The following is a 231217-nucleotide window of genomic DNA, read 5'->3' as shown; positions in this document are numbered from 1 at the left end:
ACTGCTGCCACTGGCTGTGCTCTGTCTGGGGGGGTGCTCTGCAGCTCCTGCAGCCTCTGCAGCGGTCACTGTGTGCCCAGGAGGGGAACAGCCCCTGCTGGAACCAAGGCTGGGCCATTCTCCTCTCCTCTCCTCTTGGCAGCTTGGCTTTCAAGATCTGCTTGGGGGAAGAGCCCAGGGAGGTGCTTGGAGGCCTCCAGCTGCAGTCACCCAGAGCAGTTTTGGCTCCTTGAGCAGCTAAAGGAGTTTCCTCTGCAGGGGGCTGGGCTTGAGCCCTTCCCCAGCCTGCTCCTTCCCTGCCCCTGAGGCTGACACAGAGCTGGGCACCCCCAGGGCCCCTTCCCCAGCCTGCTCCTGCTCCCTGCCCCTGAGGCTGACACAGAGCTGGGCACCCCCAGGGCCCCTTCCCCAGCCTGCTCCTTCCCTGCCCCTGAGGCTGACACAGAGCTGGACACCCCCAGGGCCCCTTCCCCAGCCTGCTCCTTCCCTGCCCCTGAGGCTGACACACAGCTGGGCACCCCCAGGGCCCTCCCCACAGCCTGCTCCTTCCCTGCCCCTGAGGCTGACACAGAGCTGGGCACCCCCAGGGCCCCTTCCCCAGCCTGCTCCTTCCCTGCCCCTGAGGCTGACACAGAGCTGGGCACCCCCAGGGCCCCTTCCCCAGCCTGCTCCTTCCCTGCCCCTGAGGCTGACACAGAGCTGGGCACCCCCAGGGCCCCTTCCCCAGCCTGCTCCTGCTCCCTGCCCCTGAGGCTGACACAGAGCTGGGCACCCCCAGGGCCCCTCCTGCTCCTGCTCCCAGCTCTGGCTGTCAGCCTGGGGTCGGTGCTGCCTCTCCCTTGTCCTAGGTTTTAGCTCCAGCCCTGGAGCTCCTGAGCCACCACAGTGGGGCCCTGAACCTGGGGCAGCTGCTGCCCACCCACAGCTCCTGCCCCTGCCCAGGCTGGGCTCTGCCCCATCCAGGTGCTCCTCAGAATCCCCAGCTGCATGTGGCAGGAGCAGGCCTGCCCTGGGCCTGTGACAGCCATGGCTGGAAGCAGGGGGAAGCCTTCCTCAGCCCTTCTCTCAGCACTGCTGCTGGCTGCTGCTCCTCGGGCAGGGAAAGAGCCTCTTGAGGGCAGGGTGCCCAGCACTGGGCAGGGCTGCAGGAGCTGGATCCTTGGTGTGGGGAAGCCTGCACAGACCAGGAAGCTGGAACCACAGCCAGCCTCTAGTCCAAGCCCGGCAGCCAGCAGGGCCATCCCCAACCACAGCAGGCTGCTCTCAGCCCCTGCCAACCTGCCCTGCACTGCTGCCAGCCAGGGGGCAGCCCCCAGCTCCTGGGGCAGCCTGGGCCAGGCTCTCCCCACCCTCAGGGGCAAACACTTCTCACTTCTCTCTGGTTTCCATCTCCCTCTTGTAGTTCCAAACTGTCCTCCCCTGTCCTGTTACAACAGGCTCTGCTCAGGAGCCTGGCCCCAGCACTGCAAGGCCACCAGAAGGTCTCCCTGGAGCCTTCTCCTCTGCAGCCTGCCCGAGGCCAACTCTCAGCCTGGCCTCCCAGCAGAGGGTTCCAGCGCTGCCAGCGCTGCTGTGGCCTCCTCTGGCCCACCCCACCTCGGCTCCCCCACCCCACCTCGGCTCCCCCACCCCACCTCGGCTCCCCCACCCCACCTCGGCTCCCCCACCCCACCTCGGCTCCCCCACCCCCTGCTGTTGCTCCCAACCCTCTTTCCCCTCATCCCACGGTTTAATGCCCACACTCTCTCCCTGGGGTGCCTGAAGGTGCAGCCTGCTCCCTGTTTGCTGTGCAGGCAGCAAAGCAGCCTTCACCCAGCTGTGGAGCCAAGCAGGGATGCACTGCAGGGCCCTGGTGCCTGCAGACCCAGGCTTACCCCCCCGTGGCCAGAGCTCTGCTCTGATGCTGATGATGGGACACACACACATGGGCACTGCAGCACTGGCACACACACATGGGCACTGCAGCACAGGGCACACACACACATGGGCACTGCAGCACTGGCACAAACACATGGGCACTGCAGCACAGGGCACACACACACACAGGAGCTGCAGCACAGGGCACACACACATGGGCACTGCAGCACAGGGCACACACACACACAGGAGCTGCAGCACAGGGCACACACACATGGGCACTGCAGCACAGGGCACACACAGGAGCTGCAGCACAGGGCACACACACATGGGCACTGCAGCACAGGGCACACACACACACAGGAGCTGCAGCACAGGGCACACACACACAGGAGCTGCAGCACAGGGCACACAGGAGCTGCAGCACAGGGCACACACACACAGGAGCTGCAGCACAGGGCACACACACACAGGAGCTGCAGCACAGGGCACACACACAGAGGAGCTGCAGCACAGGGCACACACACACACAGGAGCTGCAGCACAGGGCACATACACAGAGGAGCTGCAGCACAGGGCACACACACAGAGGAGCTGCAGCACAGGGCACACACACAGGAGCTGCAGCACAGGGCACACACACAGAGGAGCTGCAGCACAGGGCACACACACACAGGAGCTGCAGCACAGGGCACACACACACAGGAGCTGCAGCACAGGGCACACACAGGAGCTGCAGCACAGGGCACACACACACACAGGAGCTGCAGCACAGGGCACACACACACAGAGGAGCTGCAGCACAGGGCACACACACAGAGGAGCTGCAGCACAGGGCACACACACACAGGAGCTGCAGCACAGGGCACACACACACAGGAGCTGCAGCACAGGGCACACACACACAGAGGAGCTGCAGCACAGGGCACACACACACAGGAGGTGCAGCACAGGGCACACACAGAGGAGCTGCAGCACAGGGCACACACACACAGGAGCTGCAGCACAGGGCACACACACACAGGAGCTGCAGCACAGGGCACACACACACACACAGAAGAGCTGCAGCACAGGGCACACACACACACAGGAGCTGCAGCACAGGGCACACACACACATGGGCATTGCAGCACAGGGCACACACACAGGAGCTGCAGCACAGGGCACACACACACAGGAGCTGCAGCACAGGGCACACACACAGGAGCTGCAGCACAGGGCACACACACACATGGGCATTGCAGCACAGGGCACACACAGGAGCTGCAGCACAGGGCACACACACACAGAGGAGCTGCAGCACAGGGCACACACACACAGAGGAGCTGCAGCACAGGGCACACACACACAGGAGCTGCAGCACAGGGCACACACACACAGAGGAGCTGCAGCACAGGGCACACACACACACAGAGGAGCTGCAGCACAGGGCACACACACAGGAGCTGCAGCACAGGGCACACACACACACAGAGGAGCTGCAGCACAGGGCACACACACAGAGGAGCTGCAGCACAGGGCACACACACACAGAGGAGCTGCAGCACAGGGCACACACACAGAGGAGCTGCAGCACAGGGCACACACACACAGGAGCTGCAGCACAGGGCACACACACACAGAGGAGCTGCAGCACAGGGCACACACACACAGGAGCTGCAGCACAGGGCACACACACACAGGAGCTGCAGCACAGGGCACACACAGAGGAGCTGCAGCACAGGGCACACACACACAGGAGCTGCAGCACAGGGCACACACACACACAGGAGCTGCAGCACAGGGCACACACACACAGGAGCTGCAGCACAGGGCACACACACAGAGGAGCTGCAGCACAGGGCACACACACACAGGAGCTGCAGCACAGGGCACACACACAGGAGCTGCAGCACAGGGCACACACACACAGGAGCTGCAGCACAGGGCACACACACAGGAGCTGCAGCAGCACACACACAGGAGCTGCAGCACAGGGCACACACACACAGGAGCTGCAGCACAGGGCACACACACAGGAGCTGCAGCACAGGGCACACACACAGGAGCTGCAGCACAGGGCACACACAGAGGAGCTGCAGCACAGGGCACACACACACAGAGGAGCTGCAGCACAGGGCACACACACACAGAGGAGCTGCAGCACAGGGCACACACACACAGAGGAGCTGCAGCACAGGGCACACACACACAGAGGAGCTGCAGCACAGGGCACACACACACAGAGGAGCTGCAGCACAGGGCACACACACACAGAGAGGTGCAGCACAGGGCAACACACACACAGGAGCTGCAGCACAGGGCACACACACACAGGGAGCTGCAGCACAGGGCACACACACACAGGAGCTGCAGCACAGGGCACACACACACAGAGGAGCTGCAGCACAGGGCACACACACACACACAGAGGAGCTGCAGCACAGGGCACACACACACAGGAGCTGCAGCACAGGGCACACACACACACAGGAGCTGCAGCACAGGGCACACACACACAGGAGCTGCAGCACAGGGCACACACACAGAGGAGCTGCAGCACAGGGCACACACACACAGGAGCTGCAGCACAGGGCACACACACACAGGAGCTGCAGCACAGGGCACACACACAGAAGAGCTGCAGCACAGGGCACACACACACACAGGAGCTGCAGCACAGGGCACACACACACATGGGCACTGCAGCACAGGGCACACACACAGAGGAGCTGCAGCACAGGGCACACACACACAGGAGCTGCAGCACAGGGCACACACACACATGGGCACTGCAGCACAGGGCACACACACACACAGGAGCTGCAGCACAGGGCACACACACACACATGGGCACTGCAGCACAGGGCACACACACACACAGGAGCTGCAGCACAGGGCACACACACACACAGGAGCTGCAGCACAGGGCACACACACACACAGGAGCTGCAGCACAGGGCACACACACACAGGAGCTGCAGCACAGGGCACACACACAGGAGCTGCAGCACAGGGCACACACAGGAGCTGCAGCACAGGGCACACACACACAGGAGCTGCAGCACAGGGCACACACACACAGAGGAGCTGCAGCACAGGGCACACACACACACAGGGAGCTGCAGCACAGGGCACACACACACAGAGGAGCTGCAGCACAGGGCACACACACACAGGAGCTGCAGCACAGGGCACACACACACAGGAGCTGCAGCACAGGGCACACACACACACAGAGGAGCTGCAGCACAGGGCACACACACACAGAGGAGGTGCAGCACAGGGCACACACACACACAGAGGAGCTGCAGCACAGGGCACACACACACAGAGGAGCTGCAGCACAGGGCACACACACACACAGAGGAGCTGCAGCACAGGGCACACACACACAGGAGCTGCAGCACAGGGCACACACACACAGGAGCTGCAGCACAGGGCCACACACACAGAGGAGCTGCAGCACAGGGCCACACAACACACAGGAGCTGCAGCACAGGCACCACACACACACGGAGCTGCAGCACAGGGCACACACACAGGAGCTGCAGCACAGGGCACACACACACAGGAGCTGCAGCACAGGGCACACACACAGGAGCTGCAGCACAGGGCACACACACACACAGAGGAGCTGCAGCACAGGGCACACACACACAGGAGCTGCAGCACAGGGCACACACACACAGGAGCTGCAGCACAGGGCACACACACAGGAGCTGCAGCACAGGGCACAACACACGAGGAGCTGCAGCACAGGGCACACACACACAGGGCTGCAGCCACAGGGCACACACACACAGAGGAGCTGCAGCACAGGGCACACACACACACAGGAGCTGCAGCCCAGGGCAACACACACACAGAGGAGCTGCCAGCACAGGGCACACACACACAGGAGCTGCAGCACAGGGCACACACACACAGAGGAGCTGCAGCACAGGGCACACACAGGAGCTGCAGCACAGGGCACACACACACAGAGGAGCTGCAGCACAGGGCACACACAGAGGAGCTGCAGCACAGGGCACACACACACAGGAGCTGCAGCACAGGGCACACACACAGAGGAGCTGCAGCACAGGGCACACACACACACACAGAGGAGCTGCAGCACAGGGCACACACACAAGGAGCTGCAGCACAGGGCACACACAACAGAGGAGCTGCAGCACAGGGCACACACACACAGAGGAGCTGCAGCACAGGGCACACACACAGAGGAGCTGCAGCACAGGGCACACACACACAGGAGCTGCAGCACAGGGCACACACACACAGGAGCTGCAGCACAGGGCACACACACAGGAGCTGCAGCACAGGGCACACACACACAAGGAGCTGCAGCACAGGTCACACACAACAGGAGCTGCAGCACAGGGCACACACACACAGAGGAGCTGCAGCACAGGGCACACACACAGAGGAGCTGCAGCACAGGGCACACACACACGAGGAGCTGCAGCACAGGGCACACACACACAGGAGCTGCAGCACAGGGCACACACACACAGGAGCTGCAGCACAGGCACACACACACAGGAGCTGCAGCACAGGGCACACACACACAGGAGCTGCGAAGGCACAGGCACACACACACACAGAGGAGCTGCAGCACAGGGCACACACACAGAGGAGCTGCAGCACAGGGCACACACACACATGGAGCTGCAGCACAGGGCACACACACACACAGAGGAGCTGCAGCACAGGGCACACACACAGAGGAGCTGCAGCACAGGGCACACACACAGAGGAGCTGCAGCACAGGGCACACACACACAGAGGAGCTGCAGCACTAGGGCACACACACAGAGGAGCTGCAGCACAGGGCACACACCACACAGGAGCTGCAGCACAGGGACACACACACAGAGAGCTGCAGCACAGGGCAACACACACAGAGGAGCTGCAGCACAGGCACACACACACAGAGGAGCTGCAGCACAGGCACACACACAGAGGAGCTGCAGCACAGGGCACACACACACACAGGAGCTGCAGCACAGGGCACACACACACAGGAGCTGCAGCACAGGGGCACACACACACAGAGGAGCTGCAGCCACAGGGCACACACACACAAGGAGCTGCCAGCACAGGGCACACACACACCCAGGAGCTGCAGGCACAGGGCACACACACACAGGAGCTGCAGCACAGGGCACACCACACAGAGGAGCTGCAGCCACAGGGGCCACACACAACAGAGGAGCTGCAGCAACAGGGCACACACACACACAGAGGAGCTGCAGCCATCAGGGCACACACCAATCAGAGGAGCTGCAGCACAGGGCACACACACACACATGGAGCACTGCAGCACAGGGCACACACACACAGAGGAGCTGGCAGCACAGGGCACACACACACAGAGGAAGCTGCAGCACAGGGCACACACCCACACCAGGAGCTGCAGCACAGGGCACACACACACAGCAGGAGCGGCAGCACAGGGCACCACACACAGAGGAGTCTGCAGCACAGGGCACACACACACTAGAAGGCAGCTGCAGTCCAACAGGGCACACACACACAGGAGCTGCAGCACAGGGCACACACACACAGAGGAGCTGCAGAGCACAGGGCACACACACAGAGGAGCTGCAGCACAGGGCACACACACACACAGGAGCTGCAGCACAGGGCACACACACACAGGAGCTGCAGCACAGGGCACACACACACAGAGGAGCTGCAGCACAGGGCACACACACAGAGGAGCTGCAGCACAGGGCACACACACACAGAGGAGCTGCAGCACAGGGCACACACACACACAGGAGCTGCAGCACAGGGCACACACACACACAGAGGAGCTGCAGCACAGGGCACACACACACACGGAGCTGCAGCACAGGGCACACACACACAGGAGCTGCAGCACAGGGCACACACACACACAGGAGCTGCAGCACAGGGCACACACACACAGGAGCTGCAGCACAGGGCACACACACACAGAGGAGCTGCAGCACAGGGCACACACACAGGAGCTGCAGCACAGGGCACACACACACAGGAGCTGCAGCACAGGGCACACACACACACAGGAGCTGCAGCACAGGGCACACACACACAGGAGCTGCAGCACAGGGCACACACACACAGAGGAGCTGCAGCACAGGGCACACACACACACACAGAAGAGCTGCAGCACAGGGCACACACACAGAGGAGCTGCAGCACAGGGCACACACACACACAGGAGCTGCAGCACAGGGCACACACACACACAGAGGAGCTGCAGCACAGGGCACACACACACACGGAGCTGCAGCACAGGGCACACACACACACAGGAGCTGCAGCACAGGGCAAACACAGGAGCTGCAGCACAGGGCACACACACACACGGAGCTGCAGCACAGGGCACACACACACAGGAGCTGCAGCACAGGGCACACACACAGGAGCTGCAGCACAGGGCACACACACAGGAGCTGCAGCACAGGGCACACACACACACAGAGGAGCTGCAGCACAGGGCACACACACACACAGAGGAGCTGCAGCACAGGGCACACACACACAGGAGCTGCAGCACAGGGCACACACACACAGGAGCTGCAGCACAGGGCACACACACACACATGGGCACTGCAGGCAGCAGGGCACACACACACAGGAGCTGCAGCACAGGGCACACACACCACACATGGGCACTGCAGCACAGGGCACACACACACACAGGAGCTGCAGCACAGGGCACACACACACACAGAGGAGCTGCAGCCCCCGGGCACACACAGAGGAGCTGCAGCACAGGGCACACACACAGGAGCTGCAGCACAGGGCACACACACACACAGAGGAGCTGCAGCACAGGGCACACACACAGGAGCTGCAGCACAGGGCACACACACACAGAGGAGCTGCAGCACAGGGCACACACACACACAGGAGCTGCAGCACAGGGCACACACAGGAGCTGCAGCACAGGGCACACACACACAGAGGAGCTGCAGCACAGGGCACACACAGAGGAGCTGCAGCACAGGGCACACACACACAGGAGCTGCAGCACAGGGCACACACACACAGAGGAGCTGCAGCACAGGGCACACACACACAGAGGAGCTGCAGCACAGGGCACACACACAGAGGAGCTGCAGCACAGGGCACACACACAGAGGAGCTGCAGCACAGGGCACACACACAGAGGAGCTGCAGCACAGGGCACACACACACAGGAGCTGCAGCACAGGGCACACACACAGGAGCTGCAGCACAGGGCACACACACACAGGAGCTGCAGCACAGGGCACACACACACAGGAGCTGCAGCACATGGCACACACACAGAGGAGCTGCAGCACAGGGCACACACACAGGAGCTGCAGCACAGGGCACACACACACACGGAGGAGCTGCAGCACAGGGCACACACACACACAGGAGCTGCAGCACAGGGCACACACACAGAGGAGCTGCAGCACAGGGCACACACACAGGAGCTGCAGCACAGGGCACACACACAGGAGCTGCAGCACAGGGCACACACACACAGGAGCTGCAGCACAGGGCACACACACACACAGAGGAGCTGCAGCACAGGGCACACACACAGAGGAGCTGCAGCACAGGGCACACACACACATGGGCACTGCAGCACAGGGCACACAACACACAGAGGAAGCTGCAGCACAGGGCACACACACACAGAGGAGCTGCAGCACAGGGCCCCACCCACACACAGGAGCTGCAGCACAGGGCACACACACAAGAAGGAGCTGCAGCACAGGGCACACACACAGGAGCTGCAGCACAGGGCACACACACCACAGAGGAGCTGCAGCTACAGGGCACACACACACAGAGGAGCTGCAGCACAGGGCAACCCACACAGAGGAGCTGCAGCACAGGGCACACACACAGAGGAGCTGCAGCACAGGGCACACACACACACAAGGAGCTGCAGCACAGGGCACACACACACAGGAGCTGCAGCACAGGGCACACACACACAGAGGAGCTGCAGCACAGGGCCACACACACACACACAAGAAGGAGCTGCAGTACAGGGCACACACACAGAGGAGCTGCAGCACAGGGCACACACACACAGAGGAGCTGCAGCACAGGGCACACACACACACGGAGCTGCAGCACAGGGCACACACACACACAGAGGAGCTGCAGCACAGGGCACACACACACACGGAGCTGCAGCACAGGGCACACATGACACACAGAAGGAGCTTGCAAGCAAAGTGGCACCCAACACACAGTAGCTGCATTGCAGCCAGGGCAACACACACAGAGGAGCTGGCAGCACAGGGCACACCTACACACACAGAGGAGCTGCAGCACAGGGCCAACACACACAGGAGCGGCAGCACAGGGGCACACCACAGGGACGGAGCTGCAGGCACAGGAGTGTCAACACACACAACAGAGGAGCTGCAGCACAAGGGCACAACCCACACAACAGCAGGAGCTGCAGCCAAGGGCACATCACCCACAGAGAGCGGCAGGCACAGGGCACTACAGCATCCACAGAGGAGCTGCAGGCACTCGGGGCACACACACACACATGAGGCACTGCAGCACAGGGCACACCCCACACACAGAGCTGCAGCACAGGGGCACATCTACACACCATAGGAGCACTGCAGCACATGGCACACACACACACACAGGAGCTTGCAGCACCAGGGGCACACACACACAGGAGCTGCAGCACAGGGCACACACACACACACAGAAGAGCTGCAGCACAGGGCACACACACACACAGAGGAGCTGCAGCACAGGGCACACACACACACGGAGCTGCAGCACAGGGCACACACACACACAGGAGCTGCAGCACAGGGCAAACACAGGAGCTGCAGCACAGGGCACACACACACACGGAGCTGCAGCACAGGGCACACACACACAGGAGCTGCAGCACAGGGCACACACACAGGAGCTGCAGCACAGGGCACACACACAGGAGCTGCAGCACAGGGCACACACACACACAGAGGAGCTGCAGCACAGGGCACACACACACACAGAGGAGCTGCAGCACAGGGCACACACACACAGGAGCTGCAGCACAGGGCACACACACACAGGAGCTGCAGCACAGGGCACACACACACACATGGGCACTGCAGCACAGGGCACACACACACAGGAGCTGCAGCACAGGGCACACACACACACATGGGCACTGCAGCACAGGGCACACACACACACAGGAGCTGCAGCACAGGGCACACACACAGAGGAGCTGCAGCACAGGGCACACACACAGAGGAGCTGCAGCACAGGGCACACACACAGAGGAGCTGCAGCACAGGGCACACACACACAGAGGAGCTGCAGCACAGGGCACACCACACAGAGAGCTGCAGCACAGGGCACACACACACCAGGAGCTTGCAGCACAGGGCACACACACACAGGAGCTGCAGCACAGGGCACACACACAGAGGAGCTGCAGCACAGAGGGCAACACACACAGAGGAGCTGCAGCACAGGGCCACACACCAGAGGAGCTGCAGCACAGGGCACACACACACAGGAGCTGCAGCACAGGGCACACACACACACGAGGACTGCAGCACAGGGCACACACACACACAGGAGCTGCAGCACAGGGCACACACACAGCAGGAGCTGCAGCACAGGGCACACACACAGGAGCTGCAGCACAGGGCACAACACACACAGGAGAGCTGCAGCACAGGGCACACACACACAGGAGCTGCAGCACAGGGCACACACACAGGAGCTGCAGCACAGGGCACACACACACAGGAGCTGCAGCACAGGGCACACACACACAGGAGCTGCAGCACATGGCACACACACAGAGGAGCTGCAGCACAGGGCACACACACACACAGGAGCTGCAGCACAGGGCACACACACAGGAGCTGCAGCACAGGGCACACACACACACGGAGGAGCTGCAGCACAGGGCACACACACACACAGGAGCTGCAGCACAGGGCACACACACAGAGGAGCTGCAGCACAGGGCACACACACAGGAGCTGCAGCACAGGGCACACACACAGGAGCTGCAGCACAGGGCACACACACACAGGAGCTGCAGCACAGGGCACACACACACACAGAGGAGCTGCAGCACAGGGCACACACACAGAGGAGCTGCAGCACAGGGCACACACACACATGGGCACTGCAGCACAGGGCACACACACACAGAGGAGCTGCAGCACAGGGCACACACACACAGAGGAGCTGCAGCACAGGGCACACACACACAGGAGCTGCAGCACAGGGCACACACACACAGAGGAGCTGCAGCACAGGGCACACACACAGGAGCTGCAGCACAGGGCACACACACACAGAGGAGCTGCAGTACAGGGCACACACACAGAGGAGCTGCAGCACAGGGCACACACACACAGAGGAGCTGCAGCACAGGGCACACACACAGAGGAGCTGCAGCACAGGGCACACACACACACAGGAGCTGCAGCACAGGGCACACACACACAGGAGCTGCAGCACAGGGCACACACACAGAGGAGCTGCAGCACAGGGCACACACACACACACAGAAGAGCTGCAGCACAGGGCACACACACAGAGGAGCTGCAGCACAGGGCACACACACACAGAGGAGCTGCAGCACAGGGCACACACACACACAGGAGCTGCAGCACAGGGCACACACACACACAGAGGAGCTGCAGCACAGGGCACACACACACACGGAGCTGCAGCACAGGGCACACACACACAGAAGAGCTGCAGCACAGGGCACACACACACACAGGAGCTGCAGCACAGGGCAAACACAGGAGCTGCAGCACAGGGCACACACACAGGAGCTGCAGCACAGGGCACACACACACACGGAGCTGCAGCACAGGGCACACACACACAGGAGCTGCAGCACAGGGCACACACACAGGAGCTGCAGCACAGGGCACACACACAGGAGCTGCAGCACAGGGCACACACACACAGAGGAGCTGCAGCACAGGGCACACACACACAGAGGAGCTGCAGCACAGGGCACACACACACATGGGCACTGCAGCACAGGGCACACACACACAGGAGCTGCAGCACAGGGCACACACACACACATGGGCACTGCAGCACAGGGCACACACACACACAGGAGCTGCAGCACAGGGCACACACACACACATGGGCACTGCAGCACAGGGCACACACACACACAGGAGCTGCAGCACAGGGCACACACACACAGAGGAGCTGCAGCACAGGGCACACACAGAGGAGCTGCAGCACAGGGCACACACACAGGAGCTGCAGCACAGGGCACACACACACACAGAGGAGCTGCAGCACAGGGCACACACACAGGAGCTGCAGCACAGGGCACACACAGAGGAGCTGCAGCACAGGGCACACACACACAGAGGAGCTGCAGCACAGGGCACACACACACAGGAGCTGCAGCACAGGGCACACACACAGGAGCTGCAGCACAGGGCACACACACAGAGGAGCTGCAGCACAGGGCACAACAACAGAGGAGCTGCAGCACAGGGCACACACACAGAGGAGTTGCAGCACAGGGCACACACACACAGGAGCTGCAGCACAGGGCACACACACACACAGGAGCTGCAGCACAGGGCACACACACACACAGAGGAGCTGCAGCACAGGGCACACACACACAGAGGAGGTGCAGCACAGGGCACACACACAGAGGAGCTGCAGCACAGGGCACACACACACAGAGGAGCTGCAGCACAGGGCACACACAGAGGAGCTGCAGCACAGGGCACACACACACAGGAGCTGCAGCACAGGGCACACACACAGGAGCTGCAGCACAGGGCACACACACAGAGGAGCTGCAGCACAGGGCACACACACACAGGAGCTGCAGCACAGGGCACACACACAGAGGAGCTGCAGCACAGGGCACACACACAGAGGAGCTGCAGCACAGGGCACACACACACAGAGGAGCTGCAGCACAGGGCACACACACACAGAGGAGCTGCAGCACAGGGCACATACACAGAGGAGCTGCAGCACAGGGCACACACACAGAGGAGCTGCAGTACAGGGCACACACACACAGGAGCTGCAGCACAGGGCACACACACACAGAGGAGCTGCAGCACAGGGCACACACACACAGAGGAGCTGCAGCACAGGGCACACACACACAGAGGAGCTGCAGCACAGGGCACACACACACAGGAGCTGCAGCACAGGGCACACACACACAGGAGCTGCAGCACAGGGCACACACACAGAGGAGCTGCAGCACAGGGCACACACACACAGAGGAGCTGCAGCACAGGGCACACACACACAGGAGCTGCAGCACAGGGCACACACACACAGAGGAGCTGCAGCACAGGGCACACACACACACAGGAGCTGCAGCACAGGGCACACACACACAGGAGCTGCAGCACAGGGCACACACACACAGAGGAGCTGCAGCACAGGGCACACACACACAGGAGCTGCAGCACAGGGCACACACACACACAGGAGCTGCAGCACAGGGCACACACACAGAGGAGCTGCAGCACAGGGCACACACACACAGAAGAGCTGCTCCACAGGGCACACACACACAGGAGCTGCAGCACAGGGCACACACACACAGAGGAGCTGCAGCGCAGGGCACACACACACAGAGGAGCTGCAGCACAGGGCACACACACAGAGGAGCTGCAGCACAGGGCACACACACACACAGAGGAGCTGCAGCACAGGGCACACACACACAGGAGCTGCAGCACAGGGCACACACACACACAGAGGAGCTGCAGCACAGGGCACACACACAGAGGAGCTGCAGCACAGGGCACACACACACAGAGGAGCTGCAGCACAGGGCACACACACACAGGAGCTGCAGCACAGGGCACACACACAGAGGAGCTGCAGCACAGGGCACACACACACACAGAGGAGCTGCAGCACAGGGCACACACACAGGAGCTGCAGCACAGGGCACACACACACAGGAGCTGCAGCACAGGGCACACACACACAGAGGAGCTGCAGCACAGGGCACACACACACACAGGAGCTGCAGCACAGGGCACACACACACAGAGGAGCTGCAGCACAGGGCACACACACACAGAGGAGCTGCAGCACAGGGCACACACACACACAGAGGAGCTGCAGCACAGGGCACACACACACAGGAGCTGCAGCACAGGGCACACACACACAGAGGAGCTGCAGCACAGGGCACACACACACACACAGGAGCTGCAGCACAGGGCACACACACACAGGAGCTGCAGCACAGGGCACACACAGGAGCTGCAGCACAGGGCACACACACAGAGGAGCTGCAGCACAGGGCACACACACACACAGGAGCTGCAGCACAGGGCACACACACACAGGAGCTGCAGCACAGGGCACACACAGGAGCTGCAGCACAGGGCACACACACAGAGGAGCTGCAGCACAGGGCACACACACAGAGGAGCTGCAGAACAGGGCACACACACACAGAGGAGCTGCAGCACAGGGCACACACACAGAGGAGCTGCAGCACAGGGCACACACACACACACAGGAGCTGCAGCACAGGGCACACACACAGAGGAGCTGCAGCACAGGGCACACACACACAGGAGCTGCAGCACAGGGCACACACAGAGGAGCTGCAGCACAGGGCACACACACACAGGAGCTGCAGCACAGGGCACACACACAGGAGCTGCTGCACAGGGCACACACACACAGGAGCTGCAGCACAGGGCACACACACACACAGAGGAGCTGCAGCACAGGGCACACACACAGGAGCTGCAGCACAGGGCACACACAGAGGAGCTGCAGCACAGGGCACACACACACAGGAGCTGCAGCACAGGGCACACACACAGGAGCTGCAGCACAGGGCACCACACCACAGAGGAGCTGCAGCACAGGGCACACACACACAGGAGCTGCAGCACAGGGCACACACACAGAGGAGCTGCAGCACAGGGCACACACACACAGGAGCTGCAGCACAGGGCACACACACACAGAGGAGCTGCAGCACAGGGCACACACACACAGGAGCTGCAGCACAGGGCACACACACACAGGAGCTGCAGCACAGGGCACACACACACAGAGGAGCTGCAGCACAGGGCACACACACACAGGAGCTGCAGCACAGGGCACACACACACAGGAGCTGCAGCACAGGGCACACACACACACAGAGGAGCTGCAGCACAGGGCACACACACAGAGGAGCTGCAGCACAGGGCACACACACACACAGGAGCTGCAGCACAGGGCACACACACACACAGAGGAGCTGCAGCACAGGGCACACACAGAGGAGCTGCAGCACAGGGCACACACACAGAGGAGCTGCAGCACAGGGCACACACACAGAGGAGCTGCAGCACAGGGCACACACACACACAGAGGAGCTGCAGCACAGGGCACACACACACACAGGAGCTGCAGCACAGGGCACACACACACACAGAGGAGCTGCAGCACAGGGCACACACAGAGGAGCTGCAGCACAGGGCACACACACAGAGGAGCTGCAGCACAGGGCACACACACACAGGAGCTGCAGCACAGGGCACACACACACACAGAGGAGCTGCAGCACAGGGCACACACAGAGGAGCTGCAGCACAGGGCACACACACACAGGAGCTGCAGCACAGGGCACACACACACACAGAGTAGCTGCAGCACAGGGCACACACAGAGGAGCTGCAGCACAGGGCACACACACAGAGGAGCTGCAGCACAGGGCACACACACACACAGAGGAGCTGCAGCACAGGGCACACACACACACACAGGAGCTGCAGCACAGGGCACACACACACACAGAGGAGCTGCAGCACAGGGCACACACACACACAGAGGAGCTGCAGCACAGGGCACACACACACAGAGGAGCTGCAGCACAGGGCACACACACACACAGGAGCTGCAGCACAGGGCACACACACACACAGGAGCTGCAGCACAGGGCACACACAGAGGAGCTGCAGCACAGGGCACACACACACACAGGAGCTGCAGCACAGGGCACACACACAGGAGCTGCAGCACAGGGCACACACACAGGAGCTGCAGCACAGGGCACACACAGAGGAGCTGCAGCACAGGGCACACACACACACAGAGGAGCTGCAGCACAGGGCACACACACACAGAGGAGCTGCAGCACAGGGCACACACATCAGGGTGCTGAGGAGAGGCCAGACCCCTTTCAAGGCAGGACTGGTGGCTGGGGCTGTGCTGTGGTCCTGCAGGTCAGCAGAAGGTGGCAGAGCTCCCCCTGTGCTCCAGCACCTCCTTGCCAGTGGCGCTCAGCAGCTCAGCCCCGAGCAGGCCCTCCTGCTGTATCACAGAGTCACAGCACATGAGAGGCTGGAAGGGAGCTCCAGAGCTCATCCAGTCCAAGCCCCCTGCCAGAGCAGCATCACCCAGGGCAGGCTGCACAGGAAGGCATCCAGGTGGGGTTGGAAAGGCTCCAGAGAAGGAGACTCCACAACCCCCCTGGGCAGCCTGCTCCAGGGCTCTGCCACCCTCACTGTAAGGAAGTTTCTCCTCATGTTGAGCTGAAACCTTCCCTGTTCAAGTTTGTATCTGTTGGTCCTTGGCTTGTTCCTGTGCACCACCCAAAGGAGCTTGGCCCCCTCCCCTTGACCCCCACCTCTCAGCTATTGATAGGCATTGATCAGATCCCTCTCAGCCTTCTCCTCTCCAGACTAAACAGCCCCAGGGCTCTCAGTCTCTCTTCACAGGGGAGATGCTCAAGTCCCCTAAGCATCCTCATGGCTCTCTGTTGGACTCTCTCCAGCAGGTCTCTGTCTCTCTTGAACTGGGGAGCCCCACACTGGACACAGTGCTCCAGGTATGGTCTCAGCAGGGCAGAGCAGAGGGGGAGCAGAACCTCCCCAGCCCTGCTGGCCACGCTTTTCCTGCTGCACCCCAGGACACCCTTGGCTCTCTTGGCCACAAGGGCACATTGCTGTCCCATGCAGACCTTGCTGCCCACCAGCACTCCAAGGTGGAGCTCCAGCAGGGCAGCCTCTAACCTGTCCTGCTGCCTGCTGTTATTCCTCCCCAGGGGCAGGACCCTGCACTTGCCCTTGTGGAACTTCACGAGGCTTGCCTTCCCCCAGCTCTCAGCCTGTCCAGCTGTGCTTGGATGGCTGCAGAGCCTGAGAGGTGTCAGCCACCCCCCCACCCAGCTACAACAGAAGGAGGAAGAGCCCAAGCCAAGCCCCCAGCAGACAAAGCAGGAAGAAGGGAGAAGCAGCTTCCAGTCATTCTCGTTTATTAAGCTCTATGCCAGCCTCAGGAGGTGACTCTTCCCGGAAGGAACCAGAGCAGGCGGCCGCAGCTATCATGAATAAATTTATTGTCTTACAAAAAAATCATTGTCTAGAAAGATGGGGTACAAGAAAACAAGACCTTTGCAGTCAAGATGCCTGGTGGGCACCAGCCAGTTCGAGTAAAAACACCCAGAACACACACACACAGAGGACGAAACCTTCGCCACGGATGTTAAAGCTTCGCTTGGAGGCCGGCAGCTGGGGCTCGGCCCTGGCCCGGCGCCTGGCAGAGGAAGGCTCCTCATTAACACCGATTCCATCATCACCCTCTCGGCTGAGTTCCCCCCACTTGGGACTGGAGAGGTAACAAGGTGTGATATGAACCAATGCAGACATCAAGCCATCGTTACGAGAGGCAAATCAAAAGGTGGTGACGTTGTCTTAGTACTGTAGTGTCTAAGGCACTTTCCGTAGGTCAGGTTTGCAGCTGAACGGAAACCGAATCAGGAAGGCTAACTACTGGCTGTAATACTGCTCAAAAAAGAGGAGGGGAAAAACCCAAACCAACGACAATGACCAGAAAGGAACAAGAGAGAAAGGATTTCACATCCACTGGCGTCTCGCCTCGCCGGCAGGCAGCACCCCCGCAGCACAGAGCACAGCCCCCCAAGGACCGGGGCAGAGCGGCTCTCTCTCCCCCTCCCCGGCCTGGCTGCGGGGCTGGAGGCCTGGCTGGGCCCTAGGTGAATAAATTAAGGGTGCCTGTGCTGGGTGTCGCTTTCCCACTGCCGTTCACATTTAGAGGAGCCTGGAGAGCCGCGCGGCCCTGCAGGGCAGAGGGGCAGGGAGGCTGCGGGCTCCTGCCGGGGCGGAGGAGGAGCAGCAGCTGCTGGCTGCAGCCCCGAAGCACCCCGCGGGGTAAGCGGGGTGCCGCGCCGCCGCTCCCCGAGGCCCGGCTGATTCTGTGTCACAGTTCACTGGCTGGTGGTGGTGTGTGGAGGGGTCACGAGGATGAGGAGGACAGAGAGAGGCCGGGGTGAGGTTTGGTCGTCCGGGGTGCGGCAGGCCCGGGGCGGGCGGAGCACAGGCGGCTGGGCGCTGTCTGTACAAAGCATGCATGGCCTGGCCCCCGGCTCTGCCCCAGCCCCCCACCCCCCCGGGAATGACACTGCTGTGGTGGTAGAGAACCAAACCAGAACAAAAACAACAACAACAACAACGAAAGAGCCAAGGAAAATGGAACAAAACAACCCCAAAGAGTTTCATCCTTCACATGATGCTTTAGAGAATGGCTTTCCCACGAGGCTCTGGAGAAGAGCTGCGCTGAGCAGGGAGGGCCCCGCGCCCAGGGCTGGCGCTCAGGAGCAGCTGGGCCTAGGGCAGAAGCAGGGTGCGGCGTGGGGAGGCTGCAGAGCCTTAAGACAGAGTTGACCTAAGAGAAGTAACCTTGTAGCATGCCGGCGATCCGTAAGGCAGAGTTAGGGCCACAAGGCAGTTGGGTGGTCAGGAAAGTCCCCCTCCTCCTCCTCCTCCTCTTCCTCCTCCTGCTGCTGCCTGTCCTGCCAGAGCTCTCTGGGTGGAGGCTCAGGGCTCTACTCGGCAGGGGCCGGCTGCGCCTCGTTCACGTCGCTGCCTTTGCTCTCCGCGTCGTCGTCAGACAGCTCCAGAGAGGCTCCTTCCATGTGCAGCTGGCGGCGCCCGGAGCGGCTCGAGGAGAAGGTGATGGGACCCCCCCTCCTGTAAAGCAGAGCAGGCAGGGGCTGGGGGCTGCTCTGCTGGGCACTGCTGAGGCCACGCCTCAAACACTGCGCTCAGCTTTAGGACCCTCACTACAAGGAGGACATTGGGAGGCTGGAGGAGGTCCAGAGAAGGGCAACAAAGCTGGGGAAGGGTCTGGAGAGCAGGGCTGGGGAGGAGCAGCTGAGGGAGCTGGGGGAGTTGAGCCTGGAGAAAATGAGGCTGAGGGAGACATCATTGCTCTCCACAGCTCCCTGAGAGGAGGTTGGAGTCAGGTGGGGGTTGGACTCTTCTCCCAAGGAACAAGTGATAGGATGAGAGGAAATGGCCTCAGATTGCACCAGGGGTGGTTTAGGTTGGACAGGAGGAACAGTTTCTTCCCCTTGAGGATTGCCAAGGCCTGGCCCAGGCTGCCCAGGGCAGTGGAGTCCCCATCCCTGGAGGGGTTTCAAAGCCATGGAGATGTGGTGCTGGGGCCATGGCTTAGCAGCAGACTTGGTAGCATTGGGTTAATGGTTGGAGTCAATGACCTTAAAGGTCTTATCCAACCCAAGCCCCTTTGACTCTGCTGATGGCTCACCCCTCACCCCCAGCCCAAGGGCTGTTGCTGGCAGCCACCCCTGACAGACTGAACCATGGGAGAATGTGGCAGCTTGGCCACCATGGGACAACACTCCCAAGCGGTGTCTTGAAGCCCTCTCTCCCATCACGCTGGGCTCAGACAGCTGCTGGTGCTCCGGGTGCCTGCTGAGGACCCACTCACATGTTGCAGGTCCCAGTACTGACCCCTCTCACATCTGCCTGCAGCTGGGCCGAGCTGGCAACCCCTGAGGACCTGCCAATGTAAGCTCCAGAAGCTTTGGGCCCAAGAGCCACCCGGAGCGCCCCTGTGGTCTGACATCTTCCTACCGCCACCAGCAGGCCTGGCCAGCGGCGCCCAGCAGGCTCCCTGGTGCCCCACGCGCCGGCAGCTGTGCCCCTGCAGCTGCCCAGGGCCGGATCCCCGCGGGCACAGAGGGGCTCAGGGTCCCTGGTGCCACTCACCTTAGCCTGTTCTTGAGGGTGCTGACCTCGCGGCTCAGGCCCTCGTTGGCCTCGGTGGCGTCGTCCAGCTCGCGCTGCAGCTTGCGGCGGGAGGCGTTGGCGCGCGTCGCCTCCTCCTCCGCCTCCTCCAGCTGCCTCTTCAGCTGCTTCATCCTGGCGTTCGCCTTCTCCATCTGCAACGCAGCCCCGGGCCCTCAGCAGCGGCCTCCAGGGCTGCTGCGCCCTGCCCCGGCTCACCGAGCCCCCTGCCCCCGGCTGGAGCCGGACTGCAGCCTCCCTCGGCAGCAGGGAACGCTGCACGGCTGCTGGCGAGCAGGAGGGGAGCCACAGCTGCAGCCACCACAGAGGCCTCCTGACTGCTGGGAACTGCTTCAGTGGTTATCAAAAGAGGTCTCCTTAGATCTTGTCACTAAAGAACCACTTCATGTTTCCAGAGGCACAAGTCCTGTGGGGAGCAGCTGAGGGAGCTGGGGCTGTTGGGTGTGGAGAAGAGGAGGCCGAGGGAGACCTCATTGCTCTCTGCAGCAACCTGAGAGGAGGCTGCAGGGAGGGGGGGTGGGCTCTTCTTTCAAGAAATAAGTAATGGGAGAGGAAATGGTCTCAGGTTAGACCAGGGGAGGTTTAGGTTGGACATGAGGAACAATTTCTTCCCCATAAGGGCTGCCAAAGCCTGGCCCAGGCTGCCCAGGGCAGTGGTGGAGTCTCCATCCCTGGAGGGGTTTCAAGGCTGTGGTGCTGAGGGCTGTGGGTTGGTGGCGCCCTGGCAGTGCTGGGGTAAGGCTTGGACTGGATGCTCTTAAAGGTCAGTTCCCTGACTCCAGAAGCAGCCCTTGCTGCTCCAGGCAGGGCTTGGATTGGCTCCCTGCACCCACCTGCTCCTTGTACTGGTCCGCGTGCCGCCGCTCGTCCTCCACCTGCATGAAGACCTCCTTCAGCTTCTTCTCGGTGCGCCGAACCAGCTTGTTGGCAGCTGCCCTCTCCCTAGGACAAGCAAAGCCACCGTTGGCAGCGTGAGCTCTGGCCCTCTGAAGGGCTCTGGCCTGGCTGTGTGCCCAACACAAGCCCTCTCCACACCTGCCACCACCAGAACCCACTTGGGCTTAGTCTGCTGGTGGGAGGCAGCTTTGAGTCCCAGCAGTGAAGCAGGAGGAGGATGGGGGGAGGAGAGGGGTAAGAAGGTGAGATGCAGTGAGATGCAAGAGAGCAGCTTTAGAGCTCCTGCTAAACAGGACCATGGTCCTCCTGCAGAGCCAGCAGCACAAGAGGGTGGAGATGGAGATGTGACAGTCCACCCTCAGAGCCTGGGGAGGACTAGCTAAGGACTGGACAGTGCACTGTGTGTGGAGGAGCAAGGTGGCACAGGCAGAGCCCCCTGCAGCAGGGCTTCTGCAGAGCACAGGATCCAGCTCCACCAGCTGAAGCTGTCACACAAGCTGACCAAACTGCTTCCCATAACCAGCCCTGAGGAACTGGGGGCATAAAAGGCCTCCCCCAGGAGCTGCAGTGTGACTCTTGCTCCATGCTGTCCCTTTCTGTCCTGCAGGTCAGGGTCTCAGGGGATGTTTCCTCTCACCTCGAGAAACGTCTGCAGCACCTCGTGGAGCCTGGGCCCACAGTCACACATCCACTGCTTGATGCCAGGAGCTGACTCAGCTCTTGCACTCAGCTGAGCTTTCAACTGCAGCTCCATTCTGCTGGCCTTGTTAAATGTCCTCTCCTAAACATTGGCTTCCAGATGCTGAAGCCTGCAGTGGCTCTGTGAGCTCCATCTCCATCCGAGTTTGCTGATGGCACCAAGCTGTGAGGTGCAGCAGACAGGCTGGAGGGAAGGGATCCATCCAGAGGGACCTGCACAGGCTGCAGTGCTGGGCCCAGAACAACCTCATGAGGTTCAACAAGACCAAGGGCAGGGTCCTGCAGCTGGGGCAGGGCAATCCCAAGCACCAATACAGGCTGGGCAGGGACTGGCTTGAGAGCAGCCCTGAAGAAAAGGCCTTGGGGGTGCTGGGGGAGGAGAAGCTCAACAGGAGCCAGCAGGGAGCACTTGCAGCCCAGAGAGCCAAGCAGAGCCTGGGCTGCAGCAGGAGAAGTGTGGCCAGCAGGGCTGGAGCTGCTCTGCTATGAGGACAGACTGAGGGAGTTGGGGCTGTTCAGTATGGAGAGGAGAAGGCTCTGAGACCTTCTTGTGGCCTTCCAGGATCTGCAGGGGGCTCCAAGAAAGCTGGGGAGGGACTTTTGAGGCTGTCAGGGAGGGATAGGGCTGGGGGGGATGGAGCAAAACTAGAAATGGGGAGATTGAGATTGGATGTGAGGAAGAAGTTGTTCCCCAGGAGGGTGGTGAGAGCCTGGCACAGGCTGCCCAGGGAGGTGGTGGAAGCCTCCTGCCTGGAGGTGTTTGCAGCCAGGCTGGAGGTGGCTGTGAGCAACCTGCTGCAGTGTGAGGTGTCCCTGCCCATGGCAGGGGGGTTGGAGCTGGCTGAGCCTTGAGCTCCCTTCCAGCTCCCTGACAGTTCTGTGATCTCTGTCCTTCCACCACCCAACGTCCGACTGACAGAGCAGGCAGACAGATTGCTCCTTACTTGGCCTCCTGCTCGAGCTGCTCTTCTAGCTGTGCAATCTTGGCTTCTAGGGTAGAGATGGTTGCCTTGAACTTGGACTTGACAGAGCCCTCCAGCTCCTGCAGCTTGGCTTTCAGCTCCTTGTTCTGCCTCTCCAGCTGCTGCCGTGCGTTCTCGCTCTTCTGGGCGGCGCTGCGCTCCCCGGCCAGCTCCGAGTTGAGAGTGTCCACCTGAGAGGAGAACAGGAGATGCTCACAGTGCTTTGGCTTGAAGGGACCTCCAAGGTCATCCAGTTTCAATCCCCCTGCCACACACAGCGACACCTCCCTCCAGCCCCGGTAGCTCAAGGCCTCATCCAGCCTGGCCTTCAACACCTCCAGGGAGGAGGCAGCCACAGCCTCCCTGGGCAGCCTGTGCCAGAGTCTCCCCACCCTCACTGCAAAGAATTTCTTCCTCATCTCCAGTCTCAACCTGCCCTCTCCCAGCTGAAAGCCATTGTCCCTCAGCCTGGCACTCCCAGCCCTTGTTCAAAGTCCCTCCCCAGCTCCCCTGCAGCCCCTTCAGGTGCTGGAAGGTTGCTCTGAGGTCTCCCTGGAGCCTTCTCTTCTCCAGGCTGAACAGCCCCAGCTTTCCCAGCCTGTCCCCACAGGGGAGGTTCTGCAGCAATCCAAGCATGGCCCAGGACGATTTGGTGCTGTTCAGAGGCCGCCTCTGCCCGCAGGCTGAGCTGCCAGCGGCGCCCACCTGCAGCGTGGTCTTGCGGAAGCGCTCGTTGAGCAGCTCCATGTTGCTCTGCTCCTCCTCCAGCTCCTCCTCCAGCTGTGCAATGCGAGCCTCCAGCCGCCGCTTCTCGTCCAGCAGCGCTGACCTAGAAAGGAAGGATTTGGGTCAAGCCTTCCCCACCCCTGACACCGAGCTGCCGGCCAGCTCGCTCCCGGCCCTCCGGCGCCGCCGGCCCCAAGACAAGCTGCCGCGGCTGTAGCCCAGGGCGGCCGGGAGGGAGCTCGTGGGAGCAGAGGGGCGAGCGGCAGAGGTGCTGCAGCCCACGGTGCTGAGCTGCAGCGGGGCTGTGGGGCTGCAGCAGGGCTGCGGGGGGGCTGCAGGGAGGCTGTGGAGCTGCAGTGGGGCTGCGGGGCTGCAGCGGGGCTGTGGGGCGGGCTGCAGTGGGGCTGCGGAGCTGCAGTGGGGCTGCGGGGCTGCAGTGGGGCTGCGGGGCTGCAGTGGGGCTGCGGGGCTGCAGTGGGGCTGCGGGGCTGCAGCGGGGCTGCGGGGCTGCAGCGGGGCTGTGGAGCAGGCTGCAGGGGGGCTGTGGAGCAGGCTGCAGGGCTGCGGTGGGGCTGCGCAGCTGCTGCGGGGCGGGCTGCAGTGGGGCTGTGGAGCCACAGTGGGGCTGCAGGGGGGGCTGCGGGGCTGCAGTGGGGCTGGGGGGGTTGTGGGGCTGCAGCGGGGCTGTGGAGCTGCAGCAGGGCTGGGGGGGGGCTGCGGGGGGGGCTGCAGGGCGGCTGTGGAGCTGCAGCAGGGCTGCGGGGGGGGGGCTGCGGTGCTGCAGCGGTGCTGCAGCGGTGCTGCGGGGGGGGCTGCGGGGGGGCTGTGGTGCTGCAGCAGGGCTGCAGGGGGGCTGCAGGGGGGCTGCAGCAGGGCTGCAGGGGGGCTGCGGGGCGACTCACTTCCCCGAGGCGCTGTTGGCAATCTCGTCGGCCAGCTCGTCCCTCTCCTGCTCCGCGTGCCGCCGCGCGCGCTCCGAGGCCGCGAACTCCTGCCGGGGCAGCGCAGGAGGCGTTAGGAACCCCCCAGCTCCTGCAGCCGGGCCCGGGAGCCCCGCGGGCTCTGGAAGGGCTGTGCGGAAGCAGAGTGCCAGCAGGCTGTGCCCCCCGGGGTGCCAGGGCTCCCTGCGCCCCGGCCCTGCAGAGCTCCGCGCGCAGAGCCGAGGACAACAGAAGCGACTCGGCAGCGGCAGAGAGCAAACCCAAGCTGCGGGAGGCAGCTGCTGCCCTGTGCCCCCAGACCCACATCTGCTGAAGTGAGCACTGACCTGAGCACAGATGTGACTCACAGGGTCAGTCTGGCTGGCAGAGCCTTCAAGATCATCCAGTCCAGCCCTTAGCCCAGCCTGGCCAAGCCTGCTGCTAAGCCACGGCCCTCAGCACCACATCTACGCAGCTCTGAAACCCTTCCAAGGATGGGGACCAGTCCTGACAGCCCTTCTGGGGACAAAATTGTTCCTCATGTCCAACCTGAGCCTGCCCTGGCACAATTTCAGGCCATTTCCTCTTGTCCTATCAATTCTTCCTCGGGAACAGTATCACCAAGGTTGGCAGAGACCTCGAGGATCATCGAGCCCAAGCTGTCACCACAGACCTCATGGCTAGACCATGGCACCAAGTGCCACATCCAATCCCCTCTGGAACACCTCCAGGGATGGGGACTCCACCACCTCCCTGGGCAGCACATCCCAATGGCCAACAACTCTCTCTGGGAAGAACTTTCTCCTCACCTCCAGCCTAAACTTCCCCTGGCACAGCTTGAGACTGTGTCCTCTTGTTCTGCTGCTGGTTGCCTGGGAGAAGAGACCAACCCCCCCCTGGCTACAACCTCCCTTCAGGCAGTTGCAGAGAGCAATGAGGTCACCCCTGAGACCAACCCCTGCCTGCTGTCTCCCCTCCTCTTCTCCAGGCTCAACAGCCCCAGGTCCCTCAACTGCCCCTCCCCAGCCCTGTTCTCCAGACCCTTCCTCAGCTTCATTGCCCTTCTCTGGACCTGCTCCAGTCCCTCAATGTCCTTCTTGGAGTGAGGGCCCAAAACTGACCCCAGGACTCGAGCTGTGAGCTCACCAGTGTCCAGTACAGGATGACAAGCAATTCCCTGCTCCTGCTGGCCACACTGTGGCTGATGCAGGCCAGGATGCTGGTGGCCTTCTTGGCCACCTGGGCACACACTGTCTCATCTTCATCCACCTGTCAGCCAGCAGCCTCCCAGGTCATTTTCTACCACCAGGCAGCTTTCCAGCCGCTCTGTCCCAAGCCTGGAGCATTGCTGGGGCTGCTGTCAGAGCACAGGAACCAAACCCACAGCAGAGCAGGGAGCACTGAGGCTCTCCTTACCAAAGTGCATGAGGTGGCACAAGCACCCAAGTGTCTGCTGAGAGGCACAACTGAATGTCCTGCCAGTGCAAGAGTGACGAGTGTGAAGGCCACACATTCATGCCAAGGAGAAGCTGTAGGAGGTCACAGAGTAAGTGTGGAGAAATCTGAGTGGCTGCTTCAAACCTTGGCCTGCTGCTAAAGGAGGCCACAAAGAGGCAGCCTGTCACAGCTGCCACTGCTGCTGCTGCTGGACCTTGGGGCAGCCTGAGGGCATGGTGCAGCTAAGTGCCAGGTACCAAGACCTGGAGCTCTTCCATGAAGTGAGGGAGCTGCTGCCCAGAAGAGAAGGGGTGAGGACCCTCGGGGCAGAGTGAGAACCCTCCACAGCCTGGCACAGTGCTGAGCAGCTGCAGAGCTTGTTCAGAGCACTGCACCTTTCAGAGCCTGGAAGCAGCCTGCAGATGTTAGTGAGGCCTCAGGCCTAAGCAGGAGCAAAGCTTCCTGCTCACCTGGCAGAGAAAGGAGTCCAGGCTCCTACAATGAGTCCTACAGAGCCCCAGGAGCTTCACTTATGTCCTGGGGCAGGGGACGAGAAGGGTCTCCTGGCTCCCATTTCTCTGCTCACCTCACCAGATTGCTTTTAACTCTCTGCTCTTCAGCTCAGCAAGAGAAACAAACCTCCTGGGTGACAGACTCACCTCCTGCAGCTGGAGTATTTCTGCTTCCAGACCTTTGAGCTTCTTCTCACTCTCTTTGGACTGTGCAAAGATCTCATCCCTGGAGGCACGAGCTTCCTCCAGCTCCCGCTGGTAGTCTTTCATCTGAGCCTGCAGGGGGAAAGAGGGGTGGAGAAGAAGGGAGCAAGGAAGTGGGGGGGAGGGAAAGAAGGGAGCAAGGAAGTGGGGGGGGGAGAGAAAGGAAGGAGCAAGGAAGTGGTGGGGGGAGAGAAAGGAAGGAGCATGGAAGTGGTGGGGGGAGAGAAAGGAAGGAGCAAGGAAGTGGTGGGGGGAGAGAAAGGAAGGAGCAAGGAAGTGGTGGGGGGAGAGAAAGGAAGGAGCAAGGAAGTGGTGGGAGGGAAAGAAGGGAGCAAGGAAGTGGGGGGGGGGAGGGAAAGAAGGGAGCGAGGAAGTGGGGGGAGGAAAGGGAGAAGGGATGAGAAGGCAGAAGCCACAGTGCCTTAGGTCCCTGACAGGATGCCTTAGCAGTTCTGGAGCATTCTGGCCTTACAGGCAAGGCCTTCAGCCCACAGGGGTTGCTCTCTCTCGGTGCTATTTTCACACTAACACTTCCACTTTCTCTCTTTCCAGCCCTAATTCCTCACCAGAACCAGCACATTCAAAGACTTCACCTCCTTCATCTGGCACATTTCTTGTAGGGGAGAGAAAATCATCTCTACATCAAGAGCTGCTCCTTGCCATGGGTGATGGAACTTAAGGAGACACAGAATGATTTGGGTTGGAAGGGACCTTAAAGCTCATCCAGTTCCAACCCCTGCCACGGGCAGGGACACCTCCCACCAGCCCAGGCTGCTCAAGGCCTCATCCAGCCTGGCCCTGAACACCTCCAGGCAGGGGACAGCCACAGCCTCCCTGGGCAGCCTGTGCCAGTGTCTCCTGACCCTCACTGGAAAGCATTTCTGCCTGCTCTGCTCTGCATGGAGAGGCAAAAGCTTTAGCAGTGCCCAGTACAGACTGGCAAACTGAGTAAAAACAATCCAAATGGTGAGAAATCTGTGAGCTAAGAAGCTGTGAGTGCTGAAGCAGCCAGGAGACACCACTCATGCTTCTCTTAGACACCTGACAGGCAAATCTTCATCCCAAGGCTGACTTGAGGTGCCAAAAGTAAGGTGGAGAAGCTGCACTGAGGCTGTTCCTGCACCTTTGGGACAGCAGCAGGCATGGAGCAGTTGTTTCAGGTGCTACATGCAGATGCACTGAGGTTAGGTGTGAAGTCTCCAGCTCTCCTGGCCTGGGGGAGCAGAGCAGCTGGGCAATGCTGGGTGCCAGCACTTCTCACTTCACCCAGGGCTCAGCTCCAGAACTGCCCCACTGGGCTGAAGCAGGATTTGCAGGAGCACTGCCAAAGGGCAGTGAGGAGAAGGCAGGAAGACAATTTGACATCAGTGTGCTCCACCTGCTCTTGCCATGGTCTCACACTCACAGCACAGCATGGTGAGGCCTGGAAGGGACCTCTGGAGATCAGCCAGACCAACCCCACTGCCAAAGCAGGGCACCCCCAGCAGCTTGCCCAGCAGCACAGTGCCCAGCTGGGCTTGCAAGCTCTCCACACCAGGAGACTCCACAACCTCTCTGGGCAGCCTGCTCCAGGCCTCCAGCACCCTCACAACAAACAACTTTCTCCTCCTGCTCAGGTGGAACCTCCTGGGTTCCAGTCTGTGCCCACTGCTCCTTGTGCTGTCCCTGGGCACCACTGAGCAGAGTCTGGCCCCAGCCTCTTGCCCCCCACAGCTCCTTGAGCTCTTGCTGAGCATTGCTCAGCTGCCCTCTGGGGCTGCTCTTCTGCAGGCTCTCAGCCCCAGGGCTCTCAGCCTTTGCTGCTCCCAGAGCTGCTCCAGGCCCCTCAGCATCTTCTTGACCCTCCTGCAGCTTTGGGGCATGGCACAGAAAAGTTCTGCCAGGCCTGAGCTGTGCCAAGCACTGCATTTTTCCTGGCCATGGGACACAGCTCCTTGCCACAAGGACTGGGTGGCTCTTGCCAAGCAGAGAAGAATGGGCAGCTTGGAGCTGGTTAAAAGCAACTAAATTTGCTCCTCCTTTTCCCTCTGCAGCATCTTGGGCTGAAAATGCCTTCAAAAGCAACACATTGAGGAAGCAGCAGCCAGGAGAGCTGAGCTCAGCCTGAGGCTGCAGGAAGCGAACCTGAGTGAGTCCTCATACGAGGTGGTGGTGGCAAGGCAGAGAGAGTGCTGAAGAGAGGTACAGGGGGGGACAACCTTAACTCCCCCACTGCAGAAGGCTGAGTTGTGAGCAGGAGAAGCTGAGGGCAGGAGCTCTGTGCCACCTCAGCCCAGGGGAGGCTGGGGGCCTTCCGCCCTCACGCTCCAAGCAGCCCCCGGGTGGGCCAGGGCAGGGGAGCAGCCCTGCCGGGCGGAGCCTACCTGCAGCTTCCGAAGCTGTTTGATGGCCTCGTCCCGAGCCTTGTTGGCAGCTTCCATCTGCCCCTCCAGGTCCTTCAGATCCATCTCCAGCTTCTTCTTGGCTGCCACAGCCAGAGCCCTCTGCTTGCGCTCATCCTCCAGCTCTGCCTCCAGCTCTCGCACCTGGGGGGCAGGGACAGGCTCAGGCCCAGCGGTGCAGGAGGCACAGCCCCAGCGAGGCGGCTGGGGACACCAGGAGGCCTCTGCAGAGCAGAGCACTCAACCAGGCAGGGGCTGCAGAGACAAAGCTGCACAGAGGACACTGCAGGTGGCAAACACGAAGGCACAGACTGGATGGAAGCAGAGCTCTGCACTGCCCGGGGAGGCAGACAGGGACTCGGCAGCTCCCGGCCCTGCACAGCCATCCACACACAGGTATCACCCTAGAGAAGATCTCCCCACCCTGACTGCACCACCAAGAGGAAAACCATCAAATGACAGAGTCACTGTGGCTGGAAGAGACCTTTCAGATCACCCAGTCCAACCTTACCCCAGCACTGCCAGAGCACCACCACCCCATGGCCCTCAGCACCACAGCCACACAGCTCTGAAACCCCTCCAGGGATGGGGACTCCACCACTGCCCTGGGCAGCCTGGGCCAGGCCTTGACAACCCTTTGGGGGAAGAAATTGTTCCTCATGTCCAACCTAAACCTCCCCTGGTGCAACCTGAGGCCATTTCCTCTCATCCTATCACTCATTCCTTGGGAGAAGAGCCCAATCCCCCTCACTGCAGTCTCCTCTCAGGGAGCTGTACAGAGCAATGAGGTCTTCCTTCAGCCTCCTCTTCTCCAGGCTCAACCACCTCAGTTCCCTCAGCTGCTCCTCTCCAGACCCTTCCCCAGCTTTGTTGCCCTTCTCTGCACCTGCTCCAGCCCCTCAGTGTCCTTCTTGGAGTGAGAGGCCCAAAACTGAACCCAGGACTCAAGCTGTGGCCTCACCAGTGCTGAGTAGAGGGAGACAACCTCTCCAGTCCTGCTGGCCACACCGTGCCTGATCCAGGCCAGGCTGCTGGTGGTCTTCTTGGCCACCTGGGCACACTCTGGCTCATCTTCAGCTGCTGTTGAGCAACACCCCCAGCTCCTCTTCCTCTGGGCAGTTTCCAGCCACTCTGCCCCAAGCCTGGAGCAGTCGTGGTGCTGCCCTGAGCCAAGTGCAGGACCCAGCACTTGGCCTTGTTGAGTCTCACCCCAGTGGCTTCTGCCCACAGATCCCTCTGCAGAGCCCCCAGCTGACCAACACTCCTGACCCACTCAGCATCCTGTGCAGACTTACCAAGGATGCCCTCAATCCCCTCCTCCAGACCACTGATAAAGACATGAAAGAGCACTGGCCCCAGCACTGAGCCCTGGGGAACACCAGTGGTGCCTGCCCACCAAGTGGAATGACCTCCTCTCCCCACTGCTCTTTGGCTGAGTAGGTTCACCTCATTTGCTCAAGGAAGAACTGAAGTCATTCCCTTTGAAGCACTTCAACACTGACCATGGCTGGTGTGCAGGATCTAAGCAGCAAACCTCCACCCCCTAAGCCAAACACAGCCCCCCCAGCAGCAGCCAAGCCTCTGCTGGCATGCTGAATGCTTCTGGAGGACCAGCAGCAGACAATGCCAACAGTTGCCAGTGGCCAACAAGAGCAGCTCTGCCAGTGGCAAAGATGAGTGCTTGGGGCTCCTATAGGATGGGACCTTACAGCAGAGTTTGATTTGCCTGGTAGCAAGCCCCCACTGGAACCACAGAGCTTTGGCCCAAGATCCTCACAGCAGCCTCCTGCCTCAAGTACAGCACAGCAGGCTCACCTGTTTAACCAGCATCCTCTTCTTCTCTTCATTCTGCTCCTCCCTGGTCTGCAGATCTCTCTCAAACTGGGATTTCATGGCTTGCATGTTCACCTCCAGACGCAGCTTAGCATCTTCAGTGGCCTGCAGTTCATCTTCCAGCTCCTCAAGCTGAGTCCTCATCTCCTCAACCTGCTGCTCTAAAGTCCTCTTTGACTTCTCCAGTTCATGGACCTAAGCCAAAAGTGTTAATCAGACTCTCTCCTTCAGGTAGCTCAGAAACACTTTGGTTGAAAGAGACCTTGAGGACCACTGGGGCCAACCATTGAGCCAGCACTGCCAGGTCCCCACTGAAGCATGGCCCTCAGCACCACCTCTACATGGCTGCTGAACTCCTCCAGGGATGGGCACCCTGCCACTGCCCTGGGCAGCTCAACATCAGCACTTCAGAGCCAGACAAGAACTGAACTCAGGACATTTGGGCAGGGGCTGAATGGGACAAGGGATTAGAACAGGCAGAGCAGCATCTCTGAGTCTGTGCCAGAGACCTCAACAAACATCTCTGCAGATCACACAGTGCCTTAGGCATCATCTACTCCAAACTCCCTGCCACATGCAGGGACACCTCCCACCAGCCCAGGCTGCTCAAGGCCTCATCCAGCCTGGCCTTCAACACCCCCAGGGAGAAGGCAGCCACAACCTCCTTGGGCAACCTGTGCCAGAGTCTCACCACCCTCATACTGAAGAGCTTCTTCCTAAGCCTAACCCTGCTCATTGCCCTTTGCTGCTGGACACCCTCATGGGAAGTCCCTCTGCAGGGGACTGGACAGGGAGCTGTGCAGTGCCAAAGAGGAGAGCAGCAGTGGGACCAGCTCTCAACTCTAGCACAGCACTGGGCCAGCAGCTTTGGCTCCCCATGGCCTCACCTCTCTTGAAGAGGCCTCATGTCAGTGAAGACCACCCCTGTGCCCTGAGCTCCTCCAGAGCTGTGGTTCTAAGGCAGCTCCAGAGCTGTGTTTCTGTGTCAGGGGGACCTGCCCAGCCAGGGAGCCCTGCCGGCTCGCTCCCCATGCAGGCTGTGGAAGCACACTCACGTTTTTGCCCACATCATCTTTGGAGCTCATCAGGTCTTCCATATCTGTCCTCAGCTGCTTGTTCTGTCTCTCAAACTCTTCCTTAGCTTCCAGGGCTTCCTCCAGGGCCCGAGCCAGAGACAGTGCCTTGGTTTCCTTCTCCCTGGCTTCTGCTTCAGCACGGTCTCTCTCCTCCGCATACCTGGCAGAGATGTTCTTTTCTTCTGCCAGCATCTGCACACAAGAAACAAGGAATGCAGCTCATGAGGTCCTAGGACCAGGCCCTTCCTGCCTCAGGGGTCAGTCAATGAATGCTCTATGTGTAGCTGGCCTCCAGAAGCTGTCTGCTCTCTCCATCTCGATCACAGTGCTAGGAAAGAAACAGCTACAGCTGCTTTGGGATGAGAAGAGGAAAGGGAATTCCTGCTCCAGATCAAATAAGGGTTCTGAGACTTTCATCTTCCCTCCTTCACATCCCTTCTTGGTCTATCCCAGGAGATACAATCCTCAAGCTTTGGTTCCCATTCCCTTTGTGTGCACAAAGAGTTTATTGCTTCACAGAGTGGCCTAGGCTGGAAGGGACCTCGGAGATCATCTACTGCAAGCTCCCCATGATGGGCAGGGACACCTCTCACCTAGACTTGGTCACCAAGGCCTCATCCAACCTGGCCTTCAACACCCCCAGGGAGAAGGCATCCACAAAGACCCTGGGCAACCTGTTCCAGAGTCTCACCACCCTCATACTGAAGAGCTTCTTCCTCAGCTCCTGTCTAACCCTGCTCTCCCTCCGCTTCAAACCATTCTCCCTTGTCTTAGGAAAAGTCCCTCTGCAGCCTTCCTGCAGGATCCCTTCAGGTACTAGGAGACAGCTCTAAGGTGCCCCCAGAGTCTTCTCTTCTCCAGGCTGAACAACCTCAGCTCCCTCAGCCTGTCCTCACAGCAGAGGTCTAACAAGACCTAGATGTAGGTGAGAAGCTGCTCTGAACAAAGGCCAAGCTGCTCAGGAAGGATCCCTCAGCACCCACACCACCCTGGCCAGAGCCTTCTCCCTTTCTGCAGGGACACCAAAGAGGATGGCCCTTGGAAACCACAGAGAGCAGCAAGAGGGCAGGGAGCCAGGCTACCTGATCAAACTTCTTCTGCTTCTTCTCCAGGTTGGAGACAATCTGGCGCTGGTGGTCCAGATCCACCATCAGGTCATCCAGCTCCTGCTGCAGGCGGTTCTTGGTCTTCTCCAGCTTGTCATAAGCCATTGCCTTCTCCTCCAGGCGCTGGCTGAGGGACTCCATGTCCTTCAGTAACTTCTTCTTGTTTTCCTCCAAGCCTTCAATGGTTCCCACATCATCATCCACCTTTTTCTTAGCATCAGCCAGCTGGAAAGCATTGAAAGAAAACAAGGTGCAGCAGGAGAGGGGAAAGGAAGCAAGGGGCAGCAGGAGAGGGGAAAGGGAAGCAAGGTGCAGCAGGAGAGTGGAAAGGAAGCAAGGGGCAGCAGGAGAGGGGAAAGGGAAGCAAGGTGCAGCAGGAGAGGGGAAAGGAAGCAAGGGGCAGCAGGAGAGGGGAAAGGAAGCAAGGGGCAGCAGGAGAGGGGAAAGGGAAGCAAGGGGCAGCAGGAGAGGGGAAAGGAAGCAAGGGGCAGCAGGAGAGGGGAAAGGGAAGCAAGGGGCAGCAGGAGAGGGGAAAGGGAAGCAAGGGGCAGCAGGAGAGGGGAAAGGGAAGCAAGGGGCAGCAGGAGAGGGGAAAGGGAAGCAAGGGGCAGCAGGAGAGGGGAAAGGGAAGCAAGGGGCAGCAGGAGAGGGGAAAGGGAAGCAAGGGGCAGCAGGAGAGGGGAAAGGGAAGCAAGGGGCAGCAGGAGAGGGGAAAGGGAAGCAAGGGGCAGCAGGAGAGGGGAAAGGGAAGCAAGGGGCAGCAGGAGAGGGGAAAGGGAAGCAAGGGGCAGCAGGAGAGGGGAAAGGGAAGCAAGGGGCAGCAGGAGAGGGGAAAGGGAAGCAAGGGGCAGCAGGAGAGGGGAAAGGGAAGCAAGGGGCAGCAGGAGAGGGGAAAGGGAAGCAAGGGGCAGCAGGAGAGGGGAAAGGGAAGCAAGGGGCAGCAGGAGAGGGGAAAGGGAAGCAAGGGGCAGCAGGAGAGGGGAAAGGGAAGCAAGGGGCAGCAGGAGAGGGGAAAGGGAAGCAAGGGGCAGCAGGAGAGGGGAAAGGGAAGCAAGGGGCAGCAGGAGAGGGGAAAGGGAAGCAAGGGGCAGCAGGAGAGGGGAAAGGGAAGCAAGGGGCAGCAGGAGAGGGGAAAGGGAAGCAAGGGGCAGCAGGAGAGGGGAAAGGGAAGCAAGGGGCAGCAGGAGAGGGGAAAGGGAAGCAAGGGGCAGCAGGAGAGGGGAAAGGGAAGCAAGGGACAGCAGGAGAGAGGAAAGGGAAGCAAGGGGCAGCCCCTCAATGTCCTTCTTGGGAGCGAGGATGAGAGAGCCTTACACAAGTCTTGCCCTTTACAACAGCTTACCTGTGCCTGCAAGGCCAGCATCTGCTTCTCCAAGTTCTTTCTGGCCTCCTCTTCCTCTTCCTGCTGCTCCTGCAGGTTGTTCTTCTCCTCTTCCAGCTGCCTGATCCTGCTGCTCAGGTTGAGTTTCTGGCGGGTTTCTTCCTGAAGCAGCTCCTGGTACACAAACATGGAATGGGATGGGATGGGATGGGATGGGATGGGATGGGATGGGATGGGATGGAAATGAACAGAATTAACCAGGTTGGAAAAGACCTTTGAGATCATCCAGTCCAACCTCTCACCCAGCACCATCTGATCAACTAAACCACAGCACCAAGTGCCTCATCCAGGCTCCTCTTAAACACCTCCAGTGATGGGGACTCCACCACCTCCCAGGGCAGCACATCCCAATGGCCAAGCTCTCTCTCTCTCTGAAGAATTTCTTCCTAACACCCAGCCTAAACCTCCCCTGGCACAGCTTGAGACTGTGTCCTCTTGTTCTGGTGCTGGGTGCCTGGGAGAAGAGGCACATCCAGAGCTCAGCTGTGCTTGTGGTGGCCTTAGGCTACGCCCCTCCTCCCCCTCCATGTGGAGTTCCAGGTTTGGTGGTTGTTCTCACAGCATTTTTCTCCCCAGACAAGCTGGGATTTGGCTTTTCCAAGGGCCCTGCTCATTCCTCTGGGGCACACTTACACCTTCATGAGCATCAGGGGATCTGTGCCCCTGGTCTGGTCTAGATGTGAATGGAGGATACTTTGTCATCTTCAAAGGGATGAGCACAGAAGTCACCTTCCAGCCCTCCTGTTCTGCTCTCAGCCAAGCATCCAGAGCAACTACTTTAAAGCACCCAGGAGGAATGCACAGCAGTGCAGCCTGCAGTGGCAGCACTCTTCCAGGGTCTGCTGCATGCTTAAAGGTAAAGGGGAGGTTGAGGACAGCTGGAGCTTGGCAGTGGAGCCTTCTGCCCTCATAGAAACTGATGGAAGGTGTGACCACCACCATCCCACCTCCCCCAGCCTCTTCCTCCCAGACCTCCCCAGTAGTAATTAACATTACTCAGGCAGTCACCATTCTCACAAAAGGAAGATAAAAAGAGGATATTTGAGTGGTGAATACATGCAGCAAACTCCATTGCTGAACTCAAACCCAAAGCCTGGCAGTCTGAGCTTCAGCTGTCAGTAAAAGACAAGAGTGCTGTCCCTTGTGCCTTTCACACACCCCAAGGGTCTTATTTACACTCATAGTCTACTTGAGAAGCACTTCTGGACTTCATTCTCTTCTCCCATAGAGACTAAGGTAGAAGAGAGAAGCTGAAAGGCTCCACTCTGTCAAGCTGAGACTCTTAGCTGATGAAAACCTGGCTCCACATGGAGCTGAGCAACCATGGGGCAGCCCACTTCACCTCCTGCACCTTCTGGATCTACCAAACCAAGGCTGGAAATGGACTTTTTATTATGCCCTGAAGCAGGAACAAAGCTCCAGTGCAAGGCTTGAGCCTGCCTGCCCACACACCTGTGTATCCTGAAGCTGAGATTCCAAGCTGGCTGCATCCTTGGCAAACTTGATGCCTTTCTTCTCTGCTTCCTCCAGGAGACTTGAGACATTATCCAGCTCGTTCTGCAAAGCAAGCAGACCAAAGGGAGAGAGTTTGCCTGGCTGACAGCAAAGCCTGAGTCCCACAGAGCCCCCACAGATCCCAGGTGGCAGGGGCACCTACAACATCCTGCCCAGCAGCACAGTGCCCAGCTGGGGCTGGAAGCTCTCCACACAAGGAGACTCCACAACCTCTCTGGGCAGCCTGCTCCAGGCCTCCAGCAGCCTCACAACAAAGGTTCTCCTCTTGTTCAAGTGGAGCCTCCTGGGTTCCAGTCTGTGCTCACTGCCCCTTGCCCTGTCCCTGGGCACCACTGAGCAGAGTCTGGCCCCAGCCTCTTGCCCCCCACAGCTCCTTCAGCTCTTGCTGAGCATTGCTGAGATCTCCTCTGGGGCTGCTCTTCTCTTACCTGCAGCTTGTTGGCTTTCTCTGCCAGCTCCACCCTCAGCCTCTCTCCCTCGGTGACCTTGGCAGTCAGCTCTTGAACCTGAGCATCCAGCTTCTTCCTCTTGTGCTCAGACTCTGCCTTCACCTGCTGCAGCACCTTCACTTCACAGGCCAGCTCCTTGTTGTCAGACTCCAGACCTTGCTTGTTTTTCTCAAGGTTTGCTTTGAACTAGGGAAGGCAACAGGAGAGCAAGAAGTGAGATCAACACTTGGTTAGGGCTGGCAGCAGGCCAGGAAGCAAGCCAACACTTTTGTGTGTGAATCAAAGGCTTCTGCCCCAAACCATTCAGCAAATCAGATTTAGGAGCTGAAAAAGATAAAACAAGTGCTGAGTAAGCTCTGAGTCGAGTGGAGAGTGTTGAAAATGTTGAATGGAGCACTCTGTGCAGTCAGCCAAAGCCCAGGTGAGTGCAGGTTATTCCAGCTGCCCCTCACAAGCAGCAGTGAGGAGCAGAAGACACTGCCACAAACCCAACAAAGTCTGGGATGCGAGTGCTGGCAAATGCCTGCTTGAGCAGCACTGCAAGGAGGAAGGAATGTGCCCATTACCAGCTCAGCATGGCTCATCTCACAGAAAGAAAAGGAAAGCTAGCAGCCAGAGCTGCCCTCATTTCAGGAGGCACAGCCAGTGCACACCAAAGCTCTGCTCAGCACCACCCAGACAGCTGGCAGCAAGCTGCTGGAAAAGCAGCCATTCACTTCAGGGTGCTGAAGTGTCACTGTTGCACTGATAGCCTCTCATCACAGGCCCTCTGGGGAAGGCTGCAGGGGATTCTTCTTCCTCTCCATCTTCTTATTGAGAGTATTTCAGGAATAAGGAGCAGAAGACACAAGTAAGAGCTTCAGGTCAGCCAAGGGCAATTTCCACCACCTTCAGCTACCACATTTCTCACTCAGCATAGAACACTCCTGCAGCACAGCAGCTGCACACAGGGACATTTGGGAATGACCCAAAGCAGCACTTCACAAACTGAAGCTGCTTTAGGGTGGGGGGTGGGAATTATCCTGCTTTTGGCATTAACCAGGTTGGAAAAGACCTTGGAGATCATGGAGTCCAACCTCTCACCCAGCACCATCTGATCCACTAAACCATGGCACCAAGGGCCTCAGCCAGGCTCTTCCTAAACACCTCCAGGGATGGGGACTCCACCACCTCCCTGGGCAGCACATCCCAAGGGCCAATCTCTCTCTCTGTGTAGAATTTCTTCCTAACCTCCAGCCTAAACCTCCCCTGGCACAGCTTGAGACTGTGTCCTCTTGTTCTGCTGCTAGTTGCCTGGGAGAAGAGACCAACCCCCACCTGGCTACAGCCTCCCTTCAGGGAGTTGTAGACAGCAATGAGGTCTCCCCTGAGCCTCCTCTTCTGCAGGCTAAGCAACCCCAGCTCCCTCAGCCTCTCCTCCCAGGGCTGTGCTCCAACACTCAACCTACAGCAGCAGGACCAAAGAACCATTTTGATGGGAAGAGATCTTTAAGATTAAATTCCATCATGCTCCAAGTGCACCAGGCCTGGTGCTAGACCATGTCCCTCAGCACCACACCTCTGCCTCATCTAGACACCTCCAGGGATGGGGACTCCACCACAGAATGCCAGGCTGGAAGGGACCTCCAGGATTACTTTCTAGGTAACAGTGGAGCTGGAATGAGAAGCTCAGCACCCTGGCAAGCTGAGTCTTCAAACTGTTCCAGGCTTTAAGAACCCTTCACAAGGAAGAAGTTTCTTCTAATGCCCAACCTAAACCTCACCTGGTGCAACCTGAGGCCATTTCCTCTTGTGAATCAAAGCTTGCTAGGGAGAAGAGACCAACCCTCAACCCCCTTCCCCCAGTACATTTATGCTACCCAGGAGGGCATCCTCCTGCCTGCCCTGGAGGTGGTCACCAGAGAACCCCAGAACACAGCTGTGCAACCTGGGGAGGTGCTCCACAGGCACCTAGCACTGGAGGGCACAGCACAGGAGGCTGGAAGCACTTCCCCCACTGCCTGCACACCCAGCTCAGCTGTGAGTGCTGGTATTACATGCACTGCAGCTCACTCACCCCCAGATCTGCCTCTCAGCAGCTGCACTGCTGGAGAATGGCTACAGAAGGACATGCTGTGACTCCAGGTGTGCCACTTCCAAGCCTAAGGAACACTCCTCAGATGCCAAGGCAGATTCACAGAGTGCATTGGGTGGGAAGGGACCTCCAAGGGCATCTTGTCCAACCCCCCTGCAGGCAGCAGGGACATCTCCAACTGGACCAGGCAGCCCAGGGCCACAGCAAGGCTGAGCTTGAACATCTCCAGGCATGGGGGGCCTCAACTACACCCCTGGGCAACCTGTGCCAGTGTCTCACCACCCTCACTGTGCAGAGCTTCCTCCTGATGTCCAACCTAAATCTGTCCTGCTCCACTTTCAAACCACTGCCTCTATCCCCACAGCCCTTCTGAGCAGTCCCTCCCCAGCCTGCCTGAATGCAGCTCTGAGGTCTCCCTGGAGCCTTCTCCAGGCTGAACAGCCCCAACTCTCCCAGCCTGTCCCCACAGGGCAGGTTCTCAGACCTCTCATCATCTTTGTGGTCCTCCTCTGGACCCTCTCCCACAGCTCCATGTCCCTCTTGTGTTGGGGCCCCCGAGCAGGCCACAGCCCTGCAGGTGAGGCCTCAGCAGGGCAGAGGGGCAGGATCCCCTCTCTCCAGCCCTGGCCACACCGCTTCGGCTGCAGGCACTACTGCTAGGCACACCCAGAGGACAGCTGAGCTCTGCAGCTGTGGGGGGAAGGGGCTCCAACACTTGGGGCCCTCCTGAGAAGCCCTGGGGCCCAGGAGGATGTCTGTGCAGGCAGCTCTGCTCTCACCCTCTTGGCCTGCTCCAGCTGCTCGGAGAGCTCCTCCAGGGCGCTGGCGTGCCGCTGCCGGATCTCCTGGATCTGTGCCTCGTGGTTCTTGGTCTCCTCCTCAATGGCTTTCTTCAGCTCAGCCACCTCCTGCTCACGCTTCGTCCTAGAGGAAGCACCAAGAGTTACCCCCACAAACAAACCAGCCTGTGATGGAAGAGTGTGGCCAGCAGATCCAGGGAGGGTCTCTGCTCTGCCCTGCTGAGACCTCATCTGCAGTGCTGTGTTCAGTGCTGGGCTCCCCAGCTCAAGAGGGACAGGGATCTGCTGGAGAGGGTCCAGCAGAGAGCCACCAGGATGATGAGGGGACTGCTTGGTGGGGAGAGGCTGAGAGCCCTGGGGCTGCTCAGTCTGGAAAAGAGAAGACTGAGAGGGGATTTGATAAATGTTGATAACTATCTGAGGGCTGGGGGTCAGGAGGCAGGGGCCAGGCTCTGCTCACTTGCTCCCTGGGATAGGACAAGGAGCAAGGGATGGAAGCTGCAGCACAGGAGGCTCCACCTCAACACAACTTCTTTACTGTGAGGCTCCCAGAGCCCTGGAGCAGGCTGCCCAGAGAGGCTGTGGAGTCTCCTTCCCTGGAGCCTTTGCAGCCCTGCCTGGATGTGTTCCTGTGTGACCTGTGCTGGATTCTCTGCTCCTGCTCTGGCAGGGGGCTTGGACTCCATGATTTTTTTGATCCCTTCCACCCCCTGACATCCTGTGATGACTTCCAGTGCTTCCTCCCTAACAGCCACCCAAGCCTACCTCAGCTCCTGCTGTGCAGCAGTGGTGTCCAAGGTATCTTCCAGTTCTGTTTTCAAAGCCTCCAGCTCTTCACTCAGGTCTCTCTTCTGCTTCTCTGCCTTGTTGCGTGATGCCTTCTCAGACTCCAGATCCTCCTGGAGCTCTGCAATCTGAGCCTGCAGCTCTCTGATCACTTTCAGGGCATTGTTCTTCTGCACTGCTTCATCATCCCCTCTGTTGGGCAGAGGCACAGCAGTGAGCCATGGGGGATTGCTTCAGAGCTGCTCTCACAGCAGTCTACCATTAAGTTATGGGAGTGACATCTTAACCTTAGCACTAGAATCAAAGCAGACCTTCTAGACCTCCCTAGGTAGGAAAGCACCACTGTGATGGTGAGGAGCAGAGTGCCTCAGCTGCTGCAGAGTGCCTCAGCAGCCTGTTGAAGCTTTCCAGTTCACACCCAGGCAGCCCCCAAAGGCACCACCTGTAGGCTTTTCCCTGCCTGCAGTCAGACATCAGGACTCAAGAAACACACAGAGCCTTTAGCTGATATCAAAAAGCAACCACACAGATCTTGATGACCTCCATCCCACCCACTCCAAGGTTTTTCCTCTCTGGGTGTTGAACTGTGGAGGTCTCCAAAAGCTTCCTGAGCCCCAGCTCTGCTGCTCCCTGGGGACACTTCAGCCTTTGCAGGTGTGCAGAGATGCTGAGAAACACTTTGTGGCTTCCTGTGCCACCTCTACCCCCAGCAGAGGAGTGCAGAGGTGCTCTAAGACACAGATCAGCTGCCCTCTGCTTTAAGCACCCCCAGCTGGGAGGTGTCTGCAGGCAGCTGACACTGCCTGGGCCAGCAGGCTTGTAGCACCCCTGCCCAGCCGTGTGCCCCACCGTGCTCTGACCTGGCCAGGGCAGCCTGCAGCTCCTCTTCTTTCTTGGCCAGCTGGATCTTCAGCTCCTCAATCTGGGCCTGCAGCTCAGCTATTTGGTCCTGCAGATCTGTTGTCTCCCCATCAAGTTTCCTTTTAGCCTTCTCAAGCTCCTGGCGAGTCTTCTCCTCCTTTTTCAAGCGCTCTGGGAAGCAAACATTGCATTGACTGTTCCACCCCCTGGGCCTCTGAGGGAAGCCTCACTGCTCTCTCCCTGACAGCAGGCTGGAGAGACCTGGGGGCTGGGCTCTTCTTGCATAGTGATAGGACAAGAAATCAGAACTGTCAGGGTTGGAAGGGACCTCAAGGCTCAGCCAGTTCCCTGCCATGGGCAGGGACACCTCACACCGCAGCAGGTTGCTCACAGCCACCTCCAGCCTGGCTGCAAACACCTCCAGGCAGGAGGCTGCCACCACCTCCCTGGGCAGCCTGTGCCAGGCTCTCACCACCCTCCTGGGGAACAACTTCCTCCTAACATCCATGGCCTCAAGTAGCTCCAGGGGAGGTTTAGGTTGGATTAGGAGAAATTTCTTTACTGCAGGAGGGGTCAGGGGTTGGCAGAGGCTGCCCAGGGAGGTGGTGGAGTCCCCAGCCCTGGAGCTGTTCCAGAAAGCTGTGGCCATGGCACCTGGGGATGTGGTTTAAATAAGTGTTTGTAAATAGCTGAGGGCTGGGGGTCAGGAGGCAGGGGCCAGGCTCTGCTCACTTGCTCCCTGGGATAGACCAAGGGGCAAGGGATGGAAACTCCAGCACAGGAGGTTCCCCCTCAACACAAGGAGGAACTTCTTCCCTGGGAGGGTCCCAGAGCCCTGGAGCAGGCTGCCCAGAGAGGTTGTGGAGTCTCCTCTGGAGCCTTTGCAGCCCTGCCTGGATGTGTTCCTGTGTGACCTGTGCTGGATTCTCTGCTCCTGCTCTGGCAGGGGGCTTGGACTCCATGATCTCTTTGGGTCCCTTCCAGCCCCTGACATCCTGTGAGGCTGTGATGGTTTAGTGGCCATGGTGGTGCTGGGTTGCTGGTTGGACTGGATGACCTCAGAGAGCTTCTCCAACCTCAACTCTTCTATCAGAAGGTTCATGAGGTGGCAAGAAGGGGTGAGGGGAAAAGTTCCATTTATATTGTGTCAGTTCTTTGTCCAGCCTGCAGCTAGAAGGCTGCCTGGGAATGAAATGGCCAAGCAGAACTGCATGGATTAGATAAAGTCCTAAAATACAGGCAATGAATGGGGGGAGGGAAGGGGGAGAGTGAAATAAAGACCAGAAACAACCTCCCTGTGATGTAAAATAAGGGTCTAACAGAAGGGCAGCTGGTGCTGCCCAGCCAGATAATCATACAGTGGCTTAGGTTGGAAGGGACCTCAGAGATCATCCACTCCAAGCCCCTGCCATGGGCAGGGACACCTCCCACCAGCACAGCTTGATCAAGGCCTCATCCAGCCTGGCCTTCAACACCCCCAGGGAGGAGGCAGCCACAGCCACTCTGGACAGCCTGTGCCAGAGTCTCACCACCCTTGTACTGAAGAACTTCTTCCTCAGCTCCAGCCCAACCCTGCTCTGCCTCAGCTTCAAACCATTCCCCTTGGCCTGGCTCTAGACACCCTCAGCAGAAGTCTCTCTGCAGCCTTCCTGCAGGATCCCTTCAGCTATTGGAAGGCAGCTCTGAGGTGCCCCCAGAGTCCCCTCTTCCCCAGGCTGCACACCCCCAGCCCCCTCAGCCTGGCCTCACAGGGGAGGTGCTGCAGCCCTTGGATCATCCTTGTGGCCTCCTCTGGACTCCAGCAGCTCCAGGTCCCTCTTAAGAAGGGACACCTGACATCAAACTGAAAAATTAAGCTCAGCCATAGACTGGAAAAAATGATGGCTGGGCTCCAAAAGCTCTACTGGAAGAGAGTACAGCTTAGGAACACTTGGAGAGAGCACTGCTGCAGGGAGCTGTGCCACTCACTCACACCCCACCCATGTTCAGCCACCCTCTGCAGCCCTGACAGCTCCAGGGATTCATCTGTGGAGCCAAGAGACTCCTGTCCTAAGGTACTCCTTGGACTTGACCACCTCTCCTCTGAAGAAAGACTGAGCCCTGGGGCTGTTCAGTCTGGAGAAGAGAAGGCTGAGAGGGATCTGAGCAATGTCTATCAATAGCTGAGGGCTGGGGGCCAGGGTGAAGGTCCCAGGCTCTTTGTGGTGGTGCCCAGTGACAGGAGCAGCAGGTACAAGCTGGAACACAGGAGGTTCTTCCCCAACATGAGCAGACACTTCTTTGTTGTGAGGGTGCTGGAGGCCTGGAGCAGGCTGCCCACAGAGGTTGTGGAGTCTCCTGGTGTGGAGAGCTTCCAAGCCCAGCTGGATGTGTTCCTGTGTGACCTGCCCTGGGTGATCCTGCTCTGGCAGGGGGCTTGGGCTTGATGATCTCCAGAGGTCCCTTCCCAGCCCTGCCATTCTGTGGCTGTTGCCAGTGCTGGAGCACTCAACCCCAGGCAGCTGATCTGCTGTGGCAGCTGGCTACTGAGCAGGCCTAGCACGCACTGAGATCACAGCAAGGGCTGCTTGGCACAGCATCAGCACCAACAGAGATGATTAGACTTGTTCAGTCCTCTGTGGGGCCTCAGTGCAGAGATTTCCCCAGCACAAGGAGGATGTGGAACTGCTGGAGAGAGTCCAGAGCAGAGCCACAAAGATGATCCAAGGGGTGGAGCAGCTCTGCTGTGGGGACAGGCTGAGGGGGCTGGGGGTGTTGAGCCTGGGGAAGAGAAGGCTCCAATGGGACCTCAGAGCTGCCTTCCAGTACCTGAAAAGAACTCACAGGAAAGCTGCAGTAGGACTTCTCCTAAAGGTGCCTAGAGCCAGGCCAAGGGGAATGGTTTGAAGCTGAGGCAGAGCAGGGTTAGAGTGGAGCTGAGGAAGAAGCTCTTCAGTACAAGGGTGGTGAGAGCCTGGAACAGGCTGCCCAGGGAGGCTGTGGAAGCCTCCTCTCTGGGGGTCTTGGAGGCCAGGCTGGATGAGGCCTTGAGCAGCCAAGTCCAGTTGAGAGGAGTCCCTGCCTGTGGCAGGGGGGTTGGACTAAGTGATGTCTAAGGACCCTTCCAACCCAAACTGTTCTGTGGTTTTGTGATTTCTCTCACCCCTTCCTAAGCCTGCTGCTGGACCAGGATATCATCTTCTGCACAGGCAGAGAGGCATCTTCAGGAACCACCTCTGGGAGCCACCTAAGGTGATTTGGCATCTTCCAGACAGAGTCACGGAGTCACCTTGGTTGAAAGAGGCCTTTAGGATCACCAGGGCCAACCACCAACCCAGCACTGCCAGGCTCCCACTAACCCTTCAGCACCACAGCTAAAGAGGAGAAGCTTTTCTGGATGGTTCCTCACTCAAGACCCAGCCCTTCAGCCTCTGTCTGCACATCACATTCCTGGGGAGTGCCACCAGGCCCAGTTCTGTAACTGGGGCAGTTCACAGCCCTCCTGCTCAAGCCTCAGTGCCTAGCAGTGCCAAGACCCTAGCAGAGAGACTTTAATGGCTTCTTGAATCCTCTCCAGGAGCAAACATCCTTTTGCTGTGCCTCAGCAGCCAGGAACCTGCAGGCCTTGTATTTAAGTTTCCATTTCTAAGGCCATCAGCCCTGGAGCAGGCCCATAAGCAAACCCATCTGTCAAGTGCCTTCAGAAGCACCAGGCCTGATTTAACCACACAGCTGCCCCAGCATTACTTTCCAGTGAGGAAAGCTCACTTCTGCCTATTTTAAGGCCTCTGAAGATGATTCTGAAAGAAAAGGATCATCAATTACCTCCTGGCCCTGTCAGACTCACAGAACTGCTTTGGTTGGAAGAGACCTAACAGCATAGTATCATAGAATCAGTCAGGGTTGGAAGGGACCACAAGGAGCATCTAGTTCCAACCCCCCTGCCACAGGCAGGGACACCCCACACTAGATCAGCCTGGCCAGAGCCTCATCCAGCCTGGGCTTAAACACCTCCAGGGCTGGGGCCTCAACCTCCTCCCTGGACAACCCATTCCAGGGCTTCACCACTCTCATGGGGAAGAACTTCCTCCTCACCTCCAGCCTGAATCTCCCCACCTCCAGCTTCATTCCATTCCCCCTAGTCCTATCACTACCTGAGATCCTGAGCAGTCCCTCCCCAGCCTTCTTGGAGCCCCCTTCAGATCCTGGAAGGCCACAATGAGGTCACCTCAGAGCCTTCTCTTCTCCAGACTGAACAGCCCCAACTCCTTCAGTCTGTCCTCACAGCAGAGCAGCTCCAGCCCTCTGCTCATCCTCCTGGCCCTTCTCTGGACACCTTCCAGCCCCTCCAGAGCCTTCCTGGCACAGAGGCTCCAGAGCTGGCCCCAGAGCTCCAGCTGTGGGCTCAGCAGAGTGGAGCAGAGGGGCAGAATCCCCTCCCTGGCCCTGCTGGCCACACTTCTCTTGCTGCAGCCCAGGCTCTGCTTGGCTCTCTGGGCTGCAAGTGCACACTGAGAGCTCCTGCTGAGCTTCTCCTCCCCCAGCACCCCCAAGTCTCTCTCCTCAGGGCTGCTTTCCAGCCAGTCACTGCCCAAGCATCAAGTCTAACTGCTACCCCAGCACTGCCAGGGCACCAGTACACCATGGCACTCAGCACCACATCCACACAGCTCTGAAACCCCTCCAGGGATGGGGACTCCACCACTGCCCTGGGCAGCCTGGGCCAGGCCCTGACAGCCCTTTTGGGGAAGAAATTGTTCCTTGTGCCCAACCTCAGCTACATGGCTTATCAATCCCTCCAGAGATGGGGACTCCACCACTGCACTGGGCAGTCTGTTAGTTCAATACCTTCCCATACAGAGGTTAAACTTTGGTGTACTTCCATAAGCACAGCAGCAAGATAGCTATGGAATTGCTGGAGCAGGGCCAGAGAAGGGCAACAAAGCTGGGGAAGGGTCTGGAGAACAGGGCTGGGGAGGAGCAGCTGAGGGAGCTGGGGAGGTTTAGTCTGGAGAAGAGGAGGCTGAGGGCAGACCCCATTGCTCTCTACAGCTCCCTGAGAGCAGGCTGCAGGGAGGTGGGGGTTGGGCTCTGCTCCTTAGTTTCAGGTGATAGAAGGAGAGGAACTGGCCTGGAATTGTGCCAGGGGAGGCTGAGGTTGGAGAGAAGGAAAGATGTCTTTGCTGCAAGAGTGGTCAGGGACTGGCAGAGGCTGCCCAGGGAGGTGGTGGAGTCCCCAGCCCTGGAGGTGCTGGGTTGATGGTTGGACTTGATGATCCCAGAGGGCTTTTCCAACCCAAACAATTCTATGATTCTATACCAGGGCCACACAGAGTAAGTGGCAAAAACTCCTGCCAGATGAGGGCAGCTAGGGCAAATTCTGCCCTGGCAGTCCATTCACATTGCACAAGGACTATCTACAGCCACAAGCAATTTAAAGCCCTTGAAATGAAGCAAGGTGACACACAGGGGCAGTGCAGCTTGTGGCAGGAATGAAGAGCCAAAGAGGTGGAACCGTTTGAGAGCCACAAAGCATGAAGCAAAACAATTTACATTTGCTTACTCAAGCAATATTGGAAGCCTCAGGCCTGCCTGCAAACACTCCCCCAGGCAGGGGTTGATCCAAAGTGCTGGTGCAGGGCACCTTCCCCCCAGCATAGATGTGTGCCCCTGGCCCCAGGGGGGACTGGATGCCCCTGGCCCCAAGGGACTGGCTGCCCCTGGCCCCAGAGGGGACTGGCTGCCCCTGGCCCCAAGGGGACTGGCTGCCCCTGGCCCCAAGGGGACTGGCTGCCCCTGGCCCCAAGGGACTGGCTGCCCCTGGCCCCAAGGGACTGGCTGCCCCTGGCCCCAAGGGGACTGGCTGCCCCTGGCCCCAAGGGACTGGCTGCCCCTGGCCCCAAGGGACTGGCTGCCCCTGGCCCCAGGGGGACTGGCTGCCCCTGGCCCCAAGGGACTGGCTGCCCCTGGCCCCAAGGGACTGGCTGCCCCTGGCCCCCAAGGGACTGGCTGCCCCTGGCCCCAAGGGGACTGGCTGCCCCTGGCCCCAAGGGGACTGGCTGCCCCTGGCCCCAAGGGGACTGGCTGCCCCTGGCCCCAAGGGGACTGGCTGCCCCTGGCCCCAAGGGACTGGCTGCCCCTGGCCCCAAGGGACTGGCTGCCCCTGGCCCCAGGGGGACTGGCTGCCCCTGGCCCCAAGGGACTGGCTGCCCCTGGCCCCAAGGGACTGGCTGCCCCTGGCCCCCAAGGGACTGGCTGCCCCTGGCCCCAAGGGGACTGGCTGCCCCTGGCCCCCAAGGGGACTGGCTGCCCCCGGCCCCAAGGGACTGGCTGCCCCTGGCCCCAGGGGGGACTGGCTGCCCCTGGCCCCCAAGGGGGGACTGGCTGCCCCTGGCCCCAAGGGGACTGGCTGTCCCTGGCCCCAAGGGGGGACTGGCTGCCCCTGGCCCCCAAGGGACTGGCTGCCCCTGGCCCCAAGGGGACTGGCTGCCCCTGGCCCCAAGGGGACTGGCTGCCCCTGGCCCCAGGGGGGACTGGCTGCCCCTGGCCCCAGGGGGGACTGGCTGCAGCAGCAGAGCCTGCAGTGTGTCTGCAAATGAAGTGGATTCTCAGCAATGGACCCTAAGAAGCTAAGCAGGAGACAGTCTGAGCAGCCAGAAGGAACAAGGCTGTTTTTCAAGGTGTGGATAAATTAAGAGCTGTTGAGGCATGGACACAGAGGTTACACTTTGGAGCAGGTCCCATTCCATTCCAGCACAGTGTCCATGCTGGTGATAGGTAAATGTGGTAAGAAAGATTCACAGAATGGGTTGGGTTGAAAGGGACTTTAAAGACCATCCAGTTCCAACCCTTCTGCCCTGGGCAGGGACACCTCCCACCAGCCCAGGCTGCTCAAGGCCTCATCCAGCCTGGCCTTGAACACTTCCAAGGGTTGGAGCCTCCACAACCTCCCTGGGCAACCTGTTCCAGGGTCTCACCAACCTCACTTGAAAGAGTTTCTTCCTCATCTGCAGTCTCAATCTCCCCTCTCCCAGCTCAAAGCCATTGCCCCTCATCCTGGCACTCCCAGCCCTTGTCAGGATAGCTTCCCAGCTCTCCTGGAGCCCTCTTCAGGTACTGGAAGGCTGCTCCAAGGTCTCCCTGCAGCCTTCCCTTCTCCAGGCTGAAGAAGCCCAACTCTCAACCTGTCCCCACAGGAGAGGTGCTCCAGCCCTGGGGTCATCTTTGTGGCCTCCTCTGGACAAAGCTTCCAAGAAGAACCAACCTTCCAAATCAGTGATCATCATTTCCTGCTTGTTCTTGAGCTTGGCCAAGTTTTTGGCCTTCTCTTCCTCTTCAGCCAGCTGAGAAGTGCATTCAGCAATCCGATCCTCCATCAGCTTCTTCTCCTGGGTGGGAGAAAGGAGAACAACTTCAGGACCACCAACAGAGGCAATCCAGAGAGCTCACAGGTTTGAGTGCCTGACCTGGCAGGATTAAGGAGCAGTTGGGATAACACAGGAACAGTTGTTTGATTTCCAAGAAGGTGAATTTACCACCTGGGAGGCCTGGCTGGAGGAGAGCATCTGCTGTACCCCTCTGGAAGTGTTGGCAGAGAGCAAGGGTAGCCAGAGATTCATGGAATGGGCTGGCCTGGAAGGGACCTCCAAAGGCTCATCCAGTCCAACCCCCCTGCACTCAGCAGATCAGGTTGTTCAGAGCCCTGTCAAGCCTGACCTTGCACTCATCTCCAAGCACAGGGCCTCAGCCAGCTCCCTGGGCAACCTGTTCCAGGGTTCCACCACCCTCAAGGTGCAGAACTTGATGCTAACATCCAATCTAAATCTGCTCTGCTCCAATTTCAAACCCTTCTTCCTCACCCTGTCACTCCCAGCCCCTGTCAAAAGTCCCTCACCAGCACTCCTGTAGCACTTTTCAGGTCCTGGAAGGCTGCTCTAAGGTCTGCCTGGAGCCTTCTCTTCTCCAGGCTGCACAGCCCCAACTGTCCCAGCCTGTCCCCACAGCAGAGCTTCTCCAGCCCTGATGATGTATTTTCATGGCCTCCTCTGGACCCACTCCTTTAGTTCCAGGTCCTTCCTGTGTTGGGGGCCCCAGAGCTGGACACAGCCCTGCAGGTGAGGTCTCCCCAGAGCAGAGCAGAGGGGCAGGATCCTTCTCTCCAGCTCTGGCCACACTGCTTTGGATGCAGCCCAGGCTGCCCTTGGCCTTCTGGGCTCCCAGTGCCCATTGCTGGCTCCTGTCCAGCTTCTCCCCCACCAGCACCCCCAAGTCCTTCCCTGCAGGGCTGCTCTCAATCTCATCCCCCTCTAAGCCTGGACTTCTGTCAAGGATTGCCTCAACCCAGGTAAAGGGCCTTGCACTTGACCTTATTGAACCTCATGAGGTTCTCCTTGCTCACCCCTCTGGATGGCTCTGGATCCTGCTCTTCAGACTTATCAACTGTGAGTAACACCTTCCAGCTCTTAGACTGGGCACTCATTGGAAAGCTTGCAGGGGAAATACTTCCCTTTTGAAGGCCTAAGGAATCTCTCAGGGTCTCAGCTTCTCCCTGTCCCAAGCTGTCCAAACCCCACAAGTCTTCAGGCACAAACTTCACTGCTAAATGAAGAGCAGTCACCAGTTCTTGGGAGCTGTCCCTTGGCACTGCCATGACCTCTGTGCACAACCTCCACCATGAATCCTGGTCTCACCTTCAAGAATTTGGAATTTTGGTCCTCCAGCAGCAGGATTTCTTCCTCCATCTTCTTGATCTTGGCTTCAGCTGTCACCTTTTCGAGCTGCAGCTTCTGCCGAGCTCCCTCCTCCTCGTCGAGCTGCTCCTCTAGGTCCTGGGAAGAAAGGCAACTGCCCCTGAGCACCCTCCAGCTCAGCCACCCTGCTGCACTGCTCACTGGCTGACACAGATGGGTGCTTCTGAAGAGCCACCTGCCCTCACCAACACTCCAAGGCTCTGCTGGAGTCCCTGGTAGGGTCACTGGTAAGGAAACTCAAGGCCATGTGACACAGATGGAACCTTTTCTGCTCTGGATTGCACACAGTCACAGGAACAGGCAGGTTGGAAGAGACCCTCAGGGTCACCAAGTCCAACCCAGAGCCCTACTCTGCAAGGGTCACCCCTAAACCACAGCCCCAAGCACCACATCCAAACCAGGCCTGGGGACTCCACCACCTCCCTGGGCAGCACATTCCAACCCCTGACCACTCTTGCTGGGAAAAAATGTTTCCTACTGCCCAGTCTAAACCTCCCCAGTGGCAGCTTGAGGCTGTTCCCTCTGGTTCTGTCACTAATTGCTCTCTGCAACTCCCTGAAGGGAGGTTGTAGCCAGGTGGGGGTTGGTCTCTTCTTCCAGGCAGCCAGCACCAGAACAAGAGGACACAGTCTCAAGCTGTGCCAGGGGAGGTTCAGGCTGGAGGTGAGGAGAAAGTTCTTCCCAGGAAGAGTAATCGGCCATTGGGATGTGCTGCCCAGGGAGGTGGTGGAGTCCCCAGCCCTGGAGGTGTTCAAGAGGGGATTGGATGTGGCACTGGGAGCCATGGTTTAGTTGTCAGGAGGTGTTGGGTGACAGGTTGGACTTGATGATCTCTGAGGTCTTTTCCAACATTATTGATTCTATGATTCTAATTACCTGTGAGAAGAGACCAGCACCAACCTCTCCACAGCCTCCTTTCAGGTAGCTGTAGACAGCCAGGAGGTCTCCCCTCAGCCTCCTCTGTTTCACACTAACCAGCCCCAGCTCCATCAGTTGCTCTCCATCAGATTTCTTCCCCAGGCCCTTCCCAGCTTCCTTGCCCTGCTCTGCCCTGGCTCCAGCACCTCCACATCTCTCTTGTGCTGAGGTGCCCAAACCTGGGCACCATAGCCAAGGTGTGGCCTCTCCGGAGCTGAGGAGAGAGCTCTGGCTGAGGTGTGCTGCCTAGGAAGCAGGCACTCAGAGTCCTTCACCTTCCTCATTCCACACTAAAAAATAACAAATTCTACTTGGTGACAACCAAATCAGATCAGGCTTTAGGACAAGGACTTCCCAGCACCTGGATAGGGCATCTGGGAAACGTGCAAGAGCCACCACAGGGCACCCCTCCTGACATCAGTGTGGATCTCAGCTCAGGGTCACAGCTGAAACCCTTCAGATCCTGCCACAAACAGCTGGATGTGCCCAGAGGAGCAATACCACAGCATGCCAGCTGGGGAGGGATCCCAAGGCTCACAGGATGTCAGGGGTTGGAAGGGACCCAAAGAGATCTGCAAGTCCAACACCCCCCTGCCAGAGCAGGAGCATAGAACCCAGCACAGGTCACACAGGAACACATCCAGGCAGGGCTGCAAAGGCTCCAGGGAAGGAAACTCCACAACCTCTCTGGGCAGCCTGCTCCAGGGCCCTGGGACCCTCCCAGGGAAGAAGTTCCCCCTTGTGTTGAGGGGGAACCTCCTGAGCTGCAGGATCATCTGGTTCAGGTTTTTAGGTAACAGAAGAGTTGAAATGAGCTGGCCAGGACCTTGCCAAGCTGCATCTTAACCTGCCCAGTGCAGGGGAACCCTCCACTTCCCTTGGGAGAGGATCCCAAACCCTCCACTTCCCTTAGGAGAGGATCCCAGTGTGCTTCTCTCCATGTGAAATAAGGTTCTCAGTCACACCTTCATGGACACTTCCAAAAGGCACCAGGGGCTGGGAGCCTTGGGGTTTATTTCCCCCTCAAGCACCCTGGATATTGCAAAAGGTGAAGCTCTCAGCTATTCCCTCTTCCCTATTACTCAAAAGGGAGCAGCTAAACCATCAGCTTTGCACAACACCACCCCAGAGCCTGGCAGCTGGGAAGAGATGAAGCTGGTTTCATTCAGGAGTCAAAGGAGAGCTGTTTCTCATGATCCTGGCTGGATTTCTGGCCCAAAGGAACACTTCTGAGAAGTGACACCCTCCCAGCAGTCTGTGTTTCTAGGAGGCAGCAGGGAAGCCCCAAGGAGTAGTTCCCAGTTTCTCCACACTCCCTGCAAGCACAGCAGCTCCCAGGGCATTGTGACTTCCCTTTCTCTCCCCACACTCAAGTGCCTGCAGAGCACAAGAGGCTAAATGCACTGAACAGAGGAAGGGACAACCATCCCACCTGATTTTATTCCACACATGCTGCTAAGGAGCTAAATTCCTCCATACTGTGGAGATCAGACTCACAGAATGGTTTGGGTTGGAAGAGATCTGAGAGCTCATCCAGTTCCAACCCCCCTGCCCTGGGCAGGGACACCTCCCACCAGCCCAGGCTGCTCAAGGCCTCATCCAACCTGGCCTTGAACACTTCCAAGGGTTGGAGCCTCCACAACCTTCCTGGCCTTGAAGACCTCCAGGGATGAGGCATCCACAGCCTCCCTGGGCAGCCTGTGCCAGGCTCTCCCCACCCTCACTCTCAGCAATTTCTTCCTGCTCTCCAGCCTCAATCTCTCCTCTCCCAGCTCAAAGCCACTGCCCCTCACCCTCTCCCTATCCCAGGCTGAGATGCTGAGGGAGCTTCCCCCCCTTCACTGTCCTGTTGCATGCTTCTCCCTCTCCAGCACCCAGAACCATACCTGGATGTGACCCTGCATTTTCTTTTTCTCATTTTGCAGTATCTGGTTTCTTTCCTCTTCCTCCTCAACCCTGGACTCCAGATCATGAAGGATTTCTTCCAGCTCCTGTTTCTTGGCAGCCAGGCGAGCCCTCATCTCCTCAGCTTCTGCAAAGAGCTCTGTCTCGGCCTGCAGCTGCTCAGCAAGGATGTTCTTCTCTTCCAGAAGCTGCAAGCACACACAACAGGCAAGAAAGCAGTAGAAAGAGTATTTCCAAGTCCCTCAGGAGAGGCTGCACACAGGACAACTGCAAAGTGACCTAAAGGCTAAGCTCAGCTCCAGTTCCTACCCAAAGCAGAGGCATTTACCACAAATCCAGCAGGCAGAACCATGGAATCATTAGGGCTAGGAAAGGCCTTTCAGATACAGGCCAACCATTCTCTAGCTCTTCTCTCTTGGTAGCAAGGCTGCTGCTGAGCCATGTCCTTCAGCACCACATCTCTGCATCTTCTAAACACCCCCAGGGATGGGCATTCAACCACCCCCCTGGGCAGCCTGGGCCAGGCCTTGAGAACCCTTTCAGGGAAGGAGTTTCTTCTGGTGTCCAACCTCAACCTCCCCTGGTGCCACACTGGAGACTATTTCCTCTTGTCCTAGCACTTGCTACTAGGGAGCAGAGCCCAGCCCCCACCTCACTGCAGCCTCCTCTAAGGGAGCTGCAGAGAGCAATGAGGTCTCCCCTCAGCCTCCTTCTCTCCAGGCTGAACACCCCCAGGCCCCTCAGCTGCTCCTCCCCAGCCCTGTGCTCCAGACCCTTCAGCAGCACTGATGACCTTCTCTGGACCTACTCCAACCCCTCAATGTCCTTGTAGTGAGGGCCCCAGGAAACCAGCTCTCAGCAGGGCCACAGCAATATGCACTCATGTCCCCACAGTTCAAGGAACAAACCCCACTGCCCCTGCTCCACCTGCCCTCTTCTGATGAGGGAAGGGCCTGTTCCTTGGACTGTTCCTCACCTTCAGCCTTGCACAGTGGCAGAGCAGTGCCATGGGTAGCTGGGCTGAAGCTGGCACTTGGGAGTCACTGCCAGACATTACCTCTTGCTGTGTAATACTGCAGCTAGGAAAGACCTACAGTGGTCACCTGCTCCAACTGCCTGACCCCTCCAGGGTGAGCAGAAGTCCAAGTGTGTTATCCAGGGCACAGTCCAAATGCCTCTTAAATGCTTGGGGCATCCAAGAGCTCTTTAGGAAGCTTGTTCCAGTGTTTGAACAACCCCTTGGGTAAAGAAATGGCTCCTAACATCCTAGTCTGACCCTCCCTCAATGCAGCTTTCCCTCATGTCCTTTCCTGGCTTCTTGAGGAGATGAGCTCAGCACCTCCTTCCCAGGGATCAGTGCTGGGCCCCAGCCTGTTCAATAGCTTTATTGATGATCTGGAGGAGGGGATGGAGTCCATCAGCAGCAAGTTTGCAGATGACACCAAGCTGGGGGCAGGAGTTGATCTGTTAGAGGGTAGCAGAGCTCTGCAGAGGGACCTGGACAGGCTGGGCAGATGGGCAGAGGCCAAGGGCAGGAGATTGAACACAGCCAAGTGCCAGGGGCTGCACATTGGCCACAGCAACCCCAGGCAGTGCTACAGGCTGGGGTCAGAGTGGCTGAGAGCAGCCAGGCAGAGAGGGACCTGGGGGTAGTGGTTGATGGTAGGCTGAACATGAGCCTGCAGTGTGCCCAGGGGGCCAAGAAGGCCAAGGGCATCCTGGCCTGCATCAGGAACAGTGTGGCCAGCAGGAGCAGGGAGGTCATTGTGCCCTGTGCTCAGCACTGGTTAGGCCACACCTTGAGTCCTGTGTCCAGTTCTGGGCCCCTCAGTTTAGGAAAGATGTTGAGGTGCTGGAAGGTGTCCAGAGAAGGGCAACAAAGCTGGGGAGGGGTCTGGAGCACAGCCCTGTGAGGAGAGGCTGAGGGAGCTGGGGTTGCTTAGCCTGAAGAAGAGAAGGCTCAGGGGAGACTTCATTGCTCTCTACAACTACCTGAAGGGAGGTTGTAGCCAGGTGGGGGTTGGTTTCTCCTCCCAGGCACCCAGCACCAGAACAAGAGGACACAGTCTCAAGCTGTGCCAGTGGAGGTTTAGGCTGGAGGTGAGGAAGAAGTTCTCCCCAGAAAGAGAGATTGGCCATTGGGATGTGGTGGAGTCCCCATCCCTGGAGGTGTTTAAGAGGAGAGTAGATGAGGCCCTTGGTGCCATGGTTTAGTTGTCAGGAGGTGTTGGGTGACAGGTTGGGCTTGATGGCCTCTGAAGTCTTTTCCAACCTTACTGATTCTATGATTCTCCACTTCCCCTCCTCAGGAAGCTGGAGGGAACAATGAGGTTGCTCCTCAGCCTCCTCTTCTCCAGGCCAAGCCAAACCCAGCAGCCTTAGGCACTCCTCATGGGACAGACCTGCCAGCCCTGTGATCATCAGGCACTGCTGTTTTGCCCTTCCAGCTCTCCACTCCAGCTCCAGCCCCTCTCAAAACACTCACAGTGATGAACACAGGCCTGTCCTTGCTGAGCCCTTCAGCTCCTCTGAGCTCATACCAATGGCACCTATCACCCTTATCCTGCCTTCCACAGCATGTGCCCACCACAGAAGCCTCCTACCCTGAACACAGCAAACAGCACTGCTCCTGAAGTTCCCCTGGAAAGGCTGGAAAACACTTTGGTGTTCACAGAACTGTTTGGGTTGGCAAAGCCCTCTGAGCTCACCCAGTCCAGCCAGCAGCCCAGCCCCACCATGGCCACCAAACCATGGCCCCAAGTGCCATGGCCACAGGGTTCTGGAACACCTGCAGGGCTTGGGACTCCACCACCTCCCTGGGCAGGCTCTGCCAATCCCTGACCACTCCTGCAGCAAAGAAGTTGTTCCTCATCTCCAGCCTAAGCCTGTCCTTTTCCTGGAGGGATGGCTCATGCCACATCTTCCTATCCCAGGTTTCAGCTGAGTGGGAAAGGAGTTGGTGTGCCTGATTCTCAGTGCTGTAGCTCACAACTGTCCCCCCAGCACAGCTGCCTCCCATGGGATCTCGTGCTAGTCACACTCTGGACAGCAAAAGCAGCTCCTGGACACAAACCTGTTGATGCTTCCTTTCCATCTCCTCAAGCTCTGCCTCCACTTTTGTCTGTTTTTCTTTCACCTTCATGAGCTCCTCGTCCTTGGCTTGCAGCTCTTCCTCCTGACGAGTGACCTGCAGAAGGGGCTTCACCTGCAAGGATTGGAGATGGACAAGTCAGAAGCTGCTTCCACCTACTCACAGGAGTCAAAACAGAAGAACACAGAGGAGGAGGAACCTTGGTGAAGACTCTCCACCACTGCCAGTGCCTCAGCTTCAGGTAGGCAGCGCAGTTCCTCTGCAGGATCTTCAGGGCACTCAGCTGCTGCTGCTTCTTGGCAAAGGCTCTGAGGAGAAGAGAGCAAAACAATCCCATGCTGAGCACTGCTGATCATCTGCCTATGCTTTGTTCTGCTGCTGGCTGCCTGGCAGAAGAGACCAACCCCCACCTGGCTGCAACCTCTCTTCAGGGAGTTGGAGAGAGCAAGAAGGTCTCCCCTGAGCCTCCTCTTCTCCAGGCTAAGCAACCCCAGCTCCCTCAGCCTCTCCTCACAGGGCTGTGCTCCAGACCCCTCCCCAGCTTTGTTGCCCTTCTCTGGACACCTTCCAGCAGCTCAACATCTTTCCTAACCTGAGGAGCCCAGAACTGGACACAGGACTCAAGGTGTGGCCTAACCAGTGCTGAGCACAGGGCACAATGACTTCCCTGTTCCTGCTGGCCACACTGTTCCTGATGCAGGCCAGGATGCCCTTGGCCTTCTTGGCCACCTGGGCACACTGCTGGCTCATGTTCAGCCTACCATCAACCAGCACCCCCAGGTCCCTCTCTGCCTGGCTGCTCTCAGCCACTCTGACCCCAGCCTGTAGCACTGCCTGGGGTTGCTGTGGCCAATGTGCAGAACCTGGCACTTGGATGTTTTCAGTCTCCTGCCCTTGGCCTCTGCCCATCTGCCCAGCCTGTCCAGGTCCCTCTGCAGAGCCTCTCTACCCTCCAGCAGATCAACTCCTGCCCCCAGCTTGGTGCCATCTGCAAACTTACTGATGATGGACTCAATGCCCTCATCCAGATCATCAATGAAGATGTTAAAGAGGCTGGGGCCCAGCACTGATCCCTGGGGGATGCCACTGGTGCCTGGCTGCCAGCTGGCTGTGGCACCATTCACCACCACTCTCTGGGCTCAGCCTCCAGCCAGTTCCTAACCCAGCTCAGAGTGCTGCTGGCCAAGCCAGGGGCTGACAGCTTGGCCAGGAGATTGCTGGTGAAGGAGCAGCACTGGAGCTGGATTCCCTCTTTGCAAACAAGAGCCACAAATGTTGCTTCTTCCTCCTCTTACAGACTTGTTTCTTACAAAGATAAAAATCAGGACTCTGAGCTGCCCTTTAATTTCATCCAAACAGCTTTCCAAGTACTTTCTAGAGGCTCCAGTGGAGCAGGAGGAGAGATCTTGCTTCTGTGCTGCCAGCAGCTCTGTTGGTGTCGAAGAGCTGCAGGTGTGGCTCAGGTGAGGTTAAGGGCAGGAGATGGGCAAGGATTGAAGGGGTAAATTCTAAGGGTGAATTCACCCAACACCCTGGATGCCACCACAGATTATCAGGTAACTCACTTCAACCTCCTGAAGAGAAGATTTCCATACAGTCATGGAAGTGTTTGCCTGGAAAAGGCCTCTAAGACCACCCAGTCCAACCAGCAACCCAGCACCACCATGGCCACCAAACCCTGGCCCCAAGTGCCAGGGCCACAGGGTTCTGGAACCCCTCCAGCCATGGGGACTCCACCACCTCCCTGGGCAGCCTCTGCCAGGCCCTGACCACTCCTACAGCAAAGACATTGTTACTCCTCTCCAACCTAACCCTCCCCTGGCACAATTCCAGGCTGCTTCCTCTCCTTGTACCACCTGAGACTAGGGAGAAAAGCCCAACCCCCACCTCCCTGCAGCCTCCTCTCAGGGAGCTGCAGATGCTCCAACTCCAAGAGCAGGACACACACCCCCCAGGAGCAGGCAGGGCACACACACACACACCCCCAGGAGCAGGCAGGGCACACACACACACACCCCCAGGAGCAGGCAGGGCACACACACACACAGAGGCACACATACTTCCTGGCCAGGTAGCCCCTGCAGACAGCCTGGAAGAAGATGATGATGTCGGTGATCTTCAGGTCTCGCTCTTCCTCTAAGTGCGCCAAGACCCCGGCTCGGAAGAAGATCTTGCTCTGCCCAATTCTGTATAAGTTGGGGTCCAGCTCTAAGGCTCTGATCTGGATGGAGAGCAAGCAGATTGGTTGTGCAGCAGGAGGAGGCCAGCTGCTGCTGCAGCCTGTCAGCGTGGGCAGGGCTGGTGCGTGACACTCACCATCCGCTCGCAGGCTTGCTTCCCGTCCATGAAGCCTTTGGGGATGGCGTTGGGGGTCAGGATCTCGTACCTTCAAGGACAGGAAAGCAAAGCCTTCACACCCAGCCACCAGCTCCAGCACCCCTGCAGCTACAGCCACCAAGAGCTGGGCTAAGGGACCTCTCCAGGTGGTGTGTGGAGCAGGCACAGAATCCCAGCATGGCGAAGGTGGGACCTCTGGAGATCATCGACTCCAACTCCCTGCCAACACAGGGCACCCACAGCAGCTTGCCCAGGATCACAATGGTCAGATCTGGAATCACTCCAGGGAAGGAGCCTCCACAGCCTCTCTGGGCAGCCTGCTCCAGTCCCCTTGCAATAACTTCCCCTCCCCTCCTGTCCTTACAGTAAACTCCTAGCATTTAACTGCTTCGGGTTTGAGCCACTCCAAGCCCTCGGCCAGGGCTGTAGATTTTCACAGTACCACAGTCTCACAGTATAACCAAGGTTGGAAGAGACCCCAAGGATCATCAAGTCCAACCTGTCCCAACAGACCCCACAACTAGACCATGGCACCAAGTGCCACGTCCAATCTCCCCTTGAACACCTCCAGGGATGGGGACTCCACCACCCCCCTGGGCAGCACATCCCAATGACGAATGACTCGCTCGGGGAAGAACTTTCTCCTCACCTCCAGTCTAAACCTCCCCTGGCACAGCTTGAGACTGTGTCCCCTAATTTTGTTCCATTTGGGACAGGGGAGAGTTTGGGGTGTCCTGAATTGTTTCACAAGGGACTTTGATCAAAGGTCAGGAGGCTGCTCCTGCTGTTACCTCTGCCTGAACTCCTGGAAGACGATCCTGTTTGGAAAGCCTTGTCGGCAAATCCTAATGCCTTCCAACACCCCATTGCAGCGCAGCTGGTCCAGCACCAGGTGTGGGTCCAGCTTCCCAGCCTGCAGAAACACAACCACTCAGCTCAGCTGCAGCCACCCACAGCTGCAGGGGAAGTGGCCCAGGCTAGTCTCTGCAAAGAGAGCTGTCTAAATGAGGGAACATGCAAGAAACACTGAGGGAATCACAGACACAGGTAGGAAGGGACCTCTGGGGATCAGCCAGTCCAAGCCCCTGCTCCAGCAGGGCACCCACAGCAGCTTGCCCAGCAGCACAATGCCCAGGGGGGGTTGGAAAGCTCTCCACACCAGGAGACTCCACAACCTCTCTGGGCAGCCTGCTCCAGGCCTCCAGGCCTCCAGCACCCTCACAACAAACAACTTTCTTCTCCTGCTCAGGTGGAACCTCCTGGGTTCCAGTCTGTGCCCACTGCTCCTTGTGCTGTCCCTGGGCACCACTGAGCAGAGCCTGGCCCCAGCCTCTTGCCCCCCACAGCTCCTTTAGCTCTTGCTGAGCATTGCTCAGCTGCCCTCTGGGGCTGCTCTTCTGCAGGCTCTCAGCCCCAGGGCTCTCAGCCTTTGCTCCTCCCAGAGCTGCTCCAGGCCCCTCAGCATCTTCAGAGCCTCTTCTGGACTCCCTCCAGCAGTTCCCTGTCTCTATTGAAATGGGGAGCCCAGAACTAGACCCAGGACTCCAGATGTGACCTCACTGGGCCAGAGTGGTGGGGGAAGAGAACCTCCCTTGAGCTGCTGGGTCAGATCCAGATGGGTACTGGAAGTCTCCAGACACCCCAGCAGGCCCTTGGCTTTCTGGCCCACGGGGGCACGCTGCTCAGGGACTTGCTGCCTGCCAGCATGAAAGCTTTGTGAGACCTGGCTGCTGATTTCCCCAGAACACAAAGGCAGGCAGGGTGCAAGGACTCCCTCTGAGGGGAAAGGGGGAGAGGAGGGCTGTGGCACCTACCCTCTTCTCGTGGTTGGGGATGATGCAGCGCACGAAGTTGGGGTTGGTGTTGCGCAGCGTGGCCATCAGCTTGGTGAGAGACTCCTTGTAGAGCTGCCCCACGGTCCTGAACATGCCCTTCTTGGTCTTGTAGGCAGAGCCAAAGGCTGTCTCTGTGATGCCAGTCACCTGGTCCAGGCCCACGATGCGATCCACTGGGAAGGGCAGGAGGGAAGAGTGAGGCGGGCCTGGGGGCAGGCGGCCGAGCGGCGGGCGGGAGCAGCGGGGCAGCGGCAGAAGCTCGGCAGCACAGGTGGCAGGAGGTGCTGCCAGGGGAGGCAGTCAGCAGGGGCACGCTGTGCACAAGCAGTGGGACCGAAAGCCACAGACTCAGACAGCAGAAGAGTGTAGCTTTGGGAGGGACAAAACTACAATGCCCAGCTCCTGACTTGCAGCTCTACGTGACCGGCGAAGCCGCTGGCCGCAAGGCAGCTTCCCAGCGAGAAAGCTGCTTGGAAACCAGCAACTGCCTCAGCTCCTGGGATGGGAAACACTCCCAGGCTGCAGGCCTGCTGCTACACAGCTGCATGTGGCTGCTTCAAATGCAGCACAGAATGGCAGGGCTTGGAAAGCACCTCTGGAGATCACCCAGTCCAAGCCCCCTGCCGGAGCAGGATCACCCAGGGCAGGTCACACAGGAACACATCCAGCTGGGCTTGGAAGCTCTCCACACCAGGAGACTCCACAACCTCTCTGGGCAGCCTGCTCCAGGGCTCAGGCACCCTCACACCAAAGAAGTGTCTGCTCATGTTGAGGAAGAACCTCCTGTGTTCCAGCTTCTACCTGCTGCTCCTTGTGCTATCACTGGGCACCACCACAAAGAGCCTGGGACCTTCACCCTGTCACCCAGCCCTCAGCTATTGATAGGCTTTGATCAGATCCCTCTCAGCCTTCTCTTCTCCAGACTAAACAGCCCCAGGGCTCTCAATCTTTCTTCATGGCAGAGCTGTTCAAGTCCCCCAGACATCCTGGCAGCTCTCCACTGGACTCTCTCCAGCAGGTCTCTGTCTCTCTTGAACTGGGGAGCCCCAAACTGGACACAACATTACAGGTGTGGCCTCACTAGGGTAGAGTAGAGAGGAAGGAGAACCTCCCTTGACCTGCTGGCCACACTCTTCTTCATGCACCCCAGGACACCATTGGCCTTCTTGGCTACAAGGGCACACTGCTGGCTCATGAGGAACTTCTTGTTCCCCAGCACTCCCAGCTCCTTCTTCACAGAGCTGCTTCCCAGCAGGTCCCCCCTCAGCTGTGCTGCTGCAGGAGGTTGTTCCTCCCCAGGTGCAGGACCCTACCCTTGCCCTTGGTGAACTTCATGAGGTTCCCTCTGCCCAGCTCTCAGCCTGGCCTGGTCTCACTCAGTGGCAGCACAGCCTGAGGGGTGTCAGCCACTCCTCCCAGGTTGGTACCAGCAGCAAACTGGCTGAGGGTCCCCCCTGTCCCTTCATCCAAGCAGCTGCTGAACTCCAGCTCAAAGCACAGCAGAGGGAACTGTGCCTTGCTGACAGAAGTTGTTTGGTAGCTGCCAAAGGAGTGCCAACATTTCATTTAGTTCTTATACTCAGCTGGTTTTCAAAGGAACATCAAAAGCAGGAAAGGAGAGGGCAGCAGGTTTGGGTCATGGCTTGCAGGCCCTGCCAGCAGCAGAGAGCAGAGCCCACGTCCTCCACGTGGGTTTGAACAACAGAGCCTAAGCTGCTGCTGGAAGTCACAGGAACAGGCAGGTGGCAAGCTGGTCAGAAGATGCTCCCCCAAAGATTTACTTGAAAGCAGAACTCAGTTCTAAGCCAGAAGCTGGTCAGAGATCAGTGGGAATCAGCCCTGCAGAGGAGGAGCAGTGTGCAGACACCAGAACCAAGCACCCCCAGCCATCACTAAGGAGTGGACACCAGTCAGCCTCTGGCCTTGCATGAAAGCTTTCCAAGTAATAATTGTTGGGTACCTCTGGGTTTGCTCCCCTCTGTCCAGCTGCAAGGTGGTGCTTGGGATCTCCAAAGGACTATGGAAGTTACATGTAAGCTTTCCCTCTAGGTTAGTGCAGGCCCTGAGCAGCACAACTGGAGAGTCATCCACTGGCCAAAGCCTCTCTAGCTAGGAACCACCCTGTCCCCTTGCCTGTGATCTAGCACAAAGAGAAACCCAGTCTGAAGGCACAACCTTCACAGAGCCATAGAATGGTTTGGGGTGGAAGGGAGCTCCAAAGCTCATCCAGTCCAACCCCCTGCAGTTAGCAAGGACATCCCCAACTAGATCAGGTTGCTCAGAGCCTTGTTGAGCCTGACCTTGAATTCATCTCCAGGCATGGGGCCTCAGTTACCTCCCTGGGCAACCTGCTGAAGTGTTCCACCACACTCATCCTCACATTCAGTCTGTATCTGCTCTGCTCTAGTTTGAAGCCATTGCCCCTGGCCCTGCCCCTGCAAGCCTTTGCAAACAGTCCCTCTGCAGCCTTCTTGTAGCCCCTTCAGGTACTGGCAGGCTGCTCTAAGGCTCTCCAGAGCCTTCTCTTCTCCAGCCTGAACAACCCCAGCTCTCAGCCTGTCCTTGTAACAGAGCTGCTCCAACCCCCTGATCATTTTCATGTCCCTCCTCTGGACCCACTCCATCAGGTCCATGTCCTTCCTATGCTGAGGGCTCCAGAAGTACTTCTGTGTTTTGGGAGAGGAACACAGGAATGAGGAAGAGGTTGGATAAAACCTCCAAAGGCCCTTCAGCAAGGCATTTCAAAGTAGTGCAGTTGTTGATGGCTCTCCAAACCTGGGCAGCTTCTCCAAAGGGAAGCACCCACACTCACACAGCCACAGAATTACTGAGGCTGCAACAGACCTCTGAGATCAAGTCCAGCCTGTGGCCTAACAGCACCACACCAACCAGACCATGTCACTGAGTGCCACATCCAACCTTCCCTTAAACACCTCCAGGGATGGTGACTCCACCACCTCCCTGGGCAGCACATCCCAGTGCCTAATCACCCCTTCCATGAGGAAGGGCTTCCTAACAACCTAAACCTCCCCTGGCACAGGCTCAGGCCATGCCCTCTCACAGCATCAGAGGATGTTAGGGGTTGGAAGGGACACAAAGAGATCACTGAGTCCAACTTCCCTGCCAGAGCAGGAGCATAGAATCCAGCTCAGCTCACACAAGAACACATCCAGAGAGGGACTGAAAGGCTCCAGAGAAGGAGACTCCACAACCTCTCTGGGCAGCCTGCTCCAGGGCTCTAGGACCCTCACAGGGAAGAAGTTCCTCCTCCTGTTGAGGTGGAACCTCCTGTGCTGGAGTTTCCATCCATTGCCCCTTGCCCTATCCCAGGGTGCAGCTGAGCAGAGCCTGGCCCCTGCCTCCTGACCCCCAGCCCTCAGCTATTGAGAGACATTGATCAGATCCCTCTCAGCCTTCTCTTCTCCAGACTAAACAGCCCCAGGGCTCTCAGCCTCTCCTCACAGGGCATGTGCTCTCATCCTGTCACAAGCTGCCTGGGAGAAGAGCCTGACCCCCACTTTACTACAACTTCCCTTCAGGTAGTTGCAGAGGGTGATAAGGGTTTGAAGTAAAGGAGCAACCCCACCAAGCCTGCTGGGAGCTGATTTCCCCTTCCTGCCCCCACTACAACTGCAGCACTCCTCTGATGCTTCCACACCACCTCCAGCTCCACCACCCACGTGCTCCAGCATTGCAGTTTCCCCACTGTGGGACTGCAGAAAGCAGCTTGATGGTGTTCCAAAGCTTGTGCCCTCTCTCAGGTGCTTGGAGCCACCTGAGGTCTCACTTCCCCAAGCAATTCTGCATCTCCACATGGAGCTAGGAAGCAACAAACCTCTTTTGTTGTTGTTGTTAACCTGCAATGCTGAAATGCAGTGCATTACTGGAGATGCTCTATGTGTGCAGCAGCAGCTGGGTAGGTATGCACTGGGACACCACCTGCCTGGTGGAGGAGGGGTTCCTAAGGGGCAGCATGAAATGACAGAGTTCATGCAAGCCTACGAGCAAACACATGGCTCTCCTGGAGGTCCCACAGCCCTGCCTTCAGTAGGCCTACTGCTTTATAGCCATTCACCTGGTGGATCATGAAGACCAGTAATATTGTCATAGAAACAGGCTCTCTGAATAGTCTGAATCTCTAAGGCAGAGAAACAGCAGAAACAGAAAGACAGAAGAGCAGACACACAAAGACACTTCAGTTAGTACAACAGAACAGGGTTAGCAATTGCAAACAGACTTCACCCTGCTCCCAACAGCAATGAGGGCCACACCACATCCCATGCACACTTCCACCACCTGGGCAAGGAGGGGGTTGGAGATTTAGCCCAAACCACTTTTGCTTCTGTGCAATGAAAAAAGGAGCAGCTCCCCAGACAGCAAAGCTCTTTATCTGCTCACTGGAAGTGCTCTCTGGGAGCTGAGCCCAGAGGGATGCTCGGCAGTAACCTACAGCAGCAGCTCTGCCACAGGCTTTGCCTCAGAGACTCACACAGTGGTTTGGCTTGGAAGGGGCCCTTAAAGCTCATCCAGCCCAACCCCCTGCAGTCAGCAGGGACAGCTGCAACCAGAGCAGGTTGCTCAGAGCCCCAACCAACCTCACCTGGAGTGTTTCCAGGGCTGGGGCTTCCAACCTGTTCCAGTGTTTGACCAGCCTCATCACAAACCAGCCCTTCCTTCTAGCCAGTCTAGATCTCCCCTCTTTGAACTTAAAGGCAGCACTCTTGGCCTGCTGCAGCAGGCTCTGCTGAACAGCTTGTCCCCATCTTTCTCACAGGGCCCCTCAGAGTGCAGGAAGACTGCAATGAGCTCTCCCTGGGGCCTCCTCTTCTCCATCTCCTCCTTGAATAAGATGCTCCAGGCTTTAGATACTGTGGCAGGCAAACATCCACTAATTGATGCACTCTCTGCTGGTGAAAACAAGCCCCTGCTGAGAATCTGTTGGGCTCTTTTTGCTTCCTGGAGGTTCTTTGGGGTTCAAATATTGCTAATACTTGAAGCTGCCATGCAGGTAAAGTAGGGCATCAGCAATGTGCAGCTGACAGGAACACACTGAGCTGGGCTCTTTGTTTGATCCAAGCACTGGTATGGCTGCTACAGGATTCTCTTGGGGGAGAGATGCAGACTTCCAGGGGGTCACCCACCACTGCACATGAAAACTGTGCTGGTGCTCACATCAGACCACAGTTTCTTGACAGAGCCACCACTAGAGCTGCTCCCATTCAGGACTCCACAGCAGCAAGTCCAGCTAAGAGTTTTGGAGAGGATTCTGCTTGAGATTTGACAGAGAGTAACAAGAGGTTAAGTGAGGATCAGTTCAGATAATGAACATGAGAAGCAGCTGCTCAGAAATGGGACCAGATGTGCAAGGGACCAGAGCTGCAACCCAGCTTCCTTTTGCTTTGGGCACTGGCAGGGGAGAGAAAAGGCTGCAGAGAATTCAATGTGAAGTGGAGGGTGAGAGGGGACAGGCACAAAACACCTCCAACTCATCCAGCAAGGGAAAGTCACCCACAAGCTGTCTGCTCAGAGCAGGCTCTCTTACCATCCTTCCACAGCTCTGCCACAAACTTGTCAGAGGACTGGTGCAGGAGGGTGGCCACGTTGTCGTTCAGGGGGTCCATGTTCTTCATCAGCCACTCATCTGCCTTGTAGTCCACCTGCAGGGCAGCCAAGGTGCATGTGAGCAGAGAAAGCACCAGCCTGAAATGCCCCAGCAGCAAAGCCAGCTTTGGGAACACCACAGTGCTGCTGGCCTCCTGCTCTCTTTGCAAGCACAGCATGGTTTGGGTTGGAAGGCACCACCAGAGGTCATCTAAATCCAACCACCCTGCAGCCAGCAGGGACATCCTCCACTAGATCAGGCTGCTCAGAGCCTTGTCCAACCTGACCTTGATTATCTCCAGGGATGAGGCCTCCACCACCTCCCTGGACAGCCTGTCCCAGTGTTCCACCACCCTCATAATAAAGATTTATAGAATGGGTTGGGTTGGAAGGGACCTTGAAGCTCACCCAGCTCCAAGCCCCTGCCATGGGCAGGGACACCTCCCACCAGCACAGCTTGATCAAGGCCTCATCCAGCCTGGCCTTCAACACCTCCAGGGAAGGGACATCCACAGCCTCCCTGGGCAGCCTGTGCCAGTGTTTCCCTACCCTCACTGTCAAGAATTTCTTCCTCATCTCCAGTCTCAATCTCTCCTCTTCCAACTCAAAGCCATTGTTCCTCATCCTGGCACTCCCAGCCCTTGTCCAAAGTCCCTCCCCAGCTCTCCTGCAGCCCCCTTCAGGTACTGGAAGCTGCTCTGAGGTGTCTCTGAAGCCTTCTCCTCTCCAAGCTGAACAGCTCCAACTCTCCCAGCCTGACCCAGCTGTGCCTCCTCAGGTTTGAAGCACCACAAGAAGTTATCCTTTTGAAAGGGTCACTGGGAGTTCTCTTCCAGCTTTAGCAGCCTGACTTGCTGCCCTCTACCAGCTGGGAACACTTTCAGGGTTATTGCCAAAATAAAGCTGCACTTTTCACTGTGAAGATGTAGAATACATAGAATCAACCAGGTTGGAAGAGAGCTTCAAGATCATCGAGTCCAACCCATCAACCAATCCAACACCACCTAAACAACTAACCCATGGCACCAAGCACCCCAGCAAGTCTCCTGCTGAACACCTCCAGTGATGGTGACTCCACCACTTCCCCAGGCAGCCCATTCCAATGGGCAATCACTCTCTCTGTGTAGAACTTCCTCCTCACCTCCAGCCTAAACCTCCCCTGGCACAAGCTTGAGACTGTGTCCTCTTGTTCTGGTGCTGGCTGCCTGGGAGAAGAGACCAACCCCCACCTGGCTACAACCTCCCTTCAGGGAGTTGCAGAGAGCAAGAAGGTCACCCCTGAGCCTCCTCTTCTCCAGGCTAAGCAACCCCAGCTCCCTCAGCCTCTCCTCCCAGAGCTGTGCTCCAGACCCCTCCCCAGCTTTGTTGCCCTTCTCTGGACACCTTCCAGCAGCTCAACATCTTTCCTAAGCTGAGGAGCCCAGAACTGGACACAGGACTCAAGGTGTGGCCTGAGCAGTGCTGAGCACAGGGCACAATGACCTCCCTGCTCCTGCTGGCCACACTGTTCCTGATGCAGGCCAGGATGCCACTGGCCTTCTTGGCCACCTGGGCACACTGCTGGCTCATGTTCAGCCTACCATCAACCAGCACCCCCAGGTCCCTCTCTGCCTGGCTGCTCTCAGCCACTCTGACCCCAGCCTGTAGCACTGCCTGGGGTTGCTGTGGCCAATGTGCAGCACCCGGCACTTGGCTGTGTTCAATCTCCTGCCCTTGGCCTCTGCCCATCTGCCCAGCCTGTCCAGGTCCCTCTGCAGAGCCTCTCTACCCTCCAGCAGATCAACTCCTGCCCCCAGCTTGGTGTCATCTGCAAATTTACTGCTGATGGACTCAATGCCCTCATCCAGATCATCAATGAAGATGTTAAAGAGCCCAGCTCCCAGCACAGATCTGGAGGGCTGCAGCATGAAGGTTTGACTTTCCCTGCAGCAGTTCAACACTTGGTTCTCTAAGGAAAACAAACAAAGCTCTTACCTGGAGTGAAGCAATTCTGTGGTCTGCCACTGAGCTGCAGCTCAGCAGCTGCTAACTCAATGCTACCACCATGGGTTTCATTCCAGCTCAAAAAGGGAGCCCTAAAATTCCAACTCAAACAGAATCTCTGCATAGAAAGCCTTTCTGCCCCCACCAGGGCTTTCTGTTTTCAGCTGTGGGCTGTGGAAGGCAAGGCACTTTGAAATGCTTCCAGCATCCCAGACTGGAGCAGAGCAGTATCTCAAGAGCTCTTGCAGGACAAGCTGCCTTACCAACCATTCCAGTTTGGGAGGAATACACATTTGGATCCACTGCAAGATGGGAAGTGCCTGCTGAGAGGAGCAGCTCTGCAGAGACAGCACTGCAGAATCATAGCAGGGTTTGGGTTGGAAGGGATCTCCAGAGCTCAGCCAGTCCACTCCCCCTGCACTCAGCAGGGACATCTGCCACTAGATCAGGCTGCTCAGAGCCCTTTGAAATCATCTCCAGGCACAGGGCCTCAACCACCTCCCTGGGCAACCTGTTGCAGTGTTCCACCACTGCAGAAGTGCAGAACTTCTTCCTCACATCCAGTCTAAATCTGCTCTGCTCTCATTTCAAACCTTTGCTCCTCATCCTGTCCCTGCAGGCCTTTGCCAGCAGTCCCTCTGCAGCCTTCTTGCAGCCCCTTCAGGTGCTGGATGGCTGCTCTAAGGTCTCCCTGGAGTCTTCCCTCCTTTAGGCTGAACAGCCCCAGCTCTCTCAGCCTGCCCCCACAGGGGAGGTTCTCCAGCCCTCTGATCATTTTTGTGGCCTTTCCTGGACCCTCTCCATGTCCTTCCTGTGTTGAGGATTCCAGAGCTGGACACAGCACTGGGCAGGCACAGAAATGCCCATAGGTGGCAGAAGGAAATCATTCTTCAGAAGAATTACTTCTGAGTACTCAGGCACTGAGCTGCTTTACTTCCTTCTGCTGACCCAAAGGCAACCAAAACCATCAGCCTTGCTGTGGCCCTGGGCAGCCAGCTCCAGCTGGAGGTGGACTGCAGGGAGGGGTTGGACAAGATGCCCTTTGGGGGTCCCTTCCAGCCATGGGCAGATTTCCTGAGGGCTGATCTCATGAGCTCTGTACCAGGGTTGTAAATACTGATTAAAAACCCATTGTCTGTCTCATTCTGCTTCACTCTTTGCCACCATTAGCTAGTTGGCAGCACTGACATGGAAGCACAGAACTGTTTGGTTGGAAGAGGCCTTCAAGATCATCAAGTTCAACAATTAACCCAGCACTGCCAGGGCACCACCAACCCATGGCCCTCAGCACCACATCTAACAGCTCTGAAAGCCCTCCAGGGATGGGGACTCCACCACTGCCCTGGGCAGCCTGGGCTAGGCCTTGACAACCCTTATGGGGAAGAGACTGTTCCTCATGTCCATCCTAAGCCTCACCTGACACATCTTGAAGCCATTTCCTCTCATCCTAGTACTTTTTGCTAAGGAAACCAAGCCCCACCTGGCTCCATCCTCCTTCCAGGTGATGCTCTCTTCTCAGCCTCCTTTTCTGGAGGCCAAACAACCCCAGTTCCCTCAGCTGCTCTTCAAAGAGACTTATGCTTCACACCCTTCCCCAGCTTCAACAAATCCACCCAAACAAACAGAGAAGCAGCAGCCACCAGTGCTTTGAAAGAAATGCTGCAGGGGAAGATCACCACCAGACCCAAACCTGCTGCTTCTAAGTATGTTAGGGCAAAAGCTGCTACTGGCATCAAGTCTTTAACTGTTTCTGAAGCTAACTGCACAGCACAGCCCTGGTGATCAGGAAGGATCCACAGAACACAAGTTATTGCATGGACCTGCTCACAAAACACCTCAGCTCTGTCCTCCTCCCTGGGAGACTGAGTGGAAATGAAAAGGCTGCAGCTCAACCAGAGGGGCTGTGGCTGTCCCCTCCCTGGAGGTGTTGAAGGCCAGGCTGGATGAGGCCCTGAGCAGCCTGGGCTGGTGGGAGGTGTCCCTGCCCAGGGCAGGGGGGGTGGAACAGGATGATTTGTAAGGTGCCTTCCAACCTGAGCTAATCTGTGATATCATTTAAGAGGGGGGGGATATAAACCAAGTGTTATGGGAAGAGAGGAGAAGAAAGTGCAGGTGGCACTGACACAGCTTTGCTTCAGACACTGCTGTCCACTTGGAAACAGATATTCAGGAGAGACTTAGCAATGAAAGGAAACTGCAGTATTTGCTTCACTCAGCATCAGTTTGTCTTCCTGGCTCTGTCTCTTGGGTAACAAGAGCTCCCCCAGAGCTCTGCTGAGCACATTCAGGAACATTAAAGGAGGCCTCCCTCCTGCACAGGCATTGCACAGTTGGGCAGCTCTGCTGCACAGCACTGCCCCAAGCCAACAGCTCAAGCCAAGTGGTTCATGTTTAACCCTTACCTTCCCTGCATAGTGAATGATGCAGAAGTCTGCTTTGTCCTTCAGCTGTCTTGGCTTTTGGAACTTGGAGTGAGTCCCTTGCTCCTGGACCAATTTCTCCACAAATGTCTTGTCAGTAGCTTTAGGGAACCAGCATTCCTCATCCAGCAGTGCCAGCACACCAGGAGGGTTGGCCTGAGATGCAGTTGAGTTTCAGCAGAGTTAATACCTCTCAGATGTATCTAAAATGGTCATATTCAACCACACCACTTCCTGCTGCAAGGAGAACTTGTCTAAACTGATTCAAGACTGATTTGAATTAGGGCCAGCTGAGGGGGTTCAATGAAGAACTCTGGGACTGGTCTCGAGTCATGCCAGTGGCCATGGGGCCAAGAGGCAAAATCACTGAATGCTAGGGCTTGGAGAGGACACCCTGAGCTTGAGTCCAACCCCCTGCCAAAGCAAGGGCACCCAGGGCAGGTCACACAGGAACACAGCCAGCTGGGTACTGGAGGTCTCCACACCAGGAGACTCCACAACCTCTCTGGGCAGCCTGCTCCAGGCCTCCAGCACCCTCACAACAAACAACTTTCTCCTCCTGCTCAGATGGAACCTCCTGGCTTCCAGTCTGTGCCCACTGCCCCTTGTGCTGTCCCTGGGCACCACTGAGCAGAGCCTGGCCCCAGCCTCTTGCCCCCCACAGCTCCTTTAGCTCTTGCTGAGCATTGCTCAGCTGCCCTCTGGGGCTGCTCTTCTGCAGGCTCTCAGCCCCAGGGCTCTCAGCCTTTGCTCCTCACAGAGCTGCTCCAGGCCCCTCAGCAGCTTTGCAGCCTCCCCTGGACTCTCTCCAGCAGTTCCCTGTCCCTCTGGAGCTGGGGAGCCCAGAAGTGGACCCAGGACTCCAGATGCAGCCTCACTAGGGTAAAGCAAAATGGGAGGAGAACCTCCCTTGACCTGCTGGCCACACTGCTCTGAGGAAGACTGTTGGCCTTCTTGGCCATGAGGGCACCTTGCTGACTCATGGGAAACTTGTCCAGCAGCACTCCCAGGTCCTTCTTCCAGCAGGAGGTTGTTCCTCCCCAGGTGTAGGAGCCTACACTTGCCCTTGTTGAACTTCATGAGGTTCCTTCTACCTAACTCTACCTTCCCAGGTCTCTGAATGGCAGCACAGGCTGCTGAGTTGTCAGCCCCTCAGAGCCCTCCTCAGACTTACAGGTCTCTCAATCAAGTCAATGCAAGGCTGCAGGTCCAGTCCAAAGTCAATGAAGTTCCACTCAATGCCCTCTCGTTGGTACTCCTCTTGCTCCAGGATAAACATTGTGTGGTTGAAGAGCTGCTGCAGCTTCTCATTGGTGTAGTTGATGCAGAGCTGCTCAAAGGAGTTCAACTGCAAGGGCAGTAAGCAAGAATAGGTCAGTGGCAGGATGTAGCACACTCAGAATCACAGAATCATGGAACCAACCAGGCTGGAAAAGACCTCAGAGATCATCAAGTCCAACCTGTCACCCAACACCTCCTGACAACTAAACCATGGCTCCAAGTGCCACAGCCAAGCCTTTTGTGAACACCTCCAGGGATGGGGACTCCACCACCTCCCCAGGCAGCACATCCCAAGGGCCAATCTCTCTTGCTGGGAAGAACTTCTTCCTCACCTCCAGCCTGAACTTCCCCTGGCACAACTTGAGACTCTGTCCTCTCCTTCTGTCACAGGTTGCCTGGGAGAAGAGCCCAACCCCCACCTGGCTACAACCTCCCTGCAGGGAGTTGCAGAGAGCAATGAGGTCTCCCCTGAGCCTCCTCTCCAGGCTAAGCAACCCCAGCTCCCTCAGCCTCTCCTCACAGGGCTGTGCTCCAGACCCCGCCCCAGCTTTGTTGCCCTTCTCTGGACACCTTCCAGCAGCTCAACATCTTTCCTAACCTGAGGAGCCCAGAACTGGACACAGGACTCCAGGTGTGGCCTGAGCAGTGCTGAGCACAGGGCAGGATGAGCTCCCTGCTCCTGCTGGCCACAGTTCCTGATGCAGGCCAGGATGCCCTTGGCCTTCTTGGCCCCCTGGGCACGCTGCTGGCTCCTGTTCAGCTGCTCTCCACCAGTACCCCCAGGTCCCTCTCTGCCTGGCTGCTCTCAGCCACTCCAACCTTAGAAGGAAATTCCTCAAAACTGTGAAACATTCCAGTGGGTAATGCCTGGCACACAGCTTGGGGTCCCTCTCACACAGAATGCACCCAAGGTGTGGCAGGGGAAACCATCACCTACAGCAGAATGATCTAGACTGAAACAGGACTTTTGGGCACTGCAGCTTAGGCTTCTCAAGGAATTTGAACGCTGCAAACCAAAGTCCTCCTGCAGCTGGGAACCTGCATTGAGTAGCTTCACAGGTAATAGTCACAGAAGGGGTTGGGTTGGAGGGGACCCCAAAACTCATCCAGTTTCAGTCCCCCTGCCACATGCAGGGACACCTCCCACCAGCCCAGGCTGCTCAAGGCCTCATCCAGCCTGGCCTTGAACACCTCCAGGCAGGGGACATCTACAACCTCCCTGGGCAACCTGTGCCAGAGTCTCTCCACCCTCACTGGAAAGAATTTCTTCCTCATCTCCAGTCTCAATCTCTCCTCTCCCAGCTCAAAGCCATTGTTCCTCATCCTGGCACTCCCTGCCCATGCCAGAAGTCCCTCCCCCGCTCTCCTGGAGCCCTTCAGGTACTGGGAGGCTGCTCTAAGGCTCCCTGGAGCCTTCTCCAGGCTGAACAGCCCCAGCTCTCCCTGCCTGTTCCCACAGGGGTGGTTCTGCAGCCCTTTGATCATCTCGGTGGCCTCCTCTGGTCCCTCTCCAGCAGCTCCAGGTCCTTCTTGTGCTGGGGGCACCAGAAGTGCTGCAGGTGGGGTCTCACAGGAGTTGTGAGAGGGCAGAGGCAAACCTGCTGAGCAGTGCTTGGAAGTACCTCAAAGATCTCAAAGCCAGCAATGTCCAGGATGCCAATGAAGGAAGCTCCCTGGCGCTTGGTCCTGTCCAGGGCCTTGTTGATGCGGTGCACGAGCCAGCGGAAGAGCCGCTCGTAGGTGGCCTTGGCCAGGGCCTCCACTGCAAAGTCTGCCTGAGAAACCCACACACAGCAGTGAGTACCTGGGAGCACTCAGCCAAAGCACACAGAACCACAGGAGCAGAGGATGAGAGGGGTTGGAAGGGACCTCCAGAGATCTTTGAGTCCACCCCCCCTGCCAGAGGCATAGAATCCAGCACAGGTCACTCAGGAACACATCCAGACAGGGCTGCAAAGGCTCCAGAGGAGACTCCACAACCTCTCTGGGCAGCCTGCTCCAGGCCTCTGGGACCCTCCCAGGGAAGAAGTTCCTCCTCCTGTTGAGGTGGAACCTCCTGTGCTGGAGTTTCCATCCATTGCCCCTTGGCCTGTCCCAGGGTGCAGCTGAGCAGAGCCTGGCCCCTGCCTCCTGACCCCCAGCCCTCAGCTATTGAGAGACATTGATCAGATCCCTCTCAGCCTTCTCCTCTCCAGACTAAGCAGCCCCAGGGCTCTCAGCCTCTCCTCCCCAGGCAGTGCTGCAGTCCCTTCAGCATCCTTGGAGCCCTGCCTTGGACTCTCTCCAACAGGTCCCTGTCCCTCCTGAACTGGGGAGCCCAGAGCTGGATGCAATATTCCAGGTGAGGTCTCAGCAGGGCAGAGGAGAGGGGGAGGAGAACCTCCCTGGCTCTGCTGGCCACACTCTTAATGCCCCCCAGGACCCCATTGGCCTTCTTGGCCCCCAGGGCACATTGCTGTCCCATGCAGAACTTGTCCCCAGCACTCCCAGGTCCTTCTCCCCAGGGCTGCTCTCCAGCAGATCACCTCCCAGCCTCTACTGCTGCAGTTTTTATTCCTTCCCAGGTGCAGGACTCTGAAGGTACCACAGCTCAGACAGGAGAAGCTGAGTGGAGTTAACAGCAGTGAGGAATGAAAACAAGCAGCAGCAGCAGTCTGGGGGTTGGTTCATGGCATGCCAAGGCTGGGCTCCAGCTGCTCCCTGCAAACCCAAAGCTGTCTGCCTGCTTGACACAACACTGGCCTGAAAGGAGGAAGCCAGCAGAAGGTCAAGGAAAGGGGAAGGTTTTTCCCTCCTTTGCCATAGAGTCTTGCTGGGATTGCTCCTTCAAGTGGTGGCAGCACACACTTGGTCCCAGGGCTCCTTGTGGAGAGCTGCGGAGGGAGAGGCCGAGGCCCCGGCAGCGCTTACCTGCTCCTTGGTCTGGGCTTTCTGCACGTAGTCCCTGCCCACCTTGATGCGGGGCGTCAGGATGGCCCTGGTGAACTCCATCACGTTCATCCCCAGCAGATGGCAGAGTTTCTGTGCCACTGGGAGGAGAGGAGGCAAGAGGAGCGCTGGGATCCTCCACAGCAGCGGCGGCACTGAAGCCAGCCCCCGGCAAGGCCTGCGGTGAGCCGGCTTCAAACCCCAGCTGTGCTTCTGGGGCTGCACAGGGGGTGGCAGTCCCCCCAGCAGCACACCACTGCAGCTCCTCTGGGGACCCCTTGGTGCCTGGGAGACCCCAGCCCAGCTACATCTGGCGTGTGAAAAAGGAAGTGAAGGCTGAGGACGCCACACGGGGAAGAGTGCCCTGTGCTGGGCGCTGGGGAGGCCACACCTCCAATCCTGGGGGCAGTTTTGGGTCCCTCACTCCAAGAGGGACACTGAGGGGCTGCAGCAGGGCCAGAGAAGGGAAACAAAGCTGGGGAAGGGTCTGCAGAACAGGGCTGGGGAGGAGCAGCTGAGGGAGCTGGGGGGGTTTAGTCTGGAGCGGAGGAGGCTGAGGGAGACCTCACTGCTCTCTGCAGCTCCCTGAGAGGAGGCTGCAGGGAGGTGGGGGTTGGGCTCTGCTCCCTAGTCTCAGGTGATGGAAGGAGATGAACTGGCCTGGAATTGTGCCAGGGGAGGGTTAGGTTGGAGAGGAGGACAAATGTCTTTGCTGCAGGAGTGGTCAGGGGTTGGCAGAGGCTGCCCGGGGAGGTGGTGGAGTCCCCAGCCCTGGAGGGGTTCCAGAATCCTGTGGCCATGGCACTTGGGGCCAGGGTTTGATGGCCATGGAGGAGCTGGGTTGGTAGGTGGGCTGGGTGATCTTAGAGGGCTTTTCCAACCCAACTCAAACAATTCTAGGACTTCATGAACTGCATCAGATTGCACATTGGTGAGAAGCTGGGCAGCAGCTCAGGCAGTGCCAGCCTGCAGCAGAACACAGTTGAAGCTGCATACAGCATGGATTTGTACTGGGTTAGAGAGAAGCACAGAGTGGATGAGGCTGGAAAAGACTTCCAAGATCAAAGTCCAACCACTGACCCAGCACTGCCAGGGCACCACCAACCCTTGGCCCTCAGCACCACATCTGCATGGCTTTGAAACCCCTCCAGGCACGGGGACTCCACCACCGCCCTGAGCGGCCTGGGCCAGGCCTTGACAACCCTTTGCAGCAGAAATTGCTCCTCATGTCCAACCTAAACCTTCCCTGGGGCAACTTGAGGCCATTTCCTCTTGCTCTGCCAGAACCTGAGCAGAAGCAGCAGGTCACTCCTCACCCAGCAGGAGCTGTGCTGGTGTCACACTCTGAGCCGTGTCCCCCCCAGCGCTGCTCTGCACTGCTGCTGCCAGAAGCCCTTCCACAGAGCTCCACAGCAGCTTGGCTCTTTATGATCCCAAAAGGGAAAGTGACACTGGAGGTATTTTTAGGTCTGGGGAAGTGGTGCCCTTCAGCAGGAAGCCCTCCACACCATCCACTAAGTGCTTTAACTCCTTGTCCCTGTCATCTGACAGCTCCTTGCTTGGCTCTCAGCATGAAAAAAGCTATTTTTACAAGCCAGCAGTGGAAAGTGGATTTGCATGCCAATATAGAAAGGCTTCCCCTGCAGTGTATGGTGGGTTTTCTTGGGGGAGTTGCTGGTTTTTAAAGGACAACAGCTTGCTTTCAGTGCTGAGATTCTCTGTGTGTCCATAGAGTCATTAGAAGGGTTCAGGAATCACAGTATCACAGTCTCACAGTATAACCAAGGTTGGAAGAGACCCCAAGGATCATCAAGTCCAACCTGTCCCAACAGACCTCACAACTAGCCCATGGCACCAAGTGCCACATCCAATCTCCCCTTGAACACCTCCAGGGACGGCGACTCCACCACCTCCCTGGGCAGCACATCCCAATGACGAACGACTCGCTCAGTGAAGAACTTTCTCCTCACCTCCAGTCTAAACCTCCCCTGGCACAGCTTGAGACTGTGTCCCCTTGTTCTGGTGCTGGTTGCCTGGGAGAAGAGACCAACCCCCTCCTGGCTACAACCACCTTTCAGGTAGTTGTAGAGGGCAATGAGGTCACCCCTGATCCTTCTCTTCTCCAGGCTAAGCAACCCCAGCTCCCTCAGCCTCTCCTCACAGGGCTGTGCTCAAGGCCTCTCCCCAGCCTCCTTGCCCTTCTCTGGACACCTTCAAGTGTCTCGATGTCCTTCTTAAACTGAGGGGCCCAGAACTGGACACAGGACTCAAGGTGTGGCCTAACCAATGCAGAGTCCAGGGGCACAATGACCTCCCTGCTCCTGCTGGCCACACTATTCCTAATGCAGGCCAGGATGCCATTGGCCTTCTTGGCCACCTGGGCACACTGCTGGCTCATGTTTAGGTGGGTGTCAATCATCACCCCCAGGTCCCTCTCTGTTTGGCAGCTCTCAGCCACTCTGACCCCAGCCTGTAGCTCTGCATGGGGTTGCTGTGGCCAAAGTGCAGCCCCTGGCACTTGGACTTGTTGAATGCCATCCTGTTGGCCTCTGCCCATCTGTCCAGTCGGTCGAGGTCCCTCTGCAGAGCCCTTCTGGCCTCTAACTGACCAACATCTGCTCCCAGCTTGGTGTCATCTGCAAACTTGCTGATGACTGACTCAACCCCCTCATCCAGATCATCAATGAAGATGTTAAAGAGGATGGGGCCCAGCACTGATCCCTGGGGGACGCCACTGGTGACTGGCCAATAGAGAACAGAAGGCAGCAGCACAAATGGAGCAATCCTCCCACTGCAGCTGCACACAGGAACGCTTCACAGAATCCTTCTGGCTGGAAAGCACCTTCAGGCTCACCCAGTCCAACCATCCCCTACCAAGGCTGCTGCCAAACCATGGCCCTTCAGCATCTCTGCATCTCCCAAACACCACTCAGGGATGGGCATTCAACCACCTGCCTGAGCAGCCTCTGCCAGGCTTTGAGATCCCTTTCACAGAAGAATTTTCTTCTGATGTCCAACCTAAACCTCCCCTGGCACAATTCCAGGCCAGTTCCTCTTCTTCTATCACCTGAGACTAGGGAGCAGAGCCCAACCCCCACCTCATTCCAACCTCCTCTCAGGGAGCTGTAGGGAGCAATGAGGTCTCCCTCAGCCTCCTCTTCTCCAGGCTGAACAGCCCCAGCTCCCTCAGCTGCTCCTCCCCAGCCCTGTTCTCTAGACCCTCCAGCAGCTTCATTGCTCTTCTCTGGACACACTTCAGCCCCTCAGTGTCCTTCTTGGAATGAGGGACCCAAAATTGAGCCCAGGATTGGAGATGTGGCCTCACCAGTGCTGAATACAAGGTCACAATCCCTGGCCCCCTGCTGCTGGCCACACCAGTGCTGATCCAGGCCAGGATGCAGCTGGGCACACTGCTGGCTCACCTTCAGCTGCTGTCACCCAGCATCCCTCCCTGTGTCCTTCTAACCCAGGCAGTTTCCAGGCACTCTGCCCCAAGTGAGGCCAGTGACTACTAAACTTTAAACCACACCCACTGCTGGGAGCACTCTGGGAGCAGGCCACTGCCCTGCCAAGGACACCAATTGTGGACTAGCAATTTAGGAGCATTAGGGAAGAGGCCACAGACAGGACTGAGAGCTGTGCATGTGCTACAGGCCCTGTCCATGCCAGCTGCTCCTGCTCTTCCCAAGTCAGTTCCCAAAGCTGCCTTGCAGAGCCTGCAAGAGGCTGGCACTGAAGTACCAAAGAAAACCAGCTGAGACCTGTGTCAGAAGCCCTCTCTTTGTGTGTGGATGCACTCCTCATGATGAATCCAAGGCCAGCCATGCCATCAGGCCACAGGCTTTCCTAAACACAGCATTCTGGTGTCCAAACCATTCCCCTGGGGAAGTTGTGCTTGGCTGCAGGGCTCTTATTGTTGGCAGGAGAAGTGCTGCCAAGAACCAAAGCAAACAAAAATGATTTAATCCTGCACTCCTTCCTAGGCCTTAAGGCTTTGGAGATGATAATAAACAAGGCTCCAAGTGAAACACTCCCTCGAAGCCTAGCAGCACTCCTGCCAACAGCATCACTGCTGCTGCTGGATAGCTCTGTGGGACAGGAATGGAAGAGCTTTACTGAGTGCCTGTTGGCTACTGCCACAGCTGTTGTGGCCTCTTCTGGCACAGAGGGCTCTGAAGGAAGTGGAGAAGCCTGCTCTGCACTTTCAGAGCTATGCACTGAGAAAACTACAGCTCAGCTCCAAGGGAGGCCAAGAAACGTGAGCAACTCACCAGTGTTCTCTGGCATGGAGGCCTGGTCGGTGTTCCTCTCCTTCTTAAAGGAGATGTTTCCAAACTGCAGCACTGAAGACACCACTTTCAGCATTGCTGTGGTAACAAGAGACAAACCACAGAGTTACTGCATGCTGGGGGCTGAAAGGGACCTCTGGGGATCATCCAGTCCAAGCCCCTGCTCAAGCAGGGCACCCACAGCAGCTTGCCCAGCAGCACAGTGCCCAGCTGGGCTTGGAAGCTCTCCACACAGAGACTCCACAGCCTCTCTGGGCAGCCTGCTGCAGACCTCCAGCACCCTCACAGCAAAGAATCACAGAATGGGTTGGGTTGGGAGGGACCCCAAAGCTCATCCAGTTCCAACCCCCTGCTATGGGCAGCGACACCTCCCACCAGCCCAGGCTGCTCAGGGCCTCATCCAGCCTGGCCTGGAACACCTCCAGGGAGGAGGCAGCCACAACCTCCCTGGGCAACCTGTGCCAGTGTCTCCCCACCCACCCTGTCAAGAATTTTTTCCTTATCTCCAGTCTCAATCTGCCTTCTTCTAGCTCAAAGCCATTGTCCCTTGCCCTGGCACTCCAAGCCCTTCTCAAAAGTCCAAAGTTCAGAGACTGAGTTGAGAAGGAGCTAAAGCTTGCACTGCACTTTTGGCCAAGGGGATGATAGGTTGGACATGATGATCTTGAAGGTCTCTTCCAACCTGGCGTATTCTGTTCTGTTCTATTCTATTCTATCCTGTTCTACCCTGTTCCATTCCATTCACAGAACAGTTTGGGTTGGAAGGGACCTTTAGGATTCATCCAGTTCCACCCCCCTGCCATGGGCAGGGACACCTCCCACCAGCCCAGGCTGCTCAAGGCCTCATCCAGCCTGGCCTTCAACATGACCAGGGAGGGGACAGCCACAACCTCCCTGGGCAACCTGTAATTCAGCTCTAGCTCATGGCAACCAAACACCTGCTGCAGGCTGTCAGGACCCTCTAGCAGCAGTACCTTTGGGGCCATTCATTAGCAGGGGTGTGCCAGAGGGCAGAAGTGGCCTTTGAGGAGGCAAGAGGCTGAGTCACTTACACAAGATCTCCTCGTGTGAGAAGCCCATGATGTGCATGGCCTCCATGGTCTCCTGGAAGTTATCCTTGTCCTGCTGCCCAGGAATGGGGATGTAGCCATTGGATAAAAACCTGTAGTTGTTAAATCCTTCCAGCAGCAAGTCAGCTGTATCAGGGAGAAGGGGAGAGGCAGAAATGTAAGCTCAAGAAGTGCTGCCCACAGCCACCTGTGCTCTGCTCTCACTGCAAGCACAAACTCTGCCTCGTGCAAGCAGCTCTCACAGATGGCTGGCAGTCAGCAGAGCCCCTTCTGAAGCTCTAAAACTGAGTGTGCCTTGAAAGCTGAGGCCAGATTCCCAGAATCTCTCTCTGTAGCTCCACATTAGCTGTTTAATGCATTCAGCCTGACAACAGAACCTTCCCCCAGTCAGATCCAGCAGAATCTCAAACCCCTGCTTGGAACACCCTACAGGAAGCATCTCTGTGGAAAGGGAACAGAGGGAGGCAGAAATGGAGTTAGAGCTGATCATTACCACATCAAGGATGCTGCACACCAGTTTCTGTCACACAGGAGGAAAAAGAGTTGATCAGCTCTCTGAAGTCTGCTCCTTCATAGAGTTTCTCTTATCACAACCTACCAGAGGTCCCCAGTTATCAGAGGGGAAAAGGCCAAGAGTAGAAGATAGCCAACATCTTGCTGAGCTTGCTGGCAGGGCTGGGGACAGCTGCAGAGTTCACAGCTTCACAGAGGGCATTGGGTTGGAAGGGACCTCAAAGGGCATCTTGACCAACCCCCTGCAGTCAGCAGGGACACTTCCAACTGCTGCCTAGGGCCACATCAAGTTTGACCCTCACTGTCTCCAGGGATGGGGCCTCAACCACCTCCCTAGGCAACCTGTGCCAGAGTCACCACTCTCACTGTGCAGAACTTCCTCCTGATGTCCAACCTAACTCTGCCCTGCTTCAGTTTCAAACCATTGCCCTTTGTCCTATCCCCATAGCCCTTCTGAACAGCCTTCCTCTAGGTGCCCTTCAGGTCCTGGAGCCTTCTCTTCTCCAGGCTGAACAACCCCAACTCTCTCAGCCTATCTCCAGGGAAGGGCTCCAGGCCTGCCATCATCTGTGTGGCCTCCTCTGGAGCTGCTCCAGCAGTTCCATGTCTCTCTTCTGTTGGGGGCCCCATAGCTGGACACAGCTGAGGCCTCCAGGTGAGCTTCCACCAGAGCAGTTATGAAGGGGAAAATAGCAGAGGCTAAGCAGGCTGGTGCTGTGGCAGCTGAAGCCAGCTGTGGTGCTCCACTGTGCTTGGCTGAGAGGGCTGCTTCCCTGCTGAGCTTCCAGGCACAGCCCAGGACAGACACAGCTGCCACTGCTGACCAGGTTTGTTAGCTACCAGCTTCCATGCAAAGACTCCCAGTTACAGGCTGCTCCAAACTGGACGTTGGCATGTAGGAGCTGGCTGCTTGAACTTCAGGCACTGCTTGATCGAGCCCAGGAGTGACTTCAAAGCAGAGTCACCTGGCTCCTCCATCTTCTCCTACCAGTCACTGCTGCAGAGCCCAGGCCAGCTCAACCACCCCTGGGTGAGCACTGACACAAACACAAGCAGAGAGAGCAGGAGTCAGACAGCAGGCTGTGCACTTACACTTGAGGTGCTCCCCTGCTCCAGCCAGCAGCTGATAGAAGATGTGAAAGGTCCTCTCGTCCTTGGCCTGGCGGACAGCGCGGGACTTCTCCAGCAGGTCTGGGCAGGACTGGAGTCAAGGACCTTCTGCAGGCTTGGGCTAAAGACATCCCCTGCACCACAGCTTGCAAAGCAGCCCACAGAATTACTGCAGGGTCAAGCAGAACTTCAGTGGGACTGAGAGGACTAAGGCCAATCTGAGCAGCCAGGAAGGTGAAGCAAAGAGAAGCGCTTCGCAGCTCAGACCGGGAGCAGCCCAGAGCAGCAAAGTCCTTCCTGGGGTGGTGGCTGCTCTGGCCTGCTGCACACAGATGGGCTGCAACCACAGCATCTGGAACTGTTTGCCTTGGAAAAGTGCTCTAAGGCCACCCAGTCCAACCAGCAACCCAACCCCACCATGGCCAGCAAGCCACCTCCCCAGGTGCCATGGCCACACCTTTCTGGAACCCCTCCAGGGCTGGGGACTCCACCACCTCCCTGGGCAGCCTCTGCCAAGCCCTGACCACTCCTGCACCAAAGGCATTTCTCCTCATCTCCAACCTAACCCTTCCCTGACACAATTTCAGGCCAGTTCCTCTCCTTCCATCACCTGAGACCAGGGAGAAGAGCCCAACCCCCACCTGGCTCCAGCCTCCTCTCAGGGAGCTGTAGAGAGGTCTCCCCTCAGCCTCCTCCAGGCTAAACACCCCCAGGTCCCTTAGCTTCTCCTCCCTGGCCCTGTTCTCCAGACCCTTCCCCAGGCTTTGTTGCTCTTCTCTGGACCTGCTCCAGCCCCTCAACAGGGGCCCAAAACTGAGGCCAGGATTCAAGGTGTGGCCTCAGCAGTGCTGAGTGGAAGGGCACAATCCTGCCCCACTCCTGCTGGCCACACCGTTGCTGATCCAGGCCAGGCTGCTGGTGGCCTTCTGGGCCAGCTGGGCACGTTGGAAAGGAGCAGCTGAAGTCCAAGTGGAAAGGGGAGCTGACTGCTCTTTCTCAGCCATTTCTGCTAAGTTCAGATCTCAACTCTTCATCCCAAAGGCAAGTAGCTGCACTCAGCAGTGCTTTACCTGCAGGGCATTTGCAGTTCCTTTCAGGTGCTGCATTCTTACCCACAACCTGCACTGCCTGGGAGCAGCTCCCAGATTCCCTTTGTGCAGCAGTGTCCAGCAAGCTGCCAGAAGCTCTGAGCTTAGGGAGGTCTTTTATATCTTGCCATTGCATATTGTGAACCAAACATGGGGCAGGACATGGCAGAGATCAGTGAGCAAGGATGAGGTCTTGTGATGAAGGAGGTTAAGTCCTCCTGGCTTCACCAAGCTCTAAACAACACAACCCAGCTGAATAATCCTAAAGGAAGAAGCTGCCTTCATGCCCCTGCTGAATGAAAGTCCTCATCCCAGCACAGGGTATTCTGAAGAACCTCCCCAGCCTTACTGGGAAGTTGTATTTTGTGACAGCTCCAAACATCCAAAGCACCTAGAACAGATTCATGGAATGGTTTGGGTTGGAAGGGACCTTAAACATCATCCAGTTCCAAGCCCCCTGCCAAGGGGAAGCAGCACCTCCACCAGCCCAGGTTGCTCAAGGCCTCATCCAACCTGGCCTTCAACACCTCCAGGGAGGGGACAGCCACAGCCTCCCTGAGCAACCTGTGCCAGTGTCTCATCACCCTCACTGCAAACAATGTCTCCAGTCTCAATCTGCCCTCTCCCAGCTCAAAGCCATTGCCTCTCATCCTGTCATTCCCAGCCCCCTTGGCACAAGTCCCTCCTCAGCTCTCCTGCAGCCCCCTTCAGGTACTGGAAGGCTGCCCTAAGGTCTCCCCAGAGCCTTCTCTTCTCCAGGCTGAGCAGCCCCAACTCTCAGTCTGGCCCCACTGGGGAGGTGCTCCAGCTCTCCAATCATTGTCAAAAGTAACCTTAAAGCTCAAACTGAGTGAGGAGGCATAAAATCCCAGCATGGTTGGATCATCCAGTCTAGAAGCTAAAGCAGGGCACCCACAGCAGCTTGCCCAGGAGCACAGTGCCCAGCTGGGCTTGGAAGCTCTCCATACAAGGAGACTCCACAACCTCTCTGGGCAGCCTGCTCCAGGCCTCCAGCACCCTCACAACTTTCTCCTCCTGCTCAGATGGAACCTCCTGGCTTCCAGTCTGTGCCCACTGCCCCTTGTGCTGTCCCTGGGCACCACTGAGCAGAGTCTGGCCCCAGCCTCTTGCTCCCCACAGAGCTGCTCCAGGCCCCTCAGCAGCTTTGTAGCCTCTACTGGACTCTCTCCCAGTAGTTGTCTGTCTGTCTGTCTTGAAGTGGGGAGGCCAGAACTGGACCAGTACTCCAGATGTGGCCTTGCTGAGGCACTGAGGGCTTCAGCAGGGATTCCCAGTGGGTTCTGTGTTACTGAACCTGTGCTGTATTCTAGAAGACCCTAAGCCCCAGGAGGTGTCCCAGCACTTCCAGCTCGACCCCTCTGAGATCAGCACCAAACTCCTTCCAGGTGCAGAGCTGTGTCTGCAGTGCTGGTGGGAGCAAAGCCCAGCTGTGGCACAACACAGCAGCCCAGCTTCTGGCCAGGAAGGTATTTTCCTAGCAGGGGTCACATTTGAGTGATTTCCCTGCTGAGCTCAGCCTGGTTTGGGGCTGTTCTGCAGCAGATTTCACAGTGCTACCCTCTGCAGTGTCAGGCTCCTGACTAGGAGCAGCAGGCTGAGGTTGGGATATTTGCCCAGCCCCTTTGAGAGGGAAGGATCTTGCCAGAGGAAAGCAGCCCTGTGGTAACCTTCCACTGCATTCCAGTCAGCTCTGGGGTTAAAAGCAAAAGCAAGCAGTAAACTTGCAGCTCCTGATGTGGCTTGGAGCAGGATACAGGTCTCAATGTTGGCCCCAACGATGTACCCGGTGACATCAAAGTTGATCCTAATGAACTTGCCCTGCAAAGACAAGAGATTGGGGGGAATTAAGGATGCCTTTAATTAAGACATACAAACACAACCCTGCCTGCAGTCACAGGACAAGAACTTCACCCAGGGAAATCTTTCCATGGACTCACAGAACGGTAGGGGTTGGAAAGGACCTCTGGAGACTGTCAAGACCAAGTCCCCTGCCACAGCAGTGTCACCCAGGGCAGGTCAGCCAGGAGCACAGCCAGCTGGGTACTGGAGGTCTCCATACCAGGAGGCTCCACAACCTCTCTGGGCAGCCTGCTCCAGGCCTCCAGCACTCTCACAACAAACAACTTTCTCCTCCTGCTCAGATGGAACCTCCTGGGTCTGTGCCCACTGCCCCTTGTCGTGCCCTGAGCACCACTGAGCAGAGCCTGGCCCCAGCCTCTTGCCCCCCACAGCTCCTTTAGCTCTTGCTGAGCATTGCTCAGCTGCCCTCTGGGGCTGCTCTTCTGCAGGCTCTCAGCCCCAGGGCTCTCAGCCTTCGCTCCTCAGAGCTGCTCCAGGCCCCTCAGCATCTTCAGAGCCTCTGCTGGACTCCCTCCAGCAGTTCCCTGTCTCTATTGAAATGGGGAGCCCAGAACTAGACCTGGGACTCCAGATGTGACCTCACTGGGGCAGAGTGGTGGGGGAAGAGAACCTCCCTTGAGCTGCTGGGTCAGATCCAGATGGGTACTGGAAGTCTCCAGACAAGGAGACTCCACAGCCTCTGGGCAGCCTGCTCCAGGCCTCCAGCACCCTCACACCAAAGAAGTTTCTCCTCCTGTTGAGGTGGAACTTCCTTGGGTCCAGCTGATGTCCTATGGCAGGGCACCACTGACAAGAGCCTGGTCCCTTCTTCTTGCCCCCCACCCTTCAGATACTTACAAACATTGATCAGATCCCCTCCCAGTCTCCTCTCTTCCCTTCAGCCACCACCTCATACAGCCACAGAATGGTAGGGGTTAGAAGGGACCTCTGAAGACTGATTCCCACCCCCTGCCAAAGCAGGGTCACCTAGGGCAGGTCACACAGGAATGCATCCAGACAGGACTTGAAAGGCTCTGGTCTTCAGTGGGCCATCTTATGCTGCACACAAACCCTTCCTGAAGATGAATGAGCTAATACTGCAGGGATGTTTGTGTCCAGGCTCAGCAGTACCTGAGCAGCTCTTCTGAAAGCAAAGCCCAGGTTCTGGCAATGACAAAACAAGCCAAGGCTGAAAGCAGCCCAGAGCCAGAGGAGATACTTCTATAGGAGATCTGTTGGTGCCTCAAAGTGCTTGACCTGCAGCCACCCTCAGCCTCAGTGTGCTGCCCAGCCCAGCCACTTCCACATGCACAGGGGCTGCTCTCTGCATGGACTGTCCCCTAGCAGCTGGTGAAGAAAGGACTGAGGGAGAGACAACAGACTCATGGAATTGTTTGGGCTGGAAAAGCCTTCTAGGATAGAATGTGGCCCATGGCCACACATTTCTGGAACACCCCCAGGGATGGGGACTCCACCACCCCCCTGGGCAGCCTGCACCAATCCCAGACCACTCCTGCAGCAGAATCACCAAGGTTGGAAGAGACCTCAAAGATCATGGAGTCTAACCTGGCACCACAGACCTCATGGCTAGACCATGGCACCAAGTGCCACATCCAATCCCCTCTTGAACACCCCCAGGGATGGGGACTCCACCACCTCCCTGCAGAGACATTTCTCCTCATCTCCAGCCTAGCCCTCCCCCCTGGCACAACTTCAGGACATTTGCTCTCTTTCTGTCACCTGAAATTAGGTGGAGAGCCCAACCCCCATCTCCCTGCAACCTCCTCTCAGGGAGCTGTAGAGAGCAATGAGGTCTCCCCTCAGCCTCCTCTTCTCCAGGCTAAACAGCCCCAGCTCCCTCAGCTGCTCCTCCCCAGCCCTGTTTCCCTTCTCTGGACCTGCTCCAGCCCTCAGTGTCCTTCTTGGAATGAGGGACCCAAAACTGAACCCAGGCTTGGCAGTGTGGCTTCACCAGTGCTGAGTACAAGGGCACAATCCTGCCCCACTCCTGCTGGCCACACCAGTGCTGATCCAGGCCAGGATGCAGCTGGGCACCCTGCTGGCTCATCTTCAGCTGCTGTCAGCATCCATCCCTTTTCCACCAGGCAGTTTCCAGGCACTCTGCCCCAGGCACTCATGGGCTTGTCCTGTCCCAAGGGCAGGATGCAGCACTTGGCCTTGTTGAACCTCATACCACTGACCTTGGCCCATGGACCCAGACTGGCCAGACCCCTTTGTGGAAGCTTTCCTACCCTCCAACAGATCAACAGTGCCACTGCAAACTTACTGAGGGTGCCTCAATCCCCTCATCCAGGTCACTGATGAGGATGTTAAAGAGACCTGGCCCTAGCTGTGAGCCCTGGGGAGCACCACCAGTGAGCAGCCACCAGCTGGAGTTCCCTCTGAGCCCAGGCATCAGCCAGCTCTCAACCCAGCAAATGCACTGCAAACTGGAGCCTTCCTGTCCTGAGACACTGCTTCTGGTAGAAGAGAAGAGGAGGGAGGGAAAGAACTGATTGGATAGGGCTCAGGCTCAGCCAACATGGATTTAGGAAGGGCAGGTCCTGCCTCTCCAACCTGATCTCCTTCTATGCCCAGGTGACTGCCTGGTGGATGTGGGGCAGGCTGTGGATGTGGTCTGCCTGGACTGCAGCAAGGCCTTTGACACCGTCCCCCACAGCAAACTGCTGGCTAAGCTGTCAGCCCATGGCTTGGACAGCAGCTCTGAGCTGGGTTAGGAACTGGCTGGAGGCTGAGCCCAGAGAGTGGTGGTGAATGGTGCCACAGCCAGCTGGCAGCCAGGCACCAGTGCTGTGCCCCAGGGATCAGTGCTGGGCCTGTGCTCTTGAACATCTTCACTGATGATCTGGATGAGGGCATTGAGTCAGTCATCAGCAAGTTTGCAGATGGCACCAAGCTGGGAGCAGATGTTGGGCAGTTAGAGGCCAGAAGGGCTCTGCAGAGGGACCTCGACCGACTGGACAGATGGGCAGAGGCCAACAGGATGGCATTCAACAAGTCCAAGTGCCAGGGGCTGCACTTTGGCCATGGAAACCCCATGCAGAGCTACAGGCTGGGGTCAGAGTGGCTGAGAGCTGCCAAACAGAGAGGGACCTGGGGGTGCTGATTGACAGCTGCCTAAACATGAGCCAGCAGTGTGCCCAGGTGGCCAAGAGGGCCAATGGCATCCTGGCCTGCATCAGGAACAGTGTGGCCAGCAGGAGCAGGGAGGTCATTGTGCCCTGTGCTCAGCACTGCTCAGGCCACACCTTGAGTCCTGTGTCCAGTTCTGGGCCCCTCAGCTTAGGAAAGATGTTGAGCTGCTGGAAGGTGTCCAGAGAAGGGCAACAAGGCTGGGGAGGGGTCTGGAGCACAGCCCTGTGAGGAGAGGCTGAGGGAGCTGGGGTTGCTTAGCCTGCAGAAGAGGAGGCTCAGGGGAGACCTCATTGCTCTCTCCAACTCCCTGAAAGGTGGCTGTAGCCAGGTGGGGGTTGGTCTCTTCTCCCAGGCACCAGAACAAGAGGACACAGTCTGAAGCTGTGCCAGGGGAGGTTTAGACTCGAGGTGAGGAGAAAGTTCTTCACCGAGAGAGTCGTTCGTCATTGGGATGTGCTGCCCAGGGGGGTGGTGGAGTCCCCATCCCTGGAGGTGTTCAAGAGAGGATTGGATGTGGCACTTGGAGCCATGGTCTAGCCATGAGGTCTGTGGTGACAGGTTGGACTGGATGATCCTCGAGGTCTCCTCCAACCTTGGTGATACTGTGATACTGAGACAGCAGCCAATGCACTGCAAACTGGAGCCTTCCTTTCCTGAGACACTGCTTATGGCAGAAGAGAGAGGAGGGGGGGAAAGAACTGATTGGACAGGAGCCCTATTTCACTCCTCTCTGGCCTTAGCAGCAAGCAGGGAGCAGGCTGGCACATCCCTGCTGCAGGCTGAAGCCTGCTAAGCCTGCATGGGCTGAGGAACAGCACTTCCCACTTGGGGGGAGGATGGATCAACTCTTGAAAGCAGGTTTTCCAATGGTTGTTAGCAAAGCTGATTTTTTCTGCATGAGATAAAACCATCTGGAGTGCATTATGCTGGCTGCTGGCTAAAAATAGAGCTGGAGCCACCCCAGTGATTATGTCCAAGCCAGCAGACTGCAGTAACACAAACCAGATGCTCCACAGCAGCTAGGGAGGAAGCCCCTCAGTCAAAGGCAATGGCAGCCTGGGCTGCATCAAAAGCAGAGTGGCCAGCAGGTGGAGAGAAGGGATTCTGCCCCTCTGCTCTGCTGAGGCCTCACCTGCAGTGCTCTCCCCAGCTAGGGGGCCCTCAGCACAGGAAGAGGAGGGGGTCCAGAAGGGGCCACAAAGATGATCAGAGAGCTGGAGCACTTCTCATACAAGGATGAGGTGAGGAAGTTGAGTCTGCTCAGCCTGCAGAAGAGAAGGCTCCAGGGAGACCTGAGAGCAAGCAGCATTTCAGCATCTGAAGGGGACTGAGAATAAGGGTGGGGAGAGACTGTTCAGAAGGGCTTGGAGTGATAGGAGGAAGGGTAACGGTTTGAAACTGGAGCTGGGGAGATTTAGGCTGGACATCAGGAGGATGCCTGCACAATGAGGGTGGTGAGACACAGGGATGTGGTTGAGGCCCCATCCCATGAGACATTCAAGAGCAGACTTGATGTGTCCCAGGGCAGTCTGACCCAGCTGGAGGTGGCCCTGCTGGTGGGGGAGTGGGCTTTGGACAAGATGCCCTTTGAGGGGCCCTCCCAGCTTGCTGGAATCAGTGAAGCAGTGAAATCAGGAGAACCTTTGATGCATTCCAGAGCTGAACATGGAACCACTGCAGAGGGGAACCTGTTGATGTGTCAAATCCTGTAGCCAGCAGGCAGCAGCAGCAAGCACTGAGGACCACAACATGGCTATAAAATGATCAAAGCTGAACTTCAGCAGCACTCTGCTCTCCCTTCCTGACTGCAAAGGCACTTGAAGGGATTGAGGCAGAGAGTCTTCCAGAGTCCTTATCACTGGAGTTGAGTTCATGCATCATAAATCCAAGCAACTGCTGAAGCATTGAGGCAGCCAAGAAATCTTTCAGTTGTTCTGTGAATTTGAGCTCTGTTCTCACAGGAAAAGAGATTTAATAGCTCCTCCAGAGCCCCAGAGCTGGGCTGCAAACATCTCCCCCTGAAATAGGAGCCTGGGGGTTTTTTTTCCCCCCTTCAAAGGAGAGGAAGTTTCAGAAGTGGTTTTTAGCTCCTCACCCCTAGTTCCACCCCACTGCTAAAACAATAGAGCACATCAGAGGTGGTTATCTGCCACCAAACAGCAGGCACTGACCCAACCACAACACCAGCCAGACACAAGAGTGCTCAGCACCTTGGAGCCATAAAATAGTTTGGGCTGGAAAAGATCACTCAGAGCAAGCATCCTCTAAATAGAGGAAGGCTGCTGCTAAGCCATGGCCCTCAGCACCACACCTCTGCATCTTCTCAGCACCTCCAGGGATGGGCACTCAAGCACCTCCCTGGGCAGCCTGTGCCAGGCCTTCAGAACCCTTTCAGCACAGAGCTTTCTTCATGTGCCCAAACTAAACCTCCTCTGGTGTGACTTGTAGCTCTTCCCTTTTATCACTTGTTACAAGGGAGAGCCCAGCCCCCACCTCCCTGCAGCCTCCTCTCAGGGAGCTGCAGAGAGCAATGAGGTCTCCCCTCAGCCTCCTCTTCTTCACACTAAACCCCCCCAGCTCCCTCAGCTGCTCCTCCCCAGCCCTGTTCTCCAGACCCTTCCCCAACTTTTGCTGCCCTTCTCTGGACTTGCTGCAGCCTCTCAATGTCCTTCTTGGAGTGAGGAGCCCCAAACTGAGCCCAGTATTCAAGGTGGGACCTCACCAGGGCCCAGTACAGAGGCACAATCCCTGCCATGCTCCTGCTGGCCACAGAGTGGCTGATCCAGGCCAGGATGCTGGTGGCCTTCTTGGCCACCTGGGCCCACACTGACCCCCACTGCCAGCCAGCAGCTCTCTTTGTTCCTGCCAATTCAGCCCAAATTTGTTCTTGCTAGTTACAGCTCAGCTCTGTGGCACAGTTGTGTTTGTTACCCTCTGAACACCAGATGGGTTCAGGGACAGTTGAAGTTAGCAAGTGGCCAAAAGTCACAGCAGCGCAGCCAAGCCCAGGGGGGCTGCACCTTCAGTGAGCACAGCACAGGCAGCACTGTAAGCACTGGGACAGGGATCTGCTGGAGAGAGTCCAAGGGAGGGCTCCAAGGATGCTGAAGGGACTGCAGCACTGCCTGGGGAGGAGAGGCTGAGAGCCCTGGGGCTGTTCAGTCTGGAGAGGAGAAGGCTGAGAGGGATCTGATCAATGTCTCTCAATAGCTGAGGGCTGGGGGTCAGGAGGCAGGGGCCAGGCTCTGCTCAGCTGTACCCTGGGATAGGCCAAGAGGCAATAGATGGAAACTCCAGCCCAGGAGGTTCCACCTCAACAGGAGGAGGAACATCTTCCCTGGGAGCGTCCCAGAGCCCTGGAGCAGGCTGCCCAGAGAGGCTGTGGAGTCTCCTTCCCTGGAGCCTTTCCAGCCCTGCCTGGATGTGCTCCTGTGTGACCTGTGCTGGATTCCATGGCCCTGCTCTGGCAGGGGGCTTGGACTGGATGATCTGCAGAGATCTCTCCCAACCCCTCACATCCTCTGCTCCTGTGCAAGAGAAGCTGAATTGGTGGAGGAAAGAACACAGCAAGAGTCTGAGTGACTGGAGAAGTGGCCAGCAGGGGAAGCCTCCCTGGCAGGGGAGCAGAGAGAGGAGCAGGCACTCACGAAGCGAGAGGAGTTGTCGTTCTTGACGGTCTTGGCGTTGCCGAAGGACTCCAGGATGGGGTTGGCCTGAAGCAGCTGCCGCTCCAGCTCCCCCTGCAAGGCAAACACAAAGCACAGGTGAGCAGAGAGCGACACTGAGGCAACACTGAGGTGGGTCCCACATTCTGCTTCCTCCTAACAGTCATTTCCCCCAGGGCTGGGCACCTTCAGCAGGGCTGAGCCTCCGCCCCTCACTCCTAAAGAGCCTCCTCCAGCCCCTGCGGAGCGGCCCTGGGCTCTTGGGTGGCTTTGGGATGGTTTGTCAGAAGCACACAGAGACACACTCAGAGAGGGGACCAACAGGACTTGATGGATGTTGAAAACCACTGGACATGGACGAGGAAAGTCCCACTTTGGGCTGATGGAACCAGGCACAGACTTGGAGTGGGGAGAGGAGAAGCCAGGGGCACAGGCTGAAGATTCAGTGCAAGGTTATTTTAAACCTCCCAAGTTGAGCTTCTGAACCTTCCCACCTAGGGACTGGACAACACCCTTTGGAATCTCCCTTTTCAGACTTGCTGTCAGTCATAGAATTGTTGCAGTTGGTAAAAAACAGCCCTCAGATCATCCAGTCCAACCTTCAACCCAACAGCACCATGACCACTAACCCAGAGAGCCATAGAAGGGTTTGGGTTGAAAGGGACCTCCCAGAGCTCATCCAGCCCAAATGCCCTGCAGGCAGCAGGGGCATTCCCAACTAGATCAGGTTGCTCAGAGCCCTCTCAAGCCTCACCTTGAAGATCTCCAGGGATGGGGCCTCAACCACCTCCCTGGGCAACCTGCTCCAGCAGTCCACCACCCTCAGAGAGAAGAAACTTAGAATGGCTTAGGTTGGAAGGCAGCTCAGAGATCATCTACTCCAACCCCCCTGCATGGGCAGGGACACCTCTCAACCAGACTTGGTTACCCAAGGCCTCATCTAACCTGGCCTTGAACACTTCCAGGGAGCAGGCATCCACAACCTCCCTGGGCAACCTGTTCCAGGGTCTCACCACCCTCATACTAACCTCCAGTCTAACCCTGCTCTCCCTCAGCTTCAAACCATTCCCCTTGGCCTGGCTCTAGACACCCTTGGGTAAAGTCCCTCTGCAGCCTTCCTGTAGGATCCCTTCAGGTACTGGGAGGCAGCTCTGAGGTTCCCCCAGAGGCTCCTCCTGTCCAGACTGAACACCCCCAGCTCCCTCAGCCTGTGCTCACAGCAGAGCTGCTCCACAGAACTTGCTCCTAGCATCCAAGCTAAACAACAAAATTGTTTTGGTTGGAAGTGAGCTCTAAGATCAGTGAGGAGAGGCTGAGGGAGCTGGGGCTGCTTAGCCTGGAGAAGAGGAGGCTCAGGGGAGACCTCATTGCTCTCTACAACTCCCTGAAGGGAGGTTGTAGCCAGGTGGGGGTTGGGCTCTTCTGCCAGGCACCCAGCACCAGAACAAGAGGACACAGTCTCAAGCTGTGCCAGGGGAGGTTTAGGCTGGAGGTGAGGAAGAAATTCTTCCCAGCAAGAGAGATTGGCCCTTGGGATGTGCTGCCCAGGGAGGTGGTGGAGTCCCCATCCCTGGAGATGTTTAAGAGGAGCCTGGCTGAGGCCCTTGGTGCCATGGTTTAGTTGATCAGATGGTGCTGGGTGACAGGTTGGACTTGATGATCTCTGAGGTCTTTTCCAACCTGGTTAATTCTGTATTCTGTGTCCAGACCATTGCAACCTCTGACCTGCAAGCACCTGAGAAGAAGCCAGAAGGGCAGCAGGGGAGGTGAGCAGCACAGACCCAGAGAGCATTCTGCCCTTGCTCAGCTCAGGCAGCAGGGGAGGGGAGCAGCACAGACCCAGAGCACATTCTGCCCTTGCTCAGCTCAGGCAGCAGGGGAGAGGAGCAGCACAGACCCAGAGAGCATTCAGCCCTTGCTCAGCTCAGGCAGCAGGGGAGGGGAGCAGCACAGACCCAGAGAGCATTCTGCCCTTGCTCAGCTCAGGCAGCAGGGGAGAGGAGCAGCACAGACCCAGAGCACATTCTGCCCTTGCTCAGCTCAGGCAGCAGGGGAGGGGAGCAGCACAGACCCAGAGAGCATTCAGCCCTTGCTCAGCTCAGGCAGCAGGGGAGGGGAGCAGCACAGACCCAGAGAGCATTCTGCCCTTGCTCAGCTCAGGCAGCAGGGGAGGGGAGCAGCACAGACCCAGAGAGCATTCTGCCCTTGCTCAGCTCAGGCAGCAGGGGAGGGGAGCAGCACAGACCCAGAGAGCATTCTGCCCTTGCTCAGCTCAGGCAGCAGGGGAGGGGAGCAGCACAGACCCAGAGAGCATTCTGCCCTTGCTCAGCTCAGGCAGCAGTGCTCAGTGTGTTCAGTGCCTTTTGGGAACATTTCAGCTCAAGCCAGTGGCTGCAGAGCTCCAAAGGACTTCAGGCACCTGCACAACAGCTTCTACCCCTGCAGGCCATGAGGAGGTCTGTGATGCTTCCATCAGCCCAGGAGATGGGAAAAGATGAGGTTACCTTCCTGCTCTGAGGGATGGCTTTGGAAAGCCCAAAAGCTGTCTGAAATGTGGCCTCCAAAGCTGATGTTTGTGCCTCCCAAACTTGCTTTTCCCAATGATTTATAGCACAGAGGAATAAAGGCAGCAGAGTGAGCATCAAAGAACAGGGAAGGTAAGTCCCTGAAGGCTTCCACAAGGTCAGTCCTCACCCAGGAGCATTTGCAGCTCCCTTCTTCACCCCCCAAAGAGGCTTTGATTTGCACAGGGAAATAGGTTTCAAGTTCTCCTGCACACCAATGGCTGCTCCCTCTCTAATGAACCCTCAAGTTAGCTGCTCCAGGCTTGTCTACTTCCAAAAGCATTGCCTTTGGGACCACATTCTCTCTGAATACTGAGCTAAGGAGGAAATCAAGGTGTGAGAGGCTTAGCCCAGAGCCCAGCAAGCACTGCCCAGGCCACGGTGCCAGTGCCCCATGGGGCAGGGCTGCCAACGTTGCAGCCTCAGGAGGACCTTTACAGTGACCCAAAAACTCCACAGCTGCAGCAAAACTAAATGCCTGTGGGAAGCACAGAGCTGTTTTGGTTGGAGAAGGCCTTTCAGATCACCCAGTCCAACCATGAGCCCAGCACTGCCAGGGCACCACCACCCCATGGCCCTCAGCACCACAGCTGCACAGCTCTGAAACCCCTCCAGGGATGGGGACTCCACCACTGCCCTGGGCCAGGCTCTGACAACCCTTTGGGGGAAGAAATTGTTCCTCACATCCAACCTAAACCTCTCCTGGTGCAACCTGAGGCCATTTCCTCTTGTCCCCTCACTAGCTGCTTGGAAGAAGAGACCAACACCCACCCAGCTCCAGCCTCCTTTCTGGGAGCTGTAGAGTTCTCCCCTCAGCCTCCTCTTCTCCAGACTAAACCACCCCAGCTCCCTCCCCAGCCCTGTTCTCCAGACCCTTCAGCACTACACACACATCTGATCTACATGCTCCCCCCTTCCTCTGGGAATCCATCAGCAGTGGGCAGGGATTTGCTCCCACCACTCCTGCTGCTCCCCTCTCCCACCCATGCTGTCAGCTCCTGCTCAGACACCCAGTACCAACCCCAGCAGCCTCCCTGCCCTGCTGTACACAGCCTGAAATAAACCACTTGATGTGCAGGGAAGGCAGCAAGTGAGTCACAGCTACCTTCCCAGAGCCCAGCTCCCCTGGAGGGAAGCAGGCTGCCTCCAACACTTGACTCCTCCACACAGCATCCTCCCTGTGCCACCTCAAACATCTCACTGCAGGCTTGGAACAGCCTTTCCCCTCCTTCCCTCTACCACCAGCTTCAGAGAATCACAGAACTGTCAGGGCTGGAAGGGAGCTCGAGGCTCAGCCAGCTCCAACCCCCCTGCCATGGGCAGGGACACCTCACACCACAGCAGGTTGCTCACAGCCACCTCCAGCCTGGCTGCAAACACCTCCAGGCAGGAGGCTTCCACCACCTCCCTGGGCAACCTGTGCCAGGCTCTCACCACCCTCCTGGGGAACAACTTCTTCCTCACAGCCAATCTGAATCTACCCACTCCTAGTTTTTCTCCATCCCCTCCAGTCCTATCCCTCCCTGACACCCTCCAAAGTCCCTCCCCAGCTTTCTTGGAGCCCCCTGCAGATACTGGAAGGCCACAAGGTCTCCTGGGAGCCTTCTCCTCTCCAGCCTGCACAACCCCAACTCTCTGTCTGCTGCACAACTTCTCAGACAGGAATTTGACTCAAATGCTCCAGCTGGATGCATTGGAGTTCCCAGTAGCTGCTTTTTATGATCACCCCTTCCAGGTGGGTCCTGTGATGTGACTGAAGGCTATGAGAAGGAGCAGAGGGCTCCCAGACTACAGCCAGCAGCCAGGGTTTGCAACTTGCAGCCATAACTGAGAACCAGCCAAGCTCTCAGCCTACATTAAACAGCTTCTAATTTAGAGAACCCCAGCATGGTGGAGGTTGGAAGGGAGCTCTGGGGATCAGCCAGTCCAACCCCCTGCTCCAGCAGGGCACCCAGGAGCACAGTGCCCAGCTGGGATTGGAAGCTCTCCACACCAGGAGACTCCACAACCTCTCTGGGCAGCCTGCTCCAGGCCTCCAGCACCCTCACAACAAACAACTTTCTCCTCCTGCTCAGATGGAACCTCCTGGCTTCCAGTCTGTGCCCACTGCCCCTTGTGCTGTCCCTGGGCACCACTGAGCAGAGTCTGGCCCCAGCCTCTTGCCCCCCACAGCTCCTTTAGCTCTTGCTGAGCATTGCTCAGCTGCCCTCTGGGGCTGCTCTCCTGCAGGCTCTCAGCCCCAGGGTTCTCAGCCTTTGCTGCTCCCAGAGCTGCTCCAGGCCCCTCAGCATCTTCAGAGCCTCTGCTGGACTCTCTCCAGTGGTTCCCCATCTCTGGAGTAATGACTCCAGATGTGGCCTCCCTAGGGCAGAGTAGAGGGGGAGGAGAACCTCCCTTGCCCTGCTGGCCACACTTCCTGATGCACCCCAGGAGTCCAGTGGCATTCTGGGCCCCAAGGGCACACTGCTGACTCCTTTACAGGTTTCCTTGTCAGCTGGTTTGACTTGGAGCCAACCCCCAATTCTCCCCTTGGAAAGAATGCCAGTTTGGCCTGTGGACATCTCTGCTGCACAGGCACCTAAAGAGAGCTTGGAAAAAGCAGCATCAGTGTTGTGGAACAGATGAAGTCATGCAGGATCTCATGCAGGGCAACATTCAGGTAAGGCCAGGAGGTTCCTGTCTGCATTTCAGAGCCACCAGCAGCCCAGGGAGGGGCTCGTGGTGGAACCTGGCTGAGGCAGGGCCAGCTCCATGCTACTCACATCCACCAGGGATCCACTCTGGAGCTCAGGATGACATCAGAACAGAAATGTTAATGGTTATGGTTCAGGCAGTATCAACACTTCTGGATTAGCACCTTCCCACTGATGCTGGGAAGATGCTGGCCAGCAGATGGTTTGCTTCCAGCCTGACAGGCCAGCTTCAGGCAACAGGAGGCTTACACTAAACACTGCTCTATTCTGGGAGCAGAGGAATACTTGAGTGCAAACCCTTCCACTGGAGGGAGGATTAAGTTCAACACTCAGATTGTCTGCAGCTTCTGCACATGAGGCCATGGGCTCAGGGAGCTGGAGGGGCCAGAGTCTGACAGGGACACCACAGGCTAGCAAAGCAGCTCAGCTCTCCATGCAACTGCCACAGCCCAGCCCCAGCTTGAAAGGCCTTTGATGCCTCTCCTTTCCACTGCTCCCTAAGCCACACTGTAAGAGGAAGAATACAACCAGCTGAACTAACTCATGGGGGCTTCCTCAGCTCCCAAAGCCTTGGTTGCACCACCCCAGGGAGCAGCTGCAAAGCTTTGTTTCAAGGCTTGTGCCCAAAGGCATCAGGTACCAGCTCAGCTCAGAGGGATCAGGTACCAGCTCAGCTCAGAGGGGAGCATTTCTCTTGCAGCAATCCACTCTCTTGCCCTCAACTTGCACCACCCACACCTCCCCTTTGTCTCCCTCACTGGGAGCTCCACAGCACTTGTGCAAGCTGGGCTGGAGCAGCCTGGCCACTGCTGCCACAGGAGGAGGGACTACACCTGAGGTGCAAGTGCCAAGCAGGTTCTCTGAGAAGCCACCCAAATACCCAGCTAGGGCAGGATGTTAACCAAAGGGGTTTGGGAGCTTCCATTACTCCACCTCTTTCCTTTACCTGCATAGTGGCTCCAGACAGCCTGAGGAGTAAGGGCAGCTGAAGCCCAAGGGAGCAGACATTGAGCAGCCTCACAGAATGGGTTGGGTTGGGAGGGACCTTCAAGATCATCCAGCTCCAACCCCCTGCCATGGGCAGAGACACCTCCCAGCAGCCCAGGCTGCTCAAAGCCTGAGCCAGCCTGGCCTTCAACACCTCCAGGGAGGGGACAGCCACAGCCTCCCTGGGCAGCCTGTGCCAGAGTCTCACCAGCCTCACTCCAAAGAATTTCTTCCTCATCTCCAGTCTCAGCCTCCCCTCTTCCAGCTTCATTTGTTTGCTGCTTGCACCACTGGTGCTAGAGCCAGGGGAAGGCCTGGCTTTCAGAGCTGATTGATTGTGTGGAGAGCAAAGCCTCTCAGGTTATCAGAGAAGCTCTAAGCATATCCAGGTAGAACAGGATGTTCTCCAGTGGAATTTGGAAGCTTCCATTGCTGCAGCTCTTTCCTTTAGTCCTTGGCTGAATACTCTAAGAGTTCTGCACTCAGCAGCATGCTGCCCAAGCAGACACAGGGCACAGATGGAGAGGGGCAGCTAGGGAGAGGGTGAACATCTTGGCCTGCTGGAGAGGGTCCAGAAGCCCACAGAGATGATCAGAGGGCTGGAGTACCTCCCCTAGGGGGCAGGCTGGGAGAGTTGCTTTTGGTCAACCTGGAGAAGAGAAGGCTCCAGGCAGAACTCAGAGTAGCCTTCCAGTACCTGAAGGGGCCCAAGGAGGGCTGGGGAGGGACTTTGGACAAGGGCTGGGAGTGCCAGGATGAGGGACAATGGCTTTGAGCTGGGAGAGGGGAGACTGAGACTGGAGATGAAGAAATCTATTCTATTCTATTCTATTCTATTCTAAATCCCTTAGAGTGAGGGTGGGGAGACTCTGGCACAGGCTGCCAGGGAGGTTGTGGCTGTGCCCTCCCTGGAGGTGTTCAGGGCCAGGTTAGATGAGACCTTGAGCAAGCTGGGCTGGTGGTGCCCCTGCCCATGGCAGTGGGGATGGAATTGGCTGATCCTGAAGGCCCTTCCCAACCCAACCCATTCTCTGAAGCTATGAACCTTCTGCTCCAGGACACAAACATCACCTGAGGGTGGTGAGAGGTGCTTGGAGCGCTGAGGAGCCCGTCAGCTGCTCCCTGGCCCACTCTGAGAGCCACTTCAGCGTGTGCCATTGGCTCTGGAGCTCCCCAGGGCTCCCCCAGGTGACAGGCAGGGAGAGCAGAGCATTCAGCAGCTGGCTGAGCCGAGTGTAAAAGCAGAAAGAGAGGCACTTGCCTGGTGCTTGGCGGGCTTGGGTGACTCGGGCTGTGCGTTGCAAACAAACAAACACAGATGTTAGCAAGCAGCCATCCCAGCTCCTCCTCTCCCCACAGCCTGACTGCACACTCACTGCACACACTCAGCCACTCCAGCACACAGAAGCTGTTAGTGACATGCACAGAAGGCCAGAGCCTGAGAAGCCCCCAGAGGGCAGCGGGGCAGGGAGGGCACAGGGCAGAGCTGCAGAGCTGGGCACCGCTTCCCCTGGGGGTGCCAAACCAAACCTAACCCCCAGCACCAAGTCACTTCTCCTGCAGCCTCAGGCACTACAAAGTGGTTTGGGATGGATGAGAGCAGAAACAGTGGGTTGGGTTGGAAGGGACCTTCAAGATCATCCAGTCCCAACCCCCAGCCATGGGCAGGGACACCTCCCACCAGCCCAGGCTGCTCAGGGCCTCATCCAACCTGGCCTTCAACACCTGCAGGGAGGGCACATCCACAGCCTCCCTGGGCAGCCTGTGCCAGAGTCTCCCCAGCCTCACTGCAAAGAATTTCTTCCTCATCTCCACTCTCAGTCTTCCCTCTCCCAGCTCAAAGCCATTGTTCCTCAGCCTGTCTCTCCCAGCCCTTGTCCAAAGTCCCTCCCCAGCTCTCCTGCAGCCCTTCAGGTACTGGGAGGCTGCTCTGAGGTCTCCCTGGAGCCTTCTCTTCTCCAGGCTCAACAGCCCCAACTCTCCCAGCCTGTTCCCACAGGGGAGGTTCTGCAGCCCTCTGATCATCTCTGTGGCCTCCTCTGGAGCCCCTCCAGCAGCTCCAGCTCCTTCTTTAGAGGATGGCCAAGGGATCAGGCCCAGCCAACATGGGTTTAGGAAGGGCAGGTCCTGCCTGACCAACCTGATCTCCTTCTATGATCAGGTGACTGCCTGGTGGATGTGGGGCAGGCTGTGGATGTAGTCTACCTGGACCTCAGCAAGGCCTTTGACACTGTCCCCCACAGCAAACTCCTGGCCAAGCTGTCAGCCCATGGCTTGGATGGGAGCACACTGCATTGGGTTAGGAACTGGCTGGAGGGCCGAGCCCAGAGAGTGGTGGTGAATGGTGCCACATCCAGCTGGCAGCCAGGCACCAGTGGTGTGCCCCAGGGATCAGTACTGGGCCCTGTGCTCTTTAACATCTTTATTGATGATCTGGACGAGGGCATCGAGTCCATCATCAGTAAATTTGCTGATGACACCAAGCTGGGGGCAGGAGTTGATCTGCTGGAGGGTAGAGAGGCTCTGCAGAGGGACCTGGACAGGCTGGGCAGATGGGCAGAGGCCAATGGCATGAGATTGAACACATCCAAGTGCCAGGTTCTGCACATTGGCCACAGCAACCCCAGGCAGAGTTACAGGCTGGGGTCAGAGTGGCTGAGAGCAGTCAGGCTGAGAGGGACCTGGGGGTGCTGGTTGATGGTAGGCTGAACATGAGCCTGCAGTGTGCCCAGGCAGCTAAGAGGGCCAATGGCATCCTGGCCTGCATCAGGAACAGTGTGGCCAGCAGGAGCAGGGAGGTCATTCTGCCCCTGTACACTGCACTGGTTAGGTCACACCTTGAGTCCTGTGTCCAGTTCTGGGCCCCTCAGTTTAGGAAGGAGGTTGACTTGCTGGAACGAGTCCGGAGAAGAGCAACAAAGTTGGTGAGGGGTTTGGAACACAGCCCTGTGAGGAGAGGCTGAGGGAGCTGGGGTTGCTTAGCCTGGAGAAGAGGAGACTCAGGGGTGACCTTATTACTCTCTACAACTACCTGAAGGGAGGTTGTAGACAGATGGATGTTGGTCTCTTCTCCCAGGCTGCCAGCACCAGAACAAGAGGACACAGTCTCAGGCTGCACCAGGGGAGGTTCAGGCTGGATGTTAGGAAAAAGTTCTATACAGAGAGAGTGATTGCCCATTGGAATGGGCTGCCTGGGGAGGTGGTGGAGTCGCCATCACTGGAGGTTTTCAGGAGAAGACTTGATGGAGTGCTTGGTGCCATGGGTTAGTTGTTTGGGTGGTGTTGGATTGGTTGATGGGTTGGACGTGATGATCTTGAAGGTCTCTTCCAACCTGGTTTATTCTATGTATTCTTGTGCTGGGGGCACCAGAAGTGGAAGTGGCCTCCTGGCTTTCTCATGGACCCCCTTCAGATGCAAACCCAGAACTGAGCCAAGCTTTGTGTCTTTCTCCTCAGAATGAGCATTCAGCAAAACCTTGAACTGGAAGAGCTTCACAATTTGTCAGGAAGAAGGATAAAAGGAAGATGACTGCAATAAAGTCTAATCAAGCCCTCCTAAATTGCACTTTCTGCAGGAATTTCCTCTTCCATTATTGCTCCCTTGGCTCACTGTCAGTTTAATAATCCTGAGCTTGAGAGCAGAGAGCCTGAGGGGAAAGTCCCATGGTGAGACACAGCCCTAGAAGCTGCCAGGCCAAGGCAGAGGCAGCCTTTAAGATCCAGGATTTTAAACAACTAGCACAGTGCTGGTGCACAGGAGCAGAGGATGAGAGGGGTTGGAAGGGACCTCCAGAGATCTTTGAGTCCACCCCCCCTGCCAGAGGCATAGACTCCAGCTCAGGTCACACAGGAACACATCCAGACAGGGCTGCAAAGGCTCCAGAGGAGACTCCACAACCTCTCTGGGCAGCCTGCTCCAGGGCTCTGGGACCCTCCCAGGGAAGAAGTTCCTCCTCATGTCGAGGTGGAACCTCCTGGGCTGGAGTTTCCATCCACTGCCCCTTGGCCTATCCCAGGGTGCAGCTGAGCAGAGCCTGGCCCCTGCCTCCTGACCCCCAGCCCTCAGCTATTGAGAGACATTGATCAGATCCCTCTCAGCCTTCTCCTCTCCAGACTAAACAGCCCCAGGGCTCTCAGCCTCTCCTCCCCAGGCAGTGCTGCAGTTCCTTCAGCATCCTTGGAGCCCTGCCTTGGACTCTCTCCAGCAGATCCCTGTCCCTCCTGAACTGGGGAGCCCAGAGCTGGATGCAATATTCCAGGTGAGGTCTCAGCAGGGCAGAGGAGAGGGGGAGGAGAACCTCCCTGGCTCTGCTGGACACACTCCTAATGCCCCCCAGGACCCCATTGGCCTTCTTGGCCCCCAGGGCACATTGCTGTTCCATGCAGAACTTGTCCCCAGCACTCCCAGGTCCCTCTCCCCAGGGCTGCTCTCCAGCAGATCACCTCCCAGCCTCTACTGCTGCAGTTTATTCTTCCTTCCCAGGTGCAGGACTCTGCACTTGTCCTTGTTGAACCTCATGAGGTTCCTCTGTGCCCAGCTCCCAGTCTGGCCAAGTCTCTGAACAGCTGCAGAGCCTTCAGGTGTCTCAGCTGAGCCTCCCTGTTTGGTATTGCCCAGTCCAACCCCTGCCAGAGCAGGAGCTCCTGGAGCAGATCACACAGGAAGGCATCCAGGCAGGTTCTGAGTATCTCCAGAGAAGGAGACTCCACACCCCCTGGGTAGCCCTGGGCAGGATAAACAGATTTGGACTCAGGCCTGTGAAGCAGCAAAGGTTTGGCTTCTGCTCAGTGATAGGAATCCTGCTGAGCTGCACCATGGGATCACAAAGTGCCAGGCTGGAAGGGACTCCAAGGATCATCTGGTCCAAGCTTTTTAGATGACAGTCAACCTAGAACAGCCTAGGTTGGAAGGGAGCTCAAAATCAGAGGGCTGGAGCTGCTCTGCTGTGAGGACAGACTGAGGGAGTTGGGGCTGCTCAGTCTGGAGAAGAGAAGGCTCTGAGGTGACCTTCTTGTGGCCTTCCAGTATCTGAAGGAGGCAACAAGAAGGCTGGGGAGGGACTGCTCAGGATCTCAGGCAGTGATAGGACTAGGGGGAATGGAATGAAGCTGGAGGTGGGGAGATTCAGGCTGGAGGTGAGGAGGAAGTTCTTGCCCATGAGAGTGGTGAAGCCCTGGAATGGGTTGTCCAGGGAGGTGGTTGAGGCCCCAGCCCTGGAGGTGTTTAAGCCCAGGCTGGATGAGGCTCTGGGCAGCCTGATCTAGTGTGGGGTGTCCCTGCCCATGGCAGGGGGGTTGGAACTAGATGCTCCTCGTGGTCCCTTCCAACCCTGACTGATGCTATGATACTATGATCTACTCCAACACTGTGCCATGGGCAGGGACACCTCTCAGCCAGCCTTGGTGAACCACAGCCTCACCTAACCTGGCCTTGAACACCTCCAAGCAGGAGGCATCCACAACCTCCCTGGGCAACCTGTTCCAGGGTCTCACCCCCCTCCTATTAAAGAGCTTCTTCCTCTGCTCTCCCTCAGCTCCAACCCATTCCCCTTGGCCTGGCTCTAAACACCCTTAGGAAAAGTCCCCCTGCAGCCTTCCTGCAGGACCCCTTCAGGTGTTGCAAGGCAGCTCTAAGGTCCCCCCTGGCACCTTCTCTTCTCCAGGCTGCACACCCCCAGCTCCCTCAGCCTGGCCTCACAGCAGAGGTGCTGCAGCCCTTGGATCACCTTTGTGGCCTCCTCTGGACTCCCTCCAGCAGCTCTGTGTCCTTATGCTGGGGACACCAGACCTGGAGGCAGGATTGGAGGTAGAGTCTCACTGCCTGGAATGAGCTGGGCCAGCACCCTGCCCAGCTGAGTCTTCCAAGTGTGCAGTGCAGGGGACTCCCCTGCTTCCCTTGGGGGCTGATTCCCATCTCCAACTGTTCTGATTGTTCAGCATTAGCAGGTCATTAGCATTATCAGATCCTCTGCTCATCACTGCCATATCATTGTCATCTCCTAACTGCTCAGGGGATAACTCAGCCATGTCAGATGCTTCACTTGGGACCTACCACTGCTCCTCCAACCACTGGAGAAGGATTTGTACCCTTAAGAACATGGGAGGGATTTGAGGAAACTGGGAGTGTTTGGCCTGAAGATAAAGAGACTGAGGAGAAACCTTCTGGATCTCTACAGCTCCCTGAAAGTGAGTTGGAGTGAAGGGAGGGTTGGGCTCTTCTCCCAAGGAACAAGCAACAGGACAAGAAGAAGTGGCCTCAAGTTGCCCCAGGGGAGGTTTAGGTTGGACATGAGGAACAATTTCTTCCCCCAAAGGGTTGTCAAGGCCTGGCCCAGGCTGCCCAGGGCAGTGGTGGAGTCCCCATCCCTGGCAGGGTTTCAAAGCCCTGGAGATGTGGTGCTGAGGGCCATGGGTTGGTGGTGCTGATTATTTCCCTCTCCAGCAGAACTGCTCCTGGAGGGTGTGGATGACTGTGCTCAGTGGAGCAGAACTGAGCATAACCAGAGACATTTCACTGCTCTGTGCTTAAATGAGGGCACTTAGAGCCCAGCTGGGAAATCCCCACTAAAGGGAAGCTCCCCAGGCTCCTGCCCTGCCAGAGCAATCAGCTTCCCTTTGAAGTTAATAAAGCAAATTAAACCATTTAGTACTGCAGCTGCAAAGGCAAAAGCAGCCACGGAGAACAATCCTCGAAGTGCCAGCAATTAATTAGTGCTGAGACTTCCAAGGGCAGCACCAGGGAAAGCTGGATTGGAGGGGGAATAAAGGTACATTGAATGCTTTGGAAAGGACCTTCAAGATCATCCAGTTCCAACCCCCAGCCATGGGCAGGGACACCTCCACCAGCCCAGGTTTCTCAAGGCCTCATCCAGCCTGGCCCTGAACACCTCCCAGGAGGGGACAGCCACAGCCTGCCTGGGCAGCCTGTGCCAGTGTCTCCCCACCCTCACTGCAAAGAATGTCTTCCTTATCTCCAGTCTCAATCTCCCCTCTTCAAGCCCTTTAGAGATGAACACCACCTCCCCACTGCATCTCTACTCACCAGCAGACACTTAGGTGTCAGTTCAGCCAGGAATTCAAATGGAGTTAGCCAACACTCCATTAAAAAGTGCAACTCCTCCTTCCCTTCCCTGACACTTTGCCCCCCAGCTTCCCCCCCTCTCCTTTCTCTGCCTTCATTCCTCAGGCAGCCCCAAAATAAGCAAGAGAAGAAGTTTGCTTCATTCATAGTATCACTGACTGATGTCAGGGTTGGAAGGAAGCACAAGGATCATCTAGTTCCAACCCCCCTGCCATGGGCAGGGACACCCCACACTAGATCAGGCTGCCCAGAGCCTCATCCAGCCTGGGCTTAAACACCTCCAGGACTGGGGCCCCAACCACCTCCCTGGACAACCCATTCCAGGGCTTCACCACTCTCATGGGGAAGAACTTCCTCCTCCCCTCCAGCCTGAATCTCCCCACCTCCAGCTTCATTCCATTCCCCCTAGTCCTATCACTGCCTGAGATCCTGAGCAGTCCCTCCCCAGCCTTCTTGGAGCCCCCTTCAGATCCTGGAAGGCCACAATGAGGTCACCTCAGAGCCTTCTCTCCTCCAGACTGAACAGCCCCAACTCCCTCAGTCTGTGCTCACAGCAGAGCAGCTCCAGCCCTCTGCTCATCCTCCTGGCCCTTCTCTGGACACCTTCCAGCACCTCCAGATCCCTCTTGGAATAGGGGCTGCAGAACTGGAGGCAGTACTCCAGGTGGGGTCTCAGCAGAGCTGAGCAGAGGGGGAGAATCACCTCCCTTGCCCTGCTGGCCACACTTCTCTTGCTGCAGCCCAGGCTCTGGTTGGCTTTCTGGGCTGCAAGTGCACACTGAGAGCTCCTGCTGAGCTTCTCCTCCCCCAGCACCCCCCAGTCTCTCTCCTCAGGGCTGCTTTCCAGCCAGTCCCTGCCCAGCCTGGATTTGTGCCTGGGGTTGCCTCCACCCAGCTGCAGGACCCTGCCCTTGGTCTTGTTGAACCTCCTGAGGTTGGCTTGTGCCCACCTCTCCAGCCTGTCCAGGTCCCTCTGGATGGATCCCTTCCCTCCAGCCTGTCTGCTGCACCACACAGCTTGGTGCCATCAGCAATCCTGCTGAGGGTGCTCTCAATGCCACTGTCCCTGGCACCCACAAAGATGTTGAACAAGCCTGGTCCCAGGACTGAGCCCTGAGGGACTCTGCTTGTCCCTGGCCTCCACTGGGCCATGGACCCATGGACAGCCACTCAAAGCCTGATGGACTTTAAGCACCCCAGTTTGAATCCTCACCAGCCCTAAGCCCAGTGAGTGGCCACAGGAATGATCACCACCAGCAGGCTCCCAAAGGGGCACATTAGAGGAGGGACTGCACCAAGTGCTCAGGAAGCACAGCTTGAGGAGGGCCAGACAAAGGTGGGGGTGTTCTCAAACAGCCAGAGCTTGGCCTTCAAGTGGTTCAGCACCAGAACAGCTTCAGAGGGAGGCTGCACAGCCTCAGTCCCTCAAGGTTTTCAGAAGTCAGCTTCAGGAGGCTGTGGGCAATGCCACCTGGCTTTGAAGGGAGGCATGATTTGAAAGGAGCTTGGACAGGAGGCTGCCACAAGTCTTTCAACCTGACACCCAAGCTGTCAGTAGTGCATTTGAAGGGCACAGCCCCCTCCCTGCTGCCCTTGCACAGCCCCAGCCCCCCCTGCAAAGAGATCCAGACAGAAGTCCAAGCCACTCCTGAGGGTTGTTCAGAGCAAGCTGAGTGGCAGCTGTGAAGGCTGGCAGGAAAGCTGAGAGAAACCTCCTCAGAACCCAGCACAAGCCCCCAGCACCCCCAGATCCTCTGGGGTCAAACTAGAGACTTTCTGCTCCCTCAGGGGGGAAAAGCTGAGCTTTTCCATTTCTGCTTCAGTTTCTGCCTCCAGCAGAGCAAACCCACAGCAGTTCCTGACTGGGATCACTCTCTCCCATCTCCATGTTAGTTTCTGAGAGGACTGAAAGCTGTTTCCTGAGCAGTGGTGGGAACTGCAGGCAGTGGGAGCTGCACTCCCTGGGAAGTGCTCAAAGGAATGAACTGTTTGCAAAACTGGGCTTTAACCACAGGGAAGCAGAGGGGCTGGGAGGGACCTCTGGAACCTGAGTCCAATCCCCACCCCCCAAAGCAGGGTCACTTAGTGCAGGTCACACAGGAACACATCCACATGGGTCCTGAAGTCTCCAGGGCAGGAGACTCTCTGGGCAGCCTGCTCCAGGCCTCCAGCACCCTCACAGCAAAGAACTTTTTCTTCATGTTGAGGGGCAGGGAACTGTTGGAGCAGTTCCAGAGGAGGCCACAAAGATGAGCAGAGCACTGGAGCACCTCTGCTGTGGGGGCAGGCTGAGAGAGTTGGGGTTCAGGGAGAGAGAGTTGGCTCCAGGGAGACCTCAGAGCAGCCTTCCAGTACCTGAAGGGGCTCCAGGAGAGCTGGGGAGGGACTTGTGACCAGGGCTGGGAGTGCCAGGATGAAGGACAACGGCTTTGAGCTGGGAGAGGAGACTGGAGATTAGGAAGAAATTCTTTGCAGTGAGGGTGGGAGACACTGGCACAGGCTGCCCAGGGAGCTTGTGGCTGTCCCATCCCTGGAGGTGTTCAAGGCCAGGCTGGATGAGGCCTCGAGCAAGCTGTGCTGGTGGGAGGTGTCCCTGCCCAGGGCAGAGAGATTGCAATTGGATGATCTTTAAAGTCCCTTCCAACCCAACCCTTTCAGTGAATGAGCAAAGCTTTAGTGCTGTTTCTGGTGACAACTGTTGCACAAAGCCTTGCATGTGAGCCCAGACCTCCAGCAGCTACACCACCAAGGGGGTCTGGGATGGATCTGCCCATGGCAGCTCAAGGGGAAACATCAGCCAAGGCAAAGTCAGGTTGATCATCTCCCAGCTTCTGTTTAATAAGGGGGGGGGGGGGGTAGCCCAAAGATGGAAGCAATGAAAATAGCCCAACTTACAGGGATATTGTGGTCCTTTCTTCCTTTGTGGGAGGAAGCCACATGAGCAAGGTACTGGATCACCTTCTTGGTGTTCTCTGTCTTCCCGGCGCCAGATTCGCCTCTGCAAAACATTTCAGACAGCAGCCTCAGAACCCAGGCTGCTCACAGCCTCTGGGGTACAGCCATCACACTGCCCCCCACCGATGGCCTGGGCTCCCCAGCAGGCCTTCACTACCCACCTAAAGCCCAAGGCAGGGACTGAGAAGGGATTTTAAACCCTTCTCCACTCTGAGGCTGTGCTGAGCGTGAAGGTGAGGACCCAGCCCCGGGCCATCAGTTGGCTTAAAGGCTTTGGGCTGAGTGCCTGCATTCCTTTGGTACCTTAAGGAACAAGAAACAAACTTCCCCTCTGCCTTGGTCACAGAGCCAGAGAAAGAGGCTTTTTCCAGAGCATATTTGAATGCAGGTATGTATTTAAATCACAACAGCCCCCCAGGCACACAAATGCTGCCTCCAGCAGCACCTGCATGCATTTGCTGCACCAGGAGGTGGCTCCCAGCATTGCCAAGTTCCTGGAAAGACCTTCAAAGGCCACTTTCAAAGTGCAGCAAACCCCATTCTCAGCACACAGCCTCTCTTTCAGCCCCACAGTCACCCCATGGGTCCCTTTCAGCCCCATGGTCACCCCAAGGCCCCCATTTCCATCAGAGGGAGGGTGCCCTGGGCAGGGACACCTCCCACCAGCCCAGCTTGCTCAAGGCCTCACCCAACCTGGCCTTTAACACTCCCAGGCAGGGGACATCCACAGCCTCCCTGGGCAACCTGTGCCAGAGTCTCCCTACCCTCACTGGAAAGAATTTCTTCCTCATCTCCCATCTCAGTCTGCCCTCTCCCAGCTCAAAGCCATTGTTGTGGCTCCCTCCATCCTGTCCCTCCCAGCCCTTGGCAAAAGTCCCTCCCCAGCTCTCCTGGAGCAGGTACTAGAAGGCTGGTTGGACTTGATGATCTCTGAGGCCTTTTCCAACCTGGTCAATTCTATTCTATTCTCTCATCCTATCACTTCTTTCTTGGGAGAAGAGACCAACATCCACCTCTCTCCAGCCTCCTTTCAGGGAGTTGTAGAGAGCCAGGTCTCCCTGGAGCCTTCTCTTCCAGGTTTCACCACCCTCACTGTGCAGAACTTCCTCCTGATGTCCAACCCAACTCTGCCCTGCTCCAGTTTCAAACCATTGCCTCTCATCCTCTCACTCCAAGCCCTTCTGAACAGTCCCTCCCCAGCCTTCCTCTCAGTCCCCTTCAGACAGTGCAATGCAGCTCTGAGGTCTCTCTGGAGCCTTCCCTTCTCCAGGCTGAACAGCCCCAACTCTCTCAGCCTGTCCCCACAGGCAAGGCTCTGGAGCCCTCTGATCACCTCTGTGGCCTCCTCTGGACCCCCTCCAACAGTTCCACGTCCCTTCTATGCTTCCTGCTGCTCAGGTCTTTATTTCTCACTCCCCTCTTCCTGCAGGGTTCCCCTTCCCATCAGTCATGGCTAGAAGCAGCACCAGCAGGAGCCTTGCCCAGTTCTAGTGGCCTATTAAGACATGTTTCATGCTGAAACTATTCTCCCTTCCCCTACCTGCTGGACAAGAAATCAAGCAAAAGAAACATTTCCACCCTGACCCAACAGCATCTGCCGTCAGCAGGGCTGGGGAATGCACTCTCAGCTCTGCCCTGAGCTGGATAAATCACCTCCTCTGGCAAGGCACTCACTTCATTAAATCTTAAGGGAGGGAAAAAAAAACCCCAAACCCCTCCTCTGACATCCACTGAAGGGAAAAGAGTCCAATAAATGCAGCCCAGATGTGGGCTCTCCCTCAGGGCCCTGCAGAGGGTTAGAAGAATCTATTCATCAAGAGGCTTTTGTGGCGTGCACAGCAGTCGGGGGGAGGGGGGGTCAAGACCTTCTGAAGCATTCCTCCTGCTCCAAAGCCTTTAAATCAACTGCTGGGGTGCCAGCAGAAAGCCTTTCTGCAAGTTCTCACTCAAAAGCAAGGCTAATGGCTGTTCTCCTCGGCGCTCTGCTCTCCCTGGGGCTCAGAGGAATGCCAAGAATTTCCTGCCGGCTCCAGCCTCGGGCAGCTCCGCGGCCACAGGCTCCCGGAGCTCCCAGCTCGGGGGGAGAGCTCTCTGCCCTTCTGCAATCGCACCGCTGGGATGCCAAAGGCTTGCAAGCTCCCCCAGTCCGGCCAGCAGCCCAACCCCACCATGGCCAGCGAACCATCTCCCCAGGGAGACACATGTGGCCATGGCCACACACTGCTGGAACAGCCCCAGGGCTGGGGACTCCACCACCTCCCTGGGCAGCCTCTGCCAGTCCCTGGCCACTCCTGCACCAGAGACATTTCTCCTCCTCTCCAACCTAACCCTCCCCTGGCACAAGTTCAGGCCAGTTGCTCTCATCCTAACAGCAGTTACTTGGGACAAGAGCCTGACCGCAGCTCTGTGCTTCAGCTCCTGCCCAGGAGGGATTAGAAACCTAAACTGAAAGCCTCTGCCCCTACCAAGCTGCCCAAAAAAGGGAAGCTCTTACTGACCCTGGGCACAACATCTATGGAGTGGTGATGGTGTCACCAAGGTAAAGATTAACCTTGTTCAAAACCTTGCTGTGATGCCACTTAATTAATATGTTACCATAAATTAAACAGCTAAAATCCTTGACAGAGCTCCTGGCCCTGCTCCAGTCAATGACAGTGCTGCTAATGCCAAAATCCCAGCATGGGGAGGGCTGGAAGGGACCTCTGGAGCTCAGCCAGTCCAACCCCCTGCCCAAGCAGGGCACCCCCAGCAGCTTGCCCAGCAGCACAGTGCCCAGCTGGGCTTGCAAGCTCTCCACACCAGGAGACTCCACAACCTCTCTGGGCAGCCTGCTCCAGGCCTCCAGCACCCTCACAACAAACAACTTTCTCCTCCTGCTCAGATGGAACCTCCTGGGTTCCAGTCTGTGCCCACTGCCCCTTGTGCTGTCCCTGGGCACCACTGAGCAGAGTCTGGCCCCAGCCTTTTCCCCCAACACTTAGCTCTTGCTGAGTATTGCTCAGCTCCCCTCTCCATTTCAGCTCCTTTGTCTCAGCTCAGTACTGTTAGAAAGAAACCATTATGAACCCAGCTGACAGTATCAGAGTATCACCAAGGTGGGAAGAGACCTCAAAGATCATCAAGTCCAACCTGGCACCACAGACCTCATGACCAGACCATGGCACCAAGTGCCACATCCAATCTCCTCTGGAACACCTCCAGGGATGGGGACTCCACCACCTCCCTGGGCAGCACATCCCAATGGGCAATCACTCTCTCTGTGTAGAACTTTCTGCTCACCTCCAGCCTAAACCTCCCCTGGCACAGCTTGAGACTGTGTCCTCTTGTTCTGGTGCTGGCTGCCTGGCAGAAGAGACCAACCCCCACCTGGCTACAACCTCCCTTCAGGGGAGTTGCACAGAGCAAGAAGGTCTCCCCTGAGCCTCCTCTTCTGCAGGCTAAGCAACCCCAGCTCCCTCAGCCTCTCCTCACAGGGCTGTGCTCCAGACCCCTCCCCAGCTTTGTTGCCCTTCTCTGGACACCTTCCAGCACCTCAACATCTTTCCTAACCTGAGGAGCCCAGAACTGGACACAGGACTCAAGGTGTGGCCTGAGCAGTGCTGAGCACAGGGCACAATGACCTCCCTGCTCCTGCTGGCCACACTGTTCCTGATGCAGGCCAGGATGTCATTGGCCTTCTTGGCCCCCTGGGCACACTGCTGGCTCATGTTCAGGCAGCTGTCAATCAGCACCCCCAGGTCCCTCTCTGTTTGGCAGCTCTCAGCCACTCTGACCCCAGCCCCCAGGAACTCCCACCATGGGCTGGGACAAACTCAGCAGCAAAGCAAACCAACCCATCCTTATCAATGGTCTCAAGCTGGAGACAGAATGCTCCTCATCAATTAAGTGAAGGCACCCAGAGAAGGGCAACCAAGCTGGGGAAGGGTCTGGAGAACAGGGCTGGGGAAGAGCAGCTGAGAGGCCTGGGGCTGTTTAGGCTGGAGAAGAAGCAGCTGAGGGGAGGCCTCATTGCTCTCTGCAGCTCCCTGAGAGGAGACTGGAGCCAGGTAGGGTTTGGTCTCCTCTTGTGACAGGACAAGAGGCAATGGTCTCCAGTTGCACCAGGGGAGGCTCAGGCTGGACATGAGGAACAACTTCTTCCCCGTTAGGGTTGTCAGGGCCTGGCCCAGGCTGCCCAGGGCAGTGGTGGAGTCCCCATCCCTGCAGGGGTTTCAGAGCTGTGTGGATGTGGTGCTGAGGGCCATGGGGTGGTGGTGCCCTGGCAGTGCTGGGGTAAGGTTGGACTGGGTGATCTCAAGGGTCTCTTCCAAGCAAACTGAGTCTGTGATTGCATGGCCTGTCCCTCACAAGCTGCCACAAGCCAGGGCACACAGGGGCTGGCCCACATGCTCAGCACTTAGAGCTGTCTTCCCTAGAGCAGCAAAGCTTCTGCTTGAAAGCAGACTGAAGCACACTGGACACAGGAGCAGCTCAGCCAGCATGAGTCAAGTCTCCAGGTGGCTGTGAAGTCACTGCAGGAGAAGCTTTGGTGCCATTTGCAATCCAGGAAAAGACTCTCCAGGCAAAGTGTAAACACTTTGGTTAGCAGAAATGAGTGACTAACTTCTCCACCACTCATCCATGCAGCTTTTGGCCCTGAACACTCTCAGCCTCAATTTGCCCAGCAGGAAAAGGCATTTCCTGTGCTGACCAAAGTGCCAGCTGAGAACCAGGCCAAGCAAACAGCTGGGAGAGGGAACACTGAGACTGGAGATCGGAAAGAGATTCATTGCAGGGAGGCTGGGGAGGCACTGGCACAGGCTGCCCAGGGAGGCTGTGGCTGTGCCCTGCCTGGAGGTGTTGAAGGCCAGGCTGGATGAGGCCCTGAGCAGCCTGGGCTGGTGGGAGGTGTCCCTGCCCATGGCAGGGGCTTGGAGCTGGCTGAGCCTTAAGGTCCCTTCCAAGCCAAAGCATTCTGTGGTGCCTGAACTGCAGCAGGCTCCCCTGGCACAAGGCCGGAGATAAAAGAGATTCATTGCAGGGAGGGTGGGGAGGCACTGGCACAGAGCTGCCCAGGGAGGCTGTGGCTGTCCCCTGCCTGGAGGTGTTGAAGGCCAGGCTGGATGAGGCCCTGAGCAGCCTGGGCTGGTGGGAGGTGTCCCTGCCCATGGCAGGGGCTTGGAGCTGGCTGATCCTTAAGGTCCCTTCCAAGCCAAAGCATTCTGTGATGCCTGAACTGCAGCAGGCTCCCCTGGCACAAGGCTGGAGATAAAAGAGATTCATTGCAGGGAGGTTGGGGAGACTCTGGCACAGAGCTGCCCAGGGAGGCTGTGGCTGTCCCCTGCCTGGAGGTGTTGAAGGCCAGGCTGGATGAGGCCTTGAGAGCTGAGGGCTGTCTGCAAGCCCTGCTGGCAGCCCCTGGCTCCTGCATGGGCTAGGAGGGGAAGCAATGTGGGGGCTGGTGGGTGCCTGCCCATGGCAGGGGGTTGGAGTAGATGATCTTCAAGGTCCCTTCCAGCCCAAGCCAGTCTGTCAGTCTCAGATGTGAGTCCCAGGTGATGAGCAGGCAGCAAGCAGGCCTGGAAGCTGGTCTGACTTCCAGGAGAGCAGGGAGCTCTTCCCACACAGCTCACTTAAAGGTGGTTCTTATTCCATGAGCAGGTCAAATGCCTGCCTGGGAAAGCCCTGAGGCAAGCAGCAGTGACAGAGCTGCTGCACTAACAGTCACAGACTGCACTGGCTGGGAAGAGACCCTCAAAGGGCATCTTGTCCACCCCCTACTAGAGCAGGCTGCCCAGGGTTATAGCAAGTCTGAGTGTCTCCAGGGATGGAGCCTCAGCCAGGTCCCTGGGCAACTTGTTCCAGGTTTCACCACCCTCCTGGTGCAGAGCTTCCCCCTGATGTCCAACCTAACTCTGCCCTGCTCCAGTTTCAAACCATTGCCTCTCATCCTCTCACTCCAAGCCCTTCTGAACAGTCTCTCCCCAGCCTTCTTCTCAGTCCCCTTCAGACAGAGCAATGCAGCTCTGAGGTCTCCCTGGAGCCTTCCCTTCTCCAGGCTGAACAGCCCCAACTCTCCCAGCCTGTCTTCATCAGGGAGCTGCTCCCAGCCCTATGAGTTTGTGGACCTGGCACTTGGGGACACAGCTTAATGGCCAAGGTGGTCCTAGGTTGATGGTTGGGCTGGGTCTGAGGGGTCTGATTCCAGCATTGGGCATGGCAGGACAAGGCACCACCACCTCCTCCTGACCTGACAAACGACTTTCTGGATCTCAGGAAGGTCAGACTAGTTTAAAGCTGCTTTCTGGAGCAGGGACAGGCCCCCTCCACCACCACCCTGCTAGCCACTAACACCCCCAGGGGCTACTCAGGACACAGAGTGGACTGTCCTGAGTCACCCAGGCCAGGAGCACCCAAAGCCACAGGGCTGTGGTTTGAAAGCTTGGAAATTCACAGACAGGCTTTGCATCCCCTTGCTACCTGCCCAGAGCCTGCTGGGAACTACCCATGTGGGTGAAGATAAGCATCTGGAACACACTGGGGTGGGAACTGCAGCCAGGGACACCTCTGCCAGCAGAGAGCAGCTCTGTCACTTCCATTACTGAAAAGCAAAGCAAACCAAACCACAGCTTCCCATGCTGGGGCCTGGATCACTTCCCTCTGCCCTGCAAGCTTCAGTCTGCTTCTAGCATTCTTCAGCAGCAACAAGCTCAGGGATGACAATCAGAGACTGGGTTGGAAAGGACCTTTAATGCTCCTCTCATCTACCCTAACCCCCCTGCACTCAGCAGGGACATCCCCAACCACAGCAGGTTGCTCACAGCCCCAACCAACCTGACCTGCAATGCTTCCAGCCATGGGGCAGCTCCCAGCTCTCTGGGCAGCCTGGGGCAGGCTCTCACCACCCTCAGGGGCAAACATTTCTTCCTTCTCTCCAGTCTCTTTGAGTTTCAAGCCACCCCCCTTGTCCTGTCACCACAGGCCCTGCTCTAACCCTGTCCCCAGCTTTCTGCTCAGCCCTTGAAGCACTGCAAGGCCACCAGAAGGTCTCCCTGGAGCCTTCTCCTCTCCAGGCTGCCCAAGGCCAACTCTCAGCCTGGCCTCACAGCAGAGGGCTTCCAGCCCTGCCAGCATTGCTGTGGCCTCCTCTGGCCCTGCTCCAACAGCTCCCTGGCTGTGCTGAGGGCTCCAGAGCTGCCCCAGCACTGCAGGGGAGGTCTGAGCAGAGCCCAGCAGAGGGGCAGAATCCCCTCCCTGCCCCTGCTGCCCACACTGCTGGGGATCAGCCCAGGGCAGGCTGGGGCTGGGCTGGCAGCACACCTGAGCTCATCTGGAAGCAGCAGGTCATCCTGCCAAGACCTGGGAGCACCACCTGGGCAGCTCTCAGTGCCTGCTTTCACAAGACACAGAACACAGCCCTGTGGCTCACAGCTCCTTGCCCAGCAGAGCCTTGCTGCATTCAGAGCAGCCACTTCCCCAAGCACCAAGCCACGAAGGCCTCACTTGCCCTGGCTGCAGGGGGCAGGACCTGCAGAGGTGAGAGCCCCACTTGGGGCTTTGGTCCTGCTCCCAGCAGCAGCTGCAAAGGGCAGGAGTGGCTGTGGCTCCCAGGCACAGCTGAGCAGGGCTCCTGCCGGTCACACATGAAGAGCCAGTTGCAGGCAGGACCTGTAATTAGCAGGCTGCTCTCAGCAGCAGGCTCATTGGCTGGCTGAGGAGCTGGGAGTGCTAGTTTGGGCTAGCACAGGAGAGACACTCATTGCCTTTCCTCTTTCCAAGGCTGCTCTGCCTTTCTGCCTAGCTGCCTCCCCTCCTCTGCACACCACTTGTCCAGGGAATGTCACCAGCTGGCCTGTGGCCAGGGGCTGCACCAAACAATGTTTGGTATTTGCTGCTGGTGCCCTTTGCTCAGCAGCCTCCACCCCCCACTGCTCCTGCTGGAGCCACTTCACACCAGAGGTGCCTGCAGGGCTGGAGGCATCCCCCTCAGGGGCTGGTTATCAAACCCAGAGGGGGATGCCACAAGCCTGGGGGGAGACTCCAGCTCAGAACACACAACCACAGAATGGTTTGTCTTGGAAAAGACCTCTAAGCATTGACCCAACAGCACCAGGGCCAGCCAGCCAGGACCCCAGTGGGGGCCATGGCCACACATCCCTTGAACCCCTCCAGGGCTGGGGACTCCACCACCTCCCTGGGCAGCCTCTGCCAGTCCCTCACCACTCCTGCAGCAAAGACATTTTTCCTCCTCTCCAACCTAACCCTCCCCTGGCACAATTCCAGGCCAGTTCCTCTCCTTCCATCACCTGAGCCTAGGGAGCAGAGCCCAACCCCCACCTCCCTGCAGCCTCCTCTCAGGGAGCTGCAGAGAGCAGTGAGGTCTCCCTCAGCCTCCAGGCTCCCCAGCTCCTCACAATTCCTGTGTTGCTCACTCAGCTCCTCCCTCCCCAGCATTCACCAGACCATGATTTGGCTTTCATAGAGGCACAGAATGGGTTGGGTTGGAAAGGACCTTCAAGATCATCCAGCTCCAGCCCCCTGCCACGGGCAGGGACACCTCCCAGCAGCCCAGGCTGCTGCAGGCCTCATCCAGCCTGGCCTTCAACACCTCTAGGGAGGGAGCAACCACAAGCATCTGACATTGCTCAATGGACTCAGGAGCTGCAGCTCTGGGCCCATCCCTGGGTTTCTCAGTTGGTGGAAGGCCAAAGGGCACACAAGGAAGCTCATCAGCAGTGCCTGAGGAAGCCAGGGTCACACCACAGAGCAGCCAGAGTCCTTCTGGCCATGGGAAAGCAGCTTCTGGGTGACTCTGAGAACAGCCTCTCTGCAATGGAGTCATTTCAGCAGAGAGCTTCTCCTACCAACTCAGTCCCTGTGGCTCAGGCCATGATCAGCTCACAAGGACAGAGGTGGCTGGGGGAAAGGAGGGGGGCACAGAGAAACGAAACAGGAGCAGCAGTCAGTGCTTCAACCTCCAGAGCATCCTGAGCCTCTAACTCACAGCCAGCCCTGCAGCCCAGGCTGCACAGCAGGGCAAGAGATGGAGAGTGGAGAGGGAGGACCACAGAGAGTAAGGGAGAGGAAGAAAATGCTCATTGGATGGGCAGAGAGCACTCATTCCTACAGCTAAAGCAGGAAGGCACCTCTGCCATCAAGCCTGGGGTGAGCAGAGGATAAGCTGGAGCTGCTCTGCTATGGAGACTGACTGAGAGAGTTGGGGCTGTGCAGGCTGGAGAGGAGAAGGCTCCCAGGAGACCTCATTGTGGCCTTCCAGGATCTGAAGGGGGCTCCAGGAAAGCTGGGGAGGGATTTTGGAGGGTGTCAGGGAGTGACAGGACTGGGGGGGATGGAGCAGGACTAGAAATGGGGAGATTCAGATTGGATGTGAGGAAGAAGTTGTTCCCCAGGAGGGTGGTGAGAGCCTGGCACAGGCTGCCCAGGGAGGTGGTGGAAGCCTCCTGCCTGGAGGTGTTTGCAGCCAGGCTGGAGGTGGCTGTGAGCAACCTGCTGCAGTGTGAGGTGTCCCTGGCCATGGCAGGGGGGTTGGAACTGGCTGAGCCTTGAGCTCCCTTCCAACCCTGACAGTTCTATGGTTCAAAGTTCACCAGTTCCTGCAAAACTCCTCATGGAACACCAGCAGGTGATGAAACTGAGACAGCCAACCTCCAGGCAATGCTACTAAACTCAACATGAGCTGTGATGAGAGCTGTGTGGAGAACCAGCCAGCATGTCCAGGGTGTCCAGAGAAGAGCAATGAAGCTGCTGGAGGGTCTGGAGAATAGGGCTGGGGAGGAGCAGCTGAGGGAGCTGGGGGGGTTCAGCCTGGAGAAGAGGAGGCTGAGGGGAGACCTCATTGCTCTCTGCAGCTCCCTGAGAGGAGGCTGCAGGGAGGTGGGGCTTGGGCTCTGCTCCCTAGTCTCAGGTGATGGAAGGAAAGGAACTGGCCTGAAATTGTGCCAGGGGAGGCTGAGGTTGGAGGAGGAAAAATGTCTTTGCTGCAGGAGTGGTCAGGGACTGGCAGAGGCTGCCCAGGGAGCTGGGGGAGCCCAGCCCAAGGTGCAAGGCTGAAGTCTGCTGCACTGGGCACCAAGCAGGGCCCAAGAGAAGGATCAAAAGCTTGCAGCAACCTTACAGCTGAGGGAGTAACAGCACTGCAGGCAGGAGAGCTGAGAGGCTTCCCAGTTTGCAGATGAAGAGATCAGACACTCAGTCAATCCAGAGCACTGCTCTGCAGCCTTTGTGCTCTGGGCTGACCATGGAAAGCAGTGCAAGGTTCATGCAGAGGCACAAAACATGAAGCTGCTGCAAAAAAATTCCCCTGGGGCAAGCACAGACTGTCAGAGCAGCCACAGACACCCCAGAACAAAGCCTTTCTTCTGGCTCTGGGATCCCAGCCCTGCTTTGAGGGCTGCTCTGTACATTGCACACGGAGTAGTCATCCCCTGACAGCAGAAGGCCTGCTCAGAGCAGGACCCACAGAGCAGGACAAGCCTGTGTCAGCTGCAGCAGCTTTTATCTCAGCACAGCAAATGGCTTGGCCCTGTGTCCTCAGGCCCCATGGATCCTGTTTGTAGCACCCATGGTTCAAAGCAGCATGGCTTGAAAGGCTCCACCTCCAGCCTTCTTCAGAGCCTGAGTTACAGCAGGAGAGGAAGATCTGAATCCCCTCATGTCAAGAAGGAAACTGAGCTCAGGTCTCTCTGCAGCACTTCGTCTGAGCACAGAGGAAGCAGGCACCCCACAACCCCCAGGCTCAAGGAGGCTGCTGCACTGGCACACAGCTCAGGCAGCTGAGCACACAAGCTACCCCCCTGCCCCACAGCTGACTGAGCATGGCAGCTTGTACCCACGATGGGTAGCTGCAGGCAGCTTCAGAAGGGAGCCCAGGAGAGGTTTCACAATGCAGATGAACCCTCCTCACTCCAGGCTGCTACCAGCAGAAGGTGAGATCTGCTCTGGAGCCCTCAGCACAGCCAGGGAGCTGTTGGAGCAGGGCCAGAGGAGGCCACAGCCATGCTGGCAGGGCTGGAAGCCCTCTGCTGTGAGGCCAGGCTGAGAGAGTTGGCCTTGGGCAGGCTGGAGAGGAGAAGGCTCCAGGGAGACCTTCTGGTGGCCTTGCAGTGCTTCAAGAGCTGAGCAGAGAGCTGGGGACAGAGTTTTGAGCAGGACAAGAGGTGATGCTTTGAATCCAAAAGAGGGAGATGAGGCTGGAGAGAAGGAAGAAATGTTTGACCCTGAGGATGGTGAGAGCCTGGAGGGCTTGGAAGCTCTCCACACCAGGAGACTCCACAACCTCTCTGGGCAGCCTGCTCCAGGCCTCCAGCACCCTCACAACAAACAACTTTCTCCTCCTGCTCAGATGGAACCTCCTGGGTGCCAGTCTGTGCCCACTGCCCCTTGTGCTGTCCCTGGGCACCTCTGAGCAGAGCCTGGCCCCATGCCCTTGCTCAGCACTGACTATTCAGTCACTGACACTCTGCCTAGCCCAGCACTGCATCTCCAGGTCCCTGAGAAATGGAAGCTGAAGTTTACTGCTCAGTGGGGCAAATTCAGGTGCAGACAGAGAAAGCAGAGGGAAACCTGAGGGTGAACTTCAGCATTCTCCTGTCTGAAGCAGATCCCAAGCTCAGCTGCTGCTCAGCAGGGTTTCTGGACCAGCCTTGGATTCCTGCCTGCCTCAGGCCCTATACACTGAGGGGCTGCACTTCAGACAGATGCTGTCAAGCTTTTTGGCTCGGAATCAGATCTTGACTGACACTTCCAGCTACATTCAAGCAGCCTGCACCTACCAAACTTCAAGCAAGATGAGTTACAGGATGAAAAGAACAAAGCATAGAGTGGCTTAGGTTGGAAGGGGCCTCAAACATCATCTGCCTCACCCCCCTGCCATGGGCAGGGCATCTCTCACACAGCCTTGGCTGCTCAAGGCCTTATCCAGTCACAGAACCACAAAACCTTAGAAGAGATCAAGGCCAAGCCCCCTGCCAAAAGCAGGGGCACCAAGGCCTCATCCAGCCTGGCCTTCAACACCTCCAGGGAGAAGGCAGCCACAACCTCTCAGGGCAACCTGCTCCCAGAGTCTCACCTGAAGAAGTCCTTCCTCAGATGCAGTCTAACTCTGCTCTCCCTCAGCTTCAAACTGTTCCCCCTACAGCCCCTTGTGCTTCCTCTCCAGCCTCTGGGTAAGATCTCTTCAGGTATTTGAAGGCAACTCTAAGGCACCCCCAGGATCTTCTCTTCTCCAGGCTGAACACCCCCAGCTCCTTCAGCCTGGCCTCACAGCAGAGGTGCTTCAGCCCTTGGATCATCTTTGTGGCCTCCTCTGGACTCCCTCCAACAGCTCTGTGTGCTCCTTATGCTGGGAATAGCACAACTAGATGCAGTATTTGAGGTGAGGTCTCACCAGAGCAGAGTAAAGGGGCAGAATCTCCTCTCCTGCCCTGCTGGCCACACTTATTGCATCATATTAAATCTCTTCATGCTGTATCTTTAACCACCAGCCACTGCCTGTCAAGAGTAAAGACCAAATTTCAAGTGCCACAGATAGAAAAGAATAGAAAAGAATAAACCTGGCTGGAAAAGACCTTTGAGATCATCAAGCCCAACCTATCACCCAGCACCATCTGACCATGGCACCAAGGGCCTCAGCCAGGCTCTGCCTAAACACCTCTAGGGATGGGGACTCCACCACCTCCCTGGGCAGCACATCCCAAGGGCCAAGCTCTCTTTCAGCGAAGAGCTTCCTCACCTCCAGCCTGAACCTCCCCTGGCACAGCTTGAAACTGTGGCCTCTTGTTCTGCTGCTGGGTGCCTGGGAGAAGAGACCAACCCCCACCTGGCTACAACCTCCCTTCAGGGAGTTGCAGAGAGCAAGAAGGTCTCCCCTGAGCCTCCTCTTCTCCAGGCTAAGCAACCCCAGCTCCCTCAGCCTCTCCTCACAGGGCTGTGCTCCAGACCCCTCCCCAGCTTTGTTGCCCTTCTCTGGACACCTTCCAGCAGCTCAACATCTTTCCTAACCTGAGGAGCCCAGAACTGGACACAGGACTCAAGGTGTGGCCTGACCAGTGCTGAGCACAGGGCACAATGACCTCCCTGCTCCTGCTGGCCACACTGTTCCTGATCCAGGCCAGGATGCCCTTGGCCTTCTTGGCCCCCTGGGCACACTGCTGGCTCCTGTTCAGCTGCTCTCCACCAGTACCCCCAGGTCCCTCTCTGCCTGGCTGCTCTCAGCCACTCTGCCCCCAGCCTGTAGCTCTGCCTGGGGTTGCTGTGGCCAATGTGCAGCACCTGGCACTTGGCTGTGTTCAATCTCCTGCCCTCGGCCTCTGCCCATCTGTCCAGCCTGGCAAGGTCCCTCTGCAGAGCTCTGCTACCCTCCAGCAGATCCCCTCCTGCCCCCAGCTGGGTGTCCCCTGCCAGTGCTGCAGAGCCCCTCTCCCCAGGCAGGTGCCCCGGTGCCCCGGGCAGCAGCGGTCACTCACGTGCAGAGAATGGATTGGTCCTCGCGGTCTGCAAGAGAGAAGAACAAACACAGTTACAGGCCTGGGCCACTGGGCTTGGGCCTCTTCTCCTGGCCTCTGCAGACCAGGGACTTTCAAAGCACCAGGCAGTGAGCTCAGCTTCTCAGCTCCACAGCCCCCACAGAGCCATGGAATGCCAGGCTGGGAGGGACCCCAAGCATCCCCTGGCCCAGCCTGGTGGAGCTGAACCGAGCTGGCCCAGCACCCTGGCAGGCTGAGCCTTCCAGCTGCCCAGAGCAGGGGAATCCACCACTTCCCCTGGGAGATGGCTCCAGATGGTGTGGGGAGGGACTGTTTCCAAGGGCATGCAGCACCAGGGCAAGGAGCAGTGTTTTGAAACCAGAGCAGGGTAGATTTGGATTGGATGTGAGGAAGAAGCTCTTCGCTGAGATGGTGGTGGAAGAGGATGCCCAGGGGGGTGGTGGAGGCTCCATCCCTGCAGACATTCAAGGTCAGGCTTGAGGTGGCTCTGAGCAACCTGAGAGCACAGAATCACAGGATGCCAGGTTGGGAGGGACCCCAGGGATCACCTGGTTAACCTTTCTAGGTGATGGTGGAGCTGAACTGAGCTGGCCCAGCACCCTGGCAGGCTGAGCCTTCCAGCTGCCCAGAGCAGGGGAATCCACCACTTCCCCTGGGAGATGATTCCAGTGTCCAGCTCTGCTCAGGGGGAAACATTTCCTTCTGGAGCCCCATGGGAATCTCCCCAGCAGCACCTTGGCCCCATCACCCCTTGTCTTTAATTTCAAAGGCACTCCAAGCACTTGTCCTGCAGTCCCTGAGACCCTGCAGGTCACACACAGGCTCCTCCCACAGCTCCACCACCACACAGGATCACAGTGGGGTTGGGGTTGGAAGGCAGCTCAAAAAGTCATCCAGCCCAACTCCTCTGCCAAAGAGCCACCCAGGAACACATCCAGGTGGGATCTGGAAGTCTCTGGAGAAGGAGACTCAGGCACCTCTCCTGGCAGCCAGTGTTTTGTCACTCAGCTTGCACCCACTGCCCCTGGTCCTGTCCCTGGACATCACTGAGCAGAGCCTGGCTCTGCAAGGTCAGAGACCTGTTAGCTTTGTCTGAGCTACAGGGACATTTGCTCTGTGGCCCCAGGCCCCAGGCATCCTGTTTGGAGCAACCATGGCTCACAAAACCCTGGCTTGAAAGGCTCCACCTTCAGTCTGCTTCAGAGCTGGAGTTACAGCGTGCTGAAGGAAGCAGGAGAGGAAGATGTCAAGGAGGAAACTGCCCCCACCTCTGCCCCTGCACATGGCAAGGCTTTGGTTAGCTGATGTTTGGTTATGTCAGGTTTAGCAACAGCCCACAGGAGCTTCAACATACTTTCAGATGAAACTGGGGCAGCCCTTTGGGATTCTGGCTGCACCCTGACTACAAACCTGAAGTATTAAGTGAGAAGGCTGAGAGTCAGGGGTCTGCAGCCTGGAGAGGAGAAGGCTCCAGGGAGACCTTCTGGTGGCCTTGCAGTGCTTCAAGGGCTGAGCACAAAGCTGGGGACAGAGCTTAGAGCAGGGCCTGTGGTGACAGCACAAGGGGGGATGGTTTGGAACTCAAACAGGGAGACTGAGACTGGAGAGAAGGGAGAAATGTTTGACCCCAAGGGTGGTGAGAGCCTGCCCCAGGCTGGCCCCTGGCTGGCACCACTGCAGGTCAGGCTGTTTGTGGCTGTGAGAACCTGCTCCAGCTGCAGGTGGCCCTGCTGCTGAGCTTTCAAGATCCCTTCCAGCCCAAAGCAGTCTCACATTCCATGATTGTAAGGCAAACAGTTCCATGCTCTCAGTGCTGCTGAGCAGACCCTTGGAACACCCCCCCCAACACCTCCACTGCTTCACTCACCAGCTTGCCTTTTCCTCTCTAACTTAACAGGCCAGTCTCAAGTGCTTCCACAAGCTCACTTATGCACTAGAGGCTTGGCCAGAGGACACCCAGGGCAATCCTGAGCAGAGCTCAGCCCTTCCATGACACCCACTGCTCTGCTCCTGACCTCTGAGAGGAGTGCCTGAAGGGGGGGCATGGCCTGCATGAAAGGAGCTTTGCATTTCAACATCAGACACTCTAATAGAGGAAGCACTCTGCAAGCAGAGCACTCACAGCTGCCTGCAGCAAGCAGAGTGGTTGGGGTGAAGGTGCTCTGAGCCCAGCTCTGAGCCAGGGCTTGCAGTCAGGCCCACAGCTTCTCTGCATCACAAGGCCCTTGGCTTTCCTCTGAAGCTGCCTGCCACCAGCTGCTGAAGGGCACAAATGCCTCCTGAAAGCTCAGGGCTTCACCCAGCTGTCCTGTTCCAGTGGCAGCCTGTGCTGGATCACAGCCCAGCAAAGCCAGGCTTTGTTTTGTTCAAGTGTTAAGCTGGGCACCAGTGCCGAGCCTCTGCTGCTGCCCACACCTCCCCCTGCAGCACAGCACTGACAGGGCCTGGGGAATGGCAAGGAGAGGATCAATACTGCCAGGACACAGAGCAACCTGGGCCAGGCTCTCACTACTCTCAGGGGCAAACATTTCTTCCCTCTCTCCACTCTGAATCTCCCTCTTTGAGTCCCAAACCATCCCCCCTTGTCCTGTCACCACAGGCCCTGCTCAGAACTCTGTCCCCAGCTTTCTGCTCAGCCCTTGAAGCACTGCAAGGCCAGCAGGAGGTCTCCCTGGAGCCTTCTCCTCTCCAGGCTGCCCAAGGCCAACTCTCTCAGCCTGGCCTCACAGCAGAGGGCTTCCAGCCCTGCCAGCATTGCTGTGGCCTCCTCTGGCCCTGCTCCAACAGCTCCCTGGCTGTGCTGAGGGCTCCAGAGCTGCCCCAGCACTGCAGGGGAGGTCTGAGCAGAGCACAGCAAAGGGGCAGGATCCCCTCCCTGCCCCTGCTGCCCACCACACTCCAGAGCAAGTCCCAAGGGGTGTGGAGCATGCCCAGCACAGAGAGTTGAGGGTGAGGAAGGCAGCCATGGGACAGCTGCAGCAGCACCTCCCCAGCCCCTCCTGCAGCGCTCAGCAGCTCCACTCCAAGGGGGAGCCAAAGGCTTTGCAGTCCCCCAGGGCCAGGGCTGTCACACTTCTGCCACACCAACAGCACCAGGTGAGCTCTCTGAGCAGACTGCTGCCTGTCTCACCTGAGCAACTAGCTGACTGATCAGACACCCAGGAGGGCCATTCACCTCAGATGGAAAGAAGCCTGAGGAGGAGTGTGTTGTAAAAGGGGATTCATAGACTGCTGCAGGCTGGAAGGGACCCTCCCAGGTCATCTTGTGCAAGCCCCCTGCAGCCAGCAGGGACACTTCCAACCAGATCAGGCTGCTCAGGGCATTTCTGCATCCAGCTGGAGCACTGGAGTCAAATTCCTGTCTGAGAAGCTGTGCAGCAGACTGAGAGTTGGGGTTGTGCAGGCTGGAGAGGAGAAGGCTCTGAGGAGACCTCATTGTGGCCTTGCAGGATCTGCAGGGGGCTCCAAGAAAGCTGGGGAGGGACTTTGGAGGGTGTCAGGGAGGGATAGGACTGGGAGGAAGGAACAGGACTAGAAGTGGGGAGATTCAGATTGGCTGTGAGGAAGAAGTTGTTCCCCAGGAGGGTGGTGAGAGCCTGGCACAGGTTGCCCAGGGAGGTGGTGGAAGCCTCCTGCCTGGAGGTGTTTGCAGCCAGGCTGGAGGTGGCTGTGAGCAACCTGCTGCAGTGTGAGGTGTCCCTGCCCATGGCAGGGGGGTTGGAACTGGCTGAGCCTTGAGCTCCCTTCCAACCCTGACAATTCTGTGAGCCTAAGATTAAGTCTGATCTTGAATGTCTCTGGGACAGGGCCTCAACCACATCCCTGGGCAAAGGTATGAAGGACCAAGCTCCTAATTCAGTCTACATCCTCAGACCAGCCCTTGGGTTTGAACCCAGCACAGAGCCCTCACTCTGAGCCTGTCACATCCCCCTACAGATGGAAAGCTTGGATTTCAATCAATTCTCAGGTTTTCCAGCCACAATGAATCCAGAACATTCAAGTTGCACAAGGAAAAGAGGTGACTACAGGATGCCTGATTTGGGGGGGGGGGATGGGAATCCAGTTCCAAACTGATGCAGTCTGTGCCCAACCCAAACATTTGACTCTCTGTTCATCAACCAAGCCAGGGTCATAGAATCAAAAAGGTTGGAAAAGACCTCAAAGATCATGGAGCCCAACCTATCACCAGCACCATCTGATCAACTACACCGTGGCACCCAGGGCCTCATCCAGGCTCTTCCTAAGCACCTCCAGGGATGGGGACTCCACACCTCCCTGGGCAGCACATCACTATGGCCAAGCTCTCAGCAAAGAACTTCTTCCCAACCTCCAGCCTAAACCTCCCCTGGCACAGCCTGAGACTGTGTCCTCTTGTTCTGGTGCTGGGTGCCTGGGAGAAGAGCCCAACCCCCACCTGGCTACAACCTCCCTGCAGGGAGTTGGAGAGAGCAAGAAGGTCTCCCCTGAGCCTCCTCTTCTCCAGGCTAAGCAACCCCAGCTCCCTCAGCCTCTCCTCACAGGGCTGTGCTCCAGACCCCTCCCCAGCCTTGCTGCCCTTCTCTGGAGCAGAACTGGGCAGCAGAAAGGCAATGCAACCTGACAGCAGCCTGAGGCTGAGGCTCCCCCACCCCTGTAACTCAGGCTGAGCTGCCAGTGATGTCTCTGCCTCCTCTGCCCAGCACCAGCAGCCTGTTCCTCCCTTTGGGGCAGCAGCAGACACTCACAATGCTGCTGGAGCAAACCAAACTCATCATAGAATTATCAAGGGTGGAAGAGACCTTTAAGATCAAGCCCAGCTGTAACCCAACAGCACCATGACCTCCAAACCACCTTCCACAGTGCCATGGCCACACATTTCTTGGACACCTCCAGGGCTGGGGACTCCACCACCTCCCTGGGCAGCCTCTGCCAGTCCCTGACCGCTCTTGCAGCAAAGATTTTTCCTCCTCTCCAACCTGCCCCACTCCCAGGCCATTTGCTCTGGTCCTGTTGCTGGTTACCTGGGAGCAGAGAGCAACACTGGCCTCACCCAAACCTCCTCTCAGAGATTTGCAGAGAGCACTCAGGGCTCACCCTGCCCTCTCCAGACTGAACTGCCCCAGCCTGACTGCTCTGCTCTGGGCACCCTCCAGCACCTCAGGATCTTTCCTGTGCTGTGGCACCCAGAACTGAACCCAGTGCTCAAGCTGTGGCCTCACCAGGGTCAAGTTTATTCTCCCTCTCTACTCCTCTCTGCTGAGACCACAGCTGGAGCTCTGGGGCCAGTTCTGGAGCCTCTGTGCCAGGAAGGATCTGGAGGTGCTGGAAGGTGTCCAGAGCAGGGCCACGAGGCTGAGCAGAGGGCTGGAGCTGCTCTGCTGTGAGCACAGACTGAAGGAGTTGGGGTTGTGCAGGCTGGAGAGGAGAAGGCTCTGAGGAGACCTCATTGTGGCCTTCCAGGATCTGCAGGGGGCTGCAAGAAAGCTGGGGAGGGACTTTGGAGGGTGTCAGGGAGGGATAGGTGTGGTGGTTTAGGCTGGGTGCTGGCCCAGATGCCACTGCGCAGGCCACACCTGGGAGGTCCCAAGGGGTGTGCCCAGCCCAGGGGGTGGTCACAGGGACCAGGGATTCCCTTCCCATAATGCCCTGCTCCCCTATAAAAGTCCATGCAGGGTCTTCACTTCCTCTTTCATCCCCTGCTGCTGCCTAGGTACAATGGCTGAGCTGCCTCCCTTGGGCCTGCCCAGGCCCAAGGCTGGGTTGGGGGAGGGGGAGGAAAGAGCCCTGGGGGGGTTTGGGTGTACCCCCAGGTGGGGATGGGATGTTCTTGGGTATGTTCTGGGATCTCTCTCTTTGTCATGGTGCTTGTGGGTCTCTGTAAAACTTTCATTGTTGTTTATTGTTGTTTTCCTATTTAAACTTTCCATCACTTTTGCAATCCCTTTGCCTGAGTCGTTATTTCTGCCTGTGGTGGGGAGGGGATCTGCCCCAACCCATTACAATAGGGCTGGGGGGGATGGAGCAAAACCAGAAGTGGGGAGATTCAGCTTGGCTGTGAGGAAGAAGTTGTTCCCCAGGAGGGTGGTGAGAGCCTGGCACAGGCTGCCCAGGGAGGTGGTGGAAGCCTCCTGCCTGGAGGTGTTTGCAGCCAGGCTGGAGGTGGCTGTGAGCAACCTGCTGCAGTGTGAGGTGTCCCTGCCCATGGCAGGGGGGTTGGAACTGGCTGAGCCTTGAGGTCCCTTCCAACCCTGACAGTTCTGTGAGTCTAAGGGGCATGCTCTAGGTTTCAAGCAGAGCAGCTCCCTGATGCAGTGTCTAAGGCAGCCACCCAAACACTCCTTCAGTGCATGGGAAGGGAGAGAAGCTCCTGCTGCAGCAGCTGCCCCTGCCCTGATGCAGTGTCTAAGGCAGCCACCCAAACACTCCTTCAGTGCATGGGAAGGGAGAGAAGCTCCTGCTGCAGCAGCTGCCCCTGCCCTGGTCACCCTACAGCTGCTGCAGGAAGCACACTCCCCAGCTGGGGTGAGCTGCAAACCATTCCTGGCTGGAGAGCTGCTGCCAGCAGCAGGGGCCCCCTGCTCCATGCCCAGCCTCCCTGGGCCAGCACTGGGGTCACCCACACCCAGAAGGGACCAACCAGTCAGTCCTGCCAGCAGAAAACTAATCCTGCCCAAATATGTGTCAGAAAGAGTGGCTCATGCTCAGAGCAGCTCAGGCTGCAGCAAGCTGCAGGGTTAGCATCTGCAACATCAGGCACCCAAGCAGCTCTCTGCCTCCTGCTCTCCTCCTCCTCCTGTTTCCACCCCAAGAAGACTCTTGCAGCCCAAGGTGAGAATCAGCTGCTGTGTTTGACACCTCCTGCCACAGAGCTGAGAGGGAGACCTGGGGCAGGGCAGAGCTGAGAGGGGGACCTGGGGCAGGGCTGAACTGAGAGGGGGACCTGGGGCAGGGCAGAGCTGAGAGGGGGACCTGGGGCAGGGCTGAGCTGAGAGGGGGACCTGGGGCAGGGCTGAGCTGAGAGGGGGACCTGGGGCAGGGCTGAACTGAGAGGGGGACCTGGGGCAGGGCAGAGCTGAGAGGGGGACCTGGGGCAGGGCAGAGCTGAGAGGGGGACCTGGGGCAGGGCAGAGCTGAGAGGGGGACCTGGGGCAGGGCTGAACTGAGAGGGGGACCTGGGGCAGGGCTGAACTGAGAGGGGGACCTGGGGCAGGGCTGAACTGAGAGGGGGACCTGGGGCAGGGCAGAGCTGAGAGGGGGACCTGGGGCAGGGCTGAACTGAGAGGGGGACCTGGGGCAGGGCAGAGCTGAGAGGGGGACCTGGGGCAGAGCTGAACTGAGAGGGGGACCTGGGGCAGAGCTGAACTGAGAGGGGGACCTGGGGCAGGGCAGAGAGGGGGACCTGGTGGAGCTGCAGGAGGCAGCAGCCACAGGAGGAGGCCAACTGTTCAGCACTGAAGGGTAGAAAACACTGCAGCCAGGCCAAGGAGAGCCAGCAGAACACAAGAGATGAAGAATTCCAGCTCTCAAAGCCATTTTGCCTGACACTCTTAAGCCCACATTGCTCTCAGCTCCCCAGAGGGCCAGCAGCTGGCAGCTCCTGGAGTTGGCTGCAGGGGACCTGCCCCCATTTCTGCTTTCCAAATGCACCCAGGACAGCCCCTGCTGCTCACCTTGCCATGCAGGCAGAGGGAAACACAGAGTGTGGCTGCCAGGACCCAAAACATTTTCTCCCCCTCCCTGCTTTCAAACTCTGGAGGGATTTTTTCCCAGAGCCCAGCCTGGTGAGGATTGGAAGTGACCCCTTGGAGATCTCCCAGGCCAGCCCCCTGCCAAGGCAGGCTCATCTGAGGGTGGTCACACAGGAACATGTCCAGGTGGGTTTTGCATGCCTCCAGAGAGGCAGACTCCACCACCTCTCTGGGCAGCCTGCTCCAGGGCTCTGACACCCTTGAAGCTCCTCCTCATGTCTAGGTGGAACTTGTGATAGAACAGAATAGACCAGGTTGGAAGAGACCTCAGAGATCATCACATCCAACCCATCATCCAACAGCACCTAACCAACTAACCCATGGCACCAAGCACCCCATCAAGCCCCCTCCTGAACACCTCCAGGGATGGGGACTCCACCACCTCCCTGGGCAGCACATCCCAAGGGCCAATCTCTCTGTCTGGGAAGAACTTCCTCCTAACCTCCAGCCTAAACCTCCCCTGGCACAGCTTGAGACTGTGTCCTCTTGTTCTCGTGCTGCTTGCCTGGCAGAAGAGACCAACCCCCTCCTGGCTACAACCTCCCTTCAAGGAGCTATAGAGAGATGTTCCAGCTTGTGCCCATTGCCCCTTGCCCTGGCACTGCTCCCATCACAACTCTCTCCTGCCCAGAGGCCAAGGCCAAGCCTCCTGCAGATGATTCCCTCCGAGCCAGCTTCTCATCTTCTCCCCTGAGCATGGCACCCCAGGGCAGCCCCAGGCCTGGGCTGGAGGAGAGGCCTCCTTTGCCATTCCCAGCTGGAGGGGGTGGTGTCTCTGTGGAGCAGGGGGCTAGAGGGCTGCTGTTCATTTGCAGACCCCACCAGGTGCCACAGCCATCACCCCCGCAGCACCTGGCTCCCTGCTCCACAGCCTGGCTTCTTGTGGCTGCCAGGCTGGGCAGCTCCCAGGCCCCCTGCCCTCTGCTGCAGGTGGGGAGGCTCACATGTCAGCCTCCTCAAGGCCATTTGCAGCCTGAATTCCAGGCCAGGGCTGGGAAAGTGGGTCAGGGCCTGGAGCTGTGAGACCTTCCATCAGCAGCGACCTCGCTGCTGGCAGAGCACTGCCAGGAGCAGGTCCTGCCCGCTGCAGGGCAGGCAGGGGGCTGACAGGCTGCCCCCCTGCCAGCCACCCTCTCAACTGCTCTAGTTGGTTGTTGGGGGAGTCTGATTCTCCTTTAAAGCAAGGCCTACAGGACAGACAAGCATGGGAAGAGCTCTGGTTACAGGGATGGCCATGCCTTGGTGTGTGCTGTTTGTCTGTCAGATGTTGCCTGGCTACCCCATAGCCTCCTGAGTGCTGAGTGTCTGCTGCTGGAGCCTGCAGCCAGCACCTCCAACAAGCCTGGGGAAGACTGACAGGCACAAGTTTGCTTGCTGAGTTCAGAGACTCACAGAATGGGTTGGCTTGGAAGGGACCTTCAAGATCAGCCAGCTCCAACCCCCTGCCCTGGGCAGGGACACCTCCCACCAGCCCAGGCTGCTCAGGGCCTCATCCAGCCTGGCCTTCAACACCTCCAGGGAGGGAGCATCCACAGCCTCCCTGGGCAGCCTGTGCCAGTGTTTCACCACCCTCACTGCAAAGACTTTCTTCCTACTCTCAATCTCTCCTCTCCCAGCTCAAAGCCATTGTTCCTCATCCTGTCCCTCCCAGCCCTTGTCCAAAGTCCCTCCCCAGCTCTGCTGCAGCCCCTTCAGGTACTGGAATGTTGCTTTAAGGTCTCCCTGGAGCCTTCTCTTCTCCAGGCTGAACAGCCCCAGCTCTCAGCCTGTCCCCTCAGAGAAGGTTCTGCAGCCCTCTGATCATCTTTGTGGCCTCTTCTGGACCCTCTCCAATAGTTCCATGTCCTTGTCTTGGAGGCCCCAGAGCTGGAGGCAGGTGAGCAGAGCAGAGGGGCAGAATCCCCTCCCTGTGCTGCTCTCCCTGCCCTGGCTGCAGCTCAGCACTCAGCTGGCTCTGGGCTGCCAGGGACCAGTGCTGGCTCCTGGGGAGTTTGTCATCAGCTGCCACCCTCAAGGCCTTCTCCTCAGGGCTGCACTCCAGCCACTGCTCACCCAGGCTGGATTTGTGCAAGACCAAACCTACCCTGGCACGCTTCTGCTCCCCAGGAGGGCTGTGCAGCAGCACAGCTTGTCCTACAGCTCACCTCTCCCTTGCCCTGTGCCATCACCTCAGCCATGGGCAGCTGAGTCACTCCCTGCACACCAGGCAGCTGCTGAGAGGGGCAGCTCACAGCACCACAGGGGGAATGCTGCCAGCAGTGACCCACCAAACACTCCAGGCAGCCTCCAGGAAGTGTCATTTGCTGTCACTCTCAGGCTGACACAGGAGGGTGGAATGAGTCAAGCCAGGGCTGACTATGGAAAGGGAGCTGAACCTGGCATCTGGTGCAATGCACCCAGGAGAGCCAGAGGAGCTGGACAGGATCACTGCCAGGGGACTCTGGGGCAGGTTTCAGGAGGCTGAAAGGATGAAGGTGTCAGAGGTACCTTCAGGAAAGATGAGGACTCCTAGATTCATAGAATGCTTTGGGTTGGAAGGGACCTTGAGAGATGAATCCAGCTCCAAGCCCCTGCCATGGGCAGGGACACCTCCCACCAGCCCAGGCTGCTCAGGGCCTCATCCAGCCTGGCCTGGAACACCTCCAGGGAGGGGACAGCCACAGCCTCCCTGGGCAGCCTGTGTCAGTGTCTTCCCACCCTCACTCTAAACAATTTCTTCCTCATCTCCAGTCTCAGTCTCTCCTCTCCCAGCTCAAAGCCATTGTTCCTCAGCCTGTCACTGCCCTGCCCATGCCAAAAGCCCCTCCCCAGCTCTCTTGCAGCCCCCTCAGGTACTGGAAGGCTGCTCTAAGGTGTCCCTCAGGGCAGAGGGGCAGGATCCCCTCTCTCCATCTCTGGCAATGGGCACTGGCAGCCCAGAAGGCCAATGGCAGCATAGCTGCCATTGGCCTTCTGGGCTGCCAGTGCCCATTGCTGGCTCCTGCCCAAGCCCTGCAGCCCCCTTCAGGTACTGGAAGGCTGCTCTGAGGTCTTCCTGGAGCCTTCTCTTCTCCAGGCTCAACAGCCCCAGCTCTCAGCCTGTCCCCACAGGGGAGGTTCTGCAGCCCTCTGATCACCTTCACAGCCTCCTTCAGGCCCCCTTCAGCAGCTCCAGGTCCCTCTTGTGCTGGGGGCACCAGAAGTGGAGGCAGTGCAGCAGGTGTGGGCTCAGCAGAGCAGAGAACAAGGTGGCTGTCTCCCTTGCTGGCACAGCAGTGAGGTGTGAGGTGCATCCCCTGAGGCAGGCTCCCCCGGGCTCGCTGACCGCCCGCGCCGGAGCCCGGCCGGATGGGCAGCACCGGGGCACGGCAGGGTCAGCCCGGCCCCAGCACAGCCTGCCCTGCAACTCGTCTCCAGCGAACCACAGCACCACACACCAGCCTTTCTTGCCTGTCCAGAGCTGCCTGCATGACCAGAGGCTGCTCACTGAGCTGGCCAGGGCCCGGGCCAGCAGCACTGCCCTAGCCCAGCGCCGGCGGCCCCGGGGCAAGCAGCCCGGCCAGGGGCTGAGCCTGCCCTGCAGCTCACCGCTCTGGTATTTGCAGCAGCGGCCTGAAATCACCCAAATTCCTAAAGCAACACAGAGAAAGGTGACATTTGTGTTCAGAGGGGCTGGCCAGGGCTGAGTCAGCACTGAGGGAGCAAACAAGCAGCTGTGGGGGCAGGTCCTGCCCACTGGATGAAGCTGTGCCGGGCTGCTCCAGCACAGCCCAGACTGGACTGGAAGGGCTTTTAGTCCCCATGAAGCCTGAAGCATCATACAAGAAGGATCAGGGAATCATTTTGGGTGGCAAAGCCCTGTCAGATCATCAGGTCCAAGCATTCTCTAACTCTACCAAGCCAGGTGGCCAGGGCATGTCCCTCAGCACCACGTCTCTGTCTCCAGAAGCCCCGAGAGGCTTCCTGCTTTCAGTGGCAGCCCTTCCCCACCTTTAGTAACTATCATTAAGAGAAGCTTTACTAAGGCTGGCTCAGAAATGCCACCAGAGTTGCCCCATTTGGGAGGAGAAGTTAATGGGTAACACATTGCTTCCCCTCCTAGCCCATGCAGCAGCCAGGGGTTGCCAGCAGGGCTTGCAGACAGCCCTCATGCAATGCCAAGGTCATTGGCACAGCCTTGTGCCAGGGGAGCCTGCTGCAGTTCAGGCACCACAGAATGCTTTGGCTTGGAAGGGACCTTAAGGCTCAGCCAGCTCCAAGCCCCTGCCATGGGCAGGGACACCTCCCACCAGCCCAGGCTGCTCAGGGCCTCATCCAGCCTGGCCTTCAACACCTCCAGGCAGGGCACAGCCACAGCCTCCCTGGGCAACCTGTGCCAGGCTCTCCCCACCCTCACTCTAAACAATCTCTTCCTCCTCTCCAGCCTCACTCTCCCCTCTCCCAGCTCAAAGCCCCTGCCCCTTGCCCCTGTCACTCCCAGCCCTTGACAAGAGTCCTTCCCCAGCTTGCCTTCAGCTGCCCTCTGGCACTGGCTCTCTGGAGCCTTCCTTCCTGCACACTGCCCAGCCCCAGCTCTCCCAGCCTGGCCCCACAGAGCAGCTGCCTTCCTCTGCATGCTCTCCAGCAGCTCCAGCTCTCTCATGGGTTTAGGGCTCTGGCAATGGGCACTGGCAGCCCAGAAGGCCAATGGCAGCACAGCTGCCATTGGCCTTCTGGGCTGCCAGTGCCCATTGCTAGCTCCTGGCCAGCTTCTCAGCCACCATCAGCCCCAAGCCACCAGCTGTAACCTTCCAAACCTGCCCATCAGCCTCAGGCTTGAACTCCATTGCACTCCCCACAGCTTTCTGGCCAAGCAGCACTGGCTGTCCTGGGGCCAGAGAGCACCACAGCTTCCCTGTGCTGCTCCCCACCTGCCCTTTGTTGTTCTGCACAGGTCCTCTGGGCATGGCAAGCACTGACCCTTTGTTCTGGCCCAGGAAGAGATGGGGGTGGAGGAAAGGCCATGGGTGCCCCTCCCTGTGCCACTTCTCTCTGACCCTGAATTACCATTCCCAGGCTGAGCACAGCTTTGTTAAGCTCAGTTGGGGGTTTTTTATTTCCCTTGCCTTCCTGTCACACTTCCTCTTTGCCCAGAGTGCTGAAGATAAGCTGGGTTATCAGGGCTGTGTCACAAGTGCTGCCCTCTTCCAGCTACCCCCCTCCCATTCTCCACCCCATCCATGAGCACTGCTGAGCACAGACCTGGGTCATCCCCTTTGGGTCCTGCTGCAGCAGGAACAGCTCCAACACTCCTGCCCAAGGCCATTCCCCCAGCACAGTGCAGGGGGATGCTGCAGACCCTCACACTCTGGCAGTGCTGGGTGGAAGGTTGGGCTGGATGAGCCTGAAGGCCTCTCCCAAGCAGATACACTCTTTGGTTTCAGCCTCCTCCACACTCTCAGCTACTGCTCTGCTCCAGGCTGTCACTAGGGCAGGGTAGGTCTAAGCTGGATGTTAGGAAGAGGTTCTTTACAAAGAGGCTGGTGGAACACCAGGCCAAGTGCCAGGGGCTGCACTTTGGCCACAGCAGCCCCAGGCAGAGCTACAGGCTGGGGTCAGAGTGGCTGAGAGCTGCCAAACAGAGAGGGACCTGGGGGTGCTGATTGACAGCTGCCTGAACATGAGCCAGCAGTGTGCCCAGGGGGCCAAGAGGGCCAATGGCATCCTGGCCTGCAGCAGGAACAGTGTGGCCAGCAGGAGCAGGGAGGTCACCCTGCCCTGTGCTCAGCACTGGTTAGGCCACACCTTGAGTCCTGTGTCCAGTTCTGGGCCCCTCAGTTTAAGAAGGACATTGAGAGACTTGAAGGTGTCCAGAGAAGGGCAACAAGGCTGGGGAGGGGTCTGGAGCACAGCCCTGTGAGGAGAGGCTGAGGGAGCTGGGGTTGCTTAGCCTGGAGAAGAGGAGGCTCAGGGGAGACCTTCTTGCTCTCTACAACTGCCTGAAGGGAGGTTGTAGCCAGGAGGGTGTTGGTCTCCTCACCCAGGCAGGTACCCAGCACCAGAACAAGAGGACACAGTCTCAAGCTGTGCCAGGAGAGGATTAGGCTGGATGTTAAGAAGAAATTCTTCCCAGCAAGAGAGATTGGCCATTGGGATGTGCTGCCCAGGGAGGTGGTGGAGTCCCATCCCTGGAGGTGTTCAAGAGGGGATTGGATGTGGCACTTGGTGCCATGGTCTCGTCATGAGGTCTGTGGAGACAGGCTGGACTCCATGATCCTTGGGGTCTCTTCTAACCTTAGTGATACTGTGAGACTGTAACACAGGCACAGGCTGCCCAGGGAGGGCAGGGGAGCTCCATCCCTGCAGATACTCAAGGTCAGGCTTGCTGGGGCTCTGAGCAGCCTGATAGAGGGGGTTGGACTGGATGAGTTTTGAGGGTGCTTTCCAGCCCAGTACACTCTGAGTCTCCTGCTCTGCCAGACACAGGCCCAACAAGCCCTCACAACCCCTGCTCCTTCCCAGGCAAGGCCTTCAGAAAGCAGCAGCGTGACAAGGGCAGGTTCCAACAGGTTTAGCTTCTGGAGGTACTCTGCCAAGCTGTCACCAGCAGAGAACAATGGGCAAGCCTGGTCACTTCTAACCACTTCTTGGCACCCAGGGAGACCTCTCCTTGGACTGCAGTCCCTGAAGGCCCCCTGGTTAACATTGCCACCAAGTTGGTTGTGGGAAGCCACAGCAGCCAGCCCTGCCTTGGCCATGCAGCTTCATCCACAGCTCAGCAAGCAAGCTGCCCCCAGGGGAACATTCCCAGCCTGAGAACCTCCTCAAGCAGCTTTCAAGCTGACAAAGAGTCAGAGTTTTCTTCAGGTTTTCCCTCCTCCCTACCCCAGAACCCCAGCATGGTTGGAAGGGAGCTCTGGGGATCAGCCAGTCCAACCCCACTGCTCCAGCAGGGCACCCACAGCAGCTTGCCCAGGAGCACAATGCCCAGGGGGGGTTGGAAGCTCTCCAGAGGAGACTCCACAACCTCTCTGGGCAGCCTGCCCCAGGCCTCCAGCAGCCTCACAACAAACAACTTTCTCCTCCTGCTCAGATGGAACCTCCTGGCTTCCACTTTGTGCCCACTGCCCCTTGTGCTGTCCCTGGGCACCACTGAGCAGAGTCTGGCCCCAGCCTCTTGCCCCCCACAGCTCCTTCAGCTCTTGCTGAGCATTGCTCAGCTGCCCTCTGGGGCTGCTCTTCTGCAGGCTCTCAGCCCCAGGGCTCTCAGCCTTTGCTGCTCCCAGAGCTGCTCCAGGCCCCTCAGCAGCTTTGTAGCCTCCTCTGACTCTCTCCCTGTCTCTCCTGAACTGGGGAGCCCAGAACTGGACCCAGCACTGCAGATGTGACCTCCCTAATGTGAGCAGAGGACAAAGAGCCTCCTCTGACAGTACCTCCCAGATGACCTGCTGGGTCTGCCATCCCTGTGAACAAGCCCTAGAACAAGAACTGTAATGCCTTGGGGGATTCAGCCAGCCCTGAGCTTTACCTCCCCTTGCTTTAGGAACACCATAGTGGCAGTGCAGCTCCAAGGCACTGCAAAGGCTGTCAGGAGCAAGCAGCAAAATACCTGAAAGCATCAACTATGGAAAAGTGAAGGTGAGACACAGACTGAGGCAGGGACTGGCAGTGGTGTGGGTGATGGGAGCCTTGGCTTACTGAGGAGCAAGAGCAGAACCTCTGCTATGAAGACAGGCTGAGAGGCTGGGGCTGTTCAGCCTGGAGAAGAGAAGGCTCCAGGGAGTCCTTAAGGCAGCCTTCTTGTACCTGAAGGGCATCAACAGGCAGGCTGGGGAGGGACTGTTCAGAAGGGCCTGGGGGGACAGGGTGAGAGGTTTGAACTGGGAGCAGGGCAGATCTAGGTTGGACATCAGGAGAAAAGTTCTTCAGAGTGAGGGTGGTGACACACAGGAACAGGTTGCCCAGGGAGGTGGCTGAGGCTCCATCCCTGGGGATCTCAGACTTGCTGCAGCCTTGGGCAGCCTGCTCTAGCTGGGGATGTCCCTGCTGACTGCCTGGGGCTTGGACAAGATTGCTTCAGGCTGGAAGGGGCCCTCGAAGGTAACCTGTGAGTCTGTGCCCAGCAGCAGCCCCTCACCTCTTCTCTCCACTTGCCAAGCAATACAAACTCTCCTAGCTCTTGTTGCTTCCTTGGCAGGGCAGAACAAAGACATCCGTGTGAGGAGGCAGGGGGAGGAGGAAGGAGCTGCTGCAGTTGCTAGCAGCAGCAGCTATGGCAGGGACAAACTCTTAGTTCAGCACCCCAGAGGAATGCAGAGAGAGAGAGCAGCTCCTGTGCAAAGCAAGCAGCACTCAGCAGGGCTGCCCCAGTGCTGGCAAGAGGAGGACACCCTCAGCCTCTTGTTGCACAAGCAGCAGCAGCTTGATGCCCAGCAGCTGAAGGCTAAAGCCAAGCAGGAGGGAATTACCTATTTCACAACTACCTGGAGCTCAGCAGAGCTGAAATTAAAGCAAAGCTTGGGAGCAGAAGCAGGAGCTGGCTGAGTAATGTGCAGAGGAATGATTCATCTGCTGAATGATTTCATCAGTGGGCAGCTCTCAGGCTTGAATTCCTGTCTGTAGGCACAGGCACAAGGCAGCAGGAGCCCAGCCTGCAGAGCCAGTTCAAAACTCAAATCCTCAGCACTTGGGGAGAAAAACAACCAGAGAGAGGCCATGGGATTGCCTGAGCTGCTCCCTGCTGCAGCAAGCAGCCAAGGCAAGGAAGAACCCAAGGAGAGAGGCAGTTCTGCCCCTCTGCTCTGCTGAGACCTCAGCAGCAGCGCTGTGCCCAGCTCGGGAGCCCTCGGTGCAGGAAGGACATGGACCTGATGGAGCAGGGCCAGAGGAGGGCACCAGGACAGGCTGAGGGAGCTGGGGGTGTTCAGGCTGAAGAGCAGCCTCCCAGTACCTGAAGGGGGCTACAAGGCTGCAGGGGGCCAGTTTGCAAAGGCCTACAGTGACAGGATGAGGGACAATGGCCTGAGAAGAAGAGGAGCAGATTTAGATTGGATGTCAGGAACAAGCTCTGCACCAGGAGGGGGCTGGAACAGGGGAACAGGCTGCCCAGGGGGGTGGCTGGGACCCCATGCCTTGTAAGGCTCACCAGGGCTCTGGTGCCATGGTGCAGTAGTCAGGAGGTGTTGGGTGATAGGTTGGACTTGATGATCTTTGAGGTCTTTTCCAACCTGGTTGGTTCAATGAACAACCTGACCTAGCTGCAGATGTCCCCTCTCACTGGGGGGGGGAGGGGGATGAGATGACCTCTGGAGGCCCCTTGCCAGCCAGCCCATTGCAGGAGCCTGTGTAACCACTGTCACTCCTGGTGCAGTCTGAAATCTGAGAAAGCTGCTCCTTGAAGTTCTGCAAAACCATTTCAGTCAACCACTTCCAGGCAGCTGAGCCTTAGGAAAACCCCCTTGTTCACTGTAAATATCAGCATGGCTCATGGGGTCTGGAGTCCTGAGGGGAGCACCACCAAAGAGCAGCCATCCACACACACTCTGACACAAGGCCAAGGCTCAGGAACTGCTGCCACCAGCCCCACAGCACTGCAGCCATCCCAGCAGGAAGAAGAGACATGACAGGACACTGGCACCTGGCTTAGGAGCTGGGGCTGTTCAGCCTGGAGAAGAGAAGGCTCCAGGAAGACCTTAAAGCAACATTCCAGTACCTGAAGGGGCTGCAGGAGAGCTGGGGAGGGACTTCTGACAAGGGCTAGGAGGGACAGGATGAGGGACAATGGCTTTGAGCTGAGAGAGGGGAGATTGAGACTGGAGATGAGGAAGAGATTGTTGAGAGTGAGGGTGGTGAGACTCTGGCACAGGCTGCCCAGGGAGGCTGTGGCTGCCTCCTCCCTGGAGGTGTTGAAGGCCAGGCTGGATGAGGCCCTGAGCAGCCTGGGCTGGTGGGAGGTGTCCCTGCCCATGGCAAGGGGTTGGAATTGGATTCATCTCTCAAGGTCCCTTCCAACCCAAAGCATTCTATGAATCTAGGAGTCCTCATCTTTCCTGAAGATACCTCTGACACCTTCATCCTTTCAGCCTCCTGAAACCTGCCCCCATGGCAGGGGCTGGAACAGGCTGAACTTGAAGGTCCCTTCCAACCCAACCCATGCTGGGAGTCTCTGAGCTCACTGCAGCTGAATTTGCTCCCTGCCTAATTGCTGCTGAGGTCATTCAGAGCTGGGCCAGCAAGGTGGGAAGGTTCCAGTGATGAAGGAAGCTGGCAGCAGTGGAGCACAGAGGTTTAACAGCAAGGGGCTGAAGAGAGGAGCGAGGGGAAGGAAATGAAGCACTGCACAGCAGGTGCAGCTGACAGAAGCACTTCTCATTCTGCTTCAGAGGCAACAGTGAGGAGGCAGAAGGCTCCCTCACCATGAGGCACTTCAGCTCTTTCTTGCTTCAGGAATCTTTCCCTTCACTCAGCCTTTAAAGCCTGCTGTAGAGGGAATCTTAGTGCCATACAAACCACTGCTGACCCTAATGGCATTGTGACTCAGGGGCATTCCACACCACCCTGGCTGGACCAGCAGACAGCAGTGTAACAGGGAGACCTAATAGATCTTCCACATGACATTCACCAAGCAGCCAGGGCTGCCTAGACTGCCCACCCTGCACCCTGCACCTGCTTACCAAGGGATCCCCCAGGGCTTTAAATCAAGGTGTGATGAAAACATCATGAATATTAACTGCTGGGGACAGACCTTTGAGCAGGGCCAGGTGACAGGACAAGGGGGCATGGCTGGAAACTCAGAGAGGGAGATTCAGGCTGGAGAGAAGGAAGAAATGTTTGACACTGAGGGTGGTGAGAGCCTGGCCCAGGCTGCCCAGAGAGCTGGGAGCTGCCCCCTGGCTGGCAGCATTGCAGGTCAGGTTGGTTGGGGCTGTGAGCAGCCTGCTGTGGTTGGGGATCTCCCTGCTGGCTGCAGGGGGCTGGCCTGGATGAGCTTGGAAGCTCCCTTCCCACCCAAACCATGACTCTATGGCAACAGGTTCTACCCACTCCTCATCACTCCCAGGCCCTTTAGCCCCAGAGTACTTTCTATTTCCTGTGCCACCTGAAGGTTTAACAGACTTTAAAGAACTCAGAGCTTAATTTCCATTCTTTTCTTCCATAACTCTGAAGGAGAAAGAAACCAAACCAAAATCCCCCACACACCCACAAATACCCTAAACCATCAACCAAAAACTCAATCTAGCCCCAAAGGGAAGCCTCAAATCAAGTCACCTAAACATCAAGATCAATGAGATGCTTCCCAGGGCTGGAGCCCTCAGTGCAGGTGGATCTGAATCCAATGGAGCAGGTCCAGAGGAGGGCCAGGAAAATGCTCAGGGGCTTGGAGCAGCTCTGCTATGAGGACAGGCTGAGGGAGCTGGGGGTGTTCAGCCTGGAGAGGAGAAGGCTCCAAGGAGACCTAATAGCAGCCTGCCTGTACCTGAAGGGGGCTGCAAGAAGGATGGAGAGACACTGCAAAGGCCTGCAGGGACAGGACATGGGGCAATGGCTTCAAACTAGAGCAGAGCAGATTGAGATTGGATGCTAGGAACAAGTTCTTCCCCATGAGGGTGGTGGAACACTGGCACAGGTTGCCCAGGGAGGTGGTTGAGGCTCCATCTCTGGAGATATTGAAGGTGAGGCTGGACAGAGCTCTGGGCAGCCTGATCCAGTTGGGGATGTCCCTGCTGAGTGCTGGGGGGTTGGGCTGGATGAGCTTTGGAGGTCCCTTCCAGCCCAGAGCCTTGTATGACTGTAGGAGATGCTCTCCAGAGCAGGCAGGGCTGGCCTGACCCCAGCCCCGACTCCCTGCGCCGGCCCCGAGAGACCTCCTCTGCAACAGGACTAGAGGCAGGCCCAAAACATCAGTGCTAGGCCAGGGCTCATCAAGAGGGCCTCAGGGAAACAGGATGAAAAGCAGACACCAAGCAGCATTATCCAAGGGGAGTATTAGGAGGCAAGCTGCTCCTTGGTGACCAAAGAGCAAACAAGTTCTCCTCGCTGCTTCTTCCACGGAGCGTTGGAGAGTCAGGGAGCACAGAGGCAGGGTGCAAACAAAGCCACACTCCCCCTGCAAGCACTGCTGCCAGTGCAAGGGAGAAGGGAGAGCCAAGGATGGGAAAAGGTCTGTGGTGGTGGGACTGTCACACAATCAAGTGTCCATGCTGGGGTAAGAGCCCCTGGTGAACCACCACACCGAGGAGAGGATAGGATAAGGCCAGACCAGAGCAGATTGGAAGAGACCTCCAAGATCATTGTGTCCAACCTATCATCCAACACCACCTAATCAACTACACCATGGCACCAAGGGCCTCAGCCAGTCTCCTCCTGAACACCTCCAGGGATGGGGACTCCACCACCTCCCTGGGCAGCACATCCCAGTGGCCAATCACTCTCTCTGTGAAGAACTTCTTAACCTCCAGCCTAAACCTCCCCTGGCACAGCTTGAGACTGTGTCCTCTTGTTCTCGTGCTGGGTGCCTGGCAGAAGAGACCAACCCCCACCTGGCCACAACCTCCCTTCAGGGAGTTGTAGAGAGCAAGAAGGTCTCCCCTGAGCCTCCTCTTCTCCAGGCTAAGCAACCCCAGCTCCCTCAGCCTCTCCTCCCAGGGCTGTGCCCCAGACCCCTCCCCAGCTTTGCTGCCCTTCTCTGGACACCTTCCAGCAAGTCAACCACAGATCAGTAGGGGTTGGAAGGGATCTCTACAGATGGAGCCCAACTGCCTTGCCAAAGCAGGATCACCCAGAGCAGGTCACCCAGGTACACATCCAGGGGGGTTTGGAAGCTCTCCAGAGGAGACTCCACAACCTCTCTGGGCAGCCTACTCCAGGGCTCCAGCAGCCTCACAACAAAGAAGTCTCTCCTCCTCCTGTTCAGGTGGAAGCTCCTGGGTTCCAGTTTACACCCTTTATTCCTTGGCCTATCACTGGGCACCACTGAGCAGAGCCTGGCACCTTCATCCTGACAGCCACCCTGCAGGTATGGATCAGGCCCCCTCTCAGCCTGCTCCTCTCCAGCCTAAACAGCCCCAGGTCTCTCAGCCTGTCTTAGAAGCTGAACTGGTGCCTGCCAAAGCATTTCCTCCTCTCTGCCTCTACCTGCCAGCAGTACAGGACACCAGCAAGTCTTGCAAATTGTATTACCCAACAGAATTAAGGTCAGTGTTGTCACAGGGATTAGGCTACCAGTTCCTTATGAGCATGTCAGCTGGCCAGCAGCTGGGAGAAGCTGCCCAGCACTCCTGTGCTGGGCACACCAGCTCCAGCTCCAGCCCCACACCTCCATAGGCTGCATTTCTGTCTAGAGCTAAACAATCTCTGTCTAGGGCTAAGGACTTGAGGGTGGCAGCTGATGACAAAGTCCCCAGGAGCCAGCACTGGTCCCTGGCAGCCCAGAGCCAGCTGAGTGCTGAGCTGCAGTCAGGGCAGGGAGAGCAGCAGCACAGGGAGGGGATTCTGCCCCTCTGCTCTGCTCAGAGCCCACCTGCAGCACTGCCTCCAGCTCTGGCAGCCCCAACATAAGACAGACCTGGAGCTGCTGGAGAGAGGAGGCCACAAAGATGATCAGAGGGCTGGAAAACCTCCCCCATGGGGACAGGCTGAGAGCTGGGGCTGTTGAGCCTGGAGAAGAGAAGGCTCCAGGGAGACCTTAGAGCAGCCTTCCAGTATCTGAAGGGGCTGCAGGAGAGCTGGGGAGGGACTTGGGACAAGGGCTGGGAGAGACAGGCTGAGGGACAATGGCTTTGAGCTGGGAGAGGAGAGATTGAGAGTAGGAAGAAAGAGTTTCTAGTGAGGGTGGTGAGACACTGGCACAGGCTGCCCAGGGAGGCTGTGGCTGTCCCCTCCCTGGAGGTGCTCAAGGCCAGGCTGGATGAGGCCTTGAGCAGCCTGGGCTGCTGGGAGGTGTCCCTGCCCAAGGCAGGGGGTTGGAACTGGATGAGCTTGAAGGTCCCTTCCAGCCCAACCCATTCTGTGATTGTATGAACCTCTGAATTCCCCCCTGCCTGTCAGCCCCTGGGGTTTGTGTGCTCCCTGCTCCAGCACAGCATAAGGACAATGAAGAGAAAGCCACTAAACCACCATGCAGTAACACTTCCCCTGCTACCACACTGCTTTGAAAGAATAATTACAAGGAGAGAGAGGGGAACTGCAGCCTGCAAAGCTGAGCTGCATGCTATTATCTCCTGAGGTCAAGGCACTGGGTAATGAGGCTTTTCCTGAGGAGAAGTGCTGACTGTCACAGCCAGAAACACACCCAAAGCCTGCCCTGTCTTTAATAAGGCTCTGTTCACACCTCAGCTTTGCTCTGAGCCCTGCAGAAAGGGCACCACTTGGAGCCAGCACTCAGGGAGCTTTGCTTCTCCTTGCAGAACTGGCACCAAAGCCCTGGAGCCTCGCAGCTGCTCCACCGCTGACCTCCTGCTCCGCCACCCTCTGCATTCCAAGCAGCCCTGCACCTCCCATGGCAACCTACACCCACCCAATACACCCCTCTGGGGAAACCTCTCCCTGCTGAAAATGCAGCCTGAGCTGCCTGAACACTCTCTGATTTGCAGCTCCTGCCCCTCAGCCCTTTGCCCTGGAATGGCCTTCCCAGCTTGACAGAATGGTTTGGCTTGGAAGGGACCAGCCAGTTCCACGGCAGGGACAGCCTTCAGCCAGGCTGCTCAGGGCCTCATCCAGCCTGGCCTGCAACACCTCCAGGGAGGGGACAGCCACAGCCTGCCTGGGCAGCCTGTGCCAGTGTCTCCCCACCCTACAGAATGTCTTCCTAACCTCCAGGCTCAGTCTGCTCTCCTCACCCCGCACACCCCTTTGCAGCCTATTCTCCTTCCCACCACCGGGCACAGGCTGACCTGAGCTGTGAACATCCTCCCAACAGCAGAGCCTTTGAGGAGACAGGAAGAGAGGCACACTTGGGTGAGTGGCAGCTGACAAAGCTTCCACCCCCCCTCTCCACTACCACGAAGTGCTCCACTTACATCAGCACTTGAGCAGAGTGGAGTACTTCCAGAATAATGCCTCCTCCCTGGAGGTGCTCAAGGCCAGGCTGATGAGGCCTTGGGCACGCTGGGCTAGTTGAGAGGTGTTCCTGCCTGTGGCAGAGAGGTTGGAGCAGATGATCTCTGAGGTCCCTTCCAGCCTAAAGCACTCTGTGATGAGTGAGGCACAGGAACCAGGAGCCCTTCCTTGTCCAAGCAAAATGTATGAGTGTGCTGCAGCAGCAGCACCCTGACTTGGGACAGTGCTGCAGCAGCCCATTGCTTCCCCTGCTTCCCTCCCTGCCAGAGCAGCCCCTGGGGAAACAGGGACCAAGAACCACAAACAAGCTTTAGAATCCTGCCCCTGGGTGGTAACTCCTCACCAGAGCCCCCTTGCTCAAGGCTGCTGCTGCAGAGGGGGAAGCACTGTGAGGAGCAGCTGCTTCCTGGTGCCAGAGCCCCTGCCCCCAGCTCAAAGCTGGCTCTGCATTTGCTGTTCCCTTAAGACTGAAGGCCCAGCAGGACCTTGGGAAGATGAAGGACCTCTGTGCACTAACTCCTTGGCTAGCAGAGCAGTGCTGGCTCTGCACACAAGCCCCAGGCACAGCAGCAGCAGCAGCAGCTCACCTTGTGCTGCCACTTGACTGTTGCACTGATCTCCTGCTGTTGCCCAAGGGTCCTGCAATGTCCTAAGGATCAGAAAGCTTAGCTGGGGTGACTGCAGACTATTCCCCTGAGGACTGGAATGTGGTTCCCTGAAGCACTGCTGTCTCTGCAAGAGGCCCCATGCAGACTCTGCAAGCAGCACTGAGCAGTGGCAGTGCCAGATGTCTCCTCCCCTTGCCCCCTCTGGACCTGGTCTGAGCAGTGCTTCAGCAGGCTCTGCCAAGCCCAGGTGACAATGCAGACAGCAGGGAGGCTGATGGAATCCCAGTGCTGCTGGACCTGGAAAAGCCCTCTCAGATCATCCAGCCCAACCAACCAACCCAACCCCACCATGGCCAGCAAACCACCTCCCCAGGTACCATGGCCACAGGTTTCCTGACCCCCTCCAGGGCTGGGGACTCCACCACCTCCCTGGGCAGCCTCTGCCAATCCCTGACCACTCCTCCAACCTAAACTCCCCTGGCACAGTTTCAGGCCCTTTGCTCTTGTTCTATCACCTGAGACTAGGGGGGAGACACCAACCCCCACCTCGCTGCCCCCTCCTGTCAGGGAGCAATGAGGTCTCTCCTCAGCCTCCTTCTCTCCAGTTTGAACACCCACAGGCCCCTCAAGCTGCTCCTCACCAGACCTGTTCTCCAGAGCCTTCATCAGCTTCACTGCCCTCCTCTAGTACCTCAGGCAAGCTCCCCAAGGAGGTGATTGGATCCTCACCCCTGGAGGTGTTTAAGAGCTGTGGTGCTGCAGGACATGCCTTGGCACCATGGCAGAGTTAGAGAACAGTTGGACTTGCTGGCCCTGAAGGTCTTTTCCCACCAAAACGATTGTATGACTATCTCCAGAAGCAGCCTGCTCACCACCCCCCTCCTGAAGGCAGCAGTGCCTGTGAGCAGGTTCAGGAGCCCATCACCACCTCATGAGCAGCCCTGTTTGCTCTTCCTCTGCTCCAACCCAGCCTGGCAGGCACAGTTTGCTCAGGGACATTTTTGCCAAGCACAGAACTGCCACTGCCTGCCCTAGAGCTGTGCCTTACCCTTGGCACTGGAGCTGTGGAGGCAGAGCACCAGTGGAAAGTTCCCTGGCTGCCTGCAGTGGCTTGCTGAGCAAACAGGGAGCTGCTGCAGGTGGGTGAAGGGCACTCCAAACAGCTTCAGTGAACCTTGAAGGAGTTACTCCCTCAGAAACTGAGCCTCTTGCATAGCTGTCAGCTACTCTTACTCCAGTCTGTGGCTCCAGATGCAAAGGGCTCACCTTATCCAAAGCAAAAAGCAAGGGCAGGAGGACACAAACAGAAGGGACAGCAAGCATCAACCTCCCAGACTGGTGGTGAAGGGACAAGGGGCCAGGGATTGAAGCCTGAGGAGGGGAGATTTAGATTGGAGATTAGGAAGAAATTCTTTCCAGTGAGGGTGCTGAGGCACTGGCACAGGCTGCCCAGGGAGGCTGTGGCTGTCCCCTGCCTGGAGGTGCTCAAGGCCAGGCTGGATGAGGCCCTGAGCAGCCTGGGCTGGTGGGAGGTGTCCCTGCCCAGGGCAGGGGGCTGGAGCTGGATGAGCTTGAGAGTCCCTTCCAAGCCAAAGCATGAATGTGTGTATCAGTATGGACAGAAAGAAAGCTGTACCCAAACCTCAGCCCCCAAGTGAACATTCTTGCCATCATTTCATCTTCCAAAAATAGCCCAGTGTGCACATGGAGCTCTCCAGAGAGGTGGCTCTCTCCTAACATGGTGTGTGAGCACACACAGAGCACCTGCAGGGTGGGAACCACTGACATTGACTCACTGAAACAGAGGACATCTCTCTCAAGAGCTTCTCAAAAGCTCTTCAGCCAGTGCCAGCAGCAGCCTGGCCTGGAGCAGCAGTGGTGTGGCCAGCAGCAGCGGGGCAGGGGTTGTGCCCCCCTGCGAGGCACTGGGGAGGCCTCACCTCAAATCCTGGGTTCAGCACAAGAGGGACACTGAGGGCTGGAGTGGGTGCAGAGGAGGGCAACAAAGCTGGGGAAGGGTCTGGAGGACAGCTGTGGGGAGGAGCAGCTGAAGGAGCTGGGGTGGAAGCTCCTGGGTTCCAGTTGGTGCCCTCTGTCCCTTGCTCTATCACAGGACACCACTGGAAAGAGCCTGGCCCCTTCTTACCCCCCACCCTTCAGGTGTTTATAAACATTCTTCAGCTCCTCTCTCAGTCTTCTCTTCTCCAGGCTCAACAGCCTGTCCCAGCCCTTCCTCAGACAGGTTCCAGTCCCTCCATCACCCTCATGGCCTCTGGGGGACACTCCAGCAGTTCCCTGTCCCTGTTGAAGTGGGGAGCCCAGAACAGGACACACTACTCCAGCCATGGCCTCAGCAGGGTGGAGCAAAGGAGAACCTCCCTCAACCTGCTGGACACTCTTCTTCATGCACCCCAGGAGACCATTTGCCCTAGCTCTCCCATAGATAATTAATTGTCCAAGGTCCTTCTCCATGGAGCCCTGAACCCTTCTGGTGGCTCTTGGTGTCCCCAGGGCACTGCTCTTACACAGCCTGTCCCTGCATCACCCCCTCAGCAGTGGTGGCACAGGGGGAAAGGGCACTCAGCACCCTGTGGTTTATTATTAAGCAGCCCTGAAGGAAAGGCTCAGGTGCAGAAGCCAAGGCTTGCAGGGATGTAGAGACAGGACAAAGCCAGCTGTAGAAATGTCTGCCTTAAAGGAGAAGCTGGACCCACACACAGTGTCTCAGCTGCTGTGAGCAGGCTAAGCTGCTTCTGAACTGCTTCTGCTGACCCACAGCAGCCCCACAGCTAACAACAGGGAGTGCTTCAGACCTGCCTTGGCCTTACACTCCCAGCAGCCCCCCAAGAATGAGCCAGAGCTGGGCAGGAAGAGCTGTGCTCCTGCCACTGTCAGAAGGGAGCTGCACCCCTTCAGCTGCAAGGCAGCCCTGCAGCCTCCAGCCCCACAACAGGCAACGCCCCCACCAGGGCCAGGGGGCCACAAAGATGTTCAGAGGGCTGCAGAAGCAACCTGTAGGGACAGGCTGAGAGAGGGGAGAAGACTCCAGGGAGACTTTGGAGCAGCTTTCCAGTACCTGAGGGGGCTACAGGAGAGCTGGGGAGGGTCCCTGAGCAAAAGGCACAGAGTGACAGGACAAGGGGGGAGAGCTCCAAACTGGAAGAGCCTGGATGTAGGTTAGGCACCAAGAAGGAATTGTTCCCCAGGAGCATAGGGAGGCACTGGAACAGGTTGCCCAGAGAAGTTGTGGAGGCTCCAGTGCTAGAAGTGTTCAAGGCCAGGCTGGATGAGGCCTTGAGGCTGGACAGAAGGGCAGAGGCCAAGGACAGGAGAGTGAACACAGCCAAATGCCAGGTTCTGCACATTGGCCACAGCAACCCCAGGCAGTGCTACAGGCTGGGGGCAGAGTGGCTGAGAGCAGCCAGGCAGAGAGGGACCTGGGGGTGCTGGTAGACAGCAGCTGAACATGAGCCTGCAGTGTGCCCAGGGGGCCAAGAAGGCCAGTGTCATCCTGGCCTGCAGCAGGAACAGTGTGGCCAGCAGGAGCAGGGAAGTCATTGTGCTCTGTGCTCAGCACTGGTTAGGCCACACCTTGAGTCCTGTGTCCAGTTCTGGGCCCCTCAGCTTAGGAAAGATGTTGAGCTGCTGGAAGGTGTCCAGAGAAGGGCAACAAAGCTGGGGAGAGGTCTGGAGCACAGCCCTGTGAGGAGAGGCTGAGGGAGCTGGGGTTGCTTAGCCTGGAGAAGAGGAGGCTCAGGGGAGACCTTCTTGCTCTCTGCAACTCCCTGAAGGGAGGCTGTAGCCAGGTGGGGGTTGGGCTCTTCTCCCAGGCAACCAGTACCAGAACAAGAGGACACAGTCTCAAGCTGTGCCAAGAGAGGTTCAGGCTGGAGGTTAGGAGGAAGTTCTACACAGAGAGAGTGATTGCCCATTGGGATGTGCTGCCCAGGGAGGTGGTGGAGTCACCATCCCCAAAGGTGTTCAGGAGGAGACTTGATAGGGTGCTTGGTGCCATGGTTTAGTTAATCAGATGGTGTTGGATGATAGGTTGGATTGGATGATCTTGGAGGTCTCTTCCAGCCTGGTTTATTCTATTGAGCAGCCTGGTCTAGCAGGGGGGGCTCTGCCCACAGCAGGGTAGTGAACTAGATTAGCTTTAAAGGTCCCTTTCCAAACCAAACCACTCTCAGGTTCTGTTCCCCACCTTCATAAAGTGCCAGATTCAGCACTCACAGCTGTCCAGCAGAGCCTTAAAGGCAAAATCCAAAGTTCATGCCCACCATAAACCTACTGTCTCATCTCCTACTGGCATGACAAATAGCAGCCTGGGGAACAAATCAATCAGTCTTCAAGGGTAAGCACTTCCCTGCCCTCTCTCTGAACTCCAACATGCTATTGTTCCCTTGTCACCTCAGATGATTTGTCAGCTGCCAGAACACCAACACTGACAGAAGCAGAGACAAGTCAGGAAGATACATCAGCTCATCAGCTTTCCCTTTGGATCACACTTTGTCATTCTCACTGCAAAACTAGCACCCTGAAAGACTCTGACATCAATTGCATCTGCTCATTAAGAGCAGCAGTGGTGAGGCACTGGCACAGGCTGCCCGGGGAGGCTGTGGATGACCCTCCCTGGAGGTGCTCAAGGCCAGGCTGGATGAGGCCTTGAGCAGCCTGGGCTGCTGGGAGGTGTCCCTGCCCAAGGCAGGGGGTTGGAACTGGATGAGCTTGAAGGTCCCTTCCAGCCCAACCCATTCTGTGATTGTATGAACCTCTGAATTCCCCCCTGCCTGTCAGCCCCTGGGGTTTGTGTGCTCCCTGCTCCAGCACAGCATAAGGACAATGAAGGGAAAGCAGAGGAGAAAGCCACTAAACCACCATGCAGCTGGCCCAGTAGCAGTGCTGGTATCAGTGCTGGCTTCCTTCTGTGCCTCAGTGAGTCTAACAAACATGTCAAAGGATATCAGCCTCAAAGCTCATCAATTCACAGAGTCACAGAATAGTTTGGCTTGGAAGGGATCATCCAGCTCCAAGCCCCTGCCATGGGCAGGGACACCTCCCACCAGCCCAGGCTGCTCAAGGCCTCCTCCAGCCTGGCCTTCAACACCTCCAGGGAGGGTCATCCACAGCCTCCCTGGCAGCCTGTGCCAGTGTCTCAGCACCCTCACTAGAAAGACTTTCTTCCTACTCTCAATCTCTCCTCTCCCAGCTCAAAGCCATTGTTCCTCAGCCTGTCCCTCCCAGCCCTTGTCCAGAGTCCCTCCCCAGCTCTCCTGCAGCCCCTTCAGATACTGGAAGGCTGCTCTGAGGTCTCCCTGGAGCCTCTTCCCCTCCAGGCTGAACAGCCCCAGCTCTCTCAGCTTGTCCCCATAGGGGAGGTTCTCCAGCCCTCTGATCATCTTTGTGGCCTCCCTCTGGCCCCTCCCAAGTTATTTCTACTCTCAAAGTTTCAATTCCTAAGTGAAAAAGAACCACCACAACAGAGGCAGCTTTCCCCTATCTAAGCTGCAGAGAAGATCCTGACTGTGTTAAAACCTTCTGTACAGGCAAATGATCCATGGCACTTAGGGCTGGGGTTTAATGGCTATGGTGGTGTTGGGTTGATGGATGGACTCAGTGATCTGCATTCAGGTTTGGACTCTCCAGTGTGGGAGGGACAGGGATCTGCTGGAGAGGGTCCAGAGGAAGGCTGTGAGGGTGATGAGGGAGCACTGCCTGGGGAGGAGAGGCTGAGGGTCCTGGGGCTGCTTAGTCTGGAGAGGAGAAGACTGAGAGGGGATTTAATCAATGTCTATCAATAGCTGAGGGCTGGGGGTGAGGAGGCAGGGCACAGGCTCTGCTCAGCTGCACCCTGGGATAGGACAAGGAGCAATGGATGTAAGCTGCAGCACAGGAGGTTCCACCTCAACACAAGGAGGAACTTCTTCCCTGTGAGGGTCCCAGAGCCCTGGAGCAGGCTGCCCAGAGAGGTTATGGAGTCTCCTTCTCTGGAGCCTTTCCAGCCCTGTCTGGCTGTGTTCCTGTGTGAGCTGAGCTGGACGGTGTGGTCCTGCTCTGGCAGGGGGCTTGGCCTCGATGATCTCTTTGGGTCCCTTCCGATCCCTGACATCCTGTGACCTTAAGAAGATCACAGCAGGACACTGCTGCGAAGCTGTGATGGAGCTGCTGAGGTCTAGGGCATCCCCAGGGGGTGTTCTGTGCCCGTGGGGCAGCAGCCAGGCCGGCCTCACCTTGCAGCATGCACCTGTAGGCCGACTCGGAGATGGCGTAGATGTGAGGCGGCATCTCGTGGCGCTTCTTCCCCCGGTACATCTCGATGATGTTCTCGGAGTAGATGGGCAGGTTCTTGTAAGGGTTGATGACCACACAGAACAGCCCAGAGTAGGTCTGCAGGAGGGAGAAAGAGAGCAACAGAAAGGCTTCTGTAAGCATAGAGCACCGGCAGAGCCACAGGGAGCAGAGGAGGCTTGGACTTGGTTCGGCAAGAGAGCAGCCCCAGAGGGGAGCCGAGCGGTGCTCAGCGAGGGCTGAAGGAGCTGTGGGGGGCAAGAGGCTGGGGCCAGACTCTGCTCAGGGCTGCCCAAGGGGCAATGGGCACAAAGAGGAAGCCAGGAGGGGAAACTTTTGTTGTGGGGGTGCTGCAGGCCTGGAGCAGGCTGCCCAGAGAGGCTGCGGAGTCTCCTGCTCTGGAGGGCTGCTGAACGCCCCTGGGCACTGTGCTGCTGGGCAAGCTGCTGGGGGTGCCCTGCTGGAGCAAGGGGGGTGGGCTGGGTGAGCTCCAGAGCTCCCTTCCAACCTCATCATGCTGGGGTTCTGGGAACCTTTACCTCAGAACACAGCTGAGGCTCTCCCTGCTGGGCAGCTCCAAGTGCATGCTTGCCCCATGCTGGCTTCGAGCTCTCTTTGAAGGCTTTCCTCACACGAAAGGCAGCTCCCAGACAACAAAGGGGATTAAACATGTACTGGGGTGTCTGCTCCCTTGCCCACAAACCAACCTCCCTCCCATGCACCAGCTGACAGGATCAGGGGGCACCTCCTGAGGTTATAAAGTGTGCAAAGTGCTTTGCTCCTTTCTGAAGGAGCTGATAACCTCACTTAGCCTCCTAACTCATTAGGGAGAGGACAAAGCCTGTTGCCAGCCAACACCAGTCCTGCTTTCCTGCTGTTACTTCCATACCTGTAGGTCTCTCCTGCTCATCAGCCTTCCTCAACCCCAAAGCAGTTTCCTCCCAGGGAGGCTATTTGCTTCACTGTCCCACTCCAGCTGCTGGCACTGCCAGCACTGCTTCATGCTCTGAGAGCTGATACTCACCAGGACCACTGCAACACCAGGAACCTCCAGAACCCATCTGGTGTTACCTCACTGCCTCCTCCTGAGGCATCTGTCAGGGTGAAACCAGCTCAGGCTTCACACACTGGGAGCTACAGACAGCTCCACAATTGCTGGGAGGGAAATGCCACAGACTGCTCCAGAACAGTTCCACCCCTGCTCCATCAAACCATCACAGCTCAGAGGAACACAGATGGACACAGCCAGCCACTGTGAGAGCAGGGCCAGGGGAGGCCACAGCAGTGCTGGCAGGGCTGGAAGCCCTCTGCTGTGAGGCCAGGCTGAGAGAGTTGGCCTTGGGCAGCCTGGGGAGGAGAAGGCTCTAGGGAGACCTTCTGGTGGCCTTGCAGTGCTTCAAGGGCTGAGCAGAAAGCTGGGGACAGAGTCTTGAGCAGGGCCTGTGGTGACAGGACAAGGGGGGATGGTTTGGGACTCAAAAAGACTGGAAAGAAGGAAGAAATATTTGCCCCTGAGGGTGGGGAGAGCCTGGCCCAGGCTGCCCAGAGAGCTGGGAGCTGCCCCCTGGCTGGAAGCATTGCAGGTCAGGTTGGTTGGGGCTGTGAGCAACCTGCTGTGGTTGGGGATGTCCCAATGGACTCCCAGGGCTTGGACAGGAGCCAGCAATGGGCACTGGCAGCCCAGAAGGCCAATGGCAGCTGTGCTGCCATTGGCCTTCTGGGCTGCCAGTGCCCATTGCCAGAGATGGAGAGAGGGGATCCTGCCCCTCTGCCCTGGGGAGACCTCACCTGCAGGGAAGGGACAGGCTGGGAGAGCTGGGGCTGTTCAGCCTGGAGAAGAGAAGGCTCCAGGGAGACCTCAGAGCAGCCTTCCAGCACCTGAAGGGGGCTGCAGGAGAGCTGGGGAAGGACTTTGGACAAGTTCTGGGAGTGATAGGATGAGGGAGAATGGCTTTGAGCTGGGAGAGGGGAGATTGGGACTGGAGATTCTTGGACTGTTTGTTCCCTTTTCAAGGACCTAAGGGCAACAAAGCTGGGGAGGGGTCTGGGGCACAGCCCTGGGAGGAGAGGCTGAGGGAGCTGGGGTTGCTTAGCCTGCAGAAGAGGAGGCTCAGGGGAGACCTTCTTGTTCTCTCCAACTCCCTGCAGGGAGGCTGTAGCCAGGTGGGGGTTGGTCTCTTCTCTCAGGCAAGCAGCACCAGAACAAGAGGACACAGTCTCAAGCTGTGCCAGGGGAGGTTTAGGCTGGAGGTTAGGAGGAAGCTCTTCACAGAGAGTGATTGGCCCTTGGGATGTGCTGCCCAGGGAGGTGGTGGAGTCACCATCCCTGGAGGTGTTCAGGAAGAGCCTGGCTGAGGCCCTTGGTGCCATGGTGTAGTTGATGAGATGGTGTTGGGTGACAGGTTGGACTTGATGATCTCTGAGGTCTTTTCCACCCTGGTTAATTCTTCTCTACTCTACTCTACTCTGCCTGCACACATCTGCAGGAAGAGAGCAGCCAGGATCCCTGAGCTGCCTTTCCCTTTTAACACATGCAAAGTTTTCCTGGGAGGAAAAGGTGCCCTGCTCTTTTCTGCAGCCACCAGGGATCCTGGCAAGACAGGCAGAGGGTGATGTGTGAGTCAGGAGCATCAGTGACAAAGGAAGCAGCTGAGCTCATGCCAGCTGCCCTGCCATCAGGGCATCGTGGTGCCCTCACAGGCAAGCAAGCCCTGCTCTGGGGCCAGCTCTGCTGCCTGATAAGCCCTGCAGTGCCTGGGCCAGCCAAGCACCTTTGCTAAGCAGCTCTTTCTCTCTGCAGAGAAAGGAACCAGATGCTATCAGGTCAGCTGGCCCAAGCCTAGGGAACTCCTCAGTCATTAACTCAGCCTGAGCACAGGGCTGGTGGCAAGGGGGCAGCTCCTCCCCAGCTTCCCGGTCCTGCCCCCGGCCCTCTTGCCAGCACCCAGCCCGTGCAGGAGGTTACTGAGTTGGATGCCAGTGAATCACAGGGTATGGAATTGCCTTGGCTGCAGAAGGCCTTTCAGATCATCCTGCCCAACCATTCTCCAGCTCTACAAAGGCTGCTGCTGAGCCATGGCCCTCAGCACTAAATACCTGCCTCTTTGGAACACCTCCAGGGCTAGGGATCCAACCACCTCCCTGGGCAGCCTGGGCCAGGCCTGGAGATCCCTTTTCACAGGTTTTTTCCTCACCTCCAACCTAACCCTCTCCTGATGCAACTTGAGGCCATTTCCACAAAGAAAAAGATGCTGAGCTGCTGGAAGGTGTCCAGAGAAGGGCAACAGAGCTGGGGAGGGGTCTGGAGCACAGCCCTGGGAGGAGAGGCTGAGGGAGCTGGGGTTGCTTAGCCTGCAGAAGAGGAGGCTCAGGGGAGACCTTCTTGCTGTTTACAACTCCCTGAAGGGAGGTTGTAGCCAGGTGGGGGTTGGGCTCTTCTCCCAGGCACCCAGCACCAGAACAAGAGGACACAGTCTCAAGCTGTGCCAGGGGAGGTTTAGGCTGGATATTAGGAGGAAGCTCTTCCCAGAGAGATTGGCCACTGGGATGTGCTGCCCAGGGAGGTGGTGGAGTCCCCATCCCTGGAGGTGTTCAGGAGGAGCCTGGCTGAGGCCCTTGGTGCCATGGTTTAGTTGATCAGATGGTGCTGGGTGATAGGTTGGACTGGATGATCTCTGAGGCCTTTTCCAACCTGGTTAATTCTATTCTATTCTCTCATCCTATCACTTCTTTCTTGGGAGAAGAGACCAACATCCACCTCCCTCCAGCCTCCTTTCAGGGAGCTCTGGAGAGCCAGGTCTCCCTGGAGCCTTCACTTCTCCAGACTGAGCCACCCATGCCCCCTCAGCTGCTCCTCTCCAGACCCTAAAGAGGAGTTTCAAGAAGAGTTGTTTGGCATAGGAGATTAGTTCCCTACCCAAACTCATTCATGGCCCCTGGTGACACCACAGAGGAGGGGGAAGGCAGGACAGCATGGAACAGCTGCCCCAAGAGCCAACTCACTGATCCATCCTGGCCCCACACTCCCAGCTGGTCACCTTCCCTGCTGTGCCCCACCAAGGTCACCCACAGTCACTGTGTGTGACAGGAAAGTGGCAAGAACCACCAGAGGCCTGATACCCACCCATGATCTGCAATGAGGAGAGCCACAAGGGAGGCACAAATGCACCAAGCCCATCCTGTGATGCCCAGCTCCAAGTCCCTGAGGAGCACCTCTGCTGTGCTGCTGCACCAGGGTCACAGCTCAGGAAGCAGAGACCTGTGCCCTGCTGACTGCAGCTGAGAGCTGCTCCTGAGCAAGAGAACTCACACAGCAGAGTCCACTTCCAGAGCTGGCCCAGCACAGCCTCTGGCCAGTGTCAGGACCATTGCCTCAGCCAGCAGACCTCTCTCCTCTAGGATGGTTCCAGACTCTCATCCAGCAGCACAGAATGGGTTGGGTTAGGAGGGACCTTCAAGATCATCCAGCTCCAAGCCCCTGCCATGGGCAGGGACACCTCCCACCAGCCCAGGCTGCTCAGGGCTCATCCAGCCTGGCCTTCAACACCTCCAGGGAGGGGACAGCCACAGCCTCCCTGGGCAGCCTGTGCCAGTGTCTCCCCACCCTCACTGCAAAGGATTTCGTCCTAATCACCAGCCTCAATCTGCCCTCTCCCAGCTCAAAGCCATTGTCCCTCATCCTGGCACTCCCAGCCCTTGACCAAGAAGTCCTTCCTCAGCTCTCCTGCAGCCCCTTCAGGCACTCCAAGGCTGCTCAGGTCTCCCTTCTTTCCTCCAGGCTGAGCAGCCCCAGCTCTCTCAGCCTGTCCCCACAGAGGAGGTGCCTGAAGGCTTGCTCTGCAGGCAAGGCTCCACAGACAACCAATACAGCAGAGCTCTGACAGAGGCTTGCTACACAAACTTTCCTTCAGGATGTTAATTGTGCACTTTGAGTGCTTCCAGATGCTCCCAGCCTTTATCCAGCAGCCCATCACACAGCTGCCTGCATTTGGGTGAGCTGCCCCAGCCTGCAGAGCTCAGGGGCCTGGCACTGACCAGGCTGAGAGCTGCCCTGGGTTGCAGCAGTGGGCAAGGTGGGGGTCAGGGGAGCGCTGTGTTTCCAGGGGAAAGCACATGGGAACTGGGGCCCTCCACTGGGAGGGTGGGCTCCAGGGGAGGAAAGGACTTCCTGGGCTGTCCTCCCTCAGAGGCAGCTCAAACCTTGGCTGTGCACACAAAAGCTTTGATGATTCCTGAGACTACCAGCTCAGCAGCACAGCTCTCACCTCCAGGAGTGTGCTGCTGTGACTCTGAGGCAGCTTCCTCCTGCCACAAGCTCAAACAGCCTCCTTAAAGCATCACTTCAGAGCACAAGGGGCAGGGGAAGCTCTGCAATGTCCAGCTCTTCACATCCCCATTGACTCCAGTACTGCAGAAATCACCCAGCTGAAGGAGGCATCTCCACATCTCCTGTTATTACCTGAGCTACAAACCAGCCCTTTCTAGCCCCCAGACCAAAGCCTGTCTTCAGCAGCACCCCATACACTCACAGGGGGCTGGACCTGATGATCTCCAGAGGTCCCTTCCACCTTCTGGGGTTCTGTAACCATTGCAGCACTTTGTCTGTTTCCCCTCCTGAGGTTACAGACCCCCTGGGGCTGCACTCCATGGCTTTGCCAACCTAAATGATTGCAACTCCCAGAGTGAGGTCCTCTGAGCTGGGCACTGTTGTCTCCTGCCCTGCCCTTCTCCCCTGGAATGAGGCAGTTGCCTTCAACTCACAGCTCCAAGCAGGGCAGGCAGCTCCTCAGGCTCAGAGGGGCTGTGGCCTGGGGGGAACACATCTCTGCTTTGCCTAGCAGCTAATGCCCAGCTGCCAGCCAGCTCCCCTCAGGGAAGGGGCAAAGGGACCCCCTGAGCTCCAGCTCCCCAGCCAGGAGAGGCAAGGCTGGGATCACAGAATTGCCAGAGTTGGAAAAGCCTCTGAGTCCAACCACCCACCCAACCCCACCAGGGCCACCAAACCATGAGCCTAAGTGCCCTGGCCACAGGACTCTTGAACACCTCCTGGGCTGGGGACTCCACCACCTCCCTGGGCAGCCTCCTCCAGTCCCTGACCACTCCTGCAGCGAAGACATTGTTCCTCCTCTCCAACCTCAGCCTCCCCTGGCACAATTCCAGGCCATTTCCTCTCCTTCCATCACCTGAGACTAGAGAGGAGCCCAGCCCCCACCTCCCTGCAGCCTCCTTTCAGGGAGTTACAGAGCAATGAGACCGAGGTCTCCCCTCAGCCTCCTTTTTGCCACCCCAGCTCCCTCAGCTGCTCCTCACTAGCTCCTCCAGACCCTTCCCCAGCTTTGCTGCTGTTCTCTGGGCACACTCCAGCCCCTCTCCATGTCCTTCTTGGAGTGAGGGCCCCAAGAGTGAAGGCAGGAGTAGAGGGGTGGCCTCACCCAGTGCAGGGGCATGATCACTGCCCTACCATTCTTGACACAGGCCAGAATGAACCCAGAAGTTAGCCCAAACTGCTTGTTGGCACCCAAGGGTCTCCAGTCAGGGGTGCCAGCAAGGGCAATGGACCTGCTGGGGGGGTAGTGGGAACCTCAGCTCCAACAGGAGCTGGGGTCAAGAGCTGCTCCTCCAGGCAGCTGCAGAGCAAACTCTGAGCATGAGGAGAAAGGGAAGGAGCACACCACACACAAACTAGGGCATTACAAGCTTCAGACTACTTGTCTGTGGGTCTTCTCTACAGCCAGCACTGAAGGGAGGACGTTCACCAGCTCTGGATTCTGTTTACACCTTCAGGCATGTGTGTGAGAGATCAGCAGCCCAGGGCCTGCTCCTGCTCAGCCAGCTCAGACAGACAGACTTGGTGTCACAGACAGCACGACTGCTCCAGCCACACCAACTGCTAGGACATAACACATGAGCTGGGGCTGCCCCAGGGCCAGCACAGGATGAATATCCTTCCACAAGGCTCCCAGGTAGCTGCAGGACAGCTATGACAAACTGCTTGGGGGCATCGGTCCCTCTGGCACCTCCAACAGAGTGAAGCCCCCCAGGGAACTCTCCTGACCTGAGCACATCTCTGAGCCCTCCAAAAGCCCCAGGGTTCATTTAAAACAAGTCCTTGTGCCCAGGCAGCCCTTACACTTTGAGCCCCAGCAGGCCTTCTGCTGGGTAGTAGAGGATAGAATAGACCAGGCCAGGCTGGAAGAGACCTTCAAGATCTGCACTGGTTAGGCAGCACCTCGAGTCCTGTGTCCAGTTCTGGGCCCCTCAGGTTAGGAAGGAGGTTGACTTGCTGGAAGGTGTCCAGAGAAGGGCAACAAAGTTGGTGAGGGGTTTGGAGCACAGCCCTGTGAGGAGAGGCTGAGGGAGCTGGGGTTGCTTAGCCTGCAGAAGAGGAGGCTCAGGGGTGATCTTATTGCTCTCTACAACTACCTGAAGGGAGGTTGTAGACAGACAGATGTTGGTCTCTTCTCCCAGGCAGCCAGCACCAGAACAAGAGGACACAGCCTCAGGCTGTGCCAGGGGAGGTTCAGGCTGGATGTTAGGAAGAAGTTCTACACAGAGAGAGTGATTGCCCATTGGAATGTGCTGCCCAGGGAGGTGGTGGAGTCACCATCACTGGAGGTGTTCAGCAGGAGACTTGCTGGGGTGCTTGGTGCCATGGGTTAGTTGTTTGGGTGGTGTTGGATTGGTTGATGGGTTGGACATGATGATCTTGAAGGTCTCTTCCAACCTGGTTTATTCTATGTATGTATATTCTATGTATGTATGTATCATCACATCCAACCTATCACCCAACACCACCCAACCAACTAACCCATGGCACCAAGCACCCTGTCAAGTCTCCTCCTGAGCACCTCCAGTGATGGTGACTCCACCAGGCAGCCCATCCCAATGAGCAATCACTCTCTGTGTAAAACGCCCTCCTAACCTCCAGCCTAAACCTCCCCTGGCACAGCCTGAGACTGTGTCCTCTTGTTCTGTTTGCCTGGGAGAAGAGACCAACCTCTGCCTGGCTACAGCCTCCCTTCAGGGAGTTGTAGAGAGCAATAAGGTCACCCCTGAGCCTCCTCCTCCCCAGGCTAGGATGCAGATGCAGAGGCTGGGTCGCCTTGGAGAGGAGGTTAAGCCCCAAGCTCGGTTTCTTAGAGGGTCTTTTCATCCCAGCCTTTGACATTCCTGATGGGAAACATTCCCAGCTGGACCAGCAGCAAAACCAAAGCAATCAGAACACAGAAGCTTACATAATGGAGATTGTTCTAGGCTGTGCTCTGGCCCCACAGGAGGCAGCAGCTTAAGAGAAGCAACAGCTTGGAGCCAGCTCCTCCCAGGGCAGTTTGGTCAGGGCTTCCACCCACAGCAGGCTCTCAACTGGGGCCTGCAGCATATTTCTCATTCCTTCCCTCTCCTGCCCCAAGAAAATGGCAAGTCCATCAGAACACAAAGAGAATGCAGAGCAGTTCCAGAGGCAGGACTTGCAGCTCCCAAAGCTGCCTGCTGCACAACGCTGCCTGCACGCTCGCCCCTGCCCTGGGGGAAGCAAAGCCAGCAGGCACAGAGCTGGGGAGCAACAATTAGCAGCAAGGCTCCAGCAGCTCTCAGCAACACTTTCCAACCCTTTGCAGAAGTCTCTGCTAAAAACCCAAGTGGAGGAGTGGGTGGGAAGACAATGCATAGTTCATGAGAGGCTGAAGGGCTTTGAAGTTGAATCTAAAACCCTTTCCTCAGGAGTGCTTCACCATCCTTCCTCAAGGCATCACTCAGCTCTAACCTGCCTTCACCTGCGGCCTGCACACAGCTCACAGCCTGCACTGGGTTGGAAGGGACCTCCAAGGGCATCATCTGTGCTCTCATCAGGGACAGGGAAGAAGGTGGAGCCCAGAGCTGGTGCTGGCTGCTTGTCTGGGCAGCAGATGAAGGGTGAGCTGGAGGTGGGACACTTGGTGCACAGCCTGGGGTGCAGAGGATGCTCCCTCTGTGCCTTGGCTGGCTCTGCAAGCTGGAATTCATAAACCCAGCAAGAAGCACAGTACCACAGGCACCACAGGCACCACAGGCACCACAGGCACCACAGGCCAGGTCTCAGCAAGAACTCATCCAGGAAAACTGATTGCACAGCTTCAGATTGCATTGGGTTGGAAGGGACCCTCCAAGCTCACCTTGTCCAACCCCCTGCAGGCAGCAGGGACTCCTCCAGCTAGAGCAGGCTGCCCAGGGCCACAGCAAGGCTGATCCTGAATGTCTCCAGGGATGAGGCCTAACCACATCCCTGGGCAGCCTGTTCCAGTGTCTCACCACCCTCATGGTGCAGAGCTTCCTCCTGATGTCCAACCTAAACCTCCCCTGCTCCAGTTTCACACCACTGCCCCTCATCCTATCACCACAGCCCCTTCTAAACAGTCCCCCCCCAGCCTGCCTGCTGGGGGTCCCAAAGTGTTGCTCTAAGGTCTCCCTGGAGCCTTCTCTTCCCAGGCTGAGCAGCCCCAGCTCTCACAGCCTGTCTTTCCAGGAGAGGCTCTCCAGCCCTCTCATCATCTTTGTGGCCTCATCTGGACCTCAAGCTCTCCAGCTGAGCACCCAAGCACAGGCCAGGGGCTCACCACCAGAGGAACACCTCAGACAGCCACAGCAAGGCAGGAGCAGCCTCTGGATACTGAGGGGGGTTAATGGAAGTCAAGCATTTGAGCCACTGCTCATGGGAATGCTTCTGACTGAATGAGGTCAGGAAGCAGTTAATGGTAACTGCAATGATTTATGGGGTGCCAGCAAGCTGCACACAGCCAAGTGTGGGCAGTGGACATCCTCCAGGAGGGCTGAGGCCAGAAGAGATGTGGGAACAGCAACATTTCTTACATAGATGTTAATGGTTTTAGTATTTCATAGTTTAACCCAAGCTGCTATGGGAGAGGACATTTGCCCCTTCTGCTCAGCACTGGTGAGGCCACAGCCCCAATCCTGGGCTCAGGTTTGGGCCCCTCACTCTGGGAAGGACATTGAGGGGCTGGAGCGTGCCCAGAGAAGGGCAACAAAGCTGGGGGAGGGTCTGGAGAGCAGGGCTGGGGAGGAGCAGCTGAGGGAGCTGGCAGGGGTTGAGCCTGGAGAAGAGGAGGCTGAGGGAGACCTCATTGCTCTCTGCAGCTCCCTGAGAGGAGGTTGTGCACAGGTGGGGGTTGGGCTCTTCTGTCAAGAAGAAACAGCCTCAGGTTGCACTGGGACAGGTTTAGGTTGGACATGAGGAATAATTTCTTCCCCCAAAGGGCTGTCAAGGCCTGGCCCTGGCTGCCCAGGTGGAGTCCCCACTCCTGGAGGGGTTTCAGAGCCATGGTGCTGAGGGACACGGTGCAGCAGTGGACATGGCACTCAGGCCAGTGGTTGGACTCCATCTCAAAGGTCTTTTCCAGCCTCAACAACTCAGTGAGTGACTCTGCCAAGCCCATTGGCTGGCTAACATCTCACTTTTCACTGTGCTTGAGAGAACAATTCCTTCAGCCCATCCTTAGGCACTGGGGACAGGACAGGAATGGGAGCTTCCAACCACACAAGACAGACCCTTGGCCAGGAGATCTCTTCTCTCAGTTCACCTTTCCCAAGTGGGAGATTTCCAGCCCCACTGAGCAAAGAAGATGCCATTGACCTGGGAGCTTTGCTGGCAGTAGCCTGCACCTCCCATTCAGACCATTAGCCCAGAGCCAGCAGCAGCTGTGGTAGAGCTTTGGTGGCAAACCAAAGGTTTCCCACACAAAAGGTGTGGGAAACCTCTACCAGATGCAGAGCAGCAGTGCTGGCTTGCTGTGCCCAAATAGGTGTAACAAACCTGTCTGTCAACAAGAGCAGCAGGAGGTGATGGCTTTAGACTCATCAGTAGAGTTTGCAGAACATAGGAACATATCAGATAGGCTTTAGAAGGGAAATGGCAGAGGCCTGCTTGCCATCAGGTGAGCTTCTGACAGGAGAGCAATGCCTGGAACAGCTGGGAAAAGCATCACCTAGCCCTCAGGACTATCAGCAGTCACTAGCTTGTGCATCCCAGTGCCAACCAGGGTCTGTCATGTCAAGAACCAGTTCAGCAGAAGTCAGGTGTTTGCACTCCTGATCTGTGCAGCTGGCTGCCCCTGGAGCAACTGAAATGCTCTCAGCAGCCTTAGAGAGTCAAAATCCAAGGCAGTTCTCCCCAGAAAGCATGAGGGGAGCAGGAGGGCTGGAGCAGATCTGGGAGCTGTTCAGCCTGCAGAAGGCTCCAGGGAGACCACAGAGCAGCCTTCCAGCATTTGAAGAGGGCCACAGGAGAGCTGGGCAGGGACTTGCTACCAAGTCCTGTGGTGACAGGACAAGGGCTAATGGCTTCAAACTAGAAGCAGCTGGATTTACATCAAGCATTAGGAAGAAATGCTTCCCTGTGAGCCCTGGAGAGAAGCTGTGGGGGCTGCAAGCCTGGAAGTGTCCATGGCCAGGCTGGATGGGGCCTTGAGCAGCCTGCCCCAGTGGTGCATGTCCCTGCTTACTGCAGGGAGGGTTGGAACTAGATGACCTTTAAGGTCCCTTCCAACCCAACCCATGCTGTGATTCCATGATTAGCCATCAGGAGCACTCCTGCCCACTTTGGTTTTGCACTTCCAGAAGTGGTACAGCACATCAAAACCACAGCCAGAGCTCAAAGAGAATCACCCTGCTCTGAAGTGAAAGGAAAAAAAGCTCTCACACCAGCCAGCCACTCTCACTTCCAGCCACAGGGAAAGCAAAGTGGCAGAAAAAACCCCCAACTTCACTACCTGACAGCTCTTCCCTTCAGGTCAGCCCTGAGCCACATCAGGTAGCAAGGCAGGATTTTAAACAGGAGCTCACACCTGCCCACAGAGCAGCTTTCTGAAGCCAACACCCTGCTGAAGCTGCAGCCCAGAGAGATCAGGATGGAGGAAATGCCTCACCCTGCACCAGGAACCCCAGGAAACCAGACCACATTCACCAGCTCATCAAGTGCCAGGTGCTGCACATTGGCCACAGCAACCCCAGGCAGTGCTACAGGCTGGGGGCAGAGTGGCTGAGAGCAGCCAGGCAGAGAGGGACCTGGGGGTGCTGGTAGACAGCAGCTGAACATGAGCCAGCAGTGTGCCCAGGCAGCCAGGAGGGCCAATGGCATCCTGGCCTGCAGCAGGAACAGTGTGGCCAGCAGGAGCAGGGAGGTCATTCTGCCCCTGGACACTGCACTGGTTAGGCCACACCTTGAGTCCTGTGTCCAGTTCTGGGCCCCTCAGTTTAGGAAGGAGGTTGACTTGCTGGAAGGTGTCCAGAGAAGAGCAACAAAGTTGGTGAGGGGTTTGGAACACAGCCCTGTGAGGAGAGGCTGAGGGAGCTGGGGTTGCTTAGCCTGCAGAAGAGGAAGCTCAGGGGTGACCTTATTGCTCTCTACAACTCCCTGAAGGGAGGTTGTAGACAGACAGATGTTGGTCTCTTCTCCCAGGCAGCCAGCACCAGAACAAGAGGACACAGTCTCAAGCTGTGCCAGGGGAGGTTTAGGCTGGATGTTAGGAAGAAGTTCTATACAGAGAGTGATTGCCCATTGGAATGGGCTGCCTGGGGAGGTGGTGGAGTCACCATCACTGGAGGTGTTCAGGAGACTTGCTGGGGTGCTTGGTGCCATGGGTTAGTTGTTTAGGTGGTGTTGGATTGGTTGATGGCTTGGATGCAATGATCTTGAAGGTCTCTTCCAACCTGGTCTATTCTATGTATCTCCATCTGAAACTACCTGAGACCAACAGCAAATCATTTCAGACCTCATCTGTGGCCCTCCCAAGCACCCAGGTATTTCTTCCCTCCATGCTGCCAATGCAGCAGCTGTGCCCCTAGCATTTGAATTCCAGATCATAGAGTTGTTCCAGGTGGAAAAGGCCTCTGAGATCATGCAGTCAAACCATCAACCCAACACCACCAGGGCCACCAAACCATGGCCCCAAGTTTCTTGAACCCCTCCAGGGCTGGGGACTCCACCACCTCCCTGGGCAGCCTCTGCCAACCCCTGACCACTCCTGCAGCAAAGACATTTGTCCTCCTCTCCAACCTAAGCCTCCCTTGGCACAATTTCAGGCCATTTCCTCTCCTTCTATCAGCTGAGACTAGGGAGCAGAACCCAACCCCCACCTCCCTGCAGCCTCCTCTCAGGAAGCTGCAGAGAGCCATGAAGTCTCCCCTCAGCCTCTTCTTCTCCACACTGCACACCCCCAGCTCCCTCAGCTGCTCCTCCCCAGCCCTGTTCTCCAGACCCTTCCCAGGCCCTGCTCCAGCCCTCCAAGTCTCCCTTGCAGTGAAAGGCAGACACAAGTTGGCTCTGTCGATGCCATTCCTCTCCTATCACCTGATACTAGGGAGAAGAGCCCAACCCCCACCTCACTGCGGCCTCCTTCCACGGAGTTGTCATCTCCCCTGCCTCTCCTGTGCCCTCCCACCAAAACCAGAGTCAGTTCAGGTGTCTCCTCTTCCCAGGGCTCCCTCCAGCAGCTCAGGTAAAGTGAGAGACTAAAAGCTTGTCTCTCCTGGTGTGACTCAAAGATAAAATCACTTGCTGCTTGCCCAGACAATAGCTGAGGTGTGTTGGGCAGAGCCACTGGAAGGGCTCTTGGAAGGTGCAAAGATAACCTTGCTCACTGGACCACAGCTGGCCTGGCAACAATGGACCCAGGCCACCCCGGGAATATGCATAAGAGAAGATAATCTCCACCCATCAAGCACCCTGGAAAGGGAGGATGGGGAGACAATGGCTTCACCACCTGTTTCCTGAGGTGTGATGAGTGTGGGGGGCAGGTCGATAGAGAAGGAGGCAGAGGCCTCCCCCCTCCATCCAGCCCCCTGCCCAAACACACAGGAATGCACAGAAAGATTTCCTGGGGAAGGAGACCTGGATCCTTACCCGAGGAGGATTTCCTGGCCCCTGAGTTCCTGAGGGACAATGCTTGGACACAGAGCTAGGGACTAAACACTGTGTAAGAGACTTGAGCCACTGCTGGCTCGGGGGAAGAGAAACAGGGAACCAAAAACACAGATGAAGGAAGACACAGGAGAAGGACAATGCTGCTGGGAAGGAAAGCAGGAGAGAAGGAAAAGCCTGGGACAAGGCTGCCCTGCAGAAAAGAGGCCATGGAGCCTGGGAGAAGCAGCAGAACCCTCTCTCCGTGTCCTAAGTTCCGCCTGCTGCAACGCATGGAGCTGAAGAGGCTGCCCAGGAGCACCTCTCTTCTCCAGCCAGAGCCTCAGCACCCTTCCCTACAGACCCAGGCTGCCCAGAGGGATCACCTCTCTTCTCCAGCCAAAGCCTCAGCACCCTTCCCTACAGACCCAGGCTGCCCAGAGGGACCTCATCTCTTCTCCAGCCAAAGCCTCAGCACCCTTCCCTACAGACCCAGGCTGCCCAGAGGGATCACCTCTCTTCTCCAGCCAAAGCCTCAGCACCCTTCCCTACAGACCCAACATCTCCTGCAGCACCTTTCCTCCACAGACTCAAACTGTCTTGGGGGGACAGGGGTGTGGTAATATTTGGGTTAGGAACTGGCTGGAGGCTGAGCCCAGAGAGTGGTGGTGAATGGTGCCACAGCCAGCTGGCAGCCAGGCACCAGTGGCATCCCCCAGGGATCAGTGCTGGGCCCCAGCCTCTTGAACATCTTCATTGATGATCTGGATGAGGGCATTGAGTCAGTCATCAGCAAGTTTGCAGATGACACCAAGCTGGGAGCAGATGTTGGGCAGTTAGAGGCCAGAAAGGCTCTGCAGAGGGACCTTGACCGACTGGACAGATGGGCAGAGGCCAACAGGATGGCATTCAACAAGTCCAAGTGCCAGGGGCTGCACTTTGGCCACAGCAACCCCAGGCAGTGCCACAGGCTGGGGGCAGAGTGGCTGAGAGCAGCCAGGCAGAGAGGGACCTGGGGGTGCTGACTGACAGCTGCCTGAACATGAGCCAGCAGTGTGCCCAGGTGGCCAAGAGGGCCAATGGCATCCTGGCCTGCAGCAGGAACAGTGTGGCCAGCAGGAGCAGGGAGGTCATTGTGCCCTGTGCTCAGCACTGGTTAGGCCACACCTTGAGTCCTGTGTCCAGTTCTGGGCCCCTCAGTTTAAGAAGGACATTGAGAGACTTGAAGGTGTCCAGAGAAGGGCAACAAGGCTGGGGAGGGGTCTGGAGCACAGCCCTGTGAGGAGAGGCTGAGGGAGCTGGGGTTGCTTAGCCTGCAGAAGAGGAGGCTCAGGGGTGACCTCATTGCCCTCTACAACTACCTGAAAGGTGGTTGTGGCCAGGAAGGGGTTGGTCTCTTCTCCCAGGCACCCAGCAGCAGAACAAGAGGACACAGTCTCAAGCTGTGCCAGGGGAGGTTTAGGCTGGAGGTGAGGAGAAAGTTCTTCACCGAGAGAGTCATTCGTCATTGGGATGTGCTGCCCAGGGAGGTGGTGGAGTCCCCATCCCTGGAGGTGTTCAAGAGGGGATTGGATGTGGCACTTGGTGCCATGGTCTAGTCATGAGGTCTGTGGAGACAGGTTGGACTCCATGATCCTCGAGGTCTCTTCCAACCTTAGTGATACTCTGATACCGTAGTATAATTCCTCTTCTCTCTCTATTTTCTCCCTCTCCCCTTCTGATCCATCCACTTTGTTTATGTGGTCAACAGCCTAGCTGCTCTTTTTGGCCTGGTTTGTGCCTCTCATTTCACAACATGGGAACATTCAATACCACTGAGTCTCCTTCCCTCTCCGGACCGAGACAGGGAACCGAAGTCACCTCTTCCAGCAGGGCTTCACACGCTCCCCACAGCAGCAAACCGACACTGGAAACTTCTGAGGCATGAACAAAGCTGCTCCTGGCCCTCTACAGCTCTAGCAGAGCAGGCTGACAACTCAAGACAATGATCTCCTACATTCAGATACCATATTTGACCATGGCTCACAAGGGTCTCTGCAGCTCACAGAGCATGACAAGAGAACTACTGGAGCAGTGATCTTGCCCATCACAGCCTGCCACACAGTGACAGTGGTCCTGGGAACTGAATAGCTTCACAAGGCTGGGGAGGAGAAGGCTCCAGGGAGACCTTCTGGTGGCCCTTCAGGACTTAAAGGGGCCTCTAAGAAAGCTGGGGAGTGACTTTTGAGCAGTGCCTGTTGCCACAGGACAAGGAGGGATGGTTTGAAACTCAGTGAGGAAGATTCAGACTGGAGAGAAGGGAGGAATGTTCCACACTGAGGGTGGTAAGACCCTGGCCCAGGCTGCCCAAGGGCTGGAATCATTGCAGGTCAGGTTGGTTGGGGCTGTGAGCAACCTGCTCTGGTTGCTGGCTGCATGAAGGTTGGACTGGATGAGCTTTCAAGGTCCTTTCCAACCCAAACCAGCCAGGGACTCTGACAACCATCTTTATTCCACATCTTCACAGGACCTCCTACATCTCTGGGAATTCCTCCTGGGTACCCTTCCAATGAGCCACCTCCAGGCAAGAAGGACATTGCCACAGGCACCCTGAAGCCAGTGGGGCACCTGGCCACCTCGAAGCTGAGCAGGCAGAACACCCAGAGCTTCATGTGCCACAGGAAGCTGAGGAATCAACACCTGATGAGCATTTGAGGTAGCCAAAACCCAGGAGAAACTGCCCCTGCAGCAAGACAAGAGCAGCTCAGGTATCAGTGACTGAAACACTACATCCCTGCCAGGAGAGATGCTGACACCCCTAGAAAAGCACAAAACTTGGACAAATTCAGTGATGAAACACAAGGAAGGGTGAGAACTACCAGAAGTAGACATGATGGGGGGGGGAAAAACCCCAAAGCTCCTGTGGATGGCTCTGTGAAGGTGCAGCCAAGACTCACACCTGGTGAAAGACAAGCCTCAAGCATGAGCAGAGCCCAGCCTGAGGACTCTGGAGGCTGAGGCTTAGCAGTGAGGGGTTAAGGAGAAAAGACCAAGTGCAAGAGGGCACAATGAGGGATTGCACTCCTCCTCAGGAGTGAACTCTTGCAAAGAGCTTGCAGGCAGACAGCACAGCTTCTCTGGGAATGGCTTTTAACAGGTTCCCCAACTCCCCTCCGAACAAACCTCACGGCAAGCAATGGACTAGGGGATGGCAGCAGCTGAGCAGGAAGTGATTTCATCTCCAAAGCAAGCCTGGGGTCCCTATGGCTTGCACCCCTGCCACCCTCCTCAGCAGCTCTTGTACAAGACTTGCCACCTTCCATCCTCTGTCATGAGCAGAGCAGAAAGACAGGAGCAAGCACAGGCATCAGGCTTGCACAAGCCCCTGGTCTTCCACATTCCTCTGTGTTCATCCCCTACAGTCATCACACAGCTCAGAGCTCAAGCCCATGCCACTTGGCAGCCATTACAAATGCTGCAAGTTCCAGAAACTCCTCACCAGCCCTACATAGCTGTTACAAGAAACTCCTGCCCAGGATATGCCAACTGGCACTAGCCAGCTTTAGTCAGCACTCCCTGTTCCCCCAGCAGTGTCATCTGGGAGAGGCAGATTATAGCCCCATGACTGGGCCCACCAGCCCAATCCCCCAGCTTGTTTGCTTCCTTTCTAGGGACTGAAAGGAAATGTTTCTGCTTGGGATGAGTCCTTCCTCTTCCACTTCCCAGTAAGGCAACACTGGACAGAGCCCATGGGGAATGAAGGGAAACCAAAGCAGAGTCACCACCTCCTCCTTTACTTGAGACCCACAGCAAAAGGTTTCAGTGGGGTTATTATGGAAGCACCATCTGGAAATCAAGTTGGGTTGCCTTTAGCACCTTTATACCCAAGTTTAATACCTTTATCTGCCTCTTCTCATGGCCAAACCATCACTGTTCACATCAGCAACTCACTTCACTCTGGCTCCTTCCCTGGCACCAAGCAAACGCCACCTGCTCAGGAAGCAGCAGGGCCACATCCAAGAGGTTTAGGGACCCCTGACAAAGATCCCACCCAGGACTACACTAACAAAAAGCCTTCCAGCTCAAATTCCTGGTGAGGTTTCTCTCCACACCCTACTGATCCTCCCCAGCACTCAGCCTCCATTCTCATAGTAGCAACTGCTCTCCCCCTCCCTTAAAAACAACAAGCCGGCTGGTAACTTCAAACAAGAAGTTGTTATTCCAGCTGCACAGAAACATTCCTCTTGGTAACAGTAGCATCCTCCAGCAACGCTCCTGCTATAGCCCTCCAGTTAAGGCAAACAAATCCATCAGCTTCTTGATCCCAACCAACTTCTCCCAGCCTGGGGGGGGGGCAGGGGAGGTCAGTGTAACACACCGAGGCAGTAAATCCTCCTGTGACGACAGCAGCAGCTCTCTGCCAAGGGACCAAGTTGTGGAGTCTGCCTCAGCAGCTTAAGAATGGAAGCAGAGAGCACCTTTTTGGGAAGCATCAGGGAAGGAAAAAAGGTGAAGTCACCTCCAGGACATCCCTCACAGCCCATGCAGACAAGCAGCCAGCTGCAGAAGCAGAGTGCAACTTGTCACTCGGCCAAGGAGCCCAGTGCTGCCTCAGCTGCGTGCACAGCAGTGACAGGCTCCCCACACCATCTCCACAGGCATCTGTGCCTGGGCTCACCACACTGAGCCCTTGGGCTGAAGCTTGCTCTGACATTTAAGGCTTTCAGCCCTCACCATGCAGTGGGCTTATAATAGTTGTAATGACTTCCATAACCGGCATTGATTGCTGCATGCCCTGAAGGCTCCTGACCTATCAGCTTGTTGACTTTTGATTTTCAACCCACTCCTTGCTAATGAGCCAATTAATTTATTGGGAAGCTTGCAGGAAGCATTCCAGAGGTATTTTTACAGCAGAGCTCTGCTCTAAAGGGCTTGGTGGAAGGCCTTGGAAGGCCAAACCCCAAGAGCCTAGAGGAAACGGGGAAGGACTCACAAAGACACAAAACATTTTGATCTTGCACAGAATCTTTAGGAAGCCCAAAGGGCTAAGCTAAAAAGGTGCCCAGAGAGCAGCTCAACGAGGGGAGAGTGAGCCAAGTAGCCAGCAGAACTCAGTGCAAGGGATTTAGGCTTTTAGAGCAAGTGTCTGTTAAAATGAGCCAAGCATCTAAGCAGATGTTCCAGTTTCTGTTAAGAAAGAAAGCCTCCTTGCAGCTCTGAATGATGCTCTGACTCAACAAGTCACTATGTGAGAAGCCTGCCAAGAGACAAGGAGCTCCTCTCCACTGCAGGGCACAGCCAGCCATTGAGCATGGCTGAGGGAAGGAAGGGGGTCACACAGCATCAAGGCCTTGTGCTGCCCAACTCCACAGCAAGATGAGGATGAGCCAGATGTTCCAAGTAGTGCTTCAAAACCAGCAGGGAAAAAAAGCAAGCTTTATCTTATTGGTTTATTTTAAGCACTTGAACACATTCTTTCCTGGCCCACTACAGTGATATTAGATCCCAAAGAGACATTTTGCATTCCTGGCTCTCCCCAACCTCAGCTCCTCACAGCACAGCCTCTCGTTATCATCCAGAGCACACAGCAAGTCAAAACAAGATCTCTGCTTATTCACAGCAGCAATTAAAGAGCAGTAATTCAGCAAAGCTGGGGCTTGGAACCTCTCCTCAGCTCCACCAAGCCATTTGATACCATTCTCTCTATCAGTCAAGCACGTCTGAGGCAAGTGCTGTAAGGAGCAGCATGAGCTAAGCAGGCAGAGCTGCCATTTCAGAGGCTATTTTTGCAAGGTGCTTGCAGAATTATTTCCAGGGCAGGATCCTGGATTGTTTGGTTTATGCCAACAACAGGCCAGGATCCTGGATTGTTTGGTTTATGCCAACAACAGAGCTCTCCACCTCCCCACAGCAGGGGAAGAAAAGCCCCCAGCCTGATCCAAAGGCCAGGGACACAAAGCATTTAGGCTAGGGAGCTCAGAGCCCAGGCCTGCTCCCTGCATTGCAGGCAGGAAAGGAATGGGAATCAGAGAAGTTGAGCTGAATGAGCAGCCCTGCTGAATCCCCTAATTGGTACTTACATAGATGAGCCCCGAGTAATAGCGATCCTTTAAATTGTGCAGCACAGAGGCTTCATTCAAACAGGTTAACTCTGCCATGTCTTCCACTTTGGAGAACTTGGGAGGATTCATCTTCTGAATGTCATCTTTATTGACTAGTGCTTTCTTCCCATTCTCTGCCAGTTCCACCAACACCTCATCCCCCTTTTCCTCCTTGATGCTGGCCGCCTCAAACCCATGGCGCTCGGAAGGAATCCACACCAGCTTCTTGGCAGTCCAGTCAGCCTGGGTGGCAGGGTTGTAGATGACAGCCCTGTCCACAAACAGGTACCTCTCTGGATCCTCCTGGCCAGACCTCTGTGCCATTGCAGAAGTGAAGGTGTCCACTATCAGTTACCCTGAAAAGGGGAGAGGGGAAAAAGAAGAGCGTGTCAGATACCGTGTGCTTAGCGGTGAAACGAGTGGAGCTGTGGCACGTGGCTCCAGGCATCCACCACCAACAGCTCTGCCTGCTCTTGATGAGGAGCCATAAAGTCATTTGTGTTGGAAGAGACCTTTAGGATCACCCAGTCCAACCATTCTCCAGCTCCACCAAGGCTGCTGCTAAACCGTGGCCCTCAGCACCGCATCTCTGCCTCTCTTAAACACCTCCAGGGATGGGGATTCAACCACCTCCCCGGGCAGCCTGCTGCAGCCTTTGAGAACCCTCTCAGGGAAGAAGTTTCTTCTAATCTCCAACCTAAACCTCCCCTGGGGCAACTTGAGGCCATTTCCTGTTACTAGGGAGGAGAGACCAACCCCTGCCTCACTCCGACCTTTCAGGGAGCTGCAGAAGCATCAGCGATTTCTTCCACAGCCTAAAGAAGCTGCTATACAACCCAGAGCCTCTCTTCACACAGCAGCCAGGTGCCATAGGGGAGCTGGAGTGACCTGTCCAGGATAATCCCAGACCCAGCACAGGAGCCTTGGCATGAACTGGTTCTAACTGTGCCCCAGCTAGGGACAGACCTCACAACAGGAGTGGTGGCCACAAGCAGGAGAGGTAAGGATCTATCTTCTGTCCTTATTTAAGGCAGCAGAGCAAATCTAACAAAAGCTTGCCAACAAACTCAACTTAAACCACACAGTGAAAGTAAAACAGAGATCTAAACATAGGTGCAGTGTTCAGTGGAGAGAGTTCACTCCATAACCAGAAGGCAGCAAGAATCATAACCTAGCATGGTTTGGGTTGGAAGAGACCTTTAAGATCATCCAGTTCCAACTCCCCCACCATAGGCAGGGACACCTTCCTCTCCACCAGGCTGCTCAAGGCCACATTAGGCAGGGCCTTGAATACCTCCAGGGAAGGGGCATCTACAACCTTCCCGGGAAAGCTGTTCCAGTGTCTCACCACCCTCACTGTCAGAGGTTTCAAAATGGAGATTTCTCAGCTAAAGACAAAAACCTGAGACACTTGGGGCTACTGAAAGCCATTAAGCTAAGGGTTGCTCCTCTTCCTCCTGACAAACCCAAGAGCCACATCTCCACAGCCTGCTTCTGCACGGCTGCTGACATTACCACACGCCAAAAGAATGCCTCCAGATCTCACCTGGAGCTTGAGGCTCAAGGCACAGCAGGGACTGGTGTTAGACTTTTCCAACACCTTCATGGGTAATTTGCAGGGGAAAGCAAAACTGCTGACGAGAGCTTCTGCAGGCTCCTTTTACCTCAGTGCCCCTGAGGGAGGCCACCACAACTATTCACCACTGCTGTCACATCCAGGCTGCCTGGAGCAGGCAGTTTCATCTCTTAACTGCCTGAGGAGCAACAAGGTCAAGCCTGACACCTAGCACTCAGGTCATTAAATCCCTTGGGGTTTTCACACCCCAGCTCTTTTCTGCTGAAGGATGTTCCATTAGCTAATGGCAGCCTTCCCCAGCAGGTAACCCAGAGGGTGGCTTCCAAAGCTTTCACAAGCTGCCTTTGACACCTTCCACACCGTGGTAAACACGGTGATGGAAGTGCTGCAACACACCCAGCCCCTGCACAACGTGTCATTAAGGCCAGCAGTTGTGCCTCCATCCACACACGGACATTTGTCCCATTGTCCAACTTTAATGCAAAGCAAGCACGAAGGCAGGGAGCCCTTCAGAGGTTTGAGGAGCAGACCGTTCACTGCAGACAGCTTCATTCAAATCAGCAGGCGATGACTCAACCTTTAAAGTATTTCAGAAGAGCCTCGGAGAGGAAAACTCAATGAAGAAAGAGGGATCGTTGAGAGGACACTCTAAGTGATAGCTGGGCTCCTCCACCAGGAAAACAAAGATCTTAGGCAAGGAATGCTTCGTTTGGCTCAAGGAGCCTACAAACGCACTCTCCAAGACTCCAGCCCCAATTCGGAAAGCTTTCTGCCGCCACCGTGCCAGGGCTGAATCCCAACAAAGACCTGAAACACCATTGCTGCCCTCGTGTGCGGGGTGAAGGCTGGGGACGCTCCCTGGCCACCTCTGACAGACGGCCGGACAGCCCCCCGCGGTTGTGGGAACCTCGATCTCCCCGCACCGAGAAGTGAAACGCAGAGGCCAAGCTCCCACGAGAAAATTCACCATTCTCGTCCCCCAGTGGAACTTAAGGCCGAAATGAAAGGACGGAGTGTCCGCAGAACGCAGCCGGCAGCGGGGGAAATCAGGGAGGGTTTCAGGGTCACTCTTTCCACTGGGGCTTTTAATTCCATGACAAAAGACCCTCGGCAGAAGCCGAGCAAGCCGCAGCTCACTCAACCCCGGGCTCCTCGCTTCACAATGGCATTCAAATGAAATACCCAAATGAGCGCATTTCCCATGCAGGAATCCAGCGCTCCCGACAGCCGAGCAGCGCCGAGAGCCCCTAGACACGCCGCGCTGCTCCGCACAAAAGCGGGGCGGGGGCAAGCGCCGGCATCCCCCCGGTGCAGCCCGGGCGTTCTCAAGGACAGGGGCAGCCGCAGGAGCCGCACCGCCCGCGGCAGCCGAGCGCTGATGCCCGGGAGCTGCCGCGGAGCCCCCCTCGCAGGGCCGCAGGCCCCGCCGCCCCGAAGGACAAAGGAGGCGGCCGGGACCGCTCGGTCCGCCGGGCCCCGGGAGCGGCCCCCTCCCCGCCGCAGCCCGGCCCCAGCCCCGCCGCCCCCCGCCCTGCCGCCGCCGCCCCCTCCCCCCCGCGCCGAGGAGGCTGCGGGAAAGGGAGAAAATGGCCACCTTCCCCTCACCGACGGAACCGGGAGCGACGGCGATGCGGCGGAGCGGAGGGGGGGATGCGGGAAGGGTGCGGGGAGGATGCGGCGGCGCGGGCGGGCGGGCCGGCGCGGCCCACACAAGGGGGTCTTTGTGTGCCGGGCCCGCCGCCGCCGCCCCCGCCCCACCCCCAGCGCGGGCGGGCCCGGCTGCGCGGACCCGGCGTGTCCCGTCCCCCCCAACCCCCATCCCGCCCGCCCCGGGAGCCGGGGGCAGGGCTCGGGCCGCGCCGCTTCTCACCTGTGTTAGCGCCCGGCCACCGCCGTGCCCGGAGCTCCTCAGCACCGCGCCGCTCCGCCCCCCGCCCGCCGCGCGCCTTTAGCGCCACACCGAGCCCTCCGCCCCCCGCCGCCGCCGCCGCCGCCACCGCCCCCGCCGCCTCCGGCAGCCGCACTCCCATTGGTCGCCGACCACGTCCCTCCGCAGCCGCGCGCACGCCCATTGGTCGGCGGCGCGGCCGCTCTCCAGCCACGGCCATAGCAACCTCCACACGCTACCCTACAAACCCCGCCTCCCCACCTCGCCCCGCCCTCTCGGCACTCATTGGCCAACTCCGCCCGCCCGTCGGCCCACTTCACCCCTGTCATTGGGCGCTCTCCGCGCCTGTTACTGCAGGCTCCGCCCCGCGCTGCAGCACGCCCGGCGGGGGGCGCGGCGCGGCCCCGGCGCTGCAGCGAGCGGTGCTGCAGCGCGGGGCGGGAGCGCGCCTTCCCCTCACCCACCCACACTCTACCTCCCCTTCCCGCCGGCGTCCCTGTGCTTCGGGTCGATTAAGGGCTTTTCAGGGCCCGGCCCCCTCGAGCCGGCTTCAGCGGCGTGAGAGATAACGGGGAAGCCGGTTCCCGAGCGCCGGGAGCGGGCACTGCGCTCCCGCCGGTGCTGGGGCTCGGGCTCGCCTCCCGCTCCTCTCAGCCATGCCCTCTGAGGTGGCAGTTTGCGGGTGCTGGGCGGGGTGGCGGGCAGCCGACGAGCACCCGGACCCCAGAGCCACACTTGCGGTGCTGGGAACTCCGCCACAGCCCTCGGTACCCGCTCCCGGGGCTCGTTAGATAATTACCCTGATGTTAAAAATCACCCCCCTGCCCTTACTGCGAGCCTGTCGTGACCTCCCCCAGACCTCAGGTCAGGGCAGAGCGGCTCCGCAGCCCAGAGCCCTCTCCAGCGAGGCGGCCCCCGCGGAGCCTCCTCTGCCCCGGGCTGGCCCAGCTCCAGCTCATGTCTGTGGTTTTCCCCTTCCTTAAACACCATCCTGAGGCTTTTCCGAGCCAGCACCTTTTCTGGATCAGGAGGGGAGGCAGAAGGCTGCGGCATGGGGAAAAAATAGCCATTTACAACAAGGCTGAGAGTCTCCTGGACTCCTGTGGACGCTGAAGGATGGATTTTGGGTGTAACACCTCAGGGAGTGTCTCCATTCTCCCCAGATGGAGACCTTCAACATCGTGATGACCTGCAATTTTCCTGCCATCTCTCCCTTGTTTCACTCCCTGGCTCACAACAAGCCTCTTGGGGATCACACGTGGTTCATTCACCCTCCAAGGGACGGGCACAACCTCTTGCCACAGCCGCAGCTCACTCGGTGTCAAGTGCTCCATCACCCAAGCTGTGGGATGGGTTTCTCCGCCCAGACCAAATGCAAATGCGAGTGCCTCGGCAATCGGAGCTATTTTGGTGGAAGGAATTTGTGTCAGATCCTTCTGAACGAGGCTGCAAGCAGAGTGAGGAGTGGAGAAGAAGTGGCAGGAAGGAGCATCAAGCTCCTTCAAGGGTAAGGCTGCCATAAGGCATCCCAGGATGGGCTGGGGGTGTCAGGGGACAGGAGTGCAGATGTCTCCTATTTCCCTTGTGCTTAGGAAGCAGGACATTATATGGACTGCATCAAAAGCAGTGAGGCCAGCAGGATGTCCTAAGAATTCACCTGCAGCACTGCGTCCAGTTCTAGTGCCCTCAGCACAAGAAGGACCTGGAGCTGCTGGAGAGGGTCCCGAAGAGGCCATCAAGATGATCAAAGCACTCCAGAATCTCCCCTGTGGGGACAGGCTGAGAGCTGGGGCTGTTCAGCCTGGAGAAAAGAAAGCTCCAGGGAGCCTTAGAGCAGCCTTCCAGTGCCTGAAGGGGGCTACAGGAGAGCTGGGGAGGGGCTTTGGACAAGGGCTGGGAGTGACAGGATGAGGGACAATGGCTTTGAGCTGGGAGAGGGCAGGCTGAGGCTGCAGATTAGGAAGAAATTCTTTGCAGTGAGGGTGTGGAGACACTGGAACAGGTTACCCAGGGAGGTTGTGGATGTCCCTTCCTTGGAGGTGTTGAAGGCCAGGTTGGATGAGGCCTTGAGCAACCTGTGCTGGTGTGAGGTGTTCCTGCCCACGGCAGGGGGCTTGGAACTGGATGCTCTTGAAGGTCCCTTCCAAGCCAACCCATTCTGTAATTCCATGATCCTATGCCTGCCCCCACGACTGAAGTGTTTCAAAGCAGCCCCAGCCCCATTTCACTGCAGCTTCTCCTTTAGGGTGGGTTGCTGTGCTCAAAAAGGTACAGGGTGCAGAAGCAGCTCCTGGCACAGAGCTGGAGCTCCCTGGGTCAGCTCTGCTCACCTCTGCACACAGATCAGCTCAGGCACAACTCCTGGCGCTGGGCTTTATATGGAAGTCTGCCTCCTAATTACCATTGCAGTGGGAGGCCTTGTACATCCTGTTTCACCGAAAAAGAAGGGTGTTGACTCACCCAGGTAGGTAGATGAAAGCCCAAAGGCTGAACTGGTTACTCCCCAGCTGTTTTTCCCTTTGCAAGGGCTGCCACTCCCGGGGCCGGGATGGCTGAGCTGGGTGGCAGCAGCCCTAGGCAGCAGAGCCAGGCCAGCACCACGTGAGCTTTGGGGTGCTTCCATACGGGCACCCTGCATGCCACATCCCCCAGGCCTCACAGATTTCCCTTGCTCAGCCCTCACACATCCATGAGATAATCAGGCGGTGTCCAGCTCAGCTCCTGGGGAGCAGCAGGGCTTTGCAGGAGAGCAGCCTGCTGAGTATTCTCATAGAGGTGTTCCACAGAATTGTTTGGGTTGGCAAAGCCCTCTGAGATCATCCAGTCCAGCCAGCAGCCCAACACCACCAGGGCCACCAAACCATGGCACCAAGCCCCATGGCCACACCTTTCTTGAACACCTCCAGGGCTGGGGACTCCACCACCTCCCTGGGCAGCCTCTGCCAATCCCTGACCACTCCTGCAGCAAAGACATTTTCCCTCCTCTCCAACCTGAACCTCCCCTGGCACAATTTCAGGCCATTTCCACTCCTTCCATCACCTGAGGTTAGGGAGAAGAGCCCAACCCCAACCTCACTGCAACCTTCTCTCAGGAAGATGCAGAGAGATGGAGATAGAGAGAGATAGAGATATAGAAGAGGGGGGAAGGGGAGGGGAAGGGGAAGGGGAAGGGGAAGGGGAAGGGGAAGGGGAAGGGGAAGGGGAAGGGGAAGGGGAAGGGGAAGGGGAAGGGGAAGGGGAAGGGGAAGGGGAAGGGGAAGGGGAAGGGGAAGGGGAAGGGGAAGGGGAAGGGGAAGGGGAAGGGGAAGGGGAAGGGGAAGAGACCAGGTTGGAAGAGACCTTAGAGCAATGAGGTCCCCCCTCAGCCTCCTCTTCTCCAGGCTATACAGCCCTGGTGCCCTCAGCTGCTCCTTGTTCTCCAGACCCCTCACCATTTGGCTCCCTTTGGAAAAGCCACCCTCTCAAGGAGCAGTGTCAGCTCCTCAGCAGCACCAGGGCAGCTTGATGAGCATTCTGCTGTTTTGGCAGAGCCACAAGAAGCAGCTGTGCACACCTCAAGGTGACCGAGGCCTTGAATGCTTCAGCACCCACCCCTCAGCAGGTCAGCACCTCCACATCACAGAGCTTCTGGCTTCAGGCCTAAAGCTTCCATTCATTTTGAGGCATCCAGTGCCTTAAAAGACAAATGGAAACATCACAGAGGGGACATTCATCTAGAGGCAAGCTGTTGAGTGGAGTTTCTTTTAGGAAATGATTTCCCTGGCAAACCTTTGAGGATCCTGCAGATGCCACATGCAGGGTGCCAGGGTTAGGGCACTGAGTTATTATTTTTAGCACACAATTATTTTTATCCAGGCTGGTGTTTAGGAAGGAATTCCCCAAATCCACTCCATGACTTTGAGCCACAGAGGGAAAGAGGATATTTCTATGTGCCCCAGGGGGCTGGGGGAAAGAAAAACCACCCCAGAGACTGGAAAGAGCAGAAAGAAATATTATTCATAAAGGGGGTTTAGAATAGAATAGAATAGAATAGAATAGAATAGAATAGAATAGAATAGAATAGAATAGAATAGAATAGAATAGACCAGGTTGGAAAAGACCTTTGAGATCATCAAGTCCAACCTATCATCCAACACCATCTGACCAACTCAACCATGGCACCAAGTGCCTCAGCCAGGCTCTGCCTAAACACCTCCAGGGATGGGGACTCCACCACCTCCCTGGGCAGCACATCCCAATGGCCAATCACTTTCTCTATGAAGAACTTCTTCCTAACATCCAGTCTAAACCTCCCCTGGAACAGCTTGAGGCTGTGTCCTCTTGTTCTGATGCTGCTTGCCTGGGAGAAGAGACCAACCCCCTCCTGGCTACAACCTCCCTCCCTTCGGGTAGTTGGAGAGAGCAAGAAGGTCTCCCCTGAGCCTCCTCTTCTGCAGGCTAAGCAACCCCAGCTCCCTCAGCCTCTCCTCACAGGGCTGTGCCCCAGACCCCTCCCCAGCTTTCTTGCCCTTCTCTGGACACCTTCAAGTGTCTCAATGTCCTTCTTAAACTGAGGAGCCCAGAACTGGACACAGGACTCAAGGTGTGGCCTGAGCAGTGCTGAGCACAGGGCACAATGACCTCCCTGCTCCTGCTGGCCACACTGTTCCTGATGCAGGCCAGAATGCTCTTGCCTTCTTGTCCCCCTGGGCACACTGCTGGCTCCTGTTCAGCCTACCATTGACCAGTACCCCCAGGTCCCTCTCTGCCTGGCTGCTCTCAGCCACTCTGCCCCCAGCCTGTAGCTCTGCCTGGGGTTGCTGTGGCCAATGTGCAGAACCTGGCACTTGGCTGTGTTCAATCTCCTGCCCTTGGCCTCTGCCCATCTGTCCAGCCTGTCCAGGTCCCTCTGCAGAGCTCTCCTACCCTCTAACAGATCAACTCCTGCCCTTACCCTGTGATTCTCTCTCTTCTAGGCTGTAAGAACCAGCATGTATGGCCATCCAAGCTGCTGCTATGTTGACATTCCTGGTGATTTTGTGACTCCTCAGGTGAATAAGAGATCTGTCAAGTGCATAATTGTTGGATTGAGTTTTTTTCCCCCAAGTCACCGAATACCAACTTTCATTTGTGTTGCTTTTGTGTTTTCTTAATAAGAAGATAAACAACACTAGAGAAAATAATTTGCCACAAGGCCTGTAATGATGTTCAAAAATCTGGCCTCCAAGTGTAGCCTCCAGTTGTTCAGGTTGGTAGTGAAACGTGCAAGAGAATTAGTGTGATGGCACTACAATGGCATCACTTTGTAAATCCCTGGAACCACACTGCCCATGAGATTAAGGAAGCATTCAAGAACATCTTCAAAGCCTGTGTTACTAATGTTCATGTTCTAATAAGTGAATAGTTTGGTTTGAAAGAGAAACTCAGCTGGGTCCCTAAGCCTAGAACTGCTTCCTTACCTCCAAACAGGAGGCTGATGATACTGTTGCCGGTAGGGCATGCATGTGCTTAAGGCAAAGCCTGGCCCCCTGGCTGTTTCCAGAGCTGGAAGCCCAGCAGAGAAATTAGAACCACTTAAGCTTAAAGCACTGTTTGAGACTTTGGAGACAATGGGGAGGATTCAGGTAAGAAGTGCCCAGGTCATTGGTAATGAACCTAGACTCATAGAATCACAGAAGTGTCAGGGCTGGAAGGGACCTCAAGGCTCAGCCAGTCCCAACCCCATGCCATGGCCAGGGACACCTCACACTGCAGCAGGTTGCTCACAGCCACCTCCAGCCTGGCTGCAAACACCTCCAGGCAGGAGGCTTCCACCACCTCCCTGGGCAGCCTGTGCCAGGCTCTCACCACCCTCATGGGGAACAACTTCTTCCTCACAGCCAATCTGAATCTCCCCATTTCTAGTTTTGCTCCATCCCCCCCCAGTCCTATCCCTCCCTGACACCCTCAAAAGTCCCTCCCCAGCTTTCTTGGAGCTCCCTTCAGATCCTGGAAGGCCACAATGAGGTCTCCTCAGAGCCTTCTCCTCTCCAGACTGCACAACCCCAACTCCCTCAGTCTGTCCTCACAGCAGAGCAGCTCCAGCCCTCTGCTCATCCTCGTGGCCCTTCTCTGGACACCTTCCAGCCCCTCCAGATCCTTCCTGGCACAGAGGCTCCAGAACTGGCCCCAGAGCTCCAGCTGTGGTCTCAGCAGAGTGGAGCAGAGGGGCAGAATCCCCTCCCTGGCCCTGCTGGCCACACTTCTCTTGCTGCAGCCCAGGCTCTGCTTGGCTCTCTGGGCTGCAAGTGCTCCCTGCTGGCTCCAGTTGAGCAGAGAAACCAGAACCACTGAAGTTTAAAGCACTCCTTAAAGCACTTCTTGAAAGGAGGCTGGAGCCATGTAGATGTTGGTCCCTTCTCCCTAGTAACAAGTGATAGGATGAGAGGAAATGGCCTCAAGTTGCACCAGGGGAGGTTTAGGTTGGACATTAGAAGAAACTTCTTCCCTGACAGGGTTCTGAAAGCCTGGCACAGGCTGCCCAGGGAGGTGGCTGGATCCCCATGCCTGGATGTGGTGCTGAGGGCCACGGTTTAGCTGCAGCCTTGGTAGAGTTAGAGAACGACTGGGCTGGATGATCTGCAAGGTCTTTGCCAACCAAAATGGTGTTATGATCCTGTTCTATAATGCAGAGCTCTCTCTACTGCAAAGCTAATTTCCATCTGATTTCCATGCTGGCTGCTGTGTGCCTCTGCCCTCAGCCTGCTGTGGGCACTGCTGGGCGGAACGACTGCTGCAAGGGGAAACCATGCAACCAACGCCCAGCAGCTGTCTTTTCCGTCCCCTGTCCCCCCCAGCTCCCACAGATGTGCCAAACCACCTCCATTCCTTGATTCTTGGAGACCTGTGCTTCCTGCAGAGCCTCCCTCCCTGCCCTGCTTTCTGACTGCGGCAGGTTTTGGGCACACCTCCAAGCCCTGCAGACCCAGGCCTGGCCTCCCCCAGGAGCCCCACGGCTCTGCAATCAGGACACCTCAGCATCTTTCTGGGTCAGATTTTTGCCTCCCTGACTTCCAGTGCTGAACAACGGTGAGCCAGGGCTCAGAGCGAAAGGTTTAAGCACGGCAGCTGCCTGTGCAGAGGCACAGCCTGCGAGCAGCGGTGACAAGAGGACGTGTGAGTGAAACCCGGGGGGGCTCCCTTTCCAGTCCAGATCCTGACTTGCTGCAGCTTTGAGTGCCCAGGCTGCCTTCCCTGCCCCCACTCACCCTGTAAAGGGAAGAGGCCTTATTGTGCCCGTTTGCCACGCTGTGGAATCATTTTTGGCTGGAAAACACCTTTCAGAGCGTTGAGTCCAACCCTGCCCTAACTCTCCCGAGGCTGCTGCTAAACCGTGGCCCTCAGCAGCACATCTCTGCATCTTCTGCCCACCTCCAGGCACGGCCATTCAACCACTCCCCTGGGCAGCCTGTGCCAGGCTTGGAGAACCCTTTTCCAGACTTTTTTTTTTCTGGTGTCCAACCTAAACTTCCCCTGAGGCAGCTTGAGGCCATTTCCTCTCATCCCATCACTTGTTACAAGGGTAGAAGAGACCAACTCACACCTGGGTCCAGCTTCCTGTCAGGAAGCTGTAGAGAGCAATGAGGTCTCCCCCCAGCCTGCTTTTCTCCACACTAAACAGCTCTAGATCCTCCCTCAGCTGCTCCTCCCCAGCCCTGCTCCCCAGCCCCTTCCCCAGCTTTGTTGCCTTCCTCTGGACCCAGTCCAGCCCCTCAACATCCTTCTTGGAGTGAGAGCCCCAAAACTGAAGCCAGTATTCAAGGTGTGGCCCATTAGTGCTGAGCACAGAGGAGCAATCACTTCCCTGCTCCCAGATGAGATCACATCTGATGTGTGATGTGCTTCACAGAAGCTTTTGGCTGGCAAAGACCTTCAGGATCATCAGGTTTGACACTTCTGGTTTCACACCTTCAGGAGGCAGGGTGCAAGGAAAAAGCTGAGCTGCTCCTGGCTGCTTTCTCAGGTGGGATCAAAACACAGAGCAGCAGAGGAAAGAAAGGCAAATTGCCCAGTAGAATCACTTCAGAGTAAAGATTTCTGGGGGGAGAAGCTTGAGAGGGTGCAGAAATTCAAGCCTCGTGCCTGATGCTTGAGTTTCAAAGCTTCCTGAGATGCACTGAATTGCAGCACGATGAGGCTGCTCTTATTTCTTGCAGCCTGCTGTCCTCCAGGCCCCTGCTGTTTATTTTATCCCCTGTGTCAACAGGAAAGGTTCTGAAGCAGGAGGTGTCCCGCGGGATGCCGGGCAGGGCTCAGCGCCACGTGGGAGCTTCATTGTCTCACCCACCACGTATTTTAGCCCAGCAGAGCTGCAAAAGTTCACTAAATCAGGAATGGAAAGTCTGCTTCTCGCTCACAAAAGGGGATTGCACAACAGTGGGGCGGACAGGCTGCTGTGAACCTGATGTCAGATCAGCAAATATAGCTACCTGCCTCCGCAGCAAGCGAGCCGAGCTCTGAGCAGCAGAGCCCAAGGTTTGCCCTGCCTCTGACCAAGCCTCCAACCACCACCTGGCCATCTGCTCCCAGGTGGGGCTGGAAATCAAGGCATGGCTTAGGATCCCAGATTGCCAGGTTGGGAGGGACCCCAAGCATCCCCTGGCCCAACCTTCCCAGGAGATGCTGGAGCTGAACCGAGCTGGCCCAGCACCCTGGCAGGCTGAGCCTTCCAGCTGCCCAGAGCAGGGGAATCCACCACTTCCCCTGGGAGATGGCTCCAGATGGTGTGGGGAGGGACTGTTTCCAAGAGCATGCAGCACCAGGGCAAGGAGCAGTGTTTTGAAACCAGAGCAGGGTAGATTTGGATTGGATGTGAGGAAGAAGCTCTTCGCTGAGGTGGTGGTGGAAGAGGATGCCCAGGGGGGTGGTGGAGGCTCCATCCCTGCAGACATTCAAGGTCAGGCTTGAGGTGGCTCTGAGCAACCTGAGAGCACAGAATCACAGGATGCCAGGTTGGGAGGGACCCCAGGGATCACCTGGTCAACCTTTCTAGGTGATGGTGGAGCTGAACTGAGCTGGCCCAGCACCCTGGCAGGCTGAGCCTTCCAGCTGCCCAGAGCAGGGGAATCCACCACTTCCCCTGGGAGATGATTCCAGTGTCCAGCTCTGCTCAGGGGGAAACATTTCCTTCTGGAGCCCCATGGGAAGCTCCCCAGCAGCACCTTGGCCCCATCACCCCTTGTCTTTTCCATGGGACTTCTTGTACAAAGGGAGTCTCCACCCAGCTCTCTCAGCCTGTCCTCACATGGCAGAGGGCTTCCAGTCCTCTGATCATTCCCACAGCCCTTCTCTGGACACTTTCCAGCCTGTTCCTCCACAGAGCATCTTGAGCCCCTTTTAAAATGAGTGGCTGAAGCAGAGGACCTGGGATGAGATCCATCTTAGGTCATCCTGCTGGAATCATGTTAGGAGTGAGATGCAAGCAAGCCCAGGGGACCAGTGCTCATATGCTCCTTGCTCTGCCCCTTCCTTCCCCTTTCCTCCATCTGTCACACTGGGAAGGAGCAGAGGCTGGGAAGGTGGAACAGAGGCTGGGAAGGAGCAGAGGCTGGGAAGGAGCAGAGGCTGGGAAGGTGGAACAGAGGCTGGGAAGGTGGAACAGAGGCTGGGAAGGAGCAGAGGCTGGGAAGGTGGAGCAGAGGTTGGGAAGGAGCAGAGGTTGGGAAGGAGCAGAGGCTGGGAAGAAGCAGAGGCTGGGTAGGTGGAGCAGAGGCTGGGCAGGAGCAGAGGCTGGGAAGGAGCAGAGGCTGGGCAGGTGGAGCAGAGGCTGGGCAGGAGCAGAGGCTGGGCAGGAGCAGAGGCTGGGCAGGAGCAGAGGCTGGGCAGGTGGAGCAGAGGCTGGGCAGGAGCAGAGGCTGGGAAGGTGGAGCAGAGGCTGGGCAGGAGCAGAGGCTGGGCAGGTGGAGCAGAGGCTGGGCAGGAGCAGAGCTGGGCAGGTGGAGCAGAGGCTGGGCAGGAGCAGAGCTGGGCAGGTGGAGCAGAGGCTGGGCAGGAGCAGAGGCTGGGCAGGTGGAGCAGAGGCTGGGCAGGAGCAGAGGCTGGGCAGGTGGAGCAGAGGCTGGGCAGGAGCAGAGGCTGGGCAGAAGCAGAGGCTGGGCAGGAGCAGAGGCTGGGAAGGTGGAGCAGAGGCTGGGCAGGAGCAGAGGCTGGGCAGGTGGAGCAGAGGCTGGGCAGGTGGAGCAGAGGCTGGGCAGGAGCAGAGCTGGGCAGGTGGAGCAGAGGCTGGGCAGGAGCAGAGGCTGGGCAGAAGCAGAGGCTGGGCAGGAGCTGAGGCTGGGCAGGAGCAGAGGCTGGGCAGGTGGAGCAGAGGCTGGGCAGGAGCTGAGGCTGGGCAGGAGCAGAGGCTGGGCAGGAGCTGAGGCTGGGCAGGAGCAGAGGCTGGGCAGAAGCAGAGGCTGGGCAGGAGCAGAGGCTGGGCAGGAGCTGAGGCTGGGCAGGAGCAGAGGCTGGGCAGAAGTAGAGGCTGGGCAGAAGCAGAGGCTGGGCAGGAGCAGAGGCTGGGCAGGAGCAGAGGCTGGGCAGGTGGAGCAGAGGCTGGGCAGGAGCAGAGGCTGGGCAGGTGGAGCAGAGGCTGGGCAGGAGCAGAGCTGGGCAGGTGGAGCAGAGGCTGGGCAGGAGCAGAGGCTGGGCAGGTGGAGCAGAGGCTGGGCAGGAGCAGAGGCTGGGCAGGTGGAGCAGAGGCTGGGCAGGAGCAGAGGCTGGGCAGGTGGAGCAGAGGCTGGGCAGAAGCAGAGGCTGGGCAGGAGCAGAGGCTGGGCAGGTGGAGCAGAGGCTGGGCAGGAGCAGAGGCTGGGCAGAAGTAGAGGCTGGGCAGGAGCAGAGCTGGGCAGGTGGAGCAGAGGCTGGGCAGGTGGAGCAGAGGCTGGGCAGGAGCAGAGGCTGGGCAGGAGCAGAGGCTGGGCAGGAGCAGAGCTGGGCAGGTGGAGCAGAGGCTGGGCAGGAGCAGAGGCTGGGCAGAAGCAGAGGCTGGGCAGGTGGAGCAGAGGCTGGGCAGGAGCAGAGGCTGGGCAGAAGCAGAGGCTGGGCAGGAGCAGAGGCTGGGAAGGTGGAGCAGAGGCTGGGCAGGAGCAGAGGCTGGGCAGGAGCAGAGGCTGGGCAGGTGGAGCAGAGGCTGGGCAGGAGCAGAGGCTGGGCAGGTGGAGCAGAGGCTGGGCAGGAGCAGAGGCTGGGCAGGAGCAGAGGCTGGGCAGGTGGAGCAGAGGCTGGGCAGGAGCAGAGGCTGGGCAGGAGCAGAGGCTGGGCAGGTGGAGCAGAGGCTGGGCAGAAGTAGAGGCTGGGCAGGAGCAGAGGCTGGGCAGGTGGAGCAGAGGCTGGGCAGGAGCAGAGGCTGGGCAGGTGGAGCAGAGGCTGGGCAGAAGCAGAGGCTGGGCAGGAGCAGAGCTGGGCAGGTGGAGCAGAGGCTGGGAAGGTGGAGCAGAGGCTGGGCAGGAGCAGAGGCTGGGCAGGAGCAGAGGCTGGGAAGGTGGAGCAGAGGCTGGGCAGGAGCAGAGGCTGGGCAGGAGCAGAGGCTGGGCAGAAGCAGAGGCTGGGCAGGAGCAGAGCTGGGCAGGTGGAGCAGAGGCTGGGCAGGAGCAGAGGCTGGGCAGGAGCAGAGGCTGGGCAGGTGGAGCAGAGGCTGGGCAGGAGCAGAGGCTGGGCAGGAGCAGAGGCTGGGCAGGTGGAGCAGAGGCTGGGCAGGAGCAGAGGCTGGGCAGGAGCAGAGCTGGGCAGGTGGAGCAGAGGCTGGGCAGGAGCAGAGGCTGGGCAGGAGCAGAGGCTGGGCAGGTGGAGCAGAGGCTGGGCAGGAGCAGAGGCTGGGCAGGAGCAGAGCTGGGCAGGTGGAGCAGAGGCTGAGCAGGTGGAGCAGGCCTTTGGCAAGCATGCCGTCGGCCCCGTGGTAAGCCTTGGCATGCCTTTCTCTTCCCTCCAGGAGGAGAAGGGTTCATTCACAAGTTTGTGCTTACATCCATCCCGAAACCTGACCCTGCCTCTGCCCCTGAAGCAGGAGGCTGGCTGCGAGCTCTGCCCTCCCGGGCCTGGCTCCCCACAGCTGGGGTCGGCAGCGCTCGCCGGGAGAGCCCCGTGCGGCAGGCGGGGGAGCTGCCCTGCTGTCCTGCCTGGCGGGGAGCTCGCAGGTCCCGGGCTGGGCTCTCGTCCCAGTTACACCAGCACGTACTGCAGAAGCAGGAGTTGCTTGCAGGGTGGGTTATTCAGGGGAAAGAATTACAGTATCAGAGTATCACCAAGGTTGGAAGAGACCTCGAGGATCATCGAGTCCAACCTGTCACCACAGACCTCATGGCTAGACCATGGCTCCAAGTGCCACATCCAATCCCCTCTTGAACACCTCCAGGGACGGTGACTCCACCACCTCCCTGGGCAGCACATCCCAATGACGAACGACTCTCTCGGTGAAGAACTTTCTCCTCACCTCCAGCCTAACCCTCCCCTGTCACAGCTTGAGACTGTGTCCTCTTGTTCTGCTGCTGGGTGCCTGCCTGGGTGAGGAGACCAACCCCTTCCTGGCTACAACCTCCATTCAGCTGGACGTAGAGAGCAAGAAGGTCTCCCCTGAGCCTCCTCTTCTCCAGGCTAAGCAACCCCAGCTCCCTCAGCCTCTCCTCACAGGGCTGTGCTCCAGACCCCTCCCCAGCCTTGTTGCCCTTCTCTGGACACCTTCAAGTCTCTCAATGTCCTTCTTAAACTGAGGGGCCCAGAACTGGACACAGGACTCAAGCTGTGGCCTAACCAGTGCTGAGCACAGGGCACAATGACCTCTCTGCTCCTGCTGGCCACACTGTTCCTGATGCAGGCCAGGATGCCATTGGCCTTCTTGGCCACCTGGGCACACTGCTGGCTCATGTTCAGGCAGCTGTCAATCAGCACCCCCAGGTCCCTCTCTGTTTGGCAGCTCTCAGCCACTCTGACCCCAGCCTGGAGCTCTGCATGGGGCTGCTGTGGCCAAAGTGCAGCCCCTGGCACTTGGACTTGTTGAATGCCATCCTGTTGGCCTCTGCCCATCTGTCCAGTCGGTCGAGGTCCCTCTGCAGAGCTCTTCTGACCTCTAACTGACCAACATCTGCTCCCAGCTTGGTGTCATCTGCAAACTTGCTGATGACTGACTCAATGCCCTCATCCAGATCATCAATGAAAATGTTAAAGAGGATGGGGCCCAGCACTGATCCCTGGGGGACACCACTGGTGCCTGGCTGCCAGCTGGCTGTGGCACCATTCACCACCACTCTCTGGGCTCAGCCTCCAGCCAGTTCCTAACCCAAAACAAAAGTCCTCTGATGGAGGATGTATCAGATATTAAGCTGATAAGAACAGATCCTACACTTGATCTTAGCCCAAAGGCCGAGAAGCGATGTTCAGCCAGCATGTAGTAGAAAGGCCAGGAGAAAGCTTTCCAAGGCTTCCTCGGATCAGAGGGAGCTTCAGGCTGGGATGGACCTCAGCAGGTCACCCAGCTCAGCACAGCTGGGATTTGACAGGCTTACAAGAAGAAAGGAAAGGGTGGAAGTTCCCCATGCAGCCACTTGCAAAGGACACATTCTGCTGGGGGTCTCTGCCTCATCCAGAACTGGCCCTTACTCAGCACAGCAGAAAGATTAGGTGCTGGGCTGCCAGCAGGATGAGTACCTCATTCATTCTGGTCCTGGGGGGAAAGATTCCTCTCCTCATGTCGTGGCTGTGGGGTTTATTTGTAGCCTGGCCTCTCAGGAACCATCACCATGTCCCACTGGCAGGGCTTGTGCATCACTGTTGGTACAGCACCCACCTTGGCTACTCAGGCTGGAAAGCCTGTGTGTGCCAGAGCCCCAGCATGGTGGGCTTGGGTGGGAGCTCAGCCAGTCCCACCCCCTGCCAAAGCAGGGCACCCACAGCAGCTTGCCCAGGAGCACAGTGCCCAGCTGGGCTTGGAAGCTCTCCACACCAGGAGACTCCACAACCTCTCTGGGCAGCCTGCTCCAGGCCTCCAGCACCCTCACAACAAACAACTTTCTCCTCCTGCTCAGCTGGAACCTCCTGGGTTCCAGTCTGTGCCCACTGCCCCTTGTGCTGCCCCTGGGCACCACTGAGCAGAGTCTGGCCCCAGCCTCTTGCCCCCCACAGCTCCTTTAGCTCTTGCTGAGCATTGCTCAGCTGCCCTCTGGGGCTGCTCTTCTGCAGGCTCTCAGCCCCAGGGCTCTCAGCCTTTGCTCCTCCCAGAGCTGCTCCAGGCCCCTCAGCATCTTCAGAGCCTCTGCTGGACTCTCTCCAGCAGGTCCCTGTCTCTCTGTAATGAAGGATCCAGGACTCCAGCTATGGCCTCCCTAGGGCAGAGTAGAGGGGCAGGAGAACCTCCCTTGCCCTGCTGGCCACACTCTTCCTCATGCACCCCAGGACACCATCGGCCTTCTTGGCTACAAGGGCACACTGCTGGCTCCTGGGGAACTTGCTGTCCCCCAGCACTGCCAGCTCCTTTTCCCAGCAGGTCCCCCCTCAGCTGTGCTGCTGCAGGAGGTTGTTCCTCCCCAGGTGCAGGACCCTAACCTTCCCCCTGGTGATCCTCATGAGGTTCCCTCTGCCCAGCTCCCAGCCTGGCCAGGTGTCTCTTGCCTTTGCCTGTTCCTCTGCCCATGCTGCTGGGGCTCACAGAATGGTTTCCAGTTTGAACTCAGTGCCCCACCAGGGCAAATCCAACTCCCTTGGTGGAGCCCTCACAGTGCCCACTGCACAAGGAGCAAAGACTTGGCAGATCTGGTCATTCTCTGCAGGGCAGGGGGAGATGCCAGGGTGGCTGGGAAGCTAAGAACTGAGGAGACACTTGGGGCAAAGCTGCTGCAGGTGTCCCCAGCCCATGGCCTTGCTTCTGGGACAGGCCTGGACCCATACTGGAAGCCAAGCCTGCTCCTGTTCATTCCAGCTCCACACAACTGCTTTCCACCTGCCCTCAGAGGCTCTTTAAATGTCTTAATGTGCCATGGAGGAGAAGCAAAACCAAACCTGCAGGGCCCACTCTGAAGAGCAAACAACCCCAAACTGAGCTGAATATTGCATCCAACAGAGCACAGGGGAGAAACTTTCCCACAAGAGCTGAGATCTGCTGGCTGCTGGGGTGCCTTGGGAGCCATCCTCCAGAGGAATAAAGCTTTGGAGATGTCTCCCTGCCTTGCAAGAGGGTGAGCCCCTTGGGGGCCACCTGAGGAAGGCATTGACAGAGCCAGCTTGTGTCTGCCTTTCACTGCAGGAAAGACTTGGAGGGCTGAGCAGGGCCTGGGCAGGGCAAGAAAGCTGGGAAGGGTCTGGAGAGCAGGGCTGGGGAGGAGCAGCTGAGGGAGCTGGGGGGGTTCAGCCTGCAGCAGAGGAGGCTGAGGGAGACCTCATTGCTCTCTGCAGCTCCCTGAGAGGAGGTTGCAGGGAGGTGGGGGTTGGGCTCTGCTCCCTAGTCTCAGGTGATAGAACAAGAGGAACTGGCCTGAAATTGTGCCAGGGAAGGCTGAGGTTGGAGAGGAGGCAAAATGTCTTTGCTGCAAGAGTGGTGAGGGACTGGCAGAGGCTGCCCAGGGAGGTGGTGGAGTCCCCAGCCCTGGAGGGGTTCCAGAACCCTGTGGCCATGGCACTTGGGGCCAGGGTTTGGAGGCCATGGTGGGGTTGGGCTGCTGGCTGGACTGGGTGAGCTCAGAGGGCTTTGCCAACCCAAACAGGTCTAGGACTCTATGAAGACCACAGAAGAGCATCACTGAGCCTTGCCTGTGCTTGGCCATTGGGCACTCTGGGCACTGCCAGCTCTCCTCACCCTCTGACACCAGCTCTGCTTCAGCAGAGTTGCTTCTGCAGGGCCAGGCTGCAGCCCTGCACCCTCCAGCAGCTCCAGGCCCCCGAGAGCAGCAGGCAGCAGCATGCAGAGCTTGGCCTCTCCCAGGGGGTTTCCCAGTGCCAGTTGGAGCCTCCCAGCAGGGCCAGCAGAGCCCAGAGCGGGGCTGGTTTGTGGTGCAGCCAGGCAGGTGTGGGCCCAGCAGGCAGCGGGGAGCTGGCTGCTGCCTCCTGCTATGGAATCACCAACCGGGAAAGCAGCTGCAGGCCTCTGAGAGCTGCTGCCTGCTCACGGGCAGCCTGGCACTGCAGCCTGGCACTGCAGCCTGGCACCACAGCCTGGCATCACAGCCTGGCACCACAGCCTGCCACTGCAGCCTGGCACCACTGCTCCCATCACAGCCTGCCACTGCAGCCTGGCACCACTGCTCCCATCACAGCCTGCCACTGCAGCCTGCCACTGCAGCCTGCCACTGCAGCCTGGCACCACAGCCTGGCACCACAGCCTGCCACTGCAGCCTGGCACCACTGCTCCCATCACAGCCTGGCACTGCAGCCTGGCACCACAGCCTGGCATCACAGCCTGGCACCACAGCCTGCCACTGCAGCCTGGCACCACTGCTCCCATCACAGCCTGCCACTGCAGCCTGCCACTGCAGCCTGGCACCACAGCCTGGCACCACAGCCTGGCACCACTGCCTCCATCACAGCCTGCCACCACAGCCTGGCACCACAGCCTGCCACCACTGCCTCCATCACAGCCTGCCACTGCAGCCTGCCACTGCAGCCTGCCACCACAGCCTGCCACCACAGCCTGGCACCACAGCCTGCCACCACAGCCTGGCACCGCAGCCTGGCACCACTGCCTGGCACCACAGCCTGGCACTGCAGCCTGGCACCACTGCCTGGCACCACAGCCTGCCACCACTGCCTCCATCACAGCCTGCCACTGCAGCCTGGCACCACAGCCTGCCACCACAGCCTGCCACCACTGCCTCCATCACAGCCTGCCACTGCAGCCTGCCACCACAGCCTGGCACCACAGCCTGCCACCACTGCCTCCATCACAGCCTGCCACTGCAGCCTGGCACCACAGCCTGCCACCACAGCCTGCCACCACTGCCTCCATCACAGCCTGCCACTGCAGCCTGCCACCACAGCCTGGCACCACAGCCTGCCACCACTGCCTCCATCACAGCCTGCCACTGCAGCCTGGCACCACAGCCTGCCACCACTGCCTGGCACCACTGCTCCCATCACAGCCTGCCACTGCAGCCTGGCACCACAGCCTGCCACCACAGCCTGCCACCACTGCCTCCATCACAGCCTGCCACTGCAGCCTGGCACCGCTGCCTCCATCACAGCCTGCCACTGCAGCCTGGCACCACTGCCTGGCACCACAGCCTGGCACCACTGCTCCCATCACAGTCTGGCATCAAAGCCTGGCACCACAGCCTGGCACCACAGCCTGGCACCACTGCCTCCATCACAGCCTGGCATCACAGCCTGGCACTGCTGCCTCCATCACAGCCTGCCACTGCAGCCTGGCACCACTGCCTCCATCACAGCCTGCCACTGCAGCCTGGCACCGCTGCCTGGCATCACAGCCTGGCACCGCTGCTCACTTCACAGCCTGGCATCACAGCCTGGCACCACAGCCTGGCACCACTGCCTCCATCACAGCCTGGCATCACAGCCTGGCACCACAGCCTGGCACCACTGCCTCCATCACAGCCTGGCATCACAGCCTGGCACCACTACTCCCATCACAACCTGGCATCATAGCCTGACACCACTGCCTCCATCACAGTCTGGCATCACAGCTTTGCACCACTGCCTCCTTCGCTTCCTGGCACCTCAGCCTGGCACCAGGGCCTGACACTGCAGCCTGGCACCAAGCCCTTCCCCAGCCTTTGAATAAAGACCTCTCACCACCTGGGCCTGCAGGAGCCCCTCCTGTTGTCCATCAGTGGACCCAGGTGCCAGGACATGAGCATGGCCAAGCCTGGCAGCTCAGGAGCTGTTTGTGCCACTTTTTGTGGCTTCAGTGTCCTCTGTGGTTGGCACTGGGGGGGTGGGCTGGAGATTTTCACCAGGGGTGTTCAAGGTTCCTTAAGCACAACAGGAGGGTGAGGGTGCTGGAGGCCTGCAGCAGGCTGCCCAGAGAGGCTGTGGAGTCTCCTGGTGTGGAGAGCTTCCAACCCCCCCTGACCACTGTGCTGCTGGGCAAGCTGCTGGGGGTGCCCTGCTTTGGCAGGGGGCTTGGGCTGGCTGATCCCCAGGGTCCCTTCCAATGCCCATTCTGCCTGGCTGAGTGCTTCTCTCAGGGTACAAAATGCAGCTTATGCTGTGGAACAGGAGGTGAGGTCTGGGCTGGACTTGCTGCCTGTCTTGAGCACATCCAGGTCACCCCCTGGCTCAGGACAGCTCAGAGGAGCATGTCCCAGGCACCCTGACCCCCCCCAGCACCAGCAGAGGCTGTGACAGACCCAGTGGCTGTGGGAGATGTCTTCTGCTGCACCTCACCTTTTCCATTCATGCTGATACTTCACTTCTTGGCCTCCCAGGCATGGCAGAGCCATGTGCTGGTCCAGCTCTCCTGTGTGCAAGGGAGAGGGTTGGTCTCCTCCTGGTCTCAGTTATCACACAGAGTTCTGCCACAGGACATTGAAAGGATCCAACTGATCATTGCAAGCCTCCATGGCCTGAAAGCAGCAGGGGCAGACCTCACAGACTCACAGAATGGTTTGGTTTGGAAGGGACCTTAAAGCTCATCCAGCTCCAACCCCCTGCCATGGGCGGGGACACCTCCCACCAGCCCAGGATGCTCAGGGCCTCATCCAACCTGGCTCTTCAACACCTCTGGGGAGGGGGCATCCAGGACACCAGCTTCCTGCTGCTGCTGCTTAAGGGCCAGCTGGAGAAAGCTTCTCTAGCAGCCCAGCAGCTGAGCCCAGTGCACAAGGGCTGGGAGAGACATCATTCCTGGGAGGGTCAGCCTGACCTCAGTGCCAGGGAAAGAGATGGAGCAGATTATCCTGGGGGCAATAACTGCACCTGAACGGTGGCCAAGGGCTCAGGCCCAGCCAGCATGGGTTTAGGAAGGGCAGGTCCTGCCTGACCAACCTGATCTCCTTCTATGATCAGGTGCCTGCCTGGTGGATGTGGGGCAGGCTGTGGATGTGGTCTGCCTGGACTTCAGCAAGGCCTTTGACACCGTCCCCCACAGCAAACTGCTGGCTAAGCTGTCAGCCCCTGGCTTGGACAGCAGCTCTGAGCTGGGTTAGGAACTGGCTGGAGGCTGAGCCCAGAGAGTGGTGGTGAATGGTGCCACAGCCAGCTGGCAGCCAGGCACCAGTGGCGTCCCCCAGGGATCAGTGCTGGGCCCCATCCTGTTCAATGTCTTCATTGATGATCTGGATGAGGGCATTGAGTCAGTCATCAGCAAGTTTGCAGATGACACCAAGCTGGGAGCAGATGTTGGTCAGTTAGAGGCCAGAAGGGCTCTGCAGAGGGACCTCGACCGACTGCACAGATGGGCAGAGGCCAACAGGATGGCATTCAACAAGTCCAAGTGCCAGGGGCTGCACTTTGGCCACAGCAGCCCCATGCAGAGCTACAGGCTGGGGTCAGAGTGGCTGAGAGCTGCCAAACAGAGAGGGACCTGGGGGTGCTGATTGACAGCTGCCTAAACATGAGCCAGCAGTGTGCCCAGGGGGCCAAGAGGGCCAATGGCATCCTGGCCTGCATCAGGAACAGTGTGGCCAGCAGGAGCAGGGAGGTCATTGTGCCCCTGGACTCTGCATTGGTTAGGCCACACCTTGAGTCCTGTGTCCAGTTCTGGGCCCCTCAGTTTAGGAAGGACATTGAGAGACTTGAAGGTGTCCAGAGAAGGGCAACAAGGCTGGGGAGGGGTCTGGAGCACAGCCCTGTAAGGAGAGGCTGAGGGAGCTGGGGTTGCTTAGCCTGCAGAAGAGGAGGCTCAGGGGAGACCTCATTGCCCTCTACAACTGCCTGAAGGGAGGTTGTAGCCAGGTGGGGGTTGGTCTCTTCTCCCAGGCAACCAGCACCAGAACAAGGGGACACAGTCTCAAGCTGTGCCAGGGGAGGTTTAGGCTGGAGGTGAGGAGAAAGTTCTTCACTGAGAGAGTTGTTGGCCATTGGGATGTGCTGCCCAGGGAGGTGGTGGAGTCCCCATCCCTGGAGGTGTTCAAGAGGGGATTGGATGTGGCACTTGGTGCCATGGTCTGGCCATGAGGTCTGTGGTGCCAGGTTGGACTCGATGATCCTCGAGGTCTCTTCCAACCTTAGTGATCCTGTGAGACTGTGACACTGTGAGACTGTGACACAGTCACTGAGCCTCCTGTCACCCCCCCAGCATGCCAGCTCCAGGGGTGAGCTCTGTGCAGGGCATCCCCAGCCTGAGCTGTTAGCCCACAGCCACAATCTGATTCCGTTTAAGTCCATCCAATTTAACGATGGGCAGCAGCCTGTTAGGTTAATTAGGCAGCCAATACCCAGCTATCAGCTGTGCCACTCCTGTGCCAACCCCCTGCCCTGGGCTGGAGGGATGCAGGGACAGGCATTGATCTCTGCTGGCTGCCAGGGAACTCCCCGAGGGGGTGGGTGAGGAGGAGCAGGGAGGGGAGAGCAGTTAAAGCCATGGCACAGCCCACACAGCACATCAGCACCAGGGAGCTCAGCTGCCAGCACTGAGAGCAGCCCTGCAGAGAAGGATTTGGGGGGTGCTGGTGGGGGAGAAGCTGGACAGGAGCCAGCAATGGGCACTGGCAGCCCAGAAGGCCAATGGCAGCACAGCTGCCATTGGCCTTCTGGGCTGCCAGTGCCCATTGCCAGAGTTGGAGAGAGGGGATCCTGCCCCTCTGCCCTGGGGAGACCTCACCTGCAGGGAAGGGACAGGCTGGGAGAGCTGGGGGTGTTCAGCCTGGAGAAGAGAAGGCTCCAGGGAGACCTCAGAGCAGCCTTCCAGCACCTGAAGGGGGCTGCAGGAGAGCTGGGGAGGGACTGTTCAGAAGGGGCTGTGAGGGTAGGATGAGAGGCAATGGTTTGAAACTGGGTGCAGGGCAGAGTTAGGTTGGACATGAGGAGGAAGCTCTGCACAGTGAGGGTGGTGAGAGACTGGCACAGGTTGCCCAGGGAGGTGGTGGAAGCCCTGTCCCTGGGGGCATTCAAGATCAGACTTGCTGTGGCCCTAGGAAGTCTGATGAGGTTGGGTTCCTCACCCCAAGCAGGGCACTGAGGGGCTGGAGCATGCCCAGAGAAGGGAAATGGATGTGGGGAAGGGTCTGGAGAAGAGGGCTGGGGAGGAGCAGCTGAAGGACCTGGGGGTGTTGAGCCTGGAGAAGAGGAGGCTGAGGGGAGACCTTCTGCCTCTCTACAGCCCCCTGCAAGGAGGTCAAAGCAAGGTGTGGGTCAGTCTCTTCTATGAAGTGAGAAGTGATGGGACAAGAGGAAACAGCCTCAAGCTGCAGCAGGGGGGAGGTTTAGGTTGGCCATGAGGAACAATTTCTTTCCCTAAAGGGCTGTCAGGGCCTGGCCCAGGCTGCCCAGGGCAGTGGTGGAGTGCCCATCCCTGGAGGGGCTGCAAAGCTGTGCAGCTGTGGTGTCAGGGTCTGGTGGTGCCCTGGCAGTGCTGGGCTCAGGGCTGGATGCTCTTGAAGGTCTTTCCCAGTGCAAATGCTTCCACCAGCCTGTGCTCAGTGGGACCATGGAGCTGCTCTCAGCCAGGCTGAGGGGCTGGGGCTTAGCACCAGGACCTGCAGCCAGTGGTGGTGGTGGGGGGGTTAATATCCACATCCTTGCAGGAATTTTGTTTTCCATAAGGCTCTTTCCTCTCCCTCCTCCCATTTCAATTTAGAGTTTCTGTCAGGGTCCCAAAAGAGGCCAAAGCCTCACCCCCAGCCTGGGACCTGCAATGAGTTAGGGCTGGAGTCCTGCCAGCCCCTTCTGGTAATGTTTAAGGAGGATGCTGGCAGCCCTCCAGCCCCCAGGCACTGCAGAGGGAAGAAAGGCAGCACTTGATGGGAGTTAGGATGCTGCAGGAGGGTCGGGAGGCAAAGCCAGCCTTGCAGCTCATGGGAGCCAGGTGGTCCAGAGGGGCTGCTGAGCTCTCCCTCACCGAGGCACCCCTTGGAGCCAGGGAGGTGAATGCCATTGATTTGCTTCTAACACTTAAATGTGCACAGGCTTGAAGGCAGCTGGTGAAGGCCTCTTTAGTCTGGAGCAGAGGGGGCTGAGGGGAGACCAGGGCAAGTTTAGGCTGGAGGTGAGGAGAAAGTTCTTCACCGAGAGAGTCATTTGTCACTGGAATGTGCTGCCCAGGGAGGTGGTGGAGTCCCCATCCCTGGAGGGGTTCAAGAGGGGATTGGATGTGGCACTTGGTGCCATGGTCTAGTCCTGAGGTCTGTGGTGCCAGGTTGGACTCGATGATCTTTGAGGTCTCTTCCAACCTTAGTGATACTGTGACCTCATTGCTCCCTGCAGCTCCCTGAGAGGAGGCTGCACTCAGGTGGGGGTTGGGCTCCTCTCCCAAGTAACAAGCGGTAGGAGGAGAGGAAATGGCCTCAAGTTGCTCCAAGGGAGGTTTAGGCTGGACATGAGGAACAATTTCTTCATGAAAAGGGTTCTCCAGGCCTGGAAGAGGCTGCCCAGGGAGGTGGCAGAGTCACTGTCCCTGGAGGGGTTGGAGGCACTTGTGGCACTTTGGGACACGGTGCAATGGCCGTGGTGGTGCTGGGTTTACAACTGGCCTGGATGAGCTCACAGATCTTTCCCAACCTTAGAGATCCTAGGAGACAGAGGCTTCAAATCCCCCTGTGTATTTCTGTGCCCTGAAGGGGACCAGCCCTTCCCTGCAGAGCCTGGGGGAGCCACAGACTGCCTGTGGCCAGGTGGGTCCTGCTGCAGCAGCTTTTGCCTGCTGCTTTCACAGCTGTGTGTTCCCAGCCCAGGTTTTCCAATGGAGACAGCTAAAAGGGCTGCAGAAGAGGAGGCTGCCATCAGCCCCCCATGGCAGGTCCATGTGAGGAGCTCCTGCACTGGTGTCTCCAAGGCTGAGCAGCGACCTGTGAGCACAGCAGCTCAGCCTGGCCCCATCGTGCCCCAGGCAGCAGTGCCAGCGCTTTGCAGAGCTGCTGGGCATGGCCCCTCAGCCACCTGAGTTTCCCTGCCCTGCCTGGCACCTCCCAGGCTCAGCACCACAGCAGCTGGGATGTGCTGGTGATGGTGGAGCTCCAGAGCACAGACCCCCAAAAGCACAGAGCCCCAAAAGCACAGACCCCCCAGGCTGCTCTGGGTGGGAAGGGACCTCCAAAGCTCACCCAGTCCAAGCCCCTGCAGCCAGCAGGGACATCTGCAACCAGAGCAGGTTGCTCACAGCCCCACACAACCTGACCTGCACTGCTCCCCTCTCTCAGGGCAACCTGTTGCAGTGTCTCCCCACCCTCACTGGAAGGAATCTCTTCCTAATCTCCAGTGGAAATCTGCCCTCCTCGAGCTTCAATCCATCCCCTCTTCTCCTCTCACCACAACTCCCTGCTGCACACCTCCATGCAACAAGAAGAGAAGCTTCTCTGGCTGCAGGATACCTGCAGGCTGTCCCACACCTAACCCAGGGCTGATGCACAGCTCCCAGCCCTGGGGTGCCCCTGTCTCCATCCCACACCAAAGGTGCCTGCTGTGCCGTGCTCCCTGGCCTGGGCATGTCCCTGGCAGTGGGGACACCAGAGACAGAAGTACCTGGGGGTCCCCCTGACCCACCTCAGTGTCTCACACCTCCTCCCCCAGGCTCTGCTGCCAGGAATGCTGCGAATGCAGAGGCTGACAGCTGCCCAAACCAGCTTTTACCCTTATATAGTATCTGCTCCAACTCTCCCCTCCCAAAGGCAGGCTGGAGAAGCCTGCTGACAGGGTGGTGAAGGCTGCTGCTGGAGCAGGGATAAATATTTGTCATTTTCCATCACTTTGTGAGAGCAGGCATCAAGGGTCACAGGCAACCTGCAATTAAACTGGATTCCAATCCGATTAACTGCAGCTCTGCTGGCTTAACCCTTCTGGGAGGGCTCTGCAGAACAGCTCCTCTGAGGAGCAGCTGAGGGAGCTGGGGGGGTTCAGCCTGGAGAGGAGGAGGCTGAGGGCAGACCTCACTGCTCTCTGCAGCTCCCTGAGAGGAGGTTGCAGTGAGGTGGGGGTTGGGCTCTTCCCCCAGGTAACAAGGGATAGGACAAGAGGAACCAGCCTCAGGTTGCACCAGGGCAGGTTCAGGTGGGACATGAGGAACAATTCCTTCCCCAGAAGGGTTGTCAAGGCCTGGCCCAGGCTGCCCAGGGCAGTGGTGGAGTGCCCATCCCTGGAGGGGTTTCAGAGCTGTTAGATGTGGTGCTGGGGGGCCATGGGGTGGTGGTTAACTTGTCAGTGCTGGTGTGGTGCTTGGGCTTGGTGATCAGGAAGTTCTCTTTCATGCTAAACCATTCTGTGGTTGCCTGATTCTCTGCACACCCAGCCCTGGAGCCAGCATGGGGCTTCCAGCACTGGGGGGGTTCATGTTTGTGCAGCCAGGGAGCAAACTGTCCCAAGGGATAAGATACAAACCCAGGGGCTTCAGGGGGTGCTCCCCTGGGAGCAAGGGCTGGATGCAACCAGTGGGTGACAGCTAAAAGCAGGGAGCTTGAGCCAGGCCCCTTTGTGGGCATGATGCAGGCTGGGAGCTGCTGTTCTGAGAGGTTTGGTGTCACATCTTGTGCCAAGGAGCCTTGGGGTAGCCCCCAGTAACCAGCACAAGTCCTGCAAAGAAACCTGGCTTTCACATGCACTCACCCCAACCCCCCTGCTTGTCCCAAGTCCCAGTGCCTGGCAGCATCCCTGGATGCAAGGTGTGTGAGGAAAGGGCATCAATCTGGCCAGGCTGAAGGGACATCATAGAATGGTTTGGGTTGGAAGGGACCTTAGAACTGGGGCTGTTCAGCCTGGAGAAGAGAAGGCTCAGAGACACCTTAGAGCAGCCTTCCAGGACCTGAAGGGCTCCAGGAGAGCTGAGGAGGGACTCTGGACAAGGGCTGGGAGTGCCAGGGTGAGGAACAATGGCTTTGAGCTGGGAGAGGGGAGACTGAGACTGGAGAGGAGGAAGAAATTCTTTGTAGTGAGGGTGGGGAGACTCTGGCACAGGCTGCCCAGGGAGGCTGTGGCTGTCCCCTCCCTGGAGGTGTTCAGGACCAGGCTGGAGGAGGCCTTGAGCAGCCTGGGCTGGTGGGAGGTGTCCCTGCCCATGGCAGGGGGTTGGAGCTGGATGATCTTCCAAGCCAACCCTTCCAACCCAGCCCACTCAATGACTCTGTGATTCATGATCCTTTTGCCCCTCAGCCCTTCCCCCTGCACTGCTGGAGGTGCTGCCTGTGCTGGGCAGCCGCAGGGGATGCTGGCTTGGATGCAGCCCACTTTGGGAGCCCTGCTTTCCCTGCAGGTGTTGGGTGCCTGCTGGCTGCATTCCTGGCATGCCTGGCATTCCCTGGTGCTTAAAGCCCTGCTCCAAATTCCCTGGATTTATAACATTTGGGTTTAGGTTAACAGCAGGGACCTCGTGGTGTTACTCACCCCCAGCTCCTGCTGTCCAAGCTCCCCCTTGACTCCAGCCTGCTCCTGGGGATTTCACAGAGATTTGTCCTTCCTGCTGAGCAGCCACAAGAGTTTTGTCTCTCTGCTTCTGCTCAGGCTCCTCTGGGGTCTAAATCTGATGTGCAAAGGCCTGGCTTCTGCCACACATCTGTCCCTCACTCACACATGCTCTGCAGGTTGGTGAGGCCTGGAGCGCAGCCAAGCATCCCTGTGTCAGGTATCCAGTGCTCAGCAAGAGCTAAAGGAGCTGTGGGGGGCAAGGGGCTGGGGCCAGGCTCTGCTCAGTGGTGCCCAGGGACAGCACAAGGGGCAGTGGGCACAAAGTGGAAGCCAGGAGGTTGGATCTGAGCAGGAGGAGAAAGTTGTTTGTTGTGAGGGTGCTGGAGGCCTGGAGCAGGCTGCCCAGAGAGGTTGTGGAGTCTCCTTGTGTGGAGAGCTTCCAAGCCCAGCTGGGCACTGTGCTGCTGGGCAAGCTGCTGTGGGTGCCCTGCTTTGGCAGGGGGTTGGGCTGGGTGATCTCAATCTCCCATCCTGCTGGCATTCTGGGGTTCTGTGCTCCTCCAGCTCCACACCCAGCAGCCCAGCCTCTCATCCTCTGGCTGCAAGTTCTCCCCCATTAGCAGCCTGCACCTTCTGCTGCCTGCTTGGCAGGAGGAGAGTGGCTTGCTGCTGGGGGCACCGATGGCTCACTGCTGGAGGCACTGATGGCTCGCTGCTGGGGGCACTGATGGCTCACTGCTGGAGGCACTGATGGCTCGCTGCTGGGGGCACTGATGGCTTGCTGCTGGGGGCACCTATGGCTCGCTGCTGGGGGCACTGGTGGCTTGCTGCTGGGGGCACTGATGGCTTGCTGCTGGGGGCACCTATGGCTCGCTGCTGGGGGCACCGGTGGCTTGCCGCTGGGGGCACTGATGGCTCGCTGCTGGGGGCACTGATGGCTTGCTGCTGGGGGCACTGATGGCTCGCTGCTGGGGGCACCGGTGGCTCGCTGCTGGGGGCACCGATGGCTTGCTGCTGGGGGCACTGATGGCTCGCTGCTGGAGGCACTGGTGGCTTGCTGCTGGGGGCACTGATGGCTCGCTGCTGGGGGCACCGATGGCTCACTGCTGGAGGCACTGATGGCTCGCTGCTGGGGGCACTGATGGCTCACTGCTGGAGGCACTGATGGCTTGCTGCTGGGGGCACTGGTGGCTTGCTGCTGGGGGCACTGATGGCTTGCTGCTGGGGGCACTGATGGCTTGCTGCTGGGGGCACTGGTGGCTTGCTGCTGGAGGCACTGGTGGCTTGCTGCTGGGGGCACTGATGGCTTGCTGCTGGGGGCACTGGTGGCTTGCTGCTGGAGGCACTGGTGGCTTGCTGCTGGGGGCACTGGTGGCTTGCTGCTGGAGGCACTGATGGCTTGCTGCTGGGGGCACTGGTGGCTTGCTGCTGGGGGCACTGGTGGCTTGCTGCTGGGGGCACCAATGGCTTGCTGCTGGGGGCACTGGTGGCTTGCTGCTGGGGGCACTGGTGGCTTGCTGCTGGGGGCACTGGTGGCTTGCTGCTGGGGGCACCAATGGCTTGCTGCTGGGGGCACTGATGGCTCGCTGCTGGGGGCACCGATGGCTTGCTGCTGGGGGCACTGGTGGCTCGCTGCTGGGGGCACTGGTGGCTTGCTGCTGGGGGCACTGATGGCTCACTGCTGGAGGCACTGATGGCTTGCTGCTGGAGGCACTGATGGCTTGCTGCTGGGGGCACTGGTGGCTCGCTGCTGGGGGCACTGATGGCTCGCTGCTGGGGGCACTGATGGCTCGCTGCTGGGGGCACTGATGGCTTGCTGCTGGGGGCACTGGTGGCTCGCTGCTGGGGGCACTGGTGGCTTGCTGCTGGGGGCACTGATGGCTTGCTGCTGGGGGCACCGATGGCTTGCTGCTGGGGGCACTGGTGGCTTGCTGCTGGGGGCACTGATGGCTCGCTGCTGGGGGCACTGATGGCTTGCTGCTGGGGGCACTGGTGGCTCGCTGCTGGGGGCACTGATGGCTTGCTGCTGGGGGCACTGGTGGCTTGCTGCTGGGGGCACCGATGGCTTGCTGCTGGGGGCACTGGTGGCTCGCTGCTGGAGGCACTGATGGCTCGCTGCTGGGGGCACTGGTGGCTCGCTGCTGGGGGCACCGGTGGCTTGCTGCTGGGGGCACTGATGGCTTGCTGCTGGAGGCACTGGTGGCTTGCTGCTGGGGGCACTGATGGCTTGCTGCTGGGGACACTGGTGGCTCGCTGCTGGGGGCACCGGTGGCTTGCTGCTGGGGGCACCGATGGCTTGCTGCTGGGGGCACCGGTGGCTTGCTGCTGGGGGCACTGGTGGCTTGCTGCTGGGGGCACTGGTGGCTTGCTGCTGGGGGCACTGATGGCTCGCTGCTGGGGGCACTGATGGCTTGCTGCTGGGGGCACTGATGGCTCGCTGCTGGGGGCACTGATGGCTTGCTGCTGGGGGCACTGGTGGCTCGCTGCTGGGGGCACTGATGGCTTGCTGCTGGGGGCACTGGTGGCTTGCTGCTGGGGGCACTGATGGCTTGCTGCTGGGGGCACTGGTGGCTTGCTGCTGGGGGCACTGGTGGCTTGCTGCTGGGGGCACCAATGGCTTGCTGCTGGGGGCACTGGTGGCTTGCTGCTGGGGGCACTGGTGGCTTGCTGCTGGGGGCACTGGTGGCTTGCTGCTGGGGGCACCAATGGCTTGCTGCTGGGGGCACTGATGGCTTGCTGCTGGGGGCACCGATGGCTTGCTGCTGGGGGCACTGGTGGCTTGCTGCTGGAGGCACTGATGGCTCGCTGCTGGGGGCACTGATGGCTCGCTGCTGGGGGCACTGGTGGCTCGCTGCTGGGGGCACTGATGGCTTGCTGCTGGGGGCACTGATGGCTTGCTGCTGGGGGCACTGATGGCTCGCTGCTGGGGGCACTGATGGCTTGCTGCTGGGGGCACTGGTGGCTTGCTGCTGGGGGCACTGATGGCTTGCTGCTGGGGGCACTGGTGGCTTGCTGCTGGAGGCACTGGTGGCTCGCTGCTGGGGGCACTGATGGCTCGCTGCTGGGGGCACTGATGGCTTGCTGCTGGGGGCACTGATGGCTCGCTGCTGGGGGCACTGATGGCTTGCTGCTGGGGGCACTGGTGGCTTGCTGCTGGGGGCACTGGTGGCTTGCTGCTGGGGGCACTGATGGCTTGCTGCTGGGGGCACCGGTGGCTCGCTGCTGGGGGCACTGATGGCTTGCTGCTGGGGGCACTGGTGGCTTGCTGCTGGGGGCACTGGTGGCTTGCTGCTGGGGGCACTGATGGCTCGCTGCTGGGGGCACTGATGGCTTGCTGCTGGGGGCACCGATGGCTTGCTGCTGGGGGCACTGGTGGCTTGCTGCTGGAGGCACTGATGGCTCGCTGCTGGGGGCACTGATGGCTCGCTGCTGGGGGCACTGGTGGCTCGCTGCTGGGGGCACTGATGGCTTGCTGCTGGGGGCACTGATGGCTTGCTGCTGGGGGCACTGGTGGCTTGCTGCTGGGGGCACTGATGGCTTGCTGCTGGGGGCACTGGTGGCTTGCTGCTGGGGGCACCGGTGGCTTGCTGCCGGGGGCACTGGTGGCTCGCTGCTGGGGGCACTGGTGGCTTGCTGCTGGCACCCTGCCCGTGAGGCTGGAGGATAATGGCAGTGGGTGGGGAAGGATGCCCCGCTGGCACGGCAGCCTAACTGCACTTCATCTCCAGGACAGGACCACGTGGCCAAGTCCTGCCCTTAGCCCAGAGCAAGAGGAACATCCCTGCCCTCACCCTGGGTGGAAACTCAGTGGGCTGGAGCCCAGGGCTGAGTCAGGGCACAGCCTTGCCCGCCCCGTGCCCTGCCCCTGCTCGCTCAGCGCTTTCCTATCGCCTGGCATCGCCTCGCCTTGGAGGGAGCTGCTGGGGATGAACAGCAAGTCTGAGCAGCTTCCCCTCACCTGCTGAGGCACCAGCCTTAGGAGGGCCTGCTGAAGGACAATCCCTGCTGAGAACCTGCTGGAGGGTCTCAGGTGAGGAAGAGGAGGAGCAGGAGGTGTTGATGCTCAGATCCGAGAGTCTTCTGCCAGATCCATCCTGGCGCTGTGCAGCCCCTGCCTGGGAGCAGAGGGCTGTGCAGGGAGAGACAGGGGATGGTGACCTCTGCCTCACACCTCACCATTGGCACCGTCTGTGGACTCTGTGTACAACCAAAGGGCTTTTCTGGAGGTCTTCCTTGGCTGGGAGACAGCTTGGACCAGGGAGGGTCAGGATTTGCCCAAGGCTCTGCCTGCAGGCTGAGATCTTCCAGCCTCAAAACCAGCCCAGCTGATGCCACTGTGCTGGGACCAGATGTCTCTGGTGCTTCCCACAGCCCACAGCCCCTTCTCCTGTCCCCAAAGCCATCTCTGGAATGTGGCCCCAGTGCACACCTGGGACTGGGCTCCCAGATCAGCCTTGTGATGAGCCCAGGGCTCACACAGCCCCCGGGGCTGTGAAAATCCTGTGTCCTGCTGACCAGCACCACCAGGGTCTTCCAGGAGGATCCCTCATGCTGGCTGTCCTGTGTCCCTGCAGAGGCACAGCTCAGGGGATGGTCTCTTGCCTCTCCCAAGGTCTCTGGAGAATAAGAAGGGGGTGAAGCTGAGGCAGGAAGGCCTCTCCTGGCTGTTTTCCCTCTGAAGTGATGAGTGTTGGAATGCCTGTGGTTGATGAGCCCAGCCTGGAACACCTCATGGCTGAACCTCCTCTGAGCTGTGGTGGCCACCAGCCAGCAGCTCTGTCCTCCTGCTTTACCCTCCATCCACCACAGCCCCAGCTGAGCTCTCCAGGCTGTGCCTGGCTGCTGGGCTGGGACCCCAGGGTGGGCACCTGAGCATTGCTTGGCCAAAGAGCCTTCAGCTCGGGCCAGGCTCTCAGCTGGGGGTCAGGGTGCCCAGCCAGGAGCCTCCCATGCCCTGGTGAGCTTGTTGGCCTTCTCCTGGGCAGCTTTCAGCAGGAGATCACAGAGCAGATGTTTCTCAGCACTCTGGCAGTTCCACTGTGCCTCTCAATGATTCTCCCTCCTGTGCCATTGCCCCTTCTCCACCTTGGCTGCTCAGTGCTCCTTGCCATGGTTTGGAGCCATGGGAAGCTCTTCCTCTTCCCAGGGACCATGGTTTGGAACTGGCTCTGAAGCACACTTCACCTTCCAGGCACACCAGGGGTGGCTGAGCAGAGCTGATTGCATTTGCTGGCCTAGAAACTGGCCTGGGGTCCTTGCTCATCCACCTCCCCAGGAGGACACATGAGCCACAGGATGGGTTGGGTTAGAAGGGACCTCAAAAGTCATCCAGCTCCAACCCCTGCCACGGGCAGGAACACCTCCCACCAGCCCAGGCTGCTCAGGGCCTCATCCAGCCTGGCCTTGGGCACTTCCAGCTTTGGACCCTCCACAGCCAGGCAACCTGTTCCTGCATCTCACCAGCCTCCTGAGGATGAGTTTCTTCCTGATGTCCAATCTAAATCCAGCTTCTTCCAGTTGGAAGCCATCACCCCTCGTCCTGTCACTCCCAGCCCTTGTCCCTCCCCAGCTCTCCTGGAGCCCCTTCAGGCGCTGCAAGGCTGCCCCAAGGTCTCCCTGAGCCTTCTCCAGGCTGAACAACTCTCCCAGCCTGTCCTCATAGGAGAGGTGTTCCAGGCCTCTGATCCCCTCAGTGAGGGTGAAGGCTGGGTGGATCTTTGGGTCACACCATCTTGCCAGGTGTTTAGCTGAGAGAAGGCAGAGAAAAGATCTCTTTTTGCTGGGGGAAGGTGTGGGGTGAGTTTTCTCTCCTGAAGGCCACACTGGCTCAACCCAAACCAGCAGAGACCCAGCTCCTCCAGAGCCTCTGGCTGAGGTTTTGGCAGCTTTTCTCACCTCTTTACCCTTTCCCCACTCCACAGTATCACCAAGGCTGGAAGAGACCTCAAAGATCACCAAGTCCAACCTGTCACTTGGGGGACCATGACCTTCAAGGTCCCTTCCAAGCCAAACCATGCCATGAAGCTATGTGTGTTGGGTTTTTATTTCATGTGCCCCTTCCCACCTTATGATGGGAAGCTCTCCTCTGCCTCCTTGGCCAGCTCCAGAGGCAGAAGAGATCTCAGCAGTGCTGTCCCACTGGCTCTCCAGCCTCTTTCCATCCCTCTCCCACCACACCTCCAGGCAAAGCCTTTGAGGGTGCTAGGTGCTGTAGGGATTATCACAGCACCACTGAATCACCAAGGTTGGAAGAGACCTCAAAGATCATTGAGTCCAACCTGGCACCACAGACCTCATGACTAAACCATGGCACCAAGTGCCACATCCAATCCCCTCTTGAACACCTCCAGGGATGGGGACTCCACCACCTCCCTGGGCAGCACATCCTAGTGGTGAATGACTCTCTTGCTGGGAAGAACTTTCTCCTCACCTCCAGCCTAAACTTCCCCTGGCACAGCTTGAGACTGTGTCCTCTTGTTCTGGTGCTGGTTGCCTGAGAGAAGAGACCAACCCCCAGCTGGCTACAACCTCCCTTCAGGGAGTTGTAGAGGGCAATGAGGTCTCCCCTGAGCCTCCTCTTCTCCAGGCTAAGCAACCCCAGCTCCCTCAGCCTCTCCTCACAGGGCTGTGCTCAAGGCCTCTCCCCAGCCTCCTTGCCCTTCTCTGGACACCTTCAAGTGTCTCAACCCCACGCTGGAGTCTCCAGCTTAAGTGGCTTGGGTTTGGTCTTCTCTCCTCGTTGCCATGCCCCATCACCATTTCCTCTTTCTGAAGCCCCCTGGAGGGAAGAGAGGAAGGTTCCCTGGCTGCTGCAGGGGCTGACACCCAGCCCTCAGGAGAAACTCCATAGAAACTGTGGACATAAGTGACCAGGGAAGATCAGGTCAAGACTAGGACTGAGATTAGGCCAAGGAGGGACAGTTTGCCCCCAGTTACTTTCTCAGGCTCCAGCTTCTCGTGGCATGCAGCTTTCCTGCTGTGCTTGGCTGCTTTGGCAAATCTCAACAGATCTCTTTTGCAAAGCCCTGCCTCGGGGTCTCCTTGGAGCCATGGAACCCTTCTGCAGTCACAGCTTTGGCAAGCAGCTCCCTGGCTCCATCAGCCTTCACAGGGTGAACCACACCTGCACTTGGCCTGTGCCTGGCTTCTCCTGGCTCTGCCTGATGACCCTCAGCTTGTGCACGGGCAGAGGTGGGGAGCAGTAGATCCATTGCTAGGGAGACCTCTCAGCTCTCCAGACCTTTGAGGTGTCTCTGGTGCAGGCTGAGTGGCTCCAGCTGCCACTGCAGGAGGCAGCTCAGAGCTGCTGAAGCAGCAAGCAGCTAAAGCCAGGTCGTCAGCCACCAAAATGGGAAGAGGTCTTCTGGACCACTGGTGCTTGGACAGGCCCTGGAGGGCCATCTGCACCAACTCCCCTGCAGGACAGGGTCTGTCTGTGTCCCTCAGTCCTTGTCCAGCATGGAGAGGATTCCTGCTGTTCCTTAGCACAGAATCACAGCACCACAGGGACAGGTTGGCAAAGCCCCTCAGGGTCACCAAGTCCAACCCAGAGCCCTGCTCTGCAAGGGTCACCTCTAAACCACAGCCCCAAGCATCACATCCAAACCACCTGGAAACACCTCCAGGCCTGGGGACTCCACCACCTCCCTGGGCAGCACATTCCAACCCCTGACCACTCTTGCTGGGAAAAATGTTTCCTACTGCCCAGTCTCAACCTCCCCAGTGGCAGCTTGAGGCTGTTCCCTCTTGTTCTGTCACTAACTACCTGTGAGAAGAGACCAGCAGCAACCTCTCCACAGCCTCCTTTCAGGTAGCTGTAGACAGCCAGGAGGTCTCCCCTCAGCCTCCTCTGTTTCACACTAACCATCCCCAGCTCCTTCAGTTGCTCCTCATCAGATTTATTCCCCAGGCCCTTCCCAGCTTCCTTGCCCTGCTCTGCCCTGGCTCCAGCACCTCCACATCTCTCTGGTATTGAGGTGCCCAGAACTGGACACAATACTGGACCCAGCTCCTTTCAGCCATCAGATGTACTCTCCTCACCTCTCCAAGCCATGCTCACTCTTCCACCTCCCCCCAGCCTGCACCACCAGCTCCAGCAGTGGCTGCTCTCGGGGGGAGGCTCCTCAGCTTTCCACGGCTGCAGGAGCTGCAGGCAGTTGTGCTGGGGCTGGCCCCGAGGGGTCACACATTAGCCTCCTCCTGGCCTGCAGGCAGGGCCTCTGAGAGTGACTTTTGGGCATGCAGAGGGAGGGCTGCAGAAGGAGCTTGGCAAGGCTGTCCTGCCCTGCCTGCCGCCTCGCTGCCAGCCCAGCCGCGCCGGGGCGAGCAGCGTGACCTGACCGGTTCCCAGCCAGCTGGGCTGGTTTGCTCCTTGCCTCTCTGCTTGCTGGCAAGGCTGACTGTAGTTTCTGGTTTGACTTGCAGCAGCTTTCATGTGGGCTCAGCCTGCTGGCTGAGCTGCCTGCATGCTGCAGCTCCAACACAGCCTGGCTCTAAGGGAGCACACAGAGATACATAGAATGGGTTGGGTTGGAAGGGACCTTCAAGAGCAGCCAGTGGCAACCTCCCTGCCATGGGCAGGGACACCTCCTACCAGCTCAGGCTGCTCAGGGCCTCATCCAGCCTGGCCTTGAACTCCTCCAGGGAGGGGGCAGCCACAGCCTCCCTGGGCAGCCTGTGCCAGAGTCTCCCCAGCCTCACTGCAAAGAATTTCTTCCTAATTTCCAGGCTCAATCTCCCCTCTTCCAAAGCCATTGTTCCTCATCCTGTCCCTCCCAGCCCTTGTCCAAAGCCCCTCCCCAGCTCTCCTGGAGCCCCTTCAGGTACTGGAAGGCTGCTCTGAGGTCTCTCTGGAGCCTTCTCTTCTCCAGGCACAACAGCCCCAACTCTCTCAGCCTGTCCCCACAGGGGAGGTTCTGCAGCCTCTGATCATCTTCATGGCCTCCTCTGGACCCTCTCCAGCAGCTCCAGGTTCTTGTGCTGGAGGCACCAGGGCTGGAGGCAGTGCTGCAGGTGGGGTCTCAAGATTTGTGGTTGTGCAGCCATAAGGACCAAGACCTTCTCAGCAGTAACAACCTCTCCTTGGGCAGAATGTCCCTGTCCATCCATGTGTGGTAGCCCTGGAAGATCTCCAGCAGCTCAACACCACTCTACTTGCTATGGCTGGACAAGGAGTGATCAAGTGAAGGGCAGCCCCCCTGGATGTGGGGACACAGCAGCAGGACTCAGCAGGCAGCTGTGGGCTGTCTGTGCTGGTGTGGCCAAAATGTGCTTGGTCCTAATGCCAGGGACAACATTGGCCTCATTCCTGATGAGAGAGATCATCCCAGCCCTGGAAGTGCTTCTTTGGGCCTTGGCACAGGCTGCCCAGGGAGGTGGTGGAGTCACCCTCCCTGGAGGTGTTCAAGGGGAGATTGGACGTGGCACTTGGTGCCATGGTCTAGTTGTGGGGTCTGTTGGGACAGGTTGGGCTTGATGATCCTTGGGGTCTCTTCCAACCTTGGTTATACTGTGAGACTGTGATACTGTGGTGGAGTCCCCATCCCTGGAGATGTTCCAGAAAGGTGTGGCCATGGCTCCTGGGGCCATGGTTTGATGGCCATGGTGATGCTGGGTTGCTGGTTGGATGACCTTGGAGGTCTTTCTCAACTGAAACCATCCTATGATTCTGTCTGGGTTTAGGCCTTACCTGATGCCACCCAGGGAAGGGACGAGAAAGCCAGGAGCTGGAGCCAGATCTCTACATGTTTGATATCTCCACCACCAGGCCTGCAACCTTCTGCCAAGTCCTGTCTGGGGTCAGTGAGAGAGCTGAAGAGCAAGGAACTGAACCCAAGTGTCCAGCTCCTCCTCCTCTCTTCTCCTTTCCACCCAGGTTGCCTCTCCATAACTGAAGGAGGAATCAAAGCTGCTGCAGTCAGCTTGGAAGGACCCTGCAGCACAAACTCATCAAGCTGAGCACAGCCAGCTCCAGGTGGGTAACTGCTGCACTTCTCTCTGCATGGCAGCTGCATCCTGGGAGCTCCAACACCAGGACAGCAGCAGCAGGTTAAATATCTGGAAGGCATGGCAGGGCAGGCAGATAGCTGTGCCTTGACAGCCCCCTTGACAGCTGCTTGCTGCCTGCCTCAGCAGGGCTGCTCTGCTCCTGGAAAGCCTTTGGCAGTTGAAGCAAAATCCTCACCCTTCATCTCCTACCTCAGACAGAATTAACCAGGATGGAAAAGACCTCAGAGATCATGGAGTCCAATCTAGCACCCAGCACCATCTGATCAGCTAAACCATGGCACCAAGGGCCTCAGCCAGGCTCTTCTTAAACACCTCCAGGGATGGGGACTCCACCACCTCCCTGGGTAGCACATCCCAAGGGCCAATCTCTCTTTCTTCCTCACCTCCAGCCTAAACCTCCCCTGGCACAGCTTGAGACTGTGTCCTCTTGTTCCGGTGCTGGGTGCGTGGGAGAAGAGCCCAACCCCCACCTGGCTACAACCTCCCTGCAGGGAGTTGCAGAGAGCAAGAAGGTCTCCCCTGAGCCTCCTCTTCTCCAGGCTAAGCAACCCCAGCTCCCTCAGCCTCTCCTCCCAGGGCTGTGCTCCAGACCCCTCCCCAGCTTTGTTGCCCTTCTCTGGACACCTTCCAGCACCTCAACATCTTTCCTAACCTGAGGAGCCCAGAACTGGACACAGGACTCAAGGTGTGGCCTAACCAGTGCTGAGCACAGGGCAGAATGACCTCCCTGCTCCTGCTGGCCACACTGTTCCTGATGCAGGCCAGGATGCCCTTGGCCTTCTTGGCCACCTGGGCACACTGCAGGCTCCTGTTCAGCTGCTGTCAACCAGCACCCCCAGGTCCCTCTCTGCCTGGCTGCTCTCAGCCACTCTGCCCCCAGCCTGTAGCACTGCCTGGGGTTGCTGTGGCCAAAGTGCAGCCCCTGGCACTTGGATTTGTTTAGTCTCCTACCCTTGGCCTCTGCCCATCTGTCCAGCCTGTCCAGGTCCCTCTGCAGAGCCTCTCTCTACCCTCCAACAGATCAACTCCTGCCCCCAGCTTGGTGTCATCTGCAAACTTACTGCTGATGGACTCAATCCCCTCATCCAGAGCATCAATGTGAGGCTCCTCTGTGATTCCTGTGTCATGGAGCTGGCTGCACCCAGGGCAGCATGAGCATGGCTGAGTCACTTCACTGCCCATGGCTGAGTCACTTCACTGCCCATGGCTGGTGCTCTCCATTTCCATGCCCTGGAGGGGTGATGAATATCTGCCCAGAGCTTTGGTGCTCCTGGGTGAAGGGATCAAGCCCCTGTGAAGTGCTGTGGCCCTCCCCCTGCTGTGTGAGCCCCTTTCAAGTCAGTGACCACAGGGTGGAGGAGCAGAGAGACATCCTGGGGTGTGATGGTCCTTCCATCCAGGAGCTGGGTAGCCCCTGGGCAGAGAGGTGCCCTGAAGGCTATGCCTGGGTGAGGCTGCAGCTCAGTTTGGAGGGCAGGAAGGTTCCTGGAAGGCTTTGTCTCTCCAGCAGTTCCAGGTCCTTCTTGTGTTGAGAGCCCCAGAGCTGGATGCAGACCTGCAGGTGAGGTCTCCCTAGAGCAGAGGGGCAGGATTCCCTCTCTCCAGCTCTGGCAATGGGCACTGGCAGCCCATTGGCAGCTGTGCTCTGGCAGGTAGGCTTGGAAGAACAGGAGCAGCCTCATGTGTGCTCAAGACCCTTCTGGAGCAGTCTGAGCTCCCTGCTGTTGGGTGGCTGACAGCACTGGGGGGGAGAGCACAGAGCATTAAAGCCATGCAGGGAAGTGTTTGGGGCTCCTTGTGTTCCACAGGTGATGGACTGAGCTGGGAAGGGGAGAGGAACATAGGGCTCATGGAATGGTTTGGGTTGGAAGGAACACTGAAGGTTATGCAGTGCCAAGCCCCTGCCACGGGCAGGGACACCTCCACCAGCCCAGCTTGCTCAGGGCCCCATCCAGCCTGGCCTTGAACACCACCAGGCAGGGGACAGCCACAGCCTCCCTGGGCAGCCTGTGCCAGTGTCTCCCCACCCTCACTGCAGAGAATTTCTTCCCAGTCTGCAGTCTCAATCTGCCCTCCTCAAGCTTCAGTCCATTCCCTCTCATCCTGGCACTCTCAGTCCTTGTCACAAGTCCCTCCCCAGCTCTCCTGCAGCCCCTTCAGGTACTGGAAGGCTGCTCTGGGGTCTCTCTTCTCTTCTCCAGGCTGAACAGCCCCAGCTCTCCCAGTCTATCTCCACAGGGGAGGTTCTGCAGCCCTCTGAGCATCTCTGTGGCCTCCTCTGGAGCCTCTCCAGCAGCTCCAGGTCCTTCTTGTGCTGGGAGCCCCAGAGCTGGAGGCAGTGCTGCAGGTGGGGTCTGAGCAGAGGGGCAGAATCCCCTCCCTGTGCTGCTGCTCTCCCTGCTCTGGCTGCAACTCAGCACTCAGCTGGCTGCTGGGCTGCCAGGGACCACTGCTGGCTCCTGGGGAGTTTGTCACCAACTGAGACCCCCAAGGCCTTCTCCTGCAGGCTGCTCTCCAGCCACTGCTCACCCAGGCTGGATTTGAGCTTGGGATTGCCCTGACCCAGGTGTAGGAGCTTGCCCTTGGCCTTGCTGAACTTCATGAGGCTGGTTTGGCTCCAACAGCCAGAGCTGCTGGGCCAGGGCTCAGTCAACAGGCAGAAGACAAAAGAGCAAATGGTTTGCAATGGAAATAAGGAGCCTGGGTGAGAAGTTATTGTGACAAGATGAAGATGAGGGCCTGGCAGCAGCACCTGCTGATGGCAGAGGAGTGCAACAAACCCTCAGGTGTGAGTGGTGTGGGGAACCACTGGAATAACACAGCAGCTGGAATCACACAGATGTGGAGCAGCATGAGGTTCACTGCCCACAAGGTGCACTGAGTGTGTCTCATTCCCCAGGAGCCACCAGGCAAGCTTAAAACTGCAGCGGGGTGCCAGGCTGGGGGCACCTTCTGGGTCATGAATCACAGAAGTGTCAGGGCTGGAAGGGACCTCAAGGCTCAGCCAGTCCCAAGCCCCTGCCATGGCCAGGGACACCTCACACTGCAGCAGGTTGCTCACAGCCACATCCAGCCTGGCTGCAAACACCTCCAGGCAGGAGGCTTCCACCACCTCCCTGGGCAGCCTGTGCCAGGCTCTCACCACCCTCATGGGCAACAACTTCTTCCTCACATCCAATCTGAATCTCCCCACTCCTAGTTTTGCTCCATCCCCCCCAGTTCTATCCCTCCCTGACACCCTCAAAAGTCCCTCCCCAGCTTTCTTGGAGCCCCCTGCAGACCCTGGAAGACCACAATTAGGTCTCCTCAGAGCCTTCTCCTCTCCAGCCTGCACAACCCCAACTCCCTCAGTCTGTGCTCACAGCAGAGCAGCTCCAGCCCTCTGCTCCTCCTCGTGGCCCTTCTCTGGACACCTTCCAGCCCCTCCAGAGCCTTCCTGGCACAGAGGCTCCAGAGCTGGCCCCAGAGCTGCAGCTGTGGTCTCAGCAGAGTGGAGCAGAGGGGCAGAATCCCCTCCCTGGCCCTGCTGGCCACACTTCTCTTGCTGCAGCCCAGGCTCTGCTTGGCTCTCTGGGCTGCAAGTGCTCACTGAATACCTACTAGAGAAAAGTCCTGTGAGGAGCAGCTGAGGGAGCTGTGCTTGTTCAGCCTGGAGAAGGGGAGGCTGAGGGGAGAGCTCGTTGCTCTCCGCAGCTCCCTGCAAGGAGGCTGAGGGGAGAGCTCATTGCTCTCTCTGCAGCTCCCTGCAAGGAGGCTGAGGGGAGAGCTCGTTGCTCTCCACAACTCCCTGCAAGGAGGCTGGGGAGAGGTGGGGTTTGGTCTCTTTTGCCAAGAGGAAATGGCCTGAGTTGTGCAAGGGGAGGTTTGGGTTGGAACAATTCCTTCCCCTGCAATCCCTGCTCATCATCACCGACACTGAAATTCCCCTTTGCAATGCCTCTTGGGCATTCCCATCAGCACCTCCCCAGGGATGGGGAGAGCAGCAGGGAGGTTTCCTGCCTTCGTTCAGGGGAAGCCAACTCTGCTGAAACCTGCCTGAGAAAGGGCCCTCAGAGGCCTGCAGAAATACCTCCTGGGTCTGCTAAGAGGCTGTTAACGGGAGGAGATGTAGTGCTTTCAGATGCACTTGAAGGGGGGAGGGTGGTGTGTGTGTTGATAAACTCCTGGGAGCGAAGTCCAGAGCTTCATCCAAGCAGCACTGCTCTGCTGGATCCAAACCTCTCATCTAAGTCTCTGGCAGGACCAGATCCCAGAGCCAGAGCTGCTGTTGGGATGGAGCTGGTGGGAGCTGCTGTGGCATCCTCCTGGTGCCAGGGAAGGGCCACGAGGAGGAGCAGAGGGCTGGAGCTGCTCTGCTCTGAGGACAGACTGAGGGAGTTGGGGTTGTGCAGGCTGGAGAGGAGAAGGCTCCCAGAAGACCTCATTGTGGCCTTCCAGTATCTGAAGGGGGCTCCAAGCAGCCTGGGGCAGCAGGAGCCCAGGGGGCAGGGCTGGCTGGGTCTCCCTCCCAGCAGCTGCCACGGCTCCTTTGCAGGGCTTTGGTGGAGCCCCCTTCACTGCCTGGCTTTCTGAGCAGCTTTTCTGGGCCTTAGAACCCTGGAACCAGGCTGTGGAGGCTGGAGGAGACCTTTGAGATCATCACTGAGGCTGTCAGGGAGGGATAGGACTGGGGGGGATGGAGCAGAACTAGACATGGGGAGATGCAGGTTAGATGCGAGGAAGAAGTTGTTGCCCATGAGGGTGGTGAGAGCCTGGCACAGGCTGCCCAGGGAGGTGGTGGAAGCCTCCTGCCTGGAGGTGTTTGCAGCCAGGCTGGAGGTGGCTGTGAGCAACCTGCTGCAGTGTGAGGTGTCCCTGGCCATGGCAGGGGGGTTGGAGCTGGCTGATCCTCGAGGTCCCTTCCAACCCTGTGGCTCTGTGATTCTCTTTGTACCCAGTGGGGTCTGGCTGAAAGGTTTGGTGATTCCTGAGGCACAAATAAGGTCTGGAGGATCAAGAGGGCTGCTCCAGCGCTGGAAAAGCTGAGAGGAAAGCCAGCAGCTCTTTCAAGCTGGACTCCAGAGGGCACAGGGCGAGGGGAGGGTGCCAGGGCTGCTGTCAGAGCCAAAACCAGAGCATGGCAAGGAAACCAACCTGCAGCTGTGGCACAGGGGCAGCTTCCCTCCAGGGGCACAGCAGCACAGGGGTCTTTATAACTGCCTGGAAACAACCCAACCCAAACCAAGCTGAGCTTGTTCTAGATAGGACAAGAGGAACCAGCCTCAGGTTGCACCAGGGCAGGTTCAGGTGGGACATGAGGAACAATTCCTTCCCCAGAAGGGTTGTCAAGGCCTGGCCCAGGCTGCCCAGGGCAGTGGTGGAGTGCCCATCCCTGGAGGGGTTTCAGAGCTGTTAGATGTGGTGCTGGGGGGCCATGGGGTGGTGGTTAACTTGTCAGTGCTGGTGTGGTGCTTGGGCTTGGTGATCAGGAAGTTCTCTTTCATGCTAAACCATTCTGTGGTTGCCTGATTCTCTGCACACCCAGCCCTGGAGCCAGCATGGGGCTTCCAGCACTGGGGGGGTTCATGTTTGTGCAGCCAGGGAGCAAAGAGGTGGTGCCCTGGCAGTGCTGGGTTCATGGCTGGACTTGATCTTGCAGGCCTTTTCCAGCCCAAATGATTCTGTGCTCCTGTGAACTGCCAAGAACAGCAAGCTAAGGTCTGCCTGATCTTAGGATTTGCCACTGCTTCATGAGCACATCTCTGGTCATATCTACTAGGCACAATGATGGCACCAGACCAAGGGCAGGGTCCTGCAGCTGGGTGAAGGCAACCCCAGGCACAAATCCAGGCTGGGCAGGGACTGGCTGGAAAGCAGCCCTGAGGAGAGAGCCTTGGGGGTGCTGGGGGAGGAGAAGCTCACCAGGAGCTCTCAGTGTGCACTTGCAGCCCGGAAAGCCAACCAGATCCTGGGCTGCAGCAAGAGAAGTGTGGCCAGCAGGGCAAGGGAGGGGATTCTGCCCCTCTGCTCAGCTCTGGGGAGACCCCACCTGGAGTACTGCCTCCAGTTCTGGAGCCCCTATTCCAAGAGGGATCTGGAGGTGCTGGAAGGTGTCCAGAGAAGGGCCAGGAGGATGAGCAGAGGGCTGGAGCTGCTCTGCTGTGAGCACAGACTGAGGGAGTTGGGGCTGTTCAGTCTGGAGAGGAGAAGGCTCTGAGGTGACCTTATTGTGGCCTTCCAGGATCTGAAGGGGGCTCCAAGAAGGCTGGGGAGGGACTGCTCAGGATCTCAGGCAGTGATAGGACTAGGGGGAATGGAATGAAGCTGGAGGTGGGGAGATTCAGGCTGGAGGTGAGGAGGAAGTTCTTCCCCATGAGGGTGGTGAAGCCCTGGAATGGGTTGTCCAGGGAGGTGGTTGAGGCCCCAGCCCTGGAGGTGTTTAAGCCCAGGCTGGATGAGGCACTGGGCAGCCTGATCTAGTGTGGGGTGTCCCTGCCAACCCTGAGTGATACTGTGATACTATGTCCATCTGGAGGGAGCTGCAGGAGGCAGCCCATGCTCACTTCCCTGGATGAATGGCCCAGAAGATACACTAAGCCCTTCTGGAAAGCTGAAAGGAAGAGGCCACCTGATCAGGTGTTTGGTGCAGGCAGGACTTTGACAACCAACCAACTCCTGTCTGGGCAGGACCAGGGAGGATGGACAAGGGGAGACCTCATTGCTCTCTACAGCTACCTGAAGGGAGGTTGGAGCCAGGTGGGGGTTGGGCTCTTCTCCCAGGCACCCAGCACCAGAACAAGAGGACACAGTCTCAAGCTGTGCCAGGGGAAGTTTAGGCTGGAGGTGAGGAGAAAGTTTTTCCCAGCAAGAGAGATTGGCCATTGGGATGTGCTGCCCAGGGAGGTGGTGGAGTCACCATCCCTGGAGGTGTTCAAGAGGGGACTGGATGTGGCACTTGGAGCCATGGTTTAGTTGATCAGATGGTGTTGGGTGACAGCTTGGACCTGGTGATCTCTGAGGTCTGTTCCAACCTGGGTGACTCTGTGATTCTATGGCAGACAGCCACTGGGTATGGTGGATGAGCTGAGATGGACAGAAGACTGTTGAGCAGCATGGGATGGGACAGGATGGACAGAGAGCTGCTGGAGCACAGGATGGCTGATGGCATGGAGGGGACAATCAGGTCCCTGGTAGCCCAGGGTTGGTGTGACTCTGGTTCACTGTCAGGTGTTGAGGAGCAGGGCCCTGGGAGTGTTGCCTGTCAGCATCTCTGGCCCAGATGTGACTCCTTATCACTGCAGTCTGATGGTGTGAAACACCCAAGAGACCCTGCCATGGACATCCCAACATCCCCCCAGACAGCTGCTGCCTGCTGCTCTCCACACACCCTGAGCAAGAAGGGCAGGGGCTCAGCAGGGCAAGGCAGCCACAGGCTTCCAGACCTTCAGCTCTGGAGTCTGCAGAGCAAGGAAGCCCTGGACCTGTTGGAGCAGATCCAGAGGATGCCATGAAGATGACTGGAGACTGGAAGCCCTCTGCTGTGAGGCCAGGCTGAGAGAGTTGGGCTTGTTCAGCCTGGAGAAGAGAAGGCTTCAGGGAGACCTTCAGATGCTCTTCCAGGGGTTAAAGAGGACACTCAGGAAACTGGGGACAGGCTGTGTCAGTGACAGGGTGAGGGGTGGAGAGCTTAAACTAAGAGAGAGAGATTTAGACTGGAGAGAAGGAAGCAATTATTCCCCATGAGGGTGGGGAGAGCCTGGCACAGGCTGCCCAGGGAGGCTGTGGGTGTCCCCTGCCTGGAGGTGCTCAGTGCCAGGCTGGATGAGGCCCTGAGCAGCCTGCGCTGGTGGGAGGTGTCCCTGCCCATGGCAGGGGGGTGGAGTAGATGATCTTCAAGCTGCCTTCCAAGCCCATCATTCTCTGGTGCCCTGTGCAGGAGCAGAGTGCAGGTGCATGGACAGCTCAGCCCCACGCTGCCTGCAGTCAGTGGGCTCAGCACAGCCCCCCCTGGCACACTCTCCTGACCAGTGCTGTGCAGAGCTGCAGGGTCTGTTGACCTTGCCTGCTAATTAGCATCATAACATTATAGAGCTGCTGAGGTTGGAGGAGACCTCTGAGATCATCCAGTCCAAGCTCACCCAGAGCTCACAATCCCACCACTGCTGAGCCACTGCCACTAAAGCACCTCCCTCAGCACCACATCCAGTGCCAAGGGCATCCTGGCCTGCATCAGGAACAGTGTGGCCAGCAGGAGCAGGGAATTCATTCTGCCCTGTGCTCAGCACTGCTCAGGCCACACCTTGAGTCCTGTGTCCAGTTCTGGGCCCCTCAGGTTAGGAAAGATGTTGAGCTGCTGGAAGGTGTCCAGAGAAGGGCAACAAAGCTGGGGAGGGGTCTGGAGCACAGCCCTGGGAGGAGAGGCTGAGGGAGCTGGGGTTGCTTAGCCTGCAGAAGAGGAGGCTCAGGGGAGACCTCATTGCTGTCTACAACTCCCTGAAGGGAGGTTGGAGCCCAAGCTGTGCCAGGGGAAGTTTAGGCTGGAGGTGAGGAGAAAGTTCTTCCCAGAGAGAGTTGTTAGCCATTGGGATGTGCTGCCCAGGGAGGTGGTGGAGTCCCCATCCCTGGAGGTGTTTAGGAAGAGCCTGGCTGAGGCCCCTGGTGCCATGGTGTAGTTGATCAGATGGTGCTGGGTTGGACTTGATGATCTCTGAGGTCTTTTCCAACCTGGTTAATTCTGTATTCTGTATCCACACAGCTTCTCAACCCCTCCAGGGATGGGGACTCCAGCACCTCCCTGGGCAGCCTGGGGCCCCCTTGCTGCTCCCAGGCCAGCCCCGGGAGTGACCTCTCCCCATCTGCAGCTGGGGGGCAGGCAGGGATGGGGGCAGCACAAGGCTGGGCAAGTGGCCACACAAGGAGCCTGGGGGCACCAGGGCTGCCATGAGCAGCCTGGGGTTCCCTCCTCTGGGGAGCTGCTGCAGTCAGGACAGCAGGAGAGCAGGCTGGGGAGGATTGTGTAAGTGTTTTGATTAACCTCTCCTTGCATGCAGATGAAGGAGAGATTTTTATCTCATTTCCTGACAAAACAGATTTCTTCTTTTTCCCCTTTTTCTTCCTGGAGGGAGGGAGGAGGAGGCTGAGTAACTGCTGGAGGAGGATTCCTGGAGTGATTTCATAGCAGATGAAAGCAGCCAGAGATAGGAGCTGCTGCTCCCCAGGAGCAAGTGGGCAGCCACTGGCAGTATGTGTGTGGGACAGGGAGAAGATTCTGCTTCCTGTGGATCAGGACATCATTGCTCAGCCTGCCTGTCTGCTTGGAGCTGCCCCAGCACCTGGGAGGGCCAGCAGGAGGTGCCACAGAACCTGGCCAGCTCCCCAAGCAGCCTGGGGCAGCAGGAGCCCAGTGGGCAGGGCTGGCTGGGTCTCCCTCCCAGCAGCTGCCACGGCTCCTTTGCAGGGCTTTGGTGGAGCCCCCTTCACTGCCTGGCTTTCTGAGCAGCTTTTCTGGGCCTTAGAACCCTGGAACCAGGCTGTGGAGGCTGGAGGAGACCTTTGAGATCATCACTGAGGCTGTCAGGGAGGGATAGGACTGGGGGGGGATGGAGCAGAACTAGACATGGGGAGATGCAGGTTGGATGTGAGGAAGAAGTTGTTGCCCAGGAGGGTGGTGAGAGCCTGGCACAGGTTGCCCAGGGAGGTGGTGGAAGCCTCCTGCCTGGAGGTGTTTGCAGCCAGGCTGGAGGTGGCTGTGAACAACCTGCTGCAGTGTGAGGTGTCCCTGGCCATGGCAGGGGGTTGGGACTGGCTGAGCCTTGAGGTCCCTTCCAGCCCTGGCAGTTCTGTGATTCTAAGTGCAGTGCTCCCCCCGAGCTCACTCTGCCACCGCTGCTGCTAAGCCACCACCCCTGAGCCCCCTCCCCCAGCGCCGCATCCCCGCAGCTCCTGAGCCCCTCCGGGCTGGGGACTCCCGGGCAGGCTGGAGATGGCTCTGCCCACGCCGGCAGGAGAGGGACTCTGCAGCTCGGCTCCGGGCAGGGCAGCTGCCCCGGGGGGCCCTGGCTCCTCTGCTGCGCTCTGGAGCCGTCCCAAGGCAGCCGCTGCCCAGCCGCTGTTGGGGCAGAGGACATCCACTGCCTGCCACAAGCGCCCGGGGGGGCGGCTGAGCCTGCGCCGGCAGCGGGGGCTGGCTGCGACTGAGGGCAGGGGCTGGGCACAGGGCACAGGGCACAGGGCACTGCTGTGGGCAGGCTGAGAGCAGAGATGGTCACCTGCTGGTGAGGGCAGGCTGAGACTGAGGGCAGGGGCTGGGCAGCACTGCCAGCCCCCAGGCTGGGCACAGGGCACAGGGCACAGGGCACAGGGCACAGGGCACTGCTCTGGGCAGGCTGAGAGCAGAGATGGTCACCTGCTGGCAGGGAGCAGGCTGAGACTGAGGGCAGGGGCTGGGTGGCACTGCCAGCCCCCAGACTGGGCAGAGGGCACAGGGCACTGCTGTGGGCAGGCAGAGAGCAGAGATGGTCACCTGCTGGTGAGGGCAGGCTGAGACTGAGCACAGGGGCTGGGCGGCACTGCCAGCCCCCAGGCTGGACACAGGGCACAGGGCACAGGGCACAGGGCACTGCTGTGGGCAGGCTGAGAGCAGAGATGGTCACCTGCTGGCAGGAGCAAGCTGAGACTGAGGGCAGGGGCTGGGTGGCACTGCCAGCCCCAGGCTGGGCACAGGGCACAGGGCACAGGGCACAGGGCACAGGGCACTGCTGTGGGCAGGCTTTCAAGCAGAGCTGTTTGCCTGCTGGCAGGAGCAGGCTGAGACTGAGGGCAGGGGCTGGGTGGCACTGCCAGCCCCCAGGCTGGGCACAGGGCACAGGGCACTGCTGTGGGCAGGCTGAGAGCAGAGATGGTCACCTGCTGGCAGGGAGCAAGCTGAGACTGAGGGCAGGGACTGGGCGGTGCTGCCAGTTCCCAGGCAGGGCACAGGGCACAGGGCACAGGGCACAGGGCACTGCTGTGGGCAGGCAGAGAGCAGAGATGGTCACCTGCTGGCAGGGAGCAGGCTGAGACTGAGGGCAGGGGCTGGGTGGCACTGCCAGCCCCCAGGCTGGGCACAGGGCACAGGGCACTGCTGTGGGCAGGCAGAGAGCAGAGATGGTCACCTGCTGGCAGGGAGCAGGCTGAGACTGAGGGCAGGGGCTGGGTGGCACTGCCAGCCCCCAGGCTGGGCACAGGGCACAGGGCACTGCTGTGGGCAGGCTGAGAGCAGAGATGGTCACCTGCTGGTGAGGGCAGACTGAGACTGAGGGCAGGGGCTGGGTGGCACTGCCAGCCCCCAGGCTGGGCACAGGGCACAGGGCACAGGGCACAGGGCACAGGGCACAGGGCACTGCTGTGGGCAGGCTTTCGAGCAGAGCTGTTCGCCTGCTGGCGGGGGGCAGGTCCGGAGCCGAGGCGGCGGCGGGGCCCGGAGCCCCGGCGGGCCGTGGGACGGGGCACAAGCAGAGCGCTTCACGCTGCCCCGGGTCTGCCCTGCCGGCGGTGGCTGAACACTGCCCCGGGGCGCTGCTGCCAGCTCCTGGCTGCTGAGAGCCACCTCCGCGGCCAGCAGGGGTGGGCTGGGGCCGCAGAGGGCTTGAAAAGTCCGGGCAGGGCATCCTCTGTCGGTCAGCACATCCCCCCGGCCGTCAGAGGGGAGCCTCTGTCCGGCGAGAGGAGGCTGAGAGCCCTGGGGCCGAGAGCCTGCGGAAGAGCAGCCCCGGAGGGCAGCTGAGCACTGCCAAAGGCTGGGGGGCAAGAGGCTGGGGGCAGACTCCTGTCAGTGGTGCCCAGGGACAGGACAAGGGGCAAGGGGCACAGACTGGAAGCCAGGAAGTCCCAGCTGAACAGTGAGCCCCCAGCATGCTGCTCTGGAGCCCCTCTGCCTTCTCTGCCACGGAGCTCTGAGCTGCAATGCAGTGCTGAAACCTGGCTCCAAGGGATGTAGGCTGAGGTGTCCCTGCCCATGGCAGGGGGGGTGGAACTGGCTGAGCATTGAGGTCCCTTCCAGCCCTGACAGCTCTGTGACTGCATGGCAGAGGGCAGCTCAGGAGCTGGCTCAGGAGCTGGCACAGGAGCTGGCTCAGGAGCAGGCTCAGGAGCTGGCACAGGAGCAGGCTCAGGAGCAGGCTCAGGAGCTGGCACAGGAGCTGGCACAGGAGCTGGCTCAGGAGCTGGCTCAGGAGCTGGCTCAGGAGCTGGCACAGGAGCTGGCTCAGGAGCAGGCTCAGGAGCTGGCACAGGAGCTGGCTCAGGAGCTGGTTCAGGAGCTGGCACAGGAGCTGGCACAGGAGCTGCCACAGGAGCTGCTCAGGAGCTGGCACAGGAGCTGGCTCAGGAGCTGCCACAGGAGCTGGCTCAGGAGCTGCCACAGGAGCTGCCACAGGAGCTGGTTCAGGAGCTGGCACAGGAGCTGGCTCAGGAGCTGCCACAGGAGCTGGTTCAGGAGCTGGCACAGGAGCTGCTCAGGAGCTGGCACAGGAGCTGGTTCAGGAGCTGGCACAGGAGCTGCCACAGGAGCAGGCTCAGGAGCTGGCTCAGGAGCTGGCACAGGAGCTGGTTCAGGAGCTGGCTCAGGAGCTGGCACAGGAGCTGGCACAGGAGCTGGCTCAGGAGCTGGCTCAGGAGCTGGTTCAGGAGCTGGCTCAGGAGCAGGCTCAGGAGCAGGCTCAGGAGCTGGCACAGGAGCTGGCACAGGAGCTGGCTCAGGAGCTGGCACAGGAGCTGGCACAGGAGCAGGCTCAGGAGCTGGCTCAGGAGCTGCCACAGGAGCTGGCTAGGAGCTGGCTCAGGAGCTGCCACAGGAGCTGCCACAGGAGCTGCTCAGGAGCTGGCACAGGAGCTGGCTAGGAGCAGGCTCAGGAGCTGGCTAGGAGCTGGCTCAGGAGCTGGCACAGGAGCTGGCTAGGAGCTGGCTCAGGAGCTGGCTCAGGAGCTGGTTCAGGAGCTGGCTCAGGAGCTGGCACAGGAGCTGGCTAGGAGCTGGCTCAGGAGCTGCCACAGGAGCTGGCTAGGAGCTGGCTCAGGAGCTGCCACAGGAGCTGCCACAGGAGCTGCTCAGGAGCTGGCACAGGAGCTGGCTAGGAGCAGGCTCAGGAGCTGGCTAGGAGCTGGCTCAGGAGCTGGCACAGGAGCTGGCTAGGAGCTGGCTCAGGAGCTGGCTCAGGAGCTGGTTCAGGAGCTGGCTCAGGAGCTGGCACAGGAGCTGGCTAGGAGCTGGCACAGGAGCTGGCTAGGAGCTGGCTCAGGAGCTGGCACAGGAGCTGGTTCAGGAGCTGCCACAGGAGCTGCTCAGGAGCTGGCTCAGGAGCTGGCTCAGGAGCTGGTTCAGGAGCTGCCACAGGAGCTGGTTCAGGAGCTGGCACAGGAGCTGGCTCAGGAGCTGGTTCAGGAGCTGCCACAGGAGCTGGTTCAGGAGCAGGCTCAGGAGCTGGCTCAGGAGCTGGTTCAGGAGCTGCCACAGGAGCTGGCACAGGAGCTGCTCAGGAGCTGGCACAGGAGCTGGCTAGGAGCTGGCTCAGGAGCAGGCCTAGGAGCTGGCTCTGGAGCTGCTGAGCCCTGCCTGGCTGTGGCTGCTCTCTGATGGCTCTCAGCAGACCTGTCTCACAGCTGGGGCTGCTTCTCATGCCTCTGACTCCACCAACACCCCCAGAGCCCCGCAGTGCAGGGCTGTGGCAAGCCCACTGTGGCAGTGCTGGGGCAATCTGCACTGCCAGCCTGCGTGGCAGCCACGGGCAGGGGCCCCCAGCAGCAGCCCTGGCACCTGGGGCTCCGTGGGCAGATGCTGCAGAGGAGGTTTTCCAGCAGCCCTGCCCGGTGAGGGCCTTCCAGTGGGGCTGAGATGTTTGGACCTGCTCTGCACAGCCTGAGGTGCTGGAGGGAAGCCTCTTTGTCCCCTGAGGTCGGCTCCCTGTGGTGCCCCCAGGCTGGGCAGTGCTGATGGGCTTCCTTGGTGTGGACAGCTGTGGATCCTCACCCCCTGCCCCTGCTCCAGGGCCAAGCTCTCTTCCCAGGCCCCCTCTGGCCAAGGAGTGACTGTTTGCAGCTCCAGCTGGCACAGCCCGCTCGGCCCGGCGTGGGGCTGCTGAGAGACAGGGGTGCTGGGGCAGCTGGCAGCTGCTCAGATGCTCTCTGCCCTGGGTGCCTCCCTTGCCCCTTGTCCTGGAGGGTCAATATCTGTCATGCCCCACTTGTCAGACAGTGCCCAGAGAGCAGGGAGGGAAGGACAGGCTTCAAAGGGCTTGGCTGGCCCAGGCTCTGCTCTCCTGCCCGGGGCGCGGGGGGAGCTGCTCGCTCTGCACCATGTCCTCAGGGTGGGCAAAGGGCTCAGCTCCTGCTGCCAGGGCTCTTGGCAGGTGTCCTGGGGTCTTCTGCCATGTGCAGGGGCTTGGGCATGTGGCTGAAGGCAGCAAGAGTGAGAGTGGAGACCACCAGATGCCTCTGCAAGGGCTCACATCACGAGCCTGGCGGAAGGCTGACCTTGCCAGCAGAGGGCTGGAGAGCTTGCTGTGGGCTCAGGTGGTGGGGTATGAGCAGGGGGGATGGGGTATGAGCAGGGGGGTTGGGGTATGAGAAGGGTGGGGTATGGGAAGGGTAGGGTATGAGCAGGGGGGGTATGGGAAGGGTGGGGTATGAGAAGGGTGGGGTATGAGCAGGGTGGGGTATGAGCGGGGGGGGGTATGAGCGGGAGGGGTGGGGGTATGAGCAGGGGGGGTGGGGTATGAGCAGGGTGGGGTATGAGCAGGGTGGGGTATGGGAAGGGTGGGGTATGAGCAGGGGGGGGGTATGAGCAGGGGGGGGTGGGGTATGAGCAGGGTGGGGTATGGGAAGGGTGGGGTATGAGAAGGGTGGGGTATGAGCAGGGGGGGTGGGGTATGAGCAGGGTGGGGGTATGAGCAGGGGGGGGTATGAGAAGGGTGGGGTATGAGCAGGGGGGGTGGGGTATGAGCAGGGTGGGGTATGGGAAGGGTGGGGTATGAGCAGGGGGGGTGGGGTATGAGAAGGGTGGGGTATGAGCAGGGGGGGTGGGGTATGAGCGGGGGGGGTGGGGTATGGGAAGGGTGGGGTGGGGTATGATGAGCAGAAGGGTGGGGTGGGGTATGAGCAGGGTGGGGTATGGGAAGGGTGGGGTACGATGAGCAGAGGAGCTGGAAGGATGGGGATGTGCTGGGAGAGAAGGTGGAAGGCAGAGGGCAGGAGGAGGAAGAGGAGGCAGGGAGGGGACAGATCCTTCCCTGGGCACAGGGGAGCTATGTAGACCTGAGCCTGCCACCCCTGCCCCATCCTCTGCTCAACACAGCCCACAGCCAGGTGAAGCCCTTGGTGGTCACAAAGGCTGGGGAGGCACTGGCACAGGGAGGCTGTGGCTGTGCCCTGCCTGGAGGTGTTCCAGGCCAGGCTGGATGAGCAAACTGTGCTGGTGGGAGGGGTCCCTGCCCATGGCAGGGGGCTGGAACTGGCTGAGCTTTAAGGCCCCCTCCAACCCACCCTGTGAATCTCTGACTCTGTCACAGAGGAAAGCTCTCCCTCCTGCCATAGCTTCTGGAGCCAGAGGAAGGCTTGCAGCTGGATGTGGCTTCCTCAGCTCTGCACTGCCCAGGGGCCTCAAGCACCTCCTCACTAAAGTGAATCATTCCTAAGGGTCCTGCAGGTGTGGGCTGGAGTCACAGGGGTGCTTGGAGCAGCTTGCCTCATCCATGCTTCAGGCCCAGGTAGAGCAGAGCTCATCAGCTTTGGCTGCTGCTCCCTCTCTGTCATCTTGCATTTGGCCCCAGCTTGGCAGCCCCCTCAAGGGCAAGGAGCTCCGTGGAGGTGTGCAGAGCAAGCAGCTTCTGCAGCAGCAATGTGCCTGGCCAGGCCTGTGAGGGACACAGATGCCCTGCTGGCAGGACTGGTGCCAAGGGGTGGGCAGCTGTACTGTCCTCAGATCCTGGCTCAGGGCCTGGGGGCATCCCCTCTGGGGAAACCACCCCAGGGGGCCCCATGAGGAAAGCCCCTGGGGCTCCAGAGAGTCACACAGCACTTGGGTTGGGAGAGACCTTCCAGGTCATAGAAGCACAGAATCAGCCAGGCTGGAAAAGACCTCAGAGATAGAACAGAACAGAACAGAACAGAACAGAATAGAATAGAATAGAATAGAATAGAATAGAATAGAATAGAATTAACCAGGTTGGAAAAGACCTCAGAGATCATGGAGTCCAACCTCTCACCCAACACCATCTGATCAACTCAACCATGGCACCAAGGGCCTCAGCCAGGCTCTTCCTAAACACCTCCAGGGATGGGGACTCCACCACCTCCCTGGGCAGCACATCCCAAGGGCCAATCTCTCTCTCAGTGAAGAACTTTCTCCTCACCTCCAGCCTAAACCTCCCCTGGCACAGCTTGAGACTGTGTCCTCTTGTTCTGGTGCTGCTTGCCTGAGAGAACAAACTGACCCCCACCTGGCTACAACCTCCCTTCAGGGAGTTGTAGACAGCAAGAAAGTCTCCCCTGAGCCTCCTCTTCTGCAGGCTAAGCAACCCCAGCTCCCTCAGCCTCTCCTCACAGGGCTGTGCTCCAGACCCCTCCCCAGCTCTGTTGCCCTTCTCTGGACACCTTCAGGTGTCTCAGGATCACCCAGGCCCAACCATTCTCTAGCTCTACAGAGTCTGCTGCTAAGCCATGGCCCTCAGCACTACATCTCTGCATCTTATAAACACCTCAGGGATGGGCATTCAGCCACCCCCTGAGCAGCCTGGGCCAGGCTTTGAGAACCCTTTCAGGGAAGGAGTTTCTTCTGGTGTCCAAACTAAACTCCCCCTCAGACAATTTGAGGCCATTTCCTCTCCTTCTGAAACTGGGGAGCAGAGCCCAGCCCCCACCTCCCTGCAGCCTGCTCTCAGGGAGCTGCAGACAGCAATGAGGTCTCCCTCAGCCTCCTCTGCTCCAGGCTCAACCCCCCCAGCTCCCTCAGCTGCTGCTCCCCAGCCCTCTTCTCCAGACCCTTCCCCAGCTTGGTTGCCCTTCTCTGGCCCTGCTCCAGGCCCTCCTTCATGCTGTGGGTCCATTGTCCTGCCTGAGCAGCCCCCCCAGAGACAGGCTGGTGATGTTCTCATGAGGAAAGGTGCACCATGACCTGGGGGGGGTGAAAGTGAGTCCAGTGCTCAGCCCTGCTCCAGCCCTCTCCCAGGGTCCCAGGATCCCAGAGTCCCAGCAGGGCAGGGGTTGGAAGGGACCTCTGGGGATCATCCAGGGGGCTAAAGCAGGGCACCCCCAGCAGCTTGCCCAGCAGCACAGTGCCCAGGGGGGCTTGGAAGCTCTCCACACCAGGAGACTCCACAGCCTCTCTGGGCAGCCTGCTCCAGGCCTCCAGCACCCTCACAACAAACAACTTTCTCCTCCTGCTCAGATGGAACCTCCTGGGTGCCAGTCTGTGCCCACTGCCCCTTGTGCTGTCCCTGGGCACCACTCAGCGGAGGCTGGCCCAGGGCTCTGCCCAGGCTGGCCCAGGGCTCTGCCCAGCCTGCTCCAGGGCTCTGCCCAGCCTGCATCAGGGCTCAAAGCAAAGCTCCTCCTCAGGTTTTGATGGAACTTCTGCTCTCCACACTTCATTCCCACATGCCATGAAGCCCCAGCTGCTCACTCAGCTTCACTGCCTCCTCCCCCTTCTCCTCCTCAGCTCCTTGCCAGCTCTTTCCTTCCCTTTCCCCCTTTCTCAGCAGCCCGTGGCTGCCTCCATGCCCCTCTTCCCTCCTGAGCAGAGGCTGCAGCTTTCAGGCTGGAGGCAGGAGCAGGGCAGCAGCAGAGCAGGAGCAGGGCAGGAGCAGGGCAGGAGCAGAGCAGGAGCAGGGCAGGAGCAGGGCAGCAGCAGGGCAGGAGCAGAGCAGGAGCAGGGCAGGAGCAGGGCAGGAGCAGGGCAGGAGTAAAGGAGGAGCAGAGCAGGAGCAGGGCAGGAGCAGAGCAGGAGCAGGGCAGGAGCAGGGCAGGAGCAGGGCAGCAGCAGGGCAGGAGCAGAGCAGGAGCAGGGCAGGAGCAGGGCAGGAGCAGGGCAGGAGCAAAGGAGGAGCAGAGCAGGAGCAGAGCAGGAGCAGGGCAGGAGCAGGGCAGGAGCAGGGCAGGAGCAGAGCAGGAGCAGGGCAGGAGCAAAGGAGGAGCAGAGCAGGAGCAGAGCAGGAGCAGGGCAGGAGCAGGGCAGGAGCAGGGCAGGAGCAAAGGAGGAGCAGGGCAGGAGCAGAGCCGGAGGAAAGGAGGAGCAGGGCAGGAACAGAGGAGCAGCAGGGCAGGAACAGAGGAGCAGCAGGGCAGGAGGAAAGGAGGAGCAGAGCAGGAGCAGGGCAGGGGCAGAGCAGCAGCAAAGGAGGAGCAGGGCAGGAGCAGAGCAGGAGCAGGGCAGGAGCAGGGCAGGAGCAGAGCAGCAGCAAAGGAGGAGCAGGGCAGGAGCAGAGCCGGAGGAAAGGAGGAGCAGGGCAGGAACAGAGGAGCAGCAGGACAGGAACAGAGGAGCAGCAGGGCAGGAACAGAGGAGCAGCAGGGCAGGAGGAAAGGAGGAGCAGAGCAGGAGCAGGGCAGGGGCAGGGCAGGCGGAAAGGAGGAGCAGAGCAGGAGCAGGGCAGGGGCAGAGCAGCAGCAAAGGAGGAGCAGGGCAGGAGCAGGGCAGGAGCAGAGCAGCAGCAAAGGAGGAGCAGGGCAGGAGCAGAGCAGGAGCAGGGCAGGAGCAGAGCAGGAGCAGGGCAGGAGCAGGGCAGGAGCAGAGCAGCAGCAAAGGAGGAGCAGGGCAGGAGCAGAGCCGGAGGAAAGGAGGAGCAGGGCAGGAGCAGAGCAGGAGCAGGGCAGGAGCAGAGCAGCAGCAAAGGAGGAGCAGGGCAGGAGCAGAGCAGGAGCAGGGCAGGAGCAGATCAGGAGCAAAGGAGGAGCAGGGCAGGAGCAGAGCAGGAGCAGGGCAGGAGCAGAGCAACAGCAAAGGAGGAGCAGGGCAGGAGCAGGGCAGGAGCAGAGCAGGAGCAGGGTAGGAGCAGAGCAGCAGCAAAGGAGGAGCAGGGCAGGAGCAGGGCAGGAGCAGATCAGGAGCAGAGTAGGAGCAAAGAAGGAGCAGGGCAGGGTAATTTTTCCTCCTTTGGTGTTCTTTTCTTTTCTGGCCCATTTTGAATCACTGAAGGAATGTGATCCCAGCTATAAATACCCTGCTGCAGGTCTGATTTGTGGCCTGTTTGTTCTGGCCTGGGATGTGCTTAAGCTCTCATTGTGAGCCCTCCATCTGTCTGCATTGATCTGCTTGCCAGCAGAGTTCTTGCTCTCCTTGGCCTTATTTGGGCAAATGAGGTATGTGGGGAGCAAGCCAGAGCTGGGGCTGCTGTGACATCAGCCTTGGAGCTGCTCAGGAACACGCTTCCCACCCCTGCTCCAGCCCACTGCTGCTTGCCAACCTCCCCTGGCCATGTGGAACTTGCCCTTCTGGGTCCCACACAGCCTTGCCCTGTGCAGCAGCATCTGCCCCCCTCCCAGCCTCCCTCTGCCTTCACCTCCCCTCCCCAGCTTCAGCCCCCTGGGTTCAGCCCCTAAAGCAAGCCAAGGGGGGAAGCAGAGGTTGGTTTGGTGCTGGTGGCTCTGGCTGCAGAGCAGGCTGCTGCCAGCTCAGCCTGGCTGAGCTCAGGGCTGGGAGAGCTAGGTTGGCTTTAGCACAGGGGCAGGGAATTGTCTGGCTTGGAAAGGGCCTCCAGGGCCATCCAGCCCAGCCATCAACCCAGCACCACCATCAAGCCATGCCCCAGGGTGCCCATGAAACCCGGGGGGAGGGGTGGGCTGCGCTATGAGCTGCACAGATAACAGCCCCCAGCCCCCAGCTGCTTGCCCCTGGGGCAGGGAGGGAGGGAGGCAAAGCTCCTGGGAGCATTTGGGAGGCTTACAGGAATCCTGCAGGCTGGAAGGAAAGAAGAGCAACTCACTGCAGAGCCTGGAAGCACAGCTGAGCAGCCAGGCTGCTGCAGCATCGCTGCTCCCGAGGGGCGTTGGGGGGGTCTGCATCCCTCCCCCCCAGCTGATCCCACTGGCACCAGACAATGCCTCCCCAGCTGGGGGGTCCCCAGTGGAGTAACCCTCACTTCAGAGGGCAGTTTTGCTTCAGGCTGGAGCCAGGCTCTGCTCAGTGGTGCCCAGGGACAGCACAGGGGGCAGTGGGCACAGACTGGCAGCCAGGAGGTTCCATCTGAGCAGGAGGAGAAAGTTGTTTGTTGTGAGGGTGCTGGAGGCCTGGAGCAGGCTGCCCAGAGAGGTTGTGGAGTCTCCTGGTGTGGAGAGCTTCCAACCCCCCCTGGGCACTGTGCTGCTGGGCAAGCTGCTGTGGCTGCCCTGCTTTAGCCCCCTGGGTGATCCCCAGAGGTCCCTTCCAACCCCTGCCCTGCTGGGACTCTGGGATCCTGGGACCCTGGGAGAGGGCTGGAGCAGGGCTGAGCACTGGACTCATTTTCACCCCCCCCAGGTCATGGTGCACCTTTCCTCATGAGAACATCACCAGCCTGTCTCTGGGGGGGCTGCTCAGGCAGGACAATGGACCCACAGCATGAAGGAGGGCCTGGAGCAGGGCCAGAGAAGGGCAACCAAGCTGGGGAAGGGTCTGGAGAAGAGGGCTGGGGAGGAGCAGCTGAGGGAGCTTTGGGGGTTGAGCCTGGAGCAGAGGAGGCTGAGGGAGACCTCATTGCTCTCTGCAGCTCCCTGACAGAGCAGGACATGGGTTGTGGAGTCTCCTGGTGTGGAGAGCTTCCAGCCCCAGCTGGGCACTGTGCTCCTGGGCAAGGTGCCCTGCTGGAGCAGGGCTTGGGCTGGGTGATCCCCAGAGGTCCCTTCCACCCCCTGCCATGCTGGGTTCTGGGCAGGATGGGGCAGGAGGGGTGCCTGAGGCACAGGGGTGCCTGGCTGCTGGGGCAGGCAGGGCTGGAGCTGGGAGGTGGAGCATTGGATACCCAAATGGAGCTCAGCTTGGGGAAAGCAGGGCTGGGACAGTGCTGGGGGAGCTGGGGACAGGGACCTGAGCAGATGTGGTTAGCTGCTCCAGCTTCCCAGTGCTGGCTCAGCACCGGTGCTGGCTGCAGGCAGTGAGGGCCAGGCAGGGCCCAGCCACTCCATCAGGACCTGGGGCACTGGTGGCACAAACAAGGAACCTTAGCTCTGCCCCTCTGCCATGGGCTGCCTGCTCTCCAGACCCTTCTGAGGAGCTCAGGGAGCTGTCAGGGCTCTACCCCCAAACCAGAAAGGGCCTTGCTGGGCTGCAACCCTGCCAACTCCTGCTGGCAGCTCAGCCTTTCCCAGGCTGGGGCTGTGCCAGCACATCCTAGGTGCTGCTGCTCCCCACCTCCCTGGGACCTCAGTCCCTGCCCTGGCTGTCCCTGGGCACCTCAGGTGGCTGTGAAGCTGCTGTGCCCCAGCACCATTCAGCTCTGGTCCAGCTCCTCCTGCTGAGCTCCTTCCTTCTGCTGAGCCCCCAGCCCTGCCCACCCTGGCAAATGGATGTGATCCTCCTGGCACAGGGCACAGCACTGCCAGGCCCCAGCCTGCCACTGCACACTCACTTGCTGACCTGCAGCCTCAGCCTTGTCTGCTGCTGTCTGAGGCAGCTCCTCATGCCCAGGGGGCTCTGTGTTGTCCTTCACCGCTGGCTCAGTGC

General features: G+C 58.3%; 1 protein-coding gene and 1 pseudogene across 1 annotated transcript; both read right to left on the bottom strand.

Annotated features, from left to right (window-relative positions):
- Positions 1–19292: 19292 nt before the first annotated feature.
- On the bottom strand, positions 19293–174227 carry MYH10 (myosin heavy chain 10). The gene is made up of 42 exons (XM_054171087.1): positions 174121–174227; positions 170654–171030; positions 150649–150805; positions 121048–121075; positions 107525–107627; positions 91287–91379; positions 84399–84462; positions 81518–81616; positions 79895–80038; positions 78825–78920; positions 74536–74654; positions 73248–73400; positions 71519–71692; positions 70327–70500; positions 65883–65997; positions 64416–64478; positions 60320–60513; positions 59297–59418; positions 58485–58554; positions 58229–58389; positions 56368–56476; positions 56151–56282; positions 53059–53265; positions 50195–50332; positions 48769–48892; positions 41525–41696; positions 40644–40856; positions 39858–40002; positions 36984–37190; positions 36493–36597; positions 35002–35154; positions 33636–33884; positions 32533–32745; positions 31460–31672; positions 29627–29788; positions 27207–27335; positions 25093–25181; positions 24170–24293; positions 23447–23655; positions 21740–21848; positions 20868–21040; positions 19293–19823 (listed from the first exon to the last, which is right to left on the bottom strand). Exons 2-42 carry the CDS (start codon positions 170996–170998, stop codon positions 19679–19681), a joined length of 5994 nt encoding a protein of 1997 aa, XP_054027062.1. The 5' UTR covers positions 170999–171030; positions 174121–174227; the 3' UTR covers positions 19293–19678.
- A 13167-nt stretch (positions 174228–187394) lies between these two features.
- On the bottom strand, positions 187395–187503 carry LOC128898251 (U2 spliceosomal RNA; annotated as a pseudogene).
- Positions 187504–231217: the final 43714 nt, after the last annotated feature.

The sequence above is a fragment of the Dryobates pubescens genome, chromosome 20 (genome assembly GCF_014839835.1).
Source record: "Dryobates pubescens isolate bDryPub1 chromosome 20, bDryPub1.pri, whole genome shotgun sequence".
In the NCBI taxonomy this organism is placed as follows: Eukaryota; Metazoa; Chordata; class Aves; order Piciformes; family Picidae; genus Dryobates; species Dryobates pubescens.
The sequence above is the reverse complement of the archived record's forward strand: the minus strand, read 5'-3'. Positions and strand labels throughout refer to the sequence as shown.

What these genes read in the sequence shown, in the direction of transcription:
- MYH10 (XM_054171087.1), bottom strand. Translation starts at nt 170,998, where the DNA reads ATGGCACAGAGGTCTGGCCAGGAGGATCCAGAGAGGTACCTGTTTGTG. An exon ending in CTCCATGCCAGAGAACACTG is followed by an intron (nt 74,655 to 78,824) that starts GTGAGTTGCTCA and finishes CTCTCCTCCCAG; the next exon opens with TGGCACAGAAACTCTGCCAT. An exon ending in GATGATCACTGATTTGGAAG is followed by an intron (nt 41,697 to 48,768) that starts GTTGGTTCTTCT and finishes TTTGCTTCCCAG; the next exon opens with AGCGCTTGAAAAAGGAGGAG.